This window comes from Panthera leo, chromosome B1 (assembly GCF_018350215.1).
Source record: "Panthera leo isolate Ple1 chromosome B1, P.leo_Ple1_pat1.1, whole genome shotgun sequence".
In the NCBI taxonomy this organism is placed as follows: Eukaryota; Metazoa; Chordata; class Mammalia; order Carnivora; family Felidae; genus Panthera; species Panthera leo.
The window spans coordinates 40221593-40442683 of NC_056682.1; the positions used below are offsets into that span (position 1 = coordinate 40221593).

At 40.1% G+C, this 221091-nt stretch overlaps 3 protein-coding genes and 1 long non-coding RNA gene across 15 annotated transcripts in view; 1 reads left to right on the plus strand and 3 right to left on the minus strand.

Annotated features, from left to right (window-relative positions):
- Positions 1 to 78847: 78847 nt before the first annotated feature.
- Positions 78848 to 93329, minus strand: SMIM19 (small integral membrane protein 19). 3 transcript variants are annotated; one of them, XM_042934731.1, is made up of 5 exons: positions 93220 to 93305; positions 91415 to 91535; positions 89547 to 89684; positions 84412 to 84536; positions 78848 to 80401 (listed from the first exon to the last, which is right to left on the minus strand). In XM_042934731.1, exons 3-5 carry the CDS (start codon positions 89678 to 89680, stop codon positions 80337 to 80339), a joined length of 324 nt encoding a protein of 107 aa, XP_042790665.1. In that variant the 5' UTR covers positions 89681 to 89684; positions 91415 to 91535; positions 93220 to 93305; the 3' UTR covers positions 78848 to 80336. The 3 variants fall into 3 exon arrangements, with proteins under 3 accessions (XP_042790665.1, XP_042790664.1, XP_042790663.1); XM_042934730.1 differs by lacking the exon at positions 91415 to 91535 and having other exon boundaries at positions 93220 to 93329; XM_042934729.1 differs by lacking the exons at positions 91415 to 91535; positions 93220 to 93305 and adding an exon at positions 92725 to 93091.
- On the plus strand, positions 92714 to 199954 carry SLC20A2 (solute carrier family 20 member 2). Of its 7 annotated transcripts, none has more exons than XM_042934722.1 (13): positions 93304 to 93385; positions 97389 to 97572; positions 98769 to 98871; positions 150867 to 151419; positions 156391 to 156531; positions 158115 to 158200; positions 161218 to 161314; positions 170625 to 170741; positions 175543 to 175746; positions 177294 to 177885; positions 186406 to 186591; positions 187633 to 187717; positions 198468 to 199954. In XM_042934722.1, exons 4-13 carry the CDS (start codon positions 151131 to 151133, stop codon positions 198630 to 198632), a joined length of 1962 nt encoding a protein of 653 aa, XP_042790656.1. In that variant the 5' UTR covers positions 93304 to 93385; positions 97389 to 97572; positions 98769 to 98871; positions 150867 to 151130; the 3' UTR covers positions 198633 to 199954. The 7 variants fall into 7 exon arrangements, with proteins under 7 accessions (XP_042790660.1, XP_042790656.1, XP_042790657.1 ...); XM_042934723.1 differs by having other exon boundaries at positions 93311 to 93385; positions 97456 to 97572; XM_042934727.1 differs by lacking the exons at positions 97389 to 97572; positions 98769 to 98871 and adding an exon at positions 141379 to 141494 and having other exon boundaries at positions 93311 to 93385.
- Positions 126693 to 139993, minus strand: LOC122217577. 3 transcript variants are annotated; one of them, XR_006201587.1, is made up of 3 exons: positions 139839 to 139993; positions 133752 to 133824; positions 126693 to 127401 (listed from the first exon to the last, which is right to left on the minus strand). It is a non-coding gene; the product is annotated as an uncharacterized LOC122217577 (long non-coding RNA). The 3 variants fall into 3 exon arrangements; XR_006201586.1 differs by having other exon boundaries at positions 139795 to 139989; XR_006201588.1 differs by lacking the exon at positions 139839 to 139993 and adding an exon at positions 137897 to 137916.
- Positions 199955 to 209528: 9574 nt separating the features above from the next.
- The window catches only part of VDAC3 (voltage dependent anion channel 3), a 14827-nt gene continuing 3264 nt past the window's right edge, over positions 209529 to 221091 (minus strand). The window contains exons 2-10 of one of the 2 annotated variants that reach the window (XM_042934732.1): positions 220458 to 220526; positions 219706 to 219755; positions 218451 to 218453; positions 216098 to 216250; positions 215208 to 215260; positions 213408 to 213635; positions 211975 to 212125; positions 210502 to 210559; positions 209529 to 210053 (exon numbers count right to left, since the gene is read on the minus strand). In XM_042934732.1, coding sequence (XP_042790666.1) covers positions 209962 to 210053; positions 210502 to 210559; positions 211975 to 212125; positions 213408 to 213635; positions 215208 to 215260; positions 216098 to 216250; positions 218451 to 218453; positions 219706 to 219755; positions 220458 to 220524 — 855 coding nt within the window. In that variant the 5' untranslated portion in view covers positions 220525 to 220526 and the 3' untranslated portion in view covers positions 209529 to 209961. The remainder of the gene's footprint in view (positions 210054 to 210501; positions 210560 to 211974; positions 212126 to 213407; positions 213636 to 215207; positions 215261 to 216097; positions 216251 to 218450; positions 218454 to 219705; positions 219756 to 220457; positions 220527 to 221091) is intronic. The other variant, XM_042934733.1, reaches the window with a different exon arrangement.

Below are 221091 nucleotides of genomic sequence, written 5' to 3' on the forward strand. Positions count from 1 at the left end.
TCACTCAAGGTGAAGGCTGCCCTGTGTACTCCCACCCCCAGCACTAAAGTGGATAGGGAGCCTGCTCTTCGGGAAGGGTCTGTGATTTCATACCGGTCAGGGAAGAGAAGGAGGGAGGAGGAGAGGTAAAGGGATAGGGCTGTCCTCACTTGGCCAGCCGGTGCTGGCTTAGCTGGGTGCAGGGCTGTGCTCCGCTCCAGGGGAGGCTTGGACGTTGGAGGGAAGAGCCAGAGCCGCTGACTGCTGAGACCCGTCTGGCCCCAAGAAGGAAGCCCTGTGCCTTGCAGCACATAATTAGTGCTGAAATCAAAGTGCTAGCGCCACTGGGCTCAGCCCCAAAAGCAGAGCAGATGGAGGTAGAGAAGAGCAGCAGGAAGGGACTCTTTTCGTCCTCTCCTGCGTTCAGCAAGCCCTGCACAGAGCACAGCCATTGTGCATGCTCGCTAAGGGCTGGGCAGCAGGGTGAGGAGAGCAAGGCACTCACCCCAGACACAAACTCTAAGGGGCCCCCAAGAACTCAGCAGGCAAGATAAAGAACCTCTTAATGCAATTAGTTAAAAAATCAAAATTAGTGGAATTAATTTATTACCAGCCTGTTTCAGATTCTGTGTCTCCCTCTCTCTGACCCTCCCCTGTTCATGCTGTCTCTCTCTGTCTCAAAAATAAATAAACGTTAAAAAAAAATTTTTTTTTAATTAAAAATTTAAATATGAATTATTTGTATAAACTATTTTTTTGGCACTCAGCTCAATGTTGTGCCTAAGACAGGTGCCTTGCCTGCCTCCTCTTGTCCTGGCCCTGCTTGCTCTGCCATAACCACTGCTCTCAGAATGATGGGGAACATCAATGAAGAATCTCATCTCAGTAAATTTACCAAAGCTTCATGTTTCCTTTTGGGCTGGCCATATGGCCTGTGGCCCCCGAACACACCCACTTGCCCTAGACTCCCCTAATTCTGTCTGGACGGCACTCTCCTCCCCTGTGTGTGCCTTTGTCTCTCAGTGAGCATCCTATGCGCAAGGTGCAGTCATGAGCAACCATGGGGTAAGCTTTTCTTTTTTGTTCTTGGAGCAGTCCAGTCCAGTGTCAGTAAAGATTCCCCATGGTATAAGCAAATAATTTCCTGACCCATCTCAATTTAGTTATGTCAGGGTCTATTGTTAAAACTTTAGTGTCATCTTGACACTTGATGTGGAAGCCCAAGTAGAGAAGGATGCTTGATGCCAGTTCTTGACTTTGAGTGACTGTTAGAATCTTCTAATCAGCATCATCTGCGAAAATTATTGCAATGTCAATTCTCAGGGCCCACCCTGGACCTACGAATCAGAGACCCTGGGAGTGGCCCAGCAACCTGTGTTTTTGTTTTTTTCATGTTTATTTATTTTTTAGAGAAAGAGAGTGTGAACAGGGGAAAGGCAGAGAGAGAGGAGACACAGAATCCAAAGCAGGCTCCAGTCTCTGAGCTGTCAGCACAGAGCCCCACGCAGGGCTCGAACTCACGAACCATGAGATCATGACCTGAGCCCAAGTCGGATGCTTAACTGACTGAGCCACCCAGGTAACCCCCATGTTTGAAAAGCCTATAGATGATTTTGGCACATGCTGGAGTTGGAGAACCACTGATGTTAAAAATATATAGACTGTTGGACTCACCCAGAGATTCTGATTTTACTGGTCTGAGCTAAAGTCCTGATACTCTGAGTAAAGTTCCTCGGGTAATTCCAGTGAATACTGGGGTGGAAGGTGGAGAGCTGCCGCGGTGTCCTTCCAGGTCTGATTAGTTGCATCTCTGTTCCTGGTTCTCCAGCAGTGTTTTTCTCGGGGGGCGGGGGGGGGGGGGGTGTTCAGAGAAACCAAAGATCTTCCCTAACTGTAGTCTTCTGAGTGAAGAGGAAATAAAATGCTTCATGACTAAGTACCTTAGCCTCCTGGGAGGCTCCTTGGATTTTAGTTCCCATATTCTTTTTCTTTTTCCTCCCAACTCCCACAGGGCATCTAAAGCCTCACGAATGTAAAGGAACAATTGTTCTCAACCTGGTCTGGAAGAGGGATAGTCCATATTGATAGAATTCACATCTCCTGGGGATATCATTTATTCCTGACAAAATGCTTAAGAAGTTGTCTCATTAAATTCAGAAAAGATGAAGTCATGTTCTGAGAAACCAGTCACCCGCTCAGCTGAGAGTCACATGTCTAGTGATGTTTAACCAAACTCTGACCTTTCCGAATCTGGCCTAATATAATCATCAACATTTTCTCACCCCGAAGTGTAACCCTACCACATGCGAACTACGGTGCCAAACAGCTGCCCTCTTATTAACAGCATCAAAAGAAAACCTTTACGTGTGCTTCTTACTTGCTCTGAAAAGCTTACTAATACAAACTGTGAAAACATGACAGTCACTCAACACAATTTTATGCAATGCAAACAATACAGGAAGTATAAATAGGAATGATAGTGCTCCGCAGAACTCCATTTCCTAACCAAACAATTCTAGTGCGGAGTGTGTCCTTCCAGCCATTTCCTATTGTTTAAAAACAAAACTCAACCAAGTACATGTGAAGATTTAATTGGCTTTTTCCAGTGATTCACGAATCGGGTGCATCCCATCTAGCAAGCAGAGGGGAGCTCCCAAGGCGTTGTACAAAATAGAAGGTTTTTATGGGAAAGAAGGTGGGGCAAAGTGTTAATAGCAAAATAAAAGAAAGGATTGTTTCAGGCAAAGTCATCTTCCCCTAAGGGAAGGGAAGAGGGGGGGTCTTAGGTAGCATACCTCATTTTCCTTTGGGGGTGATGAAAGGAGCCCACGTGACAGATTACCTCATTGGTACTGACCAGAAAAATTCCAGATTGATTGGTTTAAAATTCCATTCCTGGAGAAGCTGAAGTTGACAGTGTGGTTAAGTCTTGGTTTGCTGTCCTGGGGGCAAGTGACTCCATCTTGTCCTGTAGTCTTTGTTTTTTCAACACTATTCACTCATTCATTCATGAATATCCAATCACCTATACTGTCTCAGGCTGAGTGCAGGGGATACAACTGTGAATGAGACCAACATGATTTTTTACCTCATGGATCTGTTAGAAAGAAGATCACAGGCCCCAGATGGTATAACCAGGGCCCAACGGTGCAAGAACACCTGGCTCGGGGAGGCGGGGGGGGGGGGGGGGGGGGGGGGGGATGGTCCCAAACAGAAGATTCAGCCACTCACTCACCAAAGTCAAAGAGACAATTGGTGGTGAAGCCAGAAGGGAATGTATTTCCATGAGCCCAACACTGGAAAGACAGTGGACTAGCGTCTCAAAGACTGTCTCCCAAGTGCTGAAAATACTTCCAGGTTTATATAAGGAAAATGTGGGGCAAATGTCGGTGGGTACGTGCAGGTGGGCAGTGAAGATCATGTCTGTTGATCCTTGTCTTGGGGTCAATCACGTGGGGTCTTGCTGGCTCAGGCAGTCCTGATTGCTTGAGGGGTAGTTTCGTCCCCATCACGGGATGCTTTGCCCGCTGGGTCCTTTGCCTGACTTAAGAGATAAGCTGGAAAGAACTTAATCAGTTACAAAGAACAGACTGAGGTCAAGATGGAGGCAGTTAAAGTCCTCTCTCAGCATCACTTAGACCAAGTCACCAAACCAGAGCTTCCTACCCAACCTAATTGCACTTTTAAACTCCTCCAGGAATGTAGTCAGGAATTTTCTGGTCGGCATCAGTGAGGTAATCTGTCACATGGGCCTCCTCCATCCCCCAAAAGGAGATGAGGTGTGTGATAGCTCCCCCTGTTGTTTCCCCTAGAAGAAAGTGAGCTTGCCTGAAACTTTCTTTTCTTTAGCTGATGACTCCCTCACCCCACCCTCCTTCCTATAAAAACCTTCCGCGTTGTACACCGTCTCAGGAGCTCCCTTCTACTTGCGGGTAGGATGCTGCCCCACCCATGAATGGCTTGAAAAAGCCAATTAGATCTTCAAAGGGACTCTGCTGGATTTTGTTTTTAACTTATCTGACATAAATATAAATACAATCTCGCATACACAGTTAGTTATTAATAAAGAAACTAATTCCTGTCTCAGCTTTCTTTTCCTGCTGTGGATTGACTGAGGAAGAGCAAAAAAGCCTCCTTTATCTGCTCCTTATGGAGGAGGAAGTTTCCAGGGACCAGAAGAGAGAGCCTGGCTGGGGGAGGGAGGTAGGAAGGGTAGGCGGTGGGGAAGGGAGAGTTCTCCACTCTGAGAGAAGGAAGGGGCATTGAGGCCACTGAAGGTAGCAGTGACCAAGACCTCCTGCACCCAGCACGCCTTGGGGGCCTGATTTCAAGATGGCAGAATACTAGATGTGTCCATTTGGAGGCCTGGTACAAGGTCCCTGTGCCCGGCTGGGCATCAGAGCCACCGACCTTTGAAATAGACAGCTAGAGGCTGGGCACTGGATACCTGGCTGGGTGGACTCAAGGACAGAGCTACTTCCTCAAATCCTCTGGATTGATAAACACCCCAGGACTCCTGCATGGCCTTGAGACAATAAAAATAGACACTGTGTATCCTATCATTCTAGTCAGTGGAGACTGGGAGCGGATGTAATTTGATTTAGGAAAATAAAACAACATTTTCTGCATCTAGGTGGTATGAAGCAAATTTATCTCTATCACACACACACCACACACATATAGACACTCATTCATGCTGGTAACATTCCTCAGTTTCATCTATTGACTCCTAATTCTGCATTATTCTTTTCAGAGCACAGAGAATATAACTGGCCCGGAAGCCTTTTCTTGCCAAAGATGTCTCGTGATTAATTAGTTGGAACTATGCAGCCAGTCCTCAGTAAGAATGCTGAAGTGGTTTTCTTGAAAATGAGCTGATCTTATGCCATTTACAAAGCCAGGATGGCCTGGCAATATTTGTGACTGTGTGAGGCAGCTTAATGTGGTCAAACAGCTTCCTGAAGGTGTAAATTTCCACAGGGTACTCCCAGGGTCCCTTTGGAAGGTCACAGGGTCACTAAAGGGGTGGAGGGGTGAGGTAGATTGAGCAATTAAAGCAATTAAGTCCATTCATTGCTCAATTGACTAAAACAATTCTGCTTTTATTTTTAATTTTTTTTTAAAGTTTATTTATTTATTTTGAAAGAGACCGTGCAAGTCGGGGAGGGGCAGAGGAGAGAGAATCCCAAGCAGGTTCTGCACTGTCAACACAGAGCCTAATGCGATGCTCGAAGCCTCATGAACTGTGAGATCATGACCTGAACCAAAACCGAGAATCTGATACTTAACCAAATGAGCCACCCAGGCGCCCCAGCAATTCTGCTTTTAAGAAGATAAATGAGGGGAGCCTGGGTAACTCAGTTAAGCATCTGACTTTGGCTCAGGTCATGATCTCACAGTTCAAGTCCCATATTGGGCTCTGTGCAGACAGCTCAGAGCCTGGAGCCTGCTTCATTTTCTGTGTCTCCCTTTCTCTCTGCCCCTCCCCTGCTCACGTTCTCTCTCTCTCTCTCTCTCTCTCTCTCTCTCTCTCTCTCTCTCTCCCTCTCTGAAATAAATAAACATTAAAAAACATTTTTTAAAAAGATAAAAGGAAAGACAAATCAGTGTCATTGGAGTATAATTTACACATGATAAATTGTACCATTTTAAGTGTAAAGTCTGATGAGTTTTAACAAATATGTATATCACCACCGCAAGCAACATACAGAACCATTTCCATTATCCCCAAAATGAACCAAGGTTCCCTCAGCCACTTTGCAGTAAGCACTCTGGCCCCTGCCCCAGGCAACCACTGATCTGCTTTCTGTCTTTATAGATCCATTCTGCCTTTTCTAAATTTCCATGTAAGTGGAATCATACAGTATAGACTCTTTTGTTTCTGGCTTCTTTCACTCAGCATAATTATTTTGAGATTCACCATTGATCTGTGTGTATCAGTACTTCATTTACTTTTTATTGCTGAGTCATATTCCATTGAATGGATGTACCACAGTTTGCTTCTTTATTCACCTGTTGATGGTCATTTGGGGTGTTTCCAGTTTTTGGCAGTTATAAATAAAGCAAGGCATCTCTGCTTTTACATACTTTATGTATTCAGGTTTGTGTACCATTTCAGTTGAAAAAAACATAATGGCTTTTTCCTCCTTTGGAGAAGGGGAAAAAAAGGAAGGGAGGGAGGGAGGAAGGAAGCCACCAGCGAAATAGAAAAAGCTTAGTCTTTGGAGGCAAGACAGAGCTGGGCTTGAAGGCTGGCTCTGTTTCTGGTTACATCAGCTAAGAAATGACTATACCTTTTAATGTGTCAGTTCTTTTATTTGTAAAATGAGGACACTACCACATGGGGTTACTGAGAGGGTGAAATCCAATGAGATCACATATGTAAAGTGGGAAGCTGGTGCTCCAATATGGTATTTCTCTCCCATCTCCCTGCCTGGGAGAGAAAGACCAGCTGGAAGAACTCTCTGGCCCCTGTTAGCTCAGCAGAGCAGATGTACATGAGTAATTTCTAATCAGTGTCACTCTGAGATTGCCTGTGAGCTGAGATGATTCAGTCCAAGGGCATATCATCGGGTGCAAACTGTGTTCCATGGACGTTTGGCCATTTCTAATCATGTTCTAAATAACTCTTTTTTGAATTGATTGACTATTCAAAGCCCTAAAGTATCCTGGGTTATCTTTAGCTTTGTATGGGGATGTTAGATAAAATGAAGAGAATCTGAATTTGCCACTGGGTTAGTAATGGAAAGTTCCTACCAGCTAACTGCTAGGAAGTTTCTGGAGAAATAGGCTCATCAGACACTGGAGCGGAGTTAATGAGCTTTGCAGTATAGCAGACTGTGCTGGGAAAGGCAACAGCTTTGTCTAAGCCCTGTGCCACAGATTCTAAAGGCCTGTGCTGTCAGATATCGCTCTGTGGGAGTCAGAGACAATGAGCTGCTGAAACATGCAGTCACTTGAAAAATAGCCACCTGAAGCACCTGGAGAAACAAAAGAGCTCAGGAAGGTCATGTCATATCTAATGAGCACAGAGACCTAGGCCAAAAGCGAGAAGATTTGAGTCTTGTGGTAATCCTGCTTCTAGTTCTTGCAAATCCCTTTGGGGGTTTGGTTTCTTCATCTGTGATGAAGGGGTTGGACTAAGGTCGCTTTGAGCTCTCACATCCTATAATTTTGTGATACCAATTAATCCGTGGCTGTTAGGTGCTGGGAACTGGGCTACCAGATCAAGTTTCTGATGCTCATCAAACCCCACATGAAGTAATTCTCATAAAAGTACAAGCTGGGAGGATTTGAGATGCAAAAGACAAAAGTAATTGAAACTGGGGCCCGGGGATGAGGAAAGGAGATGGAAATGGTCAGTTCAGTTTTTGACATGCTGTGTCCCAGGTAAGGGTAAGGCACTACCATATACATTCTTCACGGCATCTGGAATATAAGCCTGCAGTTTAGATGAAGTTACAGCTGCAGAAGTAGAACGTGGATCGGGGATCGTTAGCAAACCAGTTTCAACAGATATTTGAGTGGCTAGTAATGCAAACATTCATCCATGTAATAATCAACAAACATTTACTTGACATCTATTATGTGTCAAGTACCACACTATGTACTGCGGAAGAACCAGAAAGAACGGAGACACAGACTTGTTTTCAGGAATTTGCAATACAAGCAGCATTTGGATAAAACAAGGATTATGCTACAGGACAGCATAAGGTGAACAGTCTAAGAGAAATAACAGTTTTTGGGGATTCAAAGGAGACATGTAGGACGGGGCACCAGGGGAGGCTGCATGAGGGAAGTAGCATTCGAAATCAGCTTTGAAGAAAGACTAGGACTTGACTGGTGGAAACAGGGGCTGGGAACGGCATTCCAGGGAGAGGAAACAGTGCAAGTGGATATTATCTCACAGACTAGCAAGGTTTGGAGCGTCTCTCCTACTAGCAAGAAGCCTAGCTGTTATGTGAGCTGTGTATAAAGGAACAGTGGGAATTAAGCTTTGGGTAGATGGAAGTTATATTAGGGAATGCAGATGGTGAAGAGTTTCCTTGTTTTGGTAGGTTGTAGAAGGGCCCCAGGTCCCTGCTCCAAGTAGGTCTGTGTAGTAATCCGAGCTTGGCCTTAACAGGTGGTGCTGGGCAGGACAGATGGAGTCTGAGATAAGGGCCAGGTGAATTTCTGAGTTAGGAAGAGCCCAGAGGGAGTAAAGGCTGAAGGGAGAGAATGAAAGTCTAGACTTGATCTTAGAGACACTCAACGTGGCAGGGCCAAGGAACAAGGCAGGGCATCCAGAAGCTGGAGAAGTTCACTTACGTGTTCCCAAGCCCAGAAACAAGTGATTGAGGAGGAGAAGCAGACGGGAACCTGTCCGGTCTGCAAAGCCTTCCACGTGTGCCATCAGATTCAGCAGAATACAGACCTATGGCCCTCTGGAAAGAGTTGTGGGTGGATTCAGGGATCTAGATCATCTGTGAGGCCTTGGTTTTTCATCCGTAAAATGGAGAGTTTATTAGGAAGATCAGTGAGTTAAAGTATATAAAAGTAGTTGATGCTTCATTCCTACCTGCTGAGTCAGTTATAACAGCTTCATAAATGCATGAAGTCTGTTCTATACAAAATCAAGTCATGTCTTTGGTGATATCAACAGGCTAGCAAACACAGTGCAACAGCCCCCGTGACACAGCCCCCGTAACAGTGTTTTCACATGATTGCACCCTACTGAAATGTCCCCAAGAAAGCAGCCAGGTGGCTGGATTCTAAAAGAAGGGAAATTTTTGATTTCTAACCAGAGTGAATTTTATTCTGAAACCAGGAGCTTAGGTTTTCTGACCTTTCCCATCTTTTCATCTTCTATTTTGTATTCAAACGGATTTTTGAATTTTCCCATTCCACAAAACAGTGTGCCCTTTCCAGTCTCCTTTGCCCTGACATGGTGAGAAAAGGGAGAAGCCCAGTAATGAGCTGATGTTTGCAAAGGGCTTTGGAAAGTCGTGGCTGGAACAGGCTACACAAACACAGGATATTACCTCTGAACTGCTGCTTGCAGAAGGGAGAGGCGGGAGGAGTGCTCGCCCCGGGTTCTGGCTCCCAGCGGGGGCGGGCAGGCGAGCAGGAAATGACCCGCAACTTCCCAGAGCACAGGAGAGAGCCCAGCAGTGAGGGGTGAGGCTTCGAATCCTCTAGGTCAAGGAGCCGCCCACGCTTCCCAGACTGCATTGGAGGGAAGCAAAGCCTCCCTGGCAACTCAGTTATAAAGATGAAGGCATTTTTGCAAATAAATTTGTTGGCTAGAAGGCTTGCAGGGATCCTGGCAGCGCACCCTCTCCTGCTGCGAGTCCTGTGCACGCAAACTTCCTGAGGCCATCTTGACAGGCGTCAAAGGGAAAGCCGGACCTTCTGTCTCCCTGCCCACGCTGATTTTGACATGCGAGGTCACAAGTCACCCCGAGAACTACACTGTGTTGCCCACCTTCCAGAACTTTGAATCTAAAGCAAAAACAGCACACAGGCCCTCTTCAAATTCTTTTAACAGTTCTCCTGGGGGCAGGGCAAAGACCCACCCCCCTCCTCATTAACCAACACCCCGCTGGGGGCAGGGCAAAGACCCACCCCCCTCCTCATTAACCAACACCCCCTCCCCCACAAGTTATGTCTTCTAGGGCTCCATATCCCTCAGGATGTAGCAGGTTGAGGTTTTGGAAATTTTTTTAAGCCAGAGATTTATCTAAATTAAGGTTCTATCAGGGCATCTGGGTGGCTCAGTGGACTGAGTACCCAACTCTTGGTTTTGGCTCAGGTCATGATCTCCCAGTTTGTGGGTTCCAGCCCTGCGTGGGGACTCTGCGCTGACAGCGTGGAGCCTGCATGGTATCTCTCGCTCCCTCTCTCCCTCTGCCCCTCCCTGGCTTGCTCTCTCTCTCTCTCTCTCTCTCTCAAAAATTAAAAAAAAAAAAAAAACAACAAAAAACATTAAAAATTTAAGAAACAAACCCCATTATTAAAAAAATAAAAAATAAAAAATAAATTAAGGGCTATCAATGGAGACTTCTCTTTCCCTGGCTTTTGTGGGAGTTACTTTCAGAAAAGATTCAAAACGGATTTCCTCCTGTCCACCAGTGCTTATTGAGGATCTACTGCACACAAAACACCACACCAGGCATCATGAGAAGGCTGCAGAATGGAGATGATTTTGGTGATGCTTGTAATCTAGTAAAGGAGACAAACATAACAAATTACAAGCATCTGGCGGACAACGGTCATACAAGAACATGGAGGATAAAAATGGACTTTTTCTCTAAGGAGGATCAAGAGAGGGACTTTGATGTAGGTTGGTATTGCTGTGGCCCTTAGAGGAAGAATAGTGCTTCAGCAAGTGACTGTGGGCGTGGAAGGGCCATCCAGGGCCAAGACCCCAAAAGGGAATATGTAGGAAATTGTGAATATGTAGGTGTGATTGCAGTAGTCCTAAGGGGAAGCTGTGGTGGGAGGTAGCTAAGAATGGTAGCTTCGGATAATAGGCTGAGGGGTTCAGGGTGCCTTGGTGGCTCAGTCGACTCTTGATTTTGGCTCAGGTCACGATCCCAAGGTCATGGAATTGTGCTCCACACTGAGGTTTGGGCTCCTCACTGAGCATTGAGCCTACTTAAGATTGTCTCTCTCTCGGGGCACCTGGGGGGTTCAGTCCATTGAGTATCTGACTTTGGCTCAGGTCATGATCTCTCAGTTCGTGAGTTTGAGCCCCATGTCGGGGTTAGCTGCTGTCAGCATGTAGCTTGCTTCAGATCCTCAGTCCTCCTCTGCTCTCTCTCTCTCTATCTGAAATAAACATGGAAAAAAAATCTTTAAGATTCTCTCTCTCTCTCTCTCTCTCTCTCCCTCTACCCTTCCCTGTTCACTCGTGCTCTGTCTCTTGCTCTCTCTAAATAAAAAATACATACATACATACAGGATGAAGGGTTTGGGCTTATTTCTTTGTGAATGAGGGAACACTGAGTGTTTTGTTTGTTTTTAATTTTTGTTTTTTAAAGTTTATTTATTTATTTTGAAAGAGAAAGTATGAGAGCAGGGGAGAGAGAGAATCTCAAGCAGGCTCCTTACTGTCAGCACAGAGCCTGATGTGGGGCTGGAACTCACAAACCATGAGATCAGACCCGAGCTGAAGTTGGTTGCTTAACACAACTGAGCCACCAGATGCCCCACTTTGAGTGTTTTTTGAAGTGTGAGTAACACTATTCGAATGAGTGCATGGAGCACGGAGCAGGGAGGCCAGTTAGGAGGCTGTTACAAGAGTCCAGGAGAGAGGAGATGAGGTTCTAAACCATGGGGATTGAATTCCTAGGGTTCCTGTTCATTCCTCACTCTTCTCAGGTGAGTCTCAGGGAGCTAAGAGCGGTAGAGTGGAGATACAATGGCTCTGTCCATGCCAAGAGAAGTGCCAGACCCAAGCACCATCCGAGAGACACACATGTGTGGTGACTATGGCAGTTGTCACAGGTACATGTTCCTCTGGATTTGTGCTACAGCCTGGGGCCTCCGACAACCTTTTCTACTAGGTGCCTCAATGAAGAGGAAGACCATAGAATGAAGCCAGACAATGTGGGGTGGGCTCACTTACCACCACTCTATAAGCCCAGCTGAATGGTGATGTAGTGTTTTCGATTTCATGAGTGTTTATGATGTACTGTGCTGGTTAGTCTCGATTTGCCACTCTGCAGCCCCTCTCAGATGTGCCCTGCTCTGTCTTTAGGACGGCTGCATCTCCAGCTTCCCTTGCCTTCTGCTTTAAAGTTGGGCTTGACCTGCTTCTAAGGAATTGAGCCTCAGACACCATCCCTTAATAGTTCCCTTAACTCCGTCCTCACTCTGTACCTGGTCCCACCACTGACTGTCTTCTAGGACCAAATGATTCTTGTTAATGTCCCATGTGTGTCCTGCCAGGACCCCTCTGTATGCTAATAATCCTCATGACAGCCCATTTTGTAGATAAGGAAGTTGAGGCACAGAGAGGCTAAAGGACTAGCTGTGGCAGAAACAGCAATGCTCGTCAATTATAATGCTCCCACATTTCCATCCCAGTGCCCAGCAGTAAGGAAGGGCTAGGGGGACTCGTCCTGGCCTGTGGGCTGCCTGAAGAAGCACTGGCTGCACACACAGGACAGGGCACGGCTTCCTGGGCACCCTCCTTCTCTGCCAAGGACACTTCCAGTTGGGAGGCACTGACTGTGAGCAGCCTGTATGGCTACTGTCAGGAAGGTGGCTTCCTTGGACCCACAGCCGACTTGGCCTAGGTGAAGAATACACTTTTGTATGTCAAGCCAAGAAATGTGTTGCTTCACGACCCATTCTAAGCGATGCTTTTCTAAGGCCACTTAACAGTAAATGAATGGCAGGACCAGGATATAAGCAGGATACAGGACAGTGCCATGTCCTGTACTAGGCACAAGAAATTAATTAGGAGGAAGAAGAAAAACAGACAGTGCTAGGTCAAGTGAAACCAGAGCCTGGGGCATTTTCTCTTGCTCATTTTTTCCACAGCTGTTCTACCCTTACTCACATCACCATCCATAAAAGTAGGAGCTTACATTTCTCGAGTGCTTAACATGTGCCAAGAAATGTGTTAAAGGCTTTGTTTTATCTTACTCAGTCCTCATATGACATATAGACCATTATTTTTTTTTAAGTTTTTAATGTTAATTTATTTTTGAGAGAGAGAGAGAGACAGAGTGCGAGCAGGGGAGGGGCAGAGAGAGAGGGAGACACAAAATCTGAAACAGGCTACAGGCTCTGAACTGTCAGTACAGAGCCTGACATGGGGCTGGAACTCGGGAATGGCTGAGACGAAGTTGGACACTTAACCGACTGAGCCACCCAGGCGCCCTGAGATATAGACCATTATTATCCACATTTTTCATTTAAGGGAGCTGAGCTAGAGAGGTTAAATAATTTTCTAAGGCCACATAACTGGTAAGAGTCAGCACTGGGATTTTTTACTCAGACTGTATGTCATCGAAGCAGATCTATTACTTTCTACTGCCTCCCAAAGTTATTGCCAATGCCGACAGAGGAAAGGTGGTGTGAACATGAGAAACACACACACACACACGCACGCGCACACACACACACACACACACACACACACACACACAGAGGTTGAACTACTTAGGATTGAAGGGAGCAGATCCAATGAACCACGTGTGTTGAAAACGTGGCCTCAAGGACCCGCAACAGCATCTAAACACATGCTGTCCCCAGCCAAGATGAAGTTTTCCATCAGATAATTTAGAGCTGTTCTAAAGAACCCTATTGCTGCTCCTACAATTGAAGCAGTTTCTGTTGGGCAAGGTCAATGGGTCAGGTTTGGGGATCTAGCTAAGTAAATGTGTACTATGGAAATTGAGAGGCGTGTTCACTGGGTACCTATCTATGCCCAGGCAACCACAGTGTCTTAGTTGTTTGGGGACAATCATGCACCAGCAACTGCAAGAGCCACCATGCAAATCATTCTTCTAGGAGACAATTACATTTGGCTAAGAGCGGGTTTGACCTGGTTTGCATCCAGTAAAAGGTGCCATTGCACACATAATAGTGACATTAAACACACCAGGGATTTCTGGGGTACCCAAGACCCATCATTCTCTTACTTAGAAACATCATTTTTCCTCTATGATCCTGTATATTTCTTAACCAGTCTTCCATTTGGCTCATATAATTACTCTAATGCTGGAATGGAACTCATGTTAGGGCAGCAAGGATATATAATCTTTTTAAATGAAATTATAGAAGATAAATGGCCTAACTAGAGTGCAGCCTAATTTAGGCATTCCCCTGTCACCGTGTCTGGGTTTATAGCTCAATCCAAGATGTAAACAATATTCTTCTATCTAGGTACATTGACTGCTAGGCTTTTTTTTTTTTTTTTTTTTTTTCTGGATAATGTTTCTTATTCTACCAAAGATCTTTTTTCCTAAGAGAAAACTGATTTGGAAGGAATATGAAAGGAAACTTCCTTTTCCAGAACTATGGTAAATAGATAGCCCACAAAAATAATGTGAAATAAAACAACTAAAAATAATGGATGTAATAATTTTTTAAGTTTTTCTTTTAAATATGTGACTGCACTTTCTAAAAAAAATGTTATGCAGATTTTTTTCTTTCAGCTTTATTAAGATAAATTGGCATATAGCACTGTAGAAATTTAAAGTGTACAGCATAATGATTTGATTTATATATATTGTGGATTGATTACCATGATAACATCTACCTCCTCATATAGTTACAAGGAAAAAAAAAGGGGGGGGGTTCTTTGTGATGAGAACTTTTAGATTTCTTTTTAACAACTTTCCTGTATGTCATACAGCAGTGTTAGCCACTAGTCATCATGTTATACATTACATCCATCCAAGTTCTTATTTATCTTGTAACTGGAAGTTTGTTCCTTTTGACCACCTTCATCTGATTCCCCCACCCTCCACCTCTCGCCTCTGGTAATCACAAATCCGATCTCTTTTTCTATGAGTGTGGTGTTTTGTTTTGTTTTTAGGTTCCATATATAGCATAAGATCATACAGTATTTGTTTTTCTGGAACTGATGAATGATGCAAATCTTCAGATTTAGGAATTAAATGAATCCCAAGCTAAATAGCAAGAAACCAATGCTAAGCCACATCATTGTGAAACTGCAGATCGCCAAAGACAAAGAGATCTTAAAAACAGCCAGGGAGGGAAGACAGTTTTATGTATAAAGGAATAACAAGTATACTGTCAGCCAACTTCTCAACTGCAACATGAGACTGAGGAATAATGTGTTTCAAGTATGAAAAAAATAACTGTCAGCCTAGAATAACCTGGACAGCTTTTCATTCAAAAACAAGGACAGAAAAAAGATATTTTCAAACTAAAGTGTGGGGGGGGGGGGGGAGGGGGAAGCAAGTTTACCCTAATTTAATTAAGGTAAAGCATTCCAAGTTCTTTGTGACATTCTGGAAAAGCCTAATGTGGCAGGCTGCTAACTCTGTTCCACCATGTGGCCTTCCTTTCTTCTTTCTAGTAACAGAAACCCCTACCACCCAGCTACAGACTACATTTTCCATCACCCAGCTGGAGCAGGTTAAGGAGAGAATGGGAAGTGATTAAAGGTGAACCATCAAGAAGAAATAGGAGGCAATAGCTAGGAGAGACCAGGAATGAAGGGACAGTTTTGCTTTTTTAAAGATGAGAAACATTAGGGGCACCTGGGTGGCTCAGTCGGCTGAGCGTCTGACTTCGGCTCAGGGCATGATCTCGCAGTTCGTGAGTTCGATCCCTGCGTTGGGCTCTGTGCTGACAGCTTAGAGCCAGGAACCTGCTTCAGATTCTGTGTCTCCCTCTCTCTGCCCACTCATGCTCTGTCTCTGTCTCTCAAAAATGAATAAATGTTAAAAAAAATTTTAAGGATGAGAAATATTAGAGAATGTTTGTTCTTCCAATATAGGGAGAGAAAATAATGTTGCAAAATAGAGAGGGGAAGCTGCAAGACCACAAACGTTGAGAAAGCAAGAGGAATCCATGTACATGTTGGAGGGGGTAGAGGGAGGGGCATTGATGGAGCAGTACAATTGATACCACTCAACTGTATCATCAGATAACGGTTTCCCAGGACCAATGTCATCTCTTATGTTTTAATAAGTCAGTTAAACATGCTTACTTTTTTCAAGTAGGCCCCATGCCCAACATGGGGCTTGAACTCACAACCCTGAGAGTTGCATGCTCTACCGACTGAGGCAGCCAGGTACCCTAGACATCCTGAATTTTAATTTCTGTTCCTAAAAGGAGCAGTTCTATACTCTTTCAGAGTCGACATCATGGCCCTGTTGAAGAGACTTAGAATCCCCAACTAAAAAGTGGTGATCCTTGTTTAAGATGTAAATCAGAGGGATCCCATGCAATAGGAAAATGTTGAAGAAAAAGGTTTGATGGTAGTCCCCAAAATTCTATGTTAAAGCATTTAAGCAAACATATCTGTGTCTATTGCTGGTTGTTTTTTCCTGCACTTCTAGGATATCAAAATGAGACTGAGTTTTCTGGAGGCCAGAGGACTCATGGAGGATGTTTGTAGAGGAGGTAACAGAACAGAGAGGAGACTCTGAAGATGTCCCATGTGTGAGGCCCCAGGAAAGACGTAATAAAAGGTGGTGGAGCTAACAGAGCCAAAAGTACATTCATCTAGAGCTGACAGAATGAGATAAGGGATAGGGTGAGAGGGAACTATTCCAGTACTATAATTTAGTAAGAGTTTCCTGGAACTCCAATGCTAGTGAGATTAAGTAGTTATGGCCTAGTGGCGAGCTCATGGGAAAAAGCCAGAGGGAGAATTAACTTGTATTTGACATGAAACACATACTCTGTGGGTATTCATCAGAGTAAATTATATGCAGTGGGGACGTTTAAAAGCACTTCCTTTTTCTCCCTTAATGAATATGTACGGTTGGATCACATTGGACTGCCCTCTTAGTTTTTAGTAAACAATCAACAACTTCTGATGGCTATAATCTAGTCTATACTTATGATTAAATTTAGGTGAATGCACATTACCATAATCCCTAGGAATTGCATAATATTTCCCACCAACACTTAGCTCCCTGCTCTCTGCACAATGCAGGATCCCAGCCAGGCTGGCAGGCAGTGCTGTGGGAGAACGTGGGACCACGAAGATGGTTTGGCCTCTGGGGGAGCCTGGGAGCCCATGTGCACTGGCCCAGCTTCCCAAAGTAAAATGGAAGAACCTAGTTGACAGGGAGGGTGCTCAGGAGATACTCAGGATGGCCATCACCCCGCCTTGCTCTGCTACCCTGACAACACGGGCTGCTGGCCGCTAACAGACAGCATCTGTACAGTGCTAGCTAAGTCTCCATCTCTTCAGAAGAGTTGGGGCAACCGTGACTGGAAAAGGAAGCCTGCAAATGGAAGGCAATCAGACTGGAGGGGTGTGAAGTGTGCAGCCTGATGTCTGGCCTCCTATTCCTAGTGAGCCCACCTTCACACTTCTAGCTGTTCTTGTGGTAATGATACAGAACACGTTAAGGCGAGGGGCTCCATTCACAAGATGAAAATAGCCAGAGGATTCTAAGAAGTCTTTCTAATGGAGGAGAGGGAGCACTACCATATGCTCCGCTCATGCTCACAGCAAACCTGGAAGGCAGGCAGAGCAGGTGTGATTATCCACATTTTAGAACAAGGCACCGGAGACGTGAAGCGACTTACTGAAAGTCAGTGGCAAAGTAGGGATCAGGCTCCAAGTCTCCTGACTCTTAGACAAGGATTTGTTCCATCAAGACTTAGAATTACAAAGCATCTTAATTAGCACATATGAGTTAATGAAGATTTGAAGATAGGGAATCTGACATGAATTGCTACTCCCTCGATTATGAGCCAGTATTCAAGAGCAGCTACCTAATACAAGAAATTATAGAAAATAGTCTTTTAATGTGCGTACCTTGACTAAATTAATCCTAAAACTCTAACCACATCGTTTCTAAAAGCATTTCCCATTCTGTTCACATTCCTGGAATGTAGGTAGTGGTCCTGAAAATTTTATGTATTCTGCTGATGCAAGAGTATCTGATGGCAACAGGTGTTGTCAGTATCATCACAAATATAGGAGCATTGTGTGTTAGAACCATGAAAATACCCAGTTGTTACAGTCTTGAATCTTAACCTAAGCATATACGAGTAATAACTTGAACATCAACTTGTAAAGACAGGATGGGATAAAGAGACACAGAAAGGAGAGGGAGAATCCACAAATCAGTTGGGTCTGCCATTACTTCTCCCTGTCTACATACACTTTTGGCTTGTATTTCAGCTAGAGGTATGGAAAGGAGGTAAAAAAGAGCAAAACCCCAGCCACTTCCCATGGGCCAGGGGGCGGAGTCAGGAAAGGGCTCCTCTGTAACTTGCCATCTCTGCCAGCTCTGAAGGAAAGGAGCCTTCTGACTTTTGATGGCCTAAACAGTTTTTTGCAATACCATTTCCTTCTACCCAGTCTGAAACTTCTACCGTCAGAGTTGCTACAATATGGCACGGTTGCCAGGGGAAAGGGGATGTGCAGAGAAAGGTAATCATGAAGAGTAAACCTAACAGGGACAGAGTCTCCCCATTAGCAGAAGTTAGTTTATTATAATTAGCTGTCTCCTTAGAAGATAGAAATCAATCCTACGAATGTTTGTTGAATTTCTGCTACAGACTCAATGGTGTGGAGGCACTATGGGGCCACAGAAACCCCTGAAAGGGCTTGCAGTCCATTTGGGGATATAACTATGGTTAAAGATGTCAATGGATGACACCAAACCATATATAACTAATCACTAAGCTGTGCAACAAAAACCACAAGAACTATGGAATCAGAGAGAATGGGATCAAAGAAGGCTCCCCAGTATCCTGGCAAAGCTTCATGGAAATGTTTCCAAGATGAAAGAAGGAAGTGGTCACTGAAGTGTCACATCCTCTACTAGACTGGAGGGCAAGAACCAATATGAAAATGGATGGTTTTCTGGGAATAGGTGGGATATTATGAGTGTGACTACAGCATGATTTTGTCCAGAACCGAACTTGCCTACCTCCACCTAATTTAGTTAAGACACTGGAATGTGATAGTCTGGACAATTTGCCTGAGTGAATCCTGAACCAGTAAGTACCCTAAACTTTTTTTTCCCCTCAAACACACACACACACACACACACACACACACAACTTTAAATTCTTTTTGTTGGTCCAATGATGGTGACCTTTCCTAGGGTCTGCAGAAGACACGAGTGTGTTGGCTTATCTGTTTTGTATGGAACTACTGTACCTGAGCCTTGGGTCCATTGGTAAAGTAAGAGGCAAAGGTGAAGGGCTAAACTTGCAGGCAGGGTTTCTCCCCCTTGACACTGGCATTTGTGGCCAGATTATCCTTTGTTGTGGAAGGTTGTCCTGTGCATTGTAGGGTGTTTATCAGTGTCCTGGCTTCTGCCCACCACATGCTAGTATCATCTCTTCTCCCCAGTACCTCAGTCAGAGCAAGCAACACTGTCTCTAGCATTGCCAAATGTCTCCCACTGCTCTAAGGAATGGAATCCTACATTAAAGTGTCACAGTGGGGTGTCCCTAGCCCATGTGTCTGCCCCCTTCTCATCATCCACCACTTTTTAATCCTTGGGCGAAGCCGCTTTGTTTCAGCTGATGATATGTCTTGAAATCTGAAGAGAATTTAGAGTTGATCTAAGTCAAGTCTCCCCTTTAGGGATTAAGCCCCAGAAGGGAGTTCATTTCTCAGGACCAGTAAACCATGATTACAATCCCACCTCTTGAGTCCTTCAACACTTTCATTACACTGCCATTCAGATCTGTGGCTTATAGCATCAATCATCCAGCCTTCCCAGGGCTACTGGCTGCTTGTTGCAAGTAGTACAGCTTTGAGCTCACCTTCCCCGAAGGGGTGCCCAACATGCGCCTGCTAGGGATGGGTGTATCTATACTGTGGGTATTTGTTTTGAAAATAGTTCATTAAGGACCAGAAAAGTAAACTTAGATCACGTATTCATTCATCCAGCAAACGTTTCTAAAGTGTTTTTGTTGAATAGTAAGGACGCAAAGTCTCTGCTCATTATGGAGATGAGTGTACAAGCGAGACATAAAGAGATCATTATAACACATGAAAAAGAACAGGCATATTGTGGGTGCTGAAGCTGTGTGGAGGGGCACACGTAACCCTACAAAGGCAGGCAAGAAACACTTCTGGGAAGAGCAGGCCCCTGAACCACTTCTACAAGGGAGTGTGAGCAGTTAGCCAAACAGAGTAAGGAAGTAAGGCCGGACAAGAGCATTTCAGGTATGAGGGGAAGCAAGGAAGAAGCACATGGCCTAGAAACAATGCACAGTGGGCAGACACCAATGTTCTGGCCTTGGTGAGACGTAAGAGAAGAGGAGAGGTAAAAATCAGATTGAAAAGCCTTCACCGCTCTGCTGAAGAACTTGAATTCATTCCTGTAGGCAATGGGGCACCACTGAAAGATAGAGTCAAGGAGAATAAATGCAAGGCACAAGCACAAGTCAGGATGGTGCAGCAGTGTGGGAAGAGGGGACAAAACAGTTGGCTGGGGGCACAGAAGATGGGTCCATAAATATTTATGAGGATGTCAGAAACAGTTAAGAATGACTCTCTGCTGTCTAGTGCTGCTTTCCAATGAGACAGCAAACACAGAAAGAGAAGCAGTGGTGAGGGCTGGGAAGCTGCTGAGCCATCTTTGGAACATGGGCCTGAGGTACCCATGGGGCTCCAAGTGGGGTTATCCAATATGTCTATGGGGGGACAGATCCAGAAGATCTGGGTTGGAAAGTGCACTGGGAACAGGTGGATGGTGGATACAAGCACAGAACTGGCTGGTGTCACCCAGGGAGGGGAGGGGGATGAGGAATGACTGCAGGAACTGCAAATCTATAAGAAACACCTCTCTCCAGAAACCACCTTCTTGGTCAGTCCAACATTCCATTGAGAGGCATTTCAAGACTTTTGACCTCTGGTGGAACAGCCCACGTTGGTTTCCTTTGCACTTCAAAGGGAGGTGAGATGAGCAATAAGCAGAGTTACCTAGGCAGCTTATAAACTTTTGTTTCCCAGTTGCCCAGACAGCTTACAGACTTTTATTTCCCACCGCCAGACTCTCCCAAAGACACCAGAATGCTAGCTGGCACCCTGGCCCAGGAGCTAGGCTCCTTCTAATGAACTGTGAACCTAACATTTGTGGAAAACATTGTGCAACTTCTAAGGTTTGTGGTCAAATGCATTTATCCACAACTTAATTGTAAGTGTAGACCCTTAAGAACTAGATTATAGCTTACAGAGGTTGTTGACTGTTTATTGAAAACCAAAGGAGAGTTCACGTTGGTCATATATTTGCAGTTCTGTATATTTGCAGTAGGGGGAATAAGGTTTTCTTTGAAGAGCCCTCTCCGCATGTAATTTCCTCTGATGAATACCTATAGTTTCTGTGTTTCACATTAAACATAACTTGACTTTTCCCCCGGCTTTTTCTCATGAACTTGACCCTCTTTGTACATTAGAGATAATGTTACTTGCTCAAACCCTTCACAAATTCTTTTCAACTCCTTAGTCATTTCAACCCTTTTGGCAGCAATCACGTCTTTTGGTCATTCAGCTATTTAACCCCAGAATTAGATTCCTGTTCCTTGGGAAAGATGATAGTTTAAAAATTCTTTTTAACTTTACTTATTTTTTTAGAGAGAGAGAGAGAGTGAGTGGGGAGAGGGGCAGAGGGAGAGAGAGACAGAGACAGACAGAGAGAGAGAGAGAGAGAGAGAGAGAATCCCAAGCAGGCTCCAAATTCAGCATGGAGCCAGAAGCAGGGCTCAATCCCACGACCCTGAGATCATGACCTGAGCCAAAATCAAGAGTCAGACCCTCAGTTGACTGAGCCACCCAGGTACCCCGAAGATGATGGTTTAACTGAGGAGCATTTCCTAAAACACTTCGTGTTTTATTTCATATGCTCATTTTCAAAGTGCTTTCATGGAGAGTCATTTTGGCTTTTTCCCCTAAACTTTATAGGATCTCTTTTTACTGATGAAAAATAAAAGTATAGGGATGCAGGCAGCCCAGAAAGTGGGTGCAGGTGTGGGCATGGCTTCAGATCGGGTCTCCTGGCCCCACCCAGCCATAGGTGTTGTGGAGTAGAGGAAGATTCAGTGGTTCTTAAAGTATAAGAACAAAGATTTTTTTCCTCCTGTTTAAGAATGAGATACTGTATAACAGAATGAAGTCTCAGCTCCTTCTCCATGCATGTTGGACTCTTTTTTTTTTTTTTGAGAGAGAGAGAGAGAGAAAGAGAGAGAGAGAGAGAGAGAGAGCCTGTGCTCTGGCACATGTGTACAGGGGAGGCTCAGAGAGAGAATCAAGCAGGCTTCATGACCAGCACAGAGGGCTCAATTTATGACCGTGAGATCATGACCTGCGCCAAAATCAAGAGTTGGACACTTAACTGACTGAGCCACCTAGGCGCCCCATGGACTCTTGATTGTGCCTATGATGTGTGTGAGGTATACAAACTGGTAGCTTCCCAAAGGTCAGCTTGGTGACGGTCTGGAAACACAGTTCTTTTGTGAAATCCTCCCCAGTTTCTTTCAGCAGAACATAACCCTCTGAGACCTAGAGGGTCCTATAACTCATTGTCAGTCTGGGGAAGGAGACTGAGATTCAATTCTTAATTCTTCCCTATTCAGTTCAAAATATCCCCATAAGTCATTTCTGCTGTCTGAGCCTCAACTTTTCAATCTAAAAGGTAAAGGGTTGACGTAGATAGAGGTTTCTTGTGGTTGTGGGGGGCGGGTATGGACATATTCTTGGGAGCTACAGGTTCTTTATGAAAAGTTGTTTCTCAACTTTTTGATTTAAAAATTCCCAACCTACAGAAAAGTCACAAGAATGAGACAAGTACATCTGCACACCCTTCACTTAGACTCACTAATTTTGAGCCTTTTCTCTTTTATTGGATTTCACATTAATGAGAATTCATATGAGCTTTATCTGAATCCCTCAGCTGTCCCCTTATAACCAAGGGCTACTGCCCACCACCAAAGCTCGAGTGTCCGTTCACATTTATTGTCCCTTTGGCATTAGGCAGTACCGCTTTAATTTTCATGGTGATAGGGTTGTGGAGTGATGGTGGGGTTTGGAGCTGACGAGCAAGAAGGAATTCTTGAAGACATCTTTGGTGCAAAAAGGTGATTTTATTAAAGCACGGAGACAGGACCCATGAGCAGAAAGAGCCGCACTGGGGTTGTGAAGAGTGACTGGTTATATGCTATGGAGTTGGGGGAGGTAAAGTCAAGAGGAAGTTTCTTAAAGCGATTTCCATGTGCTAAAGAAGACTCCTAGGATACTGGATGCCTTGCTATTGTCAAGCTGAGGTTGTTTTTCCCTCCAGCAAAGCAATAACATTAATAAGACAGTAGGGAGTTCCTAGAGATGAGGCTATTGATAAGATTGTCCTTTTCTTGTAATTTTACCAAGGCATTTGTAAACTGATGGAGACTCTATCAGTTTAACCATTTGTTTTCTTTCCCTTTCCTTTGTCCTTGGGCAGCCAGGAGTGCCTGAGGAATGTCACACATGTGGATGGGGACGCTGATGGTGGGGTGTCAGCCGCCTTATGCTCCCTCATCAATGGGATACCAGAAAAAAACTGAATATTCACAATTATTCACATAAAGTGAAGGCCAAATGGTACCATGGGACCCGATATGAATGAAGGTTGTCTGGTAATTTTAACAAAGAAAAGAACAGGCATGTCAAACAAAGGAAGAAAACCTTCCCCATGGACCTCATTATTATATTGATATCATCAGTAGCGATTTAGTTTGAGCAAAACAGTATCATTTGGCAAATTAAATTAATGTTATGAAGTTAAACTGCATTGGTTTGGGAGTAATGCTTTTATAGAATTTATAAAACTGTTTTATTATAATTGTTCAAGAGCCTAAAGAATTTATATCCAGAAGAATGTTGGTGCAGACTTGAGTGGCACGGCAGTAAAAAGAAAACCAGGGGCATGCAAGAATGCATTACTGGGGAGCACATATGTGAATCCTGTTTGTAAACAGTGAGCCAGAACATTCAAGTTCAGGACATGTGTCTCCAGGCGTGCCTTGGACAGAGGAGTGGGAAGGAGATTAAGGCAGTTGAAATAAGTAAATTCCTTTACCCCATTTTGGCATATTGGAATTCTGTGTAAGATTTTGTTCAGAAAACAGGAGGTTGAATACCACAAATTTAGATTGTTTCTTTTTTTTTATTAGGCAAATATTTATTAAACTCAAATTCTATAGTAATTCGCATATTAAACATGAAGTAACCATCCATGGAGAATGCTGGTATCGCTGCCAAGAGAAAAGCACACATAGAGTTTTCAGCAGTGAACAGCCCTTCTGGAAGGTTATATGCAAAACAGAATTCACATACTACCTAATAGGAAAGCAAAGTTCCTGGTAGGAATCAATTGTTGGGACACAACTCAGAGTCTCTGAATTCATGTATGTCTAAAGAGCTGGGTCACTAAATGCCCTTTTGTTTTGAATAAATGTTCCATGAACGTTTGCACAGAAAACAGCCCTGTAAGTTAAAGATAGTGTCTCTGGAAATGGGCAGATTTGTCTACTTTTGAATATAATAGTTTCTTCTTCTGGAACAAACATCAGGCAGGTTTGCTTACTGTCCATTATAAAAGATTCAAGTTACTTAAGTTCAGGGTTTTTCAGAGATGAAATAAAATTTACTGCATACAACATCACCCCCATGGGACTTGGGAAGAAGCTCATACTACTTTCTGTGTTGTGAGTAATAAAGTCCTTTGTCTCTGACCAAGCAGTCTCATGTCTTCTGTTAGCACCCATGAAACTATGGCAAGTTTATTAGCTTACAAATAGGGTAAAAAATCTTAGATCTTTAGCAGTTCTTAATACTAATTGATAAATATCCAATATTTACAGTTTTAACAAACATCACTAGAAAGAAGGGGATGAGGTTGAGGTCCTGTTTTATGCAGAAAGCAGATACTATGTTCCCTGACTACTGAGAGGGGACTTAGGAATCACAACCCTTGGAAGCTATAAGGAAGCTTGCTGTGTACTGACGGAAGAAGAAAATCAGTGCACCATGCCCCACTGTGGAGTCTGAATTTACACTATTTACATTTATACTATTTATACTAAGTGAATTTCTAACTAACTAAAGAGACTGATTGGATTACCTAAAGGAGATAATGGAGAGAATGGGCAAGATGCAATAAATGATAAGATTAATAGCTGAGCATTTTCCAGAAGTTAAGAAAAACAAGAAAGTGAAAATGAAGGAAGCAAGTTGTGCCTTAGCTTCATTTGAGGCTTCTTACTCCACTTTAGTCACACTGGTTAGTTTTCACTTTCTTAAACATGCTGAGCTCTTTTGCACTCCCAAGGCCACCACACAAGCTGTTCCTACCTAAAATGTTATGACCCTTCCTCTTTACCATGGTAGGCTTCTTCTCATCCTTCAACATCAGTGGCACCTTCTCTGAAAATTCTTCTATGACCGTTTTTTCTCTCTAAAATGGTCTCATTTCCCTTATTCTTCATAAAGCTTCTTGCTTATTTCCATGGACTATGATTACTGTATTGATTTATACATCTACTTGTTTATTATTGTCTTTCATGGTAAAATCTGAGACTATCTTCATACTCTCCATTGTATCCTGTCTTGGCCAGTTTGGACTTCTATAACAAAGTACCACAAACTGGATAACTTATAATCAATAGAAATTTATTTATCGCCATTCTGGAGACTGGAATTCTAAGATCAGGATGCCAGCATCGTTGGGTTCCAGTGAGGGCCTTCTTCTGGATTGCAGAATTCTTGTGTACCCTTTACATGACAGAAGGGGTGAGAGAGCTCTCTTGGGCTCTTTTTATAAAGACATCAATCCCATTTGTGAGAAGCTCCACTGTCATGACCTAACTACCTCCCAAAGGCCTACTTCCTAACACGATCACACTAGGGATTAAGACTTCATCATATGAATTTGGTGTGGGGAGGCATGCACAGTCAGACCATTGTATATCCCCACTGCTCAGCACAATGCCTAGCACATGGCAAGCTCTCCATAAGTATTAGTTGACTGAATAAATCTATTACTGAATAAAGCACTTAAACCATTTGAACATAAGATTAAATAAATATGTAATTATAGTTATAGAACTATTATGTATTTTTATATATAACTATAGAATGATTGAAAAGAAAATACCCTTGTAATAAAATAAATAATAACAACAACAACAACTCCAACAAAGTCCATGGGTGGCCGAAAGCTGTTGAGAGAAATATTTTCAGGGGGATAATTTCAATAGACACAGTTTCATTTCTGAGTCGATAAACTGGAAAATGTAAGTGTGAGCATATTAGTGAAAATTAAAAAGTTAAACCCCAAATGGAATGCAAAACAGACTATGTCCTTTCCAAGTTATTAAAATGAGCCAAAGATATTGAGAAAATTGACCACACCCTAAAAACTGAGAAAGCTACTTCTTTAAAGAATACCAGACCAAAACAAATTCAAGGATGCATTCTTTAAATCTGTATTGACTAACTCATTTCTATGGTGTTTAAACTTTTCTAAAGCACTAAGAAAGACAAGTCACTCTTATGAATATTGATGAAAAGATCCTATATAATTATAACTCAGAATCAAGCAGTGTGCAAAAACAATAACACACTGAAGGAGGTTCATTCTGATTTAACAAAGAAGATCATATAATTTGTTGTCAAAATCAGAACTTTTTTGAAAGTAAAAGAGGTGTTATTAATAATTATTCTCTATACCCAACATTGAACCTAAATGATATTGGTATTGACTCTATACTCAAAATATATAAAAAATTCAACTACCTCTCCCTATATAATCTGATTTCAACTCTGTCTGAACCATAATAATCTCTCTCCTGATTTTCTGCATTAGGCCTCAACTGGTTTCTCAGCTTTTGCTGCTGCCCATTATGATTTCTGTTACTGTCTTCTCAATAGTGCAACTGGAAGAATCCTTTTAAGATGTACATCAGATTACAGCCCTTTCTGCCCAGAACTTTCTGATGTCATTCCATATCACTCAGAATAAAAGCCACAGTCCATTTGGTCGATAAGGTTCAATATGATTTAACCTTCTCCTCCCTGTTCCCTGCCGCCACTGCTTTCCCTCTAGCTAATTCCACTAATATTCCTGCTGTTCTTTGAACTTATCAATTAATTTCCTGTTTTAGGCCCTTATAACTGGCTCGTCTCTCTACCTGGAATGTTCTCCCCAGAGATATCAGCCTGGCTTATCTCTTTCAAGGCTTTGTTATAATGTTACCTTTTATTTTTATTTGTATTTATTTTTTTACTTTCTATAATTTATTTATTTTTTATAATTTACATCCAAGTTAGTTAGCTTATGGTGTAACAATGATTTCAGGAGTAGATTCCTTAAGCCTTTTATCCATTTAGCCCATCCCCCCTCCCAGAACCCCTCTAGCAACCCTCTGTTCTCTATATTTAAGAGTCTTTTATGTTTTGTCCCCCTCCTTGTTTTTATATTATTTTTGCTTCCCTTCCCTTATGTTCATCTGTTTTGTATCTTAAAGTCCTCATATGAATGAAGTCATATGATATTTGTCTTTCTCTGACTGACTAATTTCACTTAGCATAATACCTTCCAGTTCCATCCATGTAGTTGCAAATGGCAAGATTTCATTCTCTTTGATTGCCGAATAATACTCCATTGTATATACAAACCACATCTTCTTTATCCATTCATCCATCAGTGGACATTTGGGCTCTTTCCATATTTTGGCTACTGTTGATAGTGCTGCTGTAAACATGGGGGTGCATGTGTCCCTTCGAAACAGCACACCTGTATCCCTTGGATAAATGTCTAGTAGTGCAATTGCTGGGTTGTAGGGTAGTTCTATTTTTAGTTTTTTGAGGAACCTCCATACTGTTTCCCAGAGTGGCCGCACCAGTTTGCACTCCCAGAATTAGATTATTTCTAACAATCCTTTCAGCTTTCACAACTAAAACCTGACAGTGGTAGCTGTGGACCCTCTCCCATTCCCACTCACCCCCCTATCTCACTGTTTTTAGTGGGTGTTACATGAGGTTTTATGAGCATGCATGTGTATGAGGGTTCTCCAGAGAAACAGAATGAATAGGAGATTATATAGAGAGAGTATATATGATAAGGAGAAAGAGAGATTTATTTTGAGGAATTGGCTCACACAAGTGTGGAAGTAAAAGTCCAAAATCTGCAGCGTAGGCCAGCTGACGCTTTACCGACTGAGCCACCCAGGTGCCCCTAGAAGAGACAGGGGCAAAGTCAGGGGATTTTGACAGGGAAAGTCAAAACCTCTGACAATATCTGGACAGATTTCCTTAACCTGAGACTGTCTAAAGCAACAGCAGGATTTGCTGAGAGTGAACTTACACTCTGAGATCTAATGAATGGCATGGATTTTCCTGGACACCATTTAGGTATTCTAATATACAAGATAAAAAAAGTTACCATGAAGCTTTGCCACAACCCTGCAGGCTCCTCACTGGCTGAATGATGAGAGCCTTAGTCATTAAGCAAAAAGTCTTGGTTCCAATTTAATCTGATCCTCAGCTTCTTGTATCATCTATCTGCTGCTGATATATCCTGAGTACCTCCTTTCCTACCTCTCCTGGGAATGGCTTCTCCCTCTGTTCAATATCAACGCGCTGCTTCCTCCCAGCAGGCCTACTGGAGGGCTCTTAAAACCTCCTTTTGCACAATGGACTAACTTCCTGATTGAAGAGGAAGCTGAACATGGTGCCCCCCACCCCATCCCCGTTCCCGGTGCCACTTATGTACTCACATTTGACCTAGTCAGAGTTCAACACATTATGGTTTTATTCTGTGCTTTGGTGTTAAATGTTTTTATTCTGCTTCCCAAATAACTCTGCCTACAGTTTGTGTCCTCCAGTGTCATCTCTGTATAAAGCACTCTGTGTGTAAACAGCTCTGCATAGAGCGCCTGTTTCATTGCACCTTGTGTGAACAATTGCATAATACATGCTTTAGAAAGGGGCGCCTGGGTGGCTCAGTGGGTTAAGCATCTGACTATTGATTTTGGCTCAGGTCGTGATCTCACAGCTTCGTGGATTCCAACCCTGCATCGGACTCTGTGCTGATGATGTGGGGCCTGCTTAGGATTCTCTCTCTCTCTCCCTGTCTCAATGCCCTTCCCCCTTCCCCCACTCACACTGTGTACTCACTATTTTGAGAGACAGCTCTCAAAATAAGTAGATAAACTTAAATATATATATACATGCTTTAGAAAGATTTTCTCCCATTCTAAAAGAAAAATGTGCTCTTTAGAAGACATACGAGAAACACATAAAAGGAGAAATAGGGTATGGCTACTAATTTCACCACTATTAACATCTGAAGTACTGTATTCAGTTTAAAAATGCAGAAAAATAGAGAGTAATTAAATCACCCCTCACAGAACCACGTTACTATTTTGTCTTAAAAGGCTGGCAAAGACCTTTTATTTTATAAAAGAAATGGAACATTGCATATAAAGCTGAGGTCACCTTTTTTCTTCCCGAGTCCTGCTCCCTCCCCTGGCCAGTGGTAACTGAATCCTGGGGGGAGGATGAGGTAAGAGGAGGACAGAGAAGGAAGTTAGCACAGGAGTCTGAAACATACACAGCCAATAAGAAGGCCAAGCGTCAGGCAGTCCCATCGCCTGATGCTCAGCCCAGCACTTCTCCAAAAGGAGCCAAAGTATCTTGACACCAAGCTTAGGGTGCCAGTCCTGAAGGCCAGGCTCTGAGTCAAAGTGTGGGGTCCCTACAGACCTCATGATCATTTCTCACTGAACATTGCTTATATTAGTTTCCCAGAGCTTGGGATAAAAGCCATTTGGGAAACAAAAGGGAGATTTGGGTTGGAACTCAGACCACCAGGAAGCTCCCGATCTGGCTCCTTCCTGGTGCAAGTGTAGCTCACACGGTGGCCCCACGCCAGGACTCTGCAGGGAGGTTTCCATGGGCATCAATAGGCCTACATCAAAATTCCAGGGCACGGACTCGGGTTCCAAACAGAAAGTGACTCTCTGAACAAAGAATGAACCTGGAGCATTCAGTCTTTTCCCCCTTCCCCAGCCCACACTCGGGAGCCCCTCCTTAACCCCCTCAGCACCCTTGGGGTTTGCTCAGTGGATGAGAGGCCACACCTCTCAGGGAGGTGGGAGCTGGGCCTTCTTCCCTTGTAAGCATCAACAAGGCAGAGTGTTGCCCCTGGAAACCGGGTAGCTCCCTGTCCTGTCCTAACAGGAAACGCTGTGAGGGGAATGTGAGGCCACCACATTCTTCTTCTGGGCCATCGTGTCTAGCTCCAATTTGTGACACCTCTGCTTCTGAAATAGGGCAGAACGGTGACTGGGGGGGTGGAGGGGGATCTCCAGCCCTGGATCCTCACTGAGCATTGTTCTGAGTGGTTCATTCTGGATGGCACCACAGAGAGGGTGTCCGAAGCCCAGATTTCTTACTATGGAATTATCCTCTAATTTAAATTTAAACCAATGTAATGAAAAAGACACCTAAGTTACCAGACTCTCAAAAGCTTAAGAAAATGTATTTTATTCTAGCCCAAGTGACCCGCCCAAGATCATGAAATGAATAAAATTCACAATGTCTATAGTGTTGCCAATTAATTCCTTTACATTTTGGTCTTTGCAAGTGAAAAACTGAAATTTCAAATAAATTACTATTGACATGTATCTTTTCTTTTTCATGGATGAGGCATTAAAGAATGCTTACATGACAAACAATACTTTTTATAATAATATTTTGACAGCACTTTACTGTTTCAAGTCATATGCACATAATCTCATTTGCTTGTTTGGATGTTTGGTTCTTGCTGCCTGCTTCTGTCTGTGCAGAAGTCTGTGCAGAAGTCGACTCAGTGGTGGCCCCTGTTTAATCTCCAATGTCCCGTGCTTGGCACAGATGCTCCTGAGCTGTTCTTCTTTTCTAAAAGAAAAGAAAGCTTTCTTTCACTGATCTGAAGCACAACTTCCAAGGGTAGATTGAACTACATGAAATCACTGTTTTCATAAGTCAGAAATGTTGGCTTGTTGGTAACTTCATATGGGGCAACTCAATATTTTGGTCTAAACAAAGTTTGAGAACAAAGATGGGTTCACTAAAAGTCTGCCTTGTCTGAATCTTCCTTTTATGGATTGCAAGAAGGTGGAAACTATTCCAAATGCTTTAAATGTGTTAGTTCCTTTAATCCTCACCGTAACCTCATAGAATTTACCCTTCTCATTAGCCACCTGTTACAAATAGGGAAACCAAGGCCAAGCAAGATTTAATACTTCACCCTCGCCTCACCAGCGAGGATGTGCCTGAGACCTGCTTTGGGCCTGGGTCTGACGCCTGGGCTTTTCGCTCTGTTTCATTGTCTTCTCACCTAAGGAAACCAGAGAATGAAGAACCAGATGGGAGTGGACCGGGGAGAGGAAAAATAATTTGTATGAATGTCTGCAGGAGTTTGCATATTGTCAATTAAAGGAAAGGTAAACCCTCACTAAAATGGCTGACGCCATAGGAAATGTATCAGCTACCTAATAAGACATCTAGAGATTGGGCAGTGACAGGACTAATTTTGTAGAACAGCAATGTTCTCTAGAATACTGTTTTATTTTTCTATAAAAGCAATGTTCATCAAGGGCCAAATTGCCTCCATGTTTACTTTCTGCCATCCTCCACACATTGCTTTGTTCACTAGGCTGTTTCTCTTCTTGGGTCCAAATGGTTGCAGTGGTTCCAGGCTTCATACGCCAAGAACAATATCCAGGCAGAAAAAGGGAATCAGCCCTGTCTTATGTCTCTCTTTAAGATTGAGGAAAACCTTCCCTTCTTGAGGCTCCTCAATAGCCTTCTCACATCTCATGGTTCAGACATTGGTTTACGCCGGTTGTAAGACGATGCATAAACCCATGAAACTATGGCAAGTTTATTAGCTTACAAATAGGGTAAAAAATCTTAGATCTTTAGCAGTTCTTGACACTAACTGATAAATATCCAATATTTACAGTTTTAACAAACATCACTAGAAAAAAGGGGATGAGGTTGAGGTCCACAAACTTGACAAAAAAAAGGAAATCACCATGACTGGATTAGACAAAACCAAAATTCTCCTTTGGGCCTGTACTGGGTCCTAGACTGCTCTGAAGGTCAGGGCCATGCAGAGGAGAGGGAAACAAAACTCCAGTTTTGTTTGCAGGGAAGAAGGTAAGGGATAGCTGCCACAGATAAGCTCAGAGCTGGGCTGTAGAAAATGGAGTTAAACATTTGGAACTGGCCAGAGGTGGGGCCAGAATGAAAATTCCTGTGAATAAATGGGGAATGCTTTGGCAATTCAAACAGCCTGAAATACTTATGACCTGATTTTATTGGGCTGATAACAATTGGTAAGTGGTGTACAGAGGAGATTAATTAGCACAGTAGTTTTGAAATTTGGCTATGTATTTATTCATTTAAAATTAACAATAATAAACCCATTACCTAGTAACACAAATGACATTTCTTAGACTATATTTGAAACTATATTTTCTACTTAATAGAACAGCCTTGTTTTACATTTTAATGTATTTTATTTCTCCGTAATATCTGAGTTAATAAGAGATAGCTCCCATATCTGCTTTTGCATTCAATATGTTATGATTGTTATTTTGGTGGATGAATGTGAAAAAAATCCAGCCTCACAGGGATAGATAGTTGGAAAAGGGAGAAGAATTTTGGTAGCTATTTTAGAGAATTATGGATATACTTTGATACTACACTAAAACTTGACCAGAGATAGTATTTAGTGGTTAGCTGCAGTGTGGAATCAGAAACCACAATAATGAACTTCCATACTTTGTTACATTAAAATCCATTGGTCTATTTGACACTTTGAATGGACAACTTATTCATGAATGTTTCTATAACATCATACAGTTTTCATTTGAAAAATCTTTATTTAATGAGTTATACAGATCTTCTAAACGTTGATTATTTCATACAATACAAAATAATGAATGAATATCACCATCCATCCAAAAGGAATGTATTGGGGGGTGCTTTGGTGACTCAGTTGGTTAAGCATTCAACTCTTGATCTCTATTCACGTCATTACCTCACAGTTCATGGGGTCGAGCCCCACGTCAAGCTCCGTGCTGACAGCATGGAACCTGCTTGGGATTGTCTCTCCGTCTCTCTGTCCCTTCCCCTCTTACACTCTCTCTCTCAAAATAAATAAACTTAAAAAAAAAAAAAAGGAATATATTAGGAAGCTGTCAAACTCACGGTGGTGAATTCAAGTTTTATAAGTATTCTAATTTTCCCCTGAAAGTTCGCTTTAATGATTGGTAAGAAAAATGATCAATTATTTTTCTTAAAATAAAAGGTTTATTTTGTTCATTTTCAGTATGATGTCTGCCAAATGCCCAAGCCTGAACAATCATAACTTGTCTATCTGCCATTCTTTCAAGTGAAGAACATCATGGTGTTCCATAACAAAAGTATGTTGTTTAGTTCACAACTGAAACAGTTGCACAGATGCTCTTCTTTGAGGGACCATAATAGTTCCACCTGCAGCACAAACACCATTTTGCCACGCAGAAATATTGCAAAGATATGCAGTCAAGGAGTTGAGTTTTCATGAAATTAACAACGTTTCTAGCTTCATTAAAGACATTCCTAAGTGAAACTGGTTTTTGTTTGGTTTTGTTTCTTAACTGCACAGTGAAGAATACTGAACAATTTAACACCACTGCCTTGAGTCATGCTAAAGTGCCAGCAGTTTTATTCACCTTGGCTTTTGTATCATCCACGCAAATGTCAACAGACTTGTTCCAGGATAAACCATGGGATTCAAAAAAGTTACTCAGCACTTCGTGTTTCTTGCCAAGCAACAAATTTTTTGTCAAAAAAGTTATTCAACTCTTTGTGTTGGTTGCCAAGTGTTCCCATAAAAGATCGTTGATGATTTTTAGTTGGGGCTGACAACGGATGAATACATGGAAAACAGCAAGCCTAGCCACATCTATAGGTTTATCCCATTGGTATAGCAAAAGTACAATTTCTGCAAATGAGATATTAACTTAGTTATCATATTGGGAGCCAAATCAATACAGCTACAAGTGACCGTGTCACTGGAAAGCAGCACTATCATCATTCCCTTTTCTGAGCTTTTATTCAGAAGGCATTCAGCAATCTCAACTGCAAAGACTTTTTTTTTTTTTAATTTTTTTTTTAACGTTTATTTATTTTTGAGACAGAGAGAGACAGAGCATGAACGGGGGAGGGGCAGAGAGAGAGGGAGACACAGAATCGGAAGCAGGCTCCAGGCTCTGAGCCATCAGCCCAGAGCCTGACGTGGGGCTCGAACTCACTGACCGCAAGATCGTGACCTGAGCTGAAGTCGGACGCTTAACCGACTGAGCCACCCAGGCGCCCCTGCAAAGACTTTTTAAGTCTTTCAACTACTGGGTGTACTTCTCCAGCCAATGTAATAAGATAATTTACTCTGTTAGGTGCTTTGGAGGTTTTCTCATTTCTAATATGAAAAGCTGTAAAGGATAATTTTTAGTTTTTAAAGAATTTATCACATCTACGCTTAAAATATTTCAGTTCCTGGGGTGCCTGAGTGGCTCAGTCAGTTACGACTCAGGTCATGATCTCACAGTTCGTGAGTTCGAGCCCTGCGTTGGGCTCTGTGCTAATGATGCTGATTCTCTCTCCCTCTCTCCCTCTTTCTCTGCCCCTCCTCTGCTCTCTCTATCTCTTTCTCAAAATAAGTAAATAAACTTAAAAAAATTTTTTTAAGAAAATATTTTATTTATTTTTTCTTTCAATGCAGAGTGGCTGGTTTCCAAGTGATACCACAACTTAATTGGCACCATAATACTTTCCTTTTTTAAATTAATAAACTTAATTTTTAAAGCAGTTTTGAGTTCACAGCAAAGCTGAGCAGAGAGTACAGAGTTCCCAAATCCTCCCTGTCTCTCCCTGCAACACACATCCTCCCCAGCTATCCCTCTGTGGTATCTTGCACCACAGTAGTATATTTGTTACAATTGTTAAATTTACCTTGACACATTATTATCATCCAAAGTCTATAGTTTACAAGGGGATTCACTCTTGGTGTTGTACATTCTTGGGTTTTGACAAATGTATAGTGACATGTACCCACTATTTCAGTATCATACAGAATAGTTTCACTGCCCTAAAATTCCTCTTTGCTTTCCCAGTCCTCTTTACTTGAGCAACCACTAATCTTTACTGTCTCCATGGTTTTGCCTTTTCCAGAATTTCATGTATTGGAATTATACAGTATGTAGCCTTTTCAGATTGACTTCTTTCACATTGTAATATGCATCTAAGTTTCCTGCATGTCTTGTCATGGCTTGATAGGTTATCTCTTTTTAGCACTGAGTAATATTCCATTGTCTAGATGTACCACAGTTCATGCATTCACCAACCAAAGGATATCTTGATTGCTTTCAAGTTTGGGCATTTATGAATAAAGCTGTTATAAATATCTGCATACAGGTTTTCCTATAGACATAAGTTTTCAATTCATTAAGTATAAATACCAAGGAATGCCACTGCTGGATTATGTGGGAAAAGCATGGTTAATTTTGCAAGAAAGTGCCAAACTGTTTTCCAAAATGTACTATTTTGCATTCCCACCAGCAAGGAATGTGTATTCTAATAAGCAGGTACTGGTATTTCATTATTATTTTAATTTATAATTTTTAAATGACATATCATGTTGAACATCTTTTCATATGCTTACTTCCCATCTGTATATGTTCTTTGCTGAGGTGTATGGTCAGATCTTTTGTCCATTTCTTAATTGGGTTGTTCATTTTCTTATTGTTGAGTTTCAAGGGTTCTTTGTATATTTTGGATAACAGTTCTTTATCAGATGTTTCTTTTGCAAATATTTTGTATCAATTTGTGGCCTATGTTCTCATTGTCTTGACATTGTTCTTCACAGAGTGGAAGTTTTTAACTTCCACTCAACAGCTCAACAACTATTTCTTCCATGGCTCAACAACTATTTCTTCCATGGCTTGTGTCTACAGGTCATCACCAAACCCGGGGTCATATAGGTTTTCTCTTTTGTTATCTTCCAGGAATTTTGTCAATTTTTAAATACATGTTTAGGCCCATGATCCCTTTTGAGTTGATTTTGAAGGTCTGTGTCTAGATTCATTTATTTGCATACGGTTGTCCAGTTGCTCCAGTACCACTTTTTGAAGAGACTATTTTTGCTTTGTTGTATTGCCTTTACTCCTTCTGTCAAAGATCAATTTACTATCTTTGTGCGAGTCTATTTCTGGGGTCTCTGTTGTATGCCATTGATCTATTTGTTTATTCTTTCACTAATATCACACTGTCCCGATTACTATAGCCTTATAGTAAGTCTTGAGGTCAGGTAATGTCAGTCCTCCAACTTTGTTCTCTTTTAATATTGAGTTGTTATTCTGGGTCTTTTGCCTCTTTACATAAACTTTAGAGTCAGTTTGTTGGTATCCACAAGATAACATCCTGGAATTCTCATTGGGATTGCATTGAAACTATAGATCAAATTGGAAAGAACAGACATCATGACAATATTGAGTTTTCCTACCCATGAATACAGAATCTCTCTCTCCCTTTTTTAGTCCATCTTTAACATCTTTCATTAGAGTTTTGTAGTTTGCCTCATAGAGATCTTGATTATATTTCATTAGGCTTATACCTATTTCATTTTGAGGGTGCTAATGTAAATAGTATTATGTTTTTTATTTCAGGTTCCACTTAGGGGTGCCTGAGTGGCTCAGTTGGTTAAGCTTCTGACTCTTGATTTCAGCTCAGGTCATGGTCTCATGGTTTGTGGTTTCGAGCCCCTTGTTTGGCTCCGTGCTGACAGCATGGAGCCTGCTTGGGATTCTCTCCCTCTCTCTCTGCCCCTCTCTCACTCACTTGCTCTCTCTCTCTCTCTCTCTCTCTCAAATTAATAAACATTTAAAAAAAAGTTCCGCTTGTTCATTGCTGGTATGTAGGAAAGTAATTGACTTTTGTATATTAACCTTGTATCCAGCAACCTTGCTACACCATTAATTAGTTCCAGTAGTATTTTTAGTTGATTATTTCACACTTTCTACATTGATGATCATGTCATCTACAAACATAGAGAGCTTTATTTATCTCAGTCTGTAAACCTTTTATTTCTTTCTCTTATCTTATTGCATTAGCTAGAGTTTTCGATGTGATGTTGAAAAGCAGTGGTGAGAGGGAACATCTTTGCCTTGTTCCTGATCTTAGAGGGAAATCATTGAATTTCTCACCATTAAGTATGGTGTTAGCTACAGGATTTTGTAAATATTCTTCATCAAGTTGAGGAAGTTCCCCTCTACTCCTAGTTTACTTAGAGTTTTCATCATGAATGAGTATAGGATTTTATTAAATGCTTTTCTGTACCTATTGAGCCTTCAATACCTGGGATGAATCCCACTTAGTTGTGGTATACAATTTTTTTTCATACATTGTTAGATTTGATTTGTTAATATTTTGTTGAGGATTTTTGTATCTATGTTCATGAGAGATATTGGTCTATAGCTTTCTTTTCTTGTAATGTGTTTGTCTGGTTTTGGTAGTAGGGCTATTCTGGCCTCATAGACTGAGTTGGGAAGAGTGTTTCCTCTGTTTCTATCCTCTGAAAGAGATTATAGAGAAATGGTATAATTTCTTCTTTAATGTTTGGTAGAATTCACCAGTGAACCCATCTAGGCCTGGTGTTTCCTGTTTTGGAGGGTTATTAATTATTGATAAGATTTGATTAGTAGATATAGGCCTATTCAGATATTTTTTTTTAATGTTTATTTATTTTTGAGAGAGAGAGAGAGAATAGGGGTGGGTCAGAGAGAGACACACACACACACAGAATCTGAAGCAGGCTCCAGGCTCCCAGCTGTCAGCACAGAGCCCAGTGCAGATCTACGAGATCATGACTTGAGCTAAAGTCAGATGCTTAATTGATTGAGCCACCCAGGCACCCCCAGATCATTTCTTTCTCCTTGTGTGAGTTTTGGCAGATTGTGTCTTTCAAGGTTCATTTCATCTAGAGATGAAATTGATTTGGATTAAATTTTCTCTTCTTTTTCTGATTTCCTAAAGGAAAAACTTAGATAATTGATTTTATACCTTATTCTTTTCTAGTAAATGCATTCTGTGGTATAAATTTCTCTCTAAGCACCACTTCCACTGTATGTTACAAAATTTAATAAGTTGTATTTTCAGTTTCATTTAGTTCAAAAATTTTAGATTCTCTTGATATTTCTTTTTTGACCCACAGATTGTTTATAAGTGTGCAGTTTAATTTCCAAGTACTTGGGGTATTTCGCAGTATTTTTCTTTTATTGATTTCTTTATTTAATTCAATTGTGGTCTGAGAGCAGACAATGTATGATTTCTATTCTTTTAGATGTGTTAAGGTGTCTTTTATGGCCCATAAGGTTGTCTATCTTCCTGAGTGTTCCATGTGAACTTGAGGAGAATGTGAAATCTTCTCTTGTTGGATGAAGTGATCTATAGATTATAGATTTCAGTTATACCTAATTGATGGATGGTGCTGTCAAGGTTCAACTATGTCTTTACTGATTTTCTGCCTGTTAGATCTGTCCATTTCTGATAAAGGAGTGTTATATATATAAACATATATAATTGAATCTACTGTTGGTATCACTATTTTGAACAGACTGTTATCTGTTAGATTAATTTTCTTTCTTTTTCTTTAAAGGCAATGGATTCCTTTAAAACAATTTTTTTAACTTTTTTATTTATTTTTGAGAGATAGAGAGAGACAGAGTGTGAGTGGGGGAGGGGCAGAGAGAGAGGGAGACAAAGAATCCGAAGCAGGCTCCAAGCTCTAAGCTATCAGCACAGAGCCCAACACAGGGCTCAAACCCACAAACTGTGAGATCATGACCTGAGCTGAAGCCAGACGCTCAACCAACTGAGCCACCCAGGAGCCCTGTTAGATTAATTTTAAAAAGGTTTTATGTTACCTTCACTTATTCTTTCTCTGATACCTTTTTTTCTTTATGTAGATCTGAGTTTCTGACCTATATCATTTTCCTTCTCTCTTAAGAACTTTTTTTTTAGGGGCGACTGGGTGGTTCAGTCAGAGCCTGGAGCTTACTTTGGATTATGTGTCTCCCTCTCTCTCTCTCTGTCCCTCCCCTGCTCACACTCTGTATCTCTCAAAAATAAATAAACATTAAAAAAGGAACTTTAAAAAAAAACATTTATTGCAAGGCAGTAATGACAACAAACTGACAACAAATTCCCCCAAGTTTTATTTATGTGAGAAAGTATTTTTCTTTCTCTTTTGAAGGATAATGTCATAGGGTACATTATTTTAGGTTGGTGGGTTTTCTTTTCTCAACATGTAAATATTTCACTATGCTCTCTCTTGCTTGCATGGTTTCTGAGGAGAAGTCAGATGTAATTCTTATCTTTACTTTTCTATAGGTAACTTTTTAAAAAATCTACCTTCCTTCAAGATTTTTTTGTTATCTTTGCTTTTCTGCAGTTTGAATATAATATTCATAGGTGCAATTTTTTGGCTTTTAACTGGCTTGGTGTTCTCTGACCTTCCTGGATCTGTGTTTTGGTGTCTGACATTAATTTGGAGCAATCTTCAGTCAGTATTTCTTCATATATTGCTTCTGTTTTTTTCTCTCTTTCTTCTTCAGGTTTTTTTTTTTTTTAGATTTTTTTTTTTTTTTTAAGTAATCTTTACATCCAATGTAGGGCTCAAACTCACAAGCCCAAGATCAAGAATCACATGTTCTACTGACTGAGCTAGCCAGGTGCCTAACCTTATGGCTTTCCCATTGCATATAGGTCACATCTTTTGTAGTTGTCTCACAGTTCTTGGATATTTTGTTCTGTCTTCTTTTTTCTTTTTCTTTCTTTCTTTCTTTCTTTCTTTCTTTCTTTCTTTCTTTCTCCTTCTTCTTTTTTTTAGAGAGAGAGAGAGAGACAGAGACAGAGAGAGAGAGAGAGAGACAGCAAGGGAGGGACAGAGAGAGAGGGGGAGAGAGAGTCCTAAGCTGGCTCCATGCTCAGTGTGGAGCCTGATGTGTGGCTTGTTTCCATAAACCGTTAGATCATGACCTGAGCTGAAATCAATAGACAGACATTTAACTGACTGAGCCACCCAGGTGTCCCTGTTCGGTCTTTTTTTCTGGTCTTCTCTCTCTCTCTCTTTTTCAGTTTTGGAAGTTTCTATTGTAATATCCTCAAGCATAGAGATTCTTCCTGTGTCTACTCTACTGATGAGCACATCAGTGGCATTCTTCATTTCTGTTTCAGTGTTTGTTTATCTCTGGCATTTTTTTTTTATATTTTCTTAGAATTAACATCCTTCTTTTTACATTATCCATCCATTCTTGCATGTTGTCTGCTTTTTCCATTAAAGCTCCTAGCATTTTAATCACAGTTTAAAAAATTCCTGGTCTGATAATTCCAACATTCTTGACATAACTGACTCTGGTTCCCATGTTTTCTCAGTCACTTCAAAGTGTGTGTTTTTGCCTTTTAACATGCCTTGCTGTTTTTTGTTGAAAGGTGAGCATGACAAACTGAGTAAATAGGTTGATGGTTATATAATGGTAAAGTATGGGAAGAAGGGTAGCATTCTGCAGTCACATGGGTAGGTCTCAGTCTTTTGAGCCTGTACCACTGAACTGTGAACCTCCCCAGTGCTTCTCAGTTCTCTCCTCTCCTTTGGTGGGACAGGATGGCTAGAGGGGGTTAGAGTTGGATGTTTCTCTTCTTCCATGTGGAAAGCTGGAGGGAACTGGGGGTTAGGTATTTCCCTTCTCCAAGATCAGTTAGGTTCTGATAAAACCTTAGCAGGTTAGGCTCTGGGTATATATATAGCTTCTCCTGAGGGCAGATCTTGTTAAGAAGAACAGAATTCTCTGGGTATATCAAAATGGTTACTTTTCCCCTCCCCCTGTTGGAAGCACAACATTTTTTTTCTTTCTAATATTCACTGTTAGGACCTAGGTAAAACTCACAAAATCATAAGGACTCCCCCAAACTGGGTCTCCCTGGAGTTTTTAACTCTCAGATTGCTCTCTGTGAGCCTCCAGCTATTCATTAATTATAATTCAAATTTTTCTTCCCTAGCATTGGTTCTCATGGGATTTTCTGCTACAGGTTTCAGGAATGGTAAATTGTGATTGTCTCTATCTACTTGTCTGTCTCTTCAATTTTTTTGGACAGTGGTTTGCCCTGTGACTTCACTTCTCTGACAATGGGTCTAAGAAGAGTTGATTTTTCAGTTTGCTCAGCTTTTTACTTATTGTTAGGATTGAGTCATGACTCTGAAGCTCTGTACATACTGGACCAGAAACTGGAAGTCATCCACCATAATAATATAAGAAATAACAAATAAAGTTAATCATTAACATGTATATAGCCAAAGAAAGGATAACAGTCACCACATTTTTACTATTTTTTTTTTTGTTTTTTTTTTTGTTTTTTTTTTTTGTTTTTTTTAGTTTTTATTTTGAGAGAGAGAGAGAATGCTCAGGGGCAGAGAAAGAGAGGGAGAGAGAATCTCCAGCAGGCTCCATACTGTCAGTGTGGAGTCTGATGTAGGGCTCGAACCCATAAACCCTGAGATCATGACCTAACCCAAAACCAAGAGTTGGCTGCTCAACCAACTGAGCCACCCAGGTGCCCCACAACATTTTTATTTCTTATTCACATTTTCACCTTGTTCCTCTGAAGTCTCCTCCCTTCTGAGTCAGAGAAACATCTTTATATGTGGATGGTGAACCACACTTAAAAATAAGAAAGATGGGTCACCTGGGTGGCTCAGTTAAGTGGCTGACTTTGGCTTAAGTCATGATCTCACAGTTTGTGAGTTCAAGCCCCACATCAGACTGCTGACAGCTCAGAGCCTGGAGCCTGCTTCAGATTCTGTGTTTCCCTCTCTTTCTGTCCCTCCTCTGTTTGAACTCTGTCTCTCTCTTTCTCAAAAAATAAATTTAAAAAATTAAAAAAAAAAAAAAGATATAGTGGCACCTGGGTGGCTCAGTCAGTTAAGTGTCCAACTGTAGATTTTGGCCATGATCTCCCAGTTGGTGGAATCGAGCCCTTGTTTGGCTCTGCACTGATGGCGTGACACTTGCTTGGGATTCTCTGGCTCCCAGTCTCTCTGCCCCCAACCCCACTCTTGCTTTTTCTCTCAAAAATAAATAAATTAAACTTTTAAAAGTAAGAAATATAGAAATAAATTTTATTTTAGAATAAAATATTATTAAATTTTAAAACAGTACATTTCACATACAGTTTTAAATTTTAGTAAAGTTTTTAAATTTTTAAAAATAATGATTGCCAATCAAGATGACAAAGTGTACTTATTTCTTAGGTTTCCACATACATTTGAGGCAAACTTCAGGATTTCAAAATAACTTATTGGACAATAATGAGGTTAACGACATTATAGCAAGTATAACTGAAGGTAGTGAGAGCTCAGTAGAAGTGCTGAGAACAAATTTATTTAATCTCTGAAAATGCATATATTTATATCTTAAGTCTACTTTCTTGGAAAATTCTAGAAAATATTCCTGAGCAAATGAGAGCACAAAAGGCAAATGATGTTTTATTATTATTATAGAAATAATTTTGACGTTGCAAACTTCCTGAAAGGGACTTGCAATCTCACAGTGGTCCCCAGACCACATTTTGAGAATGGCTCAATTAGCAAAAAGGTCCAGAGATAGACAAACAGAAGTCAAACACAGTCACTTGGCCTGACTTATCAGGGAGTGTGTTATATAGTTGACCAGGTGTTTTTCACTCTGGGGCGTACAGTGGAGAACAATGATTCGTGGAGAAGCCTCCTTTGAAATGTGGAGACATTTTAAGTTAAAGAGGAAAGGACAGTTTAAGTTTTAAGAGATAGTATCAGCCCTGGCATTTGAAGTCATCAGTTTTAATCACTTTTTAACTGTAGTCTGTTTTCCATGGTCTTCTTCGTTTGTAAAATGAAAGCTTTAAACTAGATGTATGATCTAAAACATCTCTTGCTGTTCTAAACATTTCTAATTAATTCACATGATGAAAGCAGAATGACTCTTATATTCTCAGCACTGCAAAGTAGTACCAGTTTATAAGAGGGTATGAAAACATGGCTTTAGCAATTTCTACAAACTTGCACAATTATCCACACCAGAGGGGTCCTCGGAACAGATAACAGCATTGCTGGCCAGCATCCTGAGTGCTCAGTTTGGAGACTTGATGAGATCAAACTCCAATTTTAACCAAAAATATCTCCACTATTTGGCCTGCAGGGAAAAAAAAGCATAAACAAAAACCTTGATTTGACTAAAATACCAGCAGAGAGGGACACCATCTGTGACCTAACTAAGGAATTTTGGAACTGAGTGGGTAAAAGAGAAATTTGCAAGAGAGATGCAGTATTTAATTTACTGTTTTTAAGACTGCCTAGAAAACTTACTGGGAAAGAGAGAGAAAAAATAGAGGCAACAATAGCCAGCCTGCAACAGTTTAGGTGTGTTCCACTTTAGAGCCCAATGGGAAAAAAAGATGTATAAATTATAACCAATTAGAAAATATAATGGAAGAAAACACATATTTCAATGGTTTTACAAAAGGTAAAATATCTAGATATAAACTTACTAATGCATGTGCAGTTTCTAAAACTTTTTTTTAAATTTACTTTTGGACACATAAGAAAAACTGATTAAGTGGAAAGTATACTGTGTTCTTAACTGGTAAGATTCAATATCATAGAGATATCAAGTCTTTCTAAGTTGATCTACAAATTTAATTTAATTCCAATAAAAATGTTAAATGGATTTTTAAATTAGAGAAGTTAAGTCTGAACTTTGTATAAAAAATGAATTAAGATTTGCCAGTAAAATTCTGAAAAGAGTAATTGAAATGGCTTGGACCAACCATAAATGTTTAAATGTCATATATTTCTGTAAATAAAATAATGTGTTACCCACAAATCAGTAGAAAGAATGAGAAAGTCCAGAAATAGAGCTAAATACATATAGGAATGTATAATATGATGAAGATGTCATTAAAATCAGTGGGGGAAAAACAGTATTTGATAAATGGTCTTGGAAGTACTGGTTAAACACATAGACAAATTCCAAAGGGGCTACACATTTAAATCTAGAGAAGCAGGATGTAAGAGCAGACAGGAAACAATAGCAGACTTCTTTCTGAACTTAGGATGAGTATGGCTGGCTCCTCCACTCTAAGGAGGTGAGCCAGCACCTAAGCAATTGTTCTTGAGAGCAATGTGCCCTAATCTACCATGGTAAAAATATTATGGCAGTATTTTCACTTCTGCCCTCCAATCTCATGTGACAAAAATGTCTCTTGTGGCCCACCTTATAGGAAACATATAGAAAAAGGAATTGGGAAGCCCATGGGTCAGCCTAATTGAGTTGATACATTTCAAAACCACCACCATCAAATAGCATGTGACGTTTGTATTTCAGCATTATTAGTTAAAGCAAACAATTGAAAATGACTTATATAGCCATCACAAAGCGTCTGGTTAAGCAAATTATGGTAATCTATAAGTTGAAATACTATACAGTCATAGAAGAACAGAAAAAGTCTTTATTTACTGACATGACACAATCTCTAAAATATTATGTCAGTTAAAAAAAAGGGAGTTGAGGGGCGCCTGGGTGGCTTGGTCGGTTAAGCGTCCGACTTCAGCTCAGGTCATGATCTCACAGTCCGTGAGTTCGAGCCCCGCGTCAGGATCTGTGCTGACAGCTCAGAGCCTGGAGCCTATTTCAGATTCTGTGTCTCCCTCTCTCTCTGCCCCTCCCCTGTTCATGTTCTGTCTCTCTCTGTCTCAAAAATAAACAAGCGTTAAAAAAAAAAAAATTTTTTTTTTAAAAAAGGGAGTTGAAACCAGAGGATTTAAAAAAAGAAAGAAAATATATTCTCATTTGTTTGTATATATGCATAAAATATCTCTGAAAAGATACATAAAGTGTTGAAATCCATTGATTCCAGGGAGGGAAAATAGTGGCTAAGGGACAGGGGTACCAAGAAATACACTCACACCTATTGAATTTTGACTCATACAAACTGACATATTTTTTAATTAAGTTTAAGAAACAAATAGAAACAATCAAGAGGGTGTGCACTGAATATACAATACATAATCTGGACAGTGCTAAGTATTATCTAGATCACAAGACAAATCAGGTTAGGTATATCTCCTGTCCTGAAGGAACTAAGAGTCTTTCTGGATTTTTCTTTCTCCATGTTCCTTAAATGTCAGTGTTCTACAAGGTTCTGGACCACTTCTTTTCTCATTCTTAGGTGATCCCATCCACTCTAGTAGATTTAACTATCATCACTATGCTGACTGGTCTCAAACATATGTCTCTAAACTTGTGGTCACCCCTCATTTTTACCCATCTGTCATCTGTTTCTCGTTCACTTGGACAGAGAGAGCAGGTTCTACAAGTACCAACATGTCTAATATGTCAACCAACATGTCAACATCTTCACTACACCCAGAGATGCCCTCTGGAAGACCCAAACCTGTTTTTCCTCTCGAATTTCCTATCTTTGGAGTTTTCATTCTGTGCTTTATTGTTGTTTGCTATGATTAAAACAGAAGTGTTAATTTTTACAAGTCTGTCTTTTTTTGTCTGCTTGTTTTCTGCTTTTGCTTGAATGCTAAGAAAGGCTTTTCCTACTCCCAAATCAGATAAAAATTTGTCTATATTCTCTTCTTTTTCTTTTATCAATTAATTAAATATTTATCTTTCTTTTTTTAATGTTTATTTATTTTTGAGAAAGAGAGAGAGAAAGACAGAGCACGAGTGGGGGGAGGGGCAGAGAGAGAGGGAGACATAGAATCCGAAGCAGGCTCCAGGCTCTGAGCTGTCAGCACAGAGCCCGACACAGGGCTCGAACTCACAGACCACGAGATCATGACCTGAGCCGAAGTCAGATGCTTAACCGACTGAGCCACCCAAGTGCTCCAAATATTTATCTTTCTGAAATTGATTTTGGTGTGAGTTAGGGATCTAATAATCCAACACCATTTATTGGGAAAAAAAATCATTTCTCATATTCCTCTGAATAAGTTTTCAGCTGATTCTCTGGGTTGGTGGGGGGGTTAGGTTAAGAATGTAACTAGTGAATATTTTACTCTCCAGTATTTACACCTCTTAATCTAATCAGAACATTTTGGTTACCCGCAGTAGAAATCCAGCTTAAACTGTCAAAAGCAGGAAATGAAAGTAACCAGGATGGACGGAAGTTGCTTCCATCATGGTTGAATTCAAGGATTCATTATGATATCTTAAATAATTTGTCTCTCTGCTCCTTGGCTCTGCTTCTTTCAGTGTGGTTCTCATTTTCAGATAGGTGTACTGTAAACAGAGACTAGAGGTTAAGTTAAACACAGGCCCCACTTAACAGACATTTTTGTCTTGGCAGTATAACTCCATGGAGCTTTAGTAAGTTGCCTGTCCATGTTATTTTTGCTCAACTTATTGGCCAAAAGCCAGTACAGGGGATGTGATCTTGTCATGCTGGGCCAGGCACCTCTATGAATAACTTTACCAGTTATGTAAATAGTTGGGGTTGGATCACACCTTCTTATCTAGTTTTTGTTTGTTTGTTTGTTTGTTTGTTTTTTGACAGCCAGAGCAAGCTGAGCTTTGTTTCCCACTAAAACTTCTTAGTCTCAGGCTATGGATAGAAAAAATAGACTGGGGAGCTTGCAGAAGTGGTCTTTCCTTTTTGCAAACATCCACTTATGCTGCATTTCAACCCTTTCATGCAAAAATTTTTGAAAGGGAGGCCTCTCCACATTTGTCCAGCAGTGGTGCATGGGCAGAATACCTCAGCAAGGCCTGGGGGCTTGGGTTTCCTCATGTTTCAGGTTCCTACCATATATGCTGCCATGGCAATCATGAGACTCCAATTCTCAGGGATTAAAGCTTCACAATAGAGGTGGAAGCAAAGTACAGAATTTCATTACTGTAATTTGGCATGCTCATTAGACTGGAGCTCAGCATTCTCAAATATTTGGTTTTGTTTTTTTGTTGGTAGTGTTGTTGTTTCCAGCCAAGCCACCTTGGTCTTGGAATCTGTCACTTTGCTGGTACTTTTTACTTAAGGCTTTGAGTCTAATTTAAGCCTTAACTTCAGGGGCCTATTGACTGAGGCCCAAGGGCCTCCTTTGCTGACTTACTGTAGATTACCATCTTCCCTTCCTGGGGAGGGGGGGGGGGAACGGGTAAATCCTTGGGAGCCTCCAATTCCACATGTTTCCTGAGGATCTTTTACTTATAAACCTACTCCTTATACCAATTTCTACCTTCACAGGGTCTTGCTGGTGTCAGGATGGTTGTTACTGCTTGAGGAGTAGTCTTTTGTATTTTAAAGTCTAGTAGAGTGTTCGTGCCCACGGTACCATTTCAAAATTCTCCCTCGGCTTTAGCTCTCCGCCCTTTCCCCACCCCCCACTCTCACACACTCCTCCCTCAATATTCATTGGGTGTCCAAGTCACCTTGGTTTTACAGTTGTTGGAAGGTGCAGGGGTGTGGGAGTAGTATTAGAAGTTGTCATAGTGAGGCCAGATGGCAACGGAGCAGATACCAGAGGCAGGGGCCAGGCATCTCTCCCACCTTGTAGTTACTGGCTGGTGAGGGTGTGAGTGGCAGTCAGAGTCAGATTTCCACTCATGTGAACCCTGGGCAGTTGACTGGCATTGGCTCTGGGTACAGGTCACTCGAATTTTCTAACCCCATGGAAAATGAGAGACCATGGAAAAAACAGTGAGATCAGATTGGGAAAGGATATTTACAGTATCTTAAACCAAACATGGTCAAATATTTAGAGTATGCAGGGAGAGAGAAAAAAATACAGGAACTCCAATGGAGAAAAGGGGAGGTACAAACCCAAACAAGAGCAACAACAACAAAACAGGCAATTCGAGAAGAGAAAGGCCAAAATGCACGTGAAGTTATGTGCAGTCTCTGTGGTAATGACAGAAATGAGGCAAAACAAATAAGAATATATCCCTTTATACTTGCTAGACTGGCATAAAGTACAAAGCTGATAATGCTGAAAGCCAATGGAGATGTGGGCACTGTGGCAGGAGTGTGGATGGGAGCAGCCATTCCAGAGAACCATCTGGTGGCACTTGGTCAAACCAGACAGCCTCCTAGCTTGTACCCGGCAGTACCCTCCAAAAGAGCAATTCTGACATTGGTCCACAAGGGCACCTGTATGACGATGCTGGCTGCAGTATTGGTTGTTATGGTAGGGATTTGAAGATAACCTAGACGTCTGTTAGAGAGGTATGAAAGTTAATAAAGGGAAACCACTAAAATGGAATCAGGAGTTTGGGCAGTGGGAGGCTTCATGCCCTACCACTCCTTATCAATTGCAAATCCAACAAGAGGAGACAGACCTTGCAACTGGATACTACTTTCCTGATGCAGCAGGAGGAAGGAAGGCTTTCCCTCCTCCCCTGGCAATAGCCCAGCCAATGAGAGACAGTTGCAACTCAGCCAATGAGAAACCACTATACTTCCAACTTGCAGTTTACTCCAATGGGCTTTTTGTTTACAACAGCCTTCCCAACATCCCCCTTTCTTCTATAAAAGAGCGGGCCCCTGTTTTGTTCTGTGGACTTGCCTATGGTTTTGGCATAGTCGGCTTGTTCCAGATTGCAATTCTCTGCAGTTCCCAAATAAAGCCATCTTTTACTGGTAAAATAATTGGCAGTTTTATTTTTAAGATTAATGGATAAGATTAAGGGAATGGATGAGAAAAATGTTGTAGGTGTACACTATGGGATATACCACAGCAGGGAGAAGCAACGAACCAGAAGTGCGTGCAGAAGCCTGGATGGATTAAAACAAAACAAAACAAAACAAAACGGAAACTGACAAAAATAGTAAGAAACAGAATGACAATACAGAACCATGCCTTTATGGAAATTAACAATACATGCACAATAGTGGTGATGGTTGCACAGTGTAGTGAATATGCTAAAAACCACTAATTGCATACTTAAAATTGTAACCAGCCGTCCCAAAATGACCAGGTTCAGCCACTTGCTGCTGACAAAATGCAAAGGCAGAGAGATGAGGCGTGGTGAGGCCAGAAAGGAGTTTATTTCAGTGAGACCAACACCAGGAAGACAATGGACCCACCTCTCAAAAACTGACTCCAAAATGCAAAAATACTTCTAGGTTTATGTAAGGAAAATGTGTCACGAATGTCAGCGGGTACAAGCAGGTGGGTAGTAAAGGACAGGTCGAAGATTGTCTTCGGGTCAATCATGCTGGGTCTCGCTGGGGTCAGGATAGTTGTTATTGGTTAGGGGGTAGTTTCATTTCCCATCACAGGACGCTTCGCCCGCCAGGTCTTTTGCCTGAGTTAAGAGATAAGCTGGAAAAAAATCAATTAGGAAGTATAGACCGAGGTCAAAATGGAGGCATGTTAGGGCACAGCTGGGCGTTCTTTCAAAATGATGACTGTGCAGAATGTGAATTACATCTCAATAAAAAATACGTGCACAATAAAGCCACAATAAATGTTTTCACAAGGACAAATAAAAGAATACTTAACATCTCAAACACATCAGAATGCCTACCTACGGAGGTTAGGAAAGCAAGAGTAAAAATGGAAGCAAAAATAAATATGAGAGTAAAGCTTTGTGCACGCCGATGATTAAAAACATAGGTTGGTGCTCAGTAACGACTCTGCTCCAACATAGCTTCAGAGCACCAAAGGCTGCTTCCTACAAAGTCTCTTTTTGACCGCTTGCCTTGTGCTCCCCTGGAAAATGGTCCCATTTCCAGAATCCTCATTAGCTCTTCTTACCCAGCCTCAAAACCCTCCAGTTTTGAGGCCAAACTCCTTTCCACACCAAAAAGCCCTATTTTTTTTTTTTTTCTTTCATATTAGCCCTTGACTCTAGATTAGGAAAAGCCCTGAATGTCAGGAAGAATTGAGCAGTTTCCCTTCCTCATGGACAAAGAGAACTCAGTATTTAGATATCACAGTTCTCTGGTCTCTGCTGCCTGAAATGTTTTTCTTCTCCAAGGAGCAGCTCTCCCCCAGAGTGGGACAAATCATTTCTAATGGAACAAAGAGAAACCAAGTTTGGTTTTACATCCAAACAGAGCAAACCTTCAGACCTTGATTACACAGGTAATAGAAATCTACTCAAACTACCTGAAGCCAAGAAAAGGAGTTTACTACAGAGTCCAGAGTATGTCTTGCAACGCAAAGGTTGAAATACAGCCAGGCTTCAAGAAGAAAATAAAACAGGAAGCAGGAAGCTAGAAAGCTGATAAGAGCCCATAATTCACTCAGCTGCCCCCCACCCCCCAAATGTGCTCCCCTGGAAAATGGTCCCATTTCCAGAATCCTCATTAGCTCTTCTTACCCAGCCTCAAAACCCTCCAGTTTTGAGGCCAAACTCCTTTCCACAGAGATTGGGGGAGAGAGTCAGAGAGAGGGGGAGAGAGTCAGACCATGAGTGGGGGAGAGGCAGAGAGAGAGGGAGACAGAATTCAAAACAGGCTCTAGGCTCTGAGCTGTCAGCACAGAGCCCAATGCAGATCTTGAACTCACGGACAGTGAGATCATGACCTGAGCCGAAGTCGGACGATCAACCAACTGAGCCACCTAGGTTTCCCAATTCTATTTTACTTCTTAAAATGCTGGGCAACACACTCAATTGATTTTATTCCCATGACTAGGTTGTAACCCATAATTTGAAGAACAGTAGAGAAAAGGGATCACACTAGGAGGTGCCATCCTCGGAGAAATGAGCAGTTGTGTGCACACACACAAGCTTGTTCTCTAAAGGCCATTATGTCACAGACAGGGTCTGAGAATCTACTTAGCTGATGACCCCCTTTTCTGATAATGCCTTTTCCCATTCGTGGGGGTGGGACCTGTTCCCGTAGTCATAGCCACTTGGACCGGGGTGGGAACCAGCTGGATTATAGCTTTGGCGAGAGAACTCTGTGCCTCCCAACTATGACTCCTTCCCCACCTAAGCTAATCCAGAGGATTCCTCAACTTGCCACCCAAACAGCTCTCACTGTATAAGCACAGAAAAAATGTGTAAGATACAAAATTTGAGGTATACTGTAATTTATTATTAAAGTATGCCTCCCATTAAATGCATTCATGTTGGATCCATTTTATATAATAACGTATTGTAATTCTTGCAACATTTTTTTGTTATATATATGTGTAGTTTTTTAATTGTTTTTTTTTAACATTTATTTATTTTTGAGAAACAGAGAGGGACAGAGCATGAGCAGGGGAGGGGCAGAGAGAGGGAGATACAGAATCCAAAGCAGGCTCCAGGCCCTGAGCTGTCTCCCAGAACCTGACTGGGGGCTTGTACCCACGAACCGTGAGGTCATGACCTGAGCTGAAGTTGGAGGCTTAACCAACTGAGCCACTCAGGCACCCCAGATATATATATTTGTTATATATAGCCTTATATATTTGCCCATCCTTTATCTTAAAATTTTTTCAGTCACATTGTTTTAAGCTCCTTCTCAGAACGAAAATATACATCTATCTTGTTTTTTGCTGAATCTGAAAATCTTTGGTTTATGAGAAAAACTATAATAGAGATTAAAACATGTGAATGTATTGCGATAATTTGGGGCCACTTCCATTATCCTATCTCAGTCAAGGTTAAAAGTGAAAAGGTGTATCAGCTAGGATGCCCTCACTTGCAAGTGATAACCTACTCTTTCTTAAACAACCAGAAAAGTTATAATCTCATCAATATGTGCTATGTTCTGGACCATAAAATAAACTTTCACCCATTTTTAAAAATTGAAATCATATTGAATGTTTCTTGGTCATAACAAAATAAAATAAATGTCGACAACAGGGGATCCTGGCTGGCTCACTGAGCAACCTATGGGGTTGTGGGTTCAAGCCCCACATTAAGTGCAGAGATTGCTTAAAAATAAAAATCTTAAAGAAAAAGGTCAATAACAGACACCTAAAAAATATGAAAAAATATATGTATATAACCCATGGATCAAAGAGGAAGTCTAAAGGTAATAAGAAAATATTTTGAACTGAATGAAAATAAAAAGTCAATATAGATTTGTGCATTTGTAAAATGCACCTAAAGCAGCTTAGGGGAAATTTATCGTACTAAATGCTTAAATTAAAAAAGAAGAAAGGTGTCACATTGTCTCAGTTGGCTTGGATTGCTTTAATAAATCACAGACAGGTGGCTTCAACAACGAACATTTATTTCTAACAGCTTTTTTTTTTTTTCTCAGCTCAGAAGTCTGAGAACAGGACAGCAACATGAGCAGGTTCTTAGAGATGACTCTGAGAGAGACCCTGTGTCTCCTCTTTATATAAAAGCACTAATTCCATCATGAGGGCCTCACCCTCATGGCCTCAACTAACCCAAAAGCCCCACCTCTGAAAACTATCACTTTGGGGTTTAGGATTTCAACATATGAATTGAAATTGGCAGGGAATACAAACATTCAGTCCATTGTACCCCAAAAATCTAAGCTTCCACCTTATAAACCTAGAAAAAGAAGAGCAAGCTAAACCCAATGCAAGCAGAAAAAAGGAACTGAAAAAGATCAGACAAAGCTGAATAAAATTAGAAACAAAAACAATAGAGAAAATCAATGAAACCAAATGCTGGGTTTTTTGGTAAGATTAAAAAAAAGAAAAAACTTGAAAAACGTCCAGCCACACTGACCAAAAAAGGAGAGAAGCCACAAATTACCATTATCACTACAGAACATACAGACATTAAAAGAATAATTAGGAAATGCTACAAAAAATTCTCCATCTGTATATTTGACAACTTAGAATCAACAAAGTCCTCGAAAGACAAAAACAAAAACTCACTCAAGAAAAAAATGGATGACCTGAAATAGTCTTATATCTATCGAATACATCAAATTTGTAGTAAAATAAAATGAAACAAAACTGTCTTGTGAAGAAAACTTCAGACTCAAATGGGTCTACCAAACACGTAAGGACAAGATAATACCAATTTTACATATTCTCTTCTGGAAAATAGAAGAGGGAGGGATACATCCGAACTCATTTTATAAGACCAGCATTACTCTTATGCTAAAACTAGACAAAGATATTACAAGAAAACTATAGATAAATATGCCTCATGAACATATAAAATTCCCAACAAAAAATTAGCAAATTGAGCTCAGAAATATATAAAAATGATAATACATGCAAGTGAGGTTTATTCCAAAAATGCAAAGCAGTTTCAACATTTGAAATTGAATCAATGTAATTTACCAAATTAATAGACTAACGAAGAAAATATTTGTATGGTTCAAAATTTGCTAGATTATGTCTTGGTATAAGTCCTTTTAGTGTTTTGTTTTGTTTTGTTTTTGTTTTTTGGGGGTTTTTTTAGTGTTTTTTTTTTTAATGTTTACTTATTTTGAGAAAGAGAGACAGCATGACCAAGGGAGAGGCAGAGAGAGAGAAAGAGAGAATCCCAAGCAGGCTCTGCACTTTCGGTGCTGGGCTCAATCCCAGGACCCTGGGATCATGACCTGAACTGAAATCAAGAGTTGGATGCTCAACCAACTGAGCCACCCATGTGCCCTGGTACAAGTCTTTTTAGATAAAGTTTGTCTTTAAACTTGATGAACACTTTTTTTTTTTTTTTAAGATTTTAATGTTATGGAATCTCCACACCCAACATGGGGTTTGAACCCACAACCCCAAGATCAAGGGTTGCATGCTCTAAGGACTGAACCAGTCAGGTGCCCCTTTTAGTGAACACTTTTTTTTAATTTTAAAAAAATTTGTTTGTTTTTGAGAGAGAGAGACAGAATGCAAGTGGGGGAGGGTGCAGAGAGAGAGGGAGACACAGAATCTGAAGTAGGCTCCAGGCTCTGAACTGTCAGCACAGAGCCCAATGCGGAGCTCAAATTTGAGAACTGCAAGATCATGATCTAAGCCAAAGTCAGACGTTTAACCAAGTGAGCCACACAGGGACCCCAATACTTTTATCTGATTACACAGGTTTTCCTCAGCCCAGGAATTTGTTGTTTTTTGTTTTTTGTTTACTTTGCTTTTGATAATTAACTTCTGTTTGGTTTATTCTGATGTCTTCTGCAGAGATATCTACGTGTTATCTACATGTTAGATTTCCTTTCTCTATCCTTTATACTCACATTCTCTCTTTGTTTCTTTGTGATTTCCCCTAAATTCTGGGATGCTTTCTCAAGCTTGTGTTATAAGTTAGCTACTGCTGTGTGACAAACAATCTCAAAACATAATGGCTTTAAATAATAACATGTATTATTTCTCACAAATTTATAAGTCATCTGGGTATTTCTGCCAGTCTGAGCTGGACTCAGCTGATAGCTTGGCTTGCCTATGTGTCTATGGTCAGCTGGATGACTGACAATGGGCTGTGTAGGGTCTCCTTTGCTGGCATGGCTTGGTTCTGCTCCTTGAGATCACTCATCCCAAAAGCTAGCTTAGGCACAATCTCATGGCAAAGGCGGGAGAGCAAGGAGATAGAGAGCTAAAATGGTCAAGCTCTTTTCAAGCCTCTGTACCACCATTTCTTTCACAAGCCACATGGCTGAGCCCTAAGTCAAAGTAAAAGGGACTTCAAAGGTACAGAGCAAAGGGTATGGATGGAGGAAAACTATACATTAGGGCCATTAATGTGATCTGTCTACCACATTCTTCTTTTATATTACTTACTTGATTTCCTGTAGAATCAGTTCTGATTTATAGATTATATTTTGCTATTTTGTTTTTAGTTTCCATGCTCTTCTTTTTTTATTTTATTTATTTTTTTCAATATATGAAATTTATTGTCAAATTGGTTTCCATACAACACCCAGTGCTCATTCTTCTTCTTTTTTTAAAATCATATCCATGACCCTTTAAATTTCATGACCCTTTAAATGCCTTTCCTATTTATTCTTTATGACTTTTCTGTTTTATTTCATATTGACCATATTTTCTTGTATTATATTAAGGAGAGCACAGTTTTTAAAAGTTTTGTCTCTTTTTTAAAGTTCAAAAACTTTTTAAAAGTTCTTGGGGGTCTCCTCAAAGTCTTCATTATGCTGTTCCCTTCTCTTCATTGTGATATATTTTTGTACGCCTCATTTGATGTCTTTTGAATAAACACTAAGGCAACATTTTTTTGATATATGGGATATATATGGGTTGCTTTTGGGTTCACTCTGCGTCTATTTGAGTGACGGTAAAAAATCTCATCATGGATCCACCAGTGGAGAGGAGGTGGGTGAATCCAGCCGCAAGTCCTCATTAGAGTTTCTAGCCTATACTCATCAGTGCATTTGTGCTCTGTGGAAATGACATAATATCCTGTTCCCTCTGCCTAATTCTGTAATATTCTAAACAAAGACAATACAATTTGGGCATGTAGAACTACCAGCGTTCTTCCTGCCTGCCCCCACCAGCTATTCTTGACTTGTGAGGAATATTCTTCACCACCTCCAGTCACCATCTGGGAGTTCCTGTCTCTTAATGTGTGTAGACAGACAACAAAGGGTGTGTGTAGGTTGGAGAGTGGGTGGTGGTAGCAACTGTGCTCTGGCATTCTCAAAACAAAAACAAAAACAAAAACTCAGTCCCAGCTTAAAGGAGACTGCTTTCCCAGTTTTTCGGTGAGGTTACAATTGCATCATAGCCACGCCTTGCACTGGTCTTGCACAGTTTTAGCCGGGGCACCAGGAAAGTATCTCACACAATACACACTTAGTCATGAGAATGAACAAATAAATGAACTCTAAACCTCTGAGCTGTGAGTAGGGAGTAGGTTTTAAAGTATTTTCCACCATTATGAATATAGTCTCTGTTTTGTGAAGATAGCATGCACTAGAATGAATGGGGGCACGTGTTTTCAACCTGCCTTCAGTTGACTTAGAGTTAGGAATGGATCCTTCCAGAATCTTATTTATTGTCCATCAGTCTTAGATTTTGGTAATGGTGTGAGCTCTTACCTTTTTAATAAAAGATAAAAGCTTCAGAAAGACCACAATCAAGAGCTGCTTGCTAAAGCTTACCTTAAACAAGATTTGTATGAAAATTTTATTTTTCATAAGTAAAAAAAATGCATGTATATAAAATTCAAAAGCTGAAAAGATTATGCCATGAAAAATCTCAGAGCTAGCCCAGTCCTCTGATGATTCAGTTTCCCTTCCCAGAGTCAGCTGTCCTGTGAAATTATCTTACATGTTCCCAGAGATATCCTGTACATACCTGAGCATTGTGTACACCCATATATACACACACATCACCACATACTAACCACTGTTTTCCTTTGTGATTTTTACTTAACAAATCTTAGAAGCATTTCCATATGTCACTACACATAGAGATTTATTTATCTTCCAGCCTTTCTTTTGAGATTTTTAAAGTACATTTTCTATTTTAATCAAATAAATAGGTATACTTAGTTTTAAAAGTCAAATAGAGTATATGGATTATTACAAAGACAATAGTTCTTCTTGCTCCTAATTCCTAATTTTCCTAGGAGAAACTACATTCAGCTCTTTTAGTTGTTTTCATATATTTCTATGTATCATATTTCTATATTATGAAAATTCTTGGACTTTTTTTCCTTTTTAAACAACATCTGATCAGTTTTTACAACTTCCACATTTAGATAACATAAAAGAAGCTAGTGAATGAGTTGGAGGTCAGACCTATAGAAGAAAGAAGAAAGTGTAATATTGGGAAAGTCAAGAGAAGTTGTGGTTCAAGAAAAGGAAGTAGTCAACAGTGTCAAGCGCTCTGAGGCAGATAAGAAAGTAAGGACTGAATAGCTTCCACTGTATTTGGCCACATAAGCGTTGACTTGTACTTTCAGTTGTAACAGCTTCAGGGGAGCTAAGAATCTGTTGTGAAATGTACGGAACTGTTTGAAAGTGGGGAAGGGAACTAATTCTGGGTTGTCTAGACAATAAGCCAGCTGGGATGTGGAGAGGGGAGGGCACAGGTGGAGTCTGAAACCTACCATCTGACACTCTTGCTTAGCTTCCCACCACATCTGCAGCTTCCTTCCCCTAGCATGGGGAATTGCAACATTTTATGAGCCATCAAGTCTCCCCAGGCTGGATATCTGAAGTTCCCAGATAACACCTTAAACAGCAGGTAGCCAAATCCCTCAAACAAGACCGTTTTCTCTTGCTTGCCCTCAAAGGGAAGACCGATGGAAGGAGAATCCCTCACCTGGGAGGCAGACTCCACATGCACCTGTCTGTGGGATGATTGAAGGATCAGGAGATCCGTGCCTAATCTCTTAATTACCTGTGACCTATGTAAATTTCCCCAACAAAGCCTATTTTTAAAATTCCCCTGACATATGGGGGTGCCTGGGTGGCACACAGCTGGTTGAGTGTCTAACTTTTGATTTCAGCTCAGGTCAGGTTGTGAGATCAAGCTCCACGTTGGTTCTGCACTAGGCATAGAGCTTGCTTGAGATTTTCTCTCCACCCCCCCACCCCGCCCCTCTCCCCTACTCCTATGCGTGCTCTCTCTTTCTCTCTCTCTCAAAAGAAAAAAAAAAATTAAATTCCTAACATATGATGGAACAGATGTCGTCTTAAGCTCTGGTACATGACTGGAAGAGACCCAGTGTGCGCCCTACAGGCACAACAGGACTTTTGTTGGGGAGGGGCAAGAAGTTGGATTTCAGGAGATTGAGGAGGAGTAGGAAAGTAAGAAAGTAGAGACAGGAAGTGAAGACTAGTCATTCAAGAAGCTGGTGGATATTAGGATGGAGAGAATGGGAAAATCTGAAAGAGGAAGATCCTGAAGGATCCAGGACACAGTAAAATTACAAATACAGGTGCATTTGTCAAATTGCCTGTGTATCTACAGTTCAAACCATCAGAACTCAAACTGCAGCTAATTCAGGTTGAAAAATGGACTACAGTGTCATCATCAGGAGTTAGGACCTGGACCACCTGGATCCTGAATATGACTTGAAAATAAGTTATTTAAATCAGAGATAATAGGGGGCGCCCGGGTGGCTCAGTCGGTTGAGCGTCCGACTTCGGCTCAGGTCATGATCTCGCGGTCCGTGAGTTCGAGCCCCGTGTCGGGCTCTGTGCTGACTGCTCAGAGCCTGGAGCCTGTTTCAGATTCTGTGTCTCTCTCTCTCTCTGACCCTCCCCCGTTCATGCTCTGTCTCTCTCTGTCTCAAAAATGATAAACGTTAAAAAAAAATAAAAAAAATAAATCAGAGATAATAAGATATGCACTTTCATTCAGATAGCCTTAGAAATGGGCATCACGCTTTGATGCATCAAAGAAACCATCTGCTGAAACAGGAGGAGGAAGTTGTCAAGAGCCGGATGATGGTAGAAAAATTGAAATTAAGACAAGAGGTACCTGTTTGTTTGGTTTTTTTAACAGTGTTTTTGTTAGGCGTTGCTTTTTTTTTTCTATCCATTAAAAATTTTTGCAGAAAAAAAAGATCTTTTCACAATTATATAGGCAATATGTTGTGTGCTTCTTCAAAGAAAATTAAAGATTGGGGCAGAAGAGCTGTGCTGAAGCCATATTGACTTAGTTACAAACAGGAAGTTCAAGGTCCCAAACCTGATGGTTTTAATGCTACTACTTGAGCATGGGTGCATGTGAGTGCATGTGCGGGGACTGGGGTGGAGACCACCTCAGAGCAAAATTAAAGGGGTTTATATAAATCATTTTTCTAGAAATTCTGTGAGTCCACAGGGAGAACTCTTTAAAAATTCATCTCGTCACAGATATCGCCTTCTTTAAAACCATCTCATAAATAGTCAGCTTGGTTTGCATCTTCTGAGTCTGTGATGTGTAACCTGTAGACACATAACGCTCAGACCTATGGAGAAAACCCTTCTGTCTGCACCATGTCTAGCACTCTCCCTACTCTCAGGTAAATTTGCACTGTTCACCTGAGCCCTGGCCGATCAGGCTGAAAATGTCTTAAATGGTGATATCATATGTGAATAAAAGCTCCTTTGACCTGGGCTGTAATTTTGGTTCTACTCCTATGAGCTGTGCAGCAAGTGATGTATTTGACACCTGTAAGCCTTAGTGTGCTATCTGCAGAATGGGAATAATACTACCACTTATCTAAGTCCTCAACATGTCAACATGGAAGCATATAAAAAATGTTAACATAATATGCAATGCATACCTGACTTTAATTTAAGGTGAAAAATATTATAATTTTTATTTGTCAGATAAAAAAATCTAATTGTAAAGGGATTATAATGAAAGCCAACAGTCCCTTGCCCACTTCCTCTTTGCTTTCTTTCCTCCTACCCTAGTTATTATTTTAAGCCTTGTCTTATTTTCATTTATTCTAATAGTTAACACCATGTTTGTAAATATTGCATTTACACCACTACTATTTTCTTTCTTTATGTAAAGTTTCTCCATGTCTTTTCATGACTTGATAGCTCATTTCTTTTCTTTTTCTTTTCTTTTAAAACCCCAGTATTGTTAATATACAGTGCTATATTCGTTTCAGGTTTATGATATAGTGATTTGACAATTCTATGCATTATTTAGTGCTCATCATGATAAGTTTACTCTTAATCCTCTCACCTGTTTCACCCATCCCCCCACCCCAACTGACCTCCCCTCTGGTAACCATCAGTTTGTTTTCTATATTGAGTCTGTTTTTTGTTTTGTCTCTTTTTTTCCTTGTTCATTTGTTTCTTAAATTCCAGATATGAGTGAAATCATGTAGTATTTGTCTTTCTCTGACTATTTCACTTAATGTTATACCCTCCAGATCCATCCATGTCATTGCAAATGGCAAGATTTCATTCTTTTTTATGGCTGAATAATATTCCATTATGTATATATACCACATCTTCTTTATTCATTCATCTGTTAATGGACACTTGGGCTGCTTCCATAATTTGGCTAATGTAAATAATGCTGCAATAAACATAGGGGTGCATATATCTTTTCGAATTAGTGCTTTAGTATTCTTTGGGTAACAGTAGCAGAATTACTAGATCACATAGTACTTCTATTTTTAATTTTTTGAGAAACATCCATACAGTTTTCTACAGTGGCCACACCAGTTTGCATTCCCACCAATGATGTACAAGGGTTCCTTTCTCTCCACCTCCTCACCAACACTTGTTTCTTGTGTTTCTGATTTTAGCCATTCTGACAGGTGTGAGGTGATGTCTCATTGTGGTTTTGATTTTTACTTCCCTGATGATAAATGATCATGAGCATCTTTTCATGTGTCTGTTGGCCATCTGGATGTTTTCTTTGAAGAAATGTCTGTTCATGTCTTCTGTCCATTTTTAATTGGATTATTTGTTTTTTTGGTATTGAGTGGCACATGTTCTTTATATATTTTGGATACTAACCCTTTATTGGATATGTCATGTGCAAATATCTTCTCCCATTCAGTAGGTTGTTTTACCAACACTATTGATTTACCAACTTAAATGCTATCTATTCACTCCTTGCTATGACTGTCACAGATCTAGCTCCCTGGCACCATTGCAACCCTCACAGCACACTTAACCTTCCATTTCTTGATCCATACAATGGACTGTTCCCCCCACTCCCCAGTTCGTGTTATGAATATTAGCCACCCGCTCTTCCTCTCTATCTCAACCTTTGTCAGCTGAAATTTGATTTTTGTTTTAAAATATCAAAGTTGGTTACATTTATAGCTTGTTTGCAACCATAATGAACTTTTCTGCTCTTTGTCTATAAGTTGATTCTAAATATGAAAAACAGTTAACAGCATGTACATTATTATGACTGTAAAAATTGTTCACTCAACAATCAAATAGTGCCTAGGAGCACAATGCTCCTAGGTGAGAACCAGCACGTGTGAACACTCAAATGAGAATGGTCCTAACATAAAATTCAATCATGCACATTTTAGTTTGCCTTTTATTTGGAAGATGTCTTTCTTATACTTTATCTCTTGAGTTTCTAATTACTCTTTCATTGTTGTAAGGAGGAACATATGGGTTAACATATGTCTTCTTGACCTTCTCCTGGCTCTCTTTTAAGGTTCTTATTCATGTTATCCATTGCTTGGAAACTATACCATTTTTCTTTTTGAAATTCCAGTTTTTTTCTTATTTATAGACTGTAATTTTCTTATATTGATTTTTGTTTTTCCTGGAGTTTCTGGTTACCTTTTTGGATCCAACGCCTTTATTATATCTTCAATTATTTTTTTCTGAGTGCACAATCATTCTACTTGATCTCAGTAAATGGCCATTCTATTTTTCTCCCAGGGATCTCCCTTCCAGGACCCACATGCCCTAATCTGGACCTGGTCATTTTCTGGAAGTGCTACCCAGCTGTCATCATGGCACCATCCATAATGGACCTTTACTCTGCCACTATTCTGGTGTAACAAGTGTCTTATGGACTTTTTCTTCAAGATTTGCTCTCTGGAGGTTTTTAGAATATTTTGTGAAAATCTCTGGCATTCTCAAATTTCACAGTGAAATTTTTAGGTGTGGCTCTTTTTTCACTTCTTTTTCTGGACATCTTTGTAGTCTCTTTTGCTAAAACTTCTGGAACTTAAGTTATTTTTTGGATAAACTTATCCCCTATTTTCTTTTCTCTGTTTCTGGAATTATTAGTTGTATATTGGGACCTCCTAGATTAAGCCTCCTTGTCTCTTGTTTTTTGGTTCAGTTTTCTGTATGTGTGTCATTTTGGTTTACTTTCTGACAGATTTCTTTGATTTTATCTTCCTACCCTTCTGTTGAATTTGTAATTTCAGCAATATTCCTCTTTTAATTTTATTTGCAAGAGCTCTTTCTAATTTTCTTACTGTTTCTTTTTCACGGCAGTCTATCCTGGTTTCACGGACATATTATTTATATCTCTGTGGTGATACTAACTATATTATTTAAAATGTTACCTTCTGTTTCATTAATTAGTTCTTTCTTTTCTGGGGACAGTTTTTCTCTTTGTTCACTTGTTCTTTCCCTTCTGTTTTTCTGGTTTGACTCAAATTTTGATAAACTGTGGGTACCTGTTTATTTTTTTTTAATGTTTATTTATTTTTGAAAGAGAGAAAGGGGGGCACCTGGGTGGCTCAGTTGCTTGAGCGTCCAACTTCAGCTCAGGTCATGATCTCATGGTCTGTGAGTTCAAGCCCCGCATCGGGCTCTGTGCTGTCAGTTCAGAGCCTGGAGCCTGCTTCAGATTCTGTGTCTCCCTCTCTCTCTGCCCCTCCCCTGCTCATGCTCTCTCTCTCTCTGTCAAAAATAAATAAACATTAAAAAAAAATTAAAAAAAAAAAAAGAAAGAGAGAGAGAGAGAGAGAAGGACAGAGAAAAAGAGAGACAGAAGATTCAAAGCAGACTGTGCTGACAGCAGAGAGCCCAACTCGGGGCTCAAACTCATGAACCGTGAGATCATGACTCGAGCAGAAGCTGGAGGATTAACCAACTGAGCCACCCAGGCGCCCCTGTGAGGTATCTATTTATATTGACAATGAGGAAATCCAAAGTCTGACTGGGAGTATGGGGTACAGTGATGGGTTTTCATCTGAACACGCTTTGCTTTCGTCTAGACAAGTAGGCTGGGAGGAGGCCACCATTCCACAGAATGCTGAAAGAGGCGAGTTTTACCTAGATCACCAATACCACTCTAACTACAGTAGTTCTCCCTGGAGAGTTCTTCTGATGTCTTTAGAAAGGTTGTTTTTTCTTAGGAAGTTAAGCAGCTGACTATGAGACACATAGGGAAGTGGGGGACAAAGATGATTTTAATGTATCTTTAATCTTTAATCTTCAGCAAATCTCCCTGTGTTCAGCCCCACTTCATGCCTGCCATGGGAGTCCCAAGACTTTTCACGCACCACCATGTTGGCTCCCATTCACTCTTGAAGTCTGCAGCACCATCCTTCTCGATAACCTAGGCTTCCTTGGGTCTACTTCATTGTCAGCCATTTCTGTGCACTTTTAATTTTGCAGAAATTTGTTGAACTCCATTGTCTGTTGATGGCACATTCTCCTATTTTCTGTATTGTTGGAGTGTTTAAAACATTACTTATTAGCATTTTAATGCAGAGTGTATAAATTTGCCATCTGAGACTGAAAATCTTCCATTTCCTTTAGTAATCAAGATGTAACTTCATTATTTCTTCTCAGGAAGAAATGGGAAGGATGTCCTGAATTGCAGGCAATTTTGATGGCTAGAATGACAGGAGTTGAGGAAATTCGTGGAAGATGAGAATGTTTCTCTTCTGCTGGTCCCCAAAACAACCCCCTAATGGATCAGGCCAGGCAGAACTATTGACTTCTTCCAAACTGCTTTAGATGTATTTGGTTTCTTTTCTCCCACACATATGTAGACCTGAATTTGGAACTAATGTTTCCTTTAACAAATGATCATTATATACCATGTATAAGACACACATCATTTTATTTAATCCTAGCCTACCTACAAATCAGATGTTATTATCTTTATTTTATAGTTGACTAAATGGGGAATTATGATATTCAAGCTCATGCAGCTTATAAGAGACACAGCCAGAATTTCAGCCAAAACTGTTCCCATCATCTTTCCCTTTCCACTGTAATGGGAGAAAGCATATTAATGTATAAATCTTCATCTCCTCTTTCCCTCCCCCACCCCTGCCCTACCCTCAAAGTCAGAGGCAGAGTAGAAAATGTGTGGTATAGTAAAAAATGTACCAATTTAGGAGTCAGAGAATTTAGATTTCCGTTTTGCCTCTATCACCTTTGGTAACGTTACCTTGGCTCAGTCGCTAGAACTTTCTGACCCTTAGTTTCCTCACCTATATAGAAAAGTATAATAAAATCCACTCTGACTCAACCACAGGTTGCAGGAAGCTCCCACAAGAGCGTGCTGATTAAAAGGCCCTGCAGGTAATCACAGCAGCAGCCCACACCTGGGTACTACTTTCTAATTTGCAACGTGCAATAACATTGTGAAATAAATCCTGTTCTACTGATGAAAGCTTCAGCTGAGTGTTTTAATATAATACAGCTCGCTCTTTGTGGAAGAGGAATTGATACGTTGTTCTTATTACTCCAGATTCCACTATTTTTTCCACTTCATAAAGCTGCCATCATATTTACAAGAGGATTCTTTAATTATTAAGCAATTAACAATAGAATTTCTTCACAGGGCCTAGTAACTTAGAATTCTATTCTTTCTGTTCATAATTGTATTTACATACTACTTTCCTGGAGCTCACCTGTTGCATTAAGTGGAGTGCATCTATATTAATAATTTATTATTCATCTATTACTTAAATATATTAAATCTTGTCATAATGGTTGTAAAGTATAAAGCAATTATTTAAAGGGGCTTAGGTTTAGACCAGTAGCCTAATGGAACATGGCACATACCATAACCCCTGGTGCAACTATTTCTAATAGTTGAATATTTTCAATAAAATAAAGAGCTAGCCTGTATCTTAAGTATCATTCTTAAAAAAAAATTCTAGCAAGTATCATAATGTTTACATGGTTCTTTGGCTTTAGAATACATCCCTGCCAAATGAGCATAAATCCTCCAACCTAATCTCTGTGAAGTCTTGTTGGAGAAGACCACACGGACATTCCACCAGAATCTCTGTCTAGTTCGTGTCTGGGCCTCAATGCCATCTCCTCATGGATTAATGAGAAAACAAGCCATTAAGCATTAGGACGTGGGATACAAAAGAAAACACAACAGACTAGGGCTGAGAAAGAACAGGGAGAGAGGCAGAGGGAGAAAGCAAAGTAAGAAAACCAGAAGCAAACAAGAAAAAGGGCTTTGTGTATTCTCAGCATTGGCATTGCCCCGAGATGGGTAGACATACAGGAAGGAGAAAAGGATGCTAATTAATATTCAGGTTACAGAAACCACAATGAACAGTTTCTAAGAATAGAGGTAATTAAATCTCTGCACATACGGAAGAGAAACTAACAAGCACTTATTGGCCCTATACCTTGTTGGACTGGTGTGCTTCATGCCTTTAAGATTATAAATTTTCAGGGTGCCTGGGTGGCTCGGTCAGTTAAGCACTCCATTCTTGATTTCAGCTCAGGTAATGATTCCAGTCATGAGACTAAGCACCACACTTAGCGTGAAGCCTGCTTGGGATTCTCTCTCTCCCTCTGCCCCTCCCCTGTGTGCACGCTCTCTCCCTCTCTCTCTCTCTCTCTCTCTCAAAAAAAAAAAAAAAAAAAAAAAGATTACAAGTTTTCTGTAGGTTCCATTACTGCAAAGAAGACCAGTCCCTGGTCTGACTGTTCCACTTCTCAGGGCCAGGCTGCTCTGCCCACCAGCTAAGGCAGCTGTGACACCATCTACCAGCTGGACCAACCAATTAATTTCATAGGAGAAACTAGGTTCAGTTTTAAGGTTTAAAGTTCCATTGCACCTATACCTAAAATAAATCCTAAATTCATCTAAATTAAAAATCAGAATGTAATTGGAAAAATGGTAAGTTATGGGGGTACAACCTCATTGCAGAAACCATAAAAAATATAAAACATATTTTGAAAAATCATCCATAATCCCATAAACTCAAAGTAGTGGCATTCTTTGAAGAGTAATTTATGTATAAATAGGCTCTAAATTTTCACAATAGTCATATAAAAGAGAACTGTCTGAACCACCAAACACTGCCAAGACTTTACCTTTTAGACAGGACCAAAGAATAATGACTGTATTCTTAAATTTCAATGTACTTTTTTTAAAAAAAAGATTTTATTTTTAACTGATCTCTACACCCAATGTGGGGCTTGAACTCACAACCCTGAGATCAAGAGTTGCACGCTCTAATGACTGAGCCAGCCAGGCGCCCCATTTTTAATTTTTTTAATTAATGCTTTTAATATTTAGACTCCTGAGTTCTAATCAATATTCTGTACAATAAAAAAATCATATACAACTGCTGCATGGGAAAAAAGAAGATTGCAAGTGTTAAATATGATGTTTAATTCCAGATTCACTTCTGATCTTTATTGAATGTACTCTGTCATTCTTCTAGAGTAGTCGTTTATGTCTACATACTATTTTGAATTTTTTATATTTGAGAGAGAGAGAAACAGAGCGTGAGCTGGGAGGGGCAGAGAGAGGGAGACACAGAATCCGAAGCAACTCCAGGCTCTAAGCTGTCAGCACAGGGCACAATGTGGGGCTTGAACCCATGAACTGTGAGATCATGACCTGAGTTGAAGTCAGATGCTTAACCAACTGAGCCACCCAGGCGCCCCTGCATACTATTTTGTATTCTGCTTTAATCACTGTATGTCATTATATATATACATGCCCCTTAGCTTATTTGTTAAGCTGCCATTTCCCCCTTACTCTGTTTTTAACTCCATGTTGCCATCAGTTTTGTCCTGGCCATGTCACTGTCCTTCTTAGAATCTTCTCTTAACCCTCCATTATCTTTAGAAACAAACCAAACTCATGACACAGAAAACCCTTCCAAGCTGGTCTCTCTATTGTACCCCCCTCTTCCTCCTCCTGCGTGCAGAGTATTAATTAAGAATTTAATAAGCACTGCTAGAACGCTCTCCAGGACGGATGCACTGATAACACCCCTATCCTGGAGCCTGGAGTCCCAGAGCCCTGCCCACAGTTGGCACGCTATCCATCTTACTGATTTTGCTGCTTTAACTGGTGTAAAATGACTGTGGGTGAATGATACTTGCTACTTTTGGTTTTCTCCTCTGGTGATTGCTTGTTCACAATGTTTGCCCGTCTTCTATTGGAGTACCCATCCGTTTTTCCTGTGGATTTGCCTTAGATCCTTATCAGTTTTAGATATTTAGACTTTTGTCTTCTCTTGGATCTGTCAAGACTTTATCCATAATGTCTTCCATTGAAGAGAAATTCTCAATTTTGATGTAAATTAATTAATACATTTTTGCTTGCATGTACTTTGCAAGCTTCAATACTCATTGTTCAAGATTGTTCCGCTATAATTTCCTCTGTGAAATTAGTCATCACCTCCTCTAGGATCCTTAAAGACTGTTTTCATACTTCTTTCATCTTCTCCTTTTTAAAGAATTTCTTTAGAAATTCTGTGTTCTGAAGTCTGACCTCTTCAAGGACAGGGGCTGGGCATTATTCATCCTTGAATCCCTAGCAGCCTGACTCATGGTAGTTCAGTGTTGGTGGAATGCATGAATGATCTATTTTAGTGGCCGTGTCATCATCTGTGTTGAGTTCGAATAAGTCATTTCCTCCCATTTCTACAATGCCTCAGCAGAGAGCCTTCCACTCTCGTTGTCTCTTTTGTCCACAGTTACTTGGATTGGGGCTCAGACAGAATGAGTCCATCAGATACTGACCACAGGAGATCTGGAAACATAGGGCACTTTTTCAGGGGCATGTTTGCTGATCAACAAGGGATGGGAGGTGGTCTGCAGAAAAGAAGAGAGCAAGAGTCCATGGGGCAAGGGGAGAGAGACCAGCCTTTCCTTGGTTCTTGCAAATGTTCTGCTTCTGATCCCTCAGGAAGCTTTGGGTGTCATACGACACCTCTACATTCCTTTACCAAGAGAAATCTTGAGTAAGTTCCTCTTTTTTTTTTTTTTTTGAGTAAGTTCCTCTTTAAAAGCAAAGCTTCCCAAAGGTACCTGTTCCTATATTTTCTACATAGCAATAGAATAATTGCAATTTTCACATTTTTCACCAGAGATAATATAGTAACTTGTTGAATACATACTATAGCTATTATTTTTTGCATAACCACACAAAAGAGGACTCATGTTCAACTTGTCATCCACTGATCTCTTTTTAACTGTCTACATTTTCTATTCTTCAGTGGGCACCACTATGCTTACTGTGTCTGAAATCATGAGGCCTCATTACAATTGGATTCATCTTTTTGGATTAGTGTTGATTGTTTGTATTGCCATGTAAACTCTGTTACTATCTAAGATGACATTAATTCCACTTTATATTTACAGTCAATGGCATCCAAAATTTTTCACATGAAAATGGAAAATTCAGATAGCGATTTCGTGCATGGGTGGAAGGGCCCATAAAAGGTGGGAATCAAGATCACTCATTTACTTATATGTTAATTCTATTTCATGTGTTTTTAAAAAAATTTTTTTAACATTTATTCATTTTTTAGAGACAGAGAGACAGAGTGCAAGTGGGGGGAGGGACAGAGAGAGAGAGGGGGACACAGAATCTGAAGCAGGCTCCAGGCTCTGAGCTGTCGGCACAGAGCCCGAAGTGGGGCTCAAACTCACAGAGGGCGAGATCACGACCTGAGCCAAAGTTGGACACTCAACCGACTGAGCCACCCAGGTACCCCCTATTCAATGTGTTTTTAAAACATAATAAGACCTCACTAAATCAGCCGTCTATGATTTTACCTTTGTAGTTTATACAGTAACTGCATTGAGTAAACTTTTTTATTAAAAAAATTTTTTTTTATTGTATAATGAAACAGACACCAAAATCCACACAAAACAAATATATAGCTCAATGGGTAGTTACAAAGCGGCACACCCTTATAAATACCACCCGGGCCAAGAACTAGAACTTTGCCATCCACCCCAGAAGCCACTTCCTGTGCCTCATCAATCATAACCCCTAGAGGTTAATCTTTAATTATACAAATGACAAAATAATTAGGGAAGCAATAGTGCAAATAATTTCAAAGAGGATGTTTACATACATCAGACTAATTTTTCATATTTAAAATAATTTTAAAATCCTACTTGTAGTAAAAATTTATTATAGTATTGGAATAATCATGACTCTACATGGTTTATTGCATACTCTTTCTAGGTAGGTAGACAGACATGTATATAGTTTTAATATATTATCCTAGATAGATAGACAGACACTTATATACTTTTAATATATTATCCTCACTACACTCTGCAATGTGTTGTTTTAACAGACAGAGAAGCCAAAGATCACAGATAAAGACATTCAGGCAAAGGACAAAGATAAAATTGAAATCAAGTAGATCTAACACCCCTTTCCTATATATCCCACTATGATAATTCTAAGTGGTCCTTATTTGTTCATTTAAACAGGTTTGCCTCTTAGTTTATGCATGTAGTTCCGTTACTGCATGTTATTGAAAATAAGAAATTTTATTATTTTTAAAATTATGTAACACAAATCTTTCACCTGAGAATTCTCCAGAGAATGGTCTTTTTTCTTGATTCATTCTAGTGTGGCTTCGCTTTCTTCTTAGCATCAATTCTATTTCATGTGGTTTTTTATATATAGCCTGGGTTAAAGCAAGTATACTACAATAAGTATATATGGAATATATCTTCAGTCAGACACTGTGCTGAGCAGTTAACATTGGGAATTTCATTTAACCCTGAAAAGAATTCTTGGAGGTGGAGTTATGATCTCCACTTAGAGGAGCACAGGGCACTGCTGGTAAGAACGGGATGTCAACCCACGTCTTTCTCTGGCCACAGCTCACAGTGCTGGCCTTTCTGATGCATGCCCACTCTACGCTACACACCTGACTTCCATGCTCACTAGGTCACTGTTGGCACCCGAAATACCTGAGTCTTTTTTTTTTTTTGACTTAAATATTCTTGAGTCACTCAACTGAAACTACAGCAATTAAAAGAGATACTAGGTGAAGCAAATGAACCAACCTCAAGTCCTATATGTACTCCTAAGACCACGTCTCTTGATTTTCTTTCCCTGATTTATAATGTGTCAGGGTAAGTTCTTGGAAAGAAAGGATAGACTGCATCCCATCATCAAGAGAAAGCTCTGGTGACTGCAGTTTCCATGACTCACAAAAAGGACACACAGGAGAAGTACCAAAACCCTTCCTTTCATACTTACTAATTTCCATGGATATATTTTAAAATATCAGACTGCTGTGGCAGAGTGGCAACAGAAGAATAACTTTTTCAATATGAACTGAAGTTATTTTGAATTTAGTTGGTGCAGCGACTTATGTAAACCTGCCTATCACTGTAAAAGGGCTTGTCTTCTTTGTTTTCAAAGTCATAATTTAAATGACAACCAAATATGTTAAGTGGCTTTTGTAAACTTGCTACAATCTTTGCATGCCCAGACTTGTCTGGTACAAAGTGTACAAAACAGACAGATTTATAAACTATGGGGTGGTCAAATGAATACACAGAAAAAAAGAATCCTCTATATTTGAGTGTTTGGGAGTGATACTTTAAATTATTGTAAGGAAAAGTTACTTGCTGCCATTTGCTCGACTTACATCTCAAACAGACTTGAATGAGGCTGATAACTTAGGCATGCTAAGTATTCCCCATCAATAATATCTGGAAACAATGCTGACCCTCCAAACCATTGTGTTTCTGTTATGAGGATCATAGAAACAGAGTGGAAAGAATCTCAAAAGAGAACAAAATCCTGGTTTTTGACATTGGGCTGCTCCCCTAATCTCCCTGTTACTCATATTGCCCTCTGAAAAATGGAGATGTTATCATTACTGGAAGGATGACACAGAAGACTGAAGGTTCTTGGTGTGGTCAAAGCGATAGCTGTGTGTTCAGAGATGACAATTTTGTTTAGATTACTTGATTCATGTACTTTATAAGTTTTCATTGGCTAGCTGCCTTCCTGGCGTTGCACAGAAAGCTAACAAATACCCACGGTAGTGGCCTGGAGGCATCAGGGATTCCATTCTTGTCTGATTTTGCTCTTCCAAACTTTTAAATATATTTAGTTACACGGTACAAGAATATTGAACAACATTGCCAAGGATCATTACATTTCTTTCCAAGGGGCCCGGATATCATATCATTAAGAACATTACCAGGGGCACCTGGGTGGCTCGGTTGGTTAAGCGACCAACTCTTGGTTTCAGTTCATGTCATGATGTCACCGTTTGTGAGTTTGAGCCCTACATTGGGCTCTGCACTATCAACAGTGCAGAGCCTGCCTGGGATTCTCTCTTTCTCTCTCTCTACCCCTCCCTTGCTTATGCACATGCTCTCTCTCTCTCTAAATAAATAAATAAACTTAAAAAATTTAAAAAAAAAATATGACTGGGCACCTGGGTGGCTCACTCAGTTAAGCATCAGCACTTAGTTTTGGCTCAGGTCACAATCTTACAGTTTATAAGATCAAACCCTGAGTAGGACTCTGTGCTGACAGTCAGAGCCTGCTTGGGATTCTCTCTCTCTTTCTCCTTCTGCCCCTTCCTTGCACTCTCTGTCTCTCTCTAAAAAAAAAAAAAAAAAAAAAAAAAATCCCTTTATCCATGGGGTAAAGGCAGTCTTATTCCCATTTAATAGATGAACAAATTGAGGCCTAATGAGGCTAATGATATGTTCAAATTCAAATAGATACAGCCTAGAGCAAAATGGGCTGGAACTCAGGTTTCAAATTCTAAGTTCTATTAACTAAACTAGTTCATTTTCTATCTATATTGGTGCTTTGAAAGTTGTCTGGAAACATACAAAAATGTACAGTAGTCTTTGTATTAAATGGAAATTTATTCAAACTAAATAAAATTCAAATTTTATTGTAACTTCTTGGGAGAAAGATGAACTAGACCCTTCTGATTAGCCCAAAATGACTAGTTACGATAGAGTTCAGAAGGAAAAAGATTATTTGGACCACCAAGTGACTTCACTCCATTCAGAATTGTATCAAGCTAAGTTTACTCTCCAAACTTGAAAAAGCAAATGTCAAACTTCAGTCAGAGCTGTAGGCTTGCTGAACAGTGTCTACATTTGTCATATGTTGGTTCACACATTCAGCTGAAATTTCTCCACAGCTACCACTAAGGACTAGTGTTTCTAGTTTAATCCTTTTAAAGCAGATGAGATTTGCCTAGGTCCTTTTTTAAAAAACAAAGAAAGAGTATGTTTTACAAGTATTAAGTTAACATAAGTAAGAATTGTTATTAATTCTATTTCACCACGGCAACGGGCCACAGGTCATTAAGCAAGGCACCTAAGAAGTAGCCAAAAACATCCAGAACCCTAAACAAAGTTAGGATGCAACTAAATAAGCAAATTTTGAGTAAGTTTCCAACCATTCCTCTTCATTTACAATTTGTAGATAAATGAAAACCTGTCCTCTGAACTGGTGTTTCTAAAACCCAATCTCCAGGCCTCTGCAGAAAACATCACAGGTGTTGAAGATGAAAAGGGAAGCTGAACTCTGATGAGCAAAGTCTAAAGGAAGAGGGGCACCTGAGTGGCTCGGTGGGTTGAGCGTCTGACTCATGATTTCAGTTAAGGTCATGATCCCAGGGTCGTGGGATCGAGCCCCGTATTGGGCTCCATACTGAGTGTAGAGCCTGCTTAAGTTTCTTTCTCTCTTTCCCTCTGTCCCTTCCCCCCACTCACACACTCTCTCTATCTCTCTCCCTAAAATGGAGGGAAAAGAGTCTCAAGGAAGAAAGGGAGCAACTCCTTTCCCAAAAAGATATGCTGGTAAAAGCCCTGACAGTCTGAAAAGAGCGCTTAACATTTGTCTGCAATTAGCCGGGCCAGCATCTCCTCCCGTGTTCTGGATTGTTGACGCAGTTCCTCTGTCATAATTGATTTCCAATCAACAATATTTTGTTGATGTTTTACTGATATACAAGACAGTAACCACATGTTCAGCTTTGCTTAAGAACTATAAATTGTGGAAGATGATGCCTTAAGTAAATTCAAGATGTGCTCCTGTGGTAACTTGCTAGATCTGAATATAACAAGGGAGAAATTAATTTGTAAAAACAACCACCCACTCATGTCTATACTTTCAAAGAACAGAATTGGTCCCCTCAAGATTGTCTGAATACCAACTGGCAAATCTGTAGATTAGCTGTAACCTTGTCCCAGTCCCAGGCCAGCTGCCTTCCCTTTGGAATTCAGATAGCTGTGTACTTGCAGGCCATTATCATTAGGTATAATGAGCTTAAGAAACTGCAAAACAATCAAAATACTGGTATAGCAAAACTAATTTGGAAAAGCAAATGTACGACAAACAAACGAAAGTTAACATTTTTGGATTGTTTCCTTTTTTGGATTTTCCATGTAACTGCTTTCATTTATGTAATGAATTGAGATTTAATTGCTAAAAAATTGGGGCACCCGGGTAGCTCAGTCATTTGAGCAAATGACTCTTGATTTCAGCTCAGGTCATGATCCCAGGGTTGTGAGATCAAACCTCGCATTGGACTCTGTGCTGAGCATGGAGCCTGCTTAAGTTTCTCTCTCTTCCTCTGCCCCTCCCCCACACATATGCACTCTCTCCCCCACCCCCAAAAATTTCTAAATATTTTTTGAAAAATAATCATGTATTTTTAAGAAATTGTAATGCCTTAAAATATATAGTATATTTTATTCCGGAATATTTTGGAGAAAAAAAATCCATCTTCCTTCTTTTGCTTTTTGGAAGGTGTTAATGTGTACAGCCCACATGACAAAGAACTAAGGTCTCCTGCCAATAGCCATGTGAGGGAGCCATCTTGGAGGCAGCTTCTGAAGCCTCAGCTGAATGCACCCCATCCTCATTGCAACTTCATGAGAGACCCTGAGCCACTCAGCTACAGAGCTCTTCAACTGTGAGATGTTTGTTATTTTAAGCCACTAAAAAAAATTTTTTTTAAAGGTAAAATATGAAAAAAATATAAAACATGATAAGTTGTTGGGATTCAACCGCTTTCACAAAGTACACTGGACTTCTAGAAAGAGCTGTAAGAATGGTAGAATCACTGTTACTCTCTGTTGCATTGGAAAGAAAAATACAAAAACCTATCAAAACAGTGTTATTCCAGGCCTGATTGCTTTCTGGGATAGCACAACACTGGATTTGATCTGATTTAACTAAGCAAATGTTTGTTAAACACCTAGTATTTGCAAGGTACTATAGTAGATTTAAAAATTGACACCATAGAAAAAAATTAATCAGTTACTACTTGTATGTGTGTGTGTGTATGTGTGTGTGTTTTAACCACAGTCCTAAATGTACAAAGCAATAATAAGTACAGTATGTTACTATATGTTTGTCAGTAATTGCCTTTTTAATATACCTGGCTTTGGACATCTCCCTACTTGCCCCTGGAGATATTTCTTCCCATCTAATCTTTGCATTTCTCAATATTGAAAAGGTCCAGGACTAGGAGAGTCATTCACATTGTTCACTTTTACTCACTTGTAAAATGGCACTTAAAAGATCATTATCTGTTATCATCTATCTTGCTACCTCACAGAGATGAGACAATAAATCAGAGGTGACAGTGTCCTGTTTTGACAGATATAAATTTTTTTTTAGGAATTCCAATGCATTTAATAATATTGATGGGGAGAAGGTGACATTCTGATTGCTAATGTTTAAACTAAGATGATGGGGGCATCTGGTGGCTCAGTTGGTTAAGTCTCCGACTCTTGATTTCGGCTCAGGCCATGATCTCATGGTTCATGGGTTAGGCCCTACGTTGGGCTCTATGCTGACAGTGCAGAGCCTGCTTGGGATTCTCTCTCTCCCTCTTTCTCTGCCCCTCCCCTGTTCTCTCTCTTTCTCTCTTTCTCAAATAAACATTAAATTTTTTTTTTTTAATTACCACTGCTCTGTAATGTCTGAAATCTTCGTATCTCTCTAGTTGAAGCCTCTGTTAAAATACAAAACAAGTGCCTTGTGAGAAGTAACATTTTAATTGTTATTATTTATTCCTGTTTTGGAAGTGTGTTTTAGATTCTTTCTTGGCAGTGGATTTTGATCAAGAACAGGATATTGAATGCTGTCGGATGAAATAGAGAAGAAAAAAAGCATAATGTTGTCCAAGACACCTTTAGACACCTTGCCTGTTTTTCATTTTGCCAATGATTGGTATGACACAAAAAGTAGAATCTGATTTACTAAGAAATTGATTTATAAATACTTTTTATTTTTTTTTTTAATTTTTTTTAACGTTTTATTTATTTTTGAGACAGAGAGAGACAGAGCATGAATGCGGGAGGGGCAGAGAGAGAGGGAGACACAGAATCGGAAGCAGGCTCCAGGCTCCGAGCCATCAGCCCAGAGCCCGACGCGGGGCTCAAACCCACGGACCGCGAGATCGTGACCTGAGCCGAAGTCGGCCGCTTAACCGACTGACACCCAGGCGCCCCTATAAATACTTTTTCTTAGGGCACCTGGGTGGCTCAGTCAGTTAAGCATCTGACTTCAGTTCAGGTCATGATCTCGCTGTTCGGGAGTTCAAGCCCCGCACTGGGCTCTGCACTGACAGCTCAGAGCCTGGAGCCTGCTTCGGATTCTGTGTCTCCCTCTCTCATTGCCCCTCCCCTGCTCACGCTCTCTCTGTCTCAAAAATAAATAAACAGTAAAAAAAAATTATAAATACTTTTCTATAATTAAAAAAAAAATCTTTAAGCTTATAGAAAAGTTACAATAGTACAAGAAACTTCTATATATTCTTTTTTTTTAATGTTTTTAATGTTTATTTTTGGGGGGAGAGAAAGAGAGCACAAGTGGGAGAGGGGCAGAGAGAGGGGGAGACACAGAATCTGAAGCAGGCTTCAGGCTCCAAGCTATCATCACAGAGCCTGGCATGGGGCTGGAACTCACGAACTGTGAGATCATGGCCTAAGCTGAAGTTGGACTTTTGACTGAGCTACCCAGGTGCCCCTCAAGTTCTATATATTTATCTTCATTTGGTAAAAGCCCCTACTTACACTATCATTGTGTCTCCCCAACTGTTCATTCATTATGTCTAGAGTTTACTTAGATTAGATTCCATCTGCTATCATTTCTCTTTTGCCCAAAGAATTTTCTTTAGTATTTCTTGTACAGCAGATCTGATGATAAAGCCTTTCAATTATCATTTATCTGTAGATATTTCATTTATCTAAACATATTTGAATAGCTACTTTAAAGTCCTTGCTGTTAGTTCAACATCTGGGTCATCTTGGAGTCAGTTTATATTGACTATTTTTTGTCTTGACTATGGACCACATGTCCCATTTCTTTTCTTGACTGTGGATCTCATTTTCCTGTTCTTCTCATTCCTGTAATTTTTTTTTTGTTGTTGCATAATAGACAATGGGTGGGTGATACGGTGTAGAGATTCTAGATTCTGTTTTCCTTCTCTAAAAAGTGTTGTTTTTGTTCCAGCAGGCAATTCATCTTGACACAACTCAAACTCTATCTCTTATGGTGGGCAGCAGCTGAAGGCTCTTCTTATTTCTTACATCTTTTTAGCTGTTTGTTTTCTGCCAGGCACCTTTCTGCCAGAATCTCTCTTGCAGATTTGTAGTTTAGGGATCAGCCAGGGACTTGTCAGTATTTATATACAGATTTGGGGGCTCCCCCTTCTGTGGTTCCCTTCTTTCTGTGATGTTCCTCCTCACTTTCCAGTCTTTCCAGAAGCCCTGAACTCTGCCCTATTCCTCAAACCCATTTCTCTGTAGCTTTCCATTTGAGTTCCAGCTACTTACAACTAGCAGACTGGGAAATACCTTCAGGCAAACACCATATAAACACAAATCTCAAACAATACAGTCTTTTTCTTTCAAGGGTCATTTTCCTTCTGGTTTGTCTGCTTACGGTTACCTTCAAATAGTCCTTTTTTAATGTTTTGCTGTGAACTCATAATCATTGTCTGTAAGTTAGCCTGATGCAATTACTCTTCCATTACCAGAAACAACCTACACTTTTTAAAAATGTAAAAAAATAAAACATCAATTCTACAAGTTGTCACAAGGAAATTAATTCAACAAATCTTTACCAGGCATTTACTTTGGACTAGTTACTATGCTAAGAGAAGGTGCTAGAATGCATTTGAGATCTAAAAATTATATTGGATAGTAGTGTACTTGAATGGGCCTAGTTTTTTAAATCTCAAAATAAAATGTTATTCAGAGACACTTGCAATCACTTCTCCAAAAATGAATATGTTAAACATACATTTACTTGTTCTGTGTTAAATACTTTATATGGTGTATTTTTTTAAAGAAATTCAGATTTCTGAGACCAAAAGGATTTGCAGTTTCATTTAACAACAGTTGGTTGCAGTTAAAAAACTCGAACTTTCTTCAGCTAGTTAGAAATGTGTCAAAATATTTTTTTCATAAAAATTCCTGTTATGGAGCCTCTCCTTCCTAACCTCTGTAGTTGCTCTATTTGGAAGAGAAGAAATTCCAGAACTAGGAACATCAAAAATAGGGGCATCTGGATGGCTCAGTTAAGCATCTGACTCTTGATTTCGGCTCAGGTCATGATCTCAAGGTTTGTGGGTTTGAGCCCCTCGTCGGGCTCCACACTGATAGCACAAAATGCCCTCTCTCCTCTCCCTCTGCCCTTACCCTCTCTTTTTCAAAATAAATATATAAACATTAAAAACTAATAAAACAAGTGAACAACAAAGTGGGCCCTCAGCATCAAACTGGAGGCTAAACTACTATCAATGAGCCTGGATAGTGAGCATCCTCCCCTTCCATTTATCTCATCTTCCTACCTAGATAGAATGTGGAATGTTACTAATCTGCATAGTCAACTTTCATTTTTTACTGTATCTGAATAAAATAAAGGTGGAGAATACATCAGAATGGAATCCAATGCTAAATGCCACTCCTTTATTTTGGGGTGAGAGGTCAAGGTCAGGGTGAGCTGCTGCTGAGTTTCCACGTGTACGTTAGGAGTTAGGAGGGTTTACCATCGTGGTTCTTGAGCCTAATGCTCTTATGTCCTCATTCAAGACTGTCCTATGCATAGACTTACAGGAGGCTGAAGGGGGACAAAAAAAGAGGTAGGAAATTTTTCTTGCTTTGTAGTTTTGTGTAAGTTTGGCGCTGGCTTTATTGGCGGGTCCAGTGGGAAATAGATTTAAGACTAAGCTGAAGTTCCTACTCTGTGATCTTCACAATTTTGCATACAGGTTGGAGATAAGCCAAGTGTCTTTTCTATTTTCATTTAGTTTTTTGGACTCTATTCCTTTGTTTTTGTTTTTGAATGATTCATCACTCACATACAACACCCAGTGTTCATCTTAACAAGTGCCCTCCTTAGGACTCATCACCCATTTAGCCCATCCCCCACCTACCTCCCTCCATCAACCCTCAGTTTATTCTCTATAGTTAAGAGTCTCTTATGGTTTGCCTCTCTCTTTTTTCCCCTTTGCTCATTTGTTTTGTTTCTTAAATTCCATGAGTGAAATCATATGGTATTTGTCTTTCTCAGACTTATTTCACAGCATAACACACTCTAGCTCCATCCACATCATTGCAAATGGCAAGATTTCATTCTTTCTGGTGGCTAATATTCCATTGTATATATGTACCACATCTTCTTTATCAATTTATCAGTTGATTCAGCCCCTATTTCTGTTCTGATTCTACTATTAGACTGGAATAGCCTGCAGAAAATTACATACAGCTAGCACAGAGTATATACTCCACAACTGTTTGTTGAATGAATTATTTGGCTCCATATAATATACTTTTGTCCCTTCTCCCTTTAATTATATTTTCTAAGTTTAATTTATTCTTTTCTTAAGAACTGAAATTATTTTTATTATGATAAATTTATCTATTTCTATGCCATACTTAAAATAGTTCTGACATTACAACAATTTTATGATAAAGTCTGCATTTCATTTCTGATGAATCATAAATAACTCCACCTGAAACAGTGTGAGGTCAATAGCAAACACTTGTGCCCTCCAGAGGCTACCTTCTTCCTTTTGTGCAGCTGGCTGGCTAAACAACCAATTGTTTTACATACTGAAGCTGTGCACCAATAGAGGCTGAAATGTGCATACTGCTGAATATCTTTTATACAGTTAAAAGAGAAGCAACAGGAAAAGAACACAAGTGTTAGTTACCAGTCTATTAGTCATTCCATTTTTCTTCCAAAGAAAATAGTTCTATTGAACCTTGGATGCAGTGGGGGCGGTGTGTGTGTGTGTGTGTGTGTGTGTGTGTGTGCGCACGCGCGTGTGTGCAGAAGCAGGACGATCAACTGGCATGGCTTTGAAGTGTGGCTACAGGGCTTCTACCCCTTAAGCAGTTCAGCTGTTGAAGCAGAGAAGAAACTTCAAAGGCGGACTTGTTGTTGTTCCTGCCAGTGGGGGGTGTGATTCCCATCAGCTGGGTTTAGAGAAAAAATGAGGAGGAATTCATCCTTTTCCTTGTCAAGGTTTGATGCTCACCACACGATCTACTAGCTTTAAGTTATGACTGCCTCTATCTAGTGGATGCACATAAAAAACAACCAGTCAATTTCATTGTGATTTACATTTATTTATGTACACTATTTTTACAAATCATCTGAAATAGCCAGTTTTTGTAATTTGTCCAGATTGTGCAGTATGTCAGTGACACAAGTAAACTGCTCCTGCTCCTGATCACATTTCCTGCTCACAGAAATATACAGTGGTTTTCCTAAGAGCAAAGCAAAGTTTAAGGAGATCATCCCCCTGCTGCTCTGCTATTCCTGGCCCATAATTATAACTGTTTACAATCCTGTAGTCAGTTTTTTATTCTATGTATCAGCAGTGCATTCAAACTCATTTGTGAGTCAAGAATTATTCCATTTAGTCAACAATTTACCTTGAACAAGATAGACATTTTTGAATAATATAATTAAAATTTAAAAACAAATGCAATTTCCCTCAGTAATTTTATTTGGTCTAAACCTTTTCATTTAAAATTTATGTTCTTTACTTCACAATAAAGAGAAAAGGAAACAGTGCTTGAAATATTAACTCTAACTCTTAAAATTAAGAATAGCTTTGATTCAAAAACTAATTCTTGGACAGTGATGTGGACAGTGAAATTTCCCTGCCACTACCTCCCACCAACTTTTATTTAAATAAATAGGAAAAATTTGGTAAAAACATTTCCATGTATGGTACAAAATGGTACAAGATATGAGAGTCTTCAGGGAAGCTTATTATGCTAAAAAAGTATAAGTATCCAGTTACATTAAACTTGAGAGTTACATGACCAAAAAAGCAAGTTGCTAACACCAGTAGAGAGGTGCCCATTTATTCCACAGCATGGTTGCAATATGGTCCAAAGAAACTCTTCTGGTAGAAATGAAACTGTGGGATTAAAAAAAAAAGGCAAACTCCCAGGAACACAATGAAGGGAAAACATTCCAATCACAGGAAGCTTCCACAATTAGTAGATGGGTTTATTTCATGAGGATAGTAGAAAAGACAGTCTCCTATATAAGTTCTGAAGAAGCAAAGATAGTTAATTCAATTCAAGTGTGGTAATAACAGCGGTGAGAACACAAATGCGTCCATTATTGATTATTATATTCATCACAGAATACAATCGAGGATGTTATACCAATGAATGGATTTTTACTTTTTAATTTTGCAAAACTGTTCAAATCAAAGTGGCATAAGCTCCATACGCTCACCTCCAAAGATGTATTTTTATTCCTGACTGATCATATCCTGAAGAAATCAAAAGTCTTCACAAGGTAAAAATCACCATCTCTGGTTATATTCTATCTTCCTAAGGATGTACAGACTCTCTGTGTCCATGCCTTTGAGACTTTTTTTTTAATTTGTATAACAAATGACTTGGTGATGCAATTTTAAAAAGCAAAACAAAACACAAAAAACTGGAAGAAAGTCACAAGTAAAATGATTTTATGGAGATAGGGTTTAAAAAAATGCTGTTCATGATTTAGTACATTTAGGAGCTTGCTACCAGACTGTTGAAGAATTACTTATGTTGTTCATTTTCTGTCATTTCATTCCAATGAGAGTTGCACACTGTCAGCTTGGTTTTGTGGCTGCTGATAGTCATACTTCCTTGCTATTAAAAAACAAAGCAAACACAAAACAAAAAAAAGTGATAAAATTAATAAAAATAGCAAAATATTAGCTAACATCATTAAATCACAGTCAAGTCATGATTCTCAGTAAAGAATTAACTAATTAAGTAATTAGTAGAATTAAGTAAGAATTAATTTCTGATCCTGTAATTTCCCAGCACTGCTGATACTCATTTTTATATGTTTATTTTATTATTTGTATGTCAGGATTATTCAGTTTTAAAAAACAGTGTGAACATTAATTAAGATATTACAGTTAAATTAACATTTTATAACTTCCTTTCTTTTTTTTTTAAGTTTATTTATTTACTTTGAGAGAGAGAGAGAGAGAGAGAGAGAGCAGAGGACAGGCAGAGAGAAAGGGAAAGAGAGAATCCCAAGCAGGCTCCATGCTGCCAGTGCAGAGCCCAATGTGGGGCTTGATCTCACAAACCATGAGATCATGACCTGAGCTGAAATCAGAAGTTGGATGCTTAACCGACTGAGCCACCCAGGTGCCCCAATTTCCTTCTTTCTTATCTCCCACTTCCACCTTAAGCTGATAGTAATGCTTTTGTTCACATCATAATGAATTTGACTGTATTTTAACTTGTAAGTCTAAGAAACTTATTACTGAACATTGTCAATATAAACTAGAAGAGGGGCGTCTGGGTGGCTGTCGGTTGAGCAACCAACTTTGGCTCAGGTCTGGATCTCACGGTTTGTGAGTTCAGGCCCCGCATTGGGCTCTGTGCTGACAGCTCAGAGCCTGGAGCCTGCTTCTGATTCTGTGTCTCCCTCTCTCTCTGCGCCTCCCCCCACCCCCCCCCCCCACTCTGTCTCTCTCTGCCTCTCAAAAATAAAGAAAACTAATAAAAAAAAATTTTTTTAATATAAACTAGAAGAAAAAACAGATATGCATTCTGTGGGTTTTTTTGTACTTCTGAGAAATGTTTATTGAAGAAGAATGGTCTTAACCTGGAACTGGAGAGAGTACAGGGTTAAAATCTTTATAAATGTCATTCACTGCCTACAGTTAAAACTTTCACTCACCTCCTTAAGTTTTTACTAGCCAAGAAAGAGACACTATTTATTTATGCTACTCAGGGTGCATCCAAAAGTTTGTGGCCTACAGTTTATACAATTTTGGGAGTCGTCTTTAAGAAAAAGAACTTTGTTTACTATTTCCTTTTGAACTGCCTTTGTCAGGAATAGATATGTCATGAACACTAAGAATGATCCAATGTGATTGGATTCATTAAACATGTAAATCCACACATATACTATTTATAAGAAAAATGGCTTCTAAAGATGTTCACATCCTAATCCCCTAAATCCGTGAGTATGTTATTTTACAGGACAAAAGGCACTTTAAAGATGTGATTAAGGTAAGGACCTTATAACGAGGAGACTACCCTGGATTATCTGGCCCAACCATTATCAAATGGACCTTAAAAATCAGAGAACCTTTCCTGAGTTCAGAGAGGGACTAAGATATAAAAATGGAAGAATGATCAGAAAGATTACATAATGCTGGCTCCCAATGCGGAGGCATAGGGCCATAAACCAAGGAACGTGAGTGGCCTCCAGAAGCTTTCTAGCAAAGACACAGACTCTCTTCTAGAGCCTCCAGAAAGAAACAGTACCCTGCTGACACCTGATTTCAGCCCAGTGAGACTGATGTAGGACTTCTACACTACAAAATTGTAAGACCATACATTTGTGTTGTATTTAGCCACTGGATTTGTAGTGATTTGTTACAGCAGCAGTAGAAAACTAACACACCCTACAAACACAGGAATTCAGATAAATTTTATTTTATGGCGTTCCCATCAAAAAAGAAAAAAAAAACCTGTATACTTGGTTTATAATAGTATATGTTATGCTACTGAATGTATTACTAATAGGAAATAGCTTCTGTTTTGACTGGGTGTCAACAGAAACTTAATTCTTTATAATTTTCCAAACAGAGCTTCTGGCTCTCTACTTTGTGTTTTGTTTTGTTGGTATTTTCTTTTAAAAGAACTTTCTTATTGTGGTAAAATATACATGAATTTTGCCATTTTAACTATTTCTTTTTTTTAATGTTTATTTATTTTTGAGAGAGAGAAAGAGAGACGGACAGAGTGCAAGCAGGGGGAGGGGCTGAGACAGAGGGAGACACAGAATTCGAAGCAGGCTCCAGGCTCTGAGCTGTCAGCACAGAGCCCAATGTGGGGTTCAAACTCAGGAACTGTGAGATCATGACCTGAGCTGAAGTCAGATGCTTAACCGACTCAGCCACCCAGGAGCCCCTTAACTATTTCTAAGGGCACAGTTCAGTAGCATTAGGTACATTCATATTGCTCTGCAACCATCACCCCCATCTGCCTACAGAGCTCTTCTGATCATCCCCAACTGAACTCCACACCCATTAAGCAATAACTTCCCACTGCCTCCTCCCCAGGTCCCTGACATCCACCATTCTATTTTCTGTCTCTACGAATTTGCCTCCTTTAAGTGAAATATCTGTTCTTTTGCGACTGGCTTATTTCCCTTCATAATAAGAACCACTATGAAGCATAACGTCCTCAGGTTCATCTGTGCTGTAGCACGTGTCAGCATTTCCTTCCTCTTAAAGACTGAATAACATCCTATTGTATTTCTATACCACATTTTGTGTATCTGTCAAGGGCACTTGGGTTGTTTCTCCCTTTTGGCTATTGTGAGTAATGCTGCTATGTTCAATTTTACTTCTTGTTTTGAACTGGTAACATATGCAGATGGTACAAAATGCAAAAGGAACAGAGGAAACAGTAAAAAGTGTATCTTCCTCCTACCTGATCAATCCTGTGGCTACCCACCCCGTTCCTTGCCCTAAAGGAATTGCTGTTACTAGTTTTCAGGATAACATTTATGCTTAAGATTTTAGAGGTTCTACTTGTGTTTATGCGTGTATATACACGTATATGCACGTAAACATGTATATTTTCACCTGAAATTCCATTTCACCCGAGACACAGTAGTGATATCTTGCTGATCATTCTTTCTTGCATCTTTCTATGCACACACACACACATGCACACACACTTAATTTTTTACTGTAGACAACTGCTTTAAAAATTGTCCAGTCTTTTCCCCTTAAATTCCACACAGTCCCCATCAAGGTAATGAATGTTAATAATCTGATGCGTATCTTTCCAAGCCTTCCTCCATGCTTGCATAATTATATAGAACATTTATATTAGACATAGATAATACAAGGGGTGTTTTGGTCCTTTGATTTTAAAAGAGTAGCATCCTAGTATATATATTATTTTATCTTGCTCTTCTCAGTTAATAATGTATCTTGGAAACCACAACTCATTCTTTTAAATGGTGGCATAAAAGGCTGTGGCTTAGATGTACATTTCATTATGACTCTATACATTTTAAATTTTATTTCTTCTCCATGACATACATACCGACAGTGTTTAGTACTATATGACACACTGAGACATGACTTCTAGCCTTGCACGTTGATATCACATGCCACATTCCTAGAAGCAATTCTTATATTGCTTTGGCTTGCAGTAATTTAATTATAATAGAAATGACTGCAAACTCCATAAATACAAAATTCAAACCCAAACTAAATGCATCTCCAGCTCAACTTCCCCTCAGCCACATCCCCAAATGCTCTTGGCCACTTAATGCTACTCCACATGAGGCATGTGCAAAGGAGGGCAAATTAGAGCAGGAAGAGACAGCAGTCTTAGCTGATGGGTAAAATAACTAATTTTTGCAAAACATATAAAAATATCATCATATGAACACATTGCTAGGGCTGTTCTCAGGGTCCTGAAGGGTCCCATACAAGCAGAGGGCTCTGAAGCATCAACTACATGGGAGATCTGCCTTTGCCAATACCATGCTCATCATCTAAAAAAGGCACTATCAATTATTTCTGATAACCTTTGCTAACTGAACTCAATTCCAAAAAAATCTATTTGAAACATGTCTATATATACAGTTCAGCACAGAATATACTTACAAATGGAATACATTTCCAGTTGCTGTCTTAAACGAATTTTGCTTATTGTGTCATAAAAGCTGGGCTCTGATAAAGTTTCTGCTGTAGGTGGCACGCTGAATATCCTCATAATTTTCCTTTTGTTCCTAAAACACAAAACCAATACAGAAGAGAGATTTGTATTAACATCTATTGGACTGTAATGAACTCAGGACCATAGTAATCAGAAGATACATCACAAGGACTTAAGGGGTGCCTGGGTAGCTCAGATGGCTAAATGTCCGACCTGGGCTCAGGTCATGATCTTGTGAATTGTGAGTTCGAGCCCCCATTGGGCTCTGTGCTGACAGTGCAGAGTCTACTTGGGATTCTCTCTCTCTCTCTCTCTGCCCCTCATCCACTTGCATTCTCTCTCTCTCTCGCTCTGAAAATAAATAAACTTAAAAAAAAAGGACTTAAGTAACAATGCGCTCATTTCTTTTGTATCTGTGAGGTGCTTCCTTGGCTCAAGTGTTCTTTCTTTCCCTAAAAACCACGAAGCTGTACATGTATAGCCACAGGGCTCTAAGAAAGAAAAGAAAGCTGAAAACATCCATGTAATACAACAAAGAGATGTACCTTCATTGCACTTCCACTCCTTCCTCTCACCAAAAGCCAAATACTGTATGGGAAAATGCATAAACAAGAAAACATCTTATTTTTCTCCTCCCTCTGGTGTCATCCAAATAAAGCTAAATTACTGGGTTAGCGAATAAACAGAATGGGAGTAGACCTTAATTTTGGAAAATAATGAATCACCATATTTCTTAAATACAATTGCATAGCCTTAGTGGGTCCATCTACTTAAAACTAACAACAGTATGTCTCTGCTTTTAAAACAGGAGGGTCGGGGGGACATGGTGGCTATTTTTGGAAGAAAGCTGTTACCTGCAAGTAAACTGGCGATGGAGTGGAGCCTTCTCTCAGCCACCCTGGAGTCCAGGCTGTCAATGGGCCAGCTGCTCCAGGGGTCATGTGGCTGGAAAGGCAAACCTGCCTGTCTGAGAACAAGTGTGAGTTCTGACCTGCTCCCCAGGCCAAACATCAATTATTTTTTGATTACTAATTAATTTGAACTATCTAATGCCTTTTAAAAAATTTTACATTTATTTATTTAAATTCAAGTTAGTTAACATACAGTATAGTATTGGTTTTAGATATAGAACCCAGTGATTCATTACTTATATAACCCCCAGTGCTCATCCCAAGTGCCCTCCTTAATGCCTATCACCCATTTAGCCCATCTCTCCACTCACTTTCCCTCTAGCAACCCCCAGTTTGTTCTCTGTATTTAAAAGTCTCATACGGTTTGCCTCCCTCTGTTTTTATCTTATTTTTCCTTCCCTTGCCCTATGTTCATCTGTCATGTTTCTTAAATTCTACATGAGTGAAATTATATGATATCTTTTTCTGACTTATTCTACTTAGCATAATACACTCTAGTTTCATCCACATTGTCGCAAATGGCAAGGTTTCATTATTTTTGATTGCTGAGTAGTATTCCATTGTATATATATACCACACTTCTTTATCCATTCATCACCCGATGGACATTTGGGCTCTTTCCATACTTTGGTTATTGTTGATAATGCTGCTATAAACATTGGGGTGCGTATACCCCTTCGAATCAGCATTTTTGTATCCTTTGGATAAATACCTAGTAGCGCAATTGCTGGGTGGTAGGGTAGTTCTATTTTTAATTTTTTGAGAAGCCTCCATACTGTTTTCCAGAGTGGCTGCACCAGTTTGCATTCCTACCAGCAGTGCAAAAGAGTTCCCCTTTCTCTGCATCCTCACCAACATCTGTTATTGCCTGAGTTGTTAATTTTAGCCATCCTGATGGGAGTGAGGTGGTATCTCACTGTGGTTTTGATTTGTATTTCCCTGATTATGAGTGATGTTGAGCATCATCTGCATGTCTTCTTTGGAAAAGTGTCTATTCATGTCTTCTGCCCATTTCTTCACTGGATTATTTGTTTTTGTGTGTTGAATTTGATAAGTTCTTTATAGATTTTGGATACTAACTCTTTATCTGATTAGGTCATTTGCAAACATCTTCTCCCATTCCATCAGTTGCCTTTTAGTTTTCCTGATTGTTTCCTTCACTGTGCAGCAGCTTTTTATTTTAATAAGGTCCCAATAGTTCATTTTTGCTTTGGTTTCCCTTGCCTTCTGAGACATGACTAGTAAGGAGTTGCTGTGGCCAAGGTCAAAAAGGTTGTTGACTGCTTTCTCCTCTAGGATTTTGATGGCTTCCTGTCTTACATTTCGGTCTTTCATCCATTTTGAGTTTATTTTTGTCCATGGTATAAGAAAGCGGTCCAGTTTCATTCTTCTGCATGTCACTGTCCAGTTCTCCCATTACCATTTTCTGAAGAGACTGTTTTTTTTTTTTTTCCCACTAGATACTCTTTTCTACTTTGTCAAAGATTAGTTGGCCATACGTTTGTGGGTCCATTTCTGGGTTCTCTATTCTGTTCCATTGATCTATGTGTTTTTGTGCTAGTACCATACTGTCTTGATGACTACAGCTTTGTAATACAGCTTGAAGTCCAGAATTGTGATGCCTCCATCTTTGCTTTTCTTTTTCAACATTACTTTGACTATTCAGGATCTTTTGTGGTTCCATACAAATTTTAGGATTGTTTGTTCTAGCTCTGTGAAGAATGCTGGAATTATTTTGATTGGGATTGCAGTGAATGTGTAGATAGCTTTGGGTAATAGTGACATTTTAACAATATCAGTTCTTCCAATCCATGAGCATGGAATGTTTTTCCATTTCTTTGTGTCTTCTCCAATTTCCTTCCTAAATTTTCTATAGTTTTCAGCATATAGATCTTCTATCTGTTTGCCTAGGTTTATTCCTAGGCATCTTATGGTTTTTGGTTCAATTGTAAATGGGATTGATTCCTTGATTTCTCTTTCTGCTTCTTCATTATTGGTGTGTAGTAATGCAACTGACTTCTGTATGTTGATTTTTTATCCTGTGACTTTGCTGAATTCACATATTAGTTCTACCAGTTTTTTGGTGGAGTCTTTTGGGTTTTCCATGTAAAGTATCATGTTGTCTGTGAAGAATGAAAGTCTGACTTCTACTTTGCCAATTTGTATGCCTTTTATTTCTTTTTGTTGTCTGACTTCTGAGACTAGGACTTCCAGTACTTTGTTGAACAACAGTGGTGAGAGTGGACATCTCTGTTGTGTTCCTGACCTTAGAGGGAAGTTCTCAATTTTTCCCCATTGAGGACGCTATAAGCTGTGGGCCTTTCATATATGGCTTTTATGATGTTGAGGTATGTTTCTTCTATCCCTACTTTTTTGAGGGTTTTTATCAAGAAAGGATGCTGTATTTTGTCAAATGCTTTTTCTGCATCTATTGACAGGATAATATGATTCTGAGTCTTTCTTCTCTTAATGTTGTATATCACGTTGATTGATTTGCAAATATTAACTCAGCTCTGCAGCTGAAGAATGAATCTCACTTGATCATGGTGAATAATTCTTTTAATGTACTGTTGAATTCAATTTGCTAGTATCTCATTGAGAATTTCTGGTTCATCAGGGATATTGGCCTGTAATTCTCCTTATTAGTGGGGTGTTTGGAACCAAGGTAATGCTGGCTTCATAGAATGAATTTGGAAGTTTTCCTTCCATGTCTGTCTTGTGGAACAGTTTGAAAAGAACAGGTATTAACTCTTCTTCAAATGTCTGGTCGAATTTCTCTGGGAAGCCATCTGACCCAGGACTCTTAATTGTTGTCAGATCAATGAAACCAAGAGCTGTTTTTTTTTAAAGAATAAAAAAATTGATAAACCCGTAGCCAAACTTCTCAAAAAGAAAAGAGAGTGGACACAAATAGATAAAATCATGAATGAAGGAGGAAAGATCACAACCAACACCATAGAAATATAAACAATTACAAGAGAATACTATGATAGATGATATGCCAACAAACTGGACAACCTGGAAGAAATGGACAAATTCCTAGACACTCAAAAACTACCGAAACTCAAACATGAAGAAATAGAAAATTTGAACAGGCCCATAACCAGCAGAGAAATTAAATCAGTTATCAAATATCTTCTAACATATCTAATGCCTTTTTAACCTGCATAGAGAATACCAAAGAGCATGGGGCCCTAAGGAGAAGCAACTCAGTCCAGTGAATACTGCTTTTACTCTTCAAAGCACCCATCTCTCTCTCTCTCTCTTTTTTAATTGTACTTAAAGGAAAGGGGCCATGGTGTGTGAAAAAGAATAGTTAAATTATGCTACAACACCTGGAATTAAACCAGGAAATATTTATTGAGGATTTACACTGTGTGGCACACCAGGGACACAAGGTTAAAAGGGAAAGCCCTTGTCCTGAAGGGACTGAAGTTTTTGTGGAACAGACAGACAAGTAGCCAGATAATACCAACATTATTCAGTAAGTGCTATGATATGGTCATGCACAACAATCAGAAGGGAAAACTTAACATGTGCCAAGAGAGAATTGCTTAATACATAGGAATTAGTGTTTCTGCATTTCAGGCATGTTGGCCAAAAATAAAATGCTCATCCTAGAGTGACAGTGGGCCCAGGCTGGATGATAAAATTGAGCTACATTAGAAATGATAGAAGCCAGTCAGGGTACCTGAGCTGCACTTAAATTTCCAACTTTTTTTTTTTTTTTTTTTTGAGAAAGAGAGAGAGAGAGAGAGCAAGAGAGCACACATGCATGAGCACAAGATGAGGAGAGGGCAGAGGGAGAGAGAGAGAAAATCCTAAGCGGGCTCCACACTCAGCACCACAAAGCCCCATGTGGGGCTTCCTCCCACAACCCTGGGATCATGACCTGAGCCAGAATCAAGAGTTGGACCCTCAACCAACTAAGCCACCCAGGCACCCCAAAATTTCCAACTCTTAATGCAGTGGGCTCTTCAAAGCCAAACCTTGGTGTCCAGAGCTCGAGGACAGACCTGAATAGATAGTGCTTTCATAGCAAGAACAAAAATGCTCAATTTTGCAATAATTCATAAATGCAGTATTTTTATGCATTTAATTTGGAACAAACAAACGTGTAAACCTTTTAAATGCCCAGTTTCTTATCAACCCTGAAATACCAAAACCTTTACCTCTTGGCATACATGAAGAGAACAAAGCTAACAAGGATCACTACCAAGTAAACATTGGTGGCTTCATTCCATGCCTCATGAACACTGTAATCCATAGAGCCATCGTCACCCATCACTCCGTAACCTCCAGGCATGGGGCTAGAAGAAAGAAAAGAGAACAGGGGTTCTTTTAGTTAGTGGTGGTATGACCATCTGGAGAAAGGCTGGCAAACATATGGCCTTCTGGCCAACATCAGCCTGCTGCCTGCTTTTGGATGGCCCAGGAGCCAAGAATGGTTTCACATTTCTAAGTGGATATATTTTAAATGGTTGTAAGCACCTGTATAGTACCCTTGATTTTTGCTTTCCAGCCCTCAAAGCCTAAAATATTTATAATCTTGCCCTTTAAGAAAAAGTTTGCCAACCCCTGGGCTAGATAACTAAGGCATGAAATGTATTTCCCCTTATTTTTGATTTTGAAACATTGTATCTTCCACATGTAGGTTAAAACTCTAGTTAATCTCTATGCTCTTTCACTTGCCTCCTATGCAAGTGGGAAAGTTTGAAGCTTTATCTAGTTTTGGCCTCCTGGCCAAATGTGGTTGAAAGAAACTATGGGGTAAAAGTTACTTTTTGCTATTTACACAGCTGTGACTTCTATTCAAGGAAATGCATTCTTCCTACATTCTCACAGAAAATAAGAGTGGTAATAGCAAGTGTTTCAAATAGCAAGTAAAAGAGTAATGGTGTCCCCTTGGTGTTTGAGAGTTAGTTGAAAGTGCCTCCCTTGTGTTGGACAAAAAGGTAAATCTAAAATGACCTAATATGTGAAAGAAAACCAAAAAGCATTGTTTTAGACATTATACGAAAAGAAAAATTGAACAAGTTATAGGCGATAAATGTACAGTAGTTTCTAAGAATTAGATAGCCATTTTCTAATTCCAAGAAAAAGAATATCTGAAATGTCCAAGAAATTGTTTTGCAATTTTTTTCTAGACATCCTACAACAATGAAGGCATTGCAGACATTCTTGCACAAACTATCCTCCAATCTCCTGTAAGCTTCCAAAATGTTCTGCAACGTAGATCTGGCTCAGTGTTAACAAGTGTGCATTAAAGGCAGTCTTTCTTTCTTATAGCTTACCCCTGTATAAAATGAATAAAATTTCCCCAGAGGTCTGCTCCTAAACCAGGTGGCATGTTTTCTCTGCTGACACCTGAAGTTTTTGTCAGATGTTTGGGGACATCCTATGTTCATTTACAATAAAGTGAGTGTCATGAGTCTCATTTAACTTAAACTCTAGACACTGAGGTTAAGAGTGATCTCTTTAAAATATCTGTTGGTGTCTGATGAATATAAAGATTGATCTTGTAAAAACTGGCCAAGTAGTAATAAAAACAGAACTTACATTAAATTATAAAAATTTGTAGATGCAAGATCTAGATATTACTTAAACATTATACCATACCCAATTCCTTGATATTAAAGCCTGGAAATGGATTTTTTTTTTTTTTAAAGGAGTAGGAGATATAGGGAGATTTGGCATATTTACAGTTTTAACTCTTATTTCTTAAAACTGAACTCCAGACTTTCTCTGAAAGTGATCAGCCTATTTTAGAAATGGAAACTTTGGGAAGACACGAGACTATAATTGTCTTTATGATTTCTGGAATCTAGAATTTTGCTGGTGCTAAAATATAAAGTAACAACAACAAACATGTTTTTGGCAAAAAGAGATGACTTTGGATATCTGATTTGAGATTCTGCAGAAAGGTTTCAGGATTGGGAGCTATTAGCAGATTTGGGAAGAAACAGTGAACATACAGCAGCGGCCATTGGAACATTTTGCAGGTTCCCGTTGTCTGACAAACCATAGAAGTGTTTCCTACCTGTTTTCTAACACCTGAATGGATCTGAGCCAGGTTAGTTTCTTGCTTCCATTTCTCACAAAATTCTGTTTATGGGCCCCTTGATAAATGGTGTATTCCTACAGAGCTTGTCTTCATCCTGCTACAAATATGCCAGTCTTTAATTATATGTAGAGAAGGATTTTGAATTACTGACCCAGAATGGTAAAATTTTAACATGAATTAAACAACATGGATTATACAACATTGCTGGTATGCAATGACACTACCATTCCACAGTTCCAGGGACAGGCACTTGAGTTATTTTTAGCACTGTAGTTGTGAAAGATTTGCACTGAGGGTAGGCCTTGCCTGCCCAGTCCTCCATCATGACCAATGGCATGGTTTTGCAAGACTACTAGGAAGAAGGAATGGCCTTGCCCAGAGTCATAGTACAGACCCATGGCCCACATGTGGCCTGAACTATGACCGTCACCTCCCAGCACACTACAGTCTAACCAAGTGTACCCATACATACTTGCTAAGTGGTTACTACATACCACTACAGCCTTCTAAAGCAAAATGCACAGTTTCAGCAAGATCACCATTATGGCTAGCCACTTGCTTGGATCATCGTTCAGGGTTCTTGTGAGAAAACTGAACTTTTTTCACATATTTTTCCTGTGCAGTGATGCTTGAACAATTTCGGTAAGGGGATTCTAGGATGAGCTTAGTTAAGTCCCAAGTAAAACGTCAGTATCCAGAGACAGAGTTCCCAAAATATGACAACTAGAGCTTGGTTTTCGTTTGATAAACTTCCAGGTTGAGAACTAGGAGAAAATTTCCAGGGATCAAGTGACTGTATCATAAGTTTTAAAATCAGTTTCCTGATACCATGTCTAGGTGGTTCTAAAATGGAGTATCACTTGTCATTCTGCTTTGAATATTACATTTTTGTCTCTCACTTAGAGCTTTGCTATCTTGATAAAAATTCAGATTGGCATCACTTACAGAGTTGCTTACAACACAATCCACTGCATAAACGTAATTTTCTCTGTCTTCTGAAACATTAAAGGTTTGGGCTCCCAAAGCAGAAGGGTACAAGGTAACAGGCCTTCAACCAAGAGGAAGAAGGGAATTAACATTTGAGGGCTTATATGTAGGGCAGTCCACATATTGAGTTTTTGCAATAGTGAGGCACTAACGTTCCATTTCACAGAAGAAAGAAACCGGGAAGGTGGTAGTGGTGGTTATGTAACTTGCCCAAAGTTGCAAGTAGGGAGTGGAGCGAGTAGGGAGTGGAGCGGCAACTTGACTGTCACATATAACTGACTTCTAAACCTGAGCCCTACCAGCCTTGACCCTGGTTCCTTGACACCGGCTCCTCCTGGAAGGAAATCCAGTCGCGAGGGTATAAAATATAATCCTCTCCCACTAAGTGGCCACAGGCAGCTTCCAGAGCTGCCGGGAACATCCTTTGCGTTTCCGCCGCTCGAAGGCTGCGCGGGGCTCAATCTTAAAACGCTGGCGCTAAACTCCAGCCGCGCCGGGGACGTCTCGGCCGCCCCCTGCTCGCGCGGCCGTCGCGGCTGCTTCGGCTTTTTGTCTGCGTTTCTGGCCCTCGGAGCCTCACTATTCCTTACGACCCGGAAACAGGCTCGCAGCGCGGGCTGGACTCGTAGGAGCCTCCGTGCCCAGGGCTGGGGGCGCGGAGCGGGCAGCGGACCCCTCCCTTCCCCTCCCCCGTGAGTCTCGGGCGGGGCGGGCCGGCGCGCGGGCGGGGGGCGGGGCCGGGTGACGCGGCCCCGCCCGGGGCCCGGGAGGCGCCGGGACGCGGGTCCACTCACGCTGCTGGCTCCGGAGGCGGCACGGGGCCAGGCTGCTCCGCTCGGGGCTCTTTCCCCCAGAGTCGGGGCCGGACGCGCGGGACCCGGTTACCGACCGGACCTGGACGACCTCTGCCTTCGTCATTTCCTGCCGGCCCGCCGGTTTCCGGATGAAACGAGGAGCCAGGTCTTTCCCCCCGCCCCCCCCGCCCCCCTTTTCAGTTTTTGAACGGGAGCGACGCAGCGACGGCCCCGGTGCCGCCCCCGGGCGCGTGAGTGGAGCCGGGCTCCCTTCCCCTCCCCCGTGGCGCGTCACCTCCGTGCGCCGCCCTCCGCGAGCCCCCGGCCCGGAACCCGGAGCCCCCGCGGCAGGGCTGGGCGGGCCGGGGTGGCGGGCTCTGGTGCTGGCGGCGGGTCTCGCCGCCCCCGCCTGGAAGTCCACGTGGGTGTTGCGGTTGTGTGCCAAAACCGAGCGAGAAGTAGCGGGGACGGGTCATTACCCGGGAGTTCCATGCCTCTGCCCGCCCCACTTCGGCGCGCCCCGGGCGTGATTGTCAGCGTGGGAGGGGGGAATGTGCATTGATTGTCCCACGAATCGGGGTTAAGCTGGGAAACACGGAGATTTTCTTCTTTCGTAATGAAGGCGTAGAGTTACTTTTAGTATTTAATAGTTAAGAAAGCATATGCTTTTCAAATTATCTTTCCATTTTTCCCTTTTAATAAATGATGCGTGGCTGAGATTGTTGAGGTGTTTTAAAAACTGGATGTGCCCAGGATGCCGCAGTATTGTCAGTTGAAGTGATTTTTGTGTATTAAAAAAATTGTGTGTAAAATAGATTTCCTTGGGAAATAGATTTGAAAAATGGATTTTCTACCATAAGAGTTAATGAATTTATGCAGGATTTCAGCATCAGTGTTCAAGTAATCAGATTTCAGTGGTTTGTAGCAGCCTTGGGAATAAATGGCCACTTGTCCACACGCTTGAGGTCTTAACTATTTATGTTGAGCTGGTTGTCTAGGATCAGCTGACTGCTAATTATAATTCATACCAGATCTTGTAGCGGTTGTATCCTTAATAAGCAGAGGTTAAGAGCTAACCTTTAACCCAAATCTCTTTGCAAGTTTTCTCTGCCTTTTTTGTGGCTCATTCTGTTACAGTTAAGCTCATCTTTGAATGAAGAACATTGCTTGGTACAATAATATACTAGCTTTATTTAGAGTATTAATACATATTAACTTTTATGTATTATATATACATTATATATTCATGTAAGTAATTTATAAATATAAACCATTTAGTTTGACTCTAAAGTTGGAAAATTAGGAACAGCAGTAATGGGTAATGTTGAGTACTTGTTTGCCAGGCCTCTGCCAAATGGTATGTGCTTTGTCATTTAATCTTCTGGGATAACTTTTGCATAGGCATAGTTTGCTCAGAAATTGTGAATACATGGGTTTGATTTGAATAGATCCAAATGTGGAGTATGTACATTAATTACTTCTGTTTCTGTTTTTGTGAAGAAGGGTGTTGGCAATATAAAATGACTCAGTAAAAGAATGTGTTTTTCAAGTTGGAAGATGGCTTTAAAATTGCATAAAACTGCAATTAGTCTCTTTATTTGGGTATTCAATAGTTTCTAAAGTCCTGTGTCTCATATTTATCCAAATTCTGATTACATATCATGGTCACCCAATGAACAGGTTATTCTTAGACACTGGAAAAAGGTAAATTTGGGGGAAACCTTAATGGCCCAAAAATACAATGTAATGATTTGTATAGGCATAACAATGAGAGTATGATGGTAAGGTCTAACCGTTTGCATCTTCTGAGAGTAGAAGAGGTTGAAAAGGACTGGAGAGGATGAGGGACGTGCTTGGAAATGTGTCTCATTTGTGATGAGAGTATATTGGACTTAACCTGGAGAGAGAGAGAGGTTGGGAATGCTTTGCCAGTCACTATTATAAGAGGGTTCCTTTCCCCTGTGGGCCTGTGGGCCTGTGGGCCTTCTCTTTGGGGGGAGGGGCAGAGTGGAGAGTTGTCATCAATGGAAGGATGTAAGAAGAAAAAAATGCACATAGTTTCTTTTGGAGTTAATGTTTCCACCCATTGTGACTAACTGATTCCTGTCAGCACTTGCATCTTTAGGCACTTTCCTAGTAGATACTTGATAGCTGTGGGCAGCCACTGGTAGATCAAGGAAAGAAAGGAAAAGGGATGGGGTGGAGGGTGGAGACAAAGCACAGGGGTGTACAGCAGAGCATTAATAGGCTTTCCATTTGGGCAAAATTTAGGCCTCCAGTGGCCTCTGTAATGAAAATCGTTCTAATGGTATTGACTGTATGTATTTAAAATCTCTTCTATGATATTTGTATCCAAGAATCTGGAGAGTATCCCTTTAATGTGCTTTATAAACAGTGGAACATTTAGAATACAGTACATGAAAGTTACTGAATTTTTCACCACAGCCATTTCTGTATGTTTGTTGTTGGACAGTCAGAATGACTATAATGACGGCATTGGCTCCTGTTTGTAAGGCATTTAACCAGTGTTGTTTCATCGTTTTGGAGGATAAGCTCTTCTCGTTCCTTACTTCAAAACTTGGCTCTCACATGGAGTGCCCTTTAAAGCTCCAGAGTGCAGGGATCTTTTCTGTCATTCATTGCCTTATCTCCAGAGCCTAGAACAGAGCCTGACCCATGGAAGGTACTCAGTGACTGTTTGTGGAATGAACCCAAATACACTGGAATCCTGTCCTCTCTTCTTTCCACTACCAAAGATCCCATTTAACTTTAGGGGCAGGGCCACACCAGCTTTACCTTCTCCACAGAATCTGCAGCTCACGATAAGCACAGTATAAATGTATACTGGTATAAATGTTAGCTGTTTATACCACATACTTTGGCATTTAATCCCTTATAGCTTTATACTGTTAAATAAGTTTTTCTGCATGTTTTGTTTCCCCACCTAAAATAATGGCTACTGAGGGCTGAGAATATATAAGATACTATGTTTTCCTTATTCATCCAGTATAATGTATACAGAGTAGGTTTGTATTTACTTATTGAGTGAATATTAGATACCCTAGGGGAAACATCAGAGATATTCAGCATGTGATTCCAGTCTTCAAGTAGGTAGTATTTTAGTTGGGCAGACATTGTGTGCACATGTGAAACAGTATGAGAATTTGTAGCTAAATAAAATAAAGTGAAAATAATAGCTAACATTTATGTAGTGCTTAAAATGTGCCAGATACTGTTTCAGGAATCTTTGCCTGTTAATTTGTTGGAATGTCAACAATCTTTCGAAGTAGGTACAGTTATAATCCCATTTCTTAAAATGAGGAAACTGAGACCCAGCAAGGTAATTAAATCACTTACCCAAGATCACAATGCATATAGTAAAGGGACTGGATATGAGCCCAGGCAGTCTGGCCCCCAAGTCAGTGTCCTTTCTCTGGGGAGTTTTTCTCGATCAAAGAAGACAGATCTAAAACTTGACACTAGTTTCTTGGCTGTAAAAGGTGCTCTTTTTCAAATTTCAAAGTAGCATAGGTTGCAAGGACTGAGCTGCAGAAACAGTGCTGAATTTTTCAAATGGAAGTGGTTGATCAATGGTTCCGGGGACACTACATTTTGAAATGACTAAAGGCAAGGGGAGAGAAACTGAATTTTGAATCTCAACACTGAATGAGGATTATAACTCTTCCGTAGGTGTTGAATTCGAGGACAGTGATTCACCAGGACGTAGGATAATGACTGTTGAAGTTTTTAATTTAGTGTCAGAAAACGTGAAATATAATATTGAATAACACTTGATATCTTACTACCTTTCTTTTTTTAAACACTTACTAGATTTAAACCCCAGTGGTAGTAACTTACCAGAACGTAAGTGTTCCTGAAGGTTTCCTGTGCACTTATATCCATTTGCTGTGGCCTCATGTGGAATCTTGATCCACTTGTTCAGCTTGTCTTGGGCAGTACAGAACACTATTGGCCAGGAGGCCTCTTCTAGTAATATTTCTTTGATGGAAAAAAAAAATGTAAAATTGTGCTGTTGATTTGGTGACATACCTGGAGTGAAGTCATTTTGAAGCTGCGTGGAATTAAAAGAGGGGCTGCAAACAAAATCCAGCAAGATGGAAAAAAAAATGGTATTCTCTGAAAACCCACTTTTGTGTCCCTTTTGTCAGGAGCTGACAGTATTATTTTGGGGGTGTTGGGCATCAAAAGAGACACTGAATCCAAATGACTCCACAGATAGGGGAGTACATACATCAGCACACCCACTGTCCAGGAATCAGAGGAGGAAGTGCCCTTGAATGAAGCATGGGCTACAAACCTGGTTAGCGGCCAGGGAGGACACACGCTCTGCAGGTATAGTATTCTGTGTTATAGATTGTTTCTGCTGGGTAGGAGGTCATGTTGTTTGTCTTGGGGGTACTTTGTAATAGGAGTCAGTGAAGAAATGACCTGCTGTTTCCATTTTCATACCAGCACATATTTTGGGATGACCTGTCATAGAAGCAGTTTATAACTGTGAACATTGTCCCACAGTTGTGTTCTATTTAAATATCCCAAGAAATAATTGGAGTTAAAATAATCTATGTCGAAATGTCTATCCAACGGGCATGTTAGCCTTAATCTTAATTTCAGGTTCTTCTCTGAATGGGGACTTTTAGGGAAAGAGAAATTGAATTTATTTTAGTTCTATCAATATGAATTTATTTAATTCATTTATTCTAGTTCTATCAATATGGGATAATTTAATAAAATGTCTACTGCCCCATTTTATGAATTTTAGGTTTGTAGAGCTGGATCCTGAATGTGATCCAGTGCGATTGTTCTTTAAGTAGAAGTGTATGTCAGAATGACCCAGGGTTTATGATGAAAGTAAGCGACACCTTAGCTGACCCCTGGAGATTCAGATTCTTTAGAGCTGCGCCTGGGCGTCTGTGTTTTAAATCATCTGCAAGTGATCCTAGTCTCCACCTCCCCCTTAGGTACCAGCTGTGTATTTTATAGATAAGAAAATTGGGCAAAGTCAAATAAATGACTTGCCTTACCTAGAGCTGGTTCAGTGGTACCAAGATTGTGTCACCAGATGATATGTAGTTTCAGAATTTTGGGGCTGGAAGAAATTTTCCAAGTCAATTCAGCAGTTCATTTTATAGCTGACTATAAACCATGCTTGTTCATATAATTTTCAAGTAATATATGAATATAGGGAAATAATATTTTTTCATAGCCTATCTTCTATCCTGGCCAGGATAAAGATTAAACGGTAAATCACCAGAATTTCTTTATAATTTTAACATGTTTTTGTATTAACTTCAGGAATTGTCCATTATTTGCAGTATTTTTATTGTGTATTTTGTGATGCTCTGTTAAAGTTTTTTTGAAAAATACAGTATTTAATGCTAAAGTGAAAGATTAAAAAATTTTTTATTTGAATCAGTTATTTTTCAGTCTTAGCTAAAATGTAAATACTGTGAGAATTTGTACTGCTTTATTAGAGTTTTGTGTTTTCAAAATCTGTTTGATTTTTAACTTTTTTTTCTTTGTGTTTTAAGGCATCTTACCTTGGAAACAGCACAGTTTGGCTTGCATCCATGTCATCTTTGAGTATGAGAGAGAATCCTAATTTCAGCATGTCCTCAGAGACCAAAGAACCAGGTTTGTTCCTTCAAGAAGTCTCCTAAAGGCTGTGGAGCAGCATCCATTTCCAGAAGTCGATAAAAATGTGTGTCGATGATGCCTGTGAATGGACTATATGGTCAAGTGACTCATTAAGATAATCATGGAAGAATGGTAAAAAAAAAAAAAAAAAAAAAAAAAGTGAAGAAAAGGCAAATTTCAAGAAGCTACCGCAGTATCATTTAGGATTTTTAAGGAGTTGAAAGAAGATAGTTCTGAAAATATGAGTGACAAGACTCTAGCACAAGTCTTTATATGTTTCTTACATTACCATTGTTAACCCAGCTGCTTTTGTGTGTAATATTTGCATTATTTTCCTCTACTGCAATAGCTGGTAGTTTCCTCATGATCAGAGTTTTATTGTGTTTGGATAGAGAAATAGTAGATACAGTAGCAGAAACCAGCTTCTGCTAATCACTAAAGGGACAGGATGTTGACAAATTGCTTCTTCATAATGTGCTGCTGCTTGTTCACAGTTTTTGTGGCTTCAGATTCATCTTCTTTTATCTACTCCTCAGTCTCTGTATGTGCCTGCTTTTTTCTTGCACAATTTTTTAGCCTGACGATCTGATGACTGTATTTTTTCAGTTTAAAAATAAGAATTGTATCTTCATAAATAGACCTTTGGTATGGTTCTCTCCTACCCTTGCTTGTTTTCTAAGATCAAGAATAGAATAATTTCCATTCGTTTTTGGGTTTGCTCGTCTTTCTATTTTTGTATTCTTGTTCAGGGTTTTGTTTTCCTCTACTCTTTCTAGGTGGAAATGAAGGATGATCTCTGTGTTGTGGTTTTAGTTAACTAGGAGACCAGAATAAGATGGGTCGTAGACATTTATAGAAAAATTACAACATCTTTTAATCATTACTATTTTAACTTTGTTTTAAACCTTCGTCAGATTTCTTTTTAGCAATACTGATGTAAATGTTACCTTCATACTGTGCCCTTTCCTTTTTGGGGGAGGCAGTAAGAAGCAGGGATTTCTCCAAATGCTGATAAGCGTAGAGAGAATATGAGAGAGAGAACGAGAAAGCTTTTGTACTTTACAAATGAAGCAAAAGAGAAGGCTTTTGTACTTAACAAATGAAGCAATTGGTCATTAAAGTCATTAATGTGTATACACACATTGTCAGTATAAAAATTAGTTTGTGGCTTAGAACTAACATTATTAACTGACAGTAAATTTTATTGTTTTCAACCCTTCCTACTTTTGTGACTTAAGTCAGTTGACCTGAGCCATAATTTTCTTCTTTGTAAACTGAGGAAGCCTTTGTTCTTATGAATCAAGTTTTACCCAACAGAAAGAAATATAAGCAGAAGCGATTTTAAAATTTAAATTAATAAAACAAAATTCCAGAAACCATTTTTTAATAAATATTTCCTTTCCTAGTAGGCCTGTTTACTTCATCCTTTTTTCACTTTTCTTCCCTATGTACTTACTACTTTTACATTTTTTTTCTCATCTGTCTAGAATTTCTTGCTTGGTGTCTGTGTTTTGCCTGCTTCCTGCCTTTTCCATGATTCATCCTCCCATTGAAAATGATTTCTGTTCTCCTTACCCTCTATTTCCTTGGGTGGGCTTCCTGCCTTGTCTGCCGCCTCCAGTCTTTTGTTATCTCTTGTAATTCAGCTCCTGTCACCTCCAGCTCCTGCTTGTTTTACCCTCCCCTCTGTCCACTGCGCGTCCTGTCCACTTGCATCCCACTCACATCTCCCGTCAGTGGTGATCTCGTCTCTTCCACTACCCCAGTCTACTCCTGTCAGTATAAGTACACTGATCTCTGTTATGTTTCATTTAGTTCTGATCCCTTCTCACCTCTGAACTGATGATGTTTTCTTTGTGTACTTTTTAGTCATTGTGAATTTGCCTTGTGAGCTCTCTTCTTCTATTTTCCTTGTCCCAGGATGGCAGGTATTGCTAGATGGATTTGTTGTCAGTATTTGCATAGAACACGGATCCTTGCTGTGTATTTCCTGGGTAGCCAGGATGAATCAATTATTATTAACTTTTCTTGGAACATTGAGCTTCCTGTGTTTTCTGCTTCTAAGATTTAGATTGCTATTCTAGAAGATTAATATGACTTTAAAGAGAGTCAGGATAGTCCTATGATGCTGTCATTTTAACTCTTTATTCAAGAGTTCATGACAGACATTTGAATTCACTCCCTTGTCTTGAAAAATTAAAGAAGACATCCTTACCAGGTTTGGGGGTAGAATTGGGTGGAAGGTGGGAACAGAAAGGTAAATGCTAGAAAAGGATTCATAGTCAATATCTAGAACTGGGAAGAAAACTGAAAACACAAACCACATGCTTTAACATTTATTAGGTAAAAGGTCTGCTAAAAGAATGAAAAGTATCAGTAATTCTGTTAACTAGTTTTAGTACTAGGTCATTGGTATTTTTACACTTCCATTTAAGTTCCAACACCTTTATTTAATGTTTAACAAAACAGAAACTTAATCTTGTAAATATTCATTTTGTTTTGAGAGACTTGATGTCTCCTTATATATTAACCTATATCATTTTATAATTACACTGTAACATTCTCAAAAATGCCATTAACATCCAGTCCTGTTTCTTGTATGGGAAAGCATATATAAATTGTATGGTTTTGTCCCCGTGGACACTGTAGTCCTGTTGTAATGAAAAGGTAGCCTTTTGGCAAGCGTTTATGCCTTTGATGATTTATGTCGTCTTATGTCTTTCCTTAATTCTTGTATATACTATGAACATGGAGCTATCCTGTAATTGAGTTTCCTATAATGTATATGAACTCCTGGGAGTAGACTAATGTAAGCACAGATGCAGCTTTATGAAACTTAAAAAAGAAGAACCCTGTATAGCACGTAATGTATTTAAATAGGATTGTAAGAGTAATGCTACAAACTGGGGTTGATCAGACTGAACATTCTTTCTGCCCAAGCCTTCTCCTATTGTGATGGTTACTGTTGGGTATCTTGAAGCTGAAGGGATGGCTAATAGTGTGATAATGTTTCTGTAATATTCACCACCCGTGAGCAGCTAGTGAAAATAACATCAGAACCATGGGTAAGCTACTAAGGAGAAATTTATGTAGATGTGCTCGGTACAGGACTATGTTCTGCAGTTACAGAGATGAACACCATATAGTCCGTTCTCTCTGGAAGCTCATAATTGAATAGAGAATATTGATAAGTAAAAGATTACAGTACAATGTGGCAAATGCTGAAATACACATACATAGTAGTTATCATAGGAACAGACTAATTGTATAGGTTAAAAACCTAAAAAGTTAGATACCAGATATGATATGTATATAACTGGTGTGTGTAGTATGTATCGTATATAAATTCTGACTGTAATGTAATTGCTGGTGTATCCCTTATTATCTGGGCAGGTTACTTAAAGTACTCAGTTTGAGTGTCTTCCCCTTGAAATTGTGATGATTATCTAGGATTGTTATATCAATTAAATGAGATAATATATAGGAGGTGCCAGTGTGGTCCCTTCTTCAGTTGTTTAGAATTTAGAGAACATGATAAAGGATTATACTCTTCTTGTATATATAATATTGCTATGCAGAATGCTTGGAATTCCCATTTTAAATTTGCTTTTATAGTGTTTAAGAAAACTAAACTAACTCAAAACCTTATAGTCAGTCTCTTTTTTTTTTTTTAACCAAAAGAAGTTTCTTTGATCTATTTGCCAGTGCAGTTCTCAGTGACATACTTTTGAGTATATTATAAAATCCGTCTTTGTATAGTTATAATCCCAACACTGGATTACATATAACAACCTGAATATAGTTTCTGAATTGTATCTATGTTTTTGTTATTTTAAAAGGTGTTTACATTAATTTCTTTTAACAACCAAACTGAACAGTTTGCATTTTCTAATGTAGAAAAAATTGCCACAATAATATAATATTGTTATGTTTATGGTTGGTTAATTTCTTCCTAAATTAACAGGTCTTTAAGGGTGTATGTCCTAAACTATATGATAAATCAGTTTGGGTAAACTTTTCACTTGATGGAACAAATTGATTCTTCTGATGTGCGTTGTTTGGCCTTGTTTAAAAAGTCCCCTAATTCATAGCGTGATTAGACTTGTCTGTTGTGATTTTTTGTAATGTAAGGTTTGAATTTGGGTAATTTGAAAATATCATATTTGAGATAAATCAGCCAGCCCAGAAATTTGTTACAGATCAAAATATATGTCTATTTAAAGCTTCTTTATTAAAGTTCGTTATGTATAATCAAGAGATTTAAATAAGTTTAGTTTGTGGCTGGTGTTTATTTGTATTGACATTCATAAATTTGTATTGACATTCATAAATAGGGAAACTATCTCCATAGGAAGGAGAACTTGATGTATTAGTATTCCAAAGCTTAGTTTAAGCTGGTTATGATTAGAAAAGTGGCTTTCATGTGTATTCTCTGGATGAATCTCAGGTCTGTGGGCATGTTAACAATAACATTTTTAATCACCATAATAAATAGTTAGCAGAGACATTTGGGAAATTGCTGCAGATGATGTAGAATGAGCTGAGGGTAGGGTTTGTCTTTTACTGTTCCTTGTTCTTAGAGAAACTAAATTTTTTCCTGATGGTGTTTTATTTTTTCTTGGATTTTTGTTAATACCAATAAGAAACACTTGCCATTATGGAGCCTCAGTAGGGCCAGGCTCCAGGCATACATTGAAGTTTTTGCTACTACTAATGTAATTCCTTCTAATAAAATTTGATTTTTAAAAATTTTTTTTTTTTTAAGTTTATTTATTTTGAGGTGGGGAGGGCAGAGAGAGAGAATCCCAAGCAGGCTCCTCACTGTCAGCGTGGAGCCTGATGTGGGGCTCAAACTCACGAACCATGAGATCGTGACCTGAGCTGAAATCAAGAGTTGGGTGCTTAACTGACTGAGCCATCCAGGCAACCCAATAAAATTTTGTTATGAAATATATTTTATATACTACACACTTATGTAGTATGTAATGTATGTTTATATTGATGACTAAATAATGTTAGGATATTTCTGCTGAGCAATAGGTTTGTTGTTGTACATATTTCCTACTATAAAAATGAGGAAATTGAGGGAGGTTGTTGAACTGTCCAAGGTCATAACCAGTCGTAAATGGTGAAACCAGGAATTTAAGCTAAGTCTGATTAAAATCCATGCTTTCATTCACTTTTCTGTACTAACTTAAAATATTATTTCTCTCCTTGAGAGGCGCCCAGCTGGCTCAGTCAGTAGAGCATGAGGCTCTTGATCTGAGGGTCGTGAGTTTGAGCCCCACAAACTCTGGGTATAGAGCCTACTTAATAAAATTAAACATTTTTTCCTTGAAAAAGTAAAATTTACTCTTTCATAAATGTGTATTATTTTGAGCTGAGGAGCACTGCTATTAATCCTCTGCTGTATGCCTAATTTTTTTTTTCCCAGAGTAAAAGAGCTTTGTTAATAGTTTGTAAGATTATAGAAGGCTCAATGTTAAAGTGATCAATGCTTAGTAGAAAGAACAAAATCAGATAGTACAGAAAAGCATAAAGTGGGTGGTGAAGTGAAAATCACTAGTGATTCACTTCCCAGAGGTTAGCATTTGGTGTAAATTATCCAGGCATTTGGTAAAAAAGTACATATATGTATATCTCTAAGATACAAATAGGTTCATAATATGCATATTGTTTAGTAACAGTTCTTTTGTTTATTATATATTGGCCATCATTCCACATCATTGTAAGTTTATATCTTGTTTTTTCATTTTTTAAAAATAAACTTTTTATTTTAGAAGAGTTTTGGATTTTTTTCCTAAGTTTATTTTCATTTATTTTGAGAGAGAGAGTGAGTGTGTGCACAAGCAGGGGAGGGGCAGAGAAAGAGGGGGAGAGAGAGAATCCCAAGCAGGCTCCATGCTGTCAATGTAGAGCCCGATGCAAGGCTTGAACCCACAAACTGTGAGATCATGACCTGAGCTGAAACCAAGAGTCAGACACTTAACTGAGCCACCCAGGCGCCTCATAGAAGGTTTTAGATTTATAAAGAAATTGCGAAGATAGTACAGAGTTCCCAGTTTCCCCTCTCATTAACCTCTTAATGTTAGTGTGGTACATATGTTATAATTAATGAACCAAACTGATAACATTATAATTGGTTGAAGTCCATACTTTATTGTGATTTCCCTTTCATGAGTTTTTACCTCCTGTCTTTTTCTGTTCTAGGACCCCATCCACGAGTCCACACTGCATTCAGTCATCATGTCTCCTTAGGTTCTTCGTGGCTATGACTGTTTCTCAGACTTCCCTTGTTTTTTATGACTTGACAGTTTTGAGGTGTACCAGTCAGATAGTAGAATGCCCCTCATTTGGGCTTGTCTGTTGTTTTCTCATGGTTAGACTGGGGTTATGTGGGGTTAGACTAAGGGAGGCCACAGAGGCAAAAGGCTGTTTTTATCACATCATTTCAAGGGTGCATCCTAGCTTTGTGACCTTACTGTTGATGTTGACCTTGGTATCCTGGCTGAGGTAGTGTTTGTCAGACTTCTCTATTGTAAAGTTACTCTTTTTTCTCAACTTTCCATCTTGTGCTCCTTGGAAGGAAGGCAGCCCACACTTAAGAGTTATGCTCCACCTTCTGTAGGGGAGAAGCAGAGTATCTACATACGTTATTTGGAATTCTGCGCAGGAGACTTCTCTCTTCTCTCCCATTTATTTATTGAATCATTTTTTTAATGTCAGTATAGACTAATGATATTTATACTTTGAGTTATAATCCAATACAACTTTATTGCTCTAATTTTTCCAGCTTTGACCCTTGGGAGTCTTTCGGTTGGTTCCTGTGTCCCTTTATGATACCCTGATCATTGTGGGCTAATATCTTTATTTTTTACATAGTTGCATGGTATTCTGTTATAAGACTATACCATGATATATTTAACTAAACCCTTATTAATGGTAATCTACATACCAGATTTTTCACCGTTATGAACAGTACTGTGATGAGAAGTCTTCAAAATATATTTATAAAAATATTGTTTGATAATTACTCAGGAAGATTTGCCGTGTTAAAGGGAGTGCCTTTTATACATATCATGTGATTTGTGACCCTTAGTCAAATCTCTGAAGGGAGGGAATTTTCACCTACCCTATGGAAATCATTGTGGTTGCCTCCCTTTTTTCTTTTTTTCATGTGGTAAGTGAGAGGTGATGACAGGGTGGCACTGATGGTCTTAAAAGAGCTGCTTTGAGATCATACTTTGTCTTAAGACAGCTGTGCCTTCTCAGTATAGACTCGGTTACTGTAGACAGTGAGATGAATTGAAATTCCATTCGGAAGAACAAAACAGCATTCTCAGAGAGTAAAAACTTCAGAACTGGAAGCAACCATAGAAATCATGTTCCATCCCTGCATTTTAGAAATTGGAAACTATAGTACCATGGGGTGAGATGATTTGCCTGGTATTTTTGCCATAAAAGAAGCATTCAAGAACCTGAATTTCTGCTCAGAATTCCTGTTACATGAGTATATTTTATATCCCATGCATGGATATACACAGTTTATGTTGGAAAATTTCAAACATGTACCAAAGAAGACAAGATAATTCATCTGTATGTCCCCATCCTTCAGCTTTACCTTTCCATTTGTGGCAAGTCTTGTTTAAACTACCCCCTGCTGGCCCCCAATGCCATACTACTTTAAAACATATCTCAGATATTAAATTATTCATCTGTGAATTTTCAGTATGTTCAAGAAATCCCTTGTCAGAACACAACCACAATATCGTTATCACACGTTAAAAATATATTTTTAACATTTTTTTAATGTTTATTTTTGAGAGAGAGAACGAGGGAGGGCAGAGAGAGAGAGACAGAGGATCTGAAGCAGACTCTGTGCTGACAGCAGAGAGCCTGATACAGGGCTCGAACTCACAAACTGTGTGATCATGACCTGAGCTGAGATCAAGAGTCTCCCACTGACTGGCTCCGACTGAGCCACCCAGGCACTCCAGACCTTAAAAATATTTCTATTTAAGGATATTTAGTTGTAAAAACTTCAAAAATTTGTATTCACCATTGATTAGAATCTGGCATTACTGAAAATACATTTCCTTGGTATGATCCCCCAAGAATTATAGGGAGATTTTAATGTATATCTGTACACCATACAAAATGGCCTAGGTTATGGCTTTTATAAAAAATGTGTTAGGGTTTTACCCGTAAAAAATAAGTTAACCTCATGAGATTTCCTTAGAGCAGAGAAATCCATAAACACTGTATGATAGATATTGTCCAACTGGATACATTTGCTTTTTGGCCCTCCTTTACTCTATTTGTGCATGAGAAAGCAATTCCGAGGATGTATGACAAGAATTCTATTTCAGATTTTATCATATTAATTAAAGCCATGGATGAGAATATTGTGGTGTGGCCATTTTATTCCAGATCTTCTGTAGAGAGATTTTTGAACGTCAAGTAAAATTCCTGCATGTTACTTCCTGAATTAGAAGTTTACAAAGCTTCTAAGAACCAACATGCTGACATCATTACTGCATTTTCATTTGCTTTTAGAAGATAATTTAAGGGGTACCTGGGTGACTCAGTCTTTTGCATTTGACTCTTGATTTCGGCTCAGGTCATGATCTCATGGTTCATGGGTTCGAGCCCCACATTGGGCTCTGCACTGACAATGTCGAGCCTGCTTGGGATTCTCTCTCTCTTCCTCTCTCTCTGTTCCTCCCCCATTTGTGCTCTACCTCTCTCAAAATAAATAAGTAAACTTAAAAAAGATAATTTAAGAGGAAAGAATACCTTTTCTATCAGAGATGATCCTAAAGGCAGAGCTGACTGCGGTTACTCGATTTACTTCAAGCGGCACACTACGTGGATTGCTTAGTGTCTGCAATTTAGAAGAGTGGTTAATACTTCCAATATTTTAAATATTGTATTTTCTTGGGGTTTCACTGGATCTTTAAAATTAAAATTGAGATGTTATTTTCCTCTAGAAAAGCAACCCTGTCTCAGAGGCTTTACAACCAGAATAAGAAACTTCCTCTTAAATACCCATTTACTTGCATTGAATTTATCTTAGAATTGCTTCTGGTTTTTGGCATGCTGTTAAAATATTCAATATTCAATGATCTAAATTGAAGATGGAGTGAAAAAGAGGGCTGAAATTTTCCTTCCGCTTATTCTAAGCCAGACTGAAACCAATCTTAACTGCATAATTTAATTTAAAACTATTTTATTGCAAATAAATATTCATCTTGCTAGCCCATATTGTTCATTATATGTAGATTCATGTTTTATTCTAACCTAATTTAGACTTCTGCCTTGCATTTGACAGTGTTACAGCTTTTCTGTTTTCTTTCATGAATAGGCTTTGTTATAGTCAATCAGCTTAGTTTTCTTACCATTTTGAGTGCCCTGTTTGTATTATTTCTGAATTTTGGTTCACCTTTTTCTCCTTGTTTTCATTTGGTGGACATCTTTTAAAGAGGAGAAATCGTTGTTACTTTTCTTCTCTATTCTAAGCAGAAATTGAAAGATTAATAAAAAATAACCAGTTGCAAATACATCTCTGGTCAAGTGCATTCAGTTTTCCTAGGCTAATGTGTATTAAAGATTTTAAGTTCTTGGAGGACAGAGTATTCATCAGTGTGTGCTGTGATTTACCTCTGTAGCATTCTACCTATTTTAAGCTACTTTTTAAATCTTTTCTTGATATAGTAATGACACTTTTTCTCCAAATCCTATTTTCTTTGAAATTCTCTTCTTATTTTTGACATCTTTGCTTCTTGCCAGCATGTGATCCTGATTGAATTTCTTACCTTCTTTCAGTTTCCTCATCTGAAAAGTGGGGATATTAATCAGCAGTCACCTCACTGGATTTTTGAGTTAAATGGGATAAGCTGTAGTGCCTGGCACATAATAAATGCTCCATAAATGTTATTCAAGCCATCTGCTTCTTTCCAGCCACCCTTATTACATCTTTCCCTTTTACTTGTTTATACCTTCACATAGATTAGGAAACATGGTGTGTGTATTTTAAATAAGTGACCACCTTCTTGTTTTCCTCTCACTTTTAAAAAACTTTTCATCTTGAAATGATCGCAGATTCATAGGAAATAGCAAAAATACAGAGCAGTCCCATGTACCCTTCACCCATTTTCCCCCAAAGGTAGCCGAAGTCCAAGATCAAAACCAGAAAATTGACATTGGTACCATCCAGAGCTTATTCAGATTTCTCCAGTTTTATATGCACTCATTTGTGTGTGTGTGTGTGTGTGTGTGTGTATGTGTGTGTGTGTGTGTTTGTATGGTTCTGTGCAGTTTGATTACATGTATTTGTGTAACCACCATCACAATCAAGATGCAGGATTTTGTATCCCTCACCCATCAACCCAAGGCTTTCTCTTGCTCTCCTTTATAATTTCCTCAAACCCTTGGTGATCACTATTGTGTTCTTCAGCTTTCTAATGTTCATGCAGCCTGTGATCTTTAGAGATTGGCTCGTTTTACTCAGCATGATGCTTGTGAGATCCATTCAAATTGTTGCGTGTGCCAAATAGTTTGTTCCTTTCGTTGCTGAGTTCTGTTCATGCCATAGATGTACCACAGTTTAACCACTTGTCCAGTGGAAGGACATTTGGGTTGTTTACTGTTCTGGGTTATTACAAATAAGGCTGCTGTGAACATTTGTGTACAGGTGTTTTTTGTAGATCTAAGTTTTCATTTCACTGGGATAAATGCTTGGGAGTACAGTTCCTAGATCAGAACTTTAAATGGACCATTGTAAGCTTCTTTGAAAATACATGCTAATGCCATTTGTAGATACATAAAGGCAGTTATTTTTTAATGCCAGCCATTATAAACAATATACAGTGTCCTTTGTTTTAAAATATCTTTTTGTATAATTTGCAGCACCAGTCCAAAGTTTTGAATCCTGACTTTTTGTGTTGTAATATAACATGTACTAAAGAAATATTTCATTTTGTTAGTGAATCCCCTTGCATATTGTATTGAAATTTTTCTTGGGTATTTTACTGTTCTCAGATACTAAATTTGAGTGGGAGGAGATATTTCAAGTAATGGTTTTTCTTTCCATCAGTATTTTGCAATGTGGTGGCTGTTAAAATTTTAAAATACCTGTAAAGATGAGCACAGAAAATCAGGCAGTCCATTAATTAATGTCCAGCAATATTTCAAATAATCAGTAGAGTAATGTTGGATTTGTGTTTTCCAACGTAATGTAAGGCAAAGCTACAAGTAGTGTTGACATGTGAAGAGCTCCTCATGATGGTACCCATAGATTTCAGTAATGTTATTGAAGTTGGGCATCAAAAATCAACAGAAGGACAATATAAGTTATGTGTAGCAGACAGGCATTGGCTGGGTGATCAGTTTTGGCTTTCCCAAATACAGTCACGGCCCTAAAATAACTGATAAAGGGAAAGCTCTGTAAAAATTGATAGAAGGGAAGGAAATGAAATGTAGAAAGCAGTGGCTGCTCATTTGAATAATCTAGAGAAACTTTAGATTGAAACAAGCACCTGTTCCCAGGCCAGTCAAATTAGACTCTGAAAGTGGTGCCCAGGCACTGATACTTTAAAACATGTTTCCAGGTAGTTTTAATGTTTAGCCAAGGTTGAGAACCACTGGCCCACCAGGAATGGCCTCTGTGCTCCTATTTCTTCACCTTAGAATTTGATAGTGTTTGTGCTGCATGCATCCATCTTTTATGTATTGGACTAATGTGGGTTCCACACACCTTTTATAAGTGGCTCTGCTGAGATGTCTGTTTCCCTAAAGGGGGAAAAAGCCATACTTGTGAATTGTGGTCATATTTAAACTATAAAACAGCTTTAATAGGTGTAACAGAAGAGTGCCTGTCTTTGGAATCAAAGACATCAAAATTGTTGAAAAGTCAAAAGGAAATTAGATTTCATCCAGGGCTTATTATGGGTGGGACAGTTTTTGGGAAATTGGGCATTAGAAAATGCATATGGGGTGTTGGGGTGAGAGGTCTCCGTTTTTATTGATAGATCCTATTGTCAACCTTACTTAGTTTTTCTTTTTTTCTTTTGATTTTTACTTGGCAAAAGTGATACTTAACTGTAACAAGTGAAAGTATGCAAAGATGAGTACAGACAAAAAGAACTAATCCCCCACCAGTGTTCACAGCCAGATGTGAATTCTTCCATACCTTTTTTTATATTTACAAAAGTATGTTTAACAATATAAGATTTGTAAGTTTTTTGTTTTTAAAATAGGATCACACTATATATTATTTTGAAGCTTCCCCTCAATATACCATTGATATGTCCCAAGTCAATGTAGATCTCTTATTTTCATAAAATAAATTTTCAACATGCCATGATTTATTGAGCCATTTCTCTATGAAGGGACATTTAGAATATCCCCCCCCCCCCCCCCCACACACACCTTTTTAAAAATTTACTACAAACAGTGGTGTAGCACATATCTTTGTGTATATAAGCTTAGGTACCTGTGCTTTTGTTTGTAAAGTATTCTTATAATCCATGGTTTGGTTTTGGTCAGATTTCTTAGTTTCTGGGTACTTTTTCTGATCTTGAGAATTATTAGCGAGTTAATAATGTCTGCTGATTGCCAGTTATTTGGCTCCTGGGTATTAAATTGGGTGTTAGATAGGAGAATCAGTTATTTTAGTAATGGATATTAATAAATCCTAGTGGCCAGAAATGTTTTTCATAGGTCCTGGAATCCCTAAGGTGGGGCACCTTAATGGGAGGCCAACAGATGGGCTTCATGGGTGTCTATGAACCACCTGATACTGACTGAAAAATTGTATATAAATGTACACTTTATGGCTTTCATCAGATTTTCAAGGGGGTTTTTATTGCCCCTCATAATGGTTAAAAATTGGTAATACGGGTATCAGAGAGGAGTACTCAGTCCAGAGAACCTGCAGAGTACTTTGAGTTGCCATTGATAGCACATTTTTAATCACAATGTCCTCTTTCTTGTAAAGTTCTGGATTGAAATAAATTTTTCTAATTTCCAGATGACATAAGCCTAGGAGAGTTGGCTAATACCAAACCTAGCAGAATCCAGGCTGAGCATAACCCCAATAGGTTGTAATAATGTTCCAAAAGATGAAAGATACTAAGGATAAACATGTAGGAGCTGAACAATGCCTGGGCATGGAGGACAATCTCAGATGCACCTGAGATGAAAAAGAGCTGGGAGTTTATTTGCCCACAGGCTGGTCTGGGAAGTCTCTGTAATGTGACTGCTAAAAATATGAGCAGGTTAGACCACATTTGGTGAATTGTGTTTGTATCTGAAAACCACATTTTAGGTGAGACACGAGCAAAGGAGGGAGACAGGGACAGCAATGGACTGAGACGTGACGTCACATAAGGAACCACTGCTTGTGGTTGCTGGATCTGAAGGAGAGGGTATAAAATAGCAATGGCAACAACCCTTGTAGATTAAGGAATAGAAAGACCAGAGTGTGCTTAGTGAATGTTTGAATGAATGAATGAATGAATGAATGAGTGAGTGAGTGAGTGAATGAAAATTAACAAAGCAAAGGATTCCCTCTTGATCTAAGCTCTGGTGAGAGTTCTCCAGTAATGGGGTGGGCTGCTCTAGAAAGCACTGACTTCCCAATGGAGCCCTTTAAGCATAGTGATGGGTGACTGGAATAGTACTGTGTAAGGTATTGCTGTTCTCAATGAAAGGCTGTACAGCAGAACTTCAAAACTCTTTTAATTGGAATTTTATATTTCTCTCGGGCACTTTAAAAAAATTTTTTTTCAATGTTTATTTTTGAGAGACAGAGAGAGACAGAGCATGAGCAGGGGAGGGGTAGAGATGGGGAGACACAGAATCCGAAACAGGCTTCAGGCTCTGAGCCGTCATCACAGAGCCTGACGTGGGGCTCAAACTCATGAACAGTGAGATCATGACCTGAGCCAAAGTCAGACACTTAACCGACTGAGCCACCCAGGTGCCCCTCAGGTACTTTAATTTTAAAATAGAGGACAATCCCCCGTTCCTGGGCGGCTCAGTCAGTTAAGTGTCTGACTTCAGCTCAGGTCATGATCACGTGAGCCCACATTGGGCTGTCTACTGTCAGCACAGAGCCTGCTTCAGATCCTCTGCCCCACTCTCTTTCTGCCCCTTCCCTGCTCTCCCTCTCTCTTTCTTTCTCTCTTTCTCTCTCTCAAAAATAAACCTTAAAAAAATTTTTTTTTAATTTTAAATAGAGGACAGTTCTAGGATGATATTGTAGGCTCTTTAAAAGTACATTTATAGAAGGAGTGTTTGTGACTGAAAGACTACTCCATTGTCGGTATAGGTGCTGAAACATTGAACTGTAACAGGTTGTTTTTTTTTTTTCTGAAACTGATGTAAAGTTATTCCGCTGTTAAAATCTGAAGTAGCTAGTCTAGACTTGTAGAGTGAGTGTGGTTTGAGATTTTATTCTTGTTACTTTAGAGAGAAGAAAAACCACATTCTTTCCAAGCTACAAAAAGTAAAAAAGGAAATTTCACCACTTCCCATGGCCTCAGGAAACAGGCACACTATCTCCATTAGACTAATTGTCTGAATTTTGCCCCAGGTTATAGTAACACACTATATAGAATTTGTGTCCTGTTGTATCTTTTACATAGGTTTGCCCCTCAGTTTGCCTACCGCCCTGTGGAAATGTATCTTTAGTATTTGTTTAAGTTGGTTAATACAGAGATGCCTCTTACTACCCCTCAAATAGTTCAATCAAAACACCTTTAGGTTATGGAAATGGATAAATATTGTCAAAGCTTTTTTATGTAAAGCTTTAAAAAAATTTTTTTATGTCTTTATTTTATTTTTGAGAGAGAGAGAGAGAGAGAGAGACACTGAGAGCGGGGGAGGGGCAGAGAGAGCCGGAGACAGAGTCTGAAGCAGGCTCCAGGCTGTGAGCTGTCCACGTACAGCCCGACAAGGGGCTTGAACTCACAGACTGTATATCATGACCTGAGCTGAAGTCTGATGTCTAACTGACTGAGCCACCCAGGCGCCCCTTTATTGTAAAGCTTTTTAAAAAACAAACCCTGTGTCTTCCACTAGCAGTTTTATTTAGTTATTTTTAATTTTTTTAATGTTTTTATTTATTTATGAGAGAGCAAGACAGAGACAGAACAGCGCGACCGGGGGAGGGGCAGAGAAAGAGGGAGACAGAATCCAAAGCAGGCTCCAGGCTCTGAGCTGTCAGCACAGAGCCTGATGCAGGGCTCCAACCCGCAAACCATGAGTTCATGACCTGAGTGGAAGTCGGATGCCCAACCGACTGAGCCACCAGGCGCCTCTCCCACTAGCAGTTTTAAAAGAGGTTGGGGGCTGCTGCCACTTAGGACACCCTGGTTTCCACTCCTTTTTATAGTGTCCTAGACATTTAGGTCAGGGGTTAAGATGGCTCCACCACTCACATGGCCCTGACGTCCCATGTCTGATTCCTCACTTGCAAAGGAAAGATAGTGATGGTGCTTATAGTGTTGTGAGAAAGCAGGGTACTGGGTGCATGAGGAAAACTCAGTACCAGTTCTGTTTCTGTATCTTTTACTCTCACCTTGTGATCTTTCTGTTTTTTCTGACTCAACAGCTACTGTCATCCACATGTCTTGTACTATCTCGGACATAGCTTATCTAAAACTACTTTTTTGTGTTGCCACCCCCACCCCTTCCTCTTCTCTTCCTCTGCCTGGCTGTACTCTATCCTCCCGACTCCTCTTGTTCATCCAGGGGTACAACTCACCAGAGGTTGTCCTGGAAATGGCTAACACCGCAAGCTCTGGAGTCATGTGGTCTCGGATTAAATTCTGGCTCTACTACTCTTGCCACGTGGTGTTGGACAAGTTACTTAATGTCTGTCTCTAAATCTCAGTTTGTTCAATTATAAAATTAGTATGGCAGCAATCTGTCTTATAGAATTGGAAAAATTCAGTGTGATACATACATGTTAGCTGCTCAGTATGGTTGCTGATACTTAAGTGAGTGCACAGTACACATTTATTATTTATAAGTCAAGCCAGAAGTGGTGATGTCATCCTTAATTCCTCTTCTTTCCCTTCACTTAAATGTCCTCAGTGCTATTGATTCTACCTCAGAAGTCTTTCTCTCCTCTTTCTCATCACTGCCTTTAGGTCAGGGTTTCTTAATTTGAATTTATCATAATCAAAGAGGTTCATAACTCCTTGAAGTTATATGTACATGTTTTAACCTAAGAGTTTTTCTCAAGAAGACGGCTTTAGCTTTTATCATCGACTTTCACACAGGTCAGTGACTCACGAGATGTTAATAGCTCCTGTCTTAGACTCTTATCTCTGGCCTGTATCCAGTAGCCTATACACTGACATTCCTTCCCTAGTCTCCGTGCCTGTGATCTCTTCACACTGGTGCCAGTTAACTCGTTTTTTGTTTTGTTTTTTAATATTTTTACATCACCATCCTGCTTACATGGTTGTGTTGACTCCTTGTTGCCTACAGCAGCAGTTCTCCTCCCGACCACATACTAGAAACACATGGGAAGCTTTTAAAAAAATACCCGGGTCCCATCCTAGACCGATTAATCGATACTAACAAATACCAGGCATCAATATTTTGTTTTAAAGCTTCTCAGGAGATTTTAATGTGTAGGCAGACTTGAGAGTGTCAGGGCTACAGGATAACGGATGAAATTGTTAGTGTGGCACTTATGGACCTCAACAACCCAGTGCCTATCTACCTTTTCAACCTGATCTTCTGCCTCCTCTCCCACTTATATCCCATCATTTGCTCTCTGGATACCTACTTCTGCTATTCCTGGAACATGCTGTGCTGTTTCCTCCCTCTGAACTTTTGCCTATACTGCTTGCTCTGCCTGAAATGCCTTTTACCCTTTCTCTGCCTGGTCATTTAAATCATAAAACCTTTCCCCAAGCCCTGAAGAGAATTGCAACCCTACTCTTGTGCAGACTTCTGTTATAGGCCTTACACTGTGTCATAATTACTTGTGGATCTGTCTTCCACACACAGTGAACTCCTAGAAGCTAGGAGCCTTCTTTATTTCATTTCTCTAGTGTTGGCACCAGGTTAAGAAGCTCCCTAAGAGTCTAATGAATGAGTAAATGACAGTGAACAAACAACAGCCTGCTCTGTGGAATCTGGAAATCCATGGTGTTGGGGAAAGTAAGTAAATATGGTACACTAGATGTAGTAAGAAATGCTCAGCAGAAGTTTTATCCTCTATGGTTAGTTACTCTTCTATATTTTTATAAGAGTGAAAGATCAATAATATATGAAGTTTCTCATCTGGAACTAGGCAAGTTAAGACCAGCTTTGAAAATATCTCCAAATACTGTTGAGTATTATCCAACATAACAACATAAAGTCGCACATATCATATTTGTTTCCCGAGACTCCAAAGATTTCTGAATGAGAGATGGAGGGGTCAGCCATTGTGATGATGGCAACGGTTTATTTTGCCCAGTGGATTATCCTAACTTAGTTACTGATTTAAAGATACCCTTATATGGACAGTTCTCCAGACATTATATGTTTCTAATTTTGATCTCACCCCTGGCCTTTATGTTTAGCTGCTGCCTAGTCCTTCTCTTGGCTATTTTTAATACTTTTTTTTCCTCCGTGTGTCTTGGAATTGTCCAAAACATTCTAAATAATTGTAAATTAAATGTGATTTATTCGTCCTCTTTCTTCAGTGGCAAGGATTAATTTAATGGTGATTTTTGGAAGAGATTACTTTAGTAAATGATCTGAGAGAGATTCTTTTGAATATTGTTTGGGAGATGTTTTGTGTTGATTTGCCTTTTATCTTAATTATTTTTCCTGAACACTGACCCACCACTACACTCTTTTGCGAAGAGATGGCCTATTTAACACTTACACAAGGAATAGTGAGTACTAGTCTGATGTCATGATTTGGGTGTACATCGTTCTGATATGCTGTGTATGAACAACCAGAATACCCTTTGTCTAACTGGCTTCTTATTATTTTATAATCTTATAAGCTTGAATAATAAGGACAAGATTTTTCTTATTCAAAGTCAGAATGTTAGTTGGAATTTATTAATTTGCTACCCAGTTATGCTTCCATTCCTTTTATTTAAAAAGTTTTTTAAAAAGCCTTAAATCTGGATCTATCAAGAGCCCCTCCTTTAAATATGTTTACAAAAAAAGGATATCAATCAGTGAAACTAAAAAGAATAATTTTTAGTCATTTTTTAAGAGCATTTTTAGAAACAGATGTGAGTCAAAGAATTGGGAAATGCACCCTTTCCTGGCAACTGGAGAGAGGAAAATATAATGTCAAGAAAAAGGAGAAACCAACTCTTACAATGACCACATTAAGGTCTAAAATGGATAATTGTTTATTATTTCACCGTCTACAATCAACCGCAGATATTCCAGTACTGTTTGTCCACCCATCTTTTTGTGAGCCAGGGCCTATGGAAAGAAACTGGTCTTTGGTGTTTCTGAGAATGGCCTTTCGGATGATTATAATTACTGGCTATTATAAATATTCGAGCTGAGTTGTTAATTAGTCCTCTTGTTTTTTGCTGCTTTTAAAAGTGAGCACTCATTGCAGCATTTTTTTAAATGAAATGTTTAGTGCTTAAGAGATACAGTCATGTACTTTTATCATCAAGAGACTAGGCTGTACCCCCCTGAAGAAACTAGCCACCTACTGGGTTCTTGTAGCCAAGTGCAATTAGAATCTCTTATGAATATTTCATCTCTTTTAGTTTGAGGTTGATTTTGAACAGCCTACTCTAAAAGTGACCACTTAGTTTATCTGGTTGGGAACAGACCACATCCATTTACAGCAAAGCTATAAAAAATTAGAGCATATGTTCTGTTTTTTTCTTAATTTTTTTTAACGTTTATTTTTGAGAGACAGAGTATGAGCCAGAGAGGGGCAGAGAGGGAGACAGAATCCGAAGCTCACTCTAGGCTCTGAGCTGTCAGCACAGAGCCCGATGCAGGGCTCAAACCCATGAACCATTAGATCATGACCTGAGCTGAAGTTGGACACTTAACTGACTGAGCCACCCAGGTGCCCCTAGAGCATACATGCTTGATTTCCCATGTCTCTTGGTAAATTAGTAAGTACCAAGTGCTGTGTTCTACCACATACTTGAGCATTTGCCTTTCAAACAAACCTTACAAATACTTGAGGACCCATGAGAACATATTTGAAATTATTAATAATAAAACTGGTGGCTTTGGGCTGTTATTATGGGGATCCTTTCATTCTTACCCTGTAAGTTTCCTGTGCATCTAAAATAAGATAGAGAAGGAACCTAAAAGCCCCAAAAAAGTAGATTCATTACTACATACAGGTGGTTCAATCTGGAATTCCCATTCATTGTTCTTTTATGTAGCTAACTAGCGTGCTCTCTCCCTCCCTCTCTCTCTCTCTCTCTCTCTCTCTCTCTCTCTATACACACACACACACAAATAAAAATATATATAAATATATTTTATGTATAGAAACCTGTGTGAATCATTGTTCTGAGTACTATATGTGCATTAACTCGTTTTCTCAGCAGTCCTTGGAAGCGGATTCTTATCCTTATTTTGCAGGTGGGCAAAGAGAATTCTGTTAAGTAACTTGCCAATGGTTGCAAAGCTAGTAAACTTCGATTTGAATGATCCCAGCAAAGGGCTCTGTGAAGTACTTTCCTACAGCCCTCTTTTCCTTTGAAAGTCTGAAATCTCAAGTTAGAAAGTAGAGTAGTTCTTATCCAAAAAAGATTGTACATACTCTTGAAGTAAGCTTGATTGCTTATGGAGCAGTGCAGATTGAGATAACAAAAATTAACGTTTAGTGCTAACGTACCAAAAGGTTTTGGAAGTCTGTAGCTTATTCCCTGATTCCTAATAGTTTTCTTATAATTGGATTGCTTAAACTGAGAAATGGGTGTTTCTGATTAGCAGTTAAGCACAGCTCATGAATCCAGGATTGGCCACCAAGTTTGATTCGTGATGGGTGAAATTTGCGTTTGCATTATCTGTGAGAAAGAGGTTTCTAAACAAATAAATAGTATGCGATTGCAGGACAGTTTTACTTATTTCAACTTAGAATATTTTCAAGTAGTTGTAGCAGTATTTATTTTAGTATGTTTAACTATCTAGTACTTTTGCCCTAAAAATGGACAGAACTCAGTTTAACATTTTCTTAATAGATTCAAGTAATAAGACTGCATTTGAAAGTATTTTCAGTGTGGATATATGACTACCTTGAAGCCAAATTAGAGTAGAATTAGTAAGATTTTGTTAACCTACCTTTTGAAATACTATGGCTTTAAATCTAATGTTGTTTTTCCTAAAATATCAGAATACATTTGTTTGTTATTTTAGGTTAGCCTGACTAATTAACTGTAGAGGTTCAGTTTGTACTTAATAAGCCTATGCTTATTTTTTCATTGAAGGTGTATTTATTACATAAGATACTAGTTCTTGTTTGTTTGAATCTGACAGCCAGGCTGTGTCTGTGTAGCAGTTCCAAGCAGAGCATCTTATATCAGCAAATGCAGAAGTGTTGCCCCAAGAGAAAGGAGTGAAACTCTTTTAGCTGAGTGGAGGCTAATGTTGGAGCATCTTAAAATATGGCTGACACTGTACTCTAGTGTGACTCTTTATGAACTCTAGACAAAGGGGAAAAAATTACAAGTATATTTAACACCTGCTACCTACCAGGTACTGTCCTCAGTGATATAGCTATCTCTATATCTATATTCATGCACATTTGCCTGCATACCTTGCTGTGTATGTATATATGTGTGAATTTATTTATTTAATGAAATGTTTATATATTAAACACCAGGCACTGTTCTACATGCTTTATAAATATAAACTCATGTAATCTTCATAATAGCCCTATGAAGTATGTAGATTACTATCCCCGTTTTAAAGATAAAGAAACTAGGCATAGCGAAAGTAATTGCCCAAGGTCAACAACTACTGATGATGAAGCTAGAATTTGAACCCAGGCAAATACAGATGGATTCTGAATCCATTCCATTCCCCAGGCATACATTGTAGCTTTCCTTTTTCTCTATCTTTGCTTACGTCATTGCTTCTGTATAATGTTCTTTCCACTCCTTTTGCTTTTGAAAGCTCACCAGTATGCAGAGGTGCTATTCAAATGTCACTTTTTCCAAGATGCCTTTTCCTGATTAACCCAACTAGAAGCCTCTTCTTTTCTTAGATTTCTAATGGAATGAAATTTTACCCTTTGAGATACTTACTGATTACTCTCTTATATGGTAGACAGTTTATATTTACCGAGATGTCTCATACCAGATTATAAGCCTCCTGAAGGCAGAACTTTCATTCACACTATTTTCTGCTATAATCATGAACATCCTGCCATTCATACAAATCTTACAGATGCTTGGGAGTTTCATGATGGCAGAAACCAAGTGTTTAACAAATTTTTTTTTAAGTGTATTTATTTATGAGAGAGAGGCAGAGTACGAGCAGGGGAGGGGCAGAGAGAGAGGGAGTCACAGAATCTGAAGCAAGCTCCAGGCTTTGAGCTGTCAGCACAGAGCCCAACATGGGGCTTGAACTCACGAACTGTGAGATCATGACCTGAGCTGAAGTCGGATGCTCAACTGACTGAGCCACCCAGACACCCCAACAAATGTTTGTTAAATGGATGACCTTTTAGGAATGTATTCAAACGGTAAAAATTTCCCAGTATTATTCTAAGATACTTTAAAAAATCAACTATGTTAAAATAAGTATTCAAACACTAGCAGTAACAGTACTGCCTTTATGTTCACAGTACTGATATAAATTGTGTTATAAAATCATGCTGAATTAATTACTTAGCAGAGTTTTAAAAAAGAACTGTTTTTAAGAGTTTGCTATGTTTCTCTCTCTCTTTTTTTAGCTTACAAAAAAATGACTGCTGAAGAGGAAATGGTTTGCACTTTTGGAGTTAGAGGTTTCTGCTCATGTGTGGGTAAATTGGTACTCTAATCCATTTCTGAAGTACTAAAACAGGTTGGATAGCTGTGACCTATGCCAGTATAATCCCTCTGAAGCCTAGGATGAAAGAACCATCTCTTTAGCATATATGTGTAGTTGTAGCATTAAAGGCCATGTGTATTTTGTTTCAAATTATAGGATGGACTAAATGGAGAACTTACCACTGTAGCAGTTTTATAATCAGACCATATCACTGTTTCATTTTAGTTTGATTAACATAATAATTGATATGATAAAGTAAATATAGTAAGCAGAATTGTGAGTTTTAAGAATAACAGACATCAGTTAGTCTTGAAAGGTTTAGTTTGGAGATCCAGGGATGGAATGTTACAAATTTTTTGAAGATATGTATATTAGTGAGATTTTGCTGTGTAACAAATCACCTAATACTAGTGACTTAGACAAACAAACATATGATGCCTCACAATAACATAGGTCACTGACGTGGTTCTTTTGGTTTGGGCTAGCCTGGCTGGTCTCTGCAGGTGGCTGGCAGCCCTGCTGGAGCCACACAGTCTACGATGGCCTGCTGCACATGTCCGGAGTTGTCCTGCTGGCTGGTGCGGGAGCCTTGGCAGCAGGTGGCACATCTTTGTCCCAGATGGTCATCATCAGTGGGCTGGCCAGGGCTTCTTCATGAGGTGTTCTTGGGGTCCAAAGTGCAGCAAGAGAGGGCGAGCCCCCATGGGTCAGGACTTTTCAACTTTGCTCTTGTCTTGCAGGCCAAAGGGTGTGGATATAGGGAAGCAGGAACAAATAGGGGGTCATTACTGCAACAGTCTGCCAAGATAGGGAATTCATGAATGTGCTTAGTTAGTGTCCCTAAATTCTGATTGATCCTTAGGCCAGCAACATGAGGTGATCAAATAGAGAAAATCAGGCTGTCAAAGCTACACAGTTTTCAGAGGGATAGTCTATAGACCCTAGGCTCCCCTGAAATACTTAGTAATCATTTGAAGCCCCTTTCAACTTTTTTTTTTTTTTTTGAAGCCTTGAGCTATAAAAGTCGGGAACCTTTAATCCTTTCTCACTCAGTAAATATCCCAAATTGATCTTCAGCAAAGACTACGTTGATGGCAGAAGGGGTGTGATCATGATGGCTACAGCTGTTTATTGAGAGCTCATGTGTGCTGGTGCTATATGGCATCTCAGGGAGTTTTAACACTGGCCCTTGATGTTGGCATTATTACCCTTGTTTTACAGGTAAGGAAGCAGAGTCATAGAGGTTAGCTGAGTTCCCTGAAGTCATAGAGCTGGTAGGTGGGAGACTACATTTTGTACCCAGCTCTTTCTGACTCCACAGCTGCATCCAAAGAAGAGTTGCTTACCTAGTGGGTTGATCATGTATTTTTCCAGCATGGAGGCTTTGAGTATTTTATGTCATCCTCTGAAAAACTGAGAACCATGGAGATACATGAGGGTTTTTTTCCCCCCTTTCTACTCTTTCCCTACCCCACCACCCTCACTAGTTGGACCAAATAACCAGATTTAATTTGAAGATGATAAAAGCTCGGAATGGAAATTTTACTGCGGGTCCAGATGTGATTTTTAAATATTTCAGAAGGGGCATCTGGGTGGCAGTTCATGGTTCATGGGTTCAAGCCCTGAGTTGGGCTGTGTGCTGACAGCTCAGAGCCTGGAGCCTGCTTTGGATTCTGTCTCCTCTCTCTCTCTGCCCCTCCCCCGCTTGCGCTAGCTCGCGCTCTCGCTCTCTCTCTCTCTCTCTCTCTGTCTCAAAACTAAATAATTATTAAAAAAAAACCCTTCATGTAAAAAATAAACTACATCTCTTCCCCACTCTGCCCCAGTTGTGCTCCCAGAGCACAGAGCACATCACTGTGTCTTTGTGCTTACCAGAACGTTGTTTGGGTGGGTCTGCCCTTCGCACCAGAATCTTGTCTGCCCTCCCTGTATCAGCAGCACCTAGCCCCGAACAGGAGCATTCCAGTATCTGGTACATGATTTTATAACTGAATTCCATGCCTGGGGGGAAATTCTTTCCTTCTTTCCTTCTCCCTCCTTTTGGGCTATTCATCCTCCTTTGGTCCTGTCTTTCTCCTTCCTAGATCATTTTTCCTCCCCCCGCCCCTGATCTTCTGATCTTCAGCTTTCCTCAGCTTTCCATTTCTCCCACCAACTCATTAGTCATTTTTATATTCATTACATGTTGAAATGATAGTATCTTGGATATATTGAGTTAAACCAAATATATTATTCAAATTAATTTTACCTGTTATTTTTATTATTTTTTTACCTTACTACGAGAAAATTTAAAATTATGTATGTGGCTACTCTAGAGGGTCGATATCCAGTTTAATTCATTAATATGAGTTCATAAAACTAGTTTTTGTTTTTGTTTCAATTGCATGGATCTGTTGCACTAGATAAGCCATAGATCACCATCTTCCTTCCACTTACATGGCATTGCCTGGCCTTCCTCCCCTACCACCAAAACTTCCTGAGAACAAATGGGGAGAATTTACCTTGCTTTTAATGATGCACATAGATTTTTCTCTACTGTCATAAGTATGCCTGGAACAAAAGTACAGTTGACTCTTAAATTATTTTCACTAATGAAAAGGAAGCAGCAGAGTGACTAATGTAAATTGGAGGATACACTATTTTCTTTGGAATGTTTTGGTTCTTCCATTTTGGAACAGGTGTGGCCAGTGTTGAAAGAAACAGTGGAGTCATACTCAGCATATTTGATACATGAGGAACTGGAAAACTCAGTGTTCCCTGCCCTCCGTATAATGGATATAAGACTTATCATAGTGTTCTTCTGTAATGCAAACTCCAGTGCCTAAATAAAGTTGGTGTATTTGCTTTTTCTTTCTGGTTTAGGGAAGAAATGTGTTTTAGCTTAGAAACTCTTTTTCCAGGGGTACCTGAGTGGCTTAGTTGGTTGAACGTCGGACTTCAGCTCAGGTCATGATCTCACGGTTCATGGGTTCAGGTCCTGTGATGGGCTCTGTACTGACAGCTCAGAGCTTGGAGCCTGCTTCAAGTTCTGTGTCTCCCTCTCTCTGCCCTTCCCTCGCTCATACTCTATTTCTCTCTCTCAAGAATAAATAAACATTAAAGAAAAAAAAAAAGAAACTCTTTTTCCAAACTATGATAACAGGATAAGGATGATTGTGTCAAAAATAGCCTCACAGCATCTTCTTTTGGCATTAAGAATTCTAGAGTGAGTTTGCTGTCAATCACTAAGAGTTAATTATATTGATTAGGGCAAGTCATCTTTGATAGTGCCTTCTTGTTTCCTTTTGGCATAGAGTGGGAAATGCTTACCTCCAGTGACTTTGGGTTGGGGTAGTGGTGAGTGTACCTCTAGCTACCATCTTGCAAGGGTTTTAGCGAGTCCTGCTTACCATTGGGCAGTGGGGGTGGCATCCCAGACCTGCAGCTAGCAGTTTTTGTAAACAACTTGGAGGAGGTTTGTGCTGGTGGTTACCAGCTCATGCCAATGGGAATCAACCTGTTTACCACTTTGGGTGTTTGTGCCATAGGTGGACGGTGCTTCATAAGAGCATAGTCCTGTCTTAAAGATCCATGTAATAGGATACCTACCTGTGACAGAGAGTCAAGGAGTGAAACCCTGTAGCACAGACCTGGGATTTGGGAGTTAAGTAGAATAAATCTCTTACATTCTTCTTCTTCTTCTTCTTCTTCTTTTTTTTTTTTAAATCTCTTGCATTCTTAAACTAACATTTTAAAATCAGAAAAACAGCTTAGAAAAGATCTATAGGATTATAGCTAAATGGTTAATATGGAAGACATATATGTCATACAGAGGTTAGGAGGGCGATGGAATGATCCAGTGTTGATTCAGAATGAAGCCTTGGACAAGTCATTGAATTTCCCTGTTTTACCCATGTGTTTAAAAAAAAGGGGGGGGTGGGGGGGGGTGGGAATAATATCTCCCTGATGTGTTTGGGGATTTGAGGTTTGTAATGTGTTTTGAGATCTTTCATAAAGTGTCCAGTAAGACCAGAGTATGTCACCAGAACTCAAATGTTTAAAACTAATCAAAACCATCTTGAGTAGATGTTATGCAATTCTGTGGCTTTGATAATAAGTTGTACTTATTAAGGAAGTACATATATATATTTGGAAGTATATATATTTTAAAAGAAATTCTGTGCTATTTCTCGTTTTCTTTTGACTACCAGATGTGTGCTTGGGGTCTTCAGCTGTTAACTTGAGTGTCAACATGATTTATAGATGGTCTGTCATCTATAGAGGACAGTTTACCAGTTCCAGCTAGCCATGCAGTTAAATGCACTTCAGAATGTTTCTTGCCAAGGACGATGCCTTTTGCAAATGTTTGAGATGTTTGTTCTCACTTGTAATTTATTAGTGAACCTGTGTCCTAATAGCAACTCCTTGGAAGTGCAGAAGACAAAGCTAGAAAGCAAGTGAATGACATTGGTTCGTTTTATATCAAGAAAAAAGCTTTCATTGAAGAGTACTTGTTGTTAAACTTACTAGTTTGTATATTTGATTCCTGTTCAATTTCACATGGTACCACATCTAATCACACTGTGTAAAGAATCTGACAAAACGTCCTTTTACTCTGCTTTTCCTTGTGAGGAGCATACAGCACTGCCACCTTGTTGCCAAAGTTTTGTTTGATTTGAATGTGCTTAAAAAATCAAGTGAGCGCCTGTTGTGAAAAAGAGCTTACTCTTTCTTTGTCAGTACTTGCGAAAACAACTTAAAAGAAGTTAGTATTATTGGACTGAATTCAGTAATTAGCATAATCATGATGCTATGTATTGTTCAGCAGAGCACGCCCCTTGGCCAAATTTCCCATTAAGAGGACACCGATGTTGTCCTAGTGAATAAATCCCAGCACACATGATGCAAATCAGCGAGTTCCTGCCTGCTGCGCCGGTGCGGTTAATTTTAGCTGGGGTTTGTTCTAGGAGTTGTAAAACTGTTTACCCAAGTAGAAGTTAGTAAGCTGAAATGTGACTTCTCGGCCCAAGGTGATAGGATATCTATTTTAGACTTCAGATTGTGTTCATGGTCGGGAGAACAGTCTTCTGAAGAATTGCGGCTCAGATTTCTTTTGAAAGTGCTTGTAAGTAGTGGCTGGGTTTTTAAGATTTCTCTTTGTTCTTCTCTCCTTAAATCTTCCTAATGTTGCTATCATAGTAACTTTTCATCTCTTGGGAAAACTGGAAACTTTGGGGTGGCTACTTCAGGGGATTCTAAGAATGGTGGCAAAGGTTTTTTCTTTACCGTGTATCCTACTGCAAGAAACCTACCTCATTTGGTTTTCCCAAGAGAAAGTATTTGATTCTTACTGTTTTTATCTTGGCAGAAGCAGTCTGTAGATTATTCCTTATTTTATCTGTTAAAATATTTGATTAATGGGATGGTTGTCTCATTGAGCTTTATTTCTATGGTAACCTAACTCTCAGGAAAAAAAAAAAGTTAAAAGTAGATTCCTGTTGTACTTACTGTGAGTTACAATTTATATGCAGAAATAATGGGAGTGTCATATGTAATTGTGTAAAATGTACAGATGGACAGTTTTATTTTTTTTTTTTAAGAAAGATTTCGTGTTTAAAAATAGACCCATATACCTCTAAAGAGAAGCACTTAAACAAATTAGGATGAAGGCTTTACAAAGTAATTGAAAGCATCCTCTGGAAGATTGAGTTAATTACCACAATTAACCAAAGTCATGAAATTCTTTAATCTTAACTGCTCTTAATTTAACAAGTCATTGCCAACTTAAATTTAGACTGAAGAAAACTAAAGATTTTAATATCAAATATTTTTAATTAAATCTGCATCACCTTGCTTAGTTTGAGGTGTGTTTTAATTCAGAGTACACTAACTTCATGCCAAATAACATGCTTATAACAGAGAACCAGGCTGGACATTTCTTTAACCAATTAACAAATAAATTCTATCCCCTCTAGGAATATTGACCTTAATGAAGCAGTTCTAGTAGGTGCTGTGGTAGCTCCTCACCAGGCATCTGTGCCCATGTCATCTGTGTGAGCGAGGAGGGAGGCATTCCCTCAAATGCCATTTTCCATTTTGAAAGCTTTATTCAAAGACTTCTTTGTTATTATATATTGTCTGATTTTAAATCCAAATGACCTAAGGTGTCAACAATGAAAGGAAGTGTTTCAGTGGTACATTTAGTAGGAAAAGAATGTAAGAAGGAAAAACAGAACTGCGTTCTTGAGCTATTTTTAGAAAGAAACTCCTATTAAAACAAGTTTTTTTGTTGAGCAGAAGAGAAATTTGCAGTCCAGATTCATTGTAATTATAATAGAAAAGTCTAATACCGTCTTTAATAGTAAAAAGGACTTTGTTACAGTATTTGCTTCATAATACATACTTTCATTGCAAGAAAGTCACCACTCTTATTCTTACATTTAATTGTTAATAAGGCGCCATCTGAATGTCCGCGGAGTGTTTTTAAAGGTGCATTGTAGTTGGATCCTAGATCGTTTTCAAGCTGTTATTCATTCCCTCAGTTGTAGCTCAGTCCTGTGAAAAAGAAAAGCTGTTCAAAATGTATCCATTTTTAAAATTTAACAGAAGTTTCCATAGGTATTTTTACTAGAGGAAGCTTGTGTTCTTCTAGGAGGAGTTGCTAAAATGCTCATAAACACTTTGAGAGTGTCCGTTTTAATGATTTATGTGCTGTGAGAGAGTGATACAGGTGAATGAAAGGGAAGATCATTTTAATGATGTAAGCGTCAGTGTGGGAATTTGTTCTGTTTGCTGGGGTGTGATTCCCTTCACTCCTTCTTATCTTGTGTGCCTGATGAAGTGATACCGGTTATTGTTCCCTGGTCAGTAAAGTCTCTGTTGACTAGTTATGACCTTGGGCATGACAGATCACAGTGAGCTCAGCTCCTGGTCACAAATGGGGGTCCAGATGCTGAGCAGCAGGGCGGCTTTGGGGCCTGTGGAAAGAGCCCAGCAGCCCACGGTTCCACGCCTGTGCTGTGCACACCTGTACCTTCCATCATGGTTGCCCTCCCTGCGGTTGACTGTGTGTGTCTGTCCTCCAGTCCTGTTTAAACCGCTTTCCCTGGCAGCCTGCCTTTTCCTCCTAGCCCTCTGCCTCTTAAAATAGTTACAGACCCAGAGGCTCTGACAGAGTAGCTCCTGACTGCAGTAGGTTTATTTTACTCTTTATTCCTAGAGAATTAGCCTTCTGCTCCGAAGCTGCTTAGGGAAGCAACGAAGAATCTTTTGGGGGTTCTCTTCATCCACTTGAGGGTTTATGTAATAGATAACTTGTCTGTGTGGTTATATGGGAACTTACATTATCTAACAGGTTGCCTTTTGGCTTGGAGCTGGATGCAAGTGCGCAGTGATCACATCTCTAGCTTGTGCTCTTTCAAAAGGAAATTATGTAGGAATAGGCTTTGTTATATTGAATTTCAACAGTTTTGTCTCATATGAAAGGAACAGTGTGCACAGGAATGCCTTGAGCTCTGCTTGTCTTGTATGTAAGTAGATGGTAATAGGATTGGACCCTCTGCTGGAATTCTGACTTCTCCTGGAAATACTGGGACTGCTGTTATTATTTAGCATGTATTAAGCACCCCCAGAACACATACAATGCACAAAGACTGCATAGTTCCTACTCACAAAGAACTCACGTGCTAAAATTAGGCAATAGACAGAGACTGGGCCCCCGACATAACACACTAAGTAAACTGGCAGAAAAAATAGTGTGAAAGGGAAGAAAAGGAAAACAAAACGGAGCGGGGAGAGTTGGGGTCAGCTCACAGGATAGCTTTCAGTTCATCTGGGCTTTTGCCAAACAGGACAAACTGCTGTGCGCCCAGGGGTGCTCCTTCCCTTTCTCTTCCAGCAGCTAGGGAAGTGATGGAGATGGACTGAGCCCTGCAACCAGATCCTCAGCGCCAGTTCCCTGTTACAATTCTCCACAAAGGGAGGAGGTTCACTAGTTTCCCTGCACCTGGAATGGTTGTTATATGGAGGGCGTAAACTTCTGGTGTCTCATAAAGTCCAATAAAAGTAAGAAGCATCTTTCCCAGTATAATGAGATTTGTATAGAAATCTGACCTGGCATTCCAGATTTTCTCTCTCCTCCTGAACTGATGTGCACTAGATCTGGTTCCTTAAAACCCTGCACTGGTTTAGGATGTTGAGTCAACTGTTGAATTAGAGAAATGCTTTGAGCTTCTCAGAAGAAAGGCATTACGAAGGTCACCTAAGCATTATAGCAGCTCATAAAGGAGTCAGAGAACATGAATCAGAAGGGAGCTAATAAGGCAAGCTTCGGGTATTGGAGATTAATAAATAGGAATATACTGTATGAATCTGTGAGTCATTTTTCCCCTCATATGCAACCTCAGCCAGTCTCTCTGACTAAGGTTCTGGGTCTAGTTCATGGCTCCACAACTAAAAGAGACTTGGAGAAGGCTCAACCAAGAATGCCACAAAATGATTAAAGGGTTGAAAACTGATATCTATAATATGATATTAGGGAACTTCTCTTATTTAGCCTGGAGGGGAAAAAATGCCCAGGGGACTCTTGAATTGTTATGCAAGTAAGTAGATGCCTCAGAACCAAGGACTGATGACCAACTAGTATCTATTTCCATTGAGAATATAAGAGTTCAGTCCAACAAAGCTTAGGTTAGAACCATGGTCCCTCACACTGCAGTCCTGGCACCTTGAGCATCAGCACCACGTGGGAACTTGTGAGAAATGCACCTTCTCAGGTCTCATCCAAGATCTGTTGATTCAGAACCTGGGGAGATGGGGCCCAGCAATCTGCATTTTGACAAGCCCCGTAAGTGATTCTGATGCACACTAAGGTTGGCGGACTACTAGATGAGATATAAAGAAGGGTTTTATAAAATGGGGAATTTGAACCCTGGAAAATGTAAACCTTTTTTTGGAAGTTATCTAAAAATGGATTTGTATTTGTGATGTTTTCAATATTCTCTCTAAAGTCTGGAGATAAGTGACCTCTCAAAGTCCCTTCTAGCCCTGAATTTGCTCTGGATTTCCTCTGTCACTTAGAGAAGATTAATAATTAACCAGGAAAATTTTGCAATTACTTTTCTGAACTCAGTAGTTAAGACAGTGCCCATTTCAAATGAGAAGCAAATGAGAAAATGTGATAGTAATGTGCTCTCAGATTATATCACAGTGTTATTCAGTGGACTCCCTCTTTCCCATGTGACTTTTACACAGCCACCAGAAGGGGAATTTGGGCAGAGGTCAAAACAAGGAGCCTCTTGATGTTAGCTGGTGATTGATCATTTTGTGTCACAGACTGCTGGCTAGATTGGTCGCTTTCTTCATGAAGCCTATGTCAGAAGATAGGTGGCAGTAGGGGAAGTTTGACTACCCCATTTTCCCAACTCTGTCACTTCCACAGGAGAGCTTTGTTGGTGTGCTGTTGTATCACCTGCAGGAATGTCCTTCCCCGTCCCTGCCATGGGGAGTTCCATGTGACACCCTAGATATAGGGGCAGAGCGAGGACCTAAAGAAAATGTAAGGATGGATGTGGTCAGCTTGGAGGCTGTCTGCTAGAGGTGAAGGATAGTGACCTGTTTCATCGTGACGTTTTTATATCTGCAGCAAACAATGGTACACATGCCAGGCACTTAATGAAATTAAGTGGTTAATTGCTCAGTTGAAATGGTCAAGGCCACAGGTGCTCTGCCTTCTTCAGTGTAATAAATTATCTAGAGTTAGGAAGGTGGTGGTTCTTACCCTTCCCAATCAAAATAGTTACTCCTCCTATGAGTCCCTCTACTCACCACCTGCCACACACCTCATTGTGCTTTTTGCCTGATGGAATTTTCTTGGGTTGAAAACACAAACTACTGAGAGTGTGTCTATTTGTTATACTTTGTATAGCATTTAGTACAATAAAAGCTTTTTGTGATCATAACGAAGAAAGGGTTTTCTGAGGACATGTTTTGCCAGTGCTGTTTAAAAATTGTCACACAAGTGGCACACTGCTGTCTCCAAAGAAGACATGCTCTATCTTGGCCAGGGCACCATGGCTCTAATATTTTAGCCCTTAAAAATGGGATAGGTAGAACCCTTGGCTTTTATGGCTATAGTTAATTACATATTTGCAGAGTATTAAAAGATCCTTGAAGTGAGAAATGACAAGTGAGGGCATCTGGCTCGAACTTCAGTTTGCTGTGTAATGGGAGACAGGGGGTAAAGGTGGCAAGTGTATATGCGAGTGTTGCACAACCTTCAGACTGAGTTGTGTTTGAAAAAACGGAGCTCTCAGACATTAAGCTGCAGGCACTGCTATTTCTACACCTGTGTCTGTTTACGGAGTATATGAAGCCCACCGAATGTGTTAGTTGCACACTGATAAGATAGCTATGTCTCACCAATGCAGAGGACAGAGGCAGCTGATTTTTAACATTCTGAGTTAGTCTGAATATAAAATATTTTCTTTAAAACCAGCAAACTCTCAATAACTATAAATCCAAGAGAAAGTTCAAACGATTGGTCCATTTGGTTCTTATTGATAGCAGGCAAAAGGCTATTTTTATTTCTCTACAAAGAGAATTTACTTGATAGTCATTCCCTTTAGTATTTCACTTTGGCAAAAATAGTTTTGTTTCTAAAAGCAATCTTATACCTAGTCCACATATGTTTGATTAAAAACGAGAGTGGGTAAGTGGTTTGGGCTAAACCTTTTCTCATTATTGTTCAGTCGAAAAAAAATTAAACTTGATGAAAAAGGAGGAGGAACAACCCCTTTGCTTATTATAGACTACTGAAGAATTACTGACCTAATGCTTCAAAGAAACATCCCCAGAAACAACTTGATAAGGTACTAGTTAGATCATATATGGTGTTACCATGTAATGCAACTCTCTGCAGCCATTTAAAAGTGATGGCGTTCTATCTATTACCAGTGAAACTTGCAGGTTACAAAATACATATGTATAACCGTTTTCTACACAGAAGGCAATTTTTTTAATGGCTAATGGCTTCATTTTCTTTTTTGAAAGGAAGGCACAGGGGCTCCTGGATGGCTCAGTCAGTTGAGTGTCCAGCTCTTGCTTTTAGCTCAGGTTATGATTCCAAGTCATAGGATCAAGTCCCACATCAGGCTCCTCACTGAGCATGGAGCCTGCTTGGGATCCTCTTTCTCCCTCCCTTTCTCTCTCTCTCTCTCTCTCTCTCTCAAAAGTTAAAGAAAAAAAAAAAAAGGAAGGTACTTATATGTACATGAAAAACAAATGCTTTGCATCAGATGTAAGCAATAGTTATCGCAAGGAGATTAGCTGATGTGTGATGTCTTCCCTCTTCTCTTTGGCTACCTATAGGTTTTTTGTTTTCTTTTTTTTTCTAATGAGCATGCATTATGTAATAATGAAAAACTTTCTTTTCAAAACAGGGCTATTATAATTCATTTTGATTTTGACTTTTTTATTTAATTTGGCAGTGGCCTCCCAGTGGCTTACGTAAGTAATGCATACTTCGATGAATAAAACTAGTAGTACATCAGAATGTACACAAAACAGTGGTTATTTTTCAGTGGTGAGCAAAGAGCACTTTTCCTTGCTTTACTTTCTTGTGTACGTACCAGGTTTTTTTTTTTTTATGTGAGTGTGTATTATTTTTACAATGGGAGATTTTGACTTATTTTTAAGGCAGAGACTTGAGATCTTGGCTCTTGGGAAGAGGCCCATACAAAGTGATGTGTGGCATTTATTGATAAAGGTTAGTTTTGTTAATTCTTCAGGGTAACAGGTATTCAGCAAGGGTTTGCTTTCACTACTTATGGCTGTGGATGTTCGGTGAGCTCTAATATGACCTCAAATTGAGTAGGATCTCAGGTTCAGTATTATATAAAGGATGGGAGCTGGGGAACCCAACATTTTTAAGTCATTGAAATAATACTTTGTGTTAGGATTATTCATTTAAATTTTGTAAGGGACCATCATTCTTGGTCTTCAATATAAAGTAGTGAATTATAAAACCATTATAAAAGATAATATTTTGAGTGACAGTTACAAGGGATGATGGAAAGAATAAGTCATCTAGCTCGTATTTCCAGAGCACTTATCTTTGTAGTATCAAAGTGTATCTCACCAGTGTTTATTAAAAGCGATAGCACTTTAGGAGAGTACTGGCCTTCTCAATTCTTTCTGCCAAATGCTGCTAGGATGTTCTTGTGGCCTTAATCAGAAGGTTATTTCGGGTAACTATTTGGTCCTGGTGGCAGTTGATATAAGAAAATCATGGGGCGCCTGGGTGGCGCAGTCGGTTAAGCGTCCGACTTCAGACAGGTCACGATCTCACGGTCCGTGAGTTCGAGCCCCGCGTCAGGCTCTGGGCTGATGGCTCGGAGCCTGGAGCCTGTTTCCGATTCTGTGTCTCCCTCTCTCTCTGCCCCTCCCCCGTTCATGCTCTGTCTCTCTCTGTCCCAAAAATAAATAAAAAACGTTGAAAAAAAAAATTAAAAAAAAAAAAAAAAGAAAATCGTGAGCAAAAACAGTAGGCCTCCCTTTCAACCCATTTTTGTGTGGTAACATGTGAGAATAAGTACTTTTGATAGTTACTTAAAGAGTCTCTCTTTGAAGTATATTCCTAAGTTTGGGCCTAAATGAGTAGAATCTGTCACCAGGTTTACTTGGGGACAGAGGTTTAGATTGAAACTAAATTGAATCCACTGTCAACAGAACCTTAAACTTAATTTAAAGCCACGGTGCCTTGAGAAACCAAAACGAATTTAGTAGCATGCATGTAGTATACCATGTTTTGGCCTAGCCTTTGTTTGAGGACCTTTGTTACTCATAGAAGAGTGTTTTCCTGGAATACTTGTAACTAAGAAAGCTGGTTTTTCAAGTTTCTTTCTTACCATTTTTGATCCTTTAAGGAGTGCTTTTCTGTTCATCCTCTCTTATATTTCTTTATCATCTTGTCTCTTTCTCCTGCAATTGTAAGATAGGAATAATCATGTAATTCCTCTCTGCACTGTTGCCTCTTTGGGGAAGTAAAGACATATCCCACATGGGTTTATCATCATTTTTTCTGGGTCAGGGAGGGGAGAAAGAGATGTCAGTGAGCTATTTAACCCAAAGAGTCAGAAATGCAATGGATAGAGTACTGTTCCAGTGAGATTTGTGATAGCCAGCCACATCAGCATGCCCTAGCTGCCAAGTGATTTCAACTCTGATGAGTCACAGCCCTCCTGCACACAATTTCAGCACAGATATATGATGTGCCACGTGCCACGGGGCACCTGGATGATTCAGTTGGTTAAGCGTCTGACTCTTGATTTGAGCTCAGGTCATGATCTCATGGTTTGTGAGTTTGAGCCCTGTGTTGGGCTCTGTGCCGACAGCATGGAGCCTGCTTGGGATTCTGTCTGTCTCTCTCCCTCTCTCTCTGCCCTCCTCTCACTTGCTCATGCTCTCTCTTTCTCTCTCCCTCAAAACAAATAAACTTTTAAATTTTTTTCATTAAAAAAATGAAATGCCACATGCCCTATCAAGATGGAGTAAAATAGGTGGCTACAGTTTGATTAATAGAATGCTTTTCAAGTTGAGTGGCTCAAAGGAAGAAAGAGAACATTTTTTTAAAATGATAGAGTGGATAAAAATATGTCTAGACTATATTCTGAGACTATAGACTAAATTAGAAAAGGTAAAAAAAAAAACAAAAACTGGTTGCTGTCAAGAGAAAGGGGGGCTTTGTAAGAGCAAGAGGAGATTGGAGCTCAGCTTAAAGATTTGGACTGAGTTTATTTTCTTCCTTTTTATTTTTTTATTTGTTCATTCATTTCTTGGTTTTGTTTGTTTTTGCCTTTTTTACAGACTAAAAGTGAAAATAAGGGGATATGAATGTGCTTAGCATAGTGAGGCGGTTGGGAGCTCATGTACTGTTACAAAGGTTTTAGAAAGAAAGTGATTGCTTTAAACTTGACTTGAAATTAAAGTGGTGGCTGGTGCAGGAAGAGAGAATTGTTGGGAGGTTCTGTCACTTTCTGCCTCAGCCTACTGTGCAGAGTTCGGTATCCCTAAGGACCTAGAGGGTGGAGGAGTGTCCAGCCAAGCACCTTTTGCTGTCAGTCCTGATTTTCACGATCTCTACTTCTGTTCACGTTCGTTTGGTTTTTCCTTGAGTGTCTTCAGGCTCTGTGAGACTTGTCAGTAACAGTTAAATAATCCAGAATTTTTATTTGAAGAAAAATGACTTAACAGCTTAATCCAGAAAAGCTTCGTTTGATCAGGTATAAAAACTTGACATTGTCATATTACAATGATACATTTTTAAAGTTTAATTTTTATTGCATTCTGAGGGGAAATTACCCTCAATTGGTAATGATATAATGAAAAATATTTTTTTTTCTGTCTCCCCATTAAATATTAAGTAGTAAACTTCTAAGAACTCAAATGATCAAATTGGATCCAACTATGTAAGAACAACACAGATATAGAACTTTCTTTCTTTCTTTCTTTCTTTCTTTCTTTCTTTCTTTTCTTTCATTTTGAGAGGGAGTGCACATGCACACAGGAGGGACAGAGGGAGGGAGAGAGAATCCCAAGCAGGTTCCATGCTGTCAGCACAGAGCCCAACGTGGGGCCTAATCCCACAAACCATGAGACCATGACCTGAGCTGAAGTCCGGAGTCAGACGTTTAACCAACTGAGCCACCCAGGTGCCCCAGAAGTAATTTTTTTAAAGGCAAATCATGGCCACTTCAACAAAAATTATATATAGTAACATTCATTTTACTATAAAATTATGAATCTGATGACACTATAGTTCTGTGAGTGTTTACACATGCTGAGGATTTTGTGACCATCAGCACAGACAGGATAAATAAAAATTAAAACTCCCCAGAGGTTGTCTTTGTGCCACCCCTTTGTATTTAGACCTTCCCCCCATCCCTTAACTCTCTGAACTATGAAAGTAGTCTCTAAGTTCCACACCAGCCATAGTAAAGGGTGAAAAGCCATAGTTAAGGGGGCTTAAGCACAACCTTTGATCAGTTAAGTGGCTTATGGGTGATTCTTCAGAAGCCAGACTAAAATATAAAAACAAGGAGGAAAAATCTGAGCAGGGAAATCAACAGCTATTCTCTGTGGAAAGTAGACTTCACAGAATTAGATCAGCCAAATAAACAAGCAAACAAATATCAGTAACAAAACCTCTAGGGTCTGGGAACATCAGTAACCAGAGTTGCTATGTTATGTACAGTTATAGATATATAACATATCTATAATATGTCTAGTTTTCAATAAAAATTTATGAGACATGTAAAGAAATTAGAAATTGTGACACATACACAGGAGAAATAAACTAGACAATTGACACTGCTTTTGAGGGGCCCATACACTGAACAAAACAAAGACTTCAAAGTAGCTATTATAAATACTCAAAGATTAAAAGAAACCATTTAAAACATTTTTTTTAATGTTCATTTATTTTGGGGAGAGAACCACAGAGCATGAGTGGGGGAGGGGCAGAGAGAGAGGGAGACACAGAATCCGAAGCGGGCTCCAGGGTCCAAGCTGTCAGCACAGAGCCCGATGCAGGGCTTGAACTCTGTAAAGTGTGAGATCACGACTTGAGCCAAAGTCATCACCTTAACCAACTGAGCCACACAGGTGCCCCTAAAAGAAACCATTTTTAAAGAAAAAAATGAAGGTATGGTGGCAGTGAATCACCAAGTAGTGACTCTTTTTAAAGCGATAGAAAATGCAGACATGATACCAGAAGCACAAACAACAAAGGTAAAAATAGATAAATTGGACTACATCAAAATTAAAAGCTTCCGCACAACAAAGGACACAATCAATAGAGTGAACAGGCAACCTTTGGAATGGGAGAAAAAAATCTATAAACCATATATCTAATAAGGGGTTAGTATCCAGAATATATAAAGAATTCCTACAATTCAACAGCAAAAAACAAAACAAAACAAAACAAAAAAAAACACAACCAAACAAAGAAACAAAAAAACAATGAAAAAATGTGCAGAGGACTTGAAGTAGATATTTCACTAAAGAAGACCTGCAAATGGCCGACAAGCCAGTAAAAAGATGCTCATCATCACTAATCATTATCGAAATGCAAATCGAAACCACCGTGAGATATCACCTCACACCAGTTAGAATGGCTACTATATATAAAAAACAAAACAAAACAAAAAACAAGCATTAGTGAGGATGTGGAGAAATTGGAACATTTGTACCTTGTTGGTGGGAATATAAAATGGTGTGGCTGCTGTGCAAAGCAGTACAGTAGTTTCTCAAAGAGTTAAAAACAGAATTACCACCTCACATGGCAATTTTGCTTCTGGAGAAATTGGAACCTTTGTAGCTTGTCGGTGGGAATATAAAATGGTGTGGCTGCTGTGCAAAATAGTACGGTAGTTTCTCAAAGAGATAAAAACAGAATTACCACCTCACCTGGCAATTTTGCTTCTGGATATACACCCAAAAGAATTGAAAACAGAGACTTGGAGAGAAATTTGTACACCTTTTTTTGATAGCATTATTCACAGTAGCCAAAAAGTGGAAGTAACTGAAATGTCCATCGGTGGATGAGTTAAAAAAAATGTGGTTTATATGTACAATGGAATATTATTCAGCCTTAAAAAGGAAAGAAATTCTGAACATGCTACAGTGTGGATGAACTTTGAAGACACTATGCTAAGTAAAATAGGGCAGTCACAAAAACACACTGTATGGTCTCACTTATATGGATGTACTTAAAGTAGTCAGACTCATAGAGACAGAAAGTAGAATGGTGGTTGCTAAGGATTGGGGTGGGAGGGAATGGGAAATTATTCTTTAATAGGTACAGAGTTTCAGTTTTGTAAGATGAAAAGAGTTTTGTGGTGATGTTTGCATAACAATGCAAATGTACTTAATGCCACAGTACACTTAAAAGTAGTTAAATGGTAAGTTTTATGTTTATTTTACCACAATTAAAAAAAATGTTTTAAACATGGAAATTCTGGAATTCAAAAGTATAACAAAATGAAAAACTCACCAGAGGGATCAACAGTAGATTTGAGTTGTCAGAAGAAAGAATCTGCAAATTGAAGAGAAAGCCATGGAGATAATGCAGTCTGAAGAACAGAACGAAAGAATGAAAAAGAATGGACAGAATCTCAGAAGAATATAGGTCACTATTAAGTGTGCCAATTGAAGTATCAGAAGTAGAAGAGAGAGAAAAAGGTAGAAAAATATTCAAAGAAGTCATGATTTACAGCCTTACAGGTGGATGAAATACACTAATGTACACATTCAAGATGCTTAGCAGACTCTAATTTGGATAAGCATTAAGAGATCCACACCCAGACATGTAATCAAAATTTTGAAAGACAAAAAGGTGATGTGGATAGCAGCAAGAAAGGAAAAACTCAATTATAAGGGAACTTCACTAATATTAACACCTGATTTCTTATGAGAAACAGTGGGGGCCAGAATGCAGTTAAGAGGGCACATTAAAGTGTTAAAAGAATCCTCTGCCCGCAAAACTATCTTTCAGAAGTAAAGGCAAAATAAAAACATTTTTATCCCAAGTAACTGAAACCAGAATCCATTGCTAGCAGTTCTGCCTTACAAGAAATACTAAAGGAAGTGACACTTGACAGTAATATGAAGACGCGCACACACACACACACACACACACACGTGAGCTCCAGTAAAGGTAATTAAGTAGGTAATGATAAAAGACTGTATAATTATATATTTCTGCTTCTTATAACTGATTTCAAACATCACTAAAGAGCAGCTTCTATCTGGTTGCTTTCTAGTTACTGTAATAAAGCTCTGTGTTCATCAAAGCATCCTCCCTAGCCTCAAGTTTTCTAAAGGAAAAACTGAGCCAAAGGGAGTCAGTGACTTGCCCAAGAAAGTTTATCTCAAGCATCCACCAAAGAGTTGAGTGCCAGGAGCACACTCAGAATCAGGAAATAATATTCAAAGAAATCTTATAAACTGTCTTATCTCACTCATATTTTTAAATTACTATTTCCCATCATTCTTTGAGGGTGGTAGCAAGCAAATGCTTATGGTTTCTTGTTAGTAAAAAGATTTCAATTTCAGTTGTCTCAATGAGAGATAGGAGGAACTGCTAAATTTTCACCTGACTTCCTGCCCAGACAAACAATGTTTTAGACTTACTGCCTTGTTTAGACTGTTTACACTGTGAATTTGGGTGGAATTGAATTAAGTTTGCAGACTTCTGATAAAGCACTTCAGAGGCCTGAACCAACTTTCAGGCCTGAACCAACCAGTTTTTGAATTGCAAAAAAGGAAAAGTCTGACTGAATCAATTAATAATTATTTGTTCCCTCTTGCTTTTTCTGCTGCCTAAGAACTATTGCTTAAGAACCTCTGGAATGAAAATAAGAGCTATGGAGCTGTAAGTTGAGCATGGAAAATAGTTGAGATAATAATCTCCATCTATCCACTCTTCTATTTATGTTAATGTTCTATTAATAGAAAGAATATGTAGTAGTATCAGGAATCAATGTTTTTATAAGTACCATTCATATTTCTGTTGAGCTTGTATAATCAAAACAAAATTAGCAAATAAATATGTAGGAACCAGGATACCCATACATAGTCCCATTTTAAACTGTAGCTGAAGGGAAAGTATTTCCTTAATACAGCTCCTAGAGCTTAGCCAGACAGCCCAACACTTCAGGGCACAGAACTGGAACAGTTCTGTTCCTACCTACATGGTAGGTACCTACAACATTCCAGCAAGGGGGTCATAATCCTTAAAAAAACAAAAACAAAGAAACTCTTAGCAGCTTTCACGTTTCTTTTTTTTCAAATTAATTATTTTTTGAGAGAGAAAGAGAAAGCACTAGTGAGCAAGGGGCAGAGAGAGAGAGGGAGAGTGTGGAGCCCTGAGCCGGTTCGGTTCGTGCTCACCTGATGCAGGACTCACGCTCACCTGAAGCGGGGCGCGAGCTCACCTGATGCCGGGCTTGAACTCATGACCGACTGAACCACCCCAGGCGCCCCTAATTCCACATTTCTGATGGGAGCACACTGCAGTGTGCAACAAGCCATTCAGTTACAAATTTTTTCTTCCTCTCCAAGGGCAGTCTTACTACAATGAAAGACTGTTTGCCATATCTCCAAATTTGATAGAGTGGCCAATATGTATTTCATTATAGTAACTTTGTGGAATCATGAAATTTGAAATAGAAACAACTGGGGTGCTCAGCGGGCTCAGTCAATGGAGCATGTGACTCTTGATCTTGGAATTGTGGGTTCGAGCCCCACGTTGGGTATAAGTATTACTTAAAAACAAGGGTGCCTGTTTGGCTCAGTCAGTTGAGCATCTGACTTTGGCTCAGGTCATGATCTCACGGTTGGTGGGTTCGAGCCTGGCGTTGGGCTCTGTGCTGACAGCTTGGAGCCTGGAACCTGCTTCTGATTCTGTGTTTCCCTCTCTCTCTGCCCCTCCCCTGCTCATGCTCTGTCTCTTTCTCTCTCTCAAAAATAAATAAACATTAAAAAAACAATTTAAAAAACCAAAATCTTTTTAAAAAATAAAAAATAAAATAGAAACATTAAAGCTTTTTTAAGATAACTGCTCATACAGTCATTCAAATTCCATTTGAACATCTCCAAAGAAATGGCGCTTGCACCTCCTGGGGTAGTCTTTCAGTTTTTAAAAACTTCTGTGTCTTCTCTTCTTCAGGCCAAATCGCCATAAAGCATTTATTTATTTATTTATTTATTCATTCATTCATTCATTCATTCATTCATTATTTATTTATTTTAAGGGGGGGAGGGACAGAGAGAGGGAGAGAGAGAATCCCAAGCACGCTCTGCACTGTCTGTACAGAGACTGATCCAGGTCTCAAACCCAGGAACCTGTGATATTGTGACCTGAGCCACCCAGCCATCCTTGTAGTAACTCCTTTTATCTCCTTTTCATTATTGTTGCTCTTTATTTCTCTTTATCCTTTTAAAAATATATTTACTTAACAGATTTCTTATAACGCCTTCATACAGAGCAAAAGGCTTTTGGAAAACATCTAAATAACACATGCTTTATGAGCCAAAAAGAAACTTAAATGTCAGAATGACAAAAATGCAGGAGGGAGAGTGGATACAGCAGGAATGAGGCCTGCAGAAGAAACAGGGTCTGGAGACGCTGAGCCCACAGGATCTGCAGTGGAAACTTTATATCGAGGAGCAAAATAAGTTTGTGCATGTTCCAGAAATTCATGAGGGCCGTTGATGGCATTGTTCGAGAAAGGGTCAGGAATTTCCACCCCCTCTCCCCACAGCACAATCCTGCGGTTCATAGTTGCAGACTGCACTGCCTCTTCCTAGTCCTGTGGTCTCTGGTTGATACAGAATAATTGGGTTGGATGGGACTTGAAGATACCATCTGATCTTGAAAATTTACAAAGATCATGGCTCTGCAGCGCTCCTTGTAGCCGGTTCTCTTTTTTACGCTTTCCTCTTTCCCCATTGTTCCTGCCTCCCCATCCCCAGCTCAGGCCAAGACCCCAAGGAATCTCAATTCCCCAAAGAGGAGCTAGTGTCATTAAGAAGGCCTGATGAATGCCAACCAGGAGCATCACCTCTTTACACTGCTTTCACTCCACATAGTAAGTAGGAACCACCATCTCACTTCTACTTTGTTACGACAGTCACATCTTCAAAACGACCAAAATTGGACCAGATGACTTCTCAAGACTTTTCAAACTCTGATGTTCTCTGATTCTCTAATGCTGTGAACCAAAATAGGAATAAGAGACTAATCTTAGGTTGTTCCTTGTGAGGATTAACCTCAAATACTGTTCCAGTAAAAAGGCTTGCAGTGCACTTGGCACCCTCAGGACATTTTCGTATTCTCTGGGTGAAGTTCAGTTCTTCTGGCCAGTCCTCAAGAGAAGCGTACAAAGGATGAAGGAAGAATTCTAAAGAAGGACCAGGTGTGACTGAGGATGCCCTTTAGAATCCCGTAGATGGGAATATGATAGACGACTCCAAACCATGTCCAAAGGTTTGGTCCAAACCAGTGACCTTTTCACACAGTGCTCAGGTGCCAGGACAAAGGGATGTTCTTGAAAGTGAAAAAGATAAATAAAAATATATAGATGTATTTATATCTTAAATTATAGGTCATAAACTTGATGGAAGAATTGTCTGAGAGGCCTGGGTTGAAAACAGATTGATAGTAAATTCATTTTGTTTATTAGCAAAAACAAAGCATATTTTGGTGGTACATTCCTAACTTTTAAAAAAAAATGTGCTTTCCTTTGTAGTGTTTTAAACAGTTTCCCAATGCTAAAAACTAGTAGTTGCTCATCATAGGAAGTTTTGGATAATATAAAAAAAATGTCAAGAGCACCTAGAGAATGCTGAACCTTGGCCCTATTTCTTTAAAGCCTCATTACTGGTGTGTGCTTAAGCATAGCTGATCATATGGCACACACCATTTGTATGCTGGTTTTTTCCATAGCAGACTGTGTTCCAATGCCATGAAAAATTCTCAAGTTACATTATGTTAGTGAATATGTTATATTTCCTCTTTAGAAGTCACCAGTATTTCCTCAGCCTTTCCTCCTGTCTGGGGACAATTAAATGGTTTTCTTTTTTTCGTGATCATAATAAATGACATTTTTGTATATCAGTATTTGTTCACATTTCACATTATTTGCTTATTTTCTTGAGCTTGTGAGGTTAATGTCATAAAGACACCCATCCCCTCCCTGAGTACTCTCTGTTCAAGAGAGAGTACTGGGACCACCATGGATCTGACCCAGCCTGGTGTGTTTATAAGGACCATTTCCCATATGAAAAATAAATGGTCCTACTTAGAACCGTTTAAATCATTTCCAACTATACTTATGAGAGAGAACATTTCAGAACTGATTTTAGAATTGGTATTGGAGTAGCAGAGCAAGGTGACACTTTTCTTTATAGTTTGCTTCTACTCTAACTTATTTTAATTGACCTCCTTGAAATTTTTGGTGTATGAAGTGTCCACAAGTCCAGATTTAAACAATCTTCAATCTGTGGGCCTCTGTAGGAGTGATTTTCAGCCCAGCTGTTTATATTTGCCCTAAACCTGAATGCATATAAATGGGTTTCCACCTTTTGGATCCTGGAGAAGTGAGGTCGAACACTTGTCTCCACAGGAATGCCCTGCTTTTCTTTTTCTGTGCAAGTAGTACGTGCCTAGTTGGAAGAGAGTTCACTAGTTTGTCCTCACAGCAGGCCTTTCTCTTACATCTCTGGCCTCGAAAGAGTTCTGAGTCCCTTTCTGTGGAACTCTGTATTTGCAGTTGTAAGTCAGCCACCTCCTCTACTTGATCTATATTTGCTCTTTGCTTCTTGCTGCCATTGTTTTAACAAGATGTGACACCCTGTCTTTGAGCCTTGCTCGATTGGTTGAACTGGCTGCTTTTATTGCATCTAAGTGGAATGTTGCTTCTTTCATTGAATAAGAGAACTTTCTTTCTTTCTTTCTTTCTTTCTTTCTTTCTTTCTTTCTTTCTTTTTTTTCTTTCTACTATTTAAAGGGGAGCTTGGGGGGCAGGGGGAGGCAATGCTGTCAATATAGGAAAGGAGAAATATCAAAAGCGAATGGTTTTTATGGGTTTTTTTCCTCAGGTTTACTGAGGTATAATTGACAAAATTGTAAGATATTTGAAATGTACACCACGGTGATTTTATATGCATATATATTGCAAAAGGAGTCCTCCCATCTAGTTAATGAATACCTCTATCACCTCACATATTTATATATGCTGGTGTTATTTATAGTTAGTTTTATTCAGGTACAGTTTACATGCACTAAAATTCACCAGTTGCAAGTGTACAGTTTAATACGTTTTTGATACTCAAGATATAGAATGAAAAGTTTCCTGCGTAGACATATGTTTTCACTTCCCTTGGGTGAAAATACCTCAGAACGGGACTGCTGACTTGTGTGGTAAGCATACGCTTTATAAGAAACTGCCAACCTGTTGTCCGAAGTGGCTTAAACATTTTGCGTGATGCTCTTTTCTTGGCACCTTTTAGAAGTTTCTTTGTCTACCTCTTCACTCCCTCCACTCCTCAGAACTGTTCCTGGGCCTTAGAGTGCATATCAATCTTGAATCAAAGACAAGGCCAGAGTTTGTACATTGAGGAAGAAGAGCAGGACTAGAGGAAGGTGGACTGGGTATAGCCACATGACTACTAGAGGTGGGGGACATAAGAGTGAGAAAGATCCTTCCAGAAGGATTATTGGAACCTCAGGTTGTTCTTCCTATGCCTACAGTGGTACTGATACCTTCAGGTTGCTTGAAGCTAACCACAACTTACAAAGCACTCGTGCATACATTAGATTTGATCCTAACAATAATTCTATAAAGCACATGTATTATTACTATCCCCATTTTACAGATGATGAAACAGGATTCAGAAAGTGTATGTGACTTACCCAAGGTCACACTGCTACTTAGTAACAGAGCCAGGATTAGGCCTTGAGTTTCCTGACCATTACCCCAGGACTTTATCTGCGAGTAATGATAATAGTCACCATGTATTGATCCCTGGCACTGAACTAGGGCTTCTGCATGGCCTCCACATTATGTACTATTATTCTCATTTTTCAGATAAGTCATTTCAGTGACTTGCCCATGGTTGTGTAGCCAGTAGCTAGCTGGATTGGAATGGACCCAGAACCTCTGACCGCAGGTCCTGTGCTCTTTCCTGTTCTTCATGCCGGAGACACGAATGTTCCTTTTTTTAACGGCAGAGAGAAGAGGAGAAGCTGGAGAGCATGCAGTGCTGGGAATGAGCCACAGTGTCTTAGCAAACTGTCTTGCCACTTCTTTTTCAGTTGATACTAGGTTTTAAATCTGCAGCCTGTTCACTTTGAATGTCTTACATCTTTATTATCAGGCTTTACACTCATGCTCTTTGTCCCCAGAGAGTAAACCTGCTTATTCCTGCTTCTATGATCTGTGTCATAGATACAGTTCCAAGCTGGGTCTAACATTGGCTCGACTGTTTTGCCTCCCCTTCTGACATTTTTCCCCGTTTCCCTCCCTCTTTCTTTTCTCTACCCCTCCTCTCAACCCCTTTCTTGCTGTCTTTCTTGCTTCTGCTTCAGTCAGAATATCATCTGCCTTTCCTTAGGCTCCTTTGTTCCCATAGACTACTTTGCATATCTGTAAATATGCCGTTTAAAGGTAGTTAAAGCAAGTTTCAGAGCCATTCCAGTAATGTTTCAGTTTTTTATCATTAGAGTGAAAATATGAAACTCAGTATTTTTCATCATAAATACACTATTATTTTTTAAATTAATTTTTTGTTTATTTTGAGAGAGCATGAGCAGAGGAGAGGGGTAGAGGGAGAGAGAGAGACAGAGAGAGAGAATGCCAAGCAGGCTCCACACTCAGTGCAGAGCCTGATGTGGGGCTCAAACGCACGAACCGTGAGATCATGACCTGAGCTGAAATCAATAGTAGGACGCTTAACCGACCGGGCAACCCAGGCACCCCTTAAATTAATTTTTTAAATGTAAGAATATAAAGTAGATGTTGTCACGAGCTATTCAAGAATGATGGTGTTGGGGCACCTGGGTGGCTCAGTCGTCCAACTTCAGTTCAGGTCATGATCTCACAGTTCGTGGGTTCGGGCCCCACGTTGGGCTCTGTGCTGACAGCTCAGAGCCTGGAGCCTGCTTCGGATTCTATGTTTCTCTCTCTCTCTCTCTCTCTCTCTCTGCCCGTCCCCTACTCACACTCTGTCTCTCTTTGTCTCTCAAAAATAAAAAGTTTAAAAAAATTTTTTAAAAAGAATGATGGTGTTAATACAAACTCCTTATGATAAGATCTACATCCTGAATGTTGAAAGAAAAAAATGATTCTGCTGTACTATTCTGCAAATGAGATTTCCAAAATGTATCCCCCTTTTTACCTAAATATTTACTTAATCTTTTCTTGATGAAAATCTGGTCATTTTTATGGTTAAGTAGTCAGATTCACTCACAGGTAGCAGAGAGTCGTAGATTTTACATCATGCCATTGAAGAGATTACCGTCTTCAAATTTCTACCTAAGTGTCAGAATTCAAGATCCAATCCTAGCTGCTAGGAAAGTAGGTTTTACATTTTCAGAGAGTTGAGTGTGAGGCACTTTGGGCTTCAGAGGAAGTGTTGGAAAATTATTTCAGAGCACTGAGGTCCTCTGCATGGGGGACCTGGCTCCTTCCCTTCACATGGTGGAGGGAGAGCTTGGCCTGGGTGCAGTCCATGAAACCTCAGAGAAAAGCTCACCACAGGCCAGAAGCTAACAAGGAAGGGAGGTCGGCCATGGACCAGGCCTTTAAAACCACATGATCCCTGGGAACGAGTCATAACTCAGCCACAGTCCACCACAGACCTGCTTGTCTGGGTTGGGTCATGCCGGCTGAGGAGCTGATTGGGCTCCGATGCTGAGAGAGGAGGAGCGTGGATGGAAGACTGGAGCAGGCACATCCTCCGCATGTTTGCTTGGAAAGACCAGGGGTCATCTTGGATGTTCTCTTCAGCAGCATTTCAGAGCAGGGAGCCTCCCACCCAGGCTTTTTTTGCATTAATGTCTATTAAGTGCTACAACTCAGCAACATCCCTGTTTTTAGACAGTGTACAAATTCATCTAGAAATATTCTGAGAATGTTTGTTTTCACTTTTTCTTCAGCATTCATATTTCTAGTGTAGTAGATAAGAGGGTATGAGGTAGAGGTGAAGCAGATGCTCATGGAGGAAATTCTAGAGAGAGAATCTGTAAACACTTTACTTGGGAGTCCTGCCAGCATGCTCACTGGGCCTGGTGAAGGAAGCAGGGCTGGTTCAGAGATCAAGGGACAGAAGTGATGGTGAGCAGAACTCAGAGTTGAGAAGCATGCTCAGAAGCCATTGAAGGCACCGAGGAAAGAGAATGAGGATCTTATTACCATTACAGGTTTGGGAGACAGAATTCACGAGACCACTAGTACCTCTCCCAATGATCCAAAAGATTCTAAGGTTTCTGTTCCTCAAATGCAAGAGGTTGGCGGCATTTGAAAATTGAAGAATATCTTGTAACCTTATAAGAATATCTTAGCCATATAGGGGCTTCATACTGGGTGAAAGAGAGAGAGAGAGTTAGGGGGCTTGTTCTGACCCTCCTTCATCTTCTGACCCTTTTCAGAAAAGCTCTTGTAGGAGAGAGAAAAGAACCAAGGCTTTCACTGGAAGTTATAACATTGCGCCCTTGTTGAGAATCATTGCTGAGGAGAAGAGGCATTTACATGTGATGCTTCCACACACCAAGCCTCTCTGTCTCCCAGCTACATGATTTCTAAGAACTCAAATGAGTTGATTCTTCAGTATCAGGTCTAGGCTGCCTCTCAAGCAGGCTCCACACTCAGCGCAGAGCCTGATGCAGGGGCTCACCACACTGGGATCATGACCTGAGCGGAAATCAAGAGTCAGGCGCTTAACCGACTAAGCTACCCAGGTGTCCCTTCCTTATCCCAATATTAAGTAAATATTTACATATGTTTTTTTTTCTTATTCTCTTCAGGTTTCAGTTTTCACATTTAAATCTTCCATTTATTTTGGCATGAGGTAGGGATCTTTTTTTCTTCCTTCCAGTTAATTAGCAGTTAGCACATTGGCCCAACATCACTTGTTGATTAAGCTGATCCGTCCCCACTGATTTGATTGCTCACCTCCAAAATCCTGCTTTCAAACACCCAGCACTCTCAGGTGTCATACCCGGCCAGACCTCAACCACTCTGAATTTGGGCTTCTGTATTCTCGACAGTCTTGGCCTTGTGTGCGATGTTCCCTGGCCACCCCTGACAGTGGCCCCGTCTCAGCAGCATTACCACCTTCTGTGCAGCAAGTTGCACACTTGTTTAACTGCTTTGTTTTATTTTGCTCCTGTTTGATAAAAATTAATGGAAGAGGGAGAAAATCAGGGTGTTGGTACTTGTCATAAAAAAAAAAAACAGGCCCTATAAATATAAAACAAAATAGTAGTCATTTGGTCTCAAAAACACCTTTCTCCTTAACCAGATGTTTATCGGATGTAATGTGAAAGAGAAAAGCTGAATCAAAGAACATAGACATGATTATAGAAATAAGTTGTCTAAGAGTATCTAAGTAGGAGAGGGAATCCCTGGTCTGAAATGTTGCCTGAGGGATCGTGAAGACAATGAAAAGCCTGGGCTGAGGATATACCTTCTTTGGTGCTCCTATGATTTACCTGTGTGTGCAGCATGTCCCAAAGTGAACCGGGGCTCAAACCTCTTCCTAACATAAAAACAAAACTAGAAACAGTGTAAAAGAGAAAACATAAAAACTCTGTTTGGCTATTTTTCATCCCAGGTCCATGAGTCAGTAACCAGCTGTCTCTTTCAGCCCCTGCACATAGGCCACCACAAAGTTGACTTGACTTGAGCCACTGAAACCTCTTTACGTCCTTTCTCTTCCCTTCGGTGCCACCACCTCGCTGGGCCAGGGGCCTCCCCTTATGCCCGAACCATGCAGGAGGAGGAGCCTGGTAATTACCTCTCCACATTCACCCTTCTGTCTAGCCCATTGTCTGCATGGCAGCCAGAATGACCTTTCCAAAATGAACATCTGACAGGTCGGCCTCCCTCTGGTTAAAACCCTTCTGTGGCACCCGACTGTCTGCATGATGGTCACAGTCTTGAGTAGGGCTCCTGTCAGCTTGCTTGCGGCTTCCTCATGCTGGCCTGCCTGTCCTCCCTCACGCTGCTCCTTCCTGCCCGGGCAGTGCCTGGAACGCCTCCCCCACCCCAGAGTCAACTCCACCATCCTTAGATCGCCCTTGAGCCTTCCCTGCCCTCTCAGACCCAGAACTGCGGTGTCACGACACTGCGTGATGTGTGCCTCCTGCCTTTGTAGCACTCATGACAGCTAACAGTCATACATTTGTATGTTTATTTGGTTAGTGTGTGTTGCCCTCACTGGGCCATAAGCCCCACATCCATTTTTACTCATCATCATATTCCTGGTGACTGGCACAGGGGAGCTCATCAATCAGTATTTGTTGATGTTATTCTTTCTTATTTGCCCTCTTGACAAGCTAACCTGGCAAAGAAGATTGCATCAAGAATTCTACTTTAAGATTAGATAATATTGGTCCAAATATTTCTATTTTGTATTTTCATTTGTAGACTTAATGTGCCCATGATATTAATAAAATACTCTTTTAGTAGAATATTGTCTTTTGCCTTTAGAGTGGTCTTTTCATTTGTCTCATGTGGGATCTAAATCTCCAGAATTGCATAGCCTTCAAATCTTAGCAAATGATAAAATCTATTAGTATATATTTTGTTTCATGATATGCCTGTAATATTGCACACATAGATGGCTCTCAGTAGATGCTTATTGATTTATTATACACTACTTTAGTTTGAAAAGCATATAACCCAGTTTACAGTTTTTGATGGAAAGAAAAAAAAATCATCTTTAATACTACAACTCAAATTTAGCCACTGTTCTGATTGTAGTATATTACCTGCCGGTCTTTTTATATGTATTTTAACATTGCCATAAGCACAAAGTACGTAAAATTTAGCATCCTGGTTTTTTTCTTCCTAAATAACCTTAATGTTGATTGATCATTATATTGTCTGTGTCTATGATGTATGAGCCTAATTCATTCAGTTCAATTCAATAAGCATCTGTGAAGAACTGGACTGTGCTAGGCACCATTCTGTATGCCTAATACTATTCAAAGAAAACGATACCACAGATTTGGTACTTTGACTATATAATAATAGAATACCATAGTTCCAAAGCTTTTGGTGACACGTTTACTTCATAGATATATTAATTTTGTGACATATACTGTTTATTGTGAAGGAATATTGCAAGTCTTTTCTCATATTTAATAGCTTCTTTTTTCATGTAATCAACAAGTTTATTAGGGCTTCCCATGTGCCAGGCACTATTCTGTGTCCTGGACCCTAGTGAAAGGAGACAGACAAGAATGGATGAATGAATGCAGTGATAAGTAGAAAAGATAAAAAGGAAGGTGAGCAGGACGGATAATGGCATGGGGGGAGGGGCTGCTCTTTCACAATGTCATTTGAGCAAAGACCTAAATAGCATGAGGAGTAGCTACACAGCTGTCAGGAGATTTCTGTCTGGCAGAGGGATCAGCAGGTGCAAAGGCCCAGAGATGAGAGTGCTTGGTGTTTTCAAGGAAAAGCAAGGAGCCCACGAGGGAAGGAGCGATCGGAGCTGAGGTCAGTGGGCTGGGGTGGGGACCTGAGGAGACCTTGGAGGGTCTTCCAAGGTGCGATGAGACCTCTGGCTTTTCCTCTGAGTGAGATATGGGTAGTCATGGAATCATGACATCTGAATCGTGTTTCAATAGGATTGTTTCATTCTGCACCTTTCTCTGTTCCTCCTGCAAGGGCCTTCGGTTTCTGGCTTTGTTACCCTCTGGCTAGTCACTTTATACTAGAAACTGTAAGCTTTCTTTCAGATACATGCATGGTGTACTCATAAAGTGCTCATTCCTTATGTGTAAATGAGCAGGTAGATGATTAGCCATACCCTGTGGTGTCACAGAATCACATTTGTTAATCGCTGTTCCAAGAAATTAGGCACATTCCACATATTTCAAAAACTCTACAACTGCATCCTCATTTTTTTCGCCCATTTGAAATATATTTTGCAGATTGCATAAAGTCATATCCTATTAAGGCTTAATTGGCAGCCTATAATTATAAAGTATGCTTCTTCAACCACTGATACTGTAGAGACCAGCTTTTTTTCTTTTCTTTTCCTTTTTTTTTTTTTGGTGGGGGGGTGGGTAGGCAGTTAACCTAATTATAATCTTCCTTGAGTTGCTTTATGGTTAGATCTGTCACATGTCAAAGTTAGATTCCATTAGTAGGCTTAAAACATTTATTTCTGAAAGAACAAACTGTTACAGGTTGCTTAGGGTAATTGATTTCTTTTGTTTTCTGTTACAGGAGGAGACATCACAGCTTTCCCAGATTGGGAGGAAAAATATGGAATGTGTTTTACCGCTGACTGAACACAACCAAATGAACTGTACTGACAGTAGTTTGAAAACCAGCAGTTAGCAGTTTGTTCAGGCTCTAACATTGTCCAGCACTTTCCAGAGCAAACTCACTGTTTACAAGAACTCTCGGCCTTACGACATTTATAACCTCAAGCTTTGTTTATTTAAAATATTCCTGCACGAGAAAAGTACCTGGCGCCCACTTTCCAAAATGGCCATGGATGAGTATTTGTGGATGGTCATTTTGGGTTTTATCATAGCTTTTATCTTGGCATTTTCCGTTGGTGCAAATGATGTTGCCAATTCATTTGGTACTGCTGTGGGCTCTGGCGTGGTGACCTTGAGGCAGGCATGCATTTTGGCTTCGATATTTGAAACCACCGGCTCAGTGTTATTGGGAGCCAAAGTAGGAGAGACCATTCGAAAAGGTATCATTGATGTGAACCTATACAACGAGACAGTAGAAACACTAATGGCTGGGGAAGTTAGTGCAATGGTTGGTAAGTAGCATTACTCTTTACGTCAATAAGAAACGTTTCCGCTGGCCTACTTCCTTCCCTACAGTACTTCTGTCCTGTCCATAAATGTGATCTTTGCTTTAACTTCAGAAACTGGTGTGATGTTTCATATTTACTGCATCTTATTTTTGCTTTCTGCACTTTAATTTCATTTTTTTTTTTTTTTTTTTTTTTTTTTTTTTTTAGTGTTCAAGTGTCAAGCAACCATTTTCTCAAATTCTTAGCAAACTTTGCTGTTAAAATAGTTTTGGCTAAGAGTACTTTATTTATGAAGTCCAGACAAAGATTGTATAATAGCTGTCATTTTCAAGTGGTTTGAAAGATTTTAAAGAAATAACTTGTCTAAGTGAATGTGTTTGTAAGGTTTACTTGCGAAATAGCCTTGATATTTCCATAGATATTTAATCAGTTACGATGCACTGTTTTGAATACTTGGATGCTAAGAAACAGTTTTTACTAACTTTTGTGTTCTCGGTTTGTGTGCTTGAGTAGTTACCAGATGAATCTTAAGTGCCTGTGTTTCAAGAAATTCCAGTCTTCTACGTTATTTGTAATCCTTTTTGTGGCTTTTGTTTTGATTTTCTGATTTCTACCTCTGGAAGCTCCATTTGGGATGTTTGTTTTGTTTTCTGGCCAAAAGACCATTTGTGTGTCACCTGTTTACAGTATGACCTTATACTGGTGGTTTCCGGTTGTCTAGATGAAAGAAAAGTGTCAAGGGCAATGAAGCATGTTAATAAGCAGATTGACCCAGTCAAACAGTGTGATTTCTCCATTGGTCAGGGTGACCATCAACTTGAAGCACTATGGGGCGCTTCCCTTCCTGCACTTGCTACAGCTGAGAACAAGATTCAGGCAGGAATATCTTAAGTGCAGCTGACAGGACTCTTTCTCTGCTTGCCTCTAGGTAGAGATGACGTCCCAGCAGACAGCTGATCTATACGGGTAATTTGGTTAGGGAGAAGAGGGTTAGAGAGGAATCCTACCACCTTCTGCTTTCAACAGGACATATCCTTTTGTAGGAAGAGTCCTGCAGTAGGAGGTAAGATGCTGGTGTACCAGGAATACAGCTACACTCCACAGGTCCCTAGTTCTGTACTGTCACTAGCATTTCTTAAGGACCCAGAATGTGGGCATATTTGCCTAATAGAAGATTACACACCATCTTTTTGTTACAGCAAGTTAGTTTGAGAAGTTGTTGGCATTTGATCCATATCCAATACAGATGTACTAAGGTATTGAATACTGTTAAGCACAGTATGCTGGTGATACGTGCCAAGGAGTTCCTATTTCTCAACACTTAAAGATGTAAGGTTCACAATTGCTTTATTTCCAGCAGCTGTTGTGATGATTGAATTTTACTTACCCTCACTGAACATCTATGTCTCATCATAGTCATATGTAAGTGGGATTTCCCTTAGAAAACTAACAGTTATTTATAAAGATCATCTTGGTTGTCGCAATAGGTATCTAAGACCTACCTAATCATATCGAGCTGAAGTTAAAATCTTTCCAGTCAGGATGCTACGGGTGAGAATTTTTTTTTTTAGAGAGTGCCCGTGCCTCCCTCTCTACACCACCCCCCACGTGAGTGGAGGAGGGGCAGAGGGTGAGGGAAAGAGAATCTTTTTTTTTTTTTTAATGTTTATTTATTTTTGAGAGAGACAGAGACAGAATGCAAGTGGGTTAGGGGCAGAGAGAGAGAGACACACACAGAATCCGAAGCAGGCTCCAGGCTTTGAGCTGTTAGCACAGAGCCTGACTTGGGGCTCGAACTCACAAGCTGTGAGATCATGACCTGAGCTGAAGTTGGACGCTCAACCAACTGAATCACCCAGGTGCCCCTAGGGAAAGAGAATCTTAAGCAGGCTCCATGCTCAGTGAGGAGCCCCATATGAGGAGCCCATACAGGGATCAGTCTTAACAACCGTGAGATCATGACCTCAGCTGAAATCAAGAGTCGGATGCTTAACCAACTAACTGAGCCACCCAGGCGCCCCAAGAAATGTTGAAAGTAAGGGAGTAATAAAGAAAAGCACTGATCAAATTAAATCTTAACAGCAGTTTCTCCTTTCGTTGGATAGAACTTCTGAAGAATGGTCATGTATTAAAGAGATTGTTAGTGAGGCCACAGAGAGGCTCTGGGTTAGGCAGAAAGCCTTGTGAACCTCGAGCTTCTTGTCACTGCTCACTTTTCATGTGAGCAGTATAACTTGTCCAGTTTCTCAGTTCTCTCACCCCTGGCCTTTGGCTCTTTACTGAAAGAATGAAGAATACTTACCTCAACTAGAATTTAGGTTAACCAAAGCAATTTGGGGTTTTGCTTGAATAACTTGATTTTGTTTGCTTTGGTTTCTTTCTTTTCTTTTCCTTTTTTTTTTTTTTTTTTTTTTGGTGTGTGGTTAGATGAATCTCAAAGCCTGTTTTTGTTAGGAATTTGTGTGAGTTACCTAGATTTTTAAAATTGGATTTCTTGCAAATGAGAGCTTTGTTAATACAATGGTATAATTATTATTGGCCAGAACCAAAGCTGATTCTGTTCCAATGCCTGAATTGTCCCCATCTTTCTCTTCTAAACTCAATATCCATTTCTTCTCTCTTTCTCTCCCCCTATCCTTTTATTCTGTTCTTTTATTTTTTCCTTTTTTTCTTAAGAAACATTTCCCTAAGCCCTTGGGTCTCTGTGCTTTCTGATAGAGTTGTGGTAGCGTTGGGTTCATTGGGTGGAAGAAATTATTTGTGCTAGCCAAACTTTCTGAACAAGTTCCCTTTTGGGACGCTGAGCTCAGCCCTAAAGCAATAGTCCACTTAGTATGAAAACCACCAATGGTTCCAAAAATCTGAGAATTCACAACTCCCCATCTTCTCATGGAAATACCCACAAAAGCATGAACAAGCCATCTCCTGGAACCACCCTAAGAAGTACCCTGTCCCCTTAATGCTCCCTAACCACTGAGCCTTCTCAGGAGCCTGGAGCCTCTTCGGGCTCATTCACACTGCCGGTCTGCTTCTGGGTGACCCTGCGCCTTTGAGCTGCCACTCTTCCGTCTTCCCGGGAATCTGTTGCCTCAGAGGTGCTCACCTTTCCCCCACTCTCCCTAGGTTTTGTCTTATACCGTTGTTTCATACTTAATCCCTTCCTCTTTATAAGATATCGTTATCTTAAGTTAAAATACCTTTTTTCCCACTGTTTTTCTTAACATTAAGAAGATTAATCCCATCAGCCTTCAGAAATTCCCGAGGGTTAGGAGGGCTGCCCCACTCTCACTTTGCCAGGCGTCCTGCAAATACCCACCTTCACCTTCCCCTCCTTTCTGCAGCCCTTTCCTTTGTGCCCACTGGCCCCCTTTCTCACCTCTTTCCCACCTTCCCCCCACCTCCGTCGAAGGCAGCCCTGTCCTCCTGACCTTTCCTTACAAACCCTGCTGCTCCAAGACGTATGTTATAAAGTCAGCCAGAGAGGGATAGCAGCTTTCAGTAAAGAAAACCTCATGGTCTGAAATTCATTTGGGTGAGTTTATACTATTAACATCATGAGATTATTTTAGTTTCGTAAGAATAGAAATCATAAGTATGTTTTTCAAGTTACTGTTCTGTGCCATGTAACATGCTCCAAATTCTGGCTCTATTTTTAAAACAAACTAGTCAGTCATTCAGGAGCTCAGGGCTTAGATGTGGAGGCTTAAGGAATTGTCCATGGGGAGGCCTGGGTGCTGCCATGGAGGCTGGCCCCTCCTCCTCCCAACACACTCCAGGGACAGGGATAGACGTAGACAGGGTCACAGCCAATAATTTGGCTCACAGGTGGGCCTGCCCGGCACTCACGGAGCTGATGTCAGCATTGCCTCACAAATTAGGGCCTGCACAGCCATTAATGACCCTCTGTAACTCAGATGTTTTTGAAGAAAATGCCAGGGATTTGCTTAAAAGTGCTGCTGCCAAGCAACAGATTTCCAGAATTAACATTTGGGATTAATAACGTGCCCTGCTTATCAGCCAAGCCCTTTGTTCCCTTACAGTCCTATATGAGCTTTTTGACAACTGTTTCTGAAAGTGATCTCGCCCAGCTGATGCTTTTAATATGCACTGCAGAATTTGATCTGCTTATGAAAATATCTGGAGTGAACTGTAGCCTAGAAAAACATTAAGCCTGGAAAAGGAGGTGAAATTGAGGTAAAAGGACACAAAGCCAAAACTAAGGATCCTCTTAACTTAATAAAGAATTAGAAGACTTGAGGGAGGTTGCATAGAAGATGCCTGGCATTCTGGGTAGGGGCTGAGAGCAGATGCCCACCTGTGGGTTAGATTTCATGGTGACTTCTCATATGAGAGGCACAACTACAAAAAACAATGTGGAATTACACAATCTCTTTTATTTTTATTTTTTTATTGAGGTGTAATTGACATGTAACACTATATTAATTTGAGGTGTACAATGTAATGAGTTGTTTGTATATTACAGTCTCTCTGACAGACTAATAGGACATCGCTGGTATCTAGCCCTCCTCATTATGTGATGATAGGCATAACTACAGTGAAATCTTTTCCAGTATGCAGCCTTTCATGTTGCTCTGTGTTCTCTAGAGTCTGTAATTTCTTGCTTGGTCTTGGCCACCCTTCACATCAAAACAAGTTCATCGTCAGCACCTAAATGTGACAAAAGCAGTTAATAACTGACATCAAAAAACTTTAAACACTTTTAAAATATGTTTCTTTCAATAAATCATCATTATCCCTTCAGTGTTGAAGAATATTCCTTTGACTAAAGTTCAATGAGTGATTTTTGTTAGGACTTAAGCACTCTGTAAAGAAATAATCCATAAAAAAAAAAAATCAACCCTAGGGAGGTGTTATGGAGAACAGTAATTTGGGCTTCTTCCTTTTGTGGCTATTTGAGATGCCGTATTCTATGTCTGACCTCTTTTTTTTTTTTTTTAATCTTTCCACCTAAAGGCTCAGCTGTTTGGCAGCTCATTGCATCCTTCCTGAGACTTCCAATCTCAGGAACTCATTGCATCGTTGGTTCTACTATAGGATTCTCACTTGTTGCAATTGGTACACAAGGTGTGCAGTGGATGGAGCTTGTCAAGATTGGTAATTGCCATTTTCTTTTACCTATCAGAAGGAAAGTTTACATTCTCTAGAGTAAGTTTTATTAAAAGTCACCATTATAATATATTTTCCCCTTTGGATGTTAAGGTTTAGAAGACCTATATGGGCAGTCCATTTGCCAGTAAGATTTCTCCTCACAGAGATTGTGAACTTTTATGTGTTAGATGAATTATTTTAATTTTAATTTTAATTTTTTTAATATTTATTTGAGAGAGAGAGAGAGACAGAGCATGAGTGGGGAAGGGACAGAGAGAGAGGGAGACAGAATCCGAAGCAGGCTCCATCCAGGCTCTGAGCTGTCAGCACAGAGCCTGACACAGGGCTTGAACCCATGAACTGTGAGATCATGACCTGAGCTGAAGTCAGATGCTTCACTGGCTGAGCCACCCAGGTGCCCCTGTCTTAGATGAATTTGAACTCTACTCTTTTCAGTGTCATCTGGCTTTGAAAATCAGTATCTATCTGTTGTTCCCAGACAGAAAAGAAATTTTTCTGACTGAAATCAGACTGTAGTCAGAAAAAAACTAGGCCCTAGTAAAGAAAATACCTTCATTGTCCAGGAGGCAGAGTTCATGGTCATGGGGAACCCTGGGGTGAGCTCAGTGTTACTTACCTCACTGCATTGGAGAGGTCTCCCAGTCTGCCCCCTGCTCAGGAAACACGGGAAACACTCTAGCGCTCCTTCTGGGTTGTAGGCTTCCCAGGAGGGACTGGTCTAACAGGTCTGACAGTCTGCCTCCTGGCTCTGGCTTTTAGCAATAGGGAAATCCATTCAGCCCCGTAAGTAAAAACCTGCCCTTTGTGAAAAACATTCTCCTACTTCATCTCCATCCTCTGGGTTACTCATCTGTATAAGAATCACAGTGGCGTCTGGAGCTCTAGGTCAAACAGACCCCTGACCTGCCAAGCAGGGAGGGACACAGCCAGGAGAATCACCTCAGATCCCAGGAGGCTTCTTCAACAGTGTGTCTCAACTCTGGCTGCACCTTAGAATTACCTGGGAAAGCAATTTAATCAGTGCCAAGCCCCCGTTCCTAACCTTTTAAGTCAGAATTTGGGGAGTGGAACCAGAGCATAACTAGGGTTTGAAAACTCCCCAGATATTTCCAGTGTGTAGCCAGAGTTGGGAACTACGGGGTTATAGTGTCAGGATGTCAGTACCAGGCTGAACTAGGGAAAGGAAACGGAAGGTGGTTCACCTTTTAAATAACATTTACTGTTGGAGCAAGGATCAGGTCTCCATAGGGATGGAGAAGATGAGCAGACAGGAGGGGCTTAGTGGGAATCAAAGGAGTCTGTCTTTTCAGGCCAGAGCTCAGAGTCCCTTACCTGACTGTGCTGAAAATGTGCTCACTTACGTGGGACTCTGTGTCTGAGGACAGCTGCACATGTGCGAAGGTCAGCTGTGCCTGGGAAGTAGGTTTGTTAGGTTCTGAGTTAAGGTGAATAATTCCAGGAATATTTATTAATGTATGTACTATGTGTTAGTTATCATTGTATCATATAAATAGGACTTGAGTTATATAGAATTTTAACATTCATTAGATTTTTTTTTAATTATTCAGTTGCTTCCTGGTTTATATCCCCACTGTTGTCTGGTTTCATGTCTGGCGTGCTGTTTATACTGATCAGAATTTTCATCTTAAAAAAGGTAAGTGAGGCTGTTATTTTTTTCTTATTAAGTTTTAGAACTAATTTTGGTTGTATTCAATAGAAATTAGCAGTGAGGGAGTCAGAGAAATGATTATATTTTTACACTGTTAAGGCATAGCACCCTGCAGTTAGAATTAGACTTTATCTTTTTATTTTTATTTATTTTTATTTATTTTTTTTATTATTAACATTTATTTATTTTTGAGACAGAGAGAGACAGAGCATGAATGGGGGAGGGTCAGAGAGACAGGGAGACACAGAATCCAAAACAGGCTCCAGGCTCTGAGCTGTCAGCACGGAGCCCAATGCGGGGCTTGAACCCACAGACTGTGAGATCATGACCTGAGCCGAAGTTGGACGCTCAACCGACTGAGCCACCCAGGCGCCCCTAGACTTTATCTTAAAGTAGGCAGAGGAGAGTACCCAGGGGCTCCCCAGAAAGCAGCATTGTAAATAGTGTTTCTTGCCCTGTGGTTTAGTGTATTACTTGGCTCCCCCAAGCATTGTGCACAGAACCCAAACAGGCAAAGTAATTTCCTGAATGTTAAACAGAACAGAGTGTGATAGTGTTAAGATTTTGAAGTAGACTATCACTAAAAACATCTGGAGAATTTCTTTACCCAAATACGAGTGTTTTCTCTATTTTAATGGAGATGGCAAGCCTGAGACACTGACTTTTTCCTATCCCTGAGGAAAGGGTAAAAAGAAGGTAATATACCTATTTGGGGGGGGGGGTACATTTTATCAAAAATTAAAATGAGATTAAAATTAGAAATTACTGAGATCTGTATTCCATAAAAAAAAAAAAACAAAAAACAAAACTTGATTGTATTTTTTTATTTGACTGTCAAGAGCTTGTTGCAATATTTTATAAGCCATAAAGCATGCCTCTGATTGTTGTGTTGTGGTACGCATTGAGCCCATCAGGGACAGGCCTTCCTTCAAGTGTATCCTTGCTTGGAGATGCGTCTGGTTTTCCTTGGCTTTGCCTAGTAGTCTGTTGAAGGGCTTCTTCTCTTGGATCAGTACACAGCTCTACCATTCCTTCTCTTGGCCCCTCTCCATACTAATATTTATTTACATCTTGGAAGGTGCCACCCTCTCTTACCTGCTACACTTCAGTTTTTTTTTACTTCCTCTGCCTGGAACCTTTGCCTGGCAAATTCCTACTGCTCCTCAGCCTTGAGATGCCATTTCCTTGGAAGTCTTTTCATCTCCCACCCAATTCTGGCTGCTTTCCTCTCTCTCATGCTTCTGCAGTGCTCCATGCTTTCTCATCATTGCATTGTTGTGCTGTGTGGTGTTTTACTTCTTGCTTAGCAGCCTATTTGCTGTCTGACTGTTAGGTCTATGAGAGTAGAACCACAACTTACTTGCTTGCTTTCATGTTCTAGTGCCCAGCACTGGGCTTGGTACTTCAAGGACACTGATGGAACATTTAAGAGGGAATGATGGATGCTTAGGTGGCAGATGACAGATGGATGCATGGAAGGAAAGAAAGAGAGGGAAGGAGGGAGGAGAGAAGAGAGGTCTGAAGATAGTTGTCATTTGAGTTTTAAGAATAGGTTATTTGAAAAAACATAAGGTGATTCAATAAAATAAAATAAAATAAAATGTAAATTCAGGACTTAGACACTTTCAGGAGTCTTTAGTAACTCTTGGCCTGAGAAAACATTTTGGAAATGAGGGGCAGTGGGCATTTGAGCACCCGCACATTTTGTTTGTAGTTGAGCCTGGGTTCTTGTCACATGATACACAACAGGTGAGAAGACTACTGCGCCTCATCCCTGGCTCCTGCCCTGGCCCCTGGCATCATGTTCTCTGTGCTTGTCAACCCTGCTGGGCTGGCTGTAACTCTCATGTAATTGAATCACTTACTACCCCTGCTCTTACTGGTCCTTACTCTCACTACCATTCAACTCAAGCCTCTTGACAAGTGCTGATGGCTACTTGAGACATCCCAGAATAGGTTCTTAATGGGTTGTACTGTTCTGCAAACATACTTGATTTCCATACATGTTTGCATTTGACCCTAGGAATCTTTCACTATCTCCATTTATCCTTACTCCTGGGGCTCAGAGCAGTTGTTAGATCTAATTTTCCTTTTATCATGGGTAGGTAGCAGATTTATATAAATGTACCAGTGTCTTACATGGTTATTAGAAAGGAGTCCTTTTTTGAATTGACATCTATGTGCCGGTGCTGTATTGACGAGTTCCCAGTCCGTATTTTTGCTTCAAAATCTTCTGTAGATCTGCTTAAAACCCTAAATTTTGAATATTTTCTCAGATGTTATTTAGTGTAAAACATATGCAGTATCCCTTCTTGTTGAAGTATTAGATTTAGGAAATGTACCAGAAACCTAAAATTGTAAATACATTTTTTGTTAGATAAAGAACCCACAGTTCTTTTTAATTCCTAATAGTTGAAGGTTAAATACTATAACTTATGAAAAGATCTTAAAAAGCCATGGCATACGGTAATATATTTGCTTTCTATATTTTAATAGAGCTAAAATGTATTGTGCAATAGGGCGATGTGAAATCTAGTAGTAATGCAGTGGTGTTTAAGTAATTTGGCTTTCTTGGGGCATCATCCGAGGGTTGAGTCTTCAAATATTTGTTGACAGTGAATTTTCAGGGCCAAACCTGAAACTAGCTGGCGTGGTGAGCACCACGGGGTTTGAAGTAGATGCTGAGCTCCGGGCTTCAGTCCCCAGGAACTGGGGGCTAACCTCACAGCTCTTCTCTGTTTCTAAATCTGACATCAGCTCATGTGATTTTAGTGCTTCAACGTGTCTGCTGTCCACAATAGTGCTCTTTGAAATAGTAATTGTGTAGGAGAGACAGCCTGAGCTGATGTGCAATAGATCACACGGCAGTGACATGGCCAGCTGTTTTGGCCACACCACAGTTTGGAAGACTTTCTCGTAACAGTGTTTTATATCATTTTGCCTCTGTTGGCTCCAGATGCTTCCTGAATCCTGACCTTCCACTTTATCTCATTATCATACAGGAGGACCCTGTTCCCAATGGCCTCCGGGCACTTCCAGTGTTCTATGCTGCTACAATAGCAATAAACGTATTTTCCATCATGTACACAGGAGCACCAGGTAAGAATTCCTCGGCAGTTTAAATCTGGCAGGCAGAGTGTATTAGCGTTAGACTTAATGGTATTGGTTTATTTGGTGCTGGCACTGTTGTTGGTTGATGGTAAAAAGCATCACTCATGCTCATGATGGAGTAGTAAAAAGAAGAGTAAATATACATCCTTGTTCTAAATACTCAAGAGGTATGTGAAGTACAGAGGCAAGAAACACACTTGCAAGTGAAAAAAAGAAATGTGAAATCCTCATTCTGCATGTTTGCCCCTCTGTGTTACCTTAGCAGCTTTCTTGCGCTGAGTCTCAGAACAGGATCTAACACCACATACCTCCCCAGGCTGCGGGGGAGTTTGGGGAGGGGGATGGCACACACATGACACACGGGGGAAGCTCTGCCGTGGCCCATAGCACAAATATCCACCTCCCTGGAATTTGTCTGACCAATGAATCCAGTGGGTAGAAGCTACCCCTTTTTTTTTTTTTTTTTAAGGTACTGAAACCAATGTTGATTTTTCAGAATTACTCCTTCCCATTCTGATGGCTTTTGTTCTTTTTACATGGGTTTAGGGTTATTTTTGGGGGGGGGGATGCTGGATTAAAAGTTGTTTTCTTTTGCATTTTGGATGGCTAAAGAAAGTCATATGTGGTATTTCTATTTGCAAACATTTCAGTGTTGGTGAGTATTTGTACATGTTTCAGTAGAGAGGATTCCTCCTGTTTCTCTTTGTGGTAGCCTCCTACAGCTAAATCCTCAGTATACCCATTATTGTGGGGATATCTGGAGTCAGCAGATATGTCAGTTTGTGTTGTGTTTCTTCTTGTTAATGACCTTTATGGCCATTATGGATTACATTATGGATTAAGATTCAGTTATTGGCTATATCTGACAAAAATCTCCCTCTTCCTGTTCAAAAGATAAAATTTTCCCTAAATGGCATATCATACAACAGTTGACAGGTGCCCTCTTCCAAAATGGGGGAGTATCCTTACTAATTTCTCAAACTAGGATCCTCAAGGCCATTTTTCTCAGATTTTATTTTATTAGACATTTATAATATGTTTGTGTACTCAGTACTGCAAATAAAAAATTTCTGAATGAATATTAACATTATGGAACCTTCTGCTTTGGCATCTCTGCAGCATTCAAAGTGTTGATCTTCAGAGTTTCAATACTCATGATCAGGACTTCCAGACTTTGGGTGGTAGCCCAGGGGGTAGAGCATCACAGCTGCCTCAAGTTCTGTGAAAAGCACAAAGCTGAAGGTCATGGGGATGAGGAGAGCTGGAGAGATACAAAACCCTAGCCTCAGATACTAGCAGCCTGGTGGCCCTGGAGGTTTTATAAGTCAGGGACTATGAAGTGTGTTTGTCATAGACTATCTTCTCAATATCTAAAAAAATTGGAGGCAGGGAAAACACAGCTCCATACCACAGAGTTAATCCCACCCCCAAGTCTGAATCTCCCAGAGCATTCACACAGGGCTGGGCAGGCCTTGGAGCACGAAGTTGGGAGAAAACTGTAGGAGAGCTATTCTTTGTGTAGCAACTTCGTGCTTCTCCTGAGTCTTGTTCTTAATTTTACATAAGCTCCTAGAGCTCAAGTTAGCTGAACAAAAAGCTAATAAGCAAATGTCAATAGCTGTCTCTAAGCTTGGTGATTTGAAGCACAGAGCTAATGAAGGCTGGGGGTGCCTTTGTAGTACTCAGGCCTGAAAATGGGAACTGGTACAAATAAGGATGATTTATTGATTTACTTTTCTTTCTGCATTTTATTTTTTTCTACCCTATATTCTTTTTTTAATTTTTTATTATTTTTTTTTATTTGAGAGAGAGAGCAAGCGAGAGGAGGGAAGGGGCAGAGAGAGACGGAGACACAGAATCCGAAGCAGGCTCCAGGCTCTGAGCTGTCAGCACAGAGCCCCAGAGCCTGACATGGGGCTCGAACTCACAAGCAGTGAGATCGTGACCTGAGCGGAAGTCAGACACCCAACCAACTGAGCCACCCAGGCGCCCCCTACCCTCTGTTCTTCTTGCTCCTGGTGGTTCTTCTGAATGTCAGAAGTCAACTGTGATTTTTATTAAAATTTGCCTTTTTCTGTAGTTGGCCTCATTTTTTCCATCTCTTTTTTCTCATTTCCTCATCTTTTGCTGCAGTTTTACTGCAGATTTGCAAATGGTATGGTAATTCTGGTATGGTACCATTCTGACTGGGATGGTAAATTATTCTAGAGAAAGTTAAACTGTATGACAGATGAGGCACTAAAGATAATATCAATACTTCATAGAGAGGTTGTAAGAAATAAATAATGTAAATGCTAACTTTTAGTGAGTTGAGTTTTACATGAATCCTTTTGGTCCTCTGAAGTCCTCTGGGAAACTGGTAATGCAGACAGGAAAGTGAAGCGTGGCAATGCTGAATTTCCAAGGGCATATAACTAGTCAGGTAGAGAATCCTAGTTCCGAGCCCCAGGCTCTGCGTGATGACAGTACACTGACCAACACGTGACATGGCACAGGTTAGACACCTAGTATATAGTACCTGGTCCCTCATGTCACTGTTAATAACAGTCAGAATGCACCAACCTTAATATGTTTTTTCTCTTCTCTTCACTCTGTTTAAAAATGGCTTCTAGAGGTGCCTGGATGGCTCGGTTGGTTAAGCGTCTGACTCTTGATCTTGGCTCAGGTCATGATCTCATGGTTCGTGAGTTGGAGCCCCCTGTCAGGTTCTGCGCTGACAGCAAGGAGCCTGCTTGGGATTCTCTCTCTCCCTCTCTCTCTCTCTCTGCCCTCCCCTGCTCGTGCGCTCTCTCTTTCAAAACAAACAAACGCTTTAAAAAAATGGATTCTAATATATTTGGAAACCTGGCTATATATGTTTTGTATATATTTCATGCAGGTAGTGTAAAGAGACTGGCTACCTCATTCATTAGGAATATTAAAAAACCTGTACAAGAATCTTGAAGATCATTACTCATTTGAAAGCACAAATAGTATTCCCAGTGCTGGAGCTAATGTTAAGGACTTCGGTTGGCAGCTGTGCTATCAGGAATGTCACATCTCCTCACCTCCCTGAGCCTCTGTGCATCATTATAAAGTAAGGGCAGTAGGAGGACTTCTGTGAAAGCAACACCACGTTATGTGAGATAATGCCGGCAGGTGCTGAACACAGTGCCTGGCCCATAGTCCATCTTAATCCATAATAGCAGCCACTTCATTGCTATCAATCATAAGTAGCCTCATCTTTTCCACCTTAAGTTGCCAGCATATCCTGAGTCATCCTTTTATTTTTTCCACACATGTTGGTTTGGAAAGCTTACTTGAAGTTTTCCAGGGGGGCTTGCCTAGTGGAGAAGGAAAGAAAAGTAAGTCATGACTCTGAAGGACCAGCCATTTTTTTTCCCCACTAAGTCAGAAAAGGATTTTGCTAATATTTTTGCTCCAGGGGCATGTTTTTAGAATATCCAGTAGATGAGTCCAGATCTTATTTTTAGTTAGACAAAAGTTAACTTTTGCCTTTCAAACTAGACTGTAATTACCTACTACTTCCTCACGTGGGGCCTTGCTGCCTGATAGCTGTGGTGTCATATTTGGTGATAAGGCTGAGCTGAGAAGGGTCCCTTCAACAGTGACTCGGTCACTCTCCTTTCAGAATAGGTCTGCCTTCCTGCCAGTCTGGAATTTATTCTTCCTTGTTTCCTTCCTTCCTTAGAATATTTCCATTCAACACATAGGTGCCTCAGAGGTAAAAGGAAAAAATGAAAATCTCTAACAAAAAGGAGTAGCAACATTAATCTTACCCTGTTTCAGCTGTAAGAGCTTTTGATAAATAGCATATTTATGCATGGACATGACTTCAGTGGGACTCATTGGCTGTTGAGCTCTAGAGCTTTGTTTTGATTTCCTTGCTCCTCCTTCTCAATTATTTTGAAGTTGTTTATATCTTGGGCTTAGTTTGATTTGTTTGCATTTGACACAAGTTTTCTCAAAAGTCATTCTTCTACTTCAAAGACTGACCACTTTAAAACATTGTCTCTGCATTTTTGTCCTTAAAAAAATAATTTGCAAGAAGCAAAAATAACTTTGGGAAATAAAGTGCTCACTTGGGTTGGATACAAGCCTGAGGTTTATTTTTAATGAAAAAGTCTTCAGTTGTGCGGGACCTGGCTTTGTTCAATTTTTAAAGAATGAGAACTGAAATTTGTTGCATGCTTCTTTGAGTGGTCAGAGCTGATAGCCTAATTAAGCCTCTGGTGATCATATGTAACTTCTAAGTCAAAGTGTGGTCCCTGGACCAGCAGCATCAGCATCTGCAAGTAAGGTAAACGCGCGCACACATGTGTGTGTGTGTGCATGTGTGTGAGACTGTGGAAAGATACCCACAATATATTGATATATTGTATGTGGGAAATGAAATCACAGAATATATACAGTATGATTCTACATCCATTAACTTTTTTTAAAGGAAAAAAGAGATTCTCACCAACATTCTACATTGTGTGTTTATATTTAGAAAATACCTGGAAGGAAACATGCCACGGAGTTAACAGTATTTCTCTAGAAAGTAGGTTCAAGAGGGAAGAGTAATGAGCTATTTTCATATCTGTACATCATACAGTTTTGTACTGCTTTTTTAATAATAAGCATATATTATTTTATAAATTAATTTTATAAATTTAATAATTTAATGATTTAATGTTTTAATTTAAATTTAATAATTTTAATTTTATAAATTAAAATAGAGAAGAAAGGCTGTAGAGAGAAGCTAAGGAGTAGGAATATAAGGGAAGAAATATAGGTCAATGACCTTTGGAAGTTTTATTCATTTTATAGATTCTAATAATGTTGTCATATATGAAAAATCAGAGGTGTAACAAAGTAATGACATTGGAAGACTGTTTACTTCCCAAGTCTCTTGCGTATTCTGATCTTGGGGGGATTTGAAATAGAATTTTAAAGATGTTTGAGGGTAGAGCTAAATCACTATTCATCATGTCTTAACTGTTGAGAAAATGGAAGGAGCTTGAGCTGAAAGGCTGTTGTGTGTCTGGAGCAGAGGCCTGGGACTCGTAGCCCCTGGTGTCGGCTCCTGGCAGCCACTTTTGGCTGAGGGAATGGAGCAATTCATGCCGTGTCCTACTTTGCCTATCCACAGAGTGAAGAGGCGCGCCATATTTTATTGCCAACTTAAGGTGTGATTATTGGAAAATAATGTAGGTACTCACAGGAAGACAATGCAGAGTATTTTTGTCAGAAGTTTTGCCTTGGATGCACATTGATTCAACTGCCTTTCTACACTGAATTTTTGTGTTTGTTTTTTATCCATGAAACTTGATTTTATATATTTGTACAAATTACAGCTGTGTAACATAACTGTCAGTTCACATTTCTTATATGCTGGTTTTAAAAGTGAATCCTTGTGTTCTTTTGCTGCCCTGTCACATTACTAAATTGCTGGAATAATTTGGTCAGATCCACATTCTTTCCCCATCCTGTTCCCCTCTGCTCTCATCATCAACAACTGTCCCCATTTTTCTGCATGCCTTTGTTCTTTTTCCTCCTGGATGTTTTACTCTTTCTCCCCAACTTCCACTCTCAGTGATGTGTTTATCCCCTACTCTCCTTTCCAGTTTCTTGTGACTTAGGAGGGTGACTTCAGAGCTTTCTGGCCACTTCCCAGGCCAAACTGATGGCAAAAGAGGTTGTGATGCTAGAATTACAAAGAGCAAGTGATAGTGTGGCTTATTGTCTACACCAGGGGTCAAACTCTTATAACCAACCTCAGTTTCTCTTTCTTGGATGTTGGTCCTGACACCTTGAGAATCCCAAGGGACCCCAACAGAAAGCATGGAGATAGGCATGGAAGGAACATCTAGAGCAGCCCTTGTCTGCTTTTATTTTGGGCTCTGCTCAGCATGGATGGAAAAAAATAGTGTCCTAGAGCAAACGTGTTCACTCATCTCAAATAGATAGATTATGGGAATGCAAGCTGGTGCAGCCACTCTGGAAAATAGTATGGAGGTTCCTCAAAAAACTAAAAATAGAACTACCCTATGACCCAGCAATTGCACTACTAGGCATTTATCCACAGGGTACAGGTGTGCTGTTTCAAAGGAACACATGCAACCCCCATGTTTATAGCAGCACTATCCACAATAGACAAAGTATGGAAAGAGCCCAAATGTCCATCGATGGATGAATGGATAAAGAAGATGTGGTATATATACAATGGAGTATTACTCAACAATCAAAAAGAATGAAATATTGCCATTTGCAACCACGGGGATAGAACTGGAGGGTATTACACTAAGTGAAATTAGAGAAAGACAAAAATCATATGACTTCAATTATATGAGGACTTTAAGAGACAAACCAGATGAACATAAAGGAAGGGAAGAGACAAAACAGAAGAGACTCATAAATATGGAGAGCAAACTGAGGGTTACTGGAGGGGTTGTGGGAGGGGGGATGGGCTAAATGGATAAGGGGCATTAAGGAATCTACTCCTGAAATCATTGTTGCACTATATGCTAACTAATTTGGATGTAAATTTTTAAAAATAAAAAATAAATAGATTATGGATAGATAGGTACATTATAGAAAGATGGAAAAGATTATTATCTATGTATAAATATCTTAAATCTATATATAGATATTTTAAATATCTCCATATATATATATATATATATATATATATATATATATCCCAAATTATTTCTCTCTTCCCACCGTATCCAGGGCTTGCCTCTCTTAGATTAATACAATGAAACTAAAAGTAGCACAGTTAAACAGTTTTATCATCAACTAACCCAGGAAGCACAAAGGAAACCTCTTCGGAAACCAAATACTTTTTTTTTTTTTTTTTAATTTTTTTGGCGTTTATTTATTTCTGAGACAGAGAGAGAGACAGAGCATGAGCAGGGGAGGGGCAGAGAGAGAGGGAGACACAGAATCTGAAACAGGCTCCAGGCTCTGAGCTGTCTGCACAGAGCCCGACGCGGGGCTCGAACTCACGGACCGCAAGATCATGACCTGAGCCGAAGTCAGACGCTGAACCGACTGAACCACCCAGGTGCCCTGGAAAACATATACTTTTAAGCTGTAAGAGTGATTGGTATTGATGTTAGTTGATCAGTTTGGTGTTGCTAATTAACAGTTACTATTCAGTTTGGCAAGAAACAGCTCTGGTGTGAGCTCTTCTCATGTGTTAAGACACTGACGTGAAGTTCTAAAGCAGAAGCCAGGAAGCGGTGGCCCACTGGCACAGCCTGGTGGGGTGAGCCCGAGTGATTTTGCAAGGGTCAGACTTAGAGGCAGAGCCAGGGCTGGAGCCAGGCTGCCGGCTAATGTGGTGCAGCCCCAGGGTGTCCATAGCTTTCTGATGTCAGAGTGCGTGTTACGAGTGATTCAGATAATCTAGCCCCTAAAGCGTCTGTACTCCCACCAGTGACGCCTTAGCTATAATTAAGCTTGGTGATTCAGGTTTTTTGTTTTTCGTATGTGTATAAGCTAATCCTGACTCTCACTTATAGTATTACCTATCTATTCTACCTCTTACAGTTACCAAAATGTTTAATAATCCCTTAATCAAATAGCTTTGAGTGTGTTTGTATATATAAAATGGTTAACAGTGTAACAAAGCCTGCATCATTAAAGATTTATTTAATCTAAGAGCGAAGAGCAAAGTTTTAAATAGTTCATTCCTTTAAAACTTTTAAAACATGTTTAACAGTTTACAGAAGTGACATGCTTATGTTTTCAAAGTTAACAGTACAAAAGTGTATGTAGTAAGAAGTGAAAGCCCTCTCCGATTTCTTATGTCCCTATAGGATTAACCATTGTATCATTCCAGAACTTTTTCTATACATTTGTTCGTATGGTAGGAGTAGAAATATATTTTTTAAGTTTATTTATTTATTTTGAGAGAGAGAGAGAGAGAGACAGAGCACGAGCAGGGGAGGGGCAGAGAGAGGGAGAGAGAGAATCCCAAGCAGGCTCCACACTGGTAGCGCAGAACCCGATGTGGGGCTCGATATCGCGAACCGTGAGATCATGACCTGAGCCAAAGTCCAGAGTAGGAGGCTTAACTGACTGAGCCACCCAGGTGTCCCCAATATGGGTTTTTTTAAAAAACATAAATTCGGGGTGCCTGGCTGCCTCAGTTGATAGAACATGCAACTCTTGATCTGGGGTGGGATTGTAAATTCAAGCCCCATGTTGGGTGTAGAGATTACTTAAAAATAAAATCTTAAAAAAAACCAACAACATAAATTGGAGTATAGTACTCCAGGCAGCCCTTCTTACTTACTAGATCATAGGCCTCTTTCCTTATCAGTATATATAGATCTATCTCATTTATATGACTCTGTCCTATAATTATTACACATTTCCATAATGATGCACATATTAGTTGTCTTGCACATTCTTACTGTTACAAATAAAGCCATTAGTAAGTGTTCTTGTACACATATCTTTGTTTCTGTGCAAGCATGCATGTTAAAGCTCTAAACCTGTGAATGTGTGTGAAATGTGCCTGTTGCCACCAGTGCCAGAAAATGGACAAAATTCAGAGTGATGAGTTCTGGAATGCAGTGCCAGGAAAATATGATGCTCCTAAACCATGTGCCCTTCTGCCTTTTTATTGGCTAATGTAATTGCAACTTAGTATGCATTATTGAATTTTAATGAAAAGTTTTTCTATAATTACATGAGTTGACAATTCAAAGAACAGTTAAATTTGGAGGTCAATGTCCTTTTATAGAACTTTTATCTCCAAGCTGACTTTAAAAAGGTTTGTGTATGTGGTTAGAGTGTCATGGCCATTTAAAGCAGAGCTGCTGACTACTGAGAAACCCAAAGAGGCAGCAGTCAGCAGCCTGGTGCAGGGTTCCAGACCTCAGCTGCTCACTGCCGTGGGAGTGGGCTGATGTCAGGACAGAAGACGACAACGTCCTTTCTTAGCTATATATGGTCCACTCCGGAACTCTGTAACTTAGATATTGAAATAATATGTAAATGGTTTTATTCCAATTTAATATGCTGTTTGTGCCACATTGATAAAATTGTAATAGTTAGCTTACTACTCAGTTTAACCACATATTGACCAGATATAGTGTGTCTTAAACACAGGGCACATGGGAACGTTCCAGGGACAGCTTTCTACCCCAAAAACTATAGCACATTGTTTTGGTTGAAAGTTTTATTAAATACAAAACCCAGGTGATTAGTTTTGGATTGGGGGAATGTAAAGTATGTTGATATGAGCATGACCTTTCAGAAAGTATCCACCGACAACACCACTGTCCTTTTTACTTTCCAGTGCTTGGTCTGGTCCTTCCCATATGGGCAATAGCACTCATCTCCTTTGGCGTTGCACTGCTGTTTGCCCTTTTTGTATGGCTCTTTGTGTGTCCATGGATGCGGAGGAAAATAGCAGGTAAGGGCTTTTTTATTCTTCTGGTTTACAAAAATCCTGGTTCCTGGGGCTTCAGGTGTAACCCACAATTACCCTTACTAACAGAAGAAACTGGATGCATGAATAACCCTAGAACATAGCACTGAGATACATGCCCCATCCTTGTCTCTTGGCTCCTAACTGCTTTCTGGCTCAAACTTTTTCTTGGTAACTTGTGACTGGAATGAGCAGTAAGGTCCTGGTTGCCTCGGATGACTGGAAGTTAACTACTGGTCAGGTTCTACCAGCCCCATGAAAAGCATTAGTCTTCAGGGAAATGCAGATTAATAACACAGTAAGATATCCATCCATTCACATCCACAGGAATGGTTAAAAGTAAACAGACTAACATTTCAAAATATTGACAAAGAAGAATAACTAGAATTTTCAGACGTTTATGGTGAAATATAAAATGGTACAACCACTTGGAAATTTGAAGTTTCCTGTCAAGTTAGACATACATTTACCACATGACCCAGTAATTCTACTCCTAGATATTTATCCAAGAGAAATGAAAATGTACATTCATAGGGGCACCTGGGTGGCTCAGTTGGTTGTGTGTGACTTCAGCTAGGTCATGATCTCATGGTTCATGGGTTTGAGCTCCACGTCAGGCTCTGTGCTGACAGCTCAGAGCCTGGAGCCTGCTTCAGATTCTGTGTCTCCCTCTCTGTCTGCCCCTCCCCAACTTGCACTCTGTCTCTGTCTCTGTCTCTGTCTCTCTCTCTCTCTCTCAAAAATAAATAAACATAAAGAAATAAAAAATATATATGTTCATAGAAAGACTTGTATACAATCATTTTGTCATAACAACCAGAAACTAGAAACAACCCAAATGTTCCTGAATAGGTGAAAGGATAACCAAATTGTGATATATTCATGTAATTCAAGCCTCCATAGCTATAAAGAGAATGAACTAACCACAGTATAATGAATTTCACAGACATTATGTTGAGTAAAAGAAGCCAGATACAAAATAGTACATCCTATATGATTCCAGGGAAAATTAATCTATAGCGATAGAAAGCTCTAGGTGCTGGAGATGGTGGGGGGTTTCCAGGAGACTAATGGCAAAGGGGCACATGGGAACATTCCAGGAACATGGAAATGGAAGTGTTCTCTGTCCCAGCTGGGGTAGTGTTTATAGGGTGTACTCATCCATCACAGGTCATCTGTCTGCACGTTTAAAATGTATGAATTTTATTGTATATAAATCATATTTCAACAGAATTTTTCAAAAAGAAGAATATGGATCAGAAAGCTATAAGAGCTGCTATTCTGTCCTTAGCAACATAGTTCTAAGCCTTAAGGCCACATGCTGTTACAGGGCTCTCAGATGAAAAGAAGTATTTACTTTCAGCCTCAGAGTGTGCCTTACGATCCTGTTTCAGTGTGGACATATCTCAGTTTGAAAATCCATATTCCAAAGAAGAACAGAACAAATGAGGAGACATACCATGTTCACGAATTAGAAGATTCAGTATCATTAAGATGTCAGTTCTTGTCAAATTGTTCTCTAGATTTAACACAGTTGAAGTTAAAATCCAAGCAGGTTATTTTGTAGATTTAGACAAGCTGGTTTTAAAATCTATATTGAGGGGCGCCTGGGTGGCTCAGTCGGTTGAGCGTCCGACTTCGGCTCAGGTCATGATCTCACAGCTCGTGAGTTCAAACCCCATGTCGGGCTCTGTGCTGACAGCTCAGAGCCTGGAGTCTGCTTCGGATTCTGTGTCTCTGTGTCTCTTTCGCTATGCCCCTCCCTCATTCATGTTGTCTCTCAAGAATAAATAAAACATTAAAAAAAAAAAGTAAAATCTATATTGAAAGGAAAAGGAACTAGAATAGCCAAAACACTTTTGAAAAAGAACAGAATTGGAAGATTCATACTACTTTACTCAAAGAGTTAATATAAAGTGACCAGACTGTGTGGTATTAGTGAAGAGATGGACATCCACATTGATAGAACAGAACTCGAGTCTAGAAATAGACCCACACAAATCTGGCACGTTGATTTTTAACAAAGTACAGAGGCACTTCAGTGGAGAAAGAATCATCTTTCAACAAATGGTATTGGAATATTCGGACATCTATATGCCAAAAAAAGAACCTTGACTTAAGCCTTACACCTGTAAAAAAAAAAACAAAAAAAAACAAAAAACAAAAACATTAAAGCATAGCATAGATTTAAACAAAAATAGAAAATGATAAGGCTTTTAGGGAAAAAAATAAAATACATAAAATTTTCCCATTGTTTTGGAGACATTCAAATTGGTGTCTATGGTATCTCATGATTTCAGTTTGTACTTCTGTGATGACTAGTGATGTGGAGTACCTTTTCATAGACTTATTTGCCATTTATATAGCTCTACTGATGAAGTGTCCAAATTTTTTGCTCATTTTTTCACTGCAATATTCTTGAAGATTTCTCTATATATTCTGAATACAAGTCCTTTGTCAGGGGATTTGTAAACACTTCTAATCTGTAGGTTGTCTTTTCATTCCCTTAATAGTGTTTTTCACAGAACAGTAGTTTTAATTTTGATGAAGTGCCATTTATCAGCTTTTTTTAATTTTTTTTTTTTTTTTTTTATATAAAGAGAGGATGAGCACGAATGGGGGAGAGGGGCAGAAGGAGAGAGAATCTCAAGCAGGCTTCACAGCACAGAACCCAACACAGGGCTTGATCCCATGACCCTGGGATCATGACCTGAGCCGAAATCGAGAGTTGGACCCTCAACCAACTGAGCCGCCCAGGGGCCCCACAACTTCTTTTTTTATAAATTGTGTTTTGGGTGTCACATCTAAAAATTCTTTGTTTCACCCACTCATAGAAGTTTTTTCCATTTTAAAAATTTTTATAAAAATTACAAAGTTTATGGTTTCATTTATATGACATTCTGAAAAAGACAGAACACGGGAAGAGACCAGGTCAGTGATTGCCAAGGAGCTGGGCAGTGGGTCTTACTACCAGGGGAGCTTTGGGAGGTGATAGAACTTTTCTGTATCCTGATTGTGGTGAGGGTTACATGAGTCTAGACATGTCTTAGAATCAGGATGGGCACACAAATACATAGTCAGTTCACTGCATATAAATTTTAAAACAAAAATTAAAAAGATCCACATTAATACATACAACTTCAGACTAAATAGTAAAGCCACATCAATAATGGCTGGATGAATTGCTGCTGCTTCTCCTGTGTAGCTGTTCCCTGCTCTCTGCTGAAAATAACTATCCCTCCACCATTCATACAGACTACTAACTGAAGATGAGCCCCTTAAACATACTGCTTGTCTGGTTTAACCCATAGGAATGATCAACTATACTTCAATGCTTTGATTTTTTAAACATTTTTTTAAATGTTTTTACTTATTATTTTGAGAGAGAGAAAGACACAAAGCACGAGCAGGGAAGGGGCAGAGAGAGAAGGAGATACAGAATCTGAAGTAGGCTCCATCCAGGCTCTGAATGGTCAGCACAGAGCCTGACACGGAGCTCAAGCCCATGAACTGTGAGATCATGACCTGAGCCAAAGTTGGACGCTTAACCAACTGAGCCACCCAGGCGCCCCACTAAATGTTTTGATTTTTAGAGGCTTTTTCTAATAGCTTTCTTGCCGAATAGACTATAAAATCTTTGCTTTCCAGCTTAATGCTGTAACAGCAGGAAACTGGTATTGCTCCCAATAGGCTTCTGAGGAGATTTTGTTTTATCAATGCCATATTTTGTTAGTTCAATATATATTTCTTGATCTAGTATTTTAAGTATACACTAGTGATTAAGGTCATGGACCATAGAGCTAAAATGCCTGCATTTTACCACCTGTGTGGTTCTGGGCAACTGACTTAATCTCTCTGTGTACTTCAGTTTGCTCATTAATAAAAAGCAGAAAATAATAAAACCTGTCTCATGTAAGTGTGAACAATTTTTGCTTAATTGTTGTAATCTTTACAAATATTGTCTTCTCTCATTTTGATTATAAGCACCTTAAGGTCCCAGATCTAAAAAAAAAAAAAAAAAAAATCTGTATTTCTGACTGTGTACGTGGATACAGGGAGGTGACAGGATTATGTGAGTATATCCAGCAAAGAAGAATACTTCCATTTTAGTTCTGTAGGTAAGAGCTTAGAAATTTGCCCAGGAGAATCTACAAGCAGCAAGATCATTAAATCAGCACCACATATCAGATCTGATTAAAAAGAATCCTATAGAGCTTTAAAGCAGCTTTTTTTAAAAAAATTATCTTTTGAAAGTAAAAGATTTTTAGAAGTTATTAGGATCTCTCTGTTCCTTTTTGGAAAATGATTTACTTGTTTTCTAAGATTTGGTGACCTGGAGAAATCAGAGACCAGTAATTTATTGAACAGAAGAAAACCAAACAGACTATAACTAATATCTCTGAAGACAAAAAGGATAAACATTTCAGTGATTTTGAGGTTAGTTTAAGAAAATAGAAGGCCAGTCCAGATGGTCGTAGGATTACAGAGTACTAGCGGTGGAAGGGACTGTGGGGACCGCATCTAGCCCTCTCAGTTTGTTGGTTTTGAAGGAGATAATTGGGGCCTGAGCCTACCCCTCTTGTCCTCAGCAGCTGAATTTTCTGGCTTGAGTTTCCCAGATAATTGATTGAAGTCTCCTCTTCATTTTTTCTATTTAGCTATAACTATTTTTTCATTTTCAAAGTTAAATACTAAAGTATAAAGATAAATGCTCACTTTTATATTCGCTTTTCAATAACAAGATCTCTAATTTCAGAATTTTCAGTTATACCTATATTTTCTTTAGGCAAATTACAAAAAGAAGCTGCTCTATCGCGAGTTTCTGACGAAAGCCTCAGTAAAATTCAGGAAGTGGAGTCCCCAGTATTTAAAGAGCTACCAGGTGCCAAGGCTAATGACGACAGCACTGTCCCTCTCACGGGGTCAGCTGGGGAGCCATCTGGAACTTCTGAAGGCACATCAGTGGGAAACCACCCCCGGGCCTCCTACGGTAAGGTGTGCACAGAGGGTGTAGAGTTTCCATGGTGGTAGAGAGCAGTTCCTAGGGGGCCAGTGAGCAGGGAACACCAGCCAGGCTGCCTGTGGGTGATTAGGTTTTATTTATACATTAAAAAAAATTTTTTTTAATGTTTATTTGTTTTTGAGAAAGAGTGAGGGAGAAAGAGGCAGAGTGTGGGTGGGGGAGGGCAGAGAGAGAGAGGGAGACACAGAATCTGAAACAGACTCCAGGCTCTGAGCTGTCTGCGCAGAGTCTGACTCGGGGCTTGAACTTGTGAACCACGAGATCATGACCTGAGCTGAAGTTGGAGGCTTAACCAACTGAGCCACCCAGGCACCCCATGGGTGGTTAGGTTTTAATGCACAAAAGTGTCCCTCAGTTTTATGTTTTGGGGTAGTCCAGGGGCTAAAGAGGTCTCAGAAGACCATGCAGTCAACAGAGCAAGCTCACTCTGGTCCTGTGATTTTCTTCCAAGAGCTGTTTATAGTCTCATCAACGGCGCCAGGGCCCACACACCACCTCTCTGCAGCTCAGTCAACTGCACCTGCGTCTTCCATGTTGCAGTTTCCTGGTTGCCAAAGATTGGCTTTTCCAGCTTGCTAAGCATGCCTTCCACATGGAGGACATAAAGAGAAAGCCTAGTGTAGCATCACAGAAACCTCAAAAAACGTCAAGACTGTCCTGCCGTCTTGGGGGTTCTTTTGTCTCGTAACATTTGTGGTTAAAGATGGGTGAGCACCAGCCTCTGCCAGGCCTGTTGGGACAGCTTCCCGCCTCCCTGCAAGGTGGGGCCTTGGCACCTGCTTTCACTTCCCATAGGTGCGGTCTCAGACTTGACCCAAAGAAAGCAAATGAATTTTGCTCCGCTGATCTGACAGATAACTGCCTTTGACATTTATGATTGGCCTTTAAGGAGCACCTACAAATCTATCTCATAGCGAACTGGATTTTGTCCCTCATGCATGAAGTTTTCCTGAAATAAGTTCCTTATAAAGATTCTCCCTTTATTGGTTACTAGAAACAGGAAAGAGTGCCGTAGTCATTTCTGGAAGATGCTTTTTAAAAAATGTTTATTCATTTTTGAGAGAGAGAGACAGCGTGTGAGTGGGGAAGGAGCAGAGAGAGAGGGAGACAGAATCCGAAGCAGGCTCCAGGCTCTGAGCTGTCAGCACAGAGCCCCAGAGCCTGACACGGGGCTCGAACTCACAAGCAGTGAGATCATGACCTGAGCTGAAGTCGGACACTTAACCAACTGAGCCACCCAGGTGCCCCTGGAAGATGCTTTTTAGGAGAACTTAAATAACATCATTTTCAAAGTTTTGCCCATGTGTTTTATGTTCCAAGTTCCCTTTTTCATTTTAACTGTATTGCATGCTCTTTATAGTTAATTTGGAAAATAATGCATGTGGAAAAAGATCGAAAATCACCCATAACCCAAATTTCCAGAGATCACCACCATAAAGGATGAGGGATATTGCCTTACAGAAACGATTTATATTCAAAAGCTAGAAAATAAGACTCTTTTTAACCCATTTCAGGAAGGGCACTTTCCATGACTCACGGCTCTGCAAAATCACCCGTCTCCAACGGCACCTTCGGCTTTGACGGCCACACGAGGAGTGACGGGCACGTGTACCACACGGTGCACAAAGACTCGGGGCTCTACAAAGACTTGCTGCACAGGATTCACTCAGACAGGGGCCCCGAGGAGAGGCCCGCACAGGAGAACAACTACCGGTTTCTGCGGCGAAATAACAGTTACACGTGCTACACGGCAGCCATCTGTGGAATGCCTGTCCACTCGACCTTCAAAGCTGCTGACTCGTCATCTGCGCCAGAGGACAGCGAGAAGCTGGTGGGGGACGCCGTGTCCTATTCTAAAAAGAGGCTTCGCTATGACAGCTACTCAAGCTACTGCAATGCGGTGGCAGAAGCTGAGATAGAGGCCGATGAGGGAGGTGTGGAAATGAAGCTGGCATCTGAGCTGACGGATCCCGACCAGCCCCGAGACGACCCTGCAGAAGAGGAGAAGGAGGAGAAGGACACAGCCGAGGTCCACCTCCTGTTCCATTTCCTGCAAGTCCTTACTGCCTGTTTTGGATCCTTTGCTCATGGTGGCAATGACGTGAGGTAAGTCCATCCCTTCATCCAGCAAGTATGTCCGGAGGGTCTGCTCGTGCACCAGGCACTGCTGTGGGTGTCAGGATGCAGCACGGAACAACAGACACAAATCCCTGTCACCAGGAGTAAACAAGTAAATAGGTGGCGTGTGTAGTATGCCAGGAGGTGTAAATGTGCAGGGGAAAATCAGGTAGAAGGGGGGATGGGAACATCTGGAGGACGGCAGTGTTGGCTAGGCTGCTCAAGTGAGGGTTCCCTGAGTGAGATCTGAAGGGGCTGAGGGAGCCAGCTGTGTGGGCATCGGTAGGAGAGCATTCCCAGGACAGCAGGTGCAAAGGCCTGAGAAAGGAGTGTGCCTGGTGTATTCTAGGAAGAGCAAAGAGGCCACGGAGGGAGAGAATGTGGACTGTAAGGTCAGCAGGTCTCAGAAGCCTGGAATATGTAGAGTCTCTGCTCTCTTCCTATGAGCTGGGAAGCCCTACACAAGTCACTTGATGCCCTAAAGCCTCAGTGTCCCAATCTATAAAATGGGAGTAAAACTAGTACCAACCTCGGGGGTTTCTATGGGGATTAAGTGAGATACTTTATTTAATGTGCTTAGGATGGTGTTTCTCACATAATCAGTATCTGTGTATTTTCATTATTATTATTATCGTAACTATCATGCAGGCCTGATATTTCTGTCCAAATCAGGGAAACATGCTGTTGTTGTATTTCTTATTGCCCAGATATATGACTCTCCATGTTATAGCTGGGGGTTTCCATATACCACCTAACCACATGTAATTCAATTTCTGTTCTTTTTAAAAAGTCTTGCCACCAGGCAAGAGGTCTGGACATTTTGGGTTCTGCTCAATGTTATATAGGTGTTATCATATTACTGTATTTGAGGCATCATTCTCTGTCCTAGCTTGATTTTTTGACTGCCCCACACCCAGCACCACCCTACTTCCTCTTCCTCCTGATCAAAAAAATTTTTTTAAGTTTTTATTTATTTGTTTTGAGAGAGAGAATGTGTGCACAAATGCAGGGGAGGAGCAGAGAGAGAGAGAGAGAGAGAGAGAGAATCTCAAGCAGGGTCTGTGCTGTCTGTACAGAGCTCAACATAGGGTTCGAGCTCACAAACTGTGAGATCATGACCTGAGCTAAAATCAAGAGCTCAGATGCTTAACCGACCAAGCACCCAGGTGCCCCCTGATAGAAAATTGAGATCCTGGTACTGGCAAAGTGTTATGAATTGGGTCCCTGTTCTTTGGAATTTAAATTCCAGTTGGGGAGATTTAAAAAAAGCATGTACATGGACAAACCACCCCAAAACAGTATTTCCAGGCCTAAGGAGGATCCAGGCAGTGGCTGCTACAGGTGACTGGAGTTTAAAGCTTGCAGTTTAGGGACTGGTTTTGAGGCTTCTGAGTACAGATTTGGTCTGATAAAAGCAAGTTCTGGAAGTAATGTAACCGTGAAGGTAAGGCTTCTATTCCTTTAACAAAAGATTATTAAGTATAGTCCAGGCCTCAGTGCTGAACCATTTATAACCTCTTCTAATCCACTTTAAGTCGGTCCTTTGAGGTCATAAGTGGTATCTTACAAAGATAGGGAGTCTGAAGCTGAGATGTGATGTTTCTTGCCCAGGATCACAAAGCTAGTGAGAAGCAGACTTGAGAGCCAGTTCTTCCTGACGCTCAGCCTCCACTGTGTCTGCTTGGTGTAGGGTGGGCTGAGGGGGGGAGACCAGGGCTGCAGATGCCCGGCGTTGAAAGCCTGTGTGTGTTTCTGCATGTAGGAGCTTGGACTTATCAGTCCATCCTAACAACAAGTAAAAAAGTGGGCACACTGAAAAATCAACAGCTCCCCTTGAAGCCATAAGAGAGACAGGGACACAGGGCAACCGCTGCCCCCAAGACAGGTACGAGAGAGAGAGATGTACAGGGAATAAGGGAGGACAGACTCGCGAGTGGAAACTGCTCTGGGAACCAGTGCCAGGGAGAAAAACCTGAACTGTAAGGATGAGTTCCTAAAGTCAGTAGAGACTCCAGAGAGAGCCAGTGGGAGGGGCCCGCACAAGATTGTCAGCTTTATCTCTAGGAGCCCTAGCTCATCCTCAGTGAAAATCAGAGAAACTCCCCTCCTCCCTCGCATCACAGGGAGAGGGAAAGTAACCATTTTGACGTACCCAGAGCACTGTGTTCTTAACAAGCCTAACCCCGAGGGGAAACTAGTTAACGGGAGCCTAACCTGCTGGGTTATTATCACAGGCTAACCTGGAGGAAGGGAAATACCCAGCTGCAGCCCACTTGAGCCACCCTATCCTACATAAAGGGGGAGAAGAAAACCTGAGAAATACTTGTGAAGTTCACAGTCCAGAGGCATAGGCTCATGAAAAGACAGAGATCTAACCATAGGACTCTAGAGTGCTTCCTCGCCCTCCTGCATTTCACCACCATGTTCCTTACTAAAGGCTACTTACAGCAGTTCCTTTTGCCTGGTACATGGTATCTGCCTATCAAGAAAAAATTACGAGTTATACCAAAAGGCAAAAACAACAACAACAACAACAACAACAACAACAACAACAACAACAACAACAAAAAACAATTGGAAGAGACAGAGTGGGCATCAGAACCAGAAATGGAAAGGGGTGTTGGAATGATCACATTAGGAATTTAAAACAACCATGATTAATACGCTAAGGGTTCTAATGGATAAAGTAGACTGCATGCAAGAACAGATGGGGCAATGTTAACAGAGACTTGGAAACTGTAAGAAAGAACCAGAAAGAAATACTAGAACACTGTAACAGAAATGAGGAATGCTTTTGTTTTTGCTTGTTTGTTTTTTCATTTGAGAGACAGCATGGGGGGGGGGGGGAGGAGAAGGGAGGGGGACAGAGAGAGGGAGGGAGAGAGAGAGAGAGTTATCTTAAGCAGGCGCCACTCTCAGTTCAGAGCCCTATGAGAGGCTTTAAGAATCCGCATTGGGGATGATGGGCATTGAGGAGGGCACCAGTTGGGATGAGTATTGGGTGTTGTATGGAAACCAATTTGACAATAAATTTCATATTAAAAAATTAAATTAAATTAAATTTAAAAAAAGAATCTGCATTGGGGGGTACTTGGGTGGCTCAGTCGGTTAAGCATCCAACTTTGGCTCAGGTCATGGTCTCAGAGTTCATGGGTTAGAGCCCCGTGTCAGAGCCTGGACCCTGCTTTGGATTCTGTGTCTCCCTCTCTCTCTGCCCTTTCCTTGCATACTCTCTGTCTCTCTCAAAAATAAACATTAAAAAAAAAAAAAAAAAAAAGAATCCACATTAGGGTCTGTGCTGACAGCTCAGATTGTGCTGTGCTGTCAGCTGTGCTGTGCTGACAGCTCAGGCGTGCTTCAGATTGTGTGTCTTCCTCTCTCTCTGCCCTTCCCTCACAGTCTCTCTCTCTCTCTCTCTAAAAAAAAATTTAAAAACATTAAAAAATGAAGAAAGGAAAACTCATCAAAATTTGTGGGATGCAGCAGTGCTAAAAAGGAAATTTATACCATTGAACACATATATTAGGAAAAACAAATACATAAATAAAATCAGTATTCTCAATTCCCACCCAAGGAAACTAGAAAAAGAGGAGAAAATTAAATCCAAAGTAAGCAGAAGAAATAATAAGAATTAGAACATGAATCAGTGAAATTGAAATCAGGAAATCAGAAGAGAAAATCTGTGAAACCAAAGGATAATTTTTTTAAAAGATCAGTTGATAAGCCTCTAGCCAGACTAAGAAAAACACAAATTACTAATATCAGAAATCAGGTGTTCACTATATATTCTATGGACATTAAAAAGATAATGGTATAAACCATTCTGTGCCCTTACATTTGATAACCTAGATGAAAAGGACTAATTCCTTGAATGACACACTTTGCCAAAACTCACAAAAGAAGAAATAGACACTCTGAATAGACCCGTACCTATTAAAGAGATCAAATCAGTAATTAATAACTTCCAAAATAGAAAGCACCAGGCCCAGATGGGTTCACTGGTGAATTCTACCAAATATTTAAGGCAGAAATTATACCAATTCTCTACAATGTCTTTCAAAGGATAGAAGTAGGAATACTTCCTAACTTACTCTCTAAGGCCAGTATTACCTTATTACCCAAACCAGAGAAAGACATTAACATAAAAGAAAACTATAGACCAGTATCCTTCATGAACATGGATGTACAAATCCTCAACAAAATAAGTAGCAAATTGAATCCAGCAATATATAAAAAGAATGACCATGACCATTTGGTCACCATGACCAAATGATATATATATTTTTAATGTTTATTTATTTTCGGGGGGTGGGGGGTGGACAGAGGATCCAAAGTGGACTTCATGCTGACAGCAGCGAGCCAGATGTGGGGCTTGAACCCATGAACCATTAGATCATGACCTGAGCTGAAGTCGTACACTCAAATGACTGAGCCATTCAGGTGCCCCATGACCAAGTGATATTTATCCCAGATAAAGAAGGCTGCTTCAACATTCAAAAATCAGTTAATGTAATCCATCACATCAATAGGCTAAAAAGGAGTTAACGGAATTCACCACCTATTCATGATAAAACCTCTCAGTAAACTAGGAATAAAGGGGAACTTCCTCAACTTGATAAAGAATATTCACAAAAGACCTACAGCTAACATTATACTTAATGGTGAAAAACTCAAAGCTTTCCCACTGAGATCAGGAGCAAGGCAAGGATGTCCTCTTTTACCACTCCTTTTCAGCTTATACTGAATGAATAGCATTCTAGCTAATGCATAGGAAAAGAAAAGGAAATAAAAGATATACAGAATGGGAAGAAAGAAAGAAAACTGCCTTTGTTTACAGATGACATGATCATTTATGTAAAAAATTGAAAAGAATCGACAAACTCCTGAAATGAATAAGCAATTAGAGCAAGGTTGCAGAATATGAGATTAATATACAAAAGTCCATTGCTTTCCTACATACCAGTAATGAACAAGTGGCATTTGAAATTAAAAACAGAAAACCATCCACATAGTGAAATATTTCTGCGAAGCTGATGAATAAAATTGAAGAATGATATAAATCGATTTTCCATGTTCCATGTTGAACATTTTCCATGTTCAAGGATAGAAAGACTCAGTATTGTCAAGATGTCAGTTCTTCCTATCTTGATTTATAAATTCAGTGCAGTCCCAGCAAGTTATTTTGTGGATATCAGCAAACTGATTGTAAAGTTGATAAAGGCAAAAGACCTGGAGTAGCCAACACTGTCTTGAAAGAGTGGGACAAAGCTGAAGGACTGACACTACCCAACATCAAGACTTACGATATAGCTACAGTAATCAAGACAGTGTGGTATTGCTGAGAGAAAAGAGTAATCAGTAAAACAGAATAGAGCCCAGAAATAGACTCCCATAAATATAGTCAACTGATCTTTGACAAAGGAGCAAAGGAAATACAGTGGAGCAGAGAGTCTTTTCAACAAATGGTGCTGGAACAACTAGATATCCATGTGCAAAAAAACCAATCTGCATGCAGACCTTACACTCTTTACAAAAAGTGACTGAAAATGGATCACAACCCTAAATGTAAAGTGAAAAACTATAGCACTCCTGGTAGATAACACAAGAATAAACCTAGATGACCTTGGGTATGGAAATGATTCTTTAGATACAATACCAAGGGCACAATCCTACTAGATAAACTGGACTTCATTAAAATTAGAAATTTCTGCACGATGAAAGTGTCAAGAGAATGAGAAGACAAGCCAGAAACAGAAAATATTTGCAAAAGATGTAACTGATAAAATAGTAATATACAAAGAACTCTTAAAACTCAACAATAAGAAAACAACCCAATTAAAAAGTGAGCCCAACACATTACCAGACACCTTGCCAAAGAAGATACACAGAAGGCAAACAAACATATGAAAAGATATTCCACCTCGTGTCATTAAGGAAATGCAAATTAAAACAATGAGATACTACTATGGAACTGTTAGGATGGCCAAAGTCCGGAACCCTGACAGCACCAAATGCTGACAAGGCTGTGGAGCAACAGGAACTCATTCGTTGCTGGAGGGAGTGCAAAATGGGACAGCCACTTGGGAAGACAGTTTGGAGGCTTCTTACAAAACTCAACATACTCTTACGATGTGATCCAGTAATTCATGCTCCTTGGTATTTATTCAAAGGAGTCGAGAACTGAGGTCCATTCAAAAACCTGCACACAGATTTTACAGTATCTTTTTACCCAATTGCCAAAACTTGGAAGTAACCAAGATGTTCTTTGGTAGATGAAGGGATAAATAAACGTGATACAGCCAATGGAATCTTTTTCAGTACTTGTAAGGAAATGAGCTACCAAGCCATGTAGGAAACGTAAATCATATTACTAAGTGAAAGAAGCCAATCTGAACAGTTACATTCTGTATGAATGTCTAACTATATGACATTCTGGAAAAGGCAGAACTATGGAGACAGTGAAAAGATTAGGGGTTGAGGTGGGGAGGAGGGATGAATACACACAGGGGATTTTTAGGGCAGTGAAAACACTCTGTATGAGGCTATAAAGATGGCTACGGGTCATTATACATTTGTCCAAACCTACAGAATGTACAACACCAAGGGTGAACTCTAATGTAAACTGTGGACTTTGGATGATAATGATGTGTCCTTGGAGGTTCATCACCTTTTTTTAAAGTTTATTTATTTATTTTAAGGAGAGACAGGGCACAAGCAGGAGAGGGGCAGAGAGAGACAGAGAGAGAGAATCCCAAGCAGGCTCTGCGATATCAGTGCAGAGCTCACTGTGAAGTTCGATCTCATGAACTGTGAGACCATGACCTGAGCCAAAATCGAGAGTCGGACACTTAACTGAGCCACCCAGGAGCCCCAAGGTTCATCACTTACAACAAATGTTCCACTGTGGTGGCAATGTGGATAATGGTGAGGCTGTGAATGTGTGGGGCAGGTAAATGGGCAAGCTCTACCTTCCCCTCAGTTTCACTGTGCGCCTTAAACTGCTCTAAAGGAATAAAGTCTTAATTAAAAATTTTTTCAAAAAACTGTGGCATCCCCTAAAACCATCCATATGTGCCTGCCAAGGGCCTGAGTGACAATAGCAGGTTGAGGAGAAAGGGCATGAGCACCTGAGTCCTGCCTCCTGCTAGTGCCACGACTTTAGCATCCATTTCCTCATCAATAAAATGGGAGCGACAATACCTAACTGCAGGATGGGTTTGAGAACTAACAGAGACCATGTTTGTGGTCCCGTCGTGTGGGACCTGATATGGCTGCCCAGACTGGTAGCTACTATTAGTAGCAATGCTGGTAATGAAAATGGAGAGAAACAGAGAAAAAAGAACTTAGTTTTTGTGTCCACTTCTTACGATATTTCAGTGCTTCTTTAAAAAATTAATACATCACACACCCATTAAGGTGGCTACTATAAAAAAAAAAATAACTTCACTCAGATGAGGACTTTAAGATACAAAACAGATGAACATAAGGGAAGAGAAGCAAAAATAAGATAAAAACAGGGAGGGGGACAAAACGTAAGAGACCCTTAAATATGGAGAACAATCAGAGGGTTCCTGGAGGGGTTGTGGGAGGGGGGCTGGGCTAAATGGGTAGGGGGCATTAGGGAATCTACTCCTGAAATCATTGTTGCACTGTATGCTAACTTGGATGTAAATTAAAAAATGAATAAATTATTTAAAAAATCAGAAAATAACAAGTGTTGGTGAGGATGTAGAGAAATTGGAACCTTTGTGTGCTGTTAGTGGGAATGTAAATTGGTGCAGCTGCTATGGAAGACAGTCTGGAGGTTCCTCAGAATATTAAAAATAGAACTCCCATCTGATCCAGCAATCTTACCTCTGAGTATGTACCCAGAAGAATTGAAAGCAGGGTCTTGAAGGGATATTTGTACACCCATGTTCATTGCAGCATCATTCACAGTAGCCAAGAGGTGGGAGCAACCTAAGTGTACACAGTCAGATGAATGTGTAGGCAGATGTGGTCTATACATACCATGGAATGTCCAGCCTTGAGAAGGGAGGAAATTCTGACCTGTGGCTACAACATGGAGGACTCTTGAGGACATAATGCTGAGTGGAATAAGCCTGCCACAAAGGACACACACTTAATGACGCTACTTCTATGAGGCACCTAGAGTAGTCCCATGGATAGAAATGTAAAATGGACGTTCACAGGGGCTGGGTGGCAGGCAAAGGGACTTACTGTTTAATGGGTTTTGCCAGATGAGAAAGTCCTGGAGATGTATTTCACAACAGTGTGAACACGCTTAACACTACTGAATTATATACACTTAAAATGGTTAAGATAGTAAATTTTTATGGTTTTTTTCCACCACCACAACAAAAAATAATAAATCATTTTAATCACCACAAGATTATATGCGGAGCCAGAAATACAGTCAGGTGGGCTTTCCTCAAGCCTGGGAAGTCACTGCATGTTGTGTACACGTACATACAATGTCTGTGTCATTCATCTTCTTTTCCCTCCCAGTAATGCCATTGGTCCCCTGGTAGCTTTGTGGCTGATTTACGAGCAAGGTGCAGTCCTGCAGGAAGCAGTTACCCCCGTCTGGCTGCTGTTTTATGGAGGAGTTGGAATTTGTACGGGTCTGTGGGTCTGGGGGAGAAGAGTGATCCAGACCATGGGGAAGGACCTCACCCCCATCACACCATCGAGGTAAGTCAGAGCGCGGGCGGGATCGGCAGGGTTGTCCTTCCCAGCTCTTCTATGCCTGAACGTCTGCCTCCAACCCCTCAGCGCAGCCACTGGGCAGCTGGGGTCACAGTGAGGAGAGGGCCGACCATCCGTCCTCGCCCTCCTTCCCGCACACCTCGGCTGGCCACGGCGGCACTGCGGTGAGGGAGAGGACTTGAGACGCTGGGGATGCAGGAGCCAGAGAAGCTCAAGGAAACAGAAGGGAAGGGAGCCCCCCAGGCCAGGCCCCGGCCATGCCCCCAACTGGTCTCACCCCACAGGAGGCCCAGAGGGCGAGTGGTAAGGACCCAGGGGATGCCAACGGCCCTGGGCCCTGGGTCTGCGTTTCCGGAAAATTTGCCGCCCCTGCTTCACCTGCTGGATGGAAGCAGCTCTGGGCTACCACGCCTCGCGGTTCCGCTGTGCAGGCTGCCTGTAGCTCAGTACCCCCACCGCCCGGGCTCCGTGTGGTCCTTCTGTGGTGTCCTCTTCGGATCTAGTAGGGGTGAAGTGCAGACTTACGGGAGAACTTTGTGAAAACAACTAAGACTTGTAACTACTTATTGTGAGAAGTTTTTCCCCCTTGAAACTCATTTTAGTGAATGATTCTTTTGTAAGGTTGATTTGAAGAAAAATGAGCAATCTGAGAAAAAAATTCACTTTTTTTTGCAATAAGTACACATTTTAGAAATGAGAGTGTGATTTTTTTCCTGCCACTTTAGAAGTGACTAATTTAGCATTTTTTGCACAGCAGGAATTTCTGACCCAGTTACTACAGTGTGTGCTTTTTGAAAACATACCAGAAAGAGAAGCCTATTTAGGGCTGTAAACAGTATAATGCACAGTCTTAGTGTGAATTGTTGTCATTATGCAGCAGTTTCTTTTCTGTTAATGTCATCTGGCCCAGTCAGCAGCCAACAATCGACCCAAAGAATGTTCTGGTGAGACTCTGGCACCCCTGGGGTGTCAGTGAGGCTGATACAAAGAGCGCCTGTGATGTGTCTCTTGTGCCCCCTCCCGCAGCGGCTTCACCATTGAGCTGGCCTCCGCGTTCACAGTGGTGATCGCCTCCAACGTCGGACTTCCTGTCAGCACCACACACTGCAAGGTAGGTCCCTGCCACCAGGCTGCTGGGATTGTCCACAGCCACCCAGTGCATCTGAGAAAAGCTGGCAGTGATTTGTGTGTGGTTGTTTGTGAAAACAACCATCCCAAGGTCTGCTGGGTCTGCTGGTGTATTGTTGGATGTGGGCATTCGCTTTTCCCACATTGTCCCTCTCTACCTCCTGTGCTCAGCAGCAGGACCCCTTCGGTGGTGCAGATTTTGCTTTTTCAGTGCATGTACGGCAAGAGCTTTCTTTCACTCCTTCCACGTGTGCTTCACACTTTCCATTTGTCCTGTTTCTCTCTCGTTTCCACAGTGGATTTTGCATTGAAGTCATGTGTACGCTAACCGTATTCATAGGCTCAAATGGAGGCATGCCCCTCAGTTCCAACCAGTGCAGGGGACTGGGAGTTGACAGTGGAAGTAGACATAAGCAGGAACCATCTCAATGGAATTGTAAGGCTCGGTTGTGTCAGTTCTCTTTCTTTGTATGATTGCTTAAATTGCCTATATTGTCTTAGAGTAAATTCTAAGTGAGGGGTGATGCTGAATATTGATCACTGCCAAGTGCTGTAAACTCAGGGCTGTGCACAAGGGAATTCCTTATAATGAGGAATGCTGGAGCTGCAAGGAACCTGAAAGATTCAGGAAGAGGAATCGGTCTCCGTGAGTTTCAGGGAGTTATCTGAGGTCACCTAGGGAGGAGTCAGGACTGGAACCCAGGTCTGCCCAGCAACTGGAGAGAGTGCTAAAACATACTCAAGTGGGCCTCCTATACACAAAAATACTCCAACAAAGCAAAAGCACTTCCAGATTTTTCCTTGGTTCATTTGTTCATGTCATTCAAGAAAAACTCCTCTGTACCTGCTCTGTGTGAGGCACCATTGTAGGCACCCAGGCACCACAGTAACCAAGACAAGATGGCCATCTGTGTTCACACACAGTTAAAAAACTCCAACCAATGTGTTTATTGTAAACAAATGCCACCAAATGTGAATGGCTTCGTGCTTCAGATATTAAAATATCAGGTGGCATTTATGGGAATATTTTAAGTGGGCCAGCTGGCAAATCTGGAGCCTTGTGGCATGGAGAATCAGCCTCATTGGAAAGAGGTGTTTTGTTTCCTTGTTTTTTCCTCTTTTCCTTTTTTTGCTACAGTATATAGAAAACTTTAAATTTGCACAAATTTTCATTATAAAAATCATTGCCACTTACCCAGCGCTTGGAGAAAGTCAAGCTCTGTGTTTAGGGCTTTATACATGCACAGTGTATTGCTTAATACTCACAGCAACCCTGTGAAATCGGTAGTTATTCCCAATTTACAGATGAGAAAACTGAGGCCTCCCGAGTTAGGTCACTCTCCCAAGATCATACTTTTAGCATCAGACCTTCACTGCATGCTCTGTGCCTCCTGATTTTCACCATGATGATCACGGTAATGGTAACCAGCCACAACTAAGATGTGCAGAGCGAGTGCTCTCTGCCGGCGGTGTTTTAAGTGTGCTGTGAATATTAACTCATTTAATCCTCCCAGGAACCTTCTGAGGTGAGTGCTAACATTACCTCAGTCTCACCAGTGAGGAGACTGAAGATAGAAAGGTTAAGTAACTCGCCCAAGATCACCCAACGAGGCACTGGCCCAGCTGAGGTGTAGCACAGCCAGTGTGGCCCCAGCCCTGCTCTTGGTGCAGCCCTGTGTGCCTGTCCAGTAGAGAAAAGGAACGCAGGAGAAGTGCTGTGTGCTCCTACCATTACTGTTCTAATTTCAGTTATTTAAAACTTAGAAAAGAAGCACACGTTCAGTGAAATATTTCAAACAGTAAAACTATATGGAATGAAGAGTGATCATCTTCCACCTTACTCCACATCAATTTCAGCTTGCTGGTGTGTGGGAGCAGAGAGGAACTGCCTCTTATTAAATATATTTTTCTCCCAAAGAAAATAGGCTTTGAACTTTTCTGTAGGCATGAAGAGTCTTTGGGGCTGCTTTTAAATAAATGTTACTGTCTTTTCAATGATTAACCCCGCATGTGAGCAAGCCTAGTGAAGGCAAACTTTCACACCAGTTGAAAGACCTCTTGAAAAAGCAACACAGGGGGTGCCTGGGGTGGCTCAGTCGGTTAAGTGTCTGACTTCAGCTCAGGTCATGATCTCATGGCTCATGGGTTCGAGCCCCACAGTGGACTCTGGGGCAGAGCCTGGAGCCTGTTTCTGATTCTGTGTCTCCGTCTCTCTCTGCCCACTTGTGCCCACACACACACACACTCTTATCTCTCTCTCTCTCTCAAAATAAGATAAAAAATAAGTTTTTTAAAACTTAAAAAAAAAAAGTCTCCTTAACATGAGACCACAGTGGATGTCAGCTATCAAATAGACTGGAGCCAGAGCTCAACTCGGATTCTAATCGGTCTGTCCAGTATCATTGATCGTGGACTGGTGGACAAAGCCCAGAGCTAGTCACTGCAGTAGCTAAAGTCGGAGTCCTGGCTCTCCAGACCTGGAGCACAAAGCCCGGATGTTGGGGCACTGGGAAGAGTTCGCAGCCGCCCTGGTACAGAGCACTTACCCCTCCTGCAGCATAGGCTTGGCATGCAGCGGGCCCCATGTGGCAGGTGTGGCTGAAATGTAAGACCAAGGCCCTGTGTGAGCAACACCATGACTCTGGAAACATTCAAAGTGTGTTGACCTCCACGTAAAATCATAACCGGACGCCATCGTGTTTTCAGGAACAATCATACTACCTGTTCGATTTTTTCCTGCTTCCCTGCTTCCCCTATATGCTTGTTAGGTTTTTTTGCTTACAGCTGCCTTCCTCAGAAGGAGGTCAAAAGTTAGGAACTTGGCAGGAAAAAAGATGGATACCATTGTTGAAAATAAGCTTTTGAATTTATCTGGGTAGATTTTATTTATTCATGCTTTTTTCTAAGTATACATAGCTAAGGGCATAGTTTAAATTTTATACCCTATGTAAGAAAATTTATAAACCTTCATTAAGTGATACAGATGTTGGTTGAATGTATAATTTGGAAATGAATAATTAGACAATTCATAGTATCCAGAATAGTATAATAGTATAATCATATATTTCACAAGGCAGAGGTAAGACCATCTTTGATGACAAGTTTTGCTTTCTATAAATCTTTAAGTGTTAAGTATTTTTGTATTTCACACCATAGGGCTCAGTCCCTTAGATATTTTCCTGGGATGATACCTCTGGTTAAAATTGAAAGCCTTAATTAAAAAAATAAAAATGAGTCTTGAAAATACAAGTATCCACAGAGGCGTGTTTCAGTAACTTGTTAATTGTTCTTGCCTTCTGTGCGCCTTGATCAGCTTCAACCTTCAGCCCTGGTGTACAACAGGCAGTGGCCACTGTTGAACACATTTGTGAACTTTTCAATAGTGATTCAGAGTGGTGTTAATGCAGAATGTCTTAATTCCAGGTGGGGTGGTTTGGGATTACTCTTTTGTGAATTACCCACATTGTTCATCTATATTGGTCACATAAATGATTACTCAGCCAGCCTTTGGATTTGAAACCGCTTATAGGAAACACTACTGATTTAACATTTTTTTAAATTTTAAAAATGTAAAAATTTAGTATTCTAATTTCTAATTTAATTTTCTAATTCTTGCTCTTTGGTTCCCCTACTTAACTTCCCCGCCCCGCCCCCCCCCCCCCCCCCCCCGCCCACTTCCCAATAATTTTGTTGCTGTTGGTGCCTGACAGTGGCCTTAAGCTGGAAACGCATTTAGCTTATTAAGAGGGAGATTACAATACAGCAGTGAATAATACCAACAGAAGACCTAATCAGTAGTGAAGACATCAGACTCTAGGTCCCTTGTGATCCAAATAATGTAACAACTAAAAAGGCAAAAGCCACTAGAACTCAGAAATTAGTGTGTCTAAGTGTGTGACAGATGAAGAAGACAAAAAGTATTTAGGAATATACAAGATTTGGACAATAGATTTAGAGCACTATAATTAATAAATATGTACCAAAGTTTTACCCTACTGATCACATGCCTTCTCGTCAAGTATCATCAAGCATTTATAAATATTAATGATAAATTCAGAAGGCTATGATAAAAGTCACTTTAAAATTTATAAAATAGGGGTACCTGGGTGGCTTAGTTGGTTGAGCATCCTGCTTCAGCTCAGGTCATGATCTCACGGTTTGCAGGTTTGAGCCCCACATCAGGCTCTCTGCTTGATCAGCGTGGAGCCTGCTTTGGATCCTCTGTTCCCCTCTCTCTCTCTGCCCCTCTCCCATGCACACTCTCTAGCAAAAATAAAAATAAACATTCTTAAAAAATAACATTTATAAAATAAGAACAGAAGTTGTACTACACAGACCAATCACAATGAAATTAAACTATAAATTTATTATGTGTTGAAAAAGGGAAGTAATCCCTTGGACAATTTTAAATGCTCTTTTTAACAGTTAAACCAGGGAGTTAAAAAATTACAATGATAGCTTTCTTAAAAAGAAAGCTGTGGGGGCGCCTGGGTGGCTCAGTCGGTTAAGTGTCTGACTTTGGCTCAGGTTATGATCTCACGGTCTGTGAGTTCGAGCCCCACGTCGGGCTCTGTGCTGACAGCTAGGAGCCTGGAGCCTGCTTCAGATTCTGTGTCTCCCTCTCTCTCTGACCCTCCCCCGTTCATGCTCTGTCTCTCTCTGTCTCAAAAATAAATAAACATTTAAAAAAAAAGAAAGAAAGAAAGCTCTGTGTGTGTGTGTGTGTGTGTGTGTGTGTGTGTGTGTGTGTGTAGTTATACATAGAAAAACCTTTGGGAACCGAAGTTAACCCAATTGAAAAGTCCTATCTTTAATAAATGATTTAAATGAGCAAAGGAATGATAAAAGAACTAGACATTAAATTTTTTTTTTAACATTCATTTATTATTGAGAGACAGAGAGACAGAGCATGAGCAGGGGAGGGGTAGAGAGAGGGGGAGACATAGAATCTGAAGTAGGCTCCAGGATCTGAGCTGTCAGCACAGAGCCCGATGTGTGGCTCGAACTCACAAACTGCGAGATCATGACCTGAGCCAAAGTCGGTCACTTAACCAACTGGGTCACCCAGGCGCCCCAAGAACTAGACATTAAATTAGGAGTTTATAAAAGGTACAGTACAATAAAAATTCTGAGGAAACAGTAAGAAAGGTATAATAATTATAAAAGCAAAACAAATTTGAAACCAAAAGTACTGGGGCACCTGGGTGGCTCAGTCAGTTCAGCGTCCGACTCTTGATTTTGACTCAGGTCATGATCCTAGGGTCGTGGACTGAGCCCGGCATCAGGCTCTTTACTGAGCGTGGAGCCTGATTAAGATTGTTTCTCTCTCTCTCTCTCTCTCTCTCTCTCTCTCTCTCTCTGGGGCTCCTGGGTGGCTCAGTCAGTTAAGCATCCGACTTTAGCTCAGGTCATGATGTGACAGTTCATGGGTTCAAGCCCCACATTGGGCTCTGTGCTGACAGCTCAGGGTCTGGAGCCTGCTTTGGATTCTGTGTCTCCCTCTCTCTCTGTTCCTCCCCTACTCGTGCTCTCTCTCTCCCAAAAATAAACATTAAAAAAAAAAAAAAGGATTCTCTCTTCCTCTGCCCCTCTCCCCCCACTCATGCTCTTGCTCTCTCTAAAATAAAAATAAATCCTGAAGGGGAAGGAGAGAGAAAAGTGGTTACTCAAAATGTGAAGAATTTAGAAACCTTTGTAAAATGCATTATTTTCTGCAAAAAATATACATGACAAATACTGACAAAGAAGCAGGAAAACATAGACAATCTCACTAGAGCCGGAGGAAGAAATTAAGGACATTCTCCAAAAACAATTCTTCTCACCTGAAAAAACAAAAAGGAGGGGGCACAACTGACTCCACTTCTCAATGGATTCATTAGATCACCTCTTCCATTTTAAAAGAATAATTTTCACTTTATGTAAACTTTCCACAAGGTATAAAAAAAACAAAATAGAAGAGGAAACTCCTCATTTTGTTCTATAAAGCATATACTGAATAACCCCAATACCAAAACTCTAATGACGTTGACTAATACCTAATAAAACATGACAATGTGGGGCACCTGGGTGACTCAGTTAAGCGTCTTAAGCTTCTTAATTTCGGCTCAGGTCATGATCTCGAAGCTGATGAGTTTGAGCCCCATATCAGACTCTCTGCTGTCCATGTGGAGCCTGCTTCGGATACTCTGTCTTCCTCTCTCCTCTCTCTCTCTGCCCCTCTCTCTCTCAAAAATAAACATTTAAAAAAATAAACATAGGGGCCACCGGGTGGCTCAGTCGGTTAAACATCTGACTTTGGCTCAGGTCATGATCTCCTGGTCCGTGAGTTCAAGCCCCAGTCGGGCTCTGTGCTGACAGCTCGGAGCCTGGAGCCTGCCTCAGATTCTGTGTCTCCCTCTCTCTCTGCCTCTCCCCGCTTGCACTCTGTCTCTCAAAAATATTTAAAAAAAATTTTTTTTAATAAACATGACAATGAAAGCTATATTTACATATGAATATTAGTATAAAATGTAAGGTGCTAATAACATCAATGAGTTTATGAAAAAACATTTCAGCAGGATCAAATTAATTTTCCAGATTACAGGAAAGCAGGCTCTGAACACGGCAGCACCTGCACAGGGCTGGCCCCTCATAAGTGCTCAACAAAATAGGTGTTGAGTGAATCCCAAGAAGGGTACTCTGACATCTTCAATATAATAGGGCTTATCCATTAAAAAACAACATATGATCATCTATTGAGATATATGCCAAAAAGACATTTGATAAAATTCTGCATGTATCTCTTAAAACACCACTAGAATTCAGTGAAAATGACCAAGCCCACATAAAAATACAGAACTCTTTAGAGTTTGTCTGTCAGCAGTAGCCAGAATGAAAATGTAATAAAAACCAGAACACCCACCCCCAGGATTGCAGCAAAAAGAAGGGTATTTCAGAATAATCCTAATAAATGGGAGTGAGGAACATGAAGAAGGCACAAGACTGCACAGAGATGAAAGAACACCCGCAGACGAGACACTGTTACCCGACAGGAAAGCTCAATTTTATAAGGAGTTTTCTTCTGACTTTACAAACTGACTTAAAGTGAATTTGGTAGGTTAAGTTAGTAAGAATCTGAAATGATCTAAAATGAAAAACGATGAGGAAGGAACAGCCTTACAAGGAAAAAAGTACAAGAGACGAGTTAAAAATACACGGAGGCTGGGCAGCAGTGTGGCCCCGCGCAGTCTCAGCTGGGGAAGACGACGAAGGTCTGGAGATGGATGGAGATGATGGTTGCAGGACAGTGCGAATAAACTTTATGCCACTCAATTGTACACTTAAAAATGGCTAAAATGATATGTTTCATTGGGTACATATTTTACCACAATTTGTATAAAACCAGTAGACAGGTCCGAGAGGGCACTTATTATAGAGGAGCATACAGTTTGATGATGTTGGGTAAACGATGTTGACTAGCTGGCTGTCAATCTAGAAAAACAAAGACACACAGCTCTCAGAAAATACATATCTGATGGCTTAAATAGCATTTTTAAAACATTTTAAAACTTAGAATAAAATAGAATCTTATACAATTAAATATTTATCAAATATTCAAGGGTAAATCACAGGAGAAAAGTGCAGTGTAATTTGTTGTGTGGAATTAGAAATTTGAATGTGAAACAAAGCAAAATACGGAATTGAGAAAATAACTTGCATTAACAGTTAATATCATTATTCAGTAAAGACCACACATAAATAAATAAGGGACACACTTAGATTCCAGTATTTAAATGGGAAAAATACATGGAGAGGCAATTTTTATATGTAAAGACTAGAAGGAGTAAATTGGATAGATAAATAAAAGTAAGTTCAACCTTCGGAGTAATTAAAATATGCAAATTAAAGCAACAGTAATACGTTTTATGATTGGTTAGCAAAAAAGAACAATTTGTAGTGTTTTTACAGTGTGCCTAAATTCACACATTTTCTACAACCTTGTGTATTTACAACTGTTTATAAAACTATTTGGCGGGATGTATTACGATCCTAAATGCGTTAGGAGAGGAGACTTCTTCCTGCGAGCAGCACTTCCTCTGACACCTGAGGAGGGGAGCTGGTAAATTACTGTGTTGCAACCATTGTAATAAAGGCTGGATTGCAGAGTCTTTAGCTGGAGGACAGAGGGAGGTTGATGAGCAGGGTATTTTAATAGTATTAAAATGTTTCTTCATAGATTGTGACATAAGGTTAGAAAAAGGTGAATTTGGGTAAAAGGTATATGGAGTTCTTACAACTTTTCCCTAAGTTTCAAATTATTTCAAGGTATTTTTTTAAAATGCGCCCTTTAAATTATTGAATATTGTATACTTGAAATTAATATAACCCTGTATTGTTAACTATATTGGTATTAAAAATAAAATAAAAACTAAAACTAAATGCCCCCTTTAATAATCTGTTTCAGGGAATATTATTTATTAAGCCTAAATATAAGTGATATGAATGAATACATTAATCATGAAACAATTTCCAGTAGGGAAAAATTGGAAGCAAACTGGAAACGGTTAAATAAATTAAGGTACATCCACCATCAGGGTGTGTCATTTTTCATGATAATCATAAAGTCTGTGAACACTATGGGAAGATGCCTATAATGTTAATTTTTTTTTAAGAAAGGAGCAGTATGCCCTATTACTTACAAACAAAAGTATATTGATAAAAAATACAAGAAAGGAATATATAAATAGGACAATAGTGGGGGTCTGAGTAATTGTCTATCCCTCCTAGTACATAAACTTGTTATTTATTATTCTAACTTTATGCTTTAAAAAAAAAAAAATGTTCTAGAGGCACCTGGGTGGCTCAGTCAGCTGACTGAACATCCGACTCTTGATTTTGGCTCAGGTCATGATCATGGAATCAAGCCCCATGTCAGGCTCCGGGGCTGAGCATGGAGCCTGCTTAAGATTCTCTCTCTCTCTCTCTCTCTCTCTCTTCCTCAGCCCCTCTCCCCTATTCATGCGCTCTCTCTCTCTCTCTCTCATTAAAAAAAAAAAAAAAAAAAAAAGGTAAAAAGTGTTCTAAGAAAGGAAGAGGGCGGAGATAAAATGGAAACTTGAGGGTGTCCTCCCTAAGGGAATCCAGAACAATAGGAGGTGTGCTAAAGAGGACAGTGCTCCAGAGAGACTGTGAGCAACAGGAAGAATTTAATCTCAGGAACTAATGTGTGTGGATTTGACCATATTTGAGAACCAACAGAAACTAGCTGATCCTTATGCAGTAGAAAACTCTCGATTGTCTGTCATGTTCTAGGAACTGCTAAGCAGAATTATCAGGTTCATACAGAGTACTGGTTATGGCCAAAGTTTAAATAAAATCAGTCATTTTGATGGCCCCTTACTCAGGTTAGTCAGTTGCTGTCCTGGAGATATTAATCACCACCTGGCTTTGACAAAATGTCAGATTAACTGCCTTTAAATATGCTGCTGTTTTTGGCATTGCAGTTTGCATCCATAAACAGTCTAAAGGGTTGGATTTTATTTTTTCTGTGGTTAGACCCTGCTTGATATTTCACTCATTGATCATTGCTGATTCTGGAGTATTTGAGGGTCGGTAGAGACAAAGCCTATTTTATAGAGATCTTAAAAATCCACCTCACAAATGGTCAAGGGCATTCTGTCAAGTGCTGAGCCCCACCAGAGCCTGAGTGAGGCAGGAGATATTACAGGCATTGCACTTTCTTATGATTTTCATTTTTAGGATAAAGTTGAGTCTTTTTTCCTTTAAACTTTCAACAAACCATAAAATGAACTGTGAGTGTTTAGAAAAATAGTTGAGCATGCTGTACTGATTGAGCCAACCAGGAGCCCCATTTTTCTTTGTCTTTAACCCATTTATTCTTATACCCTTCTTGACAACATATTGCAAGTATTTTTCCTATTTGTATTTTGTTCATAAGTAAAATTTCTCGATCAAAAAAACCAAAAATACTTGAAATCATTGTTGACATTATGATTTTCAAGTATCTGTACGTGTCATTTGGGAGACATGAGTGACAGTTTAGATCCAATAATATGTTCATTTTATTTTATTTCACTTCACTTTTTACTTTTTTCCTGCACCTCACACTAGCTAAAGTACAAAAACTGCAAGCAGTTTGAGATGGAGGAGAAAACCAGTTTAAAATCAAGAGGCCTGAGTTCTAGTCCTCAGTCCGCTGTGATTTAGGATAGCTCCTCGTGCCCCCGAATCCTCTCGGGATCTGTTATCCTCTGTAAAAAATGACGCTGATGAGATACTCTCAAAGGTCTTCTCCAGCTCCAACATTTATGATGCTGTTATTCTAAGAGAAGGATACGTTATTGCCATTTCATTCTGTGATTAAAACAGGTTCATAAATTGCAGTAAGCAGTGTCCTACCTGTGGAATATTTAAAACAAGAACATTCATAGTTTATAAGGTGCAGAGAGAATAGAAAACGTCATTGGCTAAAGTTCCACTCAAACAGAGCAGAACGTAGGTGGAAAAGTATTCCAGAACTATATGCTAAATAGAATAATACTAAAGTAACTGTACCTGAAATCTAAACTATTTTAAAATCTTTAACAAATGGAGGGGAAGGAATTGGTAATATTATATAGAATTCAGTTTCCTTCTGAGATGAGCCAACTTACATTGGTTGAACGCAGATTCTCTGTCTCGCCTTCAGATCTGTGGACCTCTGTTTTTACTGTTAAATCTTTGTGCTCTGGCAGGTGGGGTCCGTGGTGGCCGTGGGCTGGATCCGCTCCCGGAAAGCCGTGGACTGGCGCCTCTTCCGGAACATCTTTGTGGCCTGGTTTGTGACTGTCCCTGTGGCCGGGTTGTTCAGTGCTGCTATCATGGCTCTTCTCATGTACGGGATTCTTCCATATGTGTGATTTGTCTTCTTCCGCCCAGTACACAAGGGAGGGTCTGGCGTGGGTATGTGTGGGTGGCGTGTTACACGCACGCTGCCTGCTCACGGGCTGTCTCCCAGCCAGCTTGTCCGTGGCCCTTTCATATGGTTCCAAACCACACTGTTCACCTACACTGTAGAGAGTTCATCCTCCAGAGCTAACTTAACTACTGTACATAATCATGTGCATTAAACTGGTATCGTGGTGACATAACGTGGTGCAGTTACTTATATGTTAAATATATATTGTATACATAGAATAGATAGCATTATTTCAAACATACTCGAAATGGGAGTGGAGAAATATTGTCTAGAATTCAATATTCAACAAATCTTTGTACGGAATGATTTCAGTGGCAAATTTTAAGAACCTTTTAAAAGGAAAGTGTAGATTGGAAAGTGCTATTTTTCCCATTGAATATACTGTAAGATAAGTGTGAATCGGGTTGGATGCACATTTGGGAAGATGTACGTCCGGGGTGTGCTCTTGAGTAATACTGGGGTAGGAGTTCACAAGTGCTTTCACTGAGGAATTTGTTCATATACTGTGTATTGATTATGTAATATATCATAATTGCCTCTGTAAATACTTAAAACGGTAATTTTTTAATGGTGTGCTTCCCATATACTTTTTTGATCAGAGAATTTTGGAAAGTACCAAAGAAGCAGGGGAATAGTTTGCCAGTATTATATTTTCATACTGTCTTTCTCCCCTTCCCATGAATCCTGTTAACCTAGGCTGTAGCGAGACCGCCTCGCCCCGGCCTGCCCCCTAGCAGGGCGGAGGCCGAAGCACCAGCCCCCTGTCACGTGCTCGTTACGAGCATCCTACTTCCTGTCCCCCGCCCCCACTGCCACCACTCGCTAGTTACTGGTGAGCCCTGCAGTGGCCCGTCGTCGTCGTCGTCGTCATCGTGTAGAGAATGTACACGCGTGAGGCTGCCCGATCAAGCACCACACACCAAGTCCAGTTTAAATTTTCACCCGTACTCTCCCCTGCAGCCTGAAAGAGCGAATTCTTAAAACACTAAGGCGAGTGAGTTGACATTCAGGAGGGGGTAGAGTTGAAATATCAGACAATACACTGGATTTGAGGATTTCCTTGAGGCCTTTACTAAGCTGAACATCTTGATGCTCTACTGTAGTCCCACTGGATTCTGTCCTGAAAGCGGGAAGGAGGGAGTGTGAGTGATGCTGGAGCCTGAAACCGTGGAAATGCTGCTAAAATTTTTATATTGACAAACGTTTTCTTGGTACTTCATTGTGATTTTTCATTAATCAACCATATTAAATTTATAATAAAAAATGCCCTTCAAAAGGTTGCCTCTGAAGTCTTTTTCTAATTATCTATTCAATGTTTTTTTGTTCAGTTTCCACAAAAATAAAAGCTACGTAATTTTACTTCTACTTTTCAAATAACTCTTTGTATTTTACGACTGTTACATGTTTGTGCAAAAAATATACGTGCTGGGCGCCTGGGTGGCTCAGTCGGTTAAGCTTAAGGCTAAGCCTCTGACTTCTGCTCAGGTCATGATCTCAGTTTTTGGGGACACCTCGGAGCCTGGAGCCTGCTTGGGATCTGTGTCTCCCTCTCTCTGCCCCTCCCCTGCTCACGCTCTCTCAAAAATAAATAAACATTTAAAATTTTAAAAAATATATATATATATGTAAGAAAAGGAAAAAAAATGAGTCACACAACCCAGCATCCTGAAATGCCCACTGTTAGCACGCATGCACACGCACTCCACACACGTGTGCATGCGCACCCCCCCCCCCCCCCCCCCCCCCCCCACACACACACACCTTGATCCTTCAGCAATTTGACGGGAGGGTTTTGTCCCGGGATGGGATTTTATTAAAGGGTGTATCACAATTCTGTGTTCAGCCTTGCCCCCTCGACTCTGGAGTCAGCCAGCCTCCTGAGGGGAGGCGGGGCGGGGGGTTCACATGTTCAGCGCTAAGGACCTAGCAGAAAAAGGCGCACCCTCTTCTTGGCTCAAGCAGCCCCAAACAAAAGCAAACCTTTGAGCTGAAGCAAACTCCTCCGGCCTCCGCGCAGGGGCCGCCTGCTCCGTCGCCTTCTGGAGCCAGGCAGGTAACAGGCGAGGAAAGCTGACCAGGTGTAAAAAGTTCATCTCCACAGAGAAATTTGCTTTCCGTGATTTTTCAAATGGCATTCTAGGCCTTTCAATTTTACCCTCTTCTAATAAAGCTTTATCAGATTGAAGAAGTTCTATTTCCTCCTAAATTTAAAGAAGAAACAGTCACAGCACAACAGCGCCAGCTGGCAAGCTGCGGTCCAGGGCCCTGGGCCCCAGCGCAGCCCCGGCAGCCAGGGCGGCAGGGACAGAGGCCCAGGAAACGAAGTGGGACAAAGGTCACATGCACACTGAGCCTCCGAATAACTAAGCATGCAGCCCTGTCACCGGCGCACCCCCGCGCAGCCTGTTACCTGACAGAGGGGGCCACTCCCTCCCCTCCCCACGAGGGTACCCGAGGTCCGGCCGAGGATGGGTCGCCTCGGAGGGGGAGGGACGCCGGTAAGGGGCTTCCCCGCCCCGGGCCACCTGGAGTCCTTCCTCTGACGTCATCGTAATCAGCCTCTCTCTAAAAATGCAAACACTTCTCTGAGGAGGGGAACTCCGACGACCCTGGCAACTGATTTTGTCACCAGATCACACCCTCTGCTGTCTGGGGCGGAGAGGGGCGCCCTTGGAGACCCTGGCTTCCCTGTGTCCCCGCTCCTCTGGGAGGTTCACAGCGTGCACGGAGCGCGGGCTGTCCACGGGAGCTTGAGCTCCCCAGACAGCCTTTTTATTACTTCATTTTCTGCCTTTCCAAAAGGACTGAACTTTTGAGCAAATATGTAAACACATTCATTCGTTTTTAACAATTTTTTAAAATAAGTCCTGTCACCTCAGAATAAGCTGCAGAAAAAAAAAAAAAAAATCCATCATTCCGAAAATGGAATGTAAAATCAGGCCTCAGTGAATTTATTCAATTACAAATATTCAATTACCGTGCAAAGAGCACCCAAGGATGATGCAGTGTGTTCTGCGTCCTCAGATGAGGTTCAGCCTCACCCTGTGGTTGACCTCGAAGTGCTCCTGCCAAGGTGGTTCCTGGCATCAGGGAGCACCGGGCCCTGCCAGTTCCGGTTTCCTCCCTGGGGACCCCAAGGCCTCCTGTGGGGCTGTAAGGAGTTCTGGGGGACAGTGTGATGAAGGGGGCCACTCCAGGCCTGGCTCAGAATAGGGCTCCATGAACAAGTGTGTGTGTTTGCCTTCCCTTGTGGTTATTCACTGGCCACTTTTTGTGGATGGCTCCCCTCAGGTGGGCTGCTTGGAGGAAAACATTAAATTAGATGGAGAAAATGAATAGCAAAGAAGCCACAGTTGAACAAAACAGCCAGAGACCAAAAGAAACGGGACGATGGGTTCTCTGCATGCTTGGTGAGGGAAGAAAAAGATTGGGGGGACCTGTAGGATATGGTTGAATTCTCATGAAGAAGACAGGGAGTCCTGTCCTTGGATCGTCACCTTAAATATTTTCATAGCGCTTCACCTTTTATTATTATGAAGACAACAAAACAACCCTGAAGCATGTTATGAAAAAAAGGGGAAAGTCACCTACACTCCATCACCCCATGACACTGAAACACCAGTCTTTGGGACACCTGGAGCTGGCCAGGCACTGGAGAAACTAAGGCACAGAATGAGGAAAAGGTCCAGGCAGCCAAATGGTAAGAGGACCAGGCTTCCCCACCGGCCTCTTCCTCTGAGCAGCTGTCAGACTGTGTCCACAACTGTGGCCTCTAGAAAAAGGAGGAAAGTGCCGTAGGGCTGGGAGGAGGGTGTCCGGAAGGAACACAGCCAGGTGACTAAGAACTTGAAGGAAGCCTAGGAAGAAAAGGCGAGAGGCTTATTCTGACTGTTTTTATAAAGGCAATAGGAATTCAATCTGATTTAAAGTAAGGAGTTTCGGACTCGACAAGTGTGATTGATCATCTGGTCTCCATCTGGACGGGCCAGAACAAATTGAGAACCTAACAGAGCAAGAGGGCTTTGGGTTACAGTAGGATGGCCAATTCCCTTGCCTTTCCCGAAGCCTTGACATTTGGTTAAAGCAAGCCCTGAATGTAGACATTCCAAAGTATGAGTCCGTATGGTGCTAGGAAGGGAGTGAGGTCAAAAGGAAGGACCTGCAGGACAGAAGGCCGGGACTCCACAGCTGGGCCATTATCGCCTCTAAGCAGCAACAACAGCGACACCCAGTGGGATCCAGTGTAATTGCAATAGTGACCGTCTTCCCAGAACCTTTTATTTTTTTTTCTTTTTTTTTTTTTTTTTTTTTTTTTAATTTTTTTTCAACGTTTTTTATTATTTATTTTTGGGACAGAGAGAGACAGAGCATGAACGGGGGAGGGTCAGAGAGAGAGGGAGACACAGAATCGGAAACAGGCTCCAGGCTCCGAGCCATCAGCCCAGAGCCTGACGCGGGGCTCGAACTCACGGACCGCGAGATCATCGCGGGGCTCGAACTCACGGACCACGAGATCGTGACCTGGCTGAAGTCGGACGCTTAACCGACTGCGCCACCCAGGCGCCCCTCCAGAACCTTTTAAAAATTGCAGGTGAAGTCACCTCACAGAATAATTGTATCATAACTCAGAGTTGCTAGAAATGTCAGTATCTATTTCTTTGATGGCCACAGAAAAAATATGAGTATTTGCCAAAGGGAACCTCAGTCTGTACAGTCAGTATGCAGAAATCCCCATGACTTGGCAGACAAAACCAGGCCCACCTGCCCAAGGGCTCATTTTCATCCATTCAGTAAACATCCATTGGATGTTTATTACATGCCAGGCATTGGCCTGGCCACTGGAGGTCAGAAGACAAAAAGGCTTCTAAGCGTTCACAGGCAGGAGGGGAGGTGGGCAAAACAAAACTGCATGACAGTGTGTTATAAACCTTGGGGAAGCTTTCATGGAAGAGGCAGCGATTTGGCTGGAAGTCCAGGTACAAAGTGGACAGTGATAGCATTGTTCGGTTTGAGAATCGGTGAGTTTTAGATGCCTGCAGACTATCTGAGAAGAGGGTCTGGCAGGCAGCTTGCAGGAAAGGCTTGGAAGTGGGCAGGAGAGCCTATCTTAGATGGCGCTAACTTTGGGAAGAGCTTTAGAGGGCAGCTGTCAGGAAGATGGGGCCAGTGATGTGCAAGGGCTGAATGCAGTGGATGTGTGAGGATCGCTAGGAGCTGTGTCGAAGCACATACCCTACTCACCCCAACCCCTCAAGGTTTGGATGTGTTTCCTTGGCAGACAAGCCCAATCTCTGGGAGGAGGTGGGGATTGGCTATGATTAAAAGCACACATACTATGAATGCTGTGCTCCCTTCTCAGTGTCTCCTTCACAGGACTGGCCCACCTTTAGCATCACACTCTGGCCTCTCTTTACCCTTATGTTCCCTCCTCCAGGGGCAAGGGAGTGCATATGAATGGTGTATTTGGGAAGAATGAACTGGGCACGTTGGAGTTCGTTCCTCTCATCTTCCTCTTGGAAGCACAAGAACCCCCTCCTCCATTCCACCTGGAGGAGGACTGCCCTGTCAACTGGGGAGGTTTGTGGGGGAGGGGGAGGACTGCCCTGTCAACTAGCCTTCATATAAAGATACAGCCTTTGGCTTGTATCTGTTGACACCTTGTCCTAATTTACAATTTATTTGAAACCTGAGTGAGGAGGTATGCTGCTGTCATCAGACCACCTTCATTCTGAGAAGGCCCCTGAGGTGTATCAGAACCTCCGAGGACAGGCAGATGGGACCTGGAACAGTTTCTCACCCGTAACCAGGTTGTAGAGTTAGAAAAGGCTGAGGACAGAACCTGAGTGTCAACATTTAAGTGAGAGCAAACGAAAAGAGGGATCTGAGTCTAAAGGAAAACAGGCAGAGAGAACTGAACCCAAGAGTACACAAAGCATGCACAATCAATCAGAGGCTACAGTCTTAAAGGGGGTGGGGGATGGGGGTCCTCCATGTGCAGAAAACACAGCAATCTTCATGCATGTGTAGGTAGGTAGGTAGCACTGTAGGGCAGCCAGAAACCACTTCAGCTTAGAACTCCTCCTGTCCAAGGTTCTAGAACCTGAGGCTTGCCCACATTGGTGGTGAGCTTCCAAGGACATTAACTAAATGAAACTTTGCAACATTGTTGTCTTCCTCTGTTCCTTAAGCAGTGATGCTGAGTATGATGACACATTAGCAATACATTGTGTTGTCTTCCTGGTCTCTTGCAGAAGTAATATTTAAAATGTGATGTGTAGGAGCACCTGGCTGGCTCAGTCAGTGGAGCATGTGACCCTTGATCTCAAGGTTGTGAGTTTGAGCCCCACACTGCGGGTAGAGATTACTTAAAAGTAAAATCTTTAGGGGTGTCTAGGTGGCTCAGTTAGTTAAGCGTCCAACTCTTGATTCCAGCTCAGGTCATGATCTCACAGTTCATGGGTTTGAGCCCTGCACCTGGCTCTGTGCTGACAGTGCAGAGCCTGCTTGGGATTCTCTCCCTCTCTCTCTCTCTGCCTCTAACCACTCGAACACTTGCCCTCGCCCTCTCTCTCAAAATTTTAAATAAAATCTTTAAAAATTAAAAAAAAATGTGATATGTAAACTTTAATCTCTTTAAATTTAATAAAAACCTCATGCTTGTTAGTTTCTTACCACAAGAAACACCCATATTCTCATCTATTTAGGTAACTCTCCTAAGGCAGGTAGAAGCCCCTGGTGTTTCTTGCCCTGGCCAATGCCTTGGGGCTCCTTGTCCCCTCAGACTAGGGGGCACCTCAGCTGCTGTGCTGGACACACACTGACCACCTATCAGACACTGCAGCCTGCCACACTGCCACGAGGGCCGGCTGCCTTTTCAAACAGTATTAATTAGAGAAGTATTTCCCTAATTACAGAAATAAGAAATTCACTTTAGAAAAACAGAAATACAGTAAAGCATAAAATCAATAGAAATTATTCATGATTAAAAAAAAAATTCATGATCCCACCTCCCTGAGATAATGAATATTTTGGGGGTATTTTTCTCCTATATTAACATATACCTTTTAAAAAAATAAAATTGAGATTAGTTTTTTACTTTGCTTTTTTCTATTTAATATGTTGTGAACAATTCTCAATGGTTCTTATTCTTCAAAAACATGATTTTTAATGGCTGAATAATGTGCCACTTGATGAATACACATACCATCATTTAATCATTCCCCTACTGTTCCCCATGTGGAACATTTGTTCTATGATAATGAGTACCTCTAATGATTTCCTTAAGGCAAATTCCTGAGTGGAGTCACTGAAGCAAAGAATCTGCTGACATTAAATACATACAAACCAGAAGGTCCCTTCTCTATTCCCAGGTACAAAGCTCACAGGCTGTGGAAAAGGCCAAAATAAGTTACCTTGAGAGTAAGGCTCAAAAGGAAACACTGAGGCAACATAGTGTCCTGAATGAATCAATTTAAAAATTCAATAAAATGAAATAAATGATTGCCTTAGGGGTACCAGGCTAATTGAGAAAGGGGAGGAAAACCTGGGAAGATGAGGAGGAGAAAGCTGGTGGGCGGCGGGAGGGGAAAGAGGTGCTTGTGTGCATTTTACGGGGGACAGAGGGAGCTACTGAGAATTCCCACCATGAGAAACCACAATGAACTGCCCCATCCTAGAAACACCTCTCACGGCTTTCTCTCCTGGACTACTGGACTCCCAAGATGTTTGCAGTCACTGTTATGAGGATTAACAAGATTAAGTCATATAAGGTAACCACCACAGTACCTGGCACATACACTCGAGAAGGGTGCTTTTCTTTCTGCTACAAGTTAATGACCTTACAACAATGAAGGGACTTAGAACACAGCCTAGCAAACCACAGGATTCAGTAAAACTACTGAATAAAGGCTGAAATTTAAAGCACCTATGTTCATATCTGGATTAATGTATCAATATACAAAACTTGGCTCCTTAGCTCTGCAATAATGGATCATTTAAAAGGGACAGATAGCACAAGATTGGAAAAAAACACAACCCTACAGCAATCTCCTTCCCACCTAACTCTAGCCATAAATATTAACTAACTTTATCAGATAACTAAGGTATTAATTAGGGGTACATCTCATTAGTGTTTCCCTGAATCTCCTTATGCCCCCTTCCTCCCACTTCCATCCCCCACCCGTAACCACACTAGAATGAAGACAAATCCCCCAGAGCTATGTTAACCCACGGCAGTTAGCTCCCGCTCCACTCCATACCACAAAGGAGTTTCCATGTGCAGCAGCGGCCAGCCCACCTTAGCACCCCACCAGCACTCACACTGCATGGAAGGTCCTGCCAGGGTCAGACACAGATGTCAATAGGACAGAACGAACCTGTGTACCCCTCTTCCTTTCCTGTGGTACTTTATTTCCTGTAATGGTCGTCTGACCCACAAAGATCATGAGAAAATCAAATTATATCATGTGGTTGGTAGATATTTTCCAACATAAGAGGTGGTGGTTGGAATCTGGGTGCTAGAAAAGATGATCTTTGGTGGTGGCGGGGAAAATACCTTGTAGCACTAATATTTTTCAAAAAGCAACAGTATCTAGTGGTTGTTAAGATGACTCATTTGGAAACTGAGCAAGAAATCTAACAGGCAAATCAGAGAATTATAAATGATCAGTAAATACGTGAAAACAGCTCCATCTCACTGGCAATTAGGGAAATACAAATTAAGACACCATTTTTCACTTCTAAAACTGGTAAAAATTTTAAAGTTTGATGACATTCAATGCTACTGAGGATGTGGAGAAATGGGCACTCTTAACCACCAAGGGTAGAAACAGAAATTGATATAAAAATTTTGAAGGACAATTTTGTACTACTTATCAAATGTACATGTCCTATGACTTAGCAATCTCTCTTCTGGAAACCTATCCTATAGAACTGCACTAAAGAACAGCCATGAGTCACAGGTGGCTATTTAAATTTGATAAAAATGAAATAGAATTAAAAATTGAGTTCGTCTGGGGCACCTGGCTGGCTCAGTTGGTAGACTTACAACTCTTGATCTTGGGGTTGTGAGTTTAAGCCCTATGTTGGGCAAGAGATGTCTTAAAATTAAAAAAAAAAAAAAAAATCTTAAAAACAATTTTTTTTTGACAGAGAGAGAGAGAGGGCACAAGTGTGTGAGAGGCAGAGAGAGAGAGAGAGAGAGAGAGAGGGAGAGGGAGAGAGAGAGAGAAGCCGGGCTCACCTGAGGTTCGTGTTTTACCCGAAGGGGGCTTGAGCTCACCTGATGTGGGACTCGAACTCACAAACAGTGAGATCAAGACTTGAGCCAAAGTCAGATGCTTAACTACTGAGCCACCAGGTACCCCCTACAATTTTTTTATTTTTTTTCTAATTGAGTTCTGAAGTGCCTGGGTGGCTTGGTCAGTTAAGTGTCTGACCCTTGGTTTTGGCTCAGGTCATGGTGTCAACAGTTCTTGAGTTCAAGCCCCACGTCTGGCTCCATGCTGTTAGTGCAGAGCCTACTTGGGATTCTCTCTCTCCCTCTCTCTCTGCCCCTCTCCTGCTCACTCACCCAAAAAAAAAAAAAAAAAAAAAAACAAAAACAAAAACAAAAAACCTTAAAAAAGTAAATTAAAAAATTGAGTTCTTCCACTGACCTAGTTACATTTCAAGTGCTCAACAGCTACATGTGTCTAATGACTACCATATGAGACAAGGCAGACACATCATTTTCATCATCACAGAAAGATCTACTGGGTAGTGCTGCTATGGAAATATTTATAGAAGTAGACACAAAGATATTCAATGCAGCATTATTTATAAAGCAAAAAACTCAATACAGTAAAAAGGATAATAGTTCAATAATATCACATTTATAGTCAAGTATAATAAAAAAACATGAGACAGATCTATATGAACAAACATAAAAAGAACTCTGATATGTTAAATTTAAAAGTATATTGTGGGGCGCCTGGCTGGCTCAGTTGGTTGGAACATATTGACTCTCGATCTTAGGGTTCTAAGTTCAAGCCCCACATCACATGCAGAGATTACTTAAAAATAAATAAACAATAAATAAAATATATTGCAAAACAAGATGTGGATTTTAATATTATATACATATATTTATGTAATCTCTAAAGACACTGAAAAGTATCTGCAAAGATATACATCGAACTGTTAGAAGTCGTAGAAGAAAGAGGGACTGGAGAGAGGAATGCAAATTTTCACTTTTAATGTCTAAGCTGAGTGAATTTGTTGCAACCAGCATATACTGTTTTTAAAAAAAGATGTCAAAAAGAGTTCTATTTTTGGAAAGGACAATATTTACCAGTAAGCCCTGAAGATATTCTAATATCTAGCTCTAGCCTACTCATTCCTTTTCCAAACTGGTATCTCCATTTTTGGGTTATCATTTCTCTAGATCCAGTAATCGAAAGCACTTTCCTGAAGCCCTGGGAGGAGCTGCAGACGTGCCTCCGCCTACCAGTGTCCTCCCGACAGCATTTCCCTTCGCCCGTCTTTCTGCCCACTCACCACCCCCGCCCCTACTCTTCCTCAGCAGCTTTACTAAACTACCAATATGATCCTGCTTTAGTGCGATAGGAAGCAAGCACCCCAACAAAGGCGTCCAGCAGAACAAAACTGTTTCACTCCTCAGCCTGAGTGCAGAGGAACAGTCAGAGCCGTAAAGACAGATGGAAGGGACAGGCAATAGCACAGACATTCCAGACATACCACTTTAGACCTAAATCCCATCACCTATGAGAGTATTTTTCAAAACAAAACCTATCACACCAAATATAAGAAAACCATCACTAGCAAATCAGATGAGCGATTATGTTCCAAATGTGATGGGTTTATTTTATTTTACTCTGATGCAAAACCAAGGATTCCACTACAGCACAGAGACCAATATATTAAAAGGTCATGAAAAAGTGGTGTGGGACATGCAGGACGTGATGTACAAACTGGAGGATTGGGTCATTTCCTTTGTAACATGACACTACATTGTCGCTGAGGAACACATTTAAAATAACACTGTGGAACTCAACTGAAATGTGGCACAAACATGACAACTTCCAGGCATGCCTTCAAGTACCTCCCTCAGGATGGACTTGCGATCTCTAGACTTCAGTGTGGGGAGGATTACAATTCTTTGGAAGAATAAAAAGTTCACTTTTGAAATTTCACAGAAGAATTTTAAGGCCAAAACATAGTGGGTTCTCTTCACCTCCAGGGACAAATCGGATGCTTTACTCAAAACCACATTAAGCTTCTAGCTCAAATCCCAACCCAACCTTGTGACCTCCTGCATTGAAGTTCTTTCCGTCGATTAAAGCTGATAGGGTCAGTTTGACTCCTAGGAAGAAGAAAACACCACAATCACTCGTAACAAGTATTACAATAAGCTTTTCATTTTCTAGAAACAATGAACATGGGTGGAATCAAGGGCATGGATTGCAGCTGGGTGTAAGAGTTACAAGTATTCAGGTACCACTAAGTCAATAGGGTTACCTATAATCATTTGATCTGCAATGAGCAAAGCACAATCACAGCAAACTTTATTTGGAATTCAGGGTTAAGAATAATGAATGACCAACCAAACTCACAAGCCACAGTGACCTGGTTAGAAATATAGAATTATTTTTTAAACAAAAGCACTTGATCTGCTTTACTTTGTATGAATAACCAATTGTTACACAATGGACTGAATCAACCTACAGTTGATTGTAGGTTTTATAGGTTATTTTCATTATTTTCCCATCATCTCCTACCCCACATCCAATGTTATTAATTCCTTTACTCACCTGGTCGAAGAGTCTGAGTATAACCCAGTCCAATCAGGCTGGCATTATTTACTTTAGCCTAAAAATTAGGAGATGAAATAGAAACAGTTAGAAAACAACCAACTTCATAATATGTAAGTCCAGTACAAGCACCATTTCATGCATCGGATTTCCAAAACTAAAGCACCTTCGGGTCAATCTAGAATTACTGGAACTGAAAATTTAATTAATAAAAATGTAAGTCTCTTCAGTTAATAGGACTGGGAGAGACAGTAGGGACTTTGAGAATGCATGCTTAAAGGCCTCAAACAAATTTTTTAAAACACTGTGCAGCCAGGTGTGTCTGGGTAGCTCAGTTGGTTAAAAGCATCCGACTCTTGTTCGGCTCAGGTCATGATCTCACAGTTTCCTGAGTTCGAGCCCCACATTGAATCTGCACTGGCAACACGGAGCCTGCTTGGGATTCTCTCTCTCTCTCTCTCTCTCTCTCTCTCTCTCTCTGCCCCTCCTCCAAAATAAACATTCATAAATGGAGACACCTATTGACTTCCATTTTGATTGTTAGAATAGGAGAGCTTGTTTGGACACAAATACAAATTTTCAGTGTACCACAACCAATTCCAAGTAAATTTCTGCTCCATACTTCAAAAAAAAATTTTTTTTAATGTTTACTTATTTTTGAAAGAGAGAGAGAAACAGAGTGTGAGCAGGGAAGGGACAGAGAGAGGGAGACACAGAATCCTGAGGCAGGCTCCAGACTCTGAGCTGTCAACACAGAGCCGGATGCGGAGCTCAAACTCATGAACCACAAGATCATGACCTGAGCCAAAGTTGGACATCTAACCAACTGAGGCACCCAGGCACCCCAATAAACTTAAAAAAAATAAATAAATAAAACACTGTGCAGCCAAACACCCTGGTGTACTGAGTTCTTCGAGATGCCAGTTTACAACCTCTGACAGTAGTTAGAACATAAACTCTGGTGAGAGAAGATCTGGGTTCAAATCTTGACAATGCCTCTTACTGTGTGACTTTGGGCAAGTTACCTGACCTCTCCAAGTCTCAGTTCCCTCATCTATAAAATGGACATGAAGATACTACTCACCACAAGAGTAGCTGGGAGGACTAAATGAGATACTACACATAAAGCCCTTAGTATAGTACCTGAAATTGAAGAGCTCAATTAGTGTCAGTATTAATAAGAATTACTAAGAGCCACAGGAATAGTAATCAAATCCCATGAATTTACAGATAGGAAAATTTTGAGGCCAAAGAGATAAAAATGACTTGAGAAGGTCAGACAACAGCCAAATACAGGAGGAACTAGGACTAGAACCCACATTCCAGGACGTGAGGTGTGATACTCTTCTCACTACACAATGAGCGTCTCACTGAAGTTAATGGAGAACATGTGTACAACAACCATCTCACAACATTCATTTACAACTCAGATGAAGCCCTAAGAGTAGATCCAATCTCGTAGCACATTCTTACAGATAGAGAAGTTCTACAGTCCAGCTTGTATTTAGCAGCGATGCCAAAACGGGTATTGTTACTGCCAGCCGTCCAAGCAAGGTTTATTGATGTTTCAATCTTCTCATTAACCTTCTGGTAGATAGACCCTCCAAATTCAGTGCCGTCATTCCTATTTTCATGATATAAGAAAAAGTCATAAACATCTAGCTAGTACCACTCTTATGACATGGAAAAAATTCTAAGACTAACTGGACAAGGATCTCACTTTGCAACTACCTATTTTCAGCAAACTTCTAGTATAAATGACTACCAAACAAAACAAGGAACTAAATCCAGTTACGTAATTTATAACCATCTGATTAAAATGTAGTTAACATCTGATTCATTTACTCAGCTCCTCCATACGAATTTTTTAGACAAAATTCAATTATGAAGGCAGACGCCTCTAGTAAATATGATCTATAAGTCTTTGAGATGTTCAAAGAATTTAGAGACCTAAAAGTGGAGTTCAATAAGGATTCTGCAAAATAAATAACAAGAAGAAAGCCAATTTTGAACTTCATCTGAGACACAATCCTACCATCAGAAAGCACCCCAAACACAATACCTAGGGTGTATTTCTCTAGAGAAGTGCCTACATTATTGCTTCAAAGCATCCCAGAACTTGGTCCCTACTTTCCATGGTTTTCCTGATAATACTGCTTCATCAATTTTAATGCCACTGTCTATACCATTGCTTCACTTTATTTCAGTGAACTGGAATATCTAGTGAAGGGCAATCTATACCACTTGAAAAACACCTAGCTTATCCTTTGCTTTTTCTTCCTGGAATAGTACAGTGCCCAGTAGGCCAAGACATTAAATACAATTTAAAAATTCAAATTCATTTAACCAACAGGATGCAGCCTACAAAATTGAATCCAGGATTGCTTTGAGGACTTCTGCTTCTTCTGAATGCAACAGGGGTGGCTGGGTTCTGACTGTGAGTACCTAAAACCTCAACAGAATTACTGGGGATGTTCCAGAATGCTCAGGTCAACTGAGTGGTTGCTCTTCATGATCCAAATAACAGATCTACTTCCAGATACTGACAAGCTAAGTAGGGCACTAGAGGAAGCAGAAGAGTCTCCAAAGGATCCCTTTTATCAGGAGGTGACCACGTCCTGGGCTCTCTCCAACCCAGTGGTTCTTGTATAGATTCTAGACCTTCCTAAAGTTTGGGGTACAGGCTGAGAGGCCAGTTACTATCAGCAGCACAGCACAATGCACCAAGTGCCCTAACCTCTGGCAATGTTTTGCTGACTAGGAAAATTAGTACAGTGAGGCTGGATGTCCATCAAAGCACATTAAATGCAGGTACCTCATTTCTAACTTTCTCAGCATGTTAATGGCTACCATCTTTTTGGGCAACTGCACTAGTACTAAAGGAGGAGTGAATTATAAACACTCACACATGAGTGTGCAGCTGGAAGTCTGCGGCCTTATAACCCAGAGCGAAATTATTCTGTGACAGTTTGGATTTGGCTGTGTCGAAACTCATCTGATAGCCAGCAAGCCAACCTTCAAAGGCTAACACAGCCCAGCCATAGATGGTTGGTCCAGAAAAATCTATATCAACATTGCTGCCGAGACTGAAACATTCCCGCTTATAGGAGGCCTTCAATTTTCCACTCTTCTTTCTGTAAACAGACAAATAAAAACAACACAATGAAAACAACATGAGTTTCTACTACTGTCTAGAAATCTTTAGAGTAAGAAAGATCCCCTCCTTCCCCCAATGTAAATATTATTTTGGTAGATGGTATACATATAGTAAAATTTCAAATGACTTAGCTCTACAAATATAATTTTGTTAGGATTATAAATACATATACAATTTTTATCCATTCTTCACTTTAAGTACAAATGATAGGATATTTCATGATTAATTTCACAAAGGCATTAACAAAAGTCTAAAAAGGAATAAGATATTTCAGTACCGAATTAATAATCTGAATACATATGTATTCATGAGAAGCCAAATCTCTTTAAATGTTTTTAAATGCCCAAATGCTATAAAACGTAACACCCGACACACTTAACTTCTCAAAAAGAAGTGTTATTTTTTTTTTTTTAAGGGTAGAGTGCTTTAGTAAGCATATTTATTTTCCTTAAGGTGAGTGTTTTCTCCCTGGACAATAAATATCAGATGGATGGATGGAAGAGAAGTATACATTTTTGAAGGACAGTACCGAAAACAAGAAATTGGTTCTTTTTTAAAAAAAAAAATTTTTTTTTAACGTTTATTTATTATTGAAAGACAGAGAGAGACAGAGCATGAATGGGGAAGGGGCAGAGAGAGAGGGAGAGACACAGAATCTGAAGCAGGCTCCAGGCTCTGAGCTGTCAGCACAGAGCCTGACACGGGGCTCGAACTCACAAACTGCGAGATCATGACCTGAGCCGAAGTCAGACACTTAACCGACTGAGCTACCCAGGCGCCCCAAGAAATTGGTTCTTAATAATCCTGTCGTCTTCTAAGCAGGCTTCTTCTGAGAGTATTTACCTGGAAGATAACTGAACTGTGTGGCAGGAATGACACACATGCTGTCACAGCTGAGGAAAAATGTCATTCTGCCTTTATCTAGCAGTGGCCCATAGGAAACAACACCATGCCCATTTTTCAGATGAAGAAACTGGGGCAGAGAAGCTGGGGGATTTTTAAAGGCCAAGAAAGCACATCAGTAGCAGAACTACTGTTTATAGTGTTCCAACGCCCGGAGATTACAGTTATTCTTAGGAAATTAACTTCTCAGCAAAATACTACATGAATCAATCTTTAGAAGAGCTTAAGAAATATCTAGTCTCAGGGTGCCTGGTTGGCTCAATTGGTAAAGTATGTGATTCTTGGTCTTGGGGTTATGAGTCGGAGCCTCAGGTTTGGTGTAGAGATTACTTAAAAATAAAATATTTTAGAAAAAAAAGAAAGAAAAGATCTAGTCTCAAGCCCGTCTATAGCCTAAATTTTTCCTACTATGTGCCTCCTTGGACCAGCTTTATATTTTTGTTCATCTGTTCAATTTTCAAATCAAAACTTTACTCTGCTTCAAGGGAGTCCTCCTTTCTCTTTAGTACATACACAAGGTCTCTGGGGTTCCTAAAAGCAACCTCCTACGTTCTCCCTGCACCTAAACTTTTCATTGCAATTCCCTGTTCTAAAGCTCTCTATCTCTACAGACTACAAAAACAGAAAATGGGGTTTGGATAATTACCCTGTGTTCGGTACAAATATGGTATCAAGAGTCAGTTTCAACCCTTCAGCCAACTGAAAAATAAAGATTTAAAACGAACAATTAGTAATTTTCTATTCTTCTTTTGACCTAAGAAAACAATTCTAAAGTTTTATCTAACTTCCAAACAAAAAAAGTCATTAAAGAAAGCCAAATATTAAATTATTTAATAAATTACCTCTTTATTCTTCCCTGTCTCCTTCCCCTGTCCCCTTATTCCCAGGCTTCATCATGATTCTCTCACCAAAATACAGGTTTAAGTTGTAGGTCAAATCTATTACAGCCAATAACATTAATTGCAATAAAAAAAAAAAAAATTCCAATACAACCAAATAATCTTGATACACTCTTAAAATTACTGTAATGAGATAACCTGACATTTAACAAGCCAACCTAAGTAATTTATTCAGCTATACATATATATTACTGATACATGATGATGTTCATATAGACATACCTCAAAAAATAGTGTCCTGTACAAAGCAAATATTTGTATGTGACAAATATCTGCTGATAAATTTTTCTCCTTAGAAACATTACAGAAGTTAGAAACATTTTTCTACGGAGCCAATTTTGCAATGATTACAAAATAAAATCAAACAAAATCACTATAAATAGTCTAGTTTACCAGGAGAGGCTCAGTTATAAGTAGAACTGGTCAGAACCAAGATGTAATGTGATAATTATGTACTCACAAACAACGCTTCACTTTCTAGAAATGTAAAATATACCAGAGAAGGCCACATGCAGAGAAAAAAATATGGCTACTATATAGGTTATAAGATCTCATTCATGTTGTATTTGGGGTTTATAGATCATTTTATCTGCAAGATAAATTTAACCTAAAAGTAATTTCTAATGCGTTCTTTTACCTTATTCTCCAAAGAGATTTCTGTTCCAAGAGTGTTATCTGTGTTCCATTTCTGAGTGAAGGTAAGTCCATAGTTACAGACCTTATATTTGGTCTCTAGGTTGCCTGACGCTTTTCCTGTATCAGTGTAAGCATGACCAGAAGTAGAAAATTCCTGATAAGCAAGAAAAATAATTACTTTAAAAACAGCTCATCAAACAAAAAATACTCATTTCAGAAAGTAGTGTTCAATGCATCGGAAACCAATATAGTTTACTTTTTATCATAACTTATTTCCTGCTTTCCTTCTTTCCTATTTCTAAAGTTTAACAAGTTTCAGATCTTTCCATTATTCCACCTCTCTTATTGATATTTCTTGTTCAATATACTCTCTTACTAAAATGGAAATCTTAAACTCTCTTTTTTAGAAAAGAAATATCTTGGGGCACCTGGATGGCTTAGTTGGTTAAGCGTCCGACTCTTGGTTTTGGCTCAAGTCATAGTCTAAGGTTCTTAAGTCCAAGTCCCACATCGGGCTCTGTGCTGACAGCGTGGAGCCTGCTTGGGATTCTCTCTTGCCCTCTCTGCCCCTCCCCTGTTCAAGTGCATGTGCCCCTGGTCTCTCTCAAAATAAATTTAAAAAATAATAAAAATAAAAGAGAAATATCGTTACTGAAAATAAATTCCTTTACCAAAAACACAAAAATATTAAATCTTGAACATTTTACTTTCATGACCTGAAAAAGCTTATTCATTCTCTATCATATGTTTCAAACTATTAGTTAATTTTAACGTCCTTAAAAATCCCCAAACACTAGAAAGGACTACCCTATCCTCTTCAATAGAGTCAAAACTTCATTGCATCAAAATAATTGTTTTTAATTTTTACTGTGGTAAAATACACCTAATTTACCATTTTTAAGTGTGCAGTTCGGTGGCATTATTAAGTACATTCACACTGTTATGAAAACTTTATTGCTTTGGTCCACAAAGCTATCATATCTGTAAGGGGCTCCTGGATGGCTCAGTCAGTTAAGTGTCCAACTTCAGCTCAGGTCATGATCTCTGGGCTCAGGTCATGATCTCCCAGTTTGTGAAATCGAGCCCCACATTGGGCTCTGTGCTGACAGCTCAGAGCCTGGAGCCTGCTTCAGATTCTGTGTCTCCCTCTCTCTCTGACCCTCCCCTGCTCACGTTCTGTCTCTCTCAAAAATAGATAAACATTAAAAAAAAAAATTTTTTTTAACTATCTGTAAAACTTTCGGTATAAACAATTTCAATATTTGTAAGTATGTACCCATTTTTCACAACAAAATGTAATGTTATAACTTGTCCCTTTTTCTCCCTTCTCCTCATCTACCTTTTAAAGTGTTTTCTATCAAATAGTTACTATGAACATCTTGAAATATATCCTCCTCCCTCAGTAGGTGTCCTTTCAGTCATATGACAATGAGCAATAGGAAATAGATCTCCTTCTAAAAGGAAGCAAACAGTCAACACCTGTCACTGACAATCTATGAACTGTCGAGAAAAAAACCTTCTGATTGGCCCTGTTTTTAGAGTGCATTTCTGAAATACTGCCAACAGTAATGAAATGCTGCCAGCCCTGAGCAGTTCTGTTTCACTGCCTGCAATATGAATCCTCCCTTTACCAAATACCCTGCTCCCCACATCTAGTTCTACAGGCTGATGAGACAACTGGGAAACTATGATCTGTTTATCAACACCACGCAGGAAGTTTTCCAAGAGAGTATCATGCTGCACATTTTAGGGCAAGGTCTCAGTACAAAATGACAAAACACTAGTCATGTTTAGAAGTCTACACAATTATTTAATGTGACTGTTGCTTTTTTTCAGTAGATCCAGCTACCCAGTGTTTTCTTTTTTACATACACCTCTCATAAACTTGAAAGTATAGCAAATATAAACCTCAATTTTAGTGTTAGAAAAACTTCACACACAAACCTACGGTAAAAGTGTATTTAGTCTACATTTTTTCCCTGTTTATCATCATCATTTCTTACTTTGAAAGTCTCTCAAAAGTCTAAAATACCAGATGTACAAATCTCAAAGAAAAGGCCAGAATTTTTCTAAGTTAAAAAATTAGCATTGGCTTACAACTGCTTCAGTTTTTCTCTAATTTCATCATTAGAAGGAACAGTGCAAAATACATTTATAACATGCATTTAACGTCTACAGCTCTATAATAAATAAGCAACAAAACTACCATAAAAATGCTACTGTTAAATAGATGCCATATATTAAGTACAATCTGATATCTGATTGGAGCAATGGATGAAATTCATCCTAAATCAATACCAGAGACCAAAAGCAGTCATAAAAACAAGCACACAAATATGCTCTGTTTTTCTTACCATCTGAATGAACAGTCCCACACCACAGCCGCATGAAAGGGAGATAAAATTTTAGTCGATGATTTTTGCAACACAAACCTAATTTGAGCAAATTCTGAAACCCTATTCAAAGTGAGTATAATTTTTCCATTTTAACAGAATCATATAACAATACGCCCATCCTAGTAGGCAGCTGCATATGTATTTATTTACCACTAGAAAACCCAGGAAAAAAATGATGGTGACAAACCAGGATTACATGGAGTATGAGACAAAGTATCATATGAATTCCACATGCCTCTAGCCCTTTTAACTAAATCATTCTATCCAGAAATAAAATTCGCACTGGTTTCAATAGGTAAATACTAAAAAGAGATGCTGCCACTGAGGAGACATCAGAGAATAAGGTGAATGTAAAGCTAATTCATTTGCCAGATTTACTGAATAAAAGTTCTGGTTAATAACACTTTGAAAATATGCCTATATCCTTTACTATATAAATAACTTCCAGTAAAAAAGACTTTATGAACATCAATAAATACAGTAGATTAATCCTCTATATGCATTTTATTTCTATATTTGTTTTGACTAATCATGAAGGGATAGAGGCTAAAGTTAATTTGTTTTTGTAAGAGGGCAATAAAACTTGCATAAACTCATTATAATGAAAGTATTTAGTAGCCATACACGTACTCATGAAAGTATAAAGATGTGATATATGTCCAAAATACATATATATTTTATGTCCTGAGAGTAAGATTCAGCATATTCTTATTATGGCAAACACAAAGGACCTCCCCCAAAATTCAACCTGGATTGTCTATGGGCTACAGGGAAGATGCTCACTGAAATCTGAGAATATGACAAAACTGTAGGTAAGATAGCATAGGACCAAATGTATGCTGATTCACACAACTAGACGAAACACTTTTAAACAGGTTCCTTTAGGTTAATTATGCTACATCTATTAAAAATATATTGGGGCGGGGGCAGGGTGGCTCAGTCAGTTAAGTGTCCAACTCTTGATTTCAGCTTAGGTCATGATTTCAAGTTCATGAGATCAAGCACTGTGTCAGGCTCTGCACTGACAGCACGGAACCTGCTTGGGATTCTCTCTCTCTGCCCCTACCCTGCTTGCGCTCTCCCACATTAAATAAATAAATGTTAAAAAATATATATATCTGTATCTATATCTATCTATCTATATGTCTGTCTGTCTGTCTATCTATCTATCTATCTATCTATCTATCTATCTATCTATGTCTTGGGTACTTACCACTCCACTACAAGACTTGGTTCTCAGGTCTATTTTGACCATGCCAAATCCTAGACACACACAAAAACACATTAATGTATAAAATGTGACATTCGCTCCAGTTTTTACAACTTAGAAATTATGAAAATGGTCCTTCCATATGGAAAATACACAGTATTCTCATTAGGTGAGAGTTCCATAAAAACAATTATAATGAACTAAGTATAATTTTTAAGCCCTCAAAGAATAAAAATTATCAAAAAGTGTTATGCTTATAAAAGTATAAACTTAAATAACTATACTAATTAATAAGAAAAATCAAATGTATATAACAAAAATTAAAAATTTAAAGATTAAATTTTAAAAACTAAAAATAAATGTCCATTTGGAATCAAAGAATGTTACTCCAAAGAAGTCAAAAGTTGTGTCTTCACACTCATGAAAATTAGAAGGAGGAAAAATGTAGTCCCCACTTTAATTTTCCCCAGGGCTAGCCAGGAGAGACATAAGTATTACAGATTTATATTACTTCACCTTACAGCTAACATTAAATATGCATAATACATGCATGTGTATATGTATATAATAGCTTTTAATGCTTATAAGGGACTCTACCTCTAAAGAGTCAAGTCTAATAACCTGTTGACAGTTATCCCCTTAAATCTTACAAAGTAGATTAATGTTAACCTTATCTTACTAGCACTATCTTGCATATAGTAAGCATTCAACACCAACCGTGACCCAAAATTGGAAATTTACAGTAGCATTCTTACCGTATCCTTTGTTGAAGACATCCTTGGCAGCCTTTCCTAGGTCACAGTAAGTTGGTGTGTTACACATATCTTATAAAGAAAAATGAGGACAAAGGAATAAAAATAACCATTTAGTATTTATTCACCCACAGTCCTTGTATTTAGTCCTGTGAGAAGAGGTATACACTTTTCTCTTCCTTTGCATCATTAAGGCTTATACCCTAATGCAAGCAAAGTTAGGAGAAGGCATTCTGCTCCTTTACAAAGAACTTTTCAGAACGCTGGAGAATAAAAGGGTTTTTTCGTGCAATTCACAGAGGTCATCTTTCTGACTGCATTTCAAAGAAAAGAAATTTCTCACAGGCTGAAGGAGATGCTGTGTTAAATTGGATTTTATAATATATGTATTATATTATATATATTTTATATATGACATATAAAATAAAGCCTAAGAGCCACATAAAGTGACAAGGTAAAATTGTTTTAAAGAACTGTAAGAACAGATGCATTAAAAATCTTCAAGGTGAACAAATGTTCACCACTCTGAATTTGCCACTCTGAAATTCAGCTCTTAAAATAAGAATTACCACACTAATTGAAATGTATTCTTCCAGAATATGTCCTCTCTCAAAGCTTTTAAAAATAAAATTATATA

What these genes read in the sequence shown, in the direction of transcription:
- SMIM19 (XM_042934729.1), bottom strand. Translation starts at nt 92,846, where the DNA reads ATGTTCCCGGCAGCTCTGGAAGCTGCCTGTGGCCACTTAGTGGGAGAG. An exon ending in AGGAACCAGGGTCAAGGCTG is followed by an intron (nt 89,685 to 92,724) that starts GTAGGGCTCAGG and finishes TCTTTCTTCTAG; the next exon opens with CCCCATGCCTGGAGGTTACG. An exon ending in ACTGGAAATGTATTCCATTT is followed by an intron (nt 80,402 to 84,411) that starts GTAAGTATATTC and finishes GTTTTTTAATAG; the next exon opens with CAAGGAAGTATGACTATCAG.
- SLC20A2 (XM_042934726.1), top strand. Translation starts at nt 151,131, where the DNA reads ATGGCCATGGATGAGTATTTGTGGATGGTCATTTTGGGTTTTATCATA. An exon ending in CATGGTGGCAATGACGTGAG is followed by an intron (nt 177,886 to 186,405) that starts GTAAGTCCATCC and finishes TTTCCCTCCCAG; the next exon opens with TAATGCCATTGGTCCCCTGG. An exon ending in TCAGCACCACACACTGCAAG is followed by an intron (nt 187,718 to 198,467) that starts GTAGGTCCCTGC and finishes GTGCTCTGGCAG; the next exon opens with GTGGGGTCCGTGGTGGCCGT.